This window comes from Macaca fascicularis, chromosome 1, assembly GCF_037993035.2.
Source record: "Macaca fascicularis isolate 582-1 chromosome 1, T2T-MFA8v1.1".
In the NCBI taxonomy this organism is placed as follows: domain Eukaryota; kingdom Metazoa; phylum Chordata; class Mammalia; order Primates; family Cercopithecidae; genus Macaca; species Macaca fascicularis.
This window is the reverse complement of record NC_088375.1, coordinates 125144573-125394654: the sequence shown is the minus strand read 5'-3', so window position 1 is coordinate 125394654 and position 250082 is coordinate 125144573. Positions and strand designations below refer to the sequence as shown.

Sequence of the window (250082 nt, the reverse complement as noted above, 5' to 3'; positions counted from 1 at the left end):
ATTTAGTAGAACTTCCTATAAAGATGGAAGAAATGTCATAATCACCAAAACAAGTCTTGATTGGTGTCTTATAAGTTCACATGCCTCCAAAATACTTACGAAAACCCTATTTCAGAAAAAATAAGTATAGCATTAGCATTTCTTTTAGAGTTTGGTCAGTAACTATGCAGGCTCTTTCCAATAAAATTTCAGTTATTTATCTAAAATGGTCATGCAAATACAAATTGAAAAAATGATTTTTGCTTTAGTAATTGTTCTGATCCTAAAAGAATGTACCCAAGGATATCAAGGCAGTCTACCAGATTCTCTGTGTAATCACAAATAATCATCATATTATATATAAATATAATAAAGTATGATACATAGAAGTCTCAGTACTACAAATAACATGAGATTTTGTACAAAAGTTCAAATAGGAACTCCTATCAACCTACCGGTAAAACACAAAAAAATTTGCTCCTTACTTTATTTCATTGTATTTAGTTATTTGAGTCTGGGCCTTGCTTTATTGCCCAGGCTGGAGTGCAGTGGCATGATCTCAGCTCACTGCAACCTCTGCCTCCCAGGCTCAAGCAATCCCCCTACCTCAGCCTCCTCAGTAGCTGAGTCTACAGGCGTCTGTCACCACACACAGCTAATTTTTGTAGAGACAGGGTTTTGCCATGTTGCCCAGACTGGTCTCAAACTCCTGGGCTCAAGTGATCTGCCTGCCTAGGTCTCCCAAAGTGTTGGGATTATAGGCATGAGCCACCTTACCCAGCCCTATTTCTAACTTTAGAATTTCATTTATCGGAATCACACCTGTAATCCCAGCACTTTGAAAGGCTGAGGTGGGCAATCACTTCAGGTTAGGAGTTCCAGACCAGCCTGGCCAACACCATGAAATCTTGTCTCTACAAAAATTAGCTGGGCATGGTGTCGTGCCCCTGTAGTCCCAGCTACAGGAGGCTGAGGCAGGAGGATCATTTGAACCTGGGAGGTGGAGGTTGCAGTGAGCCAAGGTTGCACCACTGCACTCCAGCCTGGGTGACAGAGCAAGACTCTGCCTTGGGAAAAAAAAAAAAAAAAAAAATGCCAGGCACGGTGATTCACACCCAAAGGAATTCCAACACTTTGAAACTGGCCAACACAGTGAAATTCTGTCTCTACTAAAAATACAAAAATTAGGCCAGGCATGGTAGCACATGCCTGTAATTCCAGTACTTTGGGAGGCTGAGGCAGGCAGATCACGAGGTCCGGAGTTTGAGACCAGCCTGGCCAACATGGTGAAGCCCCATTTCTACTAAAAATTAAAAAAGTAGCTGCATGTGGTGGTGGTCACCTGTAATCCCAGCTACTTGGGAGGCTGAGGCAGGAGAATCACCTGAAACCGGAAGGCGGAGGTTGCAGTGAGCCAAGATTGCATCACTGTACTCCAGCCTGGGCAACAAGAGTGGAACTCCATCTCAAAAATAAAAATAAAAATAAAATGCAAAAATAAAAACACAAAAATTAGCTGGGTGTGGTGGCACAAGCCTGTAGTCCCAGCTACTCGGGAGGCTGAGGCAGGAGAATTGCTTGAACCCAGGAGGCAGAGCTTGCAGTGAGCCAAGATCATGCCATTGCACTCCAGCCTGGGTGACAGAGCGAGACTGTCTCAAAAAAAAAAAAAAAGAATTCCATGTATCTGGATACCACATAGCAAAATGGTACCTGTGCTGTCTCAGATACAATAGGTGTTTAATAAATAAATACTCAATATATGAAAACGTTTTCCTTGAGCCAATCCCCTAATTTTTTTTTTTTTTTTTTTTTTTGAGACAGAGTTTTGCTCTTGTTGCATAGGCTAGAGTGCAATGACACGATCTTGGCTCACCACAACCTCCGCCTCCTGGGTTCAAGTGATTCTTCTGCCTCAGTCTCCCGAGTAACTGGGATTACAGGTGTGCACTGCCATGCCTGGCTAATTTTGTATTTTTAGTAGAGATGGGGTTTCTGCATGTTAGTCAGGCTGGTCTCGAACTCCCAACCTCAGGTGATCTGCCCGCCTTGGCCTCCCAAAGTGCTGGGATTACAAGTGTGAGGTACTGCGCCCGGCCTTTTTCTTTTTTCTTTTTTTTTTAAGAGACAGGGTTTCAGTATATTGCCCAGGCTGATCTTGAATTCCTGGTTTCAAACGATTCTCACCTTGGCTTCCAGAGGTGCTAGATTTACAGGACTGGGCACAGCTTTTTTTTTTTTTTTTTTTTTTTTTTTTTTGAGATAGGGTCTCACATGTTTGTAGTGGTGCAATCATAGCTCACTGTAACCTCGAACTCCTGGACTCAAGTGGTCCTCCCATCTAGGACCACTCCTCCCAAGTACCTAGGACTCCAAGGGCATGCCACTGCACCCGACTAATTTTATTTCTTATTTTTGTAGAGATGGGGGTCTCGCTATGTCACCCAGACTGCCCTATCACATAATTTAATGGTGTGAATGCTCATATAGTCATTTACAAGGGCCCAGGAAAAGCAGCAGCCTTCAACAACACATTTAACACCTTGTTCCCTGATCATCCACACTTCCAGTATCTATTTGTGGCAAGAAGGAAAACATGGGGACTCTAAGAAAATCAGACCTAGAAAAATGGGTATGTTCTGTGATGTGGGCAGAGCTTTTAAAAGTTCTTGGTTTTAGGCTGGGTGCAGTGCCTGAAACTTGTAATCCCAGCACTTTGGGAGGCTGAGGCGGGTGGATGGCTTGAGTCTAAGAGTTCAAGATGAGCCTGGGCAACATGACAAGACTGCATCTCTTTAAGAAAAAAAAAATTAGGCAGGGCACAGTGGCTCACGCCTGTAATCTCAGCACTTTGGGTGGCCGAGGTGGGCAGATCACGAAGTCAGGAGTTCGAGACCAGCCTAACCAACCAACATGGTGAAAACCGGTCTCTACTAAAAATACAAAAATTAGCCGGGCGTGGTGGCGGGTGCCTATAATTCCAGCTACTCAGGAGGCTGAGGCAGGAGAATCGCTTGAATCTGGGAGGTAGAGGTTGCAGTGAGCCAAGATCGTCCCACTGCACTCCAGTCTGGGCAACAGAGCAAGACTCTGTCTCAAAATAAATTAATTAATTAATTAATGAAATGAAGTAAATTAGATGGGCGCGTGTATAAAAAATATATAATAATAATAGAAATAAAGTGCACAATAAATGTAATGCACTTGAATCATCACAAAACCATCCCCCATCACCCTCACCCCAGTCCATAGAAAAACTGTCTTCCCCAAAACTGGTCCCTGGCACAAAAATGGTTGGGGACCACTGCTCTAGACAATGCATTCATGTAACTCCCCTCACTGTCATTCACCCTCATAATGTTGTTTTCATTTCCTACATGTGTATGCCTAGAGAAGGAAGAATGTGCTGATCATATAGGTGCAAGTTTTACTTACCTCTATAAACTGGTATCCGTTTTCATACACTGGTCTTATAAGTTTGGATTCTGTGAGTGTACCCAGAGAGATGAATGTGCTATTTGCTGATGAAATCAGTTTCTAAGCCTGCAATGCTGGAAATCAAACTCTGGCTCTGGACTATAGTATACTCACTCAAGTAACGCAACCTCCCAAAGTCTCTTGGGAAATGGCCAAATGACTCTCCAGGCAGCACCCTTCTCCACTGATGACAGGCCAAGTGAGCTCTTTCCTCCATTTTAAAATTTCTACATTTACAATATTACAGTTTTTACTAAAGAACACCAATTCCGGCAAGGCGTGGTGGCTCATGTAATCCCAGCGCTTTGGGAGGCTGAGGTGGGCGGATCACCTGAGGTCAGGAATTTGAGACCAGCCTGGCCAACATGGCGAAACCCCCACTCTACTAAAAAAGTACAAAAATTAGTTGGGTATGGTGGCACCCGCCTGTGATCCCTGCTACTCAGGAGGCTGAGGCAGGAGAATTGTTTGAACCTGGGAGGCGGAGGTTGTGGTGAGCCAAGATCATGCCACTGCACTCCAGCCTGGGCAACAGAGTGAGACTTGGTCTCAAAAAAAAAGAGAGTGCTTCACTTAAAGTGGAGACTGTGCACTGTGGCTCACGCCTATAATCCTAGAACTTTGGGAATCTGAGGCAGGAGAATGGCTTGAGGACAGGAGTTCAAGGCCAGCCTGGGCAACACAGTGAGACTCCATCCCTACAAAATTAAGAAAAAAATTAGCCAGGTGCAGTGTAGTCTTAGCTACTTGGGAGGCTGAGGAATGAGGATGACGAACCCACGAGTTCAAGGTGCCGTGAGCTATGATCCTGCCACTGCACTCCAGCCTGAGTGACAGAGCAAGACCCTGTCTCTAACAACAACAACAACAACAACAACAACAAAAAGTCACAACGTTTGGAGGGAATTATTATAGATTAAAAGAAATTTAGATATACCAAACAAATGCAATGGGTGACACCTATTTCAAAGAAACTGTGGGAAGCAGAATAATAACCCCTCACAGATGTCTATTTCCTTTAGCCAGGCATGATGGTGCGTTGCCTGGAGCCCTAGCTATTCAGTAGGCTGAGGCAGGAGGATTGCTTGACAGGAGTTGGAGGCTGCAGTGAGCTATGATCACTCCAGCCTGGGTCACAAAGCGAGACCCCATCTCAAAAAAAAAGTCCACATCCTAATTCCCAGGACCTGAGAATATGTTACTTGACATGGTAAAAAGAGATTTTGCTTGCATGATTAACTTAAGAGCCTTGAAATGGGGAGAGTATTCTGGGTTATCCAGGTGGGTCCAATATCAGAGAATCCTTACCAGCTGGAGTCACAGGCCAGGGAGATGCAACATTGCTAGCTTTGAAGAAGGGTAACAGAAGCCAAGAAATGTAGCCTTTACAAGTTGGAAAAGGCAAGCAAACAGGTGTCTCCTAGAACATCCAGAAAGGAACACAACTGTGTCAGCACCTTGATTTTAGCACAGTAAGGCTAGGGTCAAACTTCTTTTTTTTTTTTTTTTTTTTTGAGATGGAATCTCACTCTGTCACCCAGGTTGGAGTACAGTGGCACGATCTTGGCTCACTGCAAGCTCCGCCTCCTGGGTTCATGCCGTTCTCATGCCTCAGCCTCCTGAGTAGCGGGGACTACAGGCACCCACCACCACGCACAGCCAATTTTTTGTGTTTTTTAGTGGCGATGGGTTTTCACCGTGTTAGCCAGGATGGTCTCGATCTCCTGACCTCGTGATTCGTGATTCGGGCTGGGGTCAAACTTCTTACCTAGAGAATTAGTTAAATGATAAATGTGTGTAAGTCACTAAATGAGCTGTAATTTGTTACAGTAACAATTGAAATAATACACACACTCAAAAAAGATATGTTGAGACAAACCAGCAAGATTTAAAGAGAGATTTGGCATCAGGCACTGTGGCTCACACCTGCAATCCCAGTACTTTGGCAGGACTAAGGCAGGAGGATCACTTGAACCCAGGAGTTCAAGACCAGCATGGGCAACATAGTGAGACCCCTCTCTCTACAAAAAAATTTTAAAAATTAGCCAGTAGTAGTGCTGCACACCTGTAGTCTATCCACTTGGGAGGTTAAGGTAGGAGGACTGCTTGAACCCAGGAGGAAAAGACTATAGTAAGCCATGATCATGCCACTGCACTCTAGCCTGGGCAACAGAGCAAGATCCTATTTCAAAAAAATTTTAAAATTAACAGGAATTGGGTATCAGATGGAATATTGAGGAAATAGTGTTAATTTTTGATAGAATATGGTAATACTATTTGGGCTTTTTTTTTTTTTTTGAGACGGAGTCTGGCTCTGTCGCCCGGGCTAGAGTGCAGTGGCCGGATCTCAGCTCACTGCAAGCTCCGGCCCCCGAGTTTACGCCATTCTCCTGCCTCAGCCTCCCGAGTAGCTAGGACTACAGGCGCCCGCCGCCTCGCCCGGCTAGTTTTTTGTATTTTTTAGTAGAGACGGGGTTTCACCGTGTTCGCCAGGATGGTCTCGATCTCCTGACCTAGTGATCCGCCCGTCTCGGCCTCCCAAAGTGCTGGGATTATAGGCTTGAGCCACCGCGCCCGGCCCTATTTGGGCTTTTTAAACTTTGTTAGAAATATGCACTGAAGCTCAGGCACGTTGGCTCATACCTGTAATCCCAGCACTTTGGGAGGTCGAGGCAGGTGGATCACTTGAGGTCAGGAGTTCAACACCAGCCTAGCCAACATGGTGAAACCCCATCTCTACTAAAAATAAAAATGCTAGGCATGGTGGCAGATGCCTGTAATCCCAGCTACTCGGGAGGCCGAGGCAGGAGAATCACTTAAAGCCAGGAGGTGGAAGTTGCAGTGAGCCAAGATCATACCACTGCACTCTAGCTTGGGTGACAGAGTGAGACTATGTCACACACACACAAAAAAAAAAAGAAAAAAAGAAAAAATATATATACTGAAGTATTTATAGATGAAATGATACAAGGATGTCTGGGATTTGCTTTATTTTTTATTTTTTTAAGATGGAGTCTTGGCCTTGTTGCCAGGCTGGAGTGCAATGGCACGATCTTGGCTCACTGCAACCTCCACCACCCAGGTTCAAGGGATTCTTTTTCCTGACTCTCAAATAGCTGGGATTACAGGCTCCCGTGACTATGCCCAGCTAATTTTTGTATTTTTAGTACAGACAGGGTTTCACTATCTTGGCAGGCTGGTCTCGAACTCCTGACCTCAGGTGATCCACTCGCCTCGGCCTCCCAAAGTTTTGGGACTATAGGCGTGAGCCATTGCACCCAGCCAGATTTGCTTTAAAATAATACTGTCCTCCTACCTTAAAAAAGGTAAGGGTTCTGAAACCAAGGTCCAAAAATAAAAATAAAAAAATTATTTAAAGGTAGGGGGATAGGACAAATTGGCAAAAAGCTGGTTACTTGTTGAAGCTGGGGACTAGTTACACTATTATTGTGTATACTTGAGATTTTCCATAGGAAGTTAAAAAAAAAAAAAGTGAATTATTTTAGGAGAGAGCACCTATATATTCCAGATCAGCACTGTCCAAAAGAATTTTCTGTGATGATGGCAATGTTCCATATCAGCACTGTCCAATGCTATACCCGCTTACCATAAGGCTTTTGAGCACTTGAAATATAGGAAACATGGCCAGGCGCAGTGGCTCACGCCTGTAATCCCAGCACTTTGGGAGGCTGAGGCATGCAGATCACGAGGTCAGGAGATCGAGACCATGGTGAAACCCCGTCTCTACTAAAAATACAAAAATTAGCCGGGCGTGGTGACGGGCGCCTATAGTCCCAGCTACTCGGGAGGCTGAGGCAGGAGAATGGCGTGAACCTGGGAGGCGGAGCTTGTAGTGAGCTGAGATCACGCCACTGCACTCCAGCCTGGGTGAAAAAAAAAAAAAGAAATATAGCAAACGCAACTAAGGAAGTGAATTTTTCATTTTATCATCATTTTTTAAATATTTTATTTTTTGAGACAGAGTCTTACTCTGTTGCCCAGTCTGGAGTGTAGTATAATCTCGGATCACTGCAGCCTCTGCCTCCTGCGTTCAAGTGATTCTCCTGCCTCAGCTACCCGAGAAGCTGGGCTTACAGGCATGTGCCACCAAATGGCAAATTTTTGTATTTTTGGTAGAGATGGTGTTTCACCATGTTAGCCAGGCTGGTCTTGAACTTCTGACCTCAAGTGATCTGCCTGCCTCAGCCTCCTAAAAACCTGGGATTACAGGCGCGAGCCACCACACCCAGCTGAATTTTTCATTTTAAAATGTAAATAGCCACATGTGGTTAGTGGCTACCATTTACACAGTGCAGCTGGAGATACTGGAAGACAGCCATGCCACCTTACTACCAGAATTTGAAGTTAATAAGCAAGCTCGTGAATGAAGTTAGCCCGCCGAGCCTCTTTTCCCTTTTTGTTAATAGCAGTATGCAGTATCCCAATCCCACTCCAAGTTCTTTCTTACCAGAAGTGGGGCATGAGATCCGGGCTATAGCACAACTTCTTCCTGGCCATAGTGACTGGTCCAGGAAGAAAATAAGCAGAGCTCGGATTGTCATAATCCTTGCTTGGAATGTTCTATATTACGAAGTAAAGCAGCTTCTTCAATTTGGAGTTGTAAGGAGGGAACCCTAGAACTGCTGGCCATCATGTTCCTTTGCCACTCTGAGAATAAAACCAAAATTAGGATAAAAGACAGAGACAGAGTCTTGCTTCTCAAGTACTCAGATCCAGTCAACCCTAAATTCAGCTCCATCCCTTCTTTTCCATGTTTCGGTGAGGTAAGCCAATAACTGCCTTGTTTATGCTATTAATAGTTTTGAGTTAAGTTGTATCACTTGCAACCTAAAATAGTCTTAATGCAAAGCCCCACTCAGTCTGGGCAACACAGTGAAATAGCTTCTCTAGCCAGGCATGCCTGTAGTCCCAGCTACTCGGGAGGCTGAGGTGGGAGGATTATTTGAGCGCAGGAGGTCAAGGCAGTGAGCCGTGATTGTGCCACTGCACCCCAGCCTGGGTGACAGAGTAAGCAGTTTACTGCACCCTTGACCGCCCAGACTCAAACGATTCTCCCCCCTCACCCTCCTGAGTAGCTGGGACCACAAACGGACACCACTGTGCCTGGCTCTATTTTTCACAAAGATGGGGTCTTGTCATCTTGCCCAGCCTGGTCTCCAACTCCTGGGCTCAAGCGATCCTCCCGCCTCAGCCTCCCAAGTAGCTGGGACTACAGGCATGCCACCATGCCTGGCTAATTGTTTTGTATTTTTTGTATAGACAGGGTTTCAACATGTTGGCCAGGCTGGTCTTGAACTCCTGACCTCAAGTGATCCACCCGCCTTGGCCTCCCAAAGTGCTGGGATTACAGGTGTGAGGCATTGTGCCTGGCCTTGATTTTTGCAGAGATGGGGTCTACGTTGCCCAGACTGGTCTCCAACTCCTGGGCTCAAGAGATCTTCCTGCCTAGGCCTCCCGAAGTGCTGGGATTACAGGCATGGGCCATGGTGCCCAGCCCTGCTTTTTTAAATGAAATGATTCACCCTGATATGCACTGAAATAAAAAAAATTTTCAGTTAGACTAAGCAGCAAGAATTATCATATTACCAGTAATGGGCATAATATTCTGGGAGGAAAAAAAGTCATAAATCAGTCAGATTCAAGGATCAACCTGTTTAACTGTTCATATTTTATTCCTGTATCAGTAGATTAGGAAAGTAAAATTTTCCCAAGCACTGATTTATAGATCATGTTTATAAGCGGCACACAAAAAGTTAAGTTTCATAAACAATAAGTAGATCAGTGATCTACTTAAATTCAATTGTAATCCTTACGTTAAGCTGAGGGCAATAATAATTTAATACAATAGACTAAATACACACAAACTCGTGTATCCAGAACTACAAACATGGGTTCCATAGCCACATATGGTTTTAGTCACATTTCCACAATGAACAAGTACTTACAAATATGTTAATAAAACACTAACCCAAATGCTTATCCTGCCATGAGCTTTTTAAGCAATGCCATTCCTGCTACTGAAAGCATTTATTTTTAGAAGCTCGAATCTGATCTGGGAAAACGGGTTCTCCTAAAACTTAACAGGATGTTATAAATCTGAAAAGATTTTAAATCAAAAAGCCTTCCAACCCAGCATTATTCATGTGAAACTTGATTTCTTAAAAAATAATAACTTGTTATCTGAAGAAAATTAAAACAGATTATCTTTTAAGAGATATAAACATTCTCTCAAAAAACTATATTTTCCTCTATCATCTTTTTAAAAGAAATGCAAACCAGTTCATTATCTGTAGTTGTTATTTTGAGACAGAGTCATACTCTCTTGCTCAGGTTGGAGTGCAGTGGCACCATCTCAGCTCACTGCAATCTCTGTCTCCTAGGTTCAAAGCAGTTCTTCTGCCTCAGCCTCCGAGTAGCTGGGATTACAGGCACATGCCTCCATGCCTGGCTAATTTTTTAATTTTTAGTAGAGGCAAGGTTTTCCCATGTTGGCCAGGCTGGTCTCGAACTCCTGGCCTCAAGTGATCTGCCGGCCTCAGCCTCCCAAAGTGCTGGGATTACAGGTGTGAGCCACCACACCTGGCCTAGTTCATTATCTTTAATAATAATTATCTTTAATAATGAACTAGACAATAAACTAGTTGCTGTCTAAAAACTTCTGAATACATGAAGTACAAGTCTGAGCTGTCGAGTCAAAAATGCCATTTAGATTTCACATATTAAATAGCTACAGTAGTCCAGGCATGGTGGCTCACACCTGTAATCTCAGCACTTTCGGAGGCCGAGGCAGGTGGATCACGAGGTCAAGAGATTGAAACCATCCTGGCTAACACGGTGAAACCCCCGCCTCTACTAAAAATACAAAAAATTAGCCAGGCGTGGTGGTGGGCACCTGTAGTTCCAGCTACTCGGGAAGCTGAAGAAGGAGAATCACTTGAACCCGGGAGGTGGAGCTTGCAGTGAGCCGAGATCGTGCCACTGCACTCCAGCCTGGCGACATACCGAGACTCTGTCTCAAAAAAAAAAAAAAAAGCTACAGTACAGCTTACAAGGGTATAAACATACCTAACAGACAAATACTACTTTATCCTTTAGATAGTCAAAAGTCAGAAGGAACGGCATGGTTTGCAAGGTACATTGACTTATGTGTGGTCATTAAACCCCAGTAAGTGATTCAAGTATGGTAATACAAAGGCAGGCAATTAAATACACCAATATCACTCTAAAATCAAAGGCATAAAAATAAAGGCTGAAAACTTTCTCTATCTTTCATTTACATGGCTAGATATCAGAACCTTACTTTAGAAAATATACAATTATTATATATGATTTCCCCAGATGGTAATTTTCAGAAACTACAAAAAGTGTCAAGATCCATAGTTTGCTTCATCAAATGCTTTTCTAGCTCGTTTCAATTCTTCATTCATAGTAAGCAAGTCTTTAACCCTGGCAAACTTTCTTGGGTCCTTTCGAATCAAGAAGACAATATCTTCAACTTGTACTCGACCTTGTCTTCCAATCGACATTGCCTTGTGAGTCTATTACAAAGAAACATATTATATTTAATTTTTTACAATCTAATATTTTACTGTTTTAATTTGCATTTATTAATTGCAAGTGAGTTCGAAGGTTTTCTCTTATTATTATGGCTATATTATGGCTATTCATTTGTGAATTATCTTTCTACTCATATCCTCTGTCCATTTTCTAGTGGGTTATTAGCAATGTTCCCTTTATGCTTCACAGTCACTTTAAAAAAATATCTTTTTTTTGTGAGATGGAGTCTCGCTCTGTCGCCCAGGCTGGAGTGCAGTGGCGCGATCTCAGCTCACTGCAAGCTCCGCCTCCCAGGTTCACGCCATTCTCCTGCCTTAGCCTCCTGAGTAGCTGGGACTACAGGCGCCTGTCACCACGCCCGGCTAATTTTTTTGTATTTTCAGTAGATACGGGGTTTCACTGTGTTAGCCACGCTTGTCTTGAACTCCTGACCTCAGGCGATCTGCCCGCCTCGGCCTCCCAAAGTGCTGGGGGATTACAGGTGTGAGCCACCATGCCCAGCCAAAAAAATATCTTAAGGACATTAAAACTGTCAACTTTATTGTTCCTTTTCTGTTTTTTTGATATATGTAGATTTTGTCTTCATTTGTATAAAATAATTTTATCATTTTGTGTACTCACCCATTTCATTTATGCTTTGTGTCCTCCTCCATCTTAATACCCAATAAATATTGGTGGGTTTTCTAAAAATCAAATAAATCTATCTCATCCCCTGTCATTATATACTCACCTGTGCAAAAGTGAAGACCTATCATAGTATTATTTCTAACAACAAAAAAAGAGAAGCTAAATACTTAATAATACGGCATTGAGCCGGACACAGTGGCTCATGCCGGTAATCCCACCACTTTGTGAGGCAGAGGGGTTAGATCGCTTGAACCTAGGAGTTACAGACCAACGGGCAACATAGTGAGACCCCGTCTCTACAAAAAATTTAAAAATTAACAGAGCTTGCCAGGCGCAGTGGTTCACGCCTGTAATCCCAGCACTTTGGGATGCCAAAGCGGGCAGATCAAGAGATCAGGAGATCAAGACTATCCTGGCTAACATAGCAAAACCCCATCTCTACTAAAAATACAAAAAATTAGCCAGGCATGGTGCTGGGCGCCTGTAGTTCCAGCTACTCCGGAGGCTGAGGCAGGAGATGCCTTGAACCCAGGAGGCGGGGCTTGTAGTGAGGCAAGATCACGCCACTGCACTCCAGCCTGGTGACAGAGCAATACTCTGTCTCAAAAAAAAATAAAAAGAAAAAGAAAAGAAAAATTAAAAAGAAAAAAAAAAAGCAGAGCATGGTGACATATGCCTATAGTCCCAGGTATTTCGGAGGCTGAGGTGGGAAGACCACTTGAGTCCAGAAGGTCTCAGCTGCAGTGAGCAATGATCATGCCACCGCACTCCAGCTGGGGCAACAGAGTGAGATCCTGTCACACACACACACACACACACAAAAAAAACAGTGTATATCTTTAAATACTGGAAAAGGAGGGGAAAAAAATAAACCTATGTTGGATAATGGCATTATGGGTAGTATTTTTATTTTATTCAAGGATTTTACAATTATGTCCTTATAAAAAATGGAAGAGGTTAGGTACGGTGGCTCATGCTTATAATCCCAGCACTTTGGGAGGCCAAGGCTGGTGGATCAAATGAGATTGGGAGTTCGAGACCAGTCTGACCAATGAAGAGAAACCCTGTCTCTATTAAAAATACAAAATTATCCAGGCATGGTGGCACATGCCTGTAATCCCAGCTCCTCAGAGGCTGAGGCAGGAGAATCCCTTGAACCTGGCAGGTGGAGGTTGCGGTGAGCCGAGATCACGCCATTGCACTCCAGCCTGGGCAACAAGAATGAAACTCTGTCTCAAAAAATAAAAGGAAGAAGTGGGGATAGAATATGTATGTATAACCTCCATCCTTAATGATAAACAGTAACCAATAACTTCTGCAAACAAGCACTCAAATGGATAGCTTATTTCAAAGGGATGACATAAGTTCTAGTCTTACCTAAAGTTTTTTTTGTATTTTTTTTTTTTTTTTTTTTAGTAGAGACGGGGTTTCACCGTGTTAGCCAGGATGGTCTCGATCTCCTGACCTCGTGATCCGCCCGTCTCGGCCTCCCAAAGTGCTGGGATTACAGGCTTGAGCCACCGCGCCCGGCCTTACCTAAAGTTTAATATTTCAAATCTATTCTTCAATTAAGTAAGACCAGTTAGGAAAGAATCTTACCATTTCAGTGATAAACTCTATGACAAGATCTTCAAGAATATCCACTGACTCAGTGTAAGGATTCTGGTCATCCCCAAAGCCATACATCATACATCGCACTGTAAAAGAACAATCACTTTTCTTTACTTTTACAGATTTAACAATTTAATGCTTTAAAAAAATAAACTAGAAGTGAACCAAGTTATAGACAATATTGGTATAAAAACATATTTGCATTGTATTTGTTATCTCCAAGTATGGATTCTGATGTAAAAGGTTTAAGGACAGTCTGATGACCAGTTGTTCCCATGTAGCCTCCAACCAAACTCTTCCTTCCTCCGAGCTACTGAACCCTAAGGTAAACAGTGTTTTCCTAATCTCTATCATCTACTTACCAGTCCCTGACCCAGCAGAACACCTTTAAGTAGGAAACTCTGGCAGGGGACAGGACAGATAGCAACAGCTTAGCCTTTTTTGGAGGCAGTTTTTGTGTGTGGGCATGGCAGAGGGGCATTGGAAAAAAGGCAGATTCTTTACTGATATTACCATAGGGGAAAAGACATGAGAGAAAGTTCTCCAAATAGGTTTTTTTTTTTTTTTTTGAAACGGAGTCTCACTCTGTCGCCCAGACTGGAGTGCAGTGGCACCATCTCGGTTCACTGCAAGCTCCACCTACTGGGTTCACGTCATTCTCCTGCCTCAGCCTCCCGAGTAGCTGGAACTACAGGTGCCCACCACCACGCCCGGCTAATTTTTTGTATTTTTAGTAGAGACGGGGTTTCACCATGTTAGCCAGGATGGTCGTGATCTCCTGACATCATGATCCGCCCGCCTCGGCCTCCCAAAGTGCTGGGATTACAGGCGTGAACCACTGCGCCTGGCCCCAAATACATTCTTACAGGAAGCAACAGGGTAATCAAAATTAGAAAGCAGAGGGCTTACTACAAGGAATTTTGACATTTCCTAGATCAATACAACTGCTGGCAAAGCCCTTTCAGCCTTCATCTGAAGAAACCATATGAAATGAAGGCCGGGCGCGGTGGCTCACGCCTGTAATCCCAGCACTTTGGGAGGCCGAGGCGGGCGGATCACAAGGTCAGGGAGACCACGGTGAAACCCCGTCTCTACTAAAAATACAAAAAAAAAATTAGCCGGGCGCGGTTGTGGGCGCCTGTAGTCCCAGCTACTCGGGAGGCTGAGGCAGGAGAATGGCGTGAACCCGGGAGGCGGAGCTTGCAGTGAGCCGAGATCGCGCCACTGCACTCCAGCCTGGGCTGGGCGACAGAGCGAGACTCCGTCTCAAAAAAAAAAAAAAAAAAAAGAAACCATATGAAATGAAAAAGGTAAGTCTAGGTCGGGTGCAGTGGCCCACACCTGTAATCCAGCACTTTGGGAGGCCCAGGCAAGTAGACTGCTTAAGCTCAGGAGTTTGAGACAAGCCTGAGCAACATGGCAAAACCCTGTTTCTACAAAAAAAAAAAAAAAAAATTAGCTGGGCGAAGGCCAGGATGTTGGCTCACGCCTGTAATTCCAGCACTTCGGGAGGCTGAGGCAGATCATTTGAGGCCAGAAGTTTGAGATCAGCCTGGCCAACAAGGGGAAACCCCGTCTCTACTAAAAAAAAAAAAAAAAAAAACACACAAAAGTCAGATGGCGGTATTGGCACATGCCTATAATCCCAGCTACTCGGGAGGCTGAAGCATGAGAATCCCTTGATTCCAGGAGGCAGAGGTTGCAGTGAGCTGAGATGGCGTGATCCACCTGCCTCGGTGATCCACCTGCCTCGGCCTCCCAAAGTACTGGGATTACAGGCGTGAGCCACTGCGCCCCGCCCCAAATACATTCTTACAGGAAGCAACAGGTGTGCACTCCATCCTGGGTGACACAGTGAGACTTCTGTCTCAAAAAAACCCCACAAATTAGCCAGGCATGGTAGCATGTGCCTGTAGTCCCAGCTGCTCACATGAGCCAGGGAGGTTGAGGCTGCAGCAAGCTGTGACTGCAACACCTCTCCAGCCTGTTATACATTACCTGTACATGGGCATTTTTCTGGGAATAATTATAACTCTCATCAGATTCTCAAAGGGGTATATGTAAATGGTAAGAAACTCTGTCAAATGCTGCAAGTCTTTTATTATCTTGATCTTAGTAGTGCGTACAAGTGTGTGAGTGTGTGTGTGTGTGCACGTGTATACAGTTACCCCTTAGTATCCTTGGGAGCTTGGTTCCAGGACCTCCCGTGGATACTAAAATCTTCAGATGCTCAAATCCCAGATATAAAATGGCATAGTGTTTGCATACAACCTAAACATCTATATTTTATTTTAAATCATCTCCTATCTATATTTTAAATCATCTCCAGGTTACTTACAATACCTAATACAATGCAAATGCTATGTAAATAGTTGCTATATTATATTGTTTAGAGAATAATGACCAGGAAAAAAAGTCTGCACATATTCAATACAGACGCAGTTTTTTTTTTCTGAATATTTTCCATCTGAGGTTGGTTGAATCCATGGATGCAGAACCCATGGATATAGAGGGCCGACTGTATAGTATACATAAAATTCAGCAAGCTGTTAACTTAAGACTTGCACAACTTATTGTATCTAAGTTCTTTTTTTAAAAAAAAACATACTGCCAGGCGCAGTAGCTCACGCCTGTAATCCCAGCACTTTGGGAGGCGGAGGCGGGCGGATCACGAGGTCAGGAGATGGAGACCATCCTGGCTAACACGGTGAAACCCTGTCTCTACTAAAAATACAAAACATTAGCTGGGCATGGTGGCAGGCGCCTGTAGTCCCAGCTACTCGGGAGGCTGAGGCAGGAGAATGGCGTGAACCTGGGAGGTGGAGCTTGTAGTGAGCCCAGATCGCGCCACTGCACTCCAGCCTGGGCGACAGAGCGAGACTCCGTCTCAAAAAAAAAAAAAAAAAAAGGTACTTGTAGAATACTTCTAAAGGAAGAAATGAGTAAATTAAGAATAATTCCTCTATTTAGAAGAAGTAAAAACTAGTAGAAGTACAAAGAGAAGAAAGTAGGCCAGGCCTACAGAAGAAAAGGGTGACTTGGAAACCAGCCTGAGATAGACATGTCCCTAGGGTTTACACTGGCAAGAGTCTTTAGGTCCAGAAACAGGAGGAAAAAAACAAACACAGGAGCCAATAGTTTTTATCTTTCTGTTTTGGATTCCGTACTTTTTTGCCTTTTTTTTTTAAAAAAAGATAATTTTAGATTTACAGCTGAGTTGCAAAAATAGTACACAGTTCCCATATGCCCTATATTCAGCTTCCCCTTATGTTAACATGTTATACAACCATAGGGAGTCATCAAAGCTAAGAAATTAACATCGGTACAAGTACAGACTTTATTCAGATTTTACGAGTTTTTCCACCAATGTCCTTTTTGTTTCAGGTTCCCATACCATTTAGTTGTCATGTCTCCTTAGTTCCCTCTATTCTCTGACAGTTCGACTTTTTCATCTTTCAAAACCTTGATACCTTTTTTTTAAATGAAACCATTGTTTACAAAAAACCTTGACACTTTTGAAGAATATTGGTCAGTTATCTTGTAGACTATCCCTCAATTTGGGTTTCTTTGATGTTTCCTCGTTAGATTGAAGTTTGACATTACCAGGAAGAACACCAAGGTGATGTGTCCTCTTAATGCATCATATCAGGGGTATATAATGTCAATATACTGTATATTATTAGTGATGCTTTGATCACTTGATTAACATGGTGTCTTCCAGAATTCTCCATTGTAAGTTTACTGTTTTTGTTTAAATATTTCGAGGAAGATACTTTGTCACTAACATTTTGATGGGCAGAATTCACCAGACAGAAAATATATTTCACTGGAAAAGGGAAACTTATTATATGGGAAGTATGTAAACTGTATTTGGCTAAAGGGTCTATAAAGGCATAAACAAATGCCAGATAATGCTTTGAAATTCTATAGGCCTATTGCAACCTCTGCCTCCCAGGTTCCAGTGACTCTCCAGCCTCAGCCTCACAAGTAGCTGGAATTTTTTTTTTTTTGAGAGGCAGTCTTGCTCTGTCACCCAGGCTGGAGCGCAGCGCGCCATCTTGGCTCACTGCAACCTCTGTCTCCTGGATGCAAGCAATTCTCCTGCCTCAGCCTCCCAAGTAGGTGGGGCTACAGGCATGTGCCACCACATCCAGCTAATTTTTTGTATTTTTAGCAGGGACGGGGTTTTGCTGTGTTAGCCAGGATGGTCTCGATCTCCTGACCTCATGATCCACCCACCTCAGCCTCCCAAAGTGCTGGGATTACAGGCATGAGCTACCGTGTCCGGCCCTCGAGTAGTGGAGTTACAGGCACGCATCACCACACCCAGCTAAATTTGTATTTTTATTAGAGACGGGGTTTTGCCATGTTGGCCAGACTGGTCTTGAACTCCCGACCTCAAGTGATCCTCCCACCTTGGCCTCCCAAAGTGCTGGGATTACTGGCATGAGCCACTGTACCTAGTCTCCTGCAAATTTTTTTTTTTTTAAGGTTCACGAAACAGATCTTTCGTCAGTAACCTCTATGAATATTCAGTTAAGATAAGGAGAAGCCTGAAGATTCCAAATTCCTGTCATCACAAACTAATCTCACTGGAAAAAAGGTCTTTGCTAACAACCAACTGAACATCACTCTGGGATGCTCTGGTACAAGGATCCCATTCTTATGCTGATATAATAAGTAAAACCACATAATGGTATAAGGAGCATCAGAGAAATGAAATAAGAAATGTTCAGCTTTAGTGAGGAAACGAAATATGGAAAAGGATTTGGATGGTTAAAAAATAAGAGTGTCTGGCTGGATGTGGTGGCTCATGCCTGTAACCCCAGCAGTTTGGGAGGCTGAGGCAGGAGGATCACTTGAGGGTAGGAGTTTGAGACCAGCCTGGCCAACATGGTGTAACTAGTCTCTACTGAAAATACAAAAATTAGCTGGGTATGGCTGGTCATGGTGGCTCAGGCCTGTAATCCCAGCACTTTGGGAGGCCGAGTTAGGCAGATCATCTGGGTCATGAGTTTGAGACCACCCTGGCTGACATGGGGAAACCCGTTTCTACTAAAAATACAAAAAATTAGCTGGGGCTGGTGGCGAGACAGGGTCTCACTCTTCTATCACTGGGGCTAGAGTACAGTGGCATGATCACAGCTCACTGCAACCTTGAACTCCTGGGCACAAGTGATCCTCCCACCTCAGCCTCCTGAATAGCTGGGGCTATAGGTACACGCCACCATGCCCAGTTAATTGCAAAAAAAAAAAAAAGATATACTGACCCTGTAGTTTCAAGGGCATTTGGGAACTGCTCACATATAACCCCGCCTAAATAAACCATATTCATAAATCTGTGTTGCCTCATCTCTCAATACTTAGATATAACTTTACATAAAGGACCCAGGACTGGAGATGGAGAGCACATTCTCATGCTGTGTTCCAGGGCTTGGCCTGTACCATCAGTAGTAGCAGCAGCTCTCCCTTCCTCTTGTTGCCAAAAAGGGTCAAAAGCATCTACTGAGGGGGTAGGATGCAGAATCAATACATTATAATCTCCATGTCATTATTTATTTTGCTTATTTATTTATTTATTTTGGACACAGGGTCTGGTTCCGTCACCAAGGCTGGAGTGCAGTGGCGCAATCTGGGTTTACTGCAACCTCCACCTCCTGGGCCCAAGCCATCCTCTCACCTCAGCCTCCAGAGTAGCTGGAACTACAGGGGCGTGCCACCATGCCCTACTAATTTTTGTATTTTTTGTAGAGAGAGGGTTTCACTATGTCGCCCAGACTGGTCTTGACCTCCTGGGCTCAAGCGATCTGCTTGCCTTGACCTCCCAAAGTGCTGGGATTACAGACGTGAGCCACTGCATCTAGCCTCCATGTCACTCTAATGTCTTACACTATTCACCACCTTCTTCTTTTTTTTTGAGACAGAGTCTTGCTGTGTTACCCAGGCTGGAGTGCAGTGGCATAATCTTGGCTCACTGCAACTTCTCCCTCCTGAGTTCAAGCGAGCACGTCTGGCTAATTTTTGTATTTTTAGTAGAGATGGGGTTTCATCACATTGGCCAGGCTGGTCTCAAACTCCTGACCTCCAGTGATCCACCTGCCTCAGCCTCCCAAAGTGCTCGGATTACAGGCGTGAGCCACTACACCCAGCTGTTCACCACCTTCTTACTTTGTTCATAGCCTTAGTCCAAAGCCCAAGCCCCAACTCACTTGCTACTCTCCCTCAACACCTGGTGCAGGATCCATTAGTATCTGTGGCTTACAGTCAAAGAAGCCTCTCTTTCTACTGCTGCAAAGGCAAGAGGAAAACTAATGGAGGTATGTTCTTCTGCCCTAAATTAAAACACGAACTACATTTGCTCACCTAAAAAGCAATTTATACACAGACACACATACACACACATATAACTGGGGTTAGGATTGGTACTATCTGATTCAAAAGCTAAACAGAATTTGATAGGCTAGTCTGAGAATATTGTCACTACAGGGAAACATTCAAAGCAATAAATGTACTTGGAAAGGATATGTCCAAAAGTTTTCATCATCTATAACAAAATCATTGTCAAATACTACTTACATTCTTTAGAAAAAAGCCTCTTTCTTTTACCCTGTCCACCTTCTGCACCTCCTCCAATTTCTTCATTTTCTTCCTCAAACTAGAAAACGTATATATAGAAATGTCAAATAATTGCCTTGCATTTGATATTTTAATAATAACAATGTTTTTTCCTTTTCAACAGATAGGCCAGAAAGCCTAAAGGAAGCAGAAAAAAAAAAAAAAAAAAAAAAAAAAAACACAAAACCTTAGCACGTAAGCAGCCTAGGTATCGAGTCCAATTTCCAACTCATCCAAAAATGGCTTCTACAATGTTCCTAACAAATAATCCTACTGCTTCTACGTGTAAGAGTTACAATGACCATAGGTTTTATTTTTAAACAACTAAGGTGGCCTATTGCTACTGTTAAACAGTTGATACTGAATCAAAGTCTACCTTTGTAGACTTTCAATTAAGCAAAACTAATATTTACTAAGCATTTGCATATACGGTGCTAAAAACGTTCCTTAAGTAAGCCCGTAACCCTATTTTGTAACAAGAAAACTGATTGTCAAAGTTAAATAACTTGCTTAGAGAGAATGGAGATTTTGAAATCCAGGCTGTCTGACTTTCAATGCATTCTTTTCCCATTACTTCACAGTAAGTACAGTTTTGTTAACAATTGAACTGTTGGTTCATAGTGAGCGCTAATAGATGTTAGTTTTGACGTCTGATGATTCTGTAAGTGTTTCAGTGTCTGGCAAATAAAGATCAAAATCAAGGGGAAAGGGGTCACAAAACCTACTCTTTCTTCATGTCCTTCCCCACTTTCTAAAATGATCAATCCTTAGGGAGTGAAGTCCCCGAATTCTGTCGGCTGAATTGACTAAGGCAAGCAGATCCGATCCTGAACTCTGCCTCCGCTACTGAGCCCGAAGGAGTGAAGAAAAGAGAGGTTCTGGACACAGACGGTCACTCACGGTGGGGTCTTCTTCCTCATCTGCCATCCCACTAGCCCGCCAACCCACAGCGCCCCGCCGGCTGGTTCTCAGCGGGTTACGCTACTTCCGTCGCCTCACTTCCGGTGACGGGCGGGGCTGGAGCTGGGCCTAGCTGACTGAGGCCTGCGGAAGGACGGTGGTGCTTTCCGGCCTAGCGGCGGAAATGCGACAGTCTTTAGCGGAGGAGGCCGGAGCTCCTCCCTGTAACACTGAAGGAATTGAAAACTAACAAAGAAAAGGAAATCACGGGCTCCGTGGGATGTATCTCGTTGTCACCCTAAATTTGCTACTGCGCATTGAATCACGCCTTCCTGTTTGGGGACTGCGAAGCTATGGATCGTAGGAGGGCTAGCCAGCGGTCCTTTATCTGACATAAATGCTTTTAAATCATTTTAAAGAGTTGTGGTTCCACTGTTTCTAAGCACTATGTTAATTACTGGGGATACTGTGCTTCACCACAAATTTCCAAGAGATGGTGTCCCAAAACTAAGCATTTAAAATTTTGTGAAGGTTTGTTTTTGTGTGTGTGTGTTTTTTTTTTTTTTTTTTTTTTTTGAGACCAAGTCTCACTCTGTCGCCCAGGCTGGAGTGTGCGGTGGCGAAATCCCGGCCCACTGCAACGTCCGCCTATCGGGTTCAAGCGATTCTTCTGCCTCAGCCTCCCGAGTAGCTGGGATTACAGGCGTGCACCACCATGCCCGGCCTCATTTTTGGTTTTTTTTTTTTTTTTTTGAGACGCAGCCTCACTGTCCCCCAGGCTGGAGTGAAGTGGCACAATCCGGGTTCACTGCAGCTTAGACCTGCTGGGCTCAAGCCATCCTCCCACCTCAGCCTCCAAGTAGCTGGGATTACAGGCACACACCACCTATGCTCGGCTAATTTTTGTATTTTTAGTAGATATGGGGTTTCGCCACATCACCCAGGCTGGTCTGGAACTCTTGATCTCAAGCGATCTGCCCCCCTCGGCCTCCCAAAGTGCTGGGATTACAAGTGTGAGCCACCGTGTCCATTGGGGAAGGCTTTTGGTCGGAACAATGGTTGGGAAAACCACAGGCATTGGAAGGCCAGAGCTAGGGATATAAAATATGTGTCCTACAGTGTAACAGATGATGCTACATAAAGAAAATCCCGCAATACACACGATTTCTGAATGTCCTGCTGAACATTCGGTGAGTGAAAAGTAGTTATGTGAGGCTTGAACCTATCTTTGTTAATAAACACAAAGCGGCTGGGCGCGGTGGCTCAAGCCTGTAATCCCAGCACTTTGGGAGGCCGAGACGGGTGGATCACGAGGTCAGGAGATCGAGACCATCCTGGATAACACGGTGAAACCCCGTCTCTACTAAGAAATACAAAAAACTAGCCGGGCGAGGTGGCGGGCGCCTGTAGTCCCAGCTACTCGGGAGGCTGAGGCAGGAGAATGGCGTGAACCCGGGAGGCGGAGCTTGCAGTGAGCTGAGATCCGGCCACTGCACTCCAGACTGGGCTACAGAGCGAGACTCCGTCTCAAAAAAAAAAAAAAAAAAAAAAAAAAAAAAAAAAACACACACACACACACAAAGCATTTTCCCACACTTTTAATGTACGTTGAATTTTCTAGGAATGTTATTGCCCCAAAATTGAATAGTAATTGTATTGTTTTGTTTGGAATTCATTAAGAGTTGTGTACCATTTCAAGAAATAACGTCACCAAAAGCAACATCACTTGTAATAATTTGAATAGTGAATACTGAAAAAAGAACTTTGATTTGAGGAAAGTGAGTTAAATTATTAGGCCCTGAGAGGCATTAAAATGAGAGGCAATCACATCCTACTTGCCCCCTTTTGAGCTATGTATTTATGTCTTAAAACTGCTTGCCATTCCACAAGTATTAGTTATAAATTAGCCTAATTATGCCCCACCAGACACTATATCCCACACCCTATAGCTTGATAATGTTATTTTTGTAAACCAATGAGAATTCCTTAAGGACAACTTTGTGTCAGCCCACTCCCCGTCCTCATTCTTTTCCGTTAAAAATCCACTTGTACCTGCTGCTAATCTTAGAGTGTATTCCGGGCCACTTTATGCTGCTGAGTTGCAATCCTCAAGTCTGGCCCAAATAAACTCTCTATTTATATTAATTTTGCCTCAGCTTCTTCCTTTTAGGTCGACAATACTCACTCAAATCAGTCTGCATTCAAAGTAATTCTACATATAGGTACAAGCATCTGAAATCTTCATTATACCCCCTAGTGCTCGAGTGTTTATATATTGAAACATATGTTGGCTGGGCGCGCTGGCTCACACATGTAATCCCGGCACTTTGGGAGGCCGAGGCGGGCGGATCACCTGATACAGTTTGAGACCAACCTGGCCAACAGAGTGAAACCCTGTCTCTACTAAAAAATACAACAAAAATTAGCTGGGCGTGGTGGTGGGCGCCTGTAGTCCCAGCTACTGGAGAAGCTGAGGCAGGAGAATGGTGTGAACCCAGGAGGCGAAGCTTGTAGTGAGCAGAGGTCCTGCCACTGCACTCCAGCCTGGGCGACAGTATGAGACTCCATCTCAAAAAAAAAAAAAAAAGAAAAAGAAACATATGTTACTATTTTTACTTTACTTTATATTACCTTTATGCCTGACCTCCTGGACACTGGATCACTGGATCCTGTTACGGTATTATGTTATTTTCAAAATTATGTGAGTAGGTAGATATATTAGTTATTTATTGTTGTATAACAAATCACCCCAAAACTTAGTGACTTACAACAAATATTTATCACACAGTTTCTGTGGGTCAGCAATGTGGGTGCGATTTAGCTGGGTGCCTGTTGCTCAAGGTCCCTCCTGTTGCAGTCAGGATGTTACCTGGGGCCACAGTCATACCTCAAGTGTTGATGGAGGAGAATTTGCCAGAGTCACTCACAGGTTGCTGGAGGTTTCAGTTCCTCAAGGTTGTTGGAATAAGGGCCTCAGTTCTTCACCGGATGTTGCCCAGAGGCCTCCTTCAGTTCCTTCCATGTAATCCACTCCATAGGGCAGCTCACAGTGTGCCAGTTGCCTTCCTCCAGAGGATACAAGTGAGAGAACCCAGAAGACAGAACTCACAGGTTTTTTGTTAACTGATTTTGGAAGTGACATCCCATCATTTCTGCCCTATTCTATTCACTAAAAGTGCAGCTAAGGTGGGGTGCAGTGGCTCACGCCTGTAATCCCAGCACTTTGGGAGGCGGAGGTGGGCGGATCACGAGGTCAGGAGTTCCGAGACCAGCCTGGCCAACATGGTGAAACCCCGTCTCCACTAAAAATACAAAAATTGGCCGGGCGTGGTGGTGGACACCTGTAATCCCAGCTACTCAGGAGGCTGAGGCAGGACAGTTGCTTGAACCCGGGAGGCGGAGGTTGCAGTGAGCTGAGATGGCGCCACTGTACTCTAGCCAGGGCGACAGAGTGAGACTCCGTCTCAGAAAAGAAAAAAAGTGCAGCCCAAATTCGTGGAGAGGGGATTACATAAGGGCAAGAATATTGCGCTGGAGATCACTGGGGGCTTTCTGAGAGGCCACCTACCACAGTCAATTATATTATTTTTGAATTTCACTGCACAATAATGGAGACATTGTATTTGTTATTAATATTTAAGGGAGATTGTTGAGCCTGATAGGGTTGAGAACTGCTTTTAGGTAGTGATCCAGTGTCCAAGAGGTCATGCATAAAACATTCATAGTGTCTGTTATCAAGGGAGTAGATAGGTAAAATATGCTGGATGCACAGCATAGAGTACAATGCAGCAATCAGAAGCAATAGATGTAGCAACATGAGAGAACTCGAAAGCAGTTCTAAATTTAAAAAGTAAGAAATAAAATTTATAACATAATATCATTTATAGAAATTAAAAGTACTACTTATTTTACAGGAAAATATAAAAAAGCATAGACATTAAACACATGAGTAAGTTACAGTCTAGGAGAAATGGGAATAAGGATAAAAGGAATACATTGATCAATAACAAGTGAAGGACTTTGGAAGGGCCAATTGTAATAGTATGCCATGAACTGCGGCATGTGAATAATTCAGTCCTGTGAACCTGAGATCCAAAATACAAAGTTGGGGGAAAAATTGCAGTGTGATAAGCAGAGCAGAAGGAAAACACAGAGTGAAAAGTCATGGTGTGCTTCTACAAGATGTTCTATGTAGGTTGCCAGGGCCAAGTTTGTTAGGTGGGGATGCAGGAAATGAGGCTGGATATGCGTGTGAAAGGCCTTAAATGTTTTCTTCAGAGACTGAAATTCAAACTACAGAGTTCTTGGGAACAGAACAGAATAGAACAGACATAGATATGTCACATGACTTTATAGTTTTTAAAAAGATCACTTTAGTGGGGAAACTAGGATGAGAGATTATTATAATCTGAATTAAGGCAAAGAGGAAGAAGGAACTGATTTAAGACAAACTTTAAGAGACAATTTACAGAACTTTGTGACAATGTGAGAGCTATGGACAGAAGCATGGAATACTATTAATATAAATAGGAAAGAAAAAGGGGAAAGAAGTTGGAAGTGGAAGGAAATGAGTTTAGTCTGTGTTTGAGAGTCTGGAGATGTCCTAAAAGTGATGGAAATCCAGGCCAGGAATTACAGGCTCGGAAATCCACAGAAAAATTAGTACTAGATCTACGCCAGGCACAGTGGCTCACGCCTGTAATCCTAGCACTTTGGGAGGCCAAGGCGGGCAGATTGCCTGAGCTCAGAAGTTCGAGACCAGCCTGGGCAACATGGTGAAACCCTGTCTGTATACTAAAATACAAAAAAAAAAAAAAAAACAGAGAAAGAAAAGTTAGTACTAGAGAAAATGACACGGGAGACATCACAAAGTGATAGTCTAGAGATTGCACAGAAACAAAGGCTAAGAGAATAGAGGCAAAGGGCACAGCCTTAGAAACAGTACATCAAAGAGACAGAATGACAGAAGGAATGGTCAAAGAGGTAGGAAAAGATAAAAGTAGGAAAAGGGGAGGAGGAGAGGGAGGAGAAGAACTGAAAACCCAAAAAGAAAAGTTTCAAAAAGAAGCAGGTGTTGGGAGTTTGAGGCGGGCTGATCACTTAAGGTCCGGAGTTTCAGACCAGCCTGGCCAACATGGTGAAAACGTCTCTACTAAAAATACAAAAAAAAAAAAAAAAAAATTAGCCGGGTGTGGTGGCGAGTGCTTGTAGTCCCAGTGGTTTGGGAGGCTGAGGGAGAAGAATCGCTTGATCCCTAGAGTCGGAGGTTGCAGTGAGCCAAGATCATGCCACTGCACTCTGGCCTGGGTAAAGAGTGAGACTCTGTCTCAAACAAAACAAAACAACCCAAGAAATAAAAGCAGGTGGTATGGAGTGCTCAGTGCCAGAGATTACAAGATTGAAGATTTAAGAAAAGGCCTTGAATTTGACAACTAGGGGGTATGGGAATAATCTGGAGAACAAAGTTTGAGGGTGTTGGTGAAGAGGGAAGCCAGATTATAAAAGTTTAAAGAATGAGTGTATACTAGGATACTGAAGGTAGAAAAGCAGAGAGGAAAGTAGCCTTAAGAGGGCAGTAAAGACTGGGAGCGGTGGCTCACTCCTGTAATCCCAGCACTTCGGGAGTCCAAGGCGGGCAGATCAAGAGGTCAAGAGATCAAGACCATCCTGGCTGACATGGTGAAACCCCGTCTCTACTAAAAATGCAAAAATTAGCTGGGCATGGTGGCACACACCTGTAGTCCCAGCTACTCGGGAGGCTGAGGCAGGAGAATTGCTTGAACCTGGGAGGCAGAGGTTGTAGTGAGCTCAGATCACGCCACTGCACTCTAGCCTGGCGACAAGAGCGAGACTCCATCTCAAAAAAAAGAAAAAGAAAAAAGAGGGCAAGAGGGCAGTAGGATCAAGGAATGTGGACTTTGAATGAATGATTACTGAATGAATTGAAGCTGTGAACTTATCCCAGTCATTCAGGTAACTGCTCAGAAAATCCTTTCATTACAGCAAAAAAATGGAATGAGCTTTTAATGAAAAAGGTAATGACGAAAGAGATTTGTTCACAAAAGAATGGATTCAGTAGAGAGGTAATTGATAGAAGAAAGAAATGGAGCTGTATGAGAGTAATTTGGAAGGAATGACAGGGGTGGGATTATCAGAAATGAGGAAAGCAGGAGCTGGATGGTCGGTTTGAGAGGTGTTAGTGATGGGATATGGGCAGGCAGGTAGCAGCAGTCAGACTCCAAATCAAGGCAGAAGCTTTGCAGTCCCACCCCTACCTCCACTTTCACCCCTCCATCCCAGGGTGTAAACTTCTACAGTGCTTCTCCCTAATTTGGGCTTAGCGAAGTAATGTCACTTTTTAAATGGCTTTCAGAATTTCTGCAATAATCCTAATACAGTCTTAACCACACTGCCTGTACTCCATGGTTAAATATGCAGACTCTGAGATCAGATAGGTTGAGTTTGAAATCCTAGCTGTATTATTTATCAGCTATGTTACCTTAAGACAACTTACTTGACCTGCTGGTACATCCACTTCCTCATCTATGACGGGGGATAATAATAGTTACTAACCATATAAGGTTATTATGAGGCTTAGATTTATTAATAACCATAAAGTGTTTTGGGTAGTACCTGGCATGTAGTAAATATTCCATAAGTATTGTTGTTTTTATTTATTTGTTTATTTTATGAGACGGAGTTTCACTCTTGTTGCCTAGAGTGGAGTGCAATGGCGCAATCTTGGTTCACCGCAACCTCTGCCTCCCGGGTTCAAACGATTCTCCTGCCTCAGCCTCCCAAGTAGCTGGGATTACAGGCATGCGCCACCACGCCCAGCTAATTTTGTATTTTTAGTAGAGATAGGGTTTCTCCATGTTGGTCAGACTGGTCTTGAACTCCCGACCTCAGGTGATCCACCTGCCTTGGTCTCCCAAAGTGCTGGGATTACAGACATTAGCCACCGCGCCCAGCCCTTAAATTTTTAAAAATGATTCAACTTCTGGATATTTATAGGTGAGTGACTTCTTTTCCAAGAAGACAGCAATCCCTGGTTATTACCATGGGGAGCATTGGCTTCCCCAGTAGCCCCTTCTCCCTAGGGAGAAGGCAAACGTCATTTTACCAAAGGGAAAGGTGAGGAATAGAGTATGTATGTATGTATGTATTTACTTATTTGTTTGTCGCTCATGCTGGAGTGCAGTGGTACAATCACGGCTCACTGCAGCCTCAACCTCCTGGGCTCAATTGATCCTCCCACCTCAGCCTCCCAAGTTGCAGTTGCTGGGACCACAGGTAACACCTGGCTACTTTATTTTCTTTTTTCTTTTTCTTTTTTTTTTTTTTTTGTGATGGAGTCTCGCTCTGTGGCCCAGGCTGGAGTGCAGAGGCGCCATCTGGGATCACTGCAATTTCCACCTCCCAGGTTCAAGCCATTCTCCTGTCTCAGCCTCCTGAGTAGCTGGGATTACAGGTGCGTGCCACCATGCCCAGCTAATTTTTTGTATTTTTAGTAGAGACAAGGTTTCACCGTGTTAGCCAGGATGGTGTCGATCTCCTGTCGATCTCATGATCCATCAGCCTCAGCCTCCCAAAGTGCTGGGATTACAGGCGTGAGCCACCGCACCAGGCCCACACCTGGCTACTGTTTTAAAAAATTTTTTTGGCCAGGCGCGGTGGCTCAAGCCTGTAATCCCAGCACTTTGGGAGGCCGAGACGGGCAGATCATGAGGTCAGGAGATCGAGACCATCCTGGCTGACACGGTGAAACCCCGTCTCTACTAAAAAATACAAAAAACTAGCCGGGCGAGGTGGCGGGCGCCTGTAGTCCCAGCTACTCGGGAGGCTGAGGCAGGAGAATGGCGTGAACCCGGGATGTGGAGCTTGCAGTGAGCCGAGATCTGGCCACTGCACTCCAGCCTGGGCGGCAGAGCGAGACTCCGTCTCAAAAAAAAAAAAAAAAATTTTTTTTGTAGAGACAGAGGTCTCACTATGTTGCCCAGTCTGGTCTTGAACTCCTGGGCTCAAGCGATCCTCCTGCCTTGGCTTCCCAAAGTGCTGGGATTACAGAGTTAAGACACTGCACACAGCCAAGAATACTGTATTTAAATCTAAGTATTAGGAAGTCAGGATATCTATGAAATGGGTAAAGATAGGAAGGCATATTCCTGTCCCCACTTAGAGAGCCCTAAGGCTGCCCAGAACTTAATGCTGTGACATCCAAATTTTTGAACCTTCATTTATGGTCATATCTATTAAAATATACATTGACTTCCAAGTTCCAGAATGAGTAGAGTGTAAAATAGCAGTGATTATATAAGCAGAATTAGCTCCTCTCACATTAGAAAGCATAATTTTAATGGCTCAATTCCTTCTTTTTCCTTTTTCAATGAAATGGGTGTTGGGGGGTAGAAATCAGAAGAATTTTGGAGATTAGTAGAAAATGACTTAAGTTCTAATTTGTACTTGTGTACTTGTGCCAGTCTCACCAGGCACTTAAAATAAATAAGGGGGAAAGTACCCATTGTATGTGCCAGAATCCCGCTGGCTCAAGGAATTTTTTTTTTTTTTTTTTTTTTTTTTTTTAGACAGAGTCTTGCTCTGTCACCTAGGCTGGAGTGCAGTGGTGCAATCTTTTATTGTATTTTTAGTAGAGACAAAATTTCACCATGTTGGCCAGACTGATCTCGAACTCCTAACCTCAAGTGATCCACCCGCTTCGGCCTCCCAAAGTGCTGGGATGAAAGACCTGAACCACTGCGCCCAGCCTGGCTCCAGGATTTTCTAGGTGCCTGGCTGGCTAACTTGTTAACTTCATTTGAATGAAGATGTTTATGACTGTTTAGGGCAGATGATACTTGTATTTTAATAGCAATAATAGGTGAAATGTATTGGGGGTGCTATCTACCTTATTTAATACGCCTCAAAACTTATTAATTCATATATATATGAATATCTTATTCGTATATCTATGAAACCTTACTACATACATTTAGTTATATATATCTCAGCATATCATAGATACATATATATCTAGTTATAGATATCTCTAGATATATCTATCTCAGCTGCCCTAAAGGAGAAAGCTAAGCCAGATTCTTTTTTTTTCTTTTTTTTTTTTGAGACGGAGTCTCGCTCTGTCTCCCGAGCTGGAGCGCAGTGGCCGGATCTCAGCTCACTGCAAGCTCTGCCTCCCGGGTTCACGCCATTCTCCTGCCTCAGCCTCCCGAGTAGCTGGGACTACAGGCGCCCGCCACCTCGCCCGGCTAGTTTTTTGTATTTTTTAGTAGAGACGGGGTTTCACCATGTTCGCCAGGATGGTCTTGATCTCCTGACCTCGTGATCCGCCAGTCTCGGCCTCCCAAAGTGCTGGGATTACAGGCTTGAGCCACCGCGCCCGGCCTTTTTTTTCTTTTCTTTTTCTTTTTTTTGAGACGGAGTCTTGTTCTGTTGCCCAGGCTGGAGTGCAGTGGCGCAATCTCAGCTCACTGCAAGCTCAACCTCCAGGGTTCACGCCATTCTCCTACCTCAACCTCCCCAGTAACTGGGACTACAGGTGCCCATCACCACACCTGGCTCATTTTTTTGTACTTTTAGTAGACACGAGGTTTCACCGTGTTACCCAGGATGGTCTCAATCTCCTGACCTCGTGATCCGCCCGCGTCGGCCTCCCAAAGTGCTGGGATTACAGGTGTGAGCCACCGCGCCCGGCCAGATTCTGAACTATATAATATATTCAGTGCTGTCACAACGGGATAACAGGAATGATGGTATTCACTAATGTGAACTAAAAAGGTAGGCTATGAACTGAACACAGGGGAGTATTGAACAAACTTCAATAAATTCAGCATGTGACAAATAAATTGACAAAGATTGTAGGGAAAAAACGTTTATTTTCAAGGATTTGTGCAGACAATGGTGAATAAAAAATTGTATTTCAACCATAAAAAGGAGTTGACTTCATTCCACCCTGGCCTACAGGGTTTAGGGTGATGCCAGTTTGAATCTGAGGCTATACTGCTATCCCCATTCCTCCACCTGTAAAAGATTCCCCCAGAGGAATAACTTCCTATAACTTTTAGTCAAAAATATGCAAGACACATCAAACAAAGTAATGAGTTAAACAAGTTTCTGCTTATCTGCTTAGGGAAAGTCAAGAAATAAAACAAATGTGTATTTGTTTCTTGCTGTAAATTACCTTTACCTTGTGCACTTTTGGTACATTCTGCTATGAAAACATCTCAAAATGTAACAACACAAAGAGTTTAGGTCAAGATGACCCACCCAGGAGGCTGTAAGAACTGGTTTGAACTAGTACTGTGGAATGGAACTAGTTTAAAATATGAAGCAGCTCTAAACACCAAGCTTAGAGACATTAGAAAACAAAAATCATTAAAGCTACAAAATAACAAGTGCAAACATGCTGAACCTGTTTCCAGGGAGTGACATTCCCTTTGGCCAACAGGTCCCAAACTCACACCCACAAGGTGTAACTCTCTTTCCTGTTCCACTAGATTTCCTTTCTCTCATCTCAAAGGTCTTCAGAATTGACAATGGAAAACATATGAATTGTTGAAATTTACCCTGTGGACCAATTCCTGAAGAGATAACAGCCACAACTCTGAGATGATTAGACATGTAGTGTTTACTTGATGACTTTCTGTATTTCTAGAAACCCTCAAAGCATTAAACTGCCTATTTCAAAATCTAAACTTCCTAGCAGCTTTTATTATTTGGAGTAAGCAGACAGAAGACAATTTACTGCCACACAGGAATCAACCACAGCTAACTTGTCCACCATTAAGTTTTACAATAATGGACAATTCAACTGGAAGATCCATGCCTATGCTTGCTTATAATAATTTAATTTTAGACCTACTCTTTTTTTTTTAAATAGAGAAGTTCTAGACATCCAACAGATCCTTCTGTAGATATAAGGAGGGAATGGAGAAGTCTTCCTGTCAAATGCTGAGCCATCTAAAATGGTCTGCTCAGGAGTTACTAACTCCATGGCAAAATACTTCAGTATCAGTTGCAAAGTTCTGTTTTCTTCTACTTCAGGAAACACCCTCATTTGATTTGTGGATCCTATGAACTGTCCAAACACACTGATGAATATCAGCAACTTTTCTCATTTGAATTTCTCATGTCCTTAAAGTAAGTAGAATTTCCAGAGACAACTAAAGAGTAATGCAATATGAAGAAAATTAAGAGTTGGCTAAGAAAAATAAATAATCAACTAAAAATTGCTGTAACAACTCAGACTTAAACACAAAATAAGTTTGTTGTCTTTTATAAGATGACAAAACTTCAATTTAACATCACAAGTTCTTATACTAGATGAATTTACCAGTATATGAATCAATATATTAGATTTCTTTCTTCTACCCCAACTGCAAATATAAAAAACAATTATTTCTTTTTTTTTTTTTGAGACAGAGTTTCGCTCTTTTTTGCCCAGGCTGGAGTGCAATGGCGCGATCTCGACTCACCGCAACCTCCGCCTCCCAGGTTCAAGCGATTCTCCTGCCTCAGCCTCCTGAGTAGCTGGGATTACAGGCATGCGCCACCACCCCGGCTAATTTTGTATTTTTAGTAGAGACAGGGTTTCTCCATATTGGTCAGACTGGTCTTGAACTCCCGACCTCAGGTGATCCACCTGCCTTGGCCTCCCAAAGTGCTGGGATTACAGGCGTGAGCCACCGCGCCTGGCCTCAAACAATTATTTCTTCAATAGTTTCTTTTTCCTTAGTTGGGGTATTTAAAACTGAGTAACAGTATTTAGCACTAAGTAATTTAGAAAATATAAAAAGGTTTTATGAAATAGCAACAGTTGATTCATTTTTCATATACCATCTGATCAAGTGAAGTCTCCATTTGAGGATACTGGTGAACAGAAAAATTTTTTCTTGTCTAAGCCACTGCTTTCTGGTCTCATCACACAGATAATTCTCAAATTTTATGTAGGCCCAGATTTTCTTGGCAAAACTCAAGATACCAGCACATAACACAGCTACTTCATCTGTTCTCTTTTTGCAGTGAGCACTATGCCTCTCTTTTATGTTTCCAGATGGGTACATGAAAAATGAATTTCTAAAGCCAAAGAATATCTTGGCATTTCATAACTGTTTCCCACCCAGCATCCCCTCCCCAATTTGCCAGATCCAAATCAAAGAGTGAAAAGAAGTCTTGAAAATTCTCTCTTCAAAAGAGGTCTGAACACAGCCTAGTTCCTTCCCTAACGAGCTGCAGGTTGAAAAGATCCTGATGAGGAGTTGAAGAACAAAACAGGATGACAGGTTTTTATGAAGGAGGTATGTAATCTTATCACTGAGGGGTGTAATTTATATGGACATTATATGCACTCTGCCAAGGACTGATTTACACACAGATCAAAGGAAGCTGGCTTTCTGTAGTCCCCTGAAGCATAATGACCTCAGTTGATCCGCCCACCTTGGCCTCCCAAAATGCTGGGAGTACAGGTTTAGCCACCACGCCCGGCAGTTGTTTTTATTTAAGAGCCTTTCACCATTACCTTCTGCTGTTGTCCTTCATGAGCTCTACATTCCAATTCCACAAAGCCACATTCAATTATTCATGCAATAAATATTCATGAAGCACTTGCAAAATGTTCAGCACTAGCTATGGGACTGTGGATAAAATGACAAACAAAACAAATGAACATTACAGTATAGCAGGGGGACATAAGTTAAACGGATATTGTATGCTTTGGAAAGATGACTGGGGAAGGAGACTGAAGGTCCGAGAAGTCTCCCTTGAGCAATTGAAGTCTGAGTTGGGACTTGAGGGATGAATGTGAGTTAGCCATTGAAGGAGGAAGGGGAGGCTTTACTGTGCCCCAATCTTACCTTGCACTTTCCCTCTCCAGGCCTTTGATGGCTCAATTCCCTCCCCCACTAGAATGCTCTTTATTTCTGCTTATTGAAATGCTATATGCTTTTCAGGCCCAGCTAAAATGTCTGCTCCTCAATAAAGCCTTCCCTGAACGCTTCAGCTGAAGGCAGTTTCTCCTTTCTACTCCCCCAGCACTTCGTTTTCCTTTTCCTTGGACACTTCTCACTTTCTACTGTATTTTTTGGTTATTTATAAACACAGCTTATCTTTTTCTACTAAATCTTAAACTTTTTAAGAAGAGAGTCTATTTCTCATTCATCTTTGAGTTCCCAAAGGCTAGCACATTCCTTAGATTTAGAAGTGCTGGAACAAATGTTTGTAGCATGAATTAATGCCTATTTGACATCCCTTTTCAAATATGTTGTAATTCAAATGAAGCTATTGTTGCAAGCTGTGCCTTTGAGGCTGAACTTACTCCTTGGTTAAACCAGAATGCCACAGTCATGGTCCCCATGACTGATTAGTGTTCACCACAATAACTGCAACAACTCTAACAAACAGGCCACTGTTCTTGACTGACAGGCGTTTGGCAACAACTACCAGTTCTCCAGTGCACTGAAATGAATTGAGGAAGGACTGTCTGAATTAAGAATCCCTAGGCTGGTAGGCTCTATTTATTCTTTGCAGTTGGGCTGCAAGAGCTGGTGACCCAGGGGGGCTTTGGCCTGATGTGAGACACGATTGCACTACGTGGCAGTGAGGTTATGAGACTTTCCAGGGGGACAGAAACATTAATGATTGTAACAAAATAATCAAAGATCAATATTAGTGGAAAGCACTGTAATTTGAGGCAGTGTGATAACAAGGGAAAGGGAGCTTTGAGCTTAGACCTGGGTTTGGATGCTAACAGGATATCTCACCCACATCCCTTCCTTAAGTCTCAAGATTTCATTTTTTTTTTTTTTTGAGACAGAGTCTCGCTCTGTCGCCCGGGCTGGAGTGCAGTGGCCGGATCTCAGCTCACTGCAAGCTCCGCCTCCCGGGTTCACGCCATTCTCCTGCCTCAGCCTCCCGAGTAGCTGGAACTACAGGCGCCCACCACCGCGCCCGGCTAATTTTTTGTATTTTTTAGTAGAGACGGGGTTTCACCGTGTTAACCAGGATGGTCTCGATCTCCTGACCTCGTGATCCACCCGTCTCGGCCTCCCAAAGTGCTGGGATTACAGGCTTGAGCCACCGCGCCCGGCCAAGATTTCATTTTTTAAAAAAATCTGTAGAACAGTTGTGCAAATCAAAGATGCTGTCTTTACACAATGTTCATGTTCTATTAAAATGTGTTTATTCATCTATCTTTTTTTTTTTTTTGAGACAGAGTCTCGCTCTATCGCCCAGGCTGGAGTATGGTGGTGGGATCTCAGCTCACTGCAAGCTCCGCCTTCCGGGTTCACGCCATTCTCCTGCCTCAGCCTCCGAGTAGCTGGGACTACAGGCGCGCACCACCACGCCCGGCTAATTTTTTTCCATTTTTAGTAGAGACGGGGTTTCACCGTGTTAGCCAGGATGGTCTGGATCTCCAGACCTCGTGATCCGCCCGCCTCGGCCTCCCAAAGTGCTGGGATTACAGGCATGAGCCACCACGCCCGGCTCATTTATCTTATTCAACATATTTTGTTCTCTGAGGACAGGGACTCATTTCTGCAAAATCTAGCAAAGTGCTTAGTACACAGTAGTAGACACTGGCAAATACTTTTTTTTTTTTTTTTCGAGACAGGGTCTCGCTCTGTCATCTAGGCTGGAGTGCAGTAGTGCAATCATGACTCACTGCAACCTCCACATCCCATGTAGCTGGGACCACAGGCATGCATCACCATGCCTGACTGATTTTTGTATTTTTTGTAGAGATGGGCTTTCACTGTATTGTGCAGGCCAGTCTTGAACTCTTGAGCTTAAGCGATCCGCCCACCTCAGCGCCCAAAGTGCCAGGGCTACAGGCATGAGCCACCAGGCCAACCACAGATACTTTTTAAACAAATGAACAACAACAATAATAGCTATCATTTATGGAACACTTACTCATGTCAGATATTGTTGTAAATAGTAATTCACTTAATCCTCCAACAACCTTAGAAAGGAGCTAACTCAATTTCACAGAAAACTGAACTTTCTTTTTTTTTTTGAGATGAGGTCTCGCTCTGTCACCAGGCTGGAGTGCAGTGGCGCGATCTCAGCTCACTGCAACCTCCTTCTCCCGGGTTCAAGCGATTCTCCTGCCTCAGCCTCCCGAGTAGCTGGGACTACAGGTGCCTGCCACCACGCCCAGTTAATTTTTGTATTTTTAGTAGAGACGGGGTTTCACCATGTTGGCAAGGATGATCTTGATCTCTTGACATCGTGATCTGCCCACCTCAGCCTCCCAAAGTGCTAGGATTACAGGCATGAGCCGCCGCACCTGGCCAACTTTTTCTTTTTTAGAATATAAAAGTCTTGATACAACTAATTTTGAAATAACCTGGGGAGACTCACTCTATTCAATTAAAAAAATGTAAAATATCTTATACAATATGAAAAAGAAAAAATATGGTGGAGGGAGCAGGGCGCAGTGGCTCAGGCCTGTAATCCCAGCACTTTGGAAGGCGAGGCGGGTGGATCACGAGGTCAGGAGATTGAGACCATCCTGGCTAACATGGCGAAACCCCGCCTCTACTAAAAATACAAAAAATTATCCGGGCGTGGTGGCGGGCACCTGCATAGTCCCAGCTACTCCTGAGGCCAAGGCAGGAGAATGGAGTGAACCCGGGAGGCGGAGCTTGCAGTGAGCTGAGATGGCACCACTGCACTCCAGCCTGGGCGACAGAGTGAGACTCCGTCTCAAAAATAAAATAAAATAAAATAAAATAAAAATAAAATAAAATAAAATAAAATAAAATAAAAATCATAATTTGCCACCGGGCGCTGTGGCTCACGCCTGTAATCCCAGTACTTTGGAAGGCCGAGACGGGTGGATCACGCGGTCAGGAGTTAAAGACCAGCCTGTCCAACATAATGAAACCCCATCTCTACTAAAAATACAAAACTTAGCCGGGCATGATGGCGCGTGCCTGTAGTTCCAGCTACTTGGGAGGAGAGGCAGGAGAATTGCTTGAACCCAGGAAGGGAAGGTTGCAGTGAGCCGTGATCGCACCACTGCACTCCAGCTTGGGCAACAGAATGAGACTTCGTCTCAAAAAAAAAAAAAAAAAATTGTAATTTGCCAATTCATCACTGCTGCTGGTTTTTCAGCTTCGATTTCAGCCTTAATTTTTTTTTTCTGTTTTATGAGACACAGTCTTGCTCTGTCTCCCAGGCTGGAGTCCAGTGGCCCGTTCTTGGCTTAATGCAACCTCTGTCTCCCCGGTTCAAGTGATTCTCCTGCCTCAGCATCCCGAGTAGCTAGGATTACAGACACACCACCACGCTCAGCTAATTTTTGTATTTTCAGTAGAGACAGGGTTTCACTATGTTGCCAGGTTGGTCTCCAACTCCTGACCCCAAGTGATCCACTCGCCTCAGTCTCCCAAAGTGCTGGGATTACAGGCGTGAGCCACCACGCCCAGCCTTTAAATTTTATTCCTTTTTTTTTTTTTTTTTTGAGAGGGAGTCTCACTCTGTTGTCCAGGCTGGAGTGCAGTGGTGCAATCTCAGCTCACTGCAACCTTCGCCTTCCAGTCTGAAGCGATTCTCCTGCCTCAGTCACCTGAGTAGCTGGGATTGGAGGCGCACGCCCCATGCCTGGCTAATTTTTTTGTTTTTAGTTTTGTGTTTTTAGACGAGATTTTACCATGTTGGCCAGGCTAGTCTTGAACTCCTGACTTCAGGTGATCTGCCCGCCTTGGCCTCCCAAAGTGCTGGCGTTACAGGCGTGAGCCACTGCGCCCAGGCTTAACTTTTTTTTTTTTTTTTTTTTTTTTGAGGTGGAGTCTCGCTCTGTTGCCCAGGATGGAGTGCAATGGCACAATCTCGACTCCTGGGTTCAAGCGATTCTCTCGCCTCAGCTTCCCAAGTAGCTGGGATTACAGGCACCTGCCACCACTCCCGGCTAATTTTTTTTGAATTTTTAGTAGACATGGGGTTTCGCCATGCTGGCCAGGCTGGTCTCGAACTCCTGACCTCAGGTGATCCTCCCGCCTCGGCCTCCCAAAGTGTTGGGATTACAGGCATGAGCCACTGCGCCCGGCCGATTAACTTTATTCTAACTTCTGAGAGTTACCGAAGAGGAAAGACTTGTCTTTCAGAGCATGACAAAAATTGGAGGTTTTCATCTAGTTAAAAAAAGGGAGGGAGAAAAAATTATATTTAAAAAGTGAGTGGCATGAGCAAAAATGAGAAAGCAAAGACTGTAGCTGAAGAACATAGTCTTTATAGACAAAGCTTAAAATCCATATAGGGAACAGTGGAACCTACTATTGGAAGGCCTTGAATAGCAAGCTGAGGACTTACGCATTATTCAGTAGGTAGTGGTTGCTGTCAAAGGAAACACCAGTGTGGTATGGAGGAAAATTTTCTAGTCCTAATTTCAGAAGGCTGGAATTATTGTGCCAGTGTATTACTTGGCAGTTCTTACCCTAAACCTCGGTTTATTTCTAAAACAGGAGTAATCAGGCAGTTGTGAGGGTTAGGGTGATGGCTGTAGGATTAAAAGAGGGGCAATTTTTTTCTTTTCGGATCTCAGCTCACCGCAACCTCTGCCTCCCCGGTTGAAGGGATTTTCCTGCCTCAGCCTCCCAAGTAGCTGGGATTACAGGCATGTGCCACCATGCCCGGCTAATTTTGTATTTTTAGTAGAGATGGGTTTCTCCATGTTGGTCAGGCAGGTCTCGAACAGCCAACCTCAGGTGATCCGCCAACTTCGGCCTCCCAAAGTGCTGGAATTACAGGCATGAGCAACTGCCCCCGGCCAAAGAGGGGCAATTATTACTATTATTATTATTTTTTTAAACGGAGTCTCGCTCTGTTGCCCAGGCTGGAGTGCACTGGTGCTATCTCAGCTCACTGCAACCTCCGCTTCCCGGGTTCAAGAGATTCTCCTGCCTCGGCCTTCTGAGTAACTGGGATTACAGGCCCACGCCACCATGCCAGGCTAATTTATTTTATTTTATTTTATTTTTTAGTAGAGACGGGGTTTCACCATGTTGGTCAGGGTTGTCTTGAACTCCTGACCTCAGGTAATCCGCCCGCCTCGGCCTTCCAAAGTGTTGGGATTAGCTGCTGCCGTTTTAGACAACGGTTGATGAAGGGTTCGAAGGCCTACACAATAGAGCTTTTGTTCTGTTTTGAGTGGTCCTGAACAGTTCTTTTGGGCAGGGGAATTTGTGTGTGAATGTGCAAACATATATATAATCTGAGTGGCTGCCTGGCCTTGTCCTAGGTTTTGTCCCGTATATATTCCGCCTTTTTTTTTTCTTTTTCTTTCTGCATGTATGTATATTTTCTCAAGGCGTCTGCCCTGCACTAGACTTTGGCTTGCCTTTCCAGGCCAGCTTTGACAGTTTTCCCTCTGGGTAACCAAGCGGGCTGCAGCCAGCAGATGGCACTGCAGCAGAAAGGGGCAGAGTCCCTTTAGGCCCTTGACAAGCAGGGCGGATTAGTAACCTTATAATTTAACCCTCTAGTTAGCCTTGGAGAACTCGGTGTCGCACTTCCTCCCGGACTCTCATAAAGCGGGCCGAGTTGTGTGCAATTAAGGATTTCAGGATGCAAATCTGTATCTGTAGTTTTGTCTCCTCCACCCCACCCCCATTATTAGATTGGCAGTGTCTTTTGTCACGTTGTCAAAATGTTCTCAGAGGAGCGGTGGCTGATTTCTGGTTAAAGTGGCTGAGGTGATCCCAGCATTAATTAAATGCAGGAGAATCGAGATTCTCCTTATAGTTTAAGGAAAAGAAAAATTCACACAAGCAAACCGGCAACCATTTGAATGTTTTCCGACGACGTGGTGCTTTAGGATCTGAAAGATGCGACTTGTTTTGTTTGTTTGTTTTTGAGACGGAATTTCCGCTCTTGTTGCCCGGGCTGGAGTGCAATGGCGCGATCTCGGCTCACCGCAACCTCCGCCTCCCAGGTTCAAGCGATTCTCCTGCCTCAGCCTCCCGAGCAGCTGAGATTACAGGCATGCGCCACCGCGCCCGGCTACTTTTGTATTTTTAGTAGAGACGGGGTTTCTCCTTGTTGGTCAGGTTGGTCTCGAACTCCAACTTCAGGTGATCCGCCTGCTCGACCTCCCAAAGTGCTGGGATTACAGACGTGAGCCACCGCGCCCGGCCACGACTTGTTTTTGTTAAAGGTTCCTCATTTCATTTGGAACGTTCAGACGCAGTCTAACTACATTTCCATCCGGAGTAAGGAAGAGCCGCTCAAGGGCAGTCACCGAGGCCGCAGGTGCGGCTTCTTCACCCGCGGTGCTGGAGTTCTCTCAAGTGGAAGCCCACGACGATGAAAACCTTATAGGTGGGCTGCTGCTTACACACAACAGCCGCCACGGCGCAAAATAAACTACAAAACTATAAGCCTTTACCTTTTCAAACACACCGACGCGGGCCAGCCCCAGCACTACGCCCGCCCTCAGGGGCACGCAGCAAAGATTTCCTTATCATGGCCAAGTAGGAAGCCTCCGGGATAGCGTTCTTCTTAACCTACGTAAACACGCTGTTTGCCGAGCTCGACAATCGGCTAGCCACTCCTGATAGCGTTCGGCGCTCGCCTCTCGGCCCTTGCTCCTGCGTACTCGGCTTCTTCCAGTCGCCTGGGCCCGGATCGGGAAGTGTCAAGCGGCTGCCGAGTTCCTCCATCTCCGCGGCTATCACCACTGAACCCGGACCGCCTACCCAGGTCCAGGGCCAGCCGCCATGACGAACGGCGAGAACCGATGCCCTGAGCGGAGGGTGGGAGTGAAGGACGAAGGGAAAACGTGGCGGGCGGTCTCGGGACTGACGTAGTCGTTCTCCCCGCCCCCTCCCAGCCCAGCCCCCCTTGGCCTCTCGACGCCCATAACTTCTGTACCCCTATCCTCCTCCGCGGGTTCCCCCTTCCCATATTCATCTAGGACCCCCAGTGCCTCTTATGCTCATACGTCGAGTTATTATCCCTATCCTTTGCTTTCCCTTTTCTTTTTTTTTTGGTTCTTTCTGGCCCTTGGAGGGGTCAGTCCCAGAGGTACTGCTGCTATTTAGACCCAGGGAAGAGAGAGGCTCCTCCTCCCAGCCCCCAACGTTCTCATACTTTCGGACCGTAGTTTTGTGGAGAGGGCCAATACATCACATAGAATATCAGGCCTCACAGTTTTGGGGGTGCTGATGAATGTAGACCCCACAAAAGGTTCTTGTTACGGAAAAATGCCAGAAAGATTTTTGATTTTAAAGTCCTGGCGGGGTGATCTCACGTGGAGACCCTGACTAGTGTTGAAAGGGGTGGATTTAGACACTGCCTCTTCTAGATGATGAGGCAGTTGTCACCCTGTTTATCTGACCTCATTTTCCAGGCCTCTTAAAAAACTTTATAGATATGAATTCTGAATTCCAGAGGAGGACAGGAAGGAGGGCCTTCATGATTTTTAGCGTCAACCTTAGAGGAAAGGAGAAGAGAAAGCCTTTTAGGCATTACGATGATTTGAGGGGCTCCGGAAAGCATTTCTCAAAAGTACTTTGTCCATAGACCTGGCATTGAAGACTCGAATTTAACCTCCTTGTGAATTTTGCCATTGTCTGCAGAAACTTATGAGAGAAAAAGGGTAGCACGTAAAGGTATAGTTCCTCAGAAAACCTTAGTGTATGTGTTAATTTACTGGACCCTTTCTTAGTGACACCCAGCTGTGAGACAGTTTTACTGGAGGGAGAGAGGTAGATAGTGTGGTTAGAACTGGCAGACACTGTTTATATAGAATATTCATTTGGAGCTTTCTGGGAAGTCAGAGGTCTCAGGATACTAGGCACAGTAAGAAAAGAGACATTAACCAGAGGAAGAGAGAATCTGAACCAGGAAGTAAGACAGCAGTTTGACACGGTAATTGCTGAATAAATTTTAGTCATTTTCCCCCATTTTGTGGTCCAGTATCTTCTCGTTTTTTGCAATTAGGTGATTCATTGTGATTACCTGTACAAGAAATGAGCTTGGTTTATATATTTAAGAAACAAAGCTAAGAAGTTGAAGCTTTCTATGTTGAAGCCTTAGATACTTTTTCTTTGTTTTAGAAAAATCTGTTATTATTCTGGCAGAAATTCGGTTTGTTAGAATATCATGCATAAAGTGTAAGATACTGATAGGAAAATTGTAGTTATGTACATTCTCAGTCTTGTAATTTTCATTAAGCTTTACTTTTAGCCTTAACGTATTCTTCACCAACAGTTGCACATCTGACAGATTTGGCTACATATCTAGCTCTCCTTTATCATATGAGTGATTTATAACAAGAACATGTTAAATTTTCTGTGCTGAGTCTCTAAGGATTCGTATGTCTCAATCTATTGCCAATGCTAGTCATTCTTGCGATGCTAATTTCTGCCCAGGATTTCTACTTCTTGAGAGGTGAGGGGAGGGACCAGTGACATTTTAGTAAAGGGGATGTAAAAAAAAAATTTATTTTTTTTGCGTTGGGGTCTCACTGTGTTGCTCAGGCTAAAGTGCAGTGGCATGATCGTAGTTCATTGCAGCCTCGAACTCCTGGGCTCAATCGATTCTCCTTCCTCCTACAAGCAATTTTTGGGAACAGTAAACTAATCTTGTTAGTCCCAGGATCCTGGCTCCCTCTTGTCAAGTGTTGGTACTGCCTGTTGGGGTTATTATTTTGTTATTATGTCACACACTATCTTCCTTAGAGTTCTCAGGCAGGATCACAGGGCCCACGCTAGATCAGTACCTAAGGTGTTCTTTTCTTTTTTATTTAACAGTGTACTCCTTGGATGGGATTCTGGTGTTTGGTTTGCTCTTTGTTTGCACCTGTGCCTACTTCAAGAAAGTACCTCGTCTCAAAACCTGGCTGCTATCAGAGAAGAAGGGTGTTTGGGGTGTGTTTTACAAAGGTGAGGCCATGTCTGGACAGGGAGAAGAGACTGCCATCTCTGGACAGTGTGGAGCTACAAAGTAGGGAGTACAGTGAGCTGGGACTGTATTTGGTTTCATTTTTAGAAAACAACCCCTCAGATTGGATCTGAGAGCCTGTAAAATCAATCATTCTCCAAAGTTGAGGGAAGAGATAAATGTTAAAATTTGCTGGGTGTGGTGGCTCATGCCTATAATCCCAGCACTTTGGGGGGGCCAAGGCAGGAGGATTGCTTGTGTCCAGGAGTTGTAGATCAGCGTGGGCAACATAGTGAGACCCCATTTCTACAAAATATACAAAAATTAGCCAGGTATGGTGGCACGTGCCTGTAGTCCCAGCTACTCAGGAGACCGAGGTGGGAGGATTGCTTGAGCCTAGGAGGTTGAGGCTGCAGTGAGCCATGGTGGAGCCACTGCACTCCAGCCCAGGTGACAAGGTGAGACCCTGTCTTAAAAAAAAAAAAAAAAAAAAATTAAATGTTACTTAAAAACATAATTGTCTATTTTAGCATCCAGATGATTTTTGTATTCTCCGTGGAATAAAAGTATACACATCAAACCATTTTAGGCTGGGGTGGAATTCCTCCCTTCAATGGGAAAATGATTTTTCTACAGAAAATTTTTCTTGATTTTCTGTCAAGGGTACATTGGAGTCTCTTTTAAGGTTTGATTTAATTAACTCGGATGCTTTTTTTAGTGTTTATTTGAGGCACATTCATTTGGAATCCTATCTATCTAAATTTTTTTTTTGGAAAAAGGACAAAATATAAACAAACAGTATATTCACCTAGACCCTAAAGCATAAGGATAGCATTTAGAAACATCCCAGAGGCTGGGTGCCGTGGCTCATGCCTGTAATCCCAACACTTTGAGGCGGCCAAGGTGGGCGGATCACCCGAGGACAGGAGTTTGAGACCAGCCTGGCCAACATGGTGAAACCCCGTCTCTACTAAAAATACAATAATTAGCCAGGGAACCAGGCACAGTGGCTCACCCCTGTAATTCCAGCCCTTTGGGAGGCCGAGGCGGGTGGATAACATGAGGCCAAGACCAGCCTGGCCAACAGGATGAAACCCCATCTCCACTAAAAATACAAAGTTTAGTTGGGCGTGGTGGCGGGCCTCTGTAATCCCAGCTACTTGGGAGGCTGAGGCAGGAGAATCGCTTGAACCCAGGAGATGGAGGTTGCAGTGAACTGAGATCGCGCCAGTGTACTCCAGCCTGGGTGACAGAGCTAGACTCCGTCTAAAAAAAGAAAGAAAGAAATTGGGCTGGGCGCAGTGGCTCATGCCTGTAATCCCAGCACTTCGGGAGGCCAAGGCAGGCGGATCACAAGGTCAGCAGTTGCAGACCAGCGTGGCCAACATGGTGAAACCCCATCTCTACTAAGAACACAAAAATTAGCCAGGCATAGTGGCGTTCCCCTGTAATCCCAGCTACTCCAGAGGCTGAGGCAGGAGAATTGCTTGAACCCGGGAGGCAGAGGTTGCAGTGAGCCAAGACCGCGCCATTGCACTCCAGCCTGGGCGACAGAGCGAGACTCCATCTCAAAAAAAAAAAAAAAAAAAAAAAAAAAAAAGAAATTGAAGACAAAGTCAAGATCACAGAAAAACTAAAGATATGGATATAAATATGTAGTTATACAAAGGTCAAAAGGCTAGGTGCGGTGGCGCTCACCTGTAGTCCCAGCTACTCAGGAGGCTGAGGTGGGAGGATCACTTAAGCTAGGAGCAATGAGCCGTGTTGCGCCACTGCACTCTAGCCTGGGTGACAGGGCGAGAACCGGTCTCCAAAAAAAAAAAAAAAAAAAAAAAGAACCACGATTCTGTATGGTGGAAATTAGTACCGCTTTTTCCTGGGACCTATGTTCCCCTCCGAGCCACGCGAGGGCAGCAACGCGCGCACTCTGAGGAACACTCCCTTCTTCAGGATCCGTCCGCCTGTGCTCTGTGGTTCCTCCCAGAATCCTCCAAGGCGCGGGAGGGGGCGGAGGGTTAAACGCCGCGCGGGGAGTGGGCTTCTGCTGTTTTAGGGAGGGAAAGTGGTGTGTGGTTTTCGTGTTGTGTGCGGAGTCGTGGTGTTGCGTGCGGGCTGAGTGGACGCGTGAGTGTGCGCGCTTGGAGCGTGTTAGGCGAGTGCGTGCGCCCACCCCTGCGCCCCTCCTCCCGCTTACATGTTGATCTTATTTGATCGGGTCGTGACCCCAGCCCCGCCCGTCCGACCCGAAATGAAAACCTCTCCTCCTGTGAAGCCCCCTCCTCGAGGCGCTGTGCAGAGAGGCCCCTTAGGCGGCGGCAGCGCTGCGGTCCCCGAGGTCCCGGAGCTGGCCCTGCGGGGCCTGGCGCTCAGAAGTGATGAATTGATCAGATAGACGAGGCCGGGCGCCCGGCCACTGATTATCGAGGCGATTCTGATCTGGGCACGGCCACCGGTCTGCGGGCTGCCACTGGCGAGCACGTGAACGGCGGGTGGCGGGTGGGGACGCTGAGGGCGGTGGCCAAGGGTAAATGAGCCGCCGCCCCTCCCCCGGAGCTGGAAGGTCGCGAAAGCCTTGCTCGCCGCTGATTTATTGTCCTCCCACTTTCCCATTTCTCCTTTTCTTTTGTTCCTTTTTTTTTTTTTTTTTGTTTGAGACAGGGTCTTGCTCTGTCGCCCATACTGGAGTGCAGAACCGCGATATCGGCTCACTGCAACTTCGACCTCCTTGGCTCAAGCGATCCCCCCTCTCTTGTCTCCGGAATAGGTGGGACTACAGGCGCGCGTCACCACGTTCGGCTAATTTTTGTATTTTTTGGTAGAGAGGGTGTTTCACCATGTTTTGCCAGGCTGGTCTCGAAATCCTAACCTCAAGTGAATCCGCCTGCCTCGGCCTCCCAAAGTGCTGGGATTACAGGCATGACCCACCGCGCCCAGCCCCTTTTTAAGTTTTTCTTTCTTTTTTTTTGAAACAATCTCACTGTATTTCCTAGGCTGGAGTGCAGTGTCGCAATCATAGTTCACTGCAGTCTCGATCTCCCAGGCGCAAGCGATTCTCCCACCTCAGCCTGCCCAGTAGCTGGGACTATCAGTCCACGCCACAACGCTAGTCCTCTCCCTGTTTTTCTTTAGGCTTGACATTTTTTATATGCTACCAACACTTGTATCCCCAGGGCTAACGGCATGGTGCAGCATCTGCCGCTAAGGGATATATACACACTGTCTAGTATGTCTGTATACATACATATGTACATAAAGAGAACATGAAGTGTTCCAGGGACGCTCGTAGAATATACTGAGTTAGAATTATCAGGGAGGACTAGGAGTCCATGTTTTTAAAAGCAAGTGCCTTTTTTTGATGTTTAATATCTCAGCCTCCAGTATATGATTATTTATTTATGTATTTATTTTGAGATGGAGCCTCACTCTGTTGCCCTCCCGGTTTCAAGCAATTCTCCTGCCTCAGCCTCCCAAATAGCTGGGACTACAGGCACGCACCACCATGCCCAGCTAATTTTGTATTTTTAGTAGAAATGGGGTTTTACCATGTTGCCCAGGCTGCTCTCGAACCCCTGACCTCAGGTGATCCACCCCAAAGTGCCGGGGTAACAGTTTGGCTTAAGGACCCTTCATCTGAGTGCCTGAAAGAAGCCCTTTCATATCTGAATTACTCAACAATTATGTTGTCAAACTTAATTAGAAATAGGAATTTAGGCCGGGCGTGGTGGCTCATGCCTGTAATCCCAGCACTTTGGTAGGCCAAGGCGGGCAGATCACAAGGTCAGTAGATCGAGATCATCCTGGCTAACACGGTTTCTACTAAAAATAAATTACCCGGGCTTGATGGCTGGCTCCTGTAGTCCCAGCTACTCCGGAGGCTGAGTCAGGAGAATGGCGTGAACCTGGGAGGCGGAGGGTGCTGTGAGCCGAGATTTCACCACTGCATTCCAGCCTGAGTGACATAGCCAAACTCTGTCTCAAAAAAAAAAAAAAAAATTTATTGCACGATATTCTATTCCATTATTTTTCCTTTCTTTTTTTATTTTACTTTTTAAAAATTATTATTATTTTTTTTAGAGGGAGTTTTGCTCTTGTTGCCCAGTCTGGAGTGCAGTGGCCCCATCTCAGCTCACTGCAACCTCCCCCTCTGGAGTTAAAGTGAGTCTCCTGCCTCAGCCTCCCAAGTAGCTGGAGTTACAGGTGCCCACCACCACACCTGGCTCATTTTTTTGTATTTTTAGTAGAGATGGGGGTTTCACCATGTTGTCCGGACTGGTGTCGAACTCCTGACCTCAGGAGTTACACCTCCCTCAGCCTCCCAAAGTGTTGGGATTGCAGGTGTGAACCACTGTGCCCAGCTTGTTTTAATTCTTAATTTTTTTTTTTTTTTTCATAGATGCAGTCTCACTCTGTCACCCAGGCTGGAGTGCAGTGGCTCCATCTTGGCTTACTGCAACCTGCGGCCTCCCGGATTCAAGTGATTCTCCTGCCTCAGCCTCCGGAGTAGCTGGGATTACAGGCATGCACCACCACACCCAGCTAATTTTTGTATTTTTAGTAGAGACAAGGTTTCACCATGTTGGCCAGGCTGGTATGGAACTAGCTGGTTGCAAACTCCTGACCTTTTGATCCCCCCATCTCAGCCTCCCAAAGTGCTGGGGTTACAGGCATGAGCCACTGCGCCCAGCCAATTCCTAAATTCTTGATATTACAAAACTAAAGTGAAACTTATTAATATTCTACTCTTACATTTTTTATCGACAAATAAAATTCATGACCCAAAAAGCCCAAAACAAAACTAAAAACAGGGAAAAACTTACAAAATTAAATATGGATCCCAGCATTAACAGCTGAACAGAGATGTGATTTTAAAATTCTTAGCAGATAATGAAGTTGTGTAGAAACTGAACACTTACAAATTATTTAAAACCTGGAATCACCAGAAATTACACAGTCGGATCATGGGTAAACAGCACAAAGGCGTTGTTGAGGGAACCTACACTATTCTAGCTGCGCCCCATACCCTTCTCAGAGGAAAGCCTGGCATTGGTTAAATACTGGCCCAGACTAATACTAGCAGCAGAGCCAGTGATGGTACCCTGCCTATCAGAGGACCGTTCCAGTGGGGGCCACAGGGTCGCGAGTAGCAGAGGTCCACCTCCGTCTCACAGTAGTCACCCGTGAAGCCAGGCGGGCGGGCAGCGGCAGCTCAGATCCCCTGCGGGGTGGATGGGCCGGAAAAGCACGGAGGAGGCGATAAAGGGCGCGGAGGAGGCGAAGCGCAGCACCGACACACAGCCCATGTAGTTCTCGCAGGGCTCCCGCAGGCAGATGTTGTCCTCTAAGGGCAGCACGTGCTGCGCCTAGATGGCTGTCAGCAAGCTGCGGTTAAGGTACAGGCGCTCCTGCAGGTCCTCGGAGGGCAGGAAGGGCGGCCCGCCCCCGGGCCCCGGCAGCTGGCCCACCGACAGGCTCACGTTGAGGATGTGGCCCCCCGGGGGCGTCGCTGTCCCGCTGTACGTTGAAGACCACCACGTGGTCCGGTGGCGTGGCCAGCGTGGCGGCCACCGCCTGGATGAAGAGGCCCAGCAGTGGTGACAGGAAGCGCTCGGGTGACATGTCCTCCAGGCGCAGCGTGATGCTGTGGGTGAGCATCTCATCAGTGATGATGGTCACACGCAGCGCGCACTGGGCCTTCACGCTGTGCACGCCGTCTGTGGAGAGGGACACCAGTCAGGACCCAGTCTGGGGTGGGGGGTCAAGCCACAGACCCGCGCAGGGGTGTAGGGAAGGCCCTGCACAGGAGCCGGGGCTGCAATTCAGCCTGCATATTCCTGCACCACCCACCAAGAAAGCCTCTCCTCTCCCACTGGCATAAGGGTGCTGAGCCAGGTATGTCACCTGTGGGCCAGTCACTCCTTCAGGGCTCAGGGAATGAGATTTGCAGAAACTCTCTTTGCATCCTTTCCCAAAACCTTCTGTCGCTGATGCACAGCACACCTCTTAATGTTTGTGCACCTTTCCCTGTCCAACCACGGCTCCGGCTCCCTTCCCCCAGAGTCTGTGCTGCCCTGCACGGGAACCCTATGTTGTCTTTTTCATACTTTTCTACAGGGCCCAGAGCATCCTGAGAGCCATAAAAATCATCCCCATGCCCCCTCAGCCTCTACGCCTCAACACCACGATAATCGCAGTCATGGCTGCAGCAGGGAGTTGGGGGGGTAAACTGGGTCAGTGGGCCACCTAGTCCCCCTCCCACTGAGCCCCACGGCTGCTTGGGCGCAGACCTGCTATCCCCATGGCAACACCCAACACAAAGCATTCTTCCCGCCCAACTCTGGGCTGCTGTGGGTAGCCTGGGGGGCCCCACCCCAGGAAATCCAGCTGAGCCACGTGAACCAGTGACAACATCACCCACTGCCCCATGCTGGAGACAGGGTGAGTGGGGGTGGGGGACCAGGGGGGCAGAGATAGAAGGGCCTGGGCAGCTCTCCACTCTGAGACCCTAGAGCCCCACTGAGTCAGTCTCTTCTCTGGCCCTAGGGCCTGTAGCTACTCATCACCCACTTGGCTCAAGCATCACACCCAAATGCCTGCCATACCCCCAGGCAACACACTCACTTATAAACAGCTAAGTACTAACACACACTTGCTGGTGTCTCACTCCACCCACACACCCTAAGCCCAGAAATACCACACACACCTGAATGCACATACACATGGGAATGAATTTTATTTAGCTAAAACATGAAAGCTGGGGACCTGGAGATGGAGGAAATGGCTTTGCAGGGCAATAAGGGATAGTCTTATTTTTTTTATTTTTTATTTTTTTTAAGAGATAGACTCTCACTCTGTCGCCTCTGCTGGAGTGCAGTGGCACGATCATAGCTCACTGTAGCCTTGAACTCCTGGGCTCAAGCGATCCTCCCACCTCAGCCTCCCAAATAGCTGAGACCACAGGTGCTCACAAGTATGCCTGGCTAATTTTTGTTTGTGTGTAGAGATGGGGTCTTGCTATGTTGTCCAGGCTGGTCTCAACTTCCTGGCCTCAAGTGACCCTCCATCTCAGCCTTCTAGAGCACTGGGATTACAGGCATAAGCTACCAGCATATTCACATTTTTATTTGTTACAATGCCTTACACATGGTAGGTGTTCAGAAAACACTGAGATGCGGATGACAATCTATTCAGTCTCCATAAAGAATAAATGGTCTTTAAAACATAGCAGGGGGGCCGGGCACAGTGGCTCATGCCTGTAGTCCCAGCACTTTGGGAGGCCGAGGCAGGTGGATCACGAGGTCAGGAGTTCGAGACCAGACTGACCAACATGGTGAAACCCCGGCTCTACTAAAAACACAAAAATTAGTTGGGCGTGGTGGTGGGCGCCTGTAATCTCAGCTACTTAGGAGGTTCCAGCTACTCAGGAGACTGAGGCAGGAGAATTGCTTGAACCCAGGAGGCAGAGGGTGCAGTGAGCCGAGATCGCGCCATTGTACTCCAGCCTGGGTGACAGAGCGAGACTCTGTCCCCAGAAAACAAACAAACAAACAAACAAACAAAAACCACATAGCAGGGGAGCCCAACTAGACATAAAGAGCGAATGCTTACCCTAGCAGTAATGGGGCAGGAGCCCATGTTTCTGGAGGGGGTGTGAGTAGGCGAGGAACATGGGGACAAATTCTGCATCTGTACTGTACCTACTTGGGGTGACTGACTATACCAGCGGTGGCTCAGCTGAAGCCGGGAAGGCTGAAGGCAGACCCCCATCTCAGCCGTGTCCTCGGCCCACTGCCCACCTACCCTCTAGCCTCATCACTTGCTTGTTCTCACCAGCTATCACCAGTAAGCCCGCTTGTCATCACCCACTTCTGTTCCTCCTGCTCTCGTCTCAAAGCTGTTGCACAGGCTGTTCCTTCCCACCTAGACACCAGCCCACAGTCCTCCGAGTCTTCTAACCTGCCCTGAGCTCACCTGCTCCAGGAAGCCTGCCCAGATTTATGTCATCAGGCTCTATTTTCCTCTCTGTTTCAGACTTCCCCGCACGCACTAGGGTGCTCAGCTGGCACAGGGCTCTTGTATACCTGGTACATCTGCTTAATGATTCCTCGACCAGATATTCCCTTCAGGCAGAAGCAGCCCAAGACTCCACACACAGTGCCCACAACTGATTAAGAGACGAGAGGGCAACCAAAGCCACGGAGCAGGAGAAACTTTGCCACCACTCAGCCCTGGGAACGAACACTCCTCGCTGTGTCCCCCGCCGCCATCGTCTTAGGCCCCGCCTGGGCCCCTCTCCCAGCATGTCTCTGTTGCTGCCCATCTGGTTCACCATCTGTGGCCACCTGCCCCCTCTGCTATTGTCCCCATCCCCAACAGTCAACCCACTGCTCTCTCCTTTCTGTGTCCCCCTCCCCTGCCTTGACCTAGGTCACCCCTCAGGTGCAAAGGCAGGGTGGGAACAGGGGCGGGGAGTGCACTGCCTAAGCTGTCTTCCTGAACAGAAAAGAAAGCGCTAGGATGGCCTCTGACCCCAGGAAATGCCACCTGTGCCCCAAGCTTAGCCAGGCACACCTGGAAAAGCGCCAGGTCCCGGTCAGCCTCCCAACCTCTCTTCCCCTGGCAGACGTGCCAGCGGAGGCTGGAGGCCAAGAGGGCTCTGCTGTTCTGGGAGCTGCCCAGACCATGGACAGGAGCTGCTGTGTGTCGGAGCAGAGGAAGAAAGAGGCGAGGAGAATTCAGGCTCCAGGAGAGCCATCGGCCCAGGCTGGGACAGCCGCAGCCATAGGGAGGAAGACAGGGGAGGCACAAACACGGAGACCAAACAGGGGAAGACAAAGCCCCAGGAAAAGAGCCAGTGATGGGCAAGTGGGAGAGCAGGAGAGCCACAGGAGCAGGGAGAGGGCACCGGAGAGAGGCAGTGCTGCAAGGCCCTGCATGGGCAGGGGCGGGAAAGAAAGAAGAGACAAAGAACAAGAGGAGGAAAACAAAGGGGCAGTGGGAGTCAGCTCCCCCTCACCCTGGCCTCCCTGAACTCTGGGGTTGCCGTGGTGACTGCCTCCAAGGGTCAGGGCGGAAGGGAGAGGGTGGGGCCAGAGCTGCCAGGCCAGGAGAAGCCATCCTGGATGTTGCCCCGAGCCTTCTCTAGACTAGGGAACCAAGGTCTGGGGCTCTGCCCTGGTGGGAGACGGAAAGCCTAGTGGGGACGCTTCTCTGCCCCCATCACTTAGTGTCTGGCCACACTCACCAAGGGCAGGCTGGGTGTGGAGGACCAGAGGGAGAGGCCCTCCTTCCCACCTCCTTCCCACCGCCTCAAGTGCCCAGGCACAGCTGAGGACACAGGAGCTCAGCCTCCCACTTCCTCCTCCTGGAGGAGAAACTGAAGTCTCCGGAGGCTCAGAACCTCAGCCACAGTCCCTGAAAAGCTCCTGCTTCCTGGTTCCTGTGGCTACCTTGAGGGGTGGGGCAGGGGGGCATCTGTCCAGCAAGGACCCTGAGTGAGGCCACGCCCTGACTCTCCCATACACTTCCTTTGCCTTCAGGCCACACTCCCTGGGGTGGAAGTAGGAGCCTGTCAGCTTCTTCTTTTCCTCCCTTCCCTGACAGGTTTGAAAGCTGCCTAGAGGGGGTGTGACCTGACCCACCCCTGGGGTGCAGCTAACAGCATCCCCTCATGAGGGTCTCAGTTGTTCCCAGGCTTGGGGAAGGCACTCAGCAACTTGGGTGTGGTCCTCTCCCTGCTGCTACCTCTGGCTCCCCACAGCTGATAAAAAAAGACAGAATACTGTCACCAACCCCCTCCAACTCTCCTCCCCCAGCCCTGCTGTCCAGGGAGTCTGTAGGCTGAGCGCTTGGCCAAGCAGCAGGCATGCCCCAGCCTGGGATCCCGCCAGGCTCCCACGCCCTGGGACTCTGTTCTGTCCTCAGATCAGGTGCCTTGGGGTCTCTGCCCTCAAAGCCCACCAGTCCCCTGGCCTGGCCTGGTCCCTACACTCCATTCCTAGAGCTTGGCCAGGTCACAGCCAGCAGGAAAGGAAGGCCTGGCACCCTAAGAACAGCCCGTGGGGTGGCAAGGGAGCCCAGAAGGCCTCAGCTTCCCCACCAGCTTCATTGCAGCCCCTCCTCCAAGCCAGACCCAAACCACGGACTCTGAAAGTGGGATCTGTTTGGACAGACAATGAGCTCTAGCCTCACTTCCTGTGGGAGCTCTGAAGGGGGAGCCAGGCCAGGCTCTTTCTGCCTGGAGGGAAAAGAATGCGCTAGACAAAGTCCATGTCAGCCAATTCTGCAGCTCAGCCAGGAGGCAAAAAGGGCCAGAAGAGGACTGCAGGGTCCTGACCCCTGGGTAGCGGCAGCCCTGTGCTCCCGTGGTCCCCATTTCTGCCAAAGGCTGTATGAGACTGCAGGAATATCTTGATGGGGGTGAAGGGGCCCTGGCCTCGCCTCCCCTCCTGCGCCACAGTCCTCTCTACCCTTCCCCCAGCTCTCCTGGCCCCCAGGCTTCCACGCGCCTTTTTTCACAATTCATGGCAGCCATAGCCGGGACAGCCTCACAACACTTCCCCGACCACGTCACAGGCTGGTAGACAGTGGGGGCAGCCAACCGAAGCAGCCCAGCCCAGCCTGGCGGAAGGCGGGGCCTGCACCAGCCGCCGAGATTCCTGGGGCTTCTTCCCAAGCTGGCTTTTGCCCCCTCCCGCTCTGTGCCAGGCACTGGGCAGGGAGGTGGGTCTGTAGCTGCTTCCTGGATCGTGCCCTACCTCCAGTGGCTGCCCGGACCCTCCCCGCGAGCTACCCCCACCCCAGCGCCACCTGGACCCTTCCTTACCTGACACCAACACGCTCATGATGGCCTCCAGAGGCCGGTTGTTGTCCAGCGCGCGGCTCAGCTTCAGCTCGCCCGTGGAGGCATTGAGCAGGACCAGGCTGAGTTCATTTCCCCGCTCAAAGCTGTAAGTCAGACTATCTGAGATATCAGGGTCATGCGCAGGTACTCGGCCAATGGCACCCCCAGGGAAGCTGCTTGAGCGGTTGGTGACATAGTTGTTGAAAAGGATCTCAAAGTTGCCCAGCACTGGTGGGTTGTCATTGCGGTCAAGGAGGCGGACGTGGACTGTAGCCCGGCTCACCAGAGGAGCTGACGTGGCCTGGATGACCAGGACGTACTCAGGCCGGTCCTCGTAGTCTAAGTCTACCAGGGCTGTCAGCTCCCCAGAGAAGATGTCCAGCTGGAAGACCTCAGGGATGTTGCCCTCCACGATCTGGTACATAATCTGGGCATTAGTGCCTTCATCGGGGTCAGTGGCTGTGACCCGGGCCACGGCCAGCCCAATGGGGCTGTTCTCTTCCACAAACACATCAAACTCATCCTGCTCAAAGACAGGGGGATTGTCATTCACATCCAGCACAGTGACTGTCACTTCCATGGGCGTGCGGGCTGGGGGCATCCCCTTGTCCATTGCATATGCCCGCAAGACATACTCGGCCACGTTCTCTCGATCCAGCCTCTGCAGCATTCGCACGATGCCTGACGTGGACTCGACAATAAAGTCACCGTCTCCATCGTCGCCTCCTTGGAAAGTGTAGAAGACCCTACCATTAAGTCCAGAATCACGATCAGTGGCAGAGATCTGCAGGATGCTAGTGAAGGGTGGCACATCCTCATAGACACTGCCCTGGTAGGAGTCGCGCAGGAACTGAGGGGCATTGTCATTCACATCGTTCACCAGGATCTCCAGGTAGGTGGTGTCGGACTTCTGGGGAATGCCGTTGTCCTGAGCAGTAATGGCCAGGGTATAAGACACTTGGTCTTCGTAGTCCAGCTCAGCCTGGGTGGTGACAGCCCGTGTATGCATCGATGCGGAACTGGGGGATGCTGTCCTCCATGAAGTAGGTGATGCGGGCATTCTCACCTGTGTCCTCATCCGTGGCGCTGATCAGCACCACTGTGGTGCCTGCCGGCCGGTCCTCATTAACATTCACTGTATAGTGGGAGCTCTGAAAGACAGGACGATGGGTGTTGGCGTCGGTGACATTCACCACAATCTGTGCCGTGTCCTGCCGCGTGCCATCGGAGGCGGTAACAGCCAACACATACTGCCGCTCAAGTTTGTAGTCCAGTGGCAGGGCAAGGGATACCAGCCCACCACCACTTTGGCTGGTGATGGAGAAGCGGTTTCGGGTATTGCCACTGGTGATCTGGTAGGTGATGACACTATGAGCATCACGGTCCACAGCTGACACCGTCACCACGCTAGTGCCCACAGCTGCATCCTCATTGAGCCGCACTGTGTACTCGGGTTGGGTAAAGGTTGGATTCTTGTTGTTGACATCCAGGACAGTCACGCTGACGCTGGCCGAGGCAGTGAGTGCTGGAATGCCATGGTCTCGAGCTTCTACCCCAAAGCTGTAGAAATCAACTTCCTCCCGGTCTAGTTCAGCAGCTACAGAGATCCAGCCTGTGCCATTGTTGATGGTGAAGGGGAAGTCAGGTCCCACCCCAGCAAGGCGGTATTCTAGGCGGGCATTGTCACCAGCATCAGCGCCGATAGCCTGGACGTGAAGAACCAGGTAGCCTAAGGGGACGCTCTCCAAGACAGTAGCCTGGAAAGGGGTGCTGACGAAGATGGGGGCATTGTCGTGGATATCCAGGACCTGCACTGTCACCAAGCCAGAGAATAATTAAAGAGTGGGGGATGGCCACCATCCTGTGCTCACACCCATAGGATGTACTCCTTGGTGGTCTCATAGTCAAGAGGGCTGACCACATCCAGAGCTCCAGTCTGGGCATCCAGATAAAACTGTCCCCGAGCGTTGCCACTCATGATGCTGTAGTGCACCAGGGCATTGCTCCCCTTTTCTCCATCTGAGGCTGTGACTCGGAGTACTGGGGCCCCCGGAGTCACGTCCTCTCTCACCTGGACCACATAGCGCTTCTCACTAAACTGCGGGGCATTGTCATTGTCATCCTCCACAGAAAGGAAAACAGTGGCTGTGGTACTCCGAGGACCCGGGTCCCGACCCTGGTCACTTGCCTCTACTGTCAACTGGTAGGATTCCACCTCTTCCCGATCCACAGGGCCACGGGTTCGGATCACCCCAGAGTGAGGGTAGATCTCAAAGACTTCGGAGGGGCTGCCCCCAGGCCACTACAGCAGGCGGTACAGAATATTGGCATTGGGAGGGGCATCACCATCCGTGGCCCTGACAGTGAGCACTTCATAGCCAACCTCCAGGTTCTCCCTGAGGCTCTCCTTGTACTCCTGCTGCTCGAACACGGGGTCATGATCATTGGTGTCAGTAACCAAGATGGTGAGTGTAGCCAGGGTACTTCGTTGGGGCATGCCATGGTCCTGCACCGTGACCCTGAAGACGTGGGTGCTCTTGGTCTCACAATCCAGCTCCTCGGCTGTGGTTACTGCACCAGTGATTGGGTCCAGGGAGAACTGGTTGGAGCCGCTATCAAAGAGGGCATCCATGGTGTACTCAAGTCAACCTGCCTCACCCTCGTCTGGGTCGATGGCCCTCAGGGATGCCTGCTGGTTGGTTCTCTGGCAACCAGCAGGGGTATCTGCTGGTTGGTTCTCTGGCACTGTGGCCTGGTAGCTGGGGGGCTGGAACTGGGGGGTTGTATTAAATTCCTTTTCCGACGCCCACCCATGGACTCTTCTGGTGACCCTTCCCCTGCCCTGAGCCCGGGGGCCTGTGCCAGCTTGCAGGACTGGCATCTGAGCCGTGGGGCTTTTAAGCACGGGTGCTCCTGGGGCAGTGTGAGCTTGCCCTGTGGCGAAAGGTGGCCTCCAATGCCCAGGAGGCGACAACTCCAGGGGCAGCCTTCAGGAGCTGGTGGTAGGGGAATATGGGCCCCGGATTCTGGACACCAAACCCTCAGGCCATCGTGGTGGGGTACCAGGTGGCCAGTCAGCTCAGTGCCCGCATCCGTGCAGCGGCTGGTGTACAGCCAGAGGTTCGACGCTGAGGATGGACAGAGCCAGCCCACAGGGGCGCAGGCCCCAGAGCCGCGTCCCCTGGACCCCAAGGAACGACAGGGCCCAACTTGTTCTCCCAATAGTGGCGGCGGCAGCAGCAGCAGCAGCAGCAGCAGCAGCAACAGCAACAGCAGCGGCGGCGTTGGGAGGGGAGCGCCGGTGGCCGGGCTACGCATCTCTCCCAGCTCCCGGCCGGCGGCCGAGTCAACAGCGGCGGCGGCTCCTCCTCCGGCTCCTGAAGGCCCTGCCGCGCCTCATGCCCGGGCCAGGGAGCCAGTCCCCGGGGCCCCCAGTGCGCCCCGCGGGGCCTGCGTCTGGATGGCTCGGCGGGGCCCCGCGCTGCGCCCTCCGACGCGCCCGGGCTCCCACCGCCCCCGGAGCCAGACCCGCTCCCTGGTCACCCTGAGCACCGCGGACTGCCGCCGCGCCTCCACCTGCGCTCCGGGCACTCACCACCTGCGCCCGCGGGCCCCGCGGCGCCCCTGGCCTTGCCGGGCCCCGGGTTCCGGAGCCGGGGTGCCCCCTCCGCCCCTGTGGGATCTCCCACCTGCGCCCGCGTAGCCGCGCGCCCCGACCCCGGCCCGGCCCCGGCGGCCCCCGACGATCCCGCGCCGCCGGCTCGCGCCCCGCGTCCCCGCCGCGGCTGCTGCCTGTCGCCGCGGCCCCTGGCCCAGCCACGCGCTCCCTCGCCTCCCCGGCGGGCGGGCGAGCTCTGCAGAGCCGCGGCGGCGGCGGCGGCGGCGGCTTATTACCATAGACCTGCTCGCGCCGCTGCCGCCTTAAAGCGGCGACGCCGGCCGTGCCGAAGGAGGTGGGCCCCACCCAGCGCACTCCTCCGCGCCGACGCGCCAGGATTCCCTCCAGCAGGACCTTCCATCCCCATTTCCCCAGGCCGGCCTCGCCAGATGGCCGGTGCGAATTAGCGATCGGAAGCCACCCAGCCGATGATAGTCATGGTGGCAGTACCCTAAGTATGCCTAGAGGTTTCCGAAATATTTTAAGGGCTCTCAGAGGCCAAGTTCCCAGTTCATGCCAGTCCTAAGGGCCCTCATTGCTGTCCCCTCCCATAGGTCCCGGGTCAGACTGAGTTAAAAGGGCCCCGAGCAACACTACAAAGCCACCAAAATCCCAGAGAAGCACCCACAATGAGCTACTGAGCCCACTCCCTCCCTACCGTCCCCCCCACCCCACCCCACCAGCGAGGCTGCGGTCTGACCAGCATGCCCCTTGAGGTCCGGCTGCTGGAAGAATGACCCCAGCCTCATGTTGGACACCACTTGGGCTTTTCCAGAGAGGTAAATCAGAAGGGTGAGAGCGGGTGGAAGCCAGGTGGTGTAAACACACTATCACCAGATTCAGAGGCCGGCTGCGGTGGAGCCTAGCTTTAACACAGGCTTCCTGGATCGGAGACAAGGGGCTTGCACTGCCCCCTGAGGTCCCGTCTAGAGAGTCGGCCTCTCACCCCCTCCTGCCTCCCTGTCCCTGTCCTGCGGCTACCCCCTCCTTCCGCCACAGCTTTGTGACCAGCAAGGAGGTCTATCCGGTACCCGGGCTCCAGACCCTCTTCACGGCAGCTTCACTCGAGAGGGTGTGCGGGATTCCAGGGGACCTTGGAGAGGACCAGACATGAAGCTGGACCACGGAGAACCAGGCAGGAGCCCTGCAGGCGACCCAGAAAACGCTTCCCTACATCCTGGAGCAGCCAGGGGCCCAGCCAGGCGGTAGAGAGCTGGCCTGGGGGGAGGCCCTGGCCTGGGTCCCAGCCTCCAACCCCACAGCTGTGTGACCTTGCTCAAATTCTGTGCCTCAGTGTCCCTTTTTGTAAAATGAGAGGATTGAATAAGGTGAATGGTTTATTTAGCAGTAGATGTTTATTTAGTAAATGTTTAGTAAATGTTTATTTAGCAGTAGAATCCTTTTCTTCAAGAGAAATCTGAAGTGGAAGGCCAGAATATAGAACAGACGAGTAGTGCTGCTGGGTTGAAGTGAGGGGGTCAGGGCCTTGCCCCTCTTCACCACTCCCCCAGCCAAGAGATCCCTGGGCTGCTCTGCGGCACTTGAGGGTCTGGAGGAACCCATCTGAAAAGTACTGGATCAGGTGCTCCCTTCTACCACTGCCCCCTGGTCACAGTGGTGCCACTCTCACTGGGTCACAGCAGAGGACTTCCAGCCCCAGGCCCAAGGAGTGTCTGTGTGACCACCCAGTGAGGCCAAGGATGAGAAATCAGCTCTTGTCTTTTTCCCTGGGGAAATAGGAAAGGAGATGGGCCTTGGCTACAGCAACAAAGATTAGGGTTAGACTGTGCTGGCAGGATGGAGAGAAATAGGTAGCAGGGGGACCCATGGCTCAAGGAAATGCCCTCCCCTTTGACCTCTGAGCTTTCTTCCTCTGAGCAAGGCCAAGGGCAGCTCTGGAGATGGAGGTGTGGGTTACGCAGCCTCCACAGGGCTCTGCCTCTCCAGACTTCCTCAGACTCTGGAGTTTGGAAGGATCTAGGGGCTGCGTGGGCATTCTGTTCTTCACCTAATAGCCATGTGGTGCAGAGAATGCTTGGAAATTATACCATCTGTTAAGTATCCTTTGAATTGGGGTTGGGTAATGAGACTCTCATTTCTGGTGAAGGCCCAAGCCAACCCGTGGAGACGCTGCAGCTCTCCATTCATCTCTCTCCCTTTGTTGCTAAAATAAGCTTTCTGGGTGGGAGGAAAGAGTAGCCCTGGCTCTGGATCATGGATTGTGGTTCTGGAGCCTGGCACCTTGAGGCAGGGTTGCCAGGAAACGCATGAGCACAGGAGACCCCTCCAGGTGGGCGGCCTTTCCACCCAAGGGCGGATAGGTTGGGAGATCCAAGGAACGCTTCCCGTCATCCCCAGGCATGTTTGGCAAATAGTCCTTAATCCTCCCCAGTCCTCCCTCCAGGGGCACAGGACAGAGCTCTCTCCCCATCACTTCCTCAGATACTCAGATACTTCCAAATCCCAAAAGCAGGAGGGAAATTTCCAAGTTTCAAATGCATCACTGAGAGTCTCAAATGAGGGAGGGGCTGCCCTGGTGGAGGCCTCCCTGATTCCCAGGGAAGGGCTGCCTGCTTCATGGAGCTTTCCAGCTGTAAGGAAGCTATGGACCTCCCTCCTATGTGTAAGGGACATTTAGGCTTCCTTTTTGCGTAGCTTCTAGGTGCTATCAAGGGCAGCAAGGGCTTGGGGTCTGTTAAAAGAGAATTTATTGCTCTTTCCCCCACCTCACAGTGGAGGCTCTGGGAAGGAAGGAGACCTGCTTGGCTGGCCTTTAGCTCTGATGGGATTCCTTACTCAGCTTGCTTCCTGAGGGCCCCTGGATAAGGCATGGCCCTGGCTTTCAACCCAACGGGGTCGCATGGGTGAAGTGCTCCAGAAGCAAATGAGACAGAAAAGGCTAAAGGAATTCAGAGGAGAGTGGTGGGGGTGGGGGAAATCCCAGAGGGCCTCCTAGAGGAGACAGGACTTGGGCTGCATCTTCAAGAATCAGGAACAGCATTCCTGGAAGAGGAATTCATTAGTTGAGTCTCTTAAGCTACATGTTAAGTGTCTTCTCCATGATTATACCGTTAGTAATGGAAGAACTAGGATTCGGACCCAGGCAATCTGGCCCAGAGCCTACGCTCTTAAGCAGTACGCTATGAATGAATGAAATGAATGAATGAATGAAATGCAAGCATCAGCTTGGCTGGAGCTGAGATTGGGTGGATCTCCTGTGGCCCAGCACACTGGAGGGGCAGAGAGGAGCCACACTGGGAAGAACAAGGTGAGCTCTGCCTTGGGCAGGTCCTTGTGGGCTGAAATTCTGGAACCAATGGCCTGCAGGGAACGGTCCCTCCGCTGATGGGAACGGTCATGGTGACCTTCTGTGGGTGGGCAGGGCAGTTTCTCTGGAAGGAGAGAGTGGGGAAGAGGCCCTGGCACCCGATCCCATTTCTGGGCTCCGTGCTGCTTTAGAAAGGGCACAGAAACCAGAAGGAGAGAACCTGGCCATGGGGGGCTCCTGGACTGTGGGGTGGGTGGCGTGAAGGGACCAGGAGCCAGCAGCCTGGGGGGTGGGGGCGGCCAGAAACCTGAACACCCTTCGGTCTACACTTGCCTGCCATGCCCCGTCCACTGTTCCCCACTTTCTTCAAGGCTGGAGGGTGCACTCCTTGTGGGGGCTGTGTTGTTTCTCAGTGCCCCACTTCAGGTCTGTCACAGAGGGGGATACTCAGTCAGGATTTTATGGATTCTTCATGTGGTCACTTCCCCCCAAACCAGTCTCTGCTCGGCAGCCAAAGTAATTTTTTTTTAAACTATTAAACATTTTTTAGATTTAAAAAATCTCCCCCAGTTTTTTATTTGGGAAAATTTCAAACATTCAGAGAAATCGAAAGAGTGGTGTAATGGTATAAATAATACCAGATATTCTCCGGCTAGATTCAACAATATTTTCTATTTTATTTTTTTCAGACAGCGTCTCACTCTGCTACCCAGGCTGGAGTGCAGTGGTGCGATCACCGCTCACTGCAGCCTCAATGCTTGAAAACAGCCCCAAGCGGCCCTCCCACCTCAGCTTCCTGAACAGCTGGGACTCCAGGCGCAGGCTGCCAATGCCCAGCTATTTTTTTTTTTTTTTTTTTTTTTTAGAGACGGGGTCTTGCTGTGTTGCACAGGCTCATCTCAAATCCTGGTCTCAAGTGGGATTACATATGTGAGCCACTGTGCCTGGTGTATGGATTCAATAATTGTTGACACTCTGCTTTATCTCTCTCAATTTTTGAAGAATGAGAGGAAAATAAGGTGCCTGAGCCCTGGGCCCCTCCCTCCACAGGCAGCTCCTGAGAGTCAGGGAATGCAGAATTTTTTTCTTTTTTTAATTTTTTGGAGAAAGAGTCTTGCTCTGTTTCCCGGGCTGGAGTGCAGTGGCGCGATCTTGGCTCACCACAACCTCCGCCTCTCGGGTTCAAGTGATTCTCCTGCCTCAGCCTTCCAAGTAGCTGGGATGACAGGCATGCACCACCATGCCCGGCTAATTTTTGTATTTTTAGTAGAGATGAGGTTTCACTATGTTGGCCAGGCTGGTCTCGAACTCTTGACCTCGTGATCCACCTGCCTTGGCCTCCCAAAGTGCTGGGATTACAGGTGTGAGCCACTGCGCCCGGCCAGGAATGCAGTTTTGTGGTTAAAGTGAATTGAGTTTGGAGCTGCCCTTAGAGTAGCCTAGAGACCCAGCTGGCCTACCAGATGGTGGCTCCAGGCATACACGGACATCTGGTCAGCCCTCTCTGCCATCCATCCAGTCATCCATCCATCCATCCATCCATCCTTCCTTCCTCCTTTCAGGTATTCGTTTTTTGACCAATATTTTCCAAGGACTTCCCCTTCTTCCCTTTCTTGCACACCCACAGGACTGCTGCTTCGACCAGGAACATGAAGGGGAATTCCTGGTATCTTCTAATATCCGATCCAATCCAAATTCCTTACTGTCTCCCAAAGGTCTTAGACAGCTGCTGCTTTCAACTTTGTGGATTACATTTGGTCACATGTCACTTTTTTTCTTTTTTTAAATTTCTTTCCTTTTTTGGTGACATCAACTGAAGAGTCCAGTTTTCTTGTTGAAGTGCCACATTCTGGATTTATCTGATTAAAGGACACCTAATGGTATCCTTCACAGGGTACTATTGCACAGCCTTACATCTGAGCATGTGACTTCCCTTTTGAAAGCCCTGCCTTGGGCCTCTGTCGTACCTTGAATAAAATCCAGGGTCCTGGCCGGTCGCGGTGGCTCAAGCCTCTAATCCCAGCACTTTGGGAGACCGAGACAGGCGGATCCCGAGGTCAGGAGATCGAGACCATCCTGGCTAACACGGTGAAACCCCGTCTCTACTAAAAATATACAAAAAACTGGCCGGGGGAGGTGGTGGGCGCCCATAGTCCCAGCTACTCGGGAGGCTGAGGCAGGAGAATGGCGTAAACCCGGGATGCGGAGCTTGCAGTGAGCTGAGATCCGGCCACTGCACTCCAGCCTGGGCACAGAGTGAGACTCCGTCTCAAAAAAAAAAAAAAAAAAAAGGCCGGGCGCGGTGGCTCAAGCCTGTAATCCCAGCACTTTGGGAGGCCGAGACGGGCGGATCACGAGGTCAGGAGATCAAGACCATCCTGGCTAACACGGTGAAACCCCGTCTCTACTAAAAAATACAAAAAACTAGCCGGGCGAGGTGGCGGGTGCCTGTAGTCCCAGCTACTCGGGAGGCTGAGGCAGGAGAATGGCGTAAACCCGGGAGGCGGAGCTTGCAGTGAGCTGAGATCCGGCCACTGCACTCCAGCCTGGACCACAAAGCGAGACTCCGTCTCAAAAAAAAAAAAAAAAAAAAAATCCAGGGTCCTTATATTTATCCACAAAGTCCAGTGTGGAGTGGCCCTGCCTGTTCTCACTCCTCCCCACTCACTCTGTTCTGGACATGCTGGCTGCCTTCCAGCTGTTGAACATGGCAGTTTTAAATGCCCCCAGTTTGCTGGCACGTATGACAACTTGTAATTACATAAAGTATTTATGTGGCTAACATCATCTATCTTACCCACTGGCAGTGAGCTCCAGGACCAATGAGAACACGTATGTCTTGAATGCCTGTCACCTAACACCTAGCACAGGCCTGACACACACAGTAGGCACGTGGAAAATATTGGTCAAAAAATGAATACATGGGCTGGGCGCAGTGGCTCATGCCTGTAATCCCAGAACATTGGGAGGCCAACACAGGCTGATCACTTGAAGTCAGAAGTTTGAGACCAGCCTGGCCAACATTGCAAAACTCTGTCTCTACAAAAAATACAAAAATTAGCTGGGGGTGGTGGCATGCGCCTGTAATCCCAACCGCTTGGGAGGCTGAGATGTGAGAATCACTTGAACCCAGGAGGCAGAGGTTGCAGTGAACTGAGATCATGCCACTGCACTCCAGCCTGGGTGACAGAGTAAGACTCTGTCTTTAAAAAAAAAAAAAAAAAAAAAAAAAGATAAAATGAATACATGAATGGAGGATGGATGGATGGATGGATGGATGGATGGATGGATGGATGGCAGAAAGGGGTGACCAGGTGTCCCTTTATGCTTGGAGCCACCATCTGGTAGGCCAGTGGGGTCTCTAGGCTGTTCTAGGGGCAGCTGTGGACTCACTCACTTTAACCACAAAACTGCATTCCCCATGCCTGCTGCAGCCAGGGGTAGAGGTTTTGATGTCCCAGCCCTGTGAGACAGACCTTCTTTGGGGCTTGTTAAAAGAGGATATTGGACGCTTTATCCTAGTGATGGGATTCAACCCACAGTGCCAGTGTACTTTGTCAAGGGTGGCTTAATAGGCCCAGCATTCCATAGGGATGTAGAGCCGTCTAAGATCCAGCTGAGAACACTTTTGGCCTCTGAGCACAGGGCGGAAAGAGGTGGAACCTGGGGCTGAGCTTCGAGTGGCAAATCCCCAATCACCCTCTGAATAACGTGGCTGTTCTGTTCAGGTTGTCAGAGCAGGCCGAGGAGGGAGGCCCTGTCTGGTCAGAGCCATGCTCCAGCCACTGGGATAGGTAACTAAGTGTGAGAGGTACACGGATGAACTATGTCGTCGAGGAACAGCCAGTCTCTTGGACAGAGACAAAAGCTGTCACAGAGCCATAGTCACTAATACTTTTGTGTGGGGGTGGAGGAATTAGGGGGGGCTTTTTAAAGAAGGTGGCATTTGGCCCGGGGGCGGTGGCTCGCACCTGTATTCCCAGCACTTTGGGAGGCCTAGATGGCCGGATCACCTGAGGTCAGGAGTTTGAGATCAGCCTGACCAACATGGAGAAACCCCGTCTCTGCTACAAATACAAAATTAGCCAGGCATGGTGGCGCATGCCTGTAATCCCAACTACTCGGGAGGCTGAGGCAGGAGAATCACTTGAACCCGGGAGGCAGAGGTTGCAGTGAGCCGAGATCGTGCCATTGCACTCCAGCCTGGGCAACAAGAGTGAAACTACATCTGGAAAAAAAAAAAAAGAAGAAGGTGGCATCTGAGCTATTTTGAAGAGGAAGGAATAATTCCACTAATAGGCAGGAAGAAAAGGCATCCAGGCAGGGGAACAGCATGAGCAAGCGTGGAGAGGTACAACGCTCGGTCAGTGCCGGGACACAGGAGGAAACAAGGGGGTGGCGGGAATAAGGAGCAGAGAGCCACTAATCTGAACTGGGGGCACATTTTGATGAGCTGGGACTCCAGCTGAGAAGTCTGGACCTTGTAAGTTGAGGGGAACCATCTGAGGTGTTTTGGCAGGGGACGAGTGATCATGGCTGTGCCATCTGGCAGGTTAATCTGGCACAGTGAGGAGGCTGCGCCGGAAGAAGGGACTGAGGTCCAGCAGACTAGCAAGGAGGCTGCTGCAATAGTACAGGAGGAGGAGGGCCTGGGCCGGGGCCAGGGAGCAGGCTGTCAAGGGGGCAGACCTGAGTGATGAAGACTCAATGGTGCTGCGAAACAGACTGGCCCCTGGGGATGGAGAGGAGGGAGTTGTCCAGGGTGAGTCTCAGGTGTGTGTTAGGGTGCCTGAATACTAAGAGGAGATGCCCAACGTGTATGCTGGGGGTGGGTGGAGATGCTCAGATGAGAGAGAATGGATTTGAGAGCCCTGCATGTGGAGGTCACAGAGCAGCAGGGAAAGTGGAGGCGGAGGCCAGCATTAGGGTCAGGTGCCATCTCCTGACCCTGCCCACATCCCCAGCCTCCAGTCAGTATCACCCTTACTCTGTGCTCCAGCCATTCAGGCCTTCTTCCTGTCCCCTCATGCAGTTCCCTCTGGAGGAGTTCACCTTCCCTCTGAGGGGGATGGCGGGAAGAAGGGCCGGGAATGTTAACGAGGTAGCAGAGCCTGCAAGAGTCCACTGTAAGTTCATCTTTCAGGGAGAGGAGCCAGATGGGATTGCAATTTGACAGGAGCAGCAGGACTGCAGGACGGCTGTTTTCAGATGGTGAATATGTAAGCAGCTCGGGACTGAGGGGACGCGGGACAGGAGGTTCAGCAGAGAACTAGCTCAAGAACAAGGACTCAGGCCGGGCGCGGTGGCTCACGCCTGTAATCCCAGCACTTTGGGAGGCCGAGGCGGGTGGATCACAAGGTCAGGAGATCGAGACCACGTTGAAACCCCGTCTCTACTAAAAAAATACAAAAAATTAGCCGGGCGCGGAGGCGGGCGCCTGTAGTCCCAGCTACTCAGGAGGCGGAGGCAGGAGAATGGCGTAAACCCGGGAGGCGGAGCTTGCAGTGAGCCGAGATCGCGCCACTGCACTCCAGCCTGGGCAACAGAGCAAGACTCCGTCTCAAAAAAAAAAAAAAAAAGAACAAGGACTCAGGCGACGCAGGACGGTGGTGAGATTCAGGGCACAAGTAGACAAGACCTGGTTTTGGAGAAGGAGTTAAAAAAAAAAAAGGTTTTCTCTGAGACAAGATGGAAGGAGGCAAGGATGAAACCTATTCCAGATGGGAGCTTAATTCTTCAGTTTCTTCAGGGCTTAAAAACCACTTGTCCCAGAAGGCCACACAGTCTTATCAGCAATTTACACCTCAATGAAAATAAACTCCCGGACTATTTTGACAGCAGGTTTGTGTCGGGGGAAGGAAACCAAGTCCTACGGTGGGACAGGGACCAGTCTCCAAAACGCAGGGCTTGTGAACCAGCCAGTCAGAGCAGCAGAAAAGGACCTGCCCCTCCATAACAAGAGGTTCTCTTGGAGGTGGCTGGGACACCCTACCTCTGCCCGAAGGTCCCAGAGAGGTAGAGACCTGGAGTTCAGGGCCTCTTTCCTGCCAGGTGGATGGGGAGCTGCACATTGCTGGGTTTCTGCAACACGAACCTGCCTGCAGCACCCCCGCCCCGCCCCCACGGGGAGGGCTTTTTTTTTTTTTGAGACAGAACTTTGCTCTTGTTGCCTAAGCTGGAGTGCAATGGCATCTCCGCCTCCCGGGTGCAAGTGATTCTCCTGCCTCAGCCTCCTAAGTAGCTGGGATTACAGGCGCGCACCACTGCACTCGGCTAATTTTTTGTATTTCTAGTAGAGATGGGGTTTCACCATGTTGGCCAGGCTGGTCTTGAACTCCTGACTTCAGGTAATCTGCCCACCTAGGCCTCCCAAAGTGCTGGGATTACAGGTTGGCCCCGCCGGGGAGGGCTCTTAAAACGGCAATGTCAGAGGCCGAGGCATCAGCCCCTCCAGCACCTGGCCAAGTCCAGGCTGCAAGGATGCCTCTCCTTTTGTACCTGGGAAGAGCTGCTGGGGAACCCCATGTTGGGAGGTAACTGGGGGAGCGGGGCAGGCCCCTCATCCTGGCACAGGCTTGGACACGCAGCACATTTGTCTGGGGCCCATCCCAGCTCTGTCAGACTCACCCTGGGAGTGCAGCCAGGGCCGGCCCTGCCGCGTACCCCCGGGGAAGGATGCGGACTCGGGGAGAGGAGGCACTCTCAGGACCTGGGGTAAACCGGAAAAGCTTCAGGGGAGGAAAAGCAGGACAGACGGCTGGGAGAATGTTGGTTCCCAGGAGTGAGGTTTCAGTATTTGGCTAAGGAACTGTCCTGCCCAGCCTGGACTGTGAGTGCAGGCAGGTCCCTGGGTCTTACACTGGGTCCCCAGTTACCAGCCTCTTTAGAATTTCTGGAGGTCTGGCTCATGGTTGTCTCTCTTGGTGGAGAGGCCAGACTGTTGGTCTCAGTGTTTCCTCATTCCCTGCCTAAAGCACCCAGACCTGCATCTTGGGCCCTGAACACCTGGGTGTGGGAACCCAGGGCTGGTGAGGGACCCAGGGCTCTGACTCACTCCACTAGGCCTCTGGAGGGTGTTTGCTAACTGAGGTAACCTGGGTAGCTGAGGTTGGAGATGGGGCAGGTCAAGGTGCCAGGGATGAGGGCATCAGGCGTGGGATGCGGAGGCAACTAGCAGGGTGGAGTCAAGGCTATTGGGCCTGTTCCCAAATGCTCGGCTTCCAGGTGGGTCGGCCCCTCCTAAATGAAGCTTGATCCGCCCCATCCCACTGCCTCAGGGAGGGAGAGTGTCTGGTTTTCCCTCTGAAGGAAGGCGAACCACACCTTTCCCAACAGTTATTGGAGAGCAAGAACTGTGTTACATTCTTTCTTCTGTAAACCCTGCTCCTAATGGTGCCTGGCCCAGGGTATGCACTCGGTGGCCAGTCGTGTGTGCCCTCCTGCTGTTGTGCTCTTGGGCATGACCTGTGGGGAGGGACCTCAGCCACAGCCAGCCTTGCCTTCACTACCATTGACTTCCTCTCCTCTGGCTTCTGGGAGCACGGGGTCCCTTACAGTTACTCTCTACCAGGCCAGTACGTCCATACAGCTGTCTTCCTAGCCAGGTTCCTACACCAGTCCCCACACGGGCAGGAGGAAGGCTGGCAGGGGAAGCTGGGCTGCCCAGGGCAGGAGGGTCTCTCTGCACAAAGCAGCTGGGAGTCCAGGCAGCCAGCTCCAGCAGGTAAGTCAGCTGGGTCCCCAGGGACTCAGAACCCCAGCTTCTGCCCTCCCACAGAGCTCTCAGGGCCGTGGCAGAAAGCAGAGCCTCCCACTGGTAGGAAGGTCACAGGCACCAGGAGCCAAAGCAGGTAGGCGTTGGGAGTGGAGCAGGCAGCTGTAGGGACTTCTAAGGCAGAGCTGGGGCGTTCAGGGCCCTGTGAGAGTTCCCAGTGGGCTTCTGGAATGGTATAGGGGCTGGGGCAAAACTGGCCTCCTGCTCACTGTGTAAGCTGCTTTTCTTCAAACCAAATAGTTGAGGCCACAGGAATGTGAGTTTCTGGCCCTTCTAAATTACGAATAGGAGCAGCTTGCTTTGTTCCCTTGTCCTGGCTTTGTTATCCCAGAGCTGGGGCAATGGGCTATATATAGCCCAGGCGGGCTGCTTGGGTCTGCCTGTGGGCCCCCAGCTGGCATGGCCAGGCAAGACAAGAGAGCCACTGTCACCCTTTCACACACCTACCTCAGTTTTGACAGGGTTTCCAGTAGCAAGATTAATAGGATCAATCCCAAGCCCTCAGTGGAAAATGGAGCACATGGCCCCTTTTTCCTTGGTACCATGCTCCAGCAGGCCCAGGGAAGTCACTGCTCAGGGACTAAGGAAGCTGAGGTGAGATAAAGGCTCCTAAGTGACAGCCCAGTTCACACTCCAGCTCTCAACCTCCCAAAGAAACATAAAGCACTGCCAAGGAGTCAGGGCTTCCGACTTCCACCAGGCCACATTGTCTCATCTCCCTTACCATCCTTGTATTTCTGTCTTCCAAAGGATGGAACAGGCATAATCATATAATCATGTCCCCCACCCTACCTTCTGGGACCATCACAAAGATAAAAGAGATCACCTATAGAAAGTATTTTAACCTCCTAGGAGAGAGCCACTAAACGAACAGAAGCTGTTATTAAAGTAGAGGGTTTGTAGACTGCAGATGAAAGGCAGCAGTTAAATAAACAGCTTGAACATCAGCCTCCCCTGCGAAAGGAACTGGCTATTAGGGCAACAGTGGGAGCTCCACAAAGGGACTTCAAGATTTTCCTCCTCTCCTCTGCCCTGCTGGCTATCTCCGCCCTTTGGAGGTACAGCAGCAAGATGGTATGCAGTTGGTCTCCCCATGTAGGGGTGGCTGTAACGAGAAACTGCTGTTAATAAGTCCCCAACCTGTGCTAGGGATAGAAGCTAGGGGCTCTTCTGGATTAAATACAGCCTCTCCCTTTCCACAGAGTCCTTTGTAGGGATCAGAAGTGCTAAGAGGCTTTTAAAACTGTTCTGGCTCTAAGCCAGTCCTACCTCAATGATTTCAAGCAGGAACGTATTTGTAAAGGAGGATCCTGGCCCTTGCTCTGCAAGCTTGTGTGATTCAGACTCCATTTTCCACCTGCCCCTTGAGGCTTTTCTAAGTACCCCTCCCTTCACCTACCTGTTCACAGGCTCTGTGACTTGCTAACTGGAGGGAGCAGCCTAATTTGGAAGGAAAAGCAGAAGTGTGTATCAGGGAGAACCATCAGAGGCGGGGTTCAAGCCCCGGGAAGAAGACTGAGGAAGAGTCCTAAGCCCTCCCCAGAGATGCTTTATTACATGGTTTCATCAGTCATCAGTGATGGGTTCCTATGCCCATGCAAGGAGACAGGAACATCTGTGTGGTACGCGGCACTGCTCCCCTCTCAGCTCCACAGTCAGATGGGGGCAGGGCGATGAATGGGTGCTTGGCTTCCCTGCTGTTGGGCAGGCTCTGAGATCTCAGAGAGTCAAAGCCCTAAGACCTCTGGGGAGAATTCAACAAGACAATGATCCCTTTGAACAGAGGGGTCCCTTTGATAGGCACCAGTTTCCTTTATTCTTTTCTTCCCTAGTCTGAATCTTAGCAGCATTTCAGTATCATACCTGCACTGGCTACTTTCTCAACCAGGCCCCCTGCCCTGCCCAGCCCGAGAGGGCAGACAAGAGTTTCAGGGGCTGTGTCAGAACAAAAAAACCTGGTATATCCCGAAAGGGGCCTGTGATTTTGAAGAGTGTGAAGACAGAAAAGAGGAGGGTGATGAGATGAGCTGGGAGTTTTACCTGGCGGCATGAACTCCTTCAATTTCTCAGGCACAGTGATGCCCTTCTCTGTCTGGTAGTTCTCCAGGATGGCGCAGATGGTACGGGTAGTGGCGCACATGGTAGCATTGAGCATATGGACAAACTCCACCTGGAAAGACAGGGTCCCAGAGGGGAAGTCGGGCTCAACTCTCAGCTGGTCCTACTGACGGCCAGGAACCATCCATTCAACCAGACTTCCCCAACCACAACTGTCCAAATCGAAACGATGGGTTCGACCCCTTAGCAACTTTTTTCTGAATTTGAATTAGTTGGTATTTATTGCCTGTTAGATAACTGCAGAAAGATCCCTCATGTCTCCATGAGTGACAAGTGGTAGCTTCTCGTATTTTGAGGAGTTGGGCCCTTTGAGGGAAGGAAGAAACTACTATTGTGGCCTTTCCTTTTCACCCCTTTCAAGCCCCTGACTTGGAAAAGAGTAGGGCCTGAGAATTGGGTTTGAAGAGAGCAGCTTACAACCCAGACCTTCTTGGGTGAGAAGAGGGAAGCCTCCAACTTGTTCTGTGTAGATAAATGGAGATTATTCTTTCTCTGGAGTTAAGAAAAACAAAGCCAGAAAGAGAAAAGCTAGAATTACCTTATAGAAGAGAGCTAGATTCAGGTTTCTAGTTAGAAGAACTCAGTCCTGACTCAGGAGAAGGCATTTTCAGATTCCCTTTTTGGTCTAGATTGAGAAGCTCAGATTTTCCCATGATGCTGGGGACCAGTGCACCCCAAAGGCTGAGAAATAAGATGGACGGGCCGTGTACTGAAGGCTCTGTTTCCCACCTCCCTGGGGGCCATCTACCTTGTCCATCATCTTCTTGGTTTGCCCATATCGGATTCGAAGCCGGTGAGCCTGGTAATCCGTGCAATTAGAACAGGAGACCAACTCACGGAAGGCTCCTGAGCCCGGAAACCAGGCCTCCAGGTCAAGCTTCTTACTGGCAGCATGATTCAAAGAACCTGTAAGGAAAAACCCCTAGAACTCATGAAGGAGGGATGGTATTTCAGAAGGCTAACCTTTAGCAAGCCTGGAGAATTCTTTAATTCATGTCCTGTCTCCAGAGGTGAAATCACATCCAGATATTCTTTTTTTTTTTTTTTTTTTTGAGACGGAGTCTTGCTCAGTCACCCAGGCTGGAGTGCGGTGGCGTAATCTTGGCTCACTGCAAGGTCCGCCTCCTGGGTTCTCGCCATTCTCCTGCCTCAGCCTCCCAAGTAGCTGGGACTACAGGCGTCCGCCACCTCGCCCGGCTAGTTTTTTGTATTTTTAGTAGAGACGGGGTTTCACCGTGTTAGCCAGGATGGTCTCGATCTCCTGACCTCGTGATCTGCCCGTCTCGGCCTCCCAAAGTGCTGGATTACAGGCGTGAGTCACCGCGCCCGGCCATATCCAGATATTCTTAACACCAAATACTCCCCAGTGAGAAGAGGGTAATATTTTAATTAATGTGGGCAATGACTCGACTTGTGATCTGTTTCTCTGTGTGGCAGCTCAGCTGGTGAGGGTGGCGTCTGTGGGATGCAGGAAAGGGAGGCTGGGAAAAGGCTGGGTCCCATACCTGAAACAATATTCACGATGTGGTAAGGAATGCCCAGGGACTGGTAGAATTCCTCCGCGGTGGTAATCATCTCTTCAAACATCTCCCACGACTTGTTGTCATGTGGTGATGAGTACACAAACTGTTCAATCTGCAGAGAGGGACCCAAGGAGATGGTAACAGTGGTATAGGGTGAATAAAGGACTGAAGAGGGAGACATCCTTGCCTTGAAGATCCGTTTCCACACCACTGGGAGGCAGACGAGGCTGGGCCCCCAGCAACTGAGACTGGACCACAAGAGCAAATGCTTATGGCGCGAACTTCCCATATGCATGCCAGCCCTGTTCTGAGTGCTTTATATATATTGACTGGGATCATCCTCACAACAGGCCACAATAGGCCTGGCGAGGCAGGCACCATTACTGTTATCCTCTTCGTACAAAGGCAGAAATGGAGCACTGGGTGCTTATGTATTTTGCCCAATGTTACACAGCTGGTGAGTGGCAAAGCCGCAGCCTGGCTTCAGGGTGGGTACTCCCTGCCACGCCAGCACGCACTTCCCCAGAAACACAGAGGTAAGCAATAAGAGGAAAAGCTGGAGCCAGGATGGGCCTCAGCAACACAGATCCCATCTCTCGTCTAACGCTTCTGGAGAGAGAGAAAGGTCCACTCCTTACCCTGACCCATCTACTCACCTTCTCAAACTGATGGACTCGGAAGATGCCACGGGTGTCACGGCCGTGGGAGCCCACCTCCTGATGGAAGCAGGTAGACAGGCCAGCATACTTGATGGGCAGGTCCTCTGGCCGGAGCCACTCATCCCGGTGCAGGGCAGCGATGGGCTGCTCTGAGGTGGCAATCAGGTACTTCTCATCATAGGAGTTGTCATCAGACTTTTCACTGCCTTTGCCAATCACCTGTGGAAGGAAGGAGCCATACCAGTTAAGAGGAAGAGGGGAGGACCTTGGCTAGAATAAGAAACCACAAGAAAGATATCAGTGATAGTGCAGGAAAAACTTCCTTTAATCCCTGCCTGGGAGTGGGGAGAGAATACTAAAAAGATAAAGGAAAGGCTCAGTCCACCTTGGGGTCCCGGACAGAGATCAAAGAAATGTAAATTAAGAGGAAAGAATATTTTCCACTTATCTTTTTTTTTCTTTTGAGAAAGAGTCTCACTCTGTTGCCCAGACTGGAGTGCAGTGGCACAATCTCGGCTCACTGCAACCTCCACTTCCCAGGTTCAAGTGATTCTCCTGCCTCAGCCTCCTGAGTAGCTGGGATTACAGGCATGCGCCACCATGCTTGGCTAATTTTTGTACTGTTAGTAGAGACAAGGTTTCACCATGTTGGCCAAGCTGATCTGGAACTCCTGACCTCAGGTGATCCACCTGCCTCAGCCCCCCAGAGTGCTGGGATTACAGGCGTGAGCCACTGTGCCCGGCTATTTTCAACTTATATAATAAAGAAAACTCATCCATGATGAATAATGGTCAGTGCTGGCAGGTATGCAATAAACCTGTGCTGGTAGCCACATAAATTAATCCTTGTGAGGCATTTACTAAACACCGATGTGGAGCAAAAAGGGACACCAGTCTCTGCTTTCTTGGTGCTTATAGGTTAGTGGTTATGATCCTTAAAGAATGTACTTTGCTGTTCAGCTAAAGAAAATAATGCCAAAAAAAAAAAAAAGTTCAGACAGGACAAAGTTCACTGTAACATTATTTATGTAATATTATACAATCATAAAAATGAAGACCATGCAGTAACACAGAAAAATACTTTTGATATAATGCTACATAAAAAGGCCGCCGGGCACGGTGGCTCATGCTTGTAATCCCAGCACTTTGGGAGGCCTAGGCAGGCAGATCACCTGAAGTCAGGAGTTCAAGACCAGCCTGGCCAACTTGGTGAAACCCCATCTCTACTAAAAATACAAAAATTAGCCAGGTGTGGCTGGGCGCGATGGCTCACGCCTGTAATCCCAGCACTTTGGAGGCCGAGGCGGGTGGTTCACCTGAGGTCAGGAGCTGGAGACCAACCTGGCCAACATGGCGAAACCCCGTCTCTACTAAAAATACAAAAAAAAAAAAAAAAAAAAAAAATTAGCCAGGCATGGTGGTGGATGCCTGTAGTCTCAGCTACTTAGGAGGGTGAGGCAGGATAATCGCTTGAACTTGGTGGGTGGAGGCTGCAGTGAGCCGAGATTATGCCACTTCACTCTAACCTGGGTGAAAGAGTGAGACACCGTCTCAAAAAAAAAAAAAAAAAAAAGTCAGCCAGATACGGTGGTGACGCCTGTAATCCCAGCTATTCGGGAGGCTGAGGCACAAGAATCACTTGAATCCAGGAGGCAGAGGTTGCAGTGAGCCAAGATCGTGCCACTGCACTCCAGCCTGGGCAACAGAGTGAGACTGTGTCTCAAAAAATAAATACATAAATAAAAATAAAAATAAAAAATAATGCTAAGTAAAAAGGCAATTTATGTACATGGTAATAATAAGTATGTGAAAACAACATATATATGAAAAAAATCCCAAAGTGAATATTTTAAGATGACAATTGTTATATTAGGTCAATGGAAAAGCAGGTAATTCCCTCTGCCATTTCTAAATTTTCTATTATGTAGCAGTATTTTAATTTAAAAAAAAAAAGGAAGAAAGTTCCTCTGGGTCAGTGTTTAGAGCCCGGAAAACTACCTCGCTACCTGGCAGGAGGAATGTAGCCACTGTGGGGCCATTCACATACAACATAGGAAAGCTCAAGGGCTGTGCAGCCTAATATGGTATAGCCAGCCACATATGACTATTTCAATTAAATCGGGTGGGCGTCGTGGCTCACACCTATAATCCCAACACTTTGGAAGGCTGAGGCAGGTGGATTGCTTGAGCCCAGGAGTTTGAAATCAGTTTGGGCAACATAGTGAGACCCTGTCTCTATAGAGGAAATTAATTTAAAAATAAAAAATAAAAACAAATTAAATTAAATTAAAATGTAGTTCCTCGGTTGCATCAGCCACATTTTCAGTGCTCGAGTCACACGTGGCTCATGGCTGCCATGCTGCATCATGCAGACCCAGAACATTTCCATCAGTGCAGAGAGTTCTATTGGGCAGCGCTATATTCATTCTCCAGAACCGAGGTTTTTATCAGACAAGAAGTACCAGCCAAAATTCTTCACTATTGAAACCTGTGATTCTTCCTGCCTGTGGGTCCAAGAAGCGTCTGGATAAGAGATGGAGAACGCAGGACTCAGGGAGCACCGGCTACCTAACGATTTCCATAATACTCCACATAGGTTTCTCCCTAGTGTTACCTGCAGTGGGTATTTCTAATGTTCTTTAATGATTATCTAATATTACGGGTTGAAATTAGAAAAAGAAAGAAAAGGTAAAACAGGTTTTAGCCAGTAAAGGAACACATTCCACCCTTCGTTAAAAGAAAGCAGAGGTCAAGGTTATACTAATGCTCAGGGTTTAGGGAGAACACTTTGTTTCCCAGTGCGCCTTGAATGAAAACTTAACTTTTACCTCATCAGCAGAAACAATGGAAAGATTGTTCTAATTACTGAACTATCTTCCTATATGAATTAGATGAGTCCAACAGCAGTTGTCTAACTCTACCTCCACTGTCTGGAGAGGAAATAAGCCAGTAGGAACGAAGTCCCTATTTCTGACAGAAGAGTTGAAAGGGAGGAGCAAACGAATAGTAGACACTGCTGCATTGGACAGCTGTTAGCAGAGACGCTCTAGAAATCTTGAGTGCCGAACACAGAGTGGGGTGCTGTTATTGGTGTTAGAGCCAGTTGATCAGAATGACCTTCTGAACCTTGACTTGAATTGTCTGGCTCTCCCTGACACGGTCCATGGTTGAGAAGGAGCCACAAACTGGAAGCCACCTCCATCCCAAGGCAAGTATGTCTCACCCTGTGGAAGCTTCCAGTCTGGGGTTAGGAGTGGGAGGACACGGGAAGCGGGCTAGGAGATCAGTGCCACTTCTGTAATTTCCTTTTGTCCAAGCACCCAGGAATGGGCTTCTTTTCTAAGCTCATGGTGTTGAAGTGTACTTGATTTAGATTCATCATACAGATTACCCAGGGAAAGGTAAAAGAGGCTCTGCAGCTGCACTGTCTAATATGGTAGTCATTAGCTACGTGTTTAAGTTAAAATTAATTAAAATAAAAAATGTGCTTCCTCCGTTGTACCACCCACACTTTAAGTGCTCAAGAGTCACAGATATAGAACGTTTCCATCATCGCAGAAAGTCCTATTGGACAGCACCACTTTGCATCACTGAAGTTAAGCTACATAACTTAAGAAGTCATTCTGCCACCTGACCCAGGCTACTCACCTTATAAAGTTCTTCATCAAACTGGCTGAGCTGTGCCACCTCCTGCATGACCTCCTTCCTCATGAAAAAGGGGGTATAAATGGGAGTGTAGACCCGACTTCCCAAGGTGCGAAGGGCATACTGGATGAGAGCCTGTTCCAGGAACACCAGGACCCCCTAGAGGAGCAGAGAGACAGAACTGTGTGACTGGGTCTTGTCACTGTCATGCTCAGCTAGCACTGACACCCAAAGGCACCTGGGCCGACAGAACAGGACTACCCAGGGGCACACAGGAGGCCAAAAAAAGACCACATATCACAGCAACTGACCTTCTGAACCTTGAGATTCATTCTGAACACTGAAGCCCAGCGAACTATCCAGACACACAGTTAAGAGAATTCTCTTGATGTTCTCAAAGCACTTTGGGCCTACACAAACCAGGGTGCTTCTGACAGTGGATTTTGATTCTTTGTTACTTGTCTGACTATCCAATTATACTGAGCTACTTAAAGGCAGAGACTGTTCTGATTCAGTCAGCAAAACATACATTCATTATGGAGGACCACTTAGTGGCTTTTGTTCTATGGAATCCTGATAAGCCCTCTCTTGCTTTAGAAAGAGAATTGCATCTAATTGCCAAAACATTTGCAGAAAGGCGAGTAGAACTGGTAGATTTGGGGGCCTCTTTAAGTAGGTTATGTTTCTCTGCAAAAAAAAAAAAAAAAAAATTTGTTTCTTCTTTATAATCCTATCCTCACTGGTTCCCAGCTCTTACCTTCAAGAAATACCCTTGACTTCCAGCCACCATGGCCCCCTTTTCGCCTTCAAAGCCATCTACCATCACCACCAGGTCCACATGAGAGTACTTCTTCCTGACTGTACAATCACCCCAAATCCTCTCTACTTTGTTGTCCGCATCCTAAGGAAACAGAGCAAGAAAGAAAGATACATAACATGTGATTTTATTTTTTTATTCTTAAATTATTATTATTATTATTTTTTTTTTAGATGGAGGCTCGCTCTGTCACCCAGACTGGAGTGCAGTGGCCGGATCTCAGCTCACTGCAAGCTCCGCCTCCCGGGTTTACGCCATTCTCCTGCCTCAGCCTCCGGAGTAGCTGGGACTACAGGCACCAGCCACCACGCCCAGCTAGTTTTTTGTATTTTTTAGTAGACACGGGGTTTCACCGTGTTAGCCAGAATGGTCTCGATCTCCTGACCTCGTGATCCGCCTGTCTCGGCCTCCCAAAGTGCTGGGATTACAGGCTTGAGCCACCGCGCCCGGCTAAATTAAATTATTATTACTATTTTTTTTTTGAGACAGGGTCTTACTACTCTGTCATCCAGGCTGGAGTGCAGTGGCACAATCTTGGCTCACTGCAATCTCAACCTTCCAGGCTCCAGTGATCCTCCCACCTCAGCCTTAGCTGGGACTACAGACAGGTGTGCAACACCATGCTCGGCTAATTTTTGTATTTTTTGCAGAGATGGGGTTGTGTCATGTTGCCCAGTCTGGTCTCGAACTCCTGGGCTCAAGTGATCCCCCTGCCTAGGCCTCCCAAAGTGCTGGGATTACAGACGTGAGCCACCGCGCCAAGGTTGATATATGATTTCTTAATTCTACAACCTCCATCTTTCCAAACTTTATTCCATGAACAACTTTGCTTTGTGACGTCATTGCTTAACTTAAACACTACTGTGTCTCATAACTAGAGAAGGCATGTTGCTACTCAATGGAGAAGTAATAACTTACAAAGTTTGACAAGTAATTCTAGCCATGAAACTGGGAATGATGATTTTCCAAGAGGTCTACAGTATTGCCTCTTTTTTTTTGTTGTTGTTGTTTTTTTGTTTTTTACCCTTTTAAATGACCTCTCAAATCCTGCACAAGGACAACTCTTCCCAGACAATCGACATTGCCTGGAGTACGGAGGAGAATGTAGATTTTTTTTTTTTCCAGGCTCTCATTGGTCCCAGGGCCACATGAGGGCGGACTCAGGGCCCTGACCTCCTGAGTCTGCTCATGGTCTGTGCTCTGCAGCCTCCTGCACACCCCAGCCTGCAGTGAGTTTAATGTTCACCAGGGAATGAATGAAAGAGGCACAGATGGGCCCTGCTCCGGCTGGGGTGTCAGGGAACAAAGGCTGGGCTCCGAGCAGCTTTGTGCAGGAAAAGCTCCCGCTCAGCAGGAAACCTTTATCATGCAGATTTCCCTTCGACCTGCAGCTTCTCAGCGGGGTGTGGGTGAGGGGGTTAGGTTGATTTAGCAGATCCCTCCTACAAGACGCCTGCTACCACGGGCAACTGCAGTGGAGGACAGCAGCCCTATTTAGAAGAGATTTCTGTGCCAGGAGTCTCCTCCTACCTGCTGTCTCTGCTACTTCCCAATCAGACAAGGATCTGACTCCTGCAATTCTCAATTGGTGGACAGAGGGAATATACAAAGAGCCTGCTTCTGACAGAGAGTGCCAGTGTTCCACAGATCTCCTCCCGTCCCCGCCCCTGCAGAGACAGCAGCCACCTAAGGCCGCCTCCTGCTACAGCACAGCCACCTGCCTCATCTCGTTACTGATGGGCACAGAAGGGCGCAGAAGGTTCCCAATCTCTCGAAGGTTCTCAAATCGCTCTGCTTCCAGCTTTATCCGCTCCGCTTCACACTTCAGGATGGCTTTGTCAATGAGGAGTCGGACTTGATTTGTGAGATTTTCAGGTTCTGTAGATGAACAGGCCAGGCCCATAAGCAGGACAGCGAGGCAAGGACAGCACAGGAATAAGATTTGGTTGCCCTAACCCTGTTGTGCTCTAAAGAGAGCCCTTGCGATAGCATTTTAAAAACTGGAAACAAAGACTTTTAAGAACTGAGATTGATTTCACACACGGATATACACAGTCTTGCTCTACAAATCCATCGGCATTTTTCCTTGGTGGTGCTTGAGGCAGAGATGGATAGTTCTGGCCATTCCCATTGTTCCCATACATCGCAGAAATGTTAGTACTGCCGCTCTTATGAGAACTTTCCCTTAATCTGCAGTTTCTGATTTTCTTGAGTGAACCAATTTAGCACTCTATTGATATGCTGCATTTAACTGTTCTCCAGGAAGATTATAAATTTATTAGGAGTAAGAGATTTGTCTGAAGCATATTTTTGGATTCTGTATTGCAGCTGTTTCAAACTGTGCTCTTACTTCTTTGAGGTGAGTGGTTTAGCAGTAGGGCCAGGCAGGCTCAGGCCCCCAATCCGAGCCCTTCAGGCACAGCAACTTTGCTTTTTTGGTTTATGTTCTTGCTATATGTTAAGGGTTTCAAGAAAGGGTTCAGTGACTAAAAAACTCAAAAATTACTCCTCTTGCCCAGCGCACTAAATACTTACTGTATTACAGTAAGTTGAAGTTTCTTGCCTTTGTGTAACAAAGGGTAGAAAATGGAGCTATATAAACGAAACACAGTTCCTTTCCTTTTTCTGTTCTTCCTACCCTTGATTCTCCCACTCCATCTGTCTCCATCTCTGCTGTCTAATAGATACTCAAATATAGAATATAACAAGAATGGGTGGGGACATTTCCCAGCAGCAGAAATGAAAGGATGTCACAATGCTGTGCGCAGCAGCGTGTGAGCACTTGCTGTCTAGGAATAAAATTAAGACAAAACAGCAGAGATCCTAACTTAGAAAAGGACTCTAACTTACAGCTAAAGCGTCTGCAGTAAGGTCATCGAAATTCAACACGTTCTCTGGGACAGACTCATCATCTTCCACTGGCTCTTTTTTCTGCAGGAAGGAAAAAAACCAACACAAATCAATAAAAGAAAATCTCTGGCATTGTTTTATAAAGTAAACACCAAATTAACGTATTATATAAACGAATCGCAGAACTTCCTACATAAATTTTTCTAAAAGATACAACATGTAGGAAAAAAATTAGTACACTGGAAGCCAGAAGTCAAAGTGTCAAGCCCCTATGCTGCCACTTAATAGCGTTTTGGTCCTAAAATCAATTAATCTGTCTGGGTCAGAGAATTAACATCTTGAAGAATACGAGAAGAATGTCACTCCCTGTGCGTAGGTCTTCATAGGAATCAGAAGAGAATTGATTTGAAATGCTCATGAGCTACAAGCCCGGGAGAGGCAGCGCAGTGCTCAGAAGCAAGCCCTGGGGCAGACACACCTGTGTGTGGATTCTTTTTTTTTTTTTTGGAGGGAGTCTCACTCTGTCGCCCAGGCTGGAGTGCAGTTTGCGTGCTCTCGGCTCACTGCAACTTCCACCTCCCGGTTTCAAGTGATTCTCCTGCCTCAGCCTCCCAAGTAGCTGGGATTACAGTAGTGCGCCACCACATCTGGATAATTTTTTTTTTTTTTTTTGTATTTTTAATAGAGACAGGGTTTTATTATGTTGAACAGGGTGATCTCAAACTCCTGGTCTCAAGTGATCCCCCACCTTGACCTCCCAAAGTACAGGGATTACAGGCATGAGCCACTGCACCCACCCCAAGTGTAGATTCTTATCTACCTGCTAACAACAATCCCAGCATTGAGGCTAAGGGGGAAAGATGGATGGAGCGATGAAATATCAGACAGCCAAGGAAAACAAACAAACAAAAAGTCACAGGATCTGGAACTAAGTTTAGAACAATCAATGCAATTTACACAATGGCAGGGGTGTAACCAGGGCTGGATTTTGTTCTCTCTAGTTTCTCTTCTCGTCCTTCTGTATGATAATTCTGCTAAATCATCACTTGTAATCCTTGCACAAAACCAGGTGAATTTAAGAAGATCCCTTAAAGAGTTAAATTCTTCTTAAATTAAAAAGAGTTGGCAGGGCCCTGTGGCTCATGCCTGTAATCCCAGCATTTTGGGAGGCTGAGGCAGGTGGATCATGAGGTCAGGAGTTCAAGGCCTGCCTGGCCAAGATGGTGAAACCCCTTCTCTACTAAAAATACAAAATTAGGCAGGCGTGGTAGCAGACACCTGTAATCCCAACTACTCGGGAGGCTGAGGCAGAAGAATCACTTGAACTTGGGGGGCGGAGGTTGCAGTGAGCCAAGATCATGCCACTGCACTCCAGCCTGGGTGACAGAGTGAGACTCCGTCTCCAAAAAAAAAAAAAGAGTTGGCCGGGCACAGTGGCTCACGCCTGTAATCCCAGCACTTTGGGAGGCCGAGGCAGGCGGATCACAAGGTCAGGAGATAGAGACCATCTGGCTAACATGGTGAAATCCCATCTCTACCAAAAACACACACGAAAAAATTAGCCAGGCATTGTGGCAGGTGCCTGTAGTCCCAGCTACTCGACAGGAGAATAGAGTGAACCTGGGAGGTGGAGGTTGCAGTGAGTCGAGATCGCACCACTGCACTCCAGCCTTGGCCACAGATCGAGACTCCGTCTCAAAAAAAAAAGAGTTAAAGAAAGTTAGTCAAAGGCCATTATAATAAGATATATGAGACTTCAACAAAACTTGCATAAGAATATTTAGCATCTGCTTTGTAAGTATAAATAAAACAAAGTATAACCAGGTATAGTGGCTTGCAACTGTAATCCCAGCTACATGGTAGGTTGAGGTGGGAGGATCACTTTAGCCCAAGAGTTCAAGACCAGCCTGGGCAGCAGAGTGAGACCTCATATCTAAATATATAAATATATATATTTTAAATTAGCCAGGCATAGTGGAGTACACCTGTACTCTCAGCTACTTGGGAGGATGAGGCGGGGGGATTGCATGAGCCCAGGAATTAGAGGCTGTGGTGAGCTATGCTTGTGCCACTGTACTGCAGCCTGGGTGACTTTAAAAAATTAGCCAGGCACAATGACATGTGTCTATAGTCCTAGTTACTTAAGAGGCTGAGGTGGGAGGACCGCTTGAACCAAGGAGTTGGAGGTTGTAGTGATCTATGATCATGCCACCGCACTCTAGCCTGGGCAACAGAGCAAGACACTGTCTCAAAAAAAGAAGAAAGAAAGAACAAAAGGACTAAATCTCCTAAATGTAAAGCATAGAAATCCTTTAGGTTCATTACACATTCTCATATGATCAAAATTCTAACTATAACTCCACTCACACCCTTCAGTGACTCAGAGCAAAATCATCTTAAAAAGCTAGAAAAATCTGGCCAGGTGCAGTGGCAACATAGGGAGACTCCATCTCTACGAAAAAAAAAAAAATTAGCCGAGTGTGGTGGCATGCTACTAGGGAGGCTGAGGCAGGAGGACTGCTTGGGCCCAGGAGGTTGAGGCTGCAGTGAGCCATGATTGTGCCACTGCACTCCAGCCTGGGCAACAAAACAAGACTTCGTGTCAAAAACAAGAAAAAAAGTTGGAAAAATTTGAAACTATCAGAATGAGTCTTGATAAGAATAAACAGACTATAGAGGTAGGGAAAAAATGGACTAAATCTCAAGATTTTTGCAATGGCATCATAGGCAGGGTGATATGTTAGCAAGATAGTTGCCAGGCTCCCTTGCTATTTGATAGTCCCCCAGAGCAGCAAATTCAAGTTCAGAGCTCAAGGTTTGACTCTGCAACTAAGTTAGAGTATGATTTTAAGCAAGCTCTTTAATTTCCTAAGCCGATTCCTATACCCATGAAATAGGGCTGACAAATGTACTATCTGCACTCCAACTTTGCAGTAAGGATGAAAACTAAAATGAGATGTCTGTGAAAGTATCTGAATGTTTTCGAGTGCTCTACAAATTAAAGCACTATCATTACCATTTCAGTGGCAGCGGGAGTGAACACTGCCTGCATGGCTAGCAACAAAATCAGATCTAAGAATGTTATTGTAAATGACAACACTCACAATCCCATCTTCTTGCTACAAAAAACACCCAGCTGGCACTGACTGTACATAGGTCCCAAAGAACACCCAGGGAGGAGTATGCATGAGAATTAACGTAAGTATGGGGTCTGTAGCATGCAAATGACTAAGTCCCACAGAAAGAAACTGGATGATTATCAATACCACTTTCCACAGCTAAAAGTGTTACACGCTGAAAGTTTAACAAAATATTGTCAAAGTGGCCGGGCGCGGTGGCTCAAGCCTATAATCCCAGCACTTTGGGAGGCCGAGGCGGGCGGATCACGAGGTCAGGAGATCGAGACCATCCTGGCTGACACGGTGAAACCCCGTCTCTACTAAGAAATACAAAAAACTAGCCGGGCGAGGTGGCAGGCGCCTGTAGTCCCAGCTACTGGGGAGGCTGAGGCAGGAGAATGGCGTGAACCCGGGAGGCGGAGCTTGCAGGGAGCTGAGATCCGGCCCCTGCACTCCAGCCCGGGCGGCAGAGCGAGACTCCGTCTCAAAAAAAAAAAAAAAAAAAAAAAAAAAAAAAAAAAATTGTCAAAGAGAAAGATGCCGACTGTCATGAAGTCAAGTGTAAGGTGCTAGAATCCCAAGGTCATCTTTTTATGCTCTTTACTGGTGTGGTTCCAAAGTTCTATAATGTTTTTTGTTGTTGTTGTTTAGTTTTGAGGTTTACAACTTAAAAGTTATCTAGATTGAAAGTGCATTTAATTAATTCTTTTTTTTTTTTTTTTTTTTTTGAGACAGGGTTTCACTGGAAACCCAGGCTGGAGTTCAGTAGCGCAATCTTGGCTCACTGCAACTTTTACCTCTTGGCTTCAAGTGATCTCCCACCTCAGCCTCCTGAGTAGCTGGAACTACAGGCGCCGGCCGCCAAGCCTGGCTAATTGTTTTATTTTATTTTTGTAGAGACGGGGTTTCACCATGTTGTGCAGACTGGTCTTAAACTCCTGAGATCAAGCAATTTGCCCACCTTGGCCTCCCAAAGTGCTAGGACTACAGGCGTGAGCTACTGTACCCAGCTATAATATGTAATGTAATATGATTAAGGGGCTAAACAGGTATTTTTGAAGAAGGGTTAAAAACATGAACTATTCTGGATACTAAAGCAAAAGCTGAGCTGAAACGTGATATTTTTCAGGCATAGGAAGGATTTTTTTTGGATGAAGGCCAGTAACATTACTTGCCATTCATTGTAACTCACAATTGCTGAACAACTACATGTTCTTGACACTATGCCAAATTTTCTACATTTGAAAGAAATTTAGTTCTATCCATAACTATTGCTTGGTGTTTAAATTTTTTTAAAAAGTTCTAACAATTCCATTCTACAGGTTTTAGCATTGTCATTTTATAGATGAGAAAACTGAGGCTCAGACGTTAACTTGCCTAAAAGTCACATAACGTAGCAAGATTTGAACTCTGAATCTGCACTGTTTTCATTCTGGAGCACAACTACACTGAGACGACAAATCTGAAATCTGCCATTAAAAAAGATGACTGATGGAATTTATATTTCTAATGTAAGAACAGAATAGACAACAAACGGCTAGACAACAAAGAATCTTACCTGAACACGGAAGATGGACTTGTGGTAAAGTATATGAAAGTGCCTCCAAGTTCCCTGCCTCCCTATCTTTTCAAAATAATATGTTCCCCTTTGGTAAGAAATTGAACATCTTGTAGACTTAAACACTGAGTTAGAACTTCTGTGAACATTAGCTAAGAGCAAGATCAAATATCTCCGCTCAAGCTCTCACGGCTGTTTGTTCCTCAGTTCTCTTACCTTCATTTTCTCTCCGATCGTCTTGCTGCATAGGTTCTTCAGCTTGTTCAAGTTGTCTGCCCGAAATCTACCTAGGAATAAATAATCCAAGAATATACCAAAGAAATGCCCATAATTAAGATACTCCCTTCTCCTGATCTTGACTTCTTAGTACTGATCTCAGGTTAAGGCCTAAATGCCAGCAGAGCTGAAGGATCTGCCTCATGAAGTTATAAACTCTTAGAGCTTTATTTATTTATTTATTTATTATTATTTTTTGGAGACGGCGTCTCGCTCTTGTTGCCCAAGCTGGAGTGTAGTGGTGCAATCTTGGCTTACTGCAACTTCCGCCTCCCAAGTTCAAGCGATTCTCCTGCCACAACCTCCCGAGTAGCTGGGATTATATATAGGTGCCCGCCACCACGCCCAGCTAATTTTTGTATTTTTAGAAGAGACGGGGCTTTACCACGTTGGCCAGGCTGGTCTCGAACTCCTGACCTTGGCCTCCCAAAGTGCTGGGATTACAGGCGTGAGCCACTGTGCCCGGCCTAATCTTAGAGCTTTAGAGCCCCAAATGTAGTTGGCATACAATAGTGACTACAATGGTGTCCCCAGCATTTGGTGATAAGGAAAAGATCGTTCTGAGGTTAAAATTTAACAGTATCATAACATGTATGACACCACTATAGAGTGACACATCTGGAAAACTTGGAAGACACTCAAGTAACTAACCTGCCCAATTATCTTAAAACTCATTTAAGGAAACTAGGTGCTATGCACAGGACTCTATAAAGAGTGCAGTCATGATTGCTACCTCTCCTTGCTAGAAATGGCTAATGTTACCCTTTTACTTTGATACAATGCTCCTCTGGCAGCCTTGAAAGTAATTTAGTCTCTTATAATTTGGTTTCCTTTGGGGGAAGACAGTGCACTAACTAATCAACATTATTGGCCCAAATTAATATATTGGTATCATGGATCATCAGTCTAACTCTGATTGGTAAAATTTGGACCTCTTGGGGGGCCGGGTGCGGTGGCTCAAGCCTGTAATCCCAGCACTTTGGGGGGCTGAGACGGGTGGATCACGAGGTCAGGAGATCGAGACCATCCTGGCTAACACGGTGAAACCCCATCTCTACTAAAAAATACAAAAAACTAGCTGGGCGAGGTGGCGGGCGCCGGTAGTCCCAGCTACTCAGGAGCCTGAGGCAGGAGAATGGCGTGAACCTGGAAGGCGGAGCTTGCAGTGAGCTGAGATCCGGCCACTGCACTCCAGCCCGGACGACAGAGCGAGACTCCATCTCATTAAAAAAAAAAAAAAAAAAAAAAAAAAAAAAAAAAAAAAAAAAAAAAAAATTTTGGACCTCTTGAATCTGAACATTAGGGGCAATATGATAAAATTCAAGCACAAGCTTTCTTGTTGCTGTTGAGACAGGGTCTCACTCTGTCACCCAGGCTAGAGTACAGTGGCACAACCTCAGCTTACTGCAACCTCTGCCTCCTGGACTCAAGTGATCCTCCCACCTCAGTCTCCCAGGCAGCTAGGACTACAGGTGTGCGCCACCACACCTAGCTAATTTTTTTAATTTTTATTTTTTGCAGAGATGGAGTTTTGCTGTGTTGCCCAGGCTGGTCACAAATTCTTGGGCTCAAGCGATCCACCCATTTTGGCCTCCCAAAGTGCTAGAATTACAGGTGTGAGCCATGGCATCCAGCCAAACTCAACCTTTTAAGAGGCAAAATTGATGACTAGAAATGAGATAGCACCTACAGAACCATTCTTTAGGGTTTTAACAAGGAGCTTTCCTCTTTGATAGCTCTTTAACAAAACTTGATGCAAAATGATATCACTATTTTCTCATTCACTTATTCACATTGATAAAAGTATAGAGATGGATAATAGATTAGTGGTTGCTAGGGGTGAAATGGAGGGCAAAGGGAGTGGACTACAAAGAGGCAGCAAGAAGGATCTTTGTGGTGATGAAACAGTTCTGTATCTTGAGCATGGCAGTGGTTACGCAAATTTACACATGGTAAGATTGCAGAGAACTACACACGCACGTGTATAAAACTGGCAAAATCTGAATAAGGTTTGTGGATTGTAGCAATGTCAATTTCTTGGTTTTAATATTTTACTAGAGTTATATAAGATGTTATCATTGGGGAAAACAGGACCTTTCTACTATTTTTCCAACTTCCTGTAAATCTATAATCATTCTGAGATTCCTTCCTATTTGCAAGGCACCGGGGTAGGTATTGGGAGCATAGAAGAAAATAAGGCCAGGTGTGGTGACTCATGCCTGTAATTCCAGCACTTTGGGAGGCTGAAGTGGGTGGGTCGCTTGAGCCCAGGAATTCGAGACCACAGCCTAGGCAATGTGGCAAAACCCTGTCTCTACAAAAAAAAAAAAAAAAAAAAATACAAAAATTAGCTGAGCATGGTGGCGGGTGCCTGTGGTCCCAGCTGCTTGGGAGGCTGAAGTGAGAGGATCACTTGATCCCAGAAGGCAGAGGCTGCAGTGAGCCGAGATCGTTCCACTGCACTCCAGCCTGGGTGACAGAACAAGACTCTATCACAAAAGAGAAAAAGAAAAGAAACAAAAAGAAAATAAAACAAAACCGAATATTGTAACAGTGCTGAATGTTTCAATCAATGAATATAGTATATCCCTTCATTACTTTTAATTTCTCTCAGCAATGTTTTATAGTTTTCAGTGTATGAGTCTTAAATGTTATTTATTAGGTGTATCTCTATGTACGTGGTGCTTCTAAACTGTTACTTGTATATAGAAGTACCTTTGATTCTGTGTATTGTATCCAGTGATTTTGTTAGTTATTTAATTTTAATAGTTCAGATTCTGCATACACAATCAAGTGATCTGCAAATAATGACAGTTTCTTCCATTCCAATCTTTTATTTCTGTTTCTTGCCTTATTCATACTGCCTGGGACCTTTGGCATGATGTTGATTAGAAGAGGTGATAACAGACATACTTGTCTTGTTCCTAACCTCAAGGGGAAAGCATTCAACATTTCATCATTAAGAAAAATGTGGCCGGATGCAGTGGCTCACACTTGTAATACCAGCACTTCGGGAGGCCAAGGCGGGCAGATCACGAGATCATGAGATCGAGACCATCCTGGCCAACATGGTGAAAACCCCATTTCTACTAAAAATACAAAAATTAGCTGGGCATGGTGGCACGTACTTGTAGTGCCAGCTACTCAGGAGGCTGAGGCAGGAGAATCGCTTGAACCTAGGAGGCAGAGGTTGCATAAGCTGAGGTCGCACCACTGCATTCCAGCCTGGCAACAGAATGAGACTCTGTCTCAAGAAAAAGAAGAGAAGAGAAGAGACAAGACAAGACAAGGGTTTTTCTGTAAGTATCTACTATCAGATTAAGGAAGCTCCCTTCTATTCTCAGTTTATTGCATTTTTATCATGAGCAATTGACTCTCCACATTAAAAAAAATTTTGATCTATCTCACATAAAACACCAAAATTAATATTAAATAAATCTTATACCTAAACGTAAAAAGTAAATAAATAAAATGTCTACAAAAAAAAAAAAAAAAACCAAAAACTGGAGAATCTCTTCTGGAGGTTAAGATATAACATGATTTTCAAAACAGAATACAAATTCTGTGATTTATCTATTGTGTTTTGGAAAAATTAGGAACTTCTATTCATCACAAGACTGAAAGAATGAAAAGGCAAGCCACAGAATGGGAGAGGAGATCTGTGGTATCTGTATCTCACAGGTATTCTTCTATCCACTCTATATAAATAATTCCTATAAACCACTAAGAAAAGGACAAATAAAAATTGGTCAAAAGGCTTGAACAGGTACTTCTCAAAATAGGCTATCCAAATGCCATCAACTTATGAAAAAGCGCTCAATATCTTTAGTCACCAAAAAAATGCAAATTAAAATAACACTGAGATACCACGATATATCTACCAGAATGGCTAAATTAAAAGGACTGCCAATGTCAAGTATTGGCAAGAATGCCAAGCAACTGGAACTCTTAGATATTGCTAGTGGGAATATCAATCATTACAACCACTTTGGAAAACTACTTGGTATTATCTACTAAATCTAAACATGTGCCCACCCTATGATCCAGCAATTCTACTCCTTGGTACATACCCAACAGAAATGAGTGTTTATGTCTACCAATAGACGCACATAAGAATGTACACATGTTCTTTTTTTTTTTTTTTTTTTTTTTTTTTGAGACGGAGTCTCGATCTGTCGCCCAGGCTGGAGTGCAGTGGCGCGATCTCGGCTCACTGCAAGCTCCGCCTCCCGGGCCGACGCCATTCTCCTGCCTCAGCCTCCCGAGTAGCTGGGACCACAAGCGCCCGCCTCCGCGCCCGGCTAATTTTTTGTATTTTTAGTAGAGACGGGGTTTCACCATTTTAGCCAGGATGGTCTCGATCTCCTGACCTTGTGATCCACCCGCCTCAGCCTCCCAAAGTGCTGGGATTACAGACGTGAGCCACTGCGCCCGGCCAGAATGTACACATGTTCTTATCACAAAATGTAAGTATTTGAGGTGATGGATATGTTAATTAGCTTGCGTTTATTATTCTACATTGTGTTCATAAATCATAACATTACATTGTACCCTATAAATATACACAACTATAATTTGTTAGTTGACAAACAGTTTTTTAAAAAGAGTCTCTAGAAGCTTATTCATAATGCCCTCAACCGGTAACAACCCAGTTTATCTAAACGTCATGAAGTAAATAAGCCAGTAGAATTGATTGGCATATTTACATAATGGAGTATTATATAGCAATGAAAAGAACCAACTACTGCTACATGTTAGTAACATGGATGAATCTTACAGACATAATCTTGAAAGAAAGAAGCCATGCTGGGCCCGGTGGCTCATGCCTGTAATCCCAGCACTTCAGGAGGCCGAGGCGGGTGGATCACAAGGTTAGGAGATCAAGACCATCCTGGCTAACATGGTGAAACCCACCTCTACTAAAATACAAAAAAAATTAGCCAGGTGTGGTGGTGGGCGCCTGTAGTCCCAGCTACTCGGGAGGCTGAGGCAGGAGAATGGTGTGAGCCCAGAAGGTGGAGGTTGCAGTGAGCCAAGATCGTACCACTGCACTCCAGCCCAGGCGACTGAGCAAGACTCTCTCAAAAAAAAAAAAAAAGGAAGCCATATACAAAAGTATATACTACACAAGTCCATTTACATGAAGTTCAAAATCAGGCAAAGGAATTTATGGTGATAGAGGTAAGAATACTATTTTTTTTTGGAGGAGGGGCTGACTGGGAGGTGGCGTAAGGCAATCTGCTGGTGTGCTGTAAATGTCTTATATTTTGACCTGGGTGTTACATTGGTGTATAGATTGAGAAAACTCATCAACCTGTATACTAAGATTTGTGTACTTTACTGTTTATATGTCAATAAAAATAAGTTTCCGAAGGGTATATACAGGAATAGTATAGATGCTGTAGGAGAGTTGTAAGATAACATAAGGAGAGCACTCAACAAATGAGGTGGCACTACGAGAGTAGTTGAGTGGCAAAGAGGGCTGATGGAAGCGGGAGCGGCACACCCTGATAAGAAACGTGCCAGGAAGAAGCAACAGTCACAGAGTGTGAAAGAGTCTAAGAGCAGCAGTAACAACCTAGAGCAAAGAGCGGGAGGTCCTGTGCGGGGAGTGTAGACGGCGAGGCCAGGAAGGCACGGGGGACTTTGTAAAGTGTATTCAGAAATTTGGATTTTTATGTTTTAAGGCTGTACTGCCCAATATAGTAGCTTTCAATACCATGTGACTATTAGCATTTGAAATTTGAAATGAGCACCTGAACAGAGTGGTGCTTTAAGTGTGAAACACACTTTGGAGTTTGAGAACTTCTACAAATAAAAAAAAGTAAAATATCTCAGTAGTTTCAGTAATTTTTTTTTTTTTTTTTCCAGATGAAGTCTCACTTTGTCCTGCAGGCTGGAGTGCAACGGCGCGATCTCCGCTCACTGCAACCTCTGCCTCCTGAGTTCAAGCGATTCTCCTGCCTCGGCCTCCCGAGTAGCTGGGATTACAGGTGCCCACCACCACGCCTGGCTAATTTTTTGTTTTTTTTTTTTTTTTTTTGAGACAGAGTTTTGTTCTGTCACCCAGGTTGGAGTGCAGTGGCGTGATCTCGGCTCACTGCAAGCTCTGCCTCCCAGGTTCACGCCATTCTCCTGCGTCAGCCTACCGAGTAGCTGGGACTACAGGCGCCCGCCACCTCGCCTGGCTAATTATTTTTGTATTTCTAGTAGAGATGGGGTTTCACCATGTGGGTCAGGCTCATCTCAAACTCCTGACCTCAGGTGATACACCCGCCTCAGCCTCCCAAAGAGCTGGGATTACAGGCGTGAGCCACCGCGCCAGGCTAGTTTCAGTAATTTAAAAACACTGGCCGGGCGCGGTGGCTCACGCCTGTAATCCCAGCACTTTGGGAGGCCGAGGCGGGCGGATCACAAGGTCAGGAGATCGAGACCACGGTGAAACCCCGTCTCTACTAAAAATACAAAAAATTAGCCGGGCGCGGTTGTGGGCGCCTGTAGTCCCAGCTACTCGGGAGGCTGAGGCAGGAGAATGGCGTGAACCCGGGAGGCGGAGCTTGCAGTGAGCCGAGATCGCGCCACTCCACTCCAGCCTGGGCTGGGCGACAGAGCGAGACTCCGTCTCAAAAAAAAAAAAAAAAAAAAAAACACTGATTATATGTTGAAAATATAATTTTGGGGCTGGGCGTGGTGGTTCACCACGCCCAGGCTGACCTCAGGGCACTGGCCAGGCCCCCTACCTTGGAGGAAAATGATTTGATCTTCCCAAAGAATGACTTCTTGCTGGTAAAGATGAGGTCGTCTTCCACATCCTCGCCTTCCATGATGGCACAGCTGTCAGCTGCTGGCAGGTCACAGTCCTTGAGGGTAGCATTCATCACCAGCTTGGAGTACTTGTACTCTAGTCTATAAAGCAGGAGGATGGGAAAGACAAGGATCCCAAAACGTGCGAATAAGGGGGAAAGAGGTAGAGAGGTTGGGCTACAAACAGGTCCTATTCCCATGCCAAGGGTAAGGAGACTGAAGCATGGTAAAACGGTGTCAGGGCTGCGGGACTAGAAGGAATCGTGGTTCCCAGTTCAGTGATCTTTGTTCCTTAAGCCTGTTTCTGTGATCTCAAAGTTCAATAGAAATATCAAAATCTTAATGTCATTCTCTGTATTGTTAAGAATAACAAATTAAGGATATTCTTTGCTTTTCAGAATTTAACATCCATTTATAGACTGCCACGTGGTACCATCCCTGTTCAGGAGTCAGGATAACCAAACCATGCACTGGATAAGTGGTTCAACAAGTCTCTGGCCAGAGTCACAGAGTCTGTAGCCAATTCCAGAGAAAAACCCCATTAATTTACACTTTCAGATATTCTCCCTGATCAATAATCCAACCCTGTCCATCCCCAAACTCCAATACCGCATCATGTACTTTTGATTTGTTTTCCAAAAGTAGCAAGTCAAGACGGTGAGCAGGATGGCAGTACAGGTGCCTGCAGAGATGCCCACTTTCAGCCAGAAATCTGTGGTTTTGCAGATGGTGACTCTCTGCTCAGGCAGAGAAATGCCACCAGAGCATAGCTTGGGTTCTCGCCACACGTAAGTAGTCTTCTGTTGGGGAGAAAAACAAGGAACTCAGATCTCTCGTTCCCTTCTCTCGTGGGAGTGCCCGATCAGAGGGAAACCCACCTGGATCCCAGCCACACAGCTGCTGACGATAGCGTGGTAGTCAGCCACTGAGCAGAGCGGGCAAGCAGCCGCACTCTCCCACAGGAAGTGGAAGTTGCAGCCATCACAGATCCCATCCGAGCACGTTCTAGCAAAGCAGAAAAGAGGCCTGAGCTCTCACTGGCTGGACTGGTGGGGAAGATCTGGTTGGAGGCCTGTTGTCTCATAGCTTGCCTGATTCACCCTCTCTCTGCCCAAACCGTTAGCCCTACCAGGATCCTTCCAACTAGTCCTTAACACCGGTTTTGATCTCTGATTTCACTGATAAGAGGCCTTCCTGGCCTCCAATGGGCTCTCCACCCTCTGCCCGTTTATGTTTTTGCTGACATTGTATGAGAGCTATTGTAAGGTGTCTGAGCTCTAGCACGGCTGACCCAACAACCCCTTTGAGGTTCCTGTCCTCCCCACAGACTTGTGACATTTGCAATAGCCACTTTGATGCAGCTTCCTGGCAATGGGATTAGAGTTGAGGTGGGGTTCAGGAATGAGCTTCCGGTCCTGGATACCTGTTATGTACTTTATTGTGATGTTTACAACGGCAAGAACAGGGATTTGACACTCAGACACCACTACTGGGTCAAGACGCCCTGCTTTGCTCCCCATCTCCCCAGTCAGTTGTTTAGGCGCAGCATATCCAAAATGTCTTCCTCGAGACGCCAGTGCCCGTCAAGATGTTAGTTGCTGTTATGCGGGGAGGGGAGGGGGGTGTCCTGTGGTCATATTCATTTGGAAATTTTTGATTTAGTTCACTCAGCTATTAAACTCAGAACTGGGTATTTTCATTGCAGAGAGATTCCTAGGATCCCTAAACCTTTACTAAACCTCCTAATAGCCAGAGATCATGAAACGTCCTAAAGTCTCCTTGTCTCATTTCATCCTCAAAACAACCCGCTGAGGGAATTTAGCATTACACCCATTTTTTTTTTTTTTGAGACGGAGTCTCGCTCTGTCGCCCAGGCTGGAGTGCAGTGGCCGGATCTCTGCTCACTGCAAGCTCCGCCTCCCGGGTTCACGCCATTCTCCTGCCTCAGCCTCCGGAGTAGCTGGGACTACAGGCGCCCGCCACCTCGCCCGGCTAGTTTTTTGTATTTTTTTTTTTTTTAGTAGAGACGGGGTTTCACCGTCTTAGCCAGGATGGTCTCGATCTCCTGACCTCGTGATCCGCCCGTCTCGGCCTCCCAAAGTACTGGGATTACAGGCTTGAGCCACCGTGCCTGGCCGCATTACACCCATTTTTATAGATAAGGAAACAAGAGGCCTAAAGACGGTAAGAAACGTAGCCATGATAACATAGCTAGTTAGTGGAGGAGATGATTCAATCTGGCTCTCAGCCGAGCTGTTGGTTACAATGCTACGCAGCTGCCACCATAATGGACCAGGAATATGAGAGCAGCTTTCACTCTTCCTTCTACCCCATTCTTGCCATATGAAGATTAAGGGTCTGGGGCCATGACTCTGCCCCTAAGAGCCCATTAATGGATCTCAAATTCTTTTCTTTTTTCTCCTTTTCACTAATCTCTGGATCTCAGGATGGAATGACTTCAAGGAAGGGAGATTTTGGCCTTCGTCACACCCCTTTGCAGGGCTTACCCTGGCAGCGACAAACTTCCAGGGACAGTTTTCTGTGGACTGCACCTGACATGGATGGTGGTTGATCTCCCAGAACTGCAGGACTGGGTCACATCATTGGACCTGCGGAGAAAGCCAGCCCCCAGGGGGGAATGAATCACTCAGCTGTGTTCCTGGACAGCCACCAAGTGAAATCCGCATGGAGCAATTCCCTTGCTGGGGAAGTCGGGACTTGGGCTTTAGCCTGGCACACAGGGAGTGCACAGGCCTTGGATTATATGTGGAAAGGGTGGGGATCAACAATATGTAGTCAAGGGGGAAATGCCCTGGTTTAGGAAAGTCATGGCTAGCATCCACTGGAGCCTGCTTAGGCTGGAAGGGAAGTCCACTGCAGATCATCCAATATTTCTCCTTGCCTCTAGGGCAGATCTGCTCCAATAATATCTAAGAAGCTGGGATCAGGAACTCCCAGCCTTTAGCTATCATGACTGGGCAGATCTGCTAGACCTCAGACATGTTCTGGCTTGATAAGCAGTAGGTGACTAGAGAGGGAGGGATGCAGCAGAAATTATGGAGCAGTCCTAGGTTTCACTTGCAGTAGCCTAGCCTCTCATCTTCACCTATAAAAGAAGATCACGTCCGGTATTCCCAAGGACTCCGGGTGGAAAAGTTCAGCAGGGGAGGTGATTCCATCCAGAGTCATATCTATTGTCACCCCTGCCAAATCAGAGCTCCTAATTAATTCTCGCTAGCAGCATTAGCTGGCAACCACTTCAATTCTTCCAATACCTTCAACATCCAACCTCACTGCATCTCATCACATCCCTGATTGACTTATGAAAGGGTGAAACAAGGGTTTGTCAGAGTCCCCGGGAGCACTTTGCACACAGAGTGGAATAGAAAACACAGGTCAAGAGGTTGGGCCCCTCATGTGGGGCCTTTTACCTCCCAGCCTGGTAACCTCACACTCTCCTACACATACACACACACACACACGTACACACTCTCTCTCTCTCTCTCTCAAACAAGGCTGAGGCAGCAGAGTTACTCACCAATAAGTCGGTCAGCAAGGCTGACAGGCTGTGAGGAAACCCCGGCCTTGTAGCCTGTCACCTCTGGGGGGATGATGACTGTCTGGCAGACGTAGGCTGTGATAGATTTGGAGAACCCTGACTCACCCTCAGGAATCCGGAGGTCAGTGACATTGTCGGTGCACACAGACATTTTCCGACCCTGGTGGGGGAGTGGGAGGAAGAAGTGGGAAAAAGGGAGTGGTCACAGAGGAATTCCCAGAAGGGAATAGGGAAGGCTTTTTTACATCTAAATTTTCAGCGTTCCAATGGTATGTTGCAGGGGAATGATTCGTCCCAGGTCTAATGACGAGATAGATTTGATTTTCTGGTTTTGTTTTGTTTTCTTTTGAGGCAGGGTCTTGATCTATCGCCCAGGCAATGGTGCAATCATAGTTCACCAAAGCCTTCACTTCCTGGACTCAAGCAATCCTCCTGCCTCAATCTCCCAGAGTGTTGGGATTACAGGGGTGAGCCACTGTGCCTAGCCAACATTTTCAGTGTTATATATTTTATTATAAATGGTGCTGGCCGGGCGCAGTGGCTCACACTTGTAATCCCAGCACTTTGGGAGGCCGAGGCAGGTGGATCCTGAGGTCAAGAGATTGAGACCATCCTGGCCAACGTGGTGAAACCCTGTCTGTACTAAAAACACAAAAATTAGCTGGATGTGGTGGTGCGCGCCTGTAGTCCCAGCTACTTGGGAGGCTGAGACAGGAGAATCGCTTGAACCCGGGAGGCGGAGGTTGCAGTGAGCGGAGATCATGCCACTGCACTCTGGCCTGGCGACAGAATGAGAGTCCACCTCAAAAAAAAAAAAAAAAAAAAAAAAAAAGTGCTAAATCTGGTGTCTCAGCCTTTTTTTTTTTTTTTTTTTTTCCTAGATTGTAAGTAGATGAGCTTGAAAACTGAAGGAAACCTTTACATTACAATAAAATAAAGAGTTCTATAGGCCGGGCGCGGTGGCTCAAGCCTGTAATCCCAGCACTTTGGGAGGCCGAGATGGGCAGATCACAAGGTCAGGAGATCGAGACCATCCTGGCTAACACAGTGAAACCCCGTCTCTACTAAAAAATACAAAAAACTAGCCAGGCTAGGTGGTGGGCGCCTGTAGTCCCAGCTACTGGGGAGGCTGAAGCAGGAGAATGGCGTGAACCCGGGAGGTGGAGCTTGCAGTGAGCTGAGATCCAGTCACTGCACTGCAGCCTGGACGACAGAGCCAGACTCCGTCTCAAAAAAAAAAAAAAAAAAAATACAAAAAACTAGCCGGGCGAGGTGGCGGGCGCCTGTAGTCCCAGCTACTCGGGAGGCTGAGGCAGGAGAATGGCGTAAACCTGGGAGGCGGAGCTTGCAGTGAGCTGAGATCTGGCCACTGCACTCCAGCCCGGGCTACAGAGTGAGACTCCGTCTCAAAAAAAAAAAAAAAAAAAAAGAGTTCTGTCTTTGAACTAAGGATCTGTAGTGTGGCAGTACACCATAAGCATTTCTAAACAGGAAAGGAGTAGAGAAAAAAAGTACACCATTTCCCCAAATTCCCCACCTTTGTTGCTCTCCATAATTCGCTGAATGACACTTTGGTACATGGAGCCTGCTTTATTCAGTCTTATTTCCTAAGTGATCATGACCTGTTACTCCTGAGGCTTCATTTTAACTTCTTCGAAGACTTCTGAAAACAAGATAGAGACACGTATCTCTAATCTTTCACAGGTTAGTTTCTTTCTTGACATGTTCTCTATATAAACACCCATCAACTTCTTTGCATGCTGCAGAGGATGGGTCAGAGCTCTATGATGTAAAGGCCTTACCACCAACAGAGTCAAAGACTAGATGCTCAAGATGCACTTTATATTGTAATTTTTTTTTAGATGGAGTCTTGCTGTGTTGTCCAGGCTAGAGTGCAGTGGCACGATCTTGGCTCACTACAACTACTGCCCCCGGGTTCAAGTAATTCTCCTGCCTCAGCCTCCCGAGTAGCTGGGACTACACACGTGTGCCACCATGCCCAGCTAATTTTTCTATTTTTAGTAGAAACAGGGTTTCACCATATTGGCCAGGCTGATCTCGAACTCCTAACCTCAGGTGATCCGCCTGCCTTGGCTTCCAAATTCCTAGGATTACAGGCGTGAGCCACCGTGCCCAGCCTATTTCGTAACATTTGAAATGAACTTTCCCATTGCTAATTGTGGCTTGCTTGCAGTTTAGTCAAGTGCAGCGGTGGGATTAACCTTTGCATTTCTGCCTTTGAATTTTGGATCTGAAATATTTGCAGCAGCATGAAATGGCTGATGGTGACAATCTTTCCTTATAAAGCATTTCATGTTACTTTCTTTCATGCTGTCAGCAAAGAGACATGTGGATGAAATAGAAACAGCTGATTTTATCCAGCCTCTAGGAAACAAGCGACAAATGCAGTGATTGCTGCTTTTTCAAGGAAGGGAAAAAAACCTTTCCTCCTGTGTATTTCTGGGTTTTTGTTTGTTTGTTTTGTTTTGTTTTGTTTTGTTTTGTTTTGTTTTTTGAGACAGAGTCTCACTCTGTCGCCCGGGCTGGAGTGCACTGGCACGATCTCGACTCACTGCACGCTCGGCCTCCCAGGTTTATGCCATTGTCCTGCCTCAGCCTCCCGAGCAGCTGGACTACAGGTGCCCGCCACCACGCCCAGATAATTTTTTGTATTTTTAGTAGAGACGGGGTTTCACCGTGTTAGCCAGGATGGTCTCGATCTCCTGACCTCGTGATCCGCCCACCTTGGCCTCCCAAATGCTGGGATTACAGGCGTGAGCCACCACGCCCGGCCTTCCTCCTGCATATTTTTAAATAGACTAATTCTGAGGAAATAAAGGTCAGGTAAGAGTAAAAGAACACCTTATTTTATTTTATTTTATTTTATTTATTTATTTTTTTGAGATGAAGTTTCATTCTTTTTGCCCAGGCTGGAGTGCAATGGCGCGATCTCAGCTCACTGCAAACCTCCACCTCCCAGGTTCAAGCGATTCTCCTGCCTCAGCCTCCCCAGTAGCTGGGATTACAGGCATGCACCACCACGCTCGGCTAATTTTTTTGTATTTTTAGTAGAGACGGGGTTTCTCCATATTGGTCAGGCCAGTCTCGAACTCCCCACCTCAGGTGATCCGCCTGCTTCGGCCTCCCAAAGTGCTGGGATTATAGGCGTAAACCACCGCACTCAGCACCCAGCAAGAACACATTATTTTAAACATCTATATTTTCTTAAGTGTTTATAATCCTGATTATTTAACTTGAGGGAAAAAAATCCTCAGGGATAATAACATTTAAAAACCTTTGAAGCTCCTCAACCCCCTGCTGCCTGAAGGATTTCTGATTTTCTCCTGTGTCTGTCTCTGGCCTCTGATCCACGGGCCTCCCCCATTCAATTCTCACCCTGTCAAACTTACCTGGTTTCCACAGAGACTGAGGGTAAAGTGATGGAAGTATTTCAGCCCTTTGGAAGTGAAGCTTGGCCCTCCAGCAAGAGTGACAGTGTTTGCCAAAGCGGAGAAGTTGTAGTTGAAAGTCCTGGTCGGAGTGTTGCGTGAGAAGATGCAATCGTTGTAGCACAGAGAGTGGATCTGACGGGGAGAGGGACGGGTCAGGCCCACTGGTCAGGCAGGGCCTTGAGGGGCCGCAGCCGAGAATAGCAGTTTTCTCCCCAGTCTGGTCCCGCCCAAATGGGGTCAAGAGGAGGAAGAAAGGATTAGGGGTGACTAGCAAAAGAAGTGAAACAGGCACTAGGGGATTTATGTACATTTGCCATTCAGTTATTAGCACATATGTGATGGACAAACCCAAACCTGTTATTGTTCAGAAGGGAGTTTGGTCAAATTCTATAGCCTTATTCCTGTGCCTAGATTATAGAAGCCTCTCAAGACACAAGAGGATCCTTTTTACTTTCCAGCAGAAGACAATGAGGTACTAACCAGAAAAGGGTATCTGAGATGGAAGAAGAGAAATTTTTCTTGCTCCCTCCTCACCCCCTCACTGTGTAAAACTCACTGAACTCTGCTTCCTGTTTCTCAGGTTCTCTGTAGGAAACTGAACTCAGAAAGGGGCTTTTCTTCCCATAAACCCGTTCATTGCTCTGTTTTAGGGTCACCATTCAGCGGCAGCCGCACACAATTGTCATTCCCTCGCACAGCAGCAGAGGGAGCTCCAGGGAAGGAAGGTTGTAGCAAAAGTCCAGGGTACCGGAAAGAGGTTGCCAGGGGTCTGTAGAATCGCTGCACTTCATTGCGCAGATGAACTAGGCAACGTTTGCAGAGTACATATTGATAGTGCCTTACAGGTGTATGTGCGTATAGTTGTGATCAGTAAAATACAAATTCATTTAAAAGCATCGATTAATATCTGAGAGCTGTTAGTCGTAAGTACTTCTCAGATGCAGAAAGTACATGGGGGCAACAACACTGCTCCCCACTTTATTTATTAGTTTTTATAGGTGCTTTTTAAAATTTATTTTGTAAATTAGAGACAGGATCTTGCTCTGTCACCCAGGCTGGAGGGCAGTGGCACAATCATGGCTCATGACAACCTTGAACCCCGGGGCTCAAGTGATCTTCCCACCTCAGGCTCCCAAAGTGTTGGGATGACAGGTGTGAGCCACTGCAGGCAGCCTCTTCCCACTTAGGAAAGGAATCCTTATACTTGTAAAGCTGAGAAGCCACTGGGATAGAAGACAGCAATGCCAGTTATCATATGTCCCAGCAATGGTTGGGTTTCTATCTTTCCAAAGAAGGGGTAGATTTCCATAATAACAGGCTGGATTGAATGATGCTGAATATAAGCCACAGGCCCCACCCCACTGTTCCTTCCCTCTGGGTCTCTGCACACCTGCCAAATAACCCCCTGGGCCAGACGGTCACCAACCTGTCTTACCTGCCACTAAAGAGGAGACTTGTCAGTGACTGAGTCCTGGACCCTGGAAATCAAGGCCCTGCTCACCCTCTACAGTCACAGCCTGGATGGGTGTCCTCCAGGACTCCAACCTAGGAGTATGCTGGGGGAGCACCTGGGGATCAGCCTCTAAAGAACCCCACCCAGGAGCCAGCATCTTCTGAGCTCATCCAAGCAGAGGGTCAGGTTTAGGATAAATGCCAGACTGCAGGTACCTTGTTGTTCTTGGTCCCTGGACCGCAGGGCACACAGGCCTGGACGCCGTAAGGCTGGTGGGCTTTCAGAATTGTGTTAGGGGGACAGGAATGGCAGGTTCCTGAATCTCGCTCAATATAGTAACCAGCAGGACAAGAGGTGCAGGAGGAGCCCACATCAGAGGCTTCTAGGGCACAGGGACGGCAGTAGGAGGCCACACCATTCATAACATTGGTGACATTGATGGAGTAGATCTTGGCAACGTCATTGGTGTACTTCCTGCTCTGGAGACAAGGAAACAAGAGGGGAGAGGGGAGAGGCCTGAGACAGCAGCAACAATTGAGGCCTCTAGAAAGAGCAAGGTAGTTAATCTTCCATCCTGTGATACTCAAGAAGAATCTTAGAAGCATCCGACTCTTTACTCACTTACCAGTAGCTCTTTATATGTATTTGGTGTCATTTTAAAATGAGACTGAACCATTTATAGGACATATAAAAATATTAAGTACCATGGGGAAAATACATAATATATACTGTTTTATGAAAAAAGCAAGTTTTCTCCTTGTAAAAGAGGCAAAAATGTATTTGTACAGAAACAAACAGTGTATAGGAGATGGTCCAGATGTTAACTGGTTTATCTCTGGGTAGTAGGATTATGGCTGATTTTATTTCTTATTTTTGTTTATTTCTATTTTCTGAGTCTTCTGCAATGAGCCTGTATTCCTTTGAGTTAAGAAAATAAAACTAGAGTTGTTACTATTAAAAACAACAACAAGTGTGGTTCCACATGTATCAGGGCAGGGACTACAAGGAGGGCCAGCTTATTTCTTAGTGTCATCTTTCCAGGAAGTCATCCGGACAGACGAGGTGGTCCTCAGAGGCCTGGGTCAGGCAGTTTCCTGCTTGACTCCCTAAGATCCTTCTCACCCTTGGATTCTGAACTTCAGACTCACACTTAAGCTAATGCTAGGAATCCTCCTGTGTTCAGAGGGTCTCCCCTGGGAGCTGAGGGTCTGAGGAAGGGGAGGAACTTACTGCCTCAAGAAAAGTGGTCCTCTGGAAGACCCAGGTGAAGCTTGTGGTCGTGTTCTCCTCAATGATGTAGGTATAGGACTGTTTGCCTTTGGAACCTTTCCACGTCTCCACAGGAGTGCTGGTCCTAGAATTCACACCCTGAACCCAGGACAGACAAGTGAAGAGGGTGCGATGGCCAGAGGGGAAGTGGGTGCCCATGTGGCTGCCATCCCAGGTGCCATCACAGTTGGTGAGACCCTTGTTAAACTGTGAAGTCCCTGCCGGTCAGTCTGGGCCTCTCCTCTGTGGAATCACTACAAGGGGGGTGTCAGCCACGTGGACACACCAATGGGGCAGACGGGGTAACCCTCCCCTGAAGGCCCTCTAGCGGGCAAAGAAAGGAAAACGTACCACCATGAAGTAGAGCTCACAGTTCACAGAACAGAGGGTCTCAAAGACAAATGTGATTCTGGCCACCTCTTTATTCTCTGTGTCTGCCATCACCGACTGCGGAGGTCTATAGGGGCAGAAATTAAATGTCAGTTCTAGAGGCCAGGCAGTGCTTACTGAAGAGCCCAGACAACAGCAGAGGGTCTGCCGGGGAATAGGGTTAGGTTCTGAGTATGATGGAAAGTGTGTGGACTAAATCCAATTGTGCCCTCCTAGCTATGTGACCTTGACCTAGCCAAACCACAGTTTCCTCATCTGTGAAATGGAGGTGATTAAATATCTTTCTCACCTACCTGCCATCATTGCAGGCAGACCTGAATGCATGACAGATGTGGTGGTCCTTTACAAAATGCTGTATCACCTCACTAGCAGAATATGGTCTACAGACCAGCAGCTCGGCCATCTCCTTGAGTTTATTAGAACTGCAGAACCTCAGGCTCCTCCCAGGCCAGTGAATCGGAATCTGCATGTTAATAGATTCCCAGGCGATTCGTGCGCACATTTAAGTTTGAGAAGCACTTCTATCCTAAGACTGTAAACTGTCGACATTTGCTCAGCAGCTCTCTCTCCAGCACTGGGGAGATTTGCCGGGGTTAAAGGAGCGGAATTTGTGATCCAGCAAAGTCCTCAGTTTGGTCCTCCTTTGGAAAGACAGAGCCATGCCCAGGCAGACTGGGGTGGTAGTGGGGATGAGGCAGCACTTTACTGTGATGATGAGATTTGCAAATTGGAAAGTACTTTTTGAGTGTTATTCCAAAAAGCCTAAAAAGTTTGCTCGCCTTGCAAACACAGGCTTTATCTGGCCAGCTCTGAGTAATGTATGTTAAGGGAAGGCAAACTGAGCACCATCCCAGGGATGGGAAGCAGGGACCTCGAAGGAGGGAATGAAGGCGTCAGATTGGCACTGGGGAAGCACATTCAGTGGCTGCCCCTTATCTTAAAGCACATATGGGCAGAAGAGTTCACTTTGGCCTTGGAAATTCATTCACGGCTTTCCTTTTGGCTTTAGCCATTTCCTGAATTCTGAGGACCTCCAGTTCTCAGCTTATGTCTACGCAGTTGTGTTAACCAGTGGGCTAGAAAAACCATCTCAACCTCAGTGAGTCCTAAATCACACACTGGTTTTATGGATGAGGGTCCCGAAGCCTGAACAGGTGAAGTGACTTTTCCCAAGGTCGCACAGCCAGTAAGCGGCAAAGCACAAGTGCCCTGTCTTCCAGTCCAGTGTTCCTTCCACCACACCACACTGCCAGGAGGTGTGTTTGTGTGTTTGTTTAGTGGGAAACAAATTTTCCTGTTGCCCTGGGATAAGGGGACAAATATAATAAGAACAGTCCTTCCCAATCTTCTTGCCCCAAATAAAGATGAACTGGCAATGGACATTTCTGACCGTATTATTTTTTATTTTATTTTATTTTTTTCTAATCTTAAGTGATGCTGTGTGGTGAAAAAATTGGAATAGCATGTGGCTAATGGAGGGAGAAGCTATACGGGATGAGAGAGCAGTTGGTAAATCAACACGGACAGCAACTTGAAAAACATATTAGCATTTGGTTACATTGGTCAAATATGACTGTGCCCTCTGTTCTCAACTGACATTTGAAATGAAATGAAACACAACCCCAGAAGGCCTCTCCTCTACAAGATTCCAAAATACGTGGGAATCGGATATGGCCACGCTGGCCTGGACTCCCCTGTGCTTTGGATTCCTCACCTAAATCCTGGCACAACCAGAGTGAGAATCATGAAGTCATTGTCTGAGGCTCCAGCCGCTGTGTAAATGTGATCACCAGCCACCTCCCAGCCTGAAAAGGAAAGGGAAGAGTTAATGCCTTGTGCTCTTGGGTGCAAGGCAAATGTGCACCCAGACGACACTCTGGAAGGAAGGTTTGACACCATCTTTTGAGGCGCCCAGAACCACCACTGAACATGAACCATGTTACTTATCCTGCCACTTTGGTCAAAGACCCTGAAGCTCTCAGAGCAAGACCTTTGAAGTGCACGCTCATGTTTCTAGCTCTGTTCCTTCCTCTAAAGCCGTCTTGGCAGAACATATGTCCATGAGGAATGGAACTTTCAAGGGAATGCATGACATAGTTAGCTTATTTTTCTCAGACATCACTATTATGAAGAAATGTGAAGTTGGAAGAACTGAGGGTGTGCAGGGAGCTGACAGCTCATGGCACAGGGAGAGGCAATTACCTGTCATGCCCTTGTACTCGAAGTTGATCCCACTGAGAACGGTCGTTTCCATGTTTGTGGGCAGCGTGTTCCACCATTTGTATTCAAATCCCACAGCAGGTTCAGTCCCCGCAGGGCAGTGGGTACAATCTGGGGAACCACAAGATCCATGCATTCAGTGGGAAGGCTGCAGTCACTCTGACTGGAGCTGCTGCCACACAGACAAGTGGCAACAGTTGTGGGCAGCCCACAAGCCTGGCTGCTAAGTACCGCTGCAGGAAGTTGTACCAAGTGGACTCAAAAACATTCTGACAATGTATTTAACTAACTCAAGATGTAAACACTAAGCCTTCATTCCAATATGCCAACCATCCTATTTGCCCACCCCAATTTTCATTTCAAAACTTAACTGTATCTCTAGTCTGATACATGTAATTCATATTATTGTCATATTATCATTAAATGCATTCATATTAACAGGTACACAATCACCCCAAGGCAGCATGGCTTATAGGTTTTGGTTGTGTCGAGCTGGTCATCCCAGCCCCTTAAGCCTTCTAGTCAGCATCTCTGCCATATGCTGGAAGCTCTGCTTTGAGGATTGGGCACTTTCAGGCCTGAGTCACATTTGCAGTTGGAGTGAGGAGGAAGGAAGGCGGCCTGAATTCTGACTCTGACCTGCAGACGAGGCCAGCCCTGACCTCTCTTCTGAATTTAGTCCTCAGAGGTGGCCTGGTCCTTACTGCCTCCCTTGGAAGGGCGGAGTCTGCATTCAACTGGCCACTCTGAGTGCCCACGCAGCCCACCCGCACAGTCGATGTGGGGATGGGTGTGCTGCAGGGAGTGGGGTGGTGAGGCGGTTACCTGAGCCATTGGAGTAGGAACCGTATGGGCAGGGCTGGCAGGTGCTGTTGCTGGTTTTGAAGAAGCCTGGGTTGCAGGGTGGGCAGCTGGTCTTCACACCAGAGGCAGGCAGCTTCACCGCCCCCTCAAGGTCCTCGCTACAGATTTTCGGCTTGGCCCATTTGTACATGAGCTGTGTCTGCAGAAATGAATTAAGCACAACTCAGCCTGTGTGAGATTTAGGACGTCTCTGGGACTCTGCCTTGAGGATGGGGGTTGGGGGCAGAGATCCAGATTCTGGGCCACATAGAGCTCCCCTGGGGTGGGGAACTTTGTGTTGGTCACAGATGTATCCCAAGCACCTAGCGCAGTGCCTGATTCCTGGTTGTGCTCAGTCACTGTCTGCCAAATGAATGTTGCTTGGGTGACAAGGAATAGCTCTAATGAAGACTTTATGACACAGAATATGGGACCAGTTGTCTTAGAGAAAGCTCCGATTCCACTGTAGAATCTTATTGCTACCAAGGTCACAGGAAGCGCAGCTGGTGAAAATCCCAGAACACGGAAAGGCACAGGGTGGAGGTGGCTCAGATGCCCCCTGGGGACTGAGGAGGTGGCAGAGATGTCCCAACTTATTTTTTGAGGTGTGCATTCTTTGCTGTTTTATTTATTGGGTAAACGTTTACAGAAAGCCTAATGCATCTATGTGCCAGATCTGGTGTCTCAGAGATGAATGAAACGTGACCCCTGCACTGGGTGCAGAAGTGGCGGGCGCCTGTAGTCCCAGCTACTCGGGAGGCTGAGGCAGGAGAATGGCATGAACCTGGGAGGCGGAGCTTGCAGTGAGCCAAGATCGCGCCACTACACTCCAGCCTGGGCAACAGAGCGAGACTCCGTCTCAAAAAAAAAAAAAAAAAAAAAAAAGAAATATAGCAAATGCAACTAAGGAAGTGAATTTTTCATTTTATTATCATTTTTTAAATATTTCATTTTTTGAATCAGAGTCTCACTCTGTTGCCTGGTTTGGAGTGCAGTGGTGCGATCTCGGATCACTGCAGCCTCTGCCTCTTGGGTCCAAGTTATTCTCCTGCCTCAGCCACCCAGGTAGCTGGGATTACAGGAATGTGCCACCACACCTGGCTAATCTTCGTATTTTTGGTAGAGATGGTGTTTCACCATGTTGGCCAGGCTGGTCTTGAACTTCTGACCTCATGTGATCTGCCTGCCTCAGCCTCCTAAAAACCTGGGATTACAGGCATGAGCCACCGCACCCAGCTGAATTTTTCATTTTAAAATGTACATAGCCACACGTGGCCAGTGGCTACCATTTACAGAGTGCAGCTGTAGATACTGGAAGACAGCCATGCCACCTTAGTACCAAAATTTGAAGTTAATAAGTAAGCTCATGAGTCAAGTCAGCTCCCCAAGCCTCTTTTCCCTTTTTGTTAATAGCAGAATGCAGTATCCCAATCCCACTCCAAGCTCTTTCTTACCAGAAGTGGGGCATGAGATCCGGGCTATAGCACAACTTCTTCCTGGCCATAGTGACTGGTCCAGGAAGAAAATAAGCAGAGCTCGGATTGTCATAATCCTTGCTTGGAATGTTCTATATTACGAAGTAAAGCAGCTTCTTCAATTTGGAGTTGTAAGGAGGGAACCCTAGAACTGCTGGCCATCATGTTCCTTTGCCACTCTGAGAATAAAACCAAAATTAGGATAAAAGACAGAGACAGAGTCTTGCTTCTCAAGTACTTAGATCCAGTCAACCCTAAATTCAGCTCCATCCCTTCTTTTCCATGTTTCGGTGAGGTAAGCCAATAACTGCCTTGTTTATGCTATTAATAGTTTTGAGTTAAGTTGTATCACTTGCAACCTAAAATAGTCTTAATGCAAAGCCCCACTCAGTCTGGGCAACACAGTGAAATAGCTTCTCTAGCCAGGCATGCCTGTAGTCCCAGCTACTCGGGAGGCTGAGGTGGGAGGATTATTTGAGCGCAGGAGGTCAAGGCAGTGAGCCGTGATTGTGCCACTGCACTCCAGCCTGGGTGACAGAGTAAGCAGTTTACTGCACCCTTGACCGCCCAGGCTCAAACGATTCTCCCACCTCACCCTCCTGAGTAGCTGGGAACACAAACGGACACCACTGTGCCTGGCTCTATTTTTCAGAGATGGGGTCTTGTCATCTTGCCCAGCCTGGTCTCCAACTCCTGGGCTCAAGCGATCCTCCCGCCTCAGCCTCCCAAGCAGCTGGGACTACAGGCATGCCACCATGCCTGGCTAATTGTTTTGTATTTTTTGTAGAGACAGGGTTTCAACATGTTGGCCAGGCTGGTCTTGAACTCCTGACCTCAAGTGATCCACCCGCCTTGGCCTCCCAAAGTGCTGGGATTACAGGTGTGAGGCATTGTGCCTGGCCTTGATTTTTAGTAGAGATGGGGTCTACGTTGCCCAGACTGGTCTCCAACTCCTGGGCTCAAGAGATCCTCCTGCCTAGGCCTCCCAAAGTGCTGGGGTTACAGGCGTGGGCCATGGTGCCCAGCCCCGCTTTTTTAAATGAAAAGATTCACCCTGATATGCACTGAAATAAAAAAAATTTTCAGCTAGACTAAGCAGCAAGAATTATCAATTACCAGTAATGGGCATAATATTCTGGGAGGAAAAAAAGTCATAAATCAGTCAGATTCAAGGATCAACCTGTTTAACTGTTCATATTTTATTCCTGTATCAGTAGATTAAGAAAGTAAAATTTTCCCAAGCACTGATTTATAGATCATGTTTATAAGTGGCACACAAAAAGTTAAGTTTCATAAACAATAACATTCAGTGATCTACTTAAATCCAATTGTAATCCTTACGTTAAGCTAAGGGCAATAATAATTTAATGCAATAGACTAAATACACACAATACCCGTGTATCCAAAACTACAAACATGGTTTCCATAGCCACATATGGTTTTACTCAAGGACACATTTCCACAATGAACAAGTACTTACAAATATGTTAATAAAACACTAACCCAAATGCTTATCCTGCCATGAGCTTTTTAAGCAATGCCATTCCTGCTACTGAAAGCATTTATTTTTAGAAGCTCGAATCTGATCTGGGAAAACGGGTTCTCCTAAAACTTAACAGGATGTTATAAATCTGAAAAGATTTTAAATCAAAAAGCCTTCCAACACAGCATTATTCATGTGAAACTTGATTTCTTAAAAAATAATAACTTGTTATCTGAAGAAAATTAAAACAGATTATCTTTTTAGAGATACAAACATTCTCACAAAAAACTATATTTTCTTCTATCATCTCTTTAACAGAAATGCAAACCAGTTCATTATCTGTATTTGTTATTTTGAGACAGAGTCACACTCTCTTGCTCAGGTTGGAGTGCAGTGGCACCATCTCAGCTCACTGCAATGTCTGCCTCCTGGGTTCAAAGCAGTTCTTCTGCCTCAGCCTCCCGAGTAGCTGGGATTACACGCACATGCCTCCATGCCTGGCTAATTTTTAAATTTTTAGTAGAGGCAAGGTTTTGCCATGTTGGCCAGGCTGGTCTCGAACTCCTGGCCTCAAGTGATCTGCCTGCCTCAGTCTCCCAAAGTGCTGGGATTATAGGCGTGAGCCACCACACCTGGCCTAGTTCATTTCTTTAATAATAAACTAGACAATAAACTAGTTGCTGTCTAAAAACTTCTGACTACATGAAGTACAAGTCTGAGCTGTTGAGTCAAAAATGCCATTTAGATTTCACATATTAAATAGCTACAGTAGTCCAGGCATGGTGGCTCACACCTGTAATCTCAGCACTTTCGGAGGCCGAGGCAGGTGGATCACGAGGTCAAAAGATTGAAACCATCCTGGCTAACACGGTGAAACCCCGCCTCTACTAAAAATACAAAAAATTAGCCAGGCGTGGTGGTGGGCACCTGTAGTTCCAGCTACTCAGGAGGCTGAAGAAGAAGAATCACTTGAACCTGGGAGGCGGAGCTTACAGTGAGCTGAGATCGTGCCACTGCCCTCCAGCCTGGTGACAGAGCGAGACTTTTTAAAAAAAAAAAAAAAAAGCTACAGTATAGCTTACAAGGGCATAAACATACCTAACAGATAAATACTACTTTATCCTTTAGATAGTCAAAAGTCAGAAGGAACGGCATGGCTTGCAAGATACATTGACTTATGTGTGGTCATTAAACCCCAGTAAGTGATTCAAGTATGGTAATACAAAGGCAGGCAATTAAATACACCAATATCACTCTAAAATCAAAGGCATAAAAATAAAGGCTGAAAACTTTCTCTATCTTTCATTTACATGGCTAGATATCAGAACCTTACTTTAGACAATATACAATTATTATATATGATTTCCCCAGATGGTAATTTTCAGAAACTACAAAAAGTGTCAAGATCCATAGTTTGCTTCATCAAATGCTTTTCTAGCTCGTTTCAATTCTTCATTCATAGTAAGCAAGTCTTTAACCCTGGCAAACTTTCTTGGGTCCTTTCGAATCAAGAAGACAATATCTTCAACTTGTACTCGACCTTGTCTTCCAATCGACATTGCCTTGTGAGTCTATTACAAAGAAACATATTATATTTAATTTTTTACAATCTATTATTTTACTGTTTTAATTTGCATTTATTAATTGCAAGTGAGGTCGAAGATTTTCTCTCATTATTATGGCTATATCATGGCTATTCATTTGTGAATTATCTTTCTTTTTTTTTTTTTTTGAGACGGAGTCTCGCTCTGTCGCCCAGACTGGAGTGGCCGGATCTCAGCTCACTGCAAGCTCCGCCTCCCGGGTTTACGCTATTCTCCTGCCTCAGCCTCCCGAGTAGCTGGGACTACAGGCGCCAGCCACCTCGCCCGGCTAGTTTTTTGTATTTTTTAGTAGAGACGGGGTTTCACCGTGTTAGCCAGGATGGTCTCGATCTCCTGACCTCGTGATCCGCCCGTCTCGGCCTCCCAAAGTGCTGGGATTACAGGCTTGAGCCACCGGGCCCGGCCTGTGAATTATCTTTCTACTTATGTCCTCTGTCCATTTTCTAGTGGGTTATTAGCAATGTTCCCCTTTATGTTTCACAGGCACTTTAAAAAAATATCTTTTTTTTGAGACGGAGTCTCGCTCTGTCGCCTAGGCTGAAGTGCAGTGGCGCGATCTCTGCTCACTACACGCTCCGCCTCCCAGGTTCACGCCATTCTCCTGCCTCAGCCTCCTGAGTAGCTGGAACTACAGGCGCCCTCCACCACGCCCGGCTACTTTTTTTCATATTTTCAGTAGATACGGGGTTTCACTGTGTTAGCCACGCTTGTCTTGAACTCCTGAACTCAGGCGATCCACCTGCCTCGGCCTCCCAAAGTCCTGGGATTACAGGTGTGAGCCACCATGCCCAGCCAAAAAAATAGCTTAAGGACATTAAAATGTCAACTTTATTGTTCCTTTTCTGTTTTTTGATATATGTAGATTTTGTCTTCATTTGTATAAAATAATTTTATCATTTTGTGTACTCACCCATTTCATTTATGCTTTGTGTCCTCCTCCATCTTAATACCCAATAAATATTGGTGGATTTTCTAAAAATCAAATAAATCTCATCCCCTGTCATTATATACTCACCTGTGCAAAATTGAAGACCTATCATAGCATTATTTCTAATGACTAAAAAATAGAAGCTAAATACTTAATAATACGGCATTGAGCCGGACATAGTGGCTCACACTGGTAATCCCAGAACTTTGTGAGGCTGAGGGGTTAGATCGCTTGAACCCAGGAGTTCAAGACCAACCTGGGCAACATAGTGAGACCCCGTCTCTACAAAAAATTTAAAAATTAACAGAGCTTGCCAGGCGCAGTGGCTCAGGCCTGTAATCCCAGCACTTTGGGATGCCAAGGCAAGCAGATCAAGAGGTCAGGAGATCAAGACTATCCTGGCTAACATGGTGAAACCCCATCTCTACTAAAAACACAAAAAATTAGCCCGGCGTGGTGGCAGGCGCCTGTAGTCCCAGCTACTTGGGAGGGTGAGGCAGGAGATGGCTTGAACCCAGGAGGCGGGGCTTGCAGTGAGCGGAGATCGTGCCACTGCACTCCAGCCTGGGCGACAGAGCGACACTCTGTCTCAAAAAAAAAAAACTAAAAAAAAATTAAAAAAAAAAAAAAAAGGCAGAGCATGGTGGCATATGCCTGTAGTCCCAGGTATTTGAGAGGCTGAAGTGGGAGGACCACTTGAGTCCGGAAGGTCTCAGCTGCAGTGCACAATGATCATGCCACTGAACTCCAGCTGGGGCAACAGAGTGAGATCCTGTCACACACACACACACACAAACGTATATATTTAAATACTGGAAAAGGAGGAGAAAAAAATAAACCTATGTTGGATAATGGCATTATGGGTAATATTTTTATTTTATTCAAGGATTTTATAATTATGTTCTTATAAAAAATGGAAGAGGCTAGGTGCGGTGGCTCACGCTTATAATCCCAGCATTTTGGGAGGCCAGGGCTGGCGGATCACCTGAGGTCGGGAGTTCGAGACCAGTCTCACCAATGAAGAGAAACCCTGTCTCTATTAAAAATACAAAATTATCCAGGCGTGGTGGCACATGCCTGTAATCCCAGCTCCTCAGAGGCTGAGGCAGGAGAATCCCTTGAACCTGGCAGGTGGAGGTTGCGGTGAGCCGAGATCACGCCATTGCACTCCAGCCTGGGCAACAAGAATGAAACTCTGTCTCAAAAAATAAAAGGAAGAAGTGGGGATAGAATATGTATGTATAACCTCCATCCTTAATAATAAACAGTAACCAATAACTTCTGCAAACAAGCACTCAAATGGATAGCTTATTTCAAAGGGATGACATAAGTTCTAGTCTTACCTAAAGTTTAATATTTCAAATCTATTCTTCAATTAAGTAAGACCAGTTAGGAAAGAATCTTACCATTTCAGTGATAAACTCTATGACAAGATCTTCAAGAATATCCACTGACTCAGTGTAAGGATTCTGGTCATCCCCAAAGCCATACATCATACATCGCACTGTAAAAGAACAATCACTTTTGTTTACTTTTACAGATTTAACAATTTAATGCTTTAAAAAAATAAACTAGCCGGGCGCGGTGGCTCACGCCTGTAATCCCAGCACTTTGGGAGGCCGAGGCGGGCGGATCACAAGGTCAGGAGATCGAGACCACGGTGAAACCCCGTCTCTACTAAAAATACAAAAAATTAGCCGGGCGCGGTTGTGGGCGCCTGTAGTCCCAGCTACTCGGGAGGCTGAGGCAGGAGAATGGCGTGAACCCGGGAGGCGGAGCTTGCAGTGAGCCGAGATCGCGCCACTGCACTCCAGCCTGGGCGACAGAGCGAGACTCCGTCTCAAAAAAAAAAAAAAAAAAAAAAAAAAAAAAAAAAAAACTAGAAGTGAACCAAGTTATAGATAATATTGGTATAAAAACATATTTGCATTGTATTTGTTATCTCCAAGTATGGATTCTGGTGTAAAAGGTTTAAGGACAGTCTGATGACCAGTTGTTCCCATGTAGCCTCCAACCAAACTCTTCCTTCCTCCGAGCTACTGAACCCTAAGGTAAACAGTGTTTTCCTAATCTCTATCATCTACTTACCAGTCCCTGACCCCAGCAGAACACCTTTAAGTAGGAAACTCTGGCAGGGGACAGGACAGATAGCAACAGCTTAGCCTTTTTTGGAGGCAGTTTTTGTGTGTGGGCATGGCAGAGGGGCATTGGAAAAAAGGCAGACTCTTTACTGATATTACCACAGGGGAAAAGACATGAGAGAAAGTTCTCCAAATAGGTTTTTTTTTTTTTTTGAAACGGAGTCTCCCTCTGTTGCCCAGGCTGGAGTGCAGTGGCACCATCTCGGCTCACTGCAAGCTCCGCCTACCAGGTTCACGCCATTCTCCTGCCTCAGCCTCCTGAGTAGCTGGAACTACAGAGGCCCACCACCACGCCCGGCTAATTTTTTGTATTTTTAGTAGAGACGGGGTTTCACCATGTTAGCCAGGATGCTCTTGATCTCCTGACCTCGTGATCCACCTGCCTTGGCCTCCCAAAGTGCTGGGATTACAGGCGTGAGCCACTGCGCCTGGCCCCAAATACTTTCTTACAGGAAGCAACAGGGTAATCAAAATTAGAAAGCAGAGGGCTTACTACAAGGAATTTTGACATTTCCTAGATCAACACAACTGCTGGCAAAGCCCTTTCAGGCTTCATCGGAGGAAACCATAGGAAATGAAAAAGGTAAGTCTAGGTCGGGTGCAGTGGTCCACACCTGTAATCCAGCACTTTGGGAGGCCCAGGCAACTAGACTGCTTGAGCTCAGGAGTTTGAGACAAGCCTGGGCAACATGGCGAAACCCTGGCTCTACAAAAAAACAACCCACAAAAATTAGCTGGGCGATGGCCGGGATGGTGGCTCACGCCTGTAATTCCAGCACTTCGGGAGGCTAAGGCAGATCACTTGAGGCCAGAAGTTTGAGATCAGCCTGGCCAACAAGGTGAAGCCCCGTCTCTACTAAAAACAAAACACAAAAGTCAGCTGGGGGTGTTGGCAAATGCTTATAATCTCAGCTACTCGGGAGGCTGAGGCATGAGAATCGCTTGAATCCAGGAGGCAGAGGTTGCAGTGAGCTGAGATCGCGCCACTGCACTCCAGCCTGGGTGACAGAGACTGTGTCTCAAAAATAATGATAATAATAATAATAATCATCATCATCATCATCATAGAGAGAGAAGTCTAATATACAGAAAAAAAAACTGCAAAAGATAAACCGTATATAGTCCTTATTATATGCCAGGTACTCTCATAAGTCTTTACATATATAACTCATTTAATCCTCACAATGATCCTTTGAGGTAGATACTATTGATTATCCCCATTCTATAGATGAGAAAATTAAAGCACTGCAGTAACTGATTTACCCAAGGTCACAAAGCTAGTAAGAGATGGAACCTGAGTTTGAACCCAGCTGATCTGGTTCAGGTCTTTCCTCATACCCACAACAGCATCGCACTTGTTGGTACTTGTAGTTTAGGACAGACAGGATCCATATGAATTCTTTTTTTTGCTCCCCGTTTTTTGAGCCAGTCTTGGCTCTGTCGCCCAGGCTGGAGTGGTGTTGCAGTCACAGCTTGCTGCAGCCTCAACCTCCCTGGCTCATGTGAGCAGCTGGGACTACAGGCACATGCCACCATGCCTGTGCTAATTTGTGGGGTTTTTTTGAGATGGAAGTCTCACTGTGTCACCCAGGATAGAGTGCAATGGCATGATCTCAGCTCACTGCAACCTCCACCTCCCAGGTTCAAGAGTTTCTCGAGCTTCAGCCTCCAAGTAGCTGGGATTACAGGCATGCGATACCACACCCACTAATTTTTTTGTATTTTTTAGTAGAGTCAGGGTTTTGCCACGTTACCCAGGATAGTCCTGAATTCCTGGCCTCAAGTGATCTGCCTGCCTTGGCCTCCCAAATTATTGGGATTACAGGCATAAGCCACCACACCCAGCCATTTTAAATTTTTTCTAGAGACAGGGGTCTCGCTATGTTGCCCAGGCTGGTTTTGAACTGGTTTCTAAAAATTTATTTATTTTTGTTTTCTCGTAGAGACAGGGTCCCACCTTGTTGCCCAGGCTGGTATCGAACTCCTGGACTCAAGCAATCCTCCTGCCTTGGCCTCCCAAAGTGCTGGGATTACAGGTGTGAGCCACCATAGTCAGCTGAGATCCACATAGGTTCTTATCCTATCACCTATAAACTCCCAGTCCAGAGACAAGCCAGCGCTGTGGTTCACGCCTATAATCCCTGCACTTCTGGAGGCCCAAGTGGGCAGATCACCTGAGGTCGGGTGTTTGAGATCAGCCTAAACAACATGAAGGCCGGGCGCGGTGGCTCAAGCCTGTAATCCCAGCACTTTGGGAGGCTGAGACGGGCGGATCACGAGGTCAGGAGATCGAGACCATCCTGGCTAACACGGTGAAACCCCATCTCTACTAAAAAATACAAAAAACTAGCCGGGCGAGGTGGCGGGCGCCTGTAGTCCCAGCTACTCGGGAGGCTGAGGCAGGAGAATGGTCTAAACCCGGGAGGCGGAGCTTGCAGTGAGCTGAGATCCGGCCACTGCACCCCAGCCTGGGCGACAGAGCAAGACTCTCTCTCAAAAAAAAAAATAAATAAATAAACAACATGGTGAAACCCCATCTCTACTAAATATACAAAAATTAGGGGGGCGTGGTGGCGCTCGCCTGTAATCCCAGCTACTAGGGAGGCTGAGGCAGGAGAATCGCTTGAACCCAGGGGGCAGAGGTTGCGGTGAGCCAAGATCACGCCAATGCATTCCAATGGGCGACAGAGGAAGACTCCGTCTCAAAAAAAAAAAAAAAAAAGTCCTTGAGACCACCCTAAAATCATACAGAAAAATTTTATACATTATCTGTACATGGGCATTTTTCTGGGAATAATTATAACTTTCATCAGATTCTCAAAGGCGTATATGTAAATGGTAAGAAACTCTGTCAAATGCTGCAAGTCTTTTATTATCTTGATCTTAGTAGTGCGTACAAGTATGTGAGTGTGTGTGTGTGTGTGTGCGCACGTGTATACAGTTGCCCCTTAGTATCCTTGGGAGCTTGATTCCAGGACCTCCCGTGGACACCAAAATCTTCAGATGCTCAAATCCCAGATATAAAATGGCATAGTGTTTGCATATAACCTAAACACATCCTATCTATATTTTAAGTCATCTCTAGGTTACTTACAATACCTAATACAATGTAAATGCTATGTAAATAGTTGCTATATTATATTGTTTAGGGAATAATGACCAGGAAAAAAAGTCTGTACATGTTCAATAGAGACACAGGTTTTTTTTCCTGAATATTTTCCATCTGAGGTTGGTTGAATCCATGGATGCAGAACCCATGGATATAGAGGGCTGACTGTATAGTATACATAAAATTCAGCAAGCTGTTCACTTAAGACTTACACAATTTATTGTATCTAAGTTTTATTTTTTTAAAAAAAGGTACGGCTGGGCTCAGTAGCTCACGCCTGTAATCCCAGCACTTTGGGAAGCGGAGGTGGGCGGATCAAGAGGTCAGGAGATGGAGACCATCCTGGCTAACACGGTGAAACCCCGTCTCTACTAAAAATACAAAAAATTAGCCTGGCGTGGTGGCGGGTGCCTGTAGTCCCAGCTACTCGGGAGGCTGAGGCAGCAGAATGGCGTGAACCCAGGAGGCAGAGCTTGCAGTGAGCCGAGATCACGCCACTGCACTCCAGCCTGGGCAACAGAGGGAGACTCTGTCTCAAGAAAAAAAAATAAAAATTACAAAAAGATACTTGTAGAATACTTCTAAAGGAAGAAATGAGTAAATTAAGAATAATTCCTCTATTTAGAAGAAGTAAAAACTAGTAGAAGTACAAAGAGAAGAAAGTAGGCCAGGCCTACAGAAGAAAAGGGTGACTTGGAAACCAGCCTGAGATAGACATGTCCCTAGGGTTTACACTGGCAAGAGTCTTTAGGTCCAGAAACAGGAGGAAAAAAACAAACACAGGAGCCAATAGTTTTTTGGATTCTGTGCTTTTTTTTTTTGCCTTTTTTTTAAAAAAGATAATTTTAGATTTACAGCTGAGTTGCAAAAATATTACACAGTTCCCATATGCCCTATATTCAGCTTCCCCTTATGTTAACATGTTATACAACCATAGGGAGGCATCAAAGCTAAGAAATTAACATCGGTACAAGTACAGACTTTATTCAGATTTTACGAGTTTTTCCACCAATGTCCTTTTTGTTTCAGGTTCCCATACCATTTAGTTGTCATTTCTCCTTAGTTCCCTCTATTCTCTGACAGTTCCTCGACTTTTTCATCTTTCAAAACCTTGACACCTTTTTTTTTTTTTTTTAATGAAACCACTGTTTACAAAAAACCTTGACACTTTTGAAGAATATTGGTCAGTTATCTTGTAGACTACCCCTGAATTTGGGTTTCTTTGATGTTTCCTCATTAGATTGAAGTTAGACATTACCAGGAAGAATACCAAGGTGATGTGTCCTCTTAATGTATCATATCAGGGGTACATGTCAATATACTGTATATTATTAGTGATGTTTTGATCACTTGGTTAACATGGTGTCTTCCAGAATTCTCCATTGTAAGTTTACTGTTTTTGTTTAAATATTTTGAGGAAGATATTTTGTCACTAACATTTTGATGGGCAGAATTCACCAGACAGAAAATATATTTTCTGTCATCTTGGCTCACTGCAACCTCCGCTTCCCAGATTCAAGCGATTCTCCTGCCTCAGCCTCCCAAGTAGGTGGGGCTACAGGCATGTGTCACCACGTCCAGCTAATTTTTTTTTTTTTTTTTTTTTTTTTGAGACGGAGTCTTGCTGTGTCACCCAGGCTGGAGTGCAATGGCCAGATCTCGGCTCACTGCAAGCTCCGCCTCCCAGGTTCACGCCATTCTCCTGCCTCAGCCTCCCGAGTAGCTGGGACTACAGGCACCCGCCACCTCGCCCGGCTAGTTTTTTTTTTGTATTTTTTAGTAGAGACGGGGTTTCACCGTGTTAGCCAGGATGGTCTCGATCTCCTGACCTCGTGATCCACCCGTCTCGGCCTCCCAAAGTGCTGGGATTACAGGCTTGAGCCACCGCGCCCGGCCTTTTTTTTTTTTTTTTTTTTTTTTTTGTAATTTTTTGTATTTTTAGTAGAGACGGGGTTTCACCGTGTTAGCTAGGATGGTCTCGATATCCTGACCTCATGATCCGCCCACCTCAGCCTCCCAAAGTGCTCGGATTACAGGCATGAGCTACTGTGTCCAGCCCTCGAGTAGCGGAATTATAGGCACACATCACCACGCCCAGCTAATTTTTGTATTTTTATCAGAGACGGGGTTTTGCCATGTTGGCCAGGCTGGTCTAGAACTCCTGACCTCAAGTGATCCTCCCATCTTGGCCTCCCAAAGTGCTGGGATTACAGGCATGAGTCACTGTATCCAGTCCCCCGCAAACTTTTTTTTTTTAAGGTTGAGGAGAACAGATCTTTCATCAGTAACCTCTGTGAATATTCAGGTAAGATAAGGAGAAGCCTGAAGATTCCAAATTCCTGTCATCACAAACTAATCCCACTGGAACAAAGGTCTTTGCTAACAACCAACTGAACATCACTCTGGGAGGTTCTGGTACAAGGATCCCATTCTTATGCTGATATAATAAGTAAAACCACGTAGTGGTATAAGGAACATCAGAGAAATGAAATAAGAAATGGTCAGTTTTAGTGAGGAAACGAAATATGGAAAAAGATTTGGATGGTTAAAAAATAAGAGTATCTGGCTGGGAGTAGTGGCTCATGCCTGTAACCCCAGCAGTTTGGGAGGCTGAGGCAGGAAGATCACTTGAGGGTAGGAGTTTGAGACCAGCATGGCCAACATGGTGAAACTAGTCTCTACTGAAAATACAAAAATTAGCTGGGTATGGCTGGGCAAGGTGGCTCACACCTGTAATCCCAGCACTTTGGGAGGCCGAGTTGGGTGGATCACCTGAGGTCAGGAGTTTGAGACCAGCCTGGCTAACATGGTGAAACCCGTTTTGTATTTTGTAAAAATACAAAAAAATAGCCGGGGCATGGTGGCGCATGCCTGCAATCCCAGCTACTCAGGAGGCTGAGGCAGGAGAATTGCTTAAACACAGGAGGTGGAGGTTGCCGTAAGATGAGATCACGCCACTGCACTCAAGCCTGGGTGACAGAGCAAGGCTCTATCTCAGGGAGAAAAAAAAAAAAAAAGGCCGGGCACGGTGGCTCAAGCCTGTAATCCCAGCACTTTGGGAGGCCGAGGCGGGTGGATCACGAGGTCAGGAGATCGAGACTATCCTGGCTAACATGGTGAAACCCCGTCTCTACTAAAAAAATACAAAAAACTAGCCGGGCGTGGTGGCGGGCGCCTGTAGTCTCAGCTACTTGGGAGGCTGAGGCGGGAGAATGGCGTGAACCCGGGAGGCGGAGCTTGCAGTGAGCCGAGATCACGCCACTGCACTCCAGCCTGGGAGACACAGCAAGACTCCGTCTCAAAAAAAAAAAAAAAAAAAAAAATTAACTGAGCATGGTGGCATGCACCTATAGTCCCAGCTATTCAGGAGGCTGAGGTGGGAGGATCACTTAAGCCCAGGAGTTCAAGGTTGCAGTGAGCTGTGATCATGCCACTGTACTTTCGACCCAGTGATAGAAGAGTGAGACCCTGTCTCTAAGAAAATAAATAAAAATTAAGAAAACAATTTTTCTTAAAAAAAGATATACTGACCCTGAAGCTGGGTATGGTGGCTTATGCTTATAATCCCAGCACTTTGGGAGGCTGAGATGGCAGATCATGAGGTCAAGAGATCGAGACCTTCCTGGCCAACACGGTGAAATCCCGTCTCTACTAACAATACCAAAATAAGCTGGGCGTGGTGGCACGTGCCTGTAGTCCCAGCTACTTGGGAGGCTGAGTCAGGAGAATCACTTGAGCCCAGGAGGCAGAGGTTGCAGTGAGCCAAGATCATGCCATTGCACTCCAGCCTGGTGACAGTGAGACTGTCTCTCAAGGAAAAAAAAAAAAAAAAAAAAAGATATACTGATCCTGCAGTTTGAAGGACATTTGGGAACTGCTCAGATATAACCCAGCCTAAATAAACCATATGATAAATCTGTGTTGCCTCATCTCTCAATACTTAGATATAACTTTACATAAAGGACCCAGGACTGGAGATGGAGAGCACATTCTCATGCTGTGTTCCAGGGCTTGGCCTGTACCATCAGTAGTAGCAGCAGCTCTCCCTTCCTCGTGTTGCCAAAAAGGGTCAAAACCATCTACTGAGGGGGTAGGATGGAGAATCAATACATTATAATCCCCATGTCATTGCTTATTTTATTTATCTAATTTGGACACAGGGTCTGTTCCGTCACCAAGGCTGGAGTGCAGTGGCGCAATCTGGGTTCACTGCAACCTCCACCTCCTGGGCTCTAGCCATCCTCTCACCTCAGCCTCCAGAGCAGGTGGAACTACAGGAGCGTGCCACCATGCCCTGATAATTTTTGTTTTTTGTAGAGAGAGGGTTTCACTATGTTGCCCAGGCTGGTCGACCTCCTGGGCTCAAGCGATCTGCTTATCTTGACCTCCCAAAGTGCTGGGATTACAGGCGTGAGCCACTCCATCTAGCCTCCAGTATAATGCCTTACACTATTCACGACCTTCTTTTTGAGACAGAGTATTGCTGTGTCACGCAGGCAAGAGTGCAGTGGCATAATCTTGGCTCACTGCAACTTCTCCCTCCTGGGTTCAAGCGAGCACATCTGGCTAATTTTTGTATTTTTAGTAGAGATGTGCTTTCATCATGTTGGCCAGGCTGGTCTCGAACTCCTGACCTCCAGTGATTCACCTGCCTCAGCCTCCCAAAGTGCTGGGATTACAGGCGTGAGCCACTACACCCAGCTGTACACCATCTTCTTACTTTGTTCATGGCCTTAGTCCAAAGCCCAAGCCCCAACTCACTTGCTACTCTCCCTCAACACCTGTTGCAGCATCCATTAGTATCTGTGGCTTACAGTCAAAGAAGCCTCTCTTTCTACTGCTGCAAAGGCAAGAGGAAAACTAATGGAGGTATGTTCTTCTGCCCTAAATTAAATCACGAACCACATTTGCTCACCTAAAAAGCAATTTATACACACACATACACACACATATAATTGGGGTTAGGATTGGTACTATCTGATTCAAAAGCTAAACAGAATTTGATAGGCTAGTCTGAGAATATTGTCACTACAGGGAAACATTCAAAGCAATAAATGTACTTTGAAAGGACATGTCCAAAAGTTTTCATCATCTATAACAAAATCATTGTCAAATACTACTTACATTCTTTAGAAAAAAGTCTCTTTCTTTTACCCTGTCCACCTTCTGCACCTCCTCCAATTTCTTCATTTTCTTCCTCAAACTAAAAAATGTATATATAGAAATGTCAAATAATTGCCTTGCATTTGATATTTTAATAATAACAATTTTTTTTTTTTCATTTTTAACAGGCAACAAAGCCTAAAGGAAACAGAAAAAAAAAAAAAGCAAACAGGAAAACTTAGCACTGAAGGAGCCTATGTATCTAGTCCAACTTCCAACTCATCCAAAAATGGCTTCTACAATGTTCCTAACAAATACTCCTACTGCTTCTACGTGTAAGAGTTCTAATGACCATAGGTTTTATTTTTAAACAACTAAGGTGGCCTATTGCTACTGTTACTGTTAAACAGTTGATACTGAATCAAAGTCTACCTTTGTAGACTTTGTAGTAAGCAAAACTAATATTTACTAAGCATTTGCATATACGGTGCTAAAAACGTTCCTTAGGTAAGCCCGTAACCCTATTTTGTAACAAGAAAACTGATGTTCAAAGTTAAATAACTTGCTTAGAGAGAATGGAGATTTTGAAATCCAGGCTGTCTGACTTTCAATGCATTCTTTTCCCAGTAAGTACAGTTTTGTTAACAATTGAACTGTTGGTTCATAGTGAGCGCTAATAGATGTTAGTTTTGACCTCTGATGATTCTGTACGTGTTTCAGTGTCTGGCAAATACAGACCAAAATCAAGGGGAAAGGGGTCACAAAACCTACTCTTCCTTCATGTCCTTCCCCACTTTCTAAAATGATCAATCCTTAGGGAGTGAAGTCCCCGAATTCTGTCGGCTGAATTGACTAAGGCAAGCAGATCCGATCCTGAACTCTGCCTCCGCTACTGAGCCCGAAGGAGTGAAGAAAAGAGAGGTTCTGGACACAGACGGTCACTCACAGTGGGGTCTTCTTCCTCATCTGCCATCCCACTGGCCCGCCAACCCACAGCGCCCCGCCGGCTGGTTCTCAGCGGGTTACGCTACTTCCGCCGCCTCACTTCCGGTGACGGGCGGGGCTGGAGCTGGGCCTAGCTGACTGAGGCCTGCTGGAGGACGGTGGTGCTTTCCGGCCTAGCGGCGGAAATGCGACAGTCTCTAGCGGAGGAGGCCGGAGCTCCTCCCTGTAACCCTGAAGGAATTGAAAACTAACAAAGAAAAGGAAATCACGGGCTAGGTGGCGTGTCACCCCTAAATTTGCTACTGTGTATTGAATCACGGCTTCCTGTTTGGGGACTGCGAAGCTATGGATCGTAGGAGGGCTAGCCAGCGGTGCTTTATCTGACACAAATGCTTTTAAATCATTTTAAAGATTTGTGGTTCCACCGTTTCTAAGCACTGTGTTAATTATTGGGGATACTGTGCTTCACCACAAATTTCCAAGAGATGGTGTCCCAAGACTAAGCATTTAAAATTTTGTGAAGGTTTTTTTTTTTTTTGAGACCAAGTCTCACTTCGTCGCCCAGACTGGAGTGTGCGGTGGCGCGATCCCGGCCCACTGCAACCTCCGCCTCCCGCGTTCAAGCGATTCTCCTGCCTCAGCCTCCCGAGTAGCTGGGATTACAGGCGTGCACCACCATGCCCGGCCTTTTTTTTTTTTTTTTTTTTTTTTTGAGACGCAGCCTCACTGTCCCCCAGGCTGGAGTGAAGTGGCACAATCCGGGTTCACTGCAGCTTAGACCTGCTGGGCTCAAGCCATCCTCCCACCTCAGCCTCCAAGTAGCTGGGATTACAGGCGCACACCACCAATGCCCAGCTAGTTTTTGTATTTTTAGTAGAGATGGTGTTTCGCCACATGGTCCAGGCTGGTCTGAAACTCTTGGCCTCAAGCGATCTGCCCCCCTCAGCCTCCCAAAGTGCTGGGATTACAAGTGTAAGCCACCGTGTCCATTGGGGAAGGCTTTTGGTCGGAACAATGGTTGGGAAAACCACAGGCATTGGAAGGCCAGAGCTAGGGATATAAAATATGTGTCCTACAGTGTAACAGATGATGTTACATAAAGAAAATCCCGCAATACACACGATTTCTGAATGTCCTGCTGAACATTCGGTGAGTGAAAAGCAATTATCTGAGACTTGAACCTATCTTTGTTAATAAACACAAAGCATTTTCCCACACTTTTAATGTACGTTGAATTTTCTAGGAATGTTATTGCCCCAAAATTGAATAGTAATTTTGTTTTGTTTGGAATTCATTAAGAGTTGTGTACCATTTCAAGAAATAACGTCACCAAAAGCAACATCACTTGTAATAATTTGAATAGTGAATACTGAAAAAAGAACTTTGATTTGAGGAATGTGAGTTAAATTATTAGGCCCTGAGAGGCATTAAAATGAGAGGCAATCACATCCTACTTGCCCCCTTTTGAGCTATGTATTTATGTCTTAAAACTGCTTGCCATTTCACAAGTATTAGGTATAAATTAGCCTAATTATGCCCCACCAGACACTATATCCTACGCCTATAGCTTGATAATGTTTAGCCAATCACTAATCAATGTTATTTTTGTAAACCAATGAGAATTCCTTAAAGACACCCTTGTATCAGCCCACTCCCCGTCCTCATTCTTTTCCTTTAAAAATCCACTTGTACCTGCTGCTAATCTTAGAGTGTATTCTGGGCCACTTTATGCTGCTGAGTTGCAATCTTCAAGTTTGGCCCAAATAAACTCTCTATTTACATTAATTTTGCCTCAGCTTCTTTGTTTTAGGTAGACAATACTCACTCAAATCAGTCTGCATTCAAAGTAATTCTACATATAGGTACCAGCATCTGAAATCATCATTATACCTCGTAGTGCCATCGTGCCTGAGTATTTATATATTGAAACATATGTTGGCCGGGCACGGTGGCTCATGCGTGTAATCCCACCACTTTGAGAGGCCGAGGCGGTCAGGAGATCGAGACCATCCTGGCTAGCATGGTGAAACCCTGTCTCTACTAAAAAATAAAACAAAAATTAGCCGGCATGATGGTGGGCACCTGTAGTCCCAGCTACTGGGGAGACTGAGGCAGGAGAATGGTGTGAACCCAGGAGGCGGAGCTTGTAGTGAGCAGAGATCGTGCAACTGTACTCCAGCCTGGGTGAGAGTGTGAGACACCATCTCAAAAAAAAAAAAAAAAAAAAGATACATTACTATTTTTACTTTACTTTTATATTACCTTTATGCCTGACCTCCTGGACACTGGATCCTGTTAGAGTATTATGTTATTTTCATAATTATGTGAGTAGGTACATATATTAGTTATTTATTGTTGTGTAACAAATCACCCCAAAACTTGGTAGCTGACAACAAATATTTATCACACAGTTTCTATGGGTCAGCAATGTGGGTGCAATTTAGCTGAGTGCCTGTTGCTCAAGGTCCCTCCTGTTGCAGTCAGGATGTTGGCTGGGGCCACAGTCATACCTCAAGTGTTGATGGAGGAGAATTTGCCAGAGTCACTCACAGGTTGCTGGGGGTTTCAGTTCTTCGAGGTTGTTGGACTAAAGGCCTCAGTTCTTCACCGGATGTTGCCCAGAAGCCTCCCTCAGTTCCTTCCATGTAATCCACTCCATAGGGCAGCTCACAGTGTGCCAGTTGCCTTCCTCCACAGGACACAAGTGAGAGAACCCAGAGGACAGAACTCACAGGTCTTTTGTTACCTGATTTTGGAAGTGACATCCCATCATTTCTGCCCTATTCTATTCACTAGAAGTGAGTAAAAAAGTGCAGCTAGGGCCGGGCGCAGTGGCTCACGCCTGTAATCCCAGCACTTTGGGAGGCGGAGGCGGGCGGATCACGAGATCAGGAGTTCCGAGACCAGCCTGGCCAACATGGTGAAACCCCGTCTCCACTGAAAATACAAAAATTGGCCGGGCGTGGTGGCGGGTGCCTGTAATCCCAGCTACTCAGGAGGCTGAGGCAGGACAGTTGCTTGAACGCGGGAGGCGGAGGTTGCAGTGAGCTGAGATGGCGCCCCTGTACTCCAGCTAGGGCGACAGAGTGAGACTCCGTCTCAGAAAAGAAAAAAAGTGCAGCCCAAATTCGTGGAGAGGGGATTACATAAGGGCAAGAATATTGCGCTGGAGATCACTGGGGGCTTTCTGAGAGGCCACCTACCACAGTCAATTATATTATTTTTGAATTTCACTGCACAATAATGGAGACATTGTATTTGTTATTAATGTTTAAGGGAGATTGTTGAGCCTGATAGGGTTGAGAACGGCTTTTAGGTAGTGATCCAGTGTCCAGGAGGTCATGCATAAAACATTCATAGTGTCTGTTATTAGGGGAGTAGATAGGTAAAATATGCTGGATGCACAGCATGGAGTACAATGCAGCAATCAGAAGCAATAGATTTAGCAACATGAGAGAACTTGAAAACAGTTTAAAGTAAAAAAGAAACAAGATCTACAACATAATACCATTTATAGAAATTAAAAATACTACTTATTTTACAGGAATATATAAAAAAGCATAGACATTAAACAGACGAGAAAGTTGCAGTGTAGGAGAAATGGGAATAAGGATAAAAGGAATAAATTGATTAATAAAAAGTGAAGGACTTTGGAAGGGCCAATTGTAATAGTATGCCATGAACTGCGGCATGTGAATAATTCAGTCCTGTGAACCTAAGATCCAAAATACAAAGTTGGGGGAAAAATTGCAGTGTGATAAGCAGAGCAGAAGGAAAACACAGAGTGAAAAGTCATGGTGTGCTTCTACAAGATGTTCTATGTAGGCTGCCAGGGCCAAGTTTGTTGGGTGGGGATGCAGGAAATGAGGCTGGATATGCGTGTGAAAGGCCTTAAATGTTTTCTTCAGAGACTGAAATTCAAACTACAGAGTTCTTGGGAAGTCTTTAAACAGATGTGTCACATGACTTTACAGTTTTTAAAAAGATCACTTTAGTGGGGAAACTAGGATGAGAGATGATTATAATCTGAATTAAGGCAAAGAGGAAGAAGGAACTGATTTAAGACAAACTTTAAGAGACAATTTACAGAACTTTGTGACAATGTGAGAGCTATGGACAGAAGCATGGAATGCTGTTAATATAAATAGGAAAGAAAAAGGGGAAAGAAGTTGGAAGTGGAAGGAAATGAGTTTAGTCTGTGTTTGAGAGTCTGGAGATGTCCTAAAGGTGATGGAAATCCAGGCCAGGAATTACAGGCCCAGAAATACACAGAAAAATTAGTACTAGATCTACGCCAGGCACGGTGGCTCACGCCTGTAATCCTAGCACTTTGGGAGGCCAAGGCGGGCAGATTGCCTGAGCTCAGAAGTTCGAGCCCAGCCTGGGCAACATGGTGAAACCCTGTCTGTATACTAAAATACAAAAAAAAAAAAAAAAAAAAAAAGAAAAATTAGTACTAGAGAAAATGACACGGGAGACATCACAAAGTGATAGAGATTGCACAGAAACAAAGGCAGAATAGAGGCAAAGGGCACAGCCTTAGAAACAGTACATCAAAGAGACAGAGTAACAGAAGGAATGGTCAAAAAGGCAGGAAAAGATAAAAGTAGGAAAAGGGGAGGAGGAGAGGGAGGAGAACTGAAAACCCAAAAAGAAAAAGTTTCAAAAAGAAGCAGGTGTTGGGAATTTGAGGCGGGCTGATCACTTGAGGTCTGGAGTTTCAGACCAGCCTGGCCAACATGGTGAAAACGTCTCCACCAAAAAAAAAAAAAAAAAAAAAAATTAGCCGGGTTTGGTGGCGAGTGCTTGTAGTCCCAGTGGCTTGGGAGTCTGAGGGAGAAGAATCACTTGAACCTGAGAGGCAGAGGTTGCAGTACTGAAGGTAGAAAAGCAGAGAGGAAAGTAGCCTTAAGAGGGCAGTAAAGACTGGGAGCGGTGGCTCACTCCTGTAATCCCAGCACTTTGGGAGGCCAAGGCGGGCAGATCAAGAGGTCAAGAGATCAAGACCATCCTGGCTAACATGGTGAAACCCTATCTCTACTAAAAATGCAAAAACTAGCTGGGCGTGGTGGCACGCACCTGTAGTCCCAGCTACTTGGGAGGCTGAGGCAGGAGAATCGCTTCAACCTGGGAGGCGGAGGTTGTAGTGAGCTGAGATGGTGCTACTGTACTCTAGCCTGGTGACAAGAGCGAGACTCCATCTCAAAAAAAAAAAAAGAAAAAGAAAAAAGAGGGCAAGAGGGCAGTAGGATCAAGGAATGTGGACTTTGAATGAATGATTACTGAATGAATAGAAGCTGTGCACTTATCCCAGTCATTTAGCCAACTGCTCAGAAAATCCTGTTTTTCATTACAGCAAAAAAATGGAATGAGCTTTTAATGAAAAAGGTAATGACAAGAGATTTGTTCACAAAAGAATGGATTCAGTAGAGAGGTAATTGATAGAAGAAAGAAATGGAGCTGTATGAGAGTAATTTGGAAGGAATGACAGGGGTGGGATTATCAGAAATGAGGAAAGCAGGAGCTGGATGGTCGGTTTGAGAGGTGTTAGTGATGGGATATGGGCAGGCAGGTAGCAGCAGTCAAACTCCAAATCAAGGCAGAAGCTTTGCAGTCCCACCCCTACCTCCACTTTCACCCCTCCATCCCAGGGTGTAAACTTCTACAGTGCTTCTCCCTAATTTGGGTTCAGTGAGGTAATGTCACTTTTTAAACGACTTTCAGAATTTCTGCAATAGTCTTAATACAGTCTTAACCACACTGCCTGTACTCCATGGTTAAATATGCAGACTCTGAGATCAGATAGGTTGAGTTTGAAATCCTAGCTGTATTATTTATCAGCTATGTTACCTTAAGACAACTTACTTGACCTGCTGGTACATCCATTTCCTCATCTATGACAGGGGGATAATAATAGTTACTAACCATATAAGGTTATTATGAGGCTTAGATTTATTAATAACCATAAAGTGTTTTGGGTAGTACCTGGCATGTAGTAAATATTCCATAAGTATTGTTGTTTTTATTTTTTATTTGCTTATTTTTTGAGACGGAGTTTTGCTCTTGTTGCCTAGAGTGGAGTGCAATGGTGTGATCTTGGTTCACCGCAACCTCTGCCTCCCAGGTTCAAAGGATTCTTCCGCCTCAGCCTCCTGAGTAGTTGGGATTACAGGCATGCGCCACCACGCCCAGCTAATTTTGTATTTTTAGTAGAGACAGGGTTTCTCCATGTTGGTCAGACTGGTCTTGAACTCCCGACCTTAGTTGATCCGCCCACCTTGGCCTCCCAAAGTGCTGGGAGTACAGGCGTGAGCCACCGCACCTGGCAGTTGTTTTTATTTAAGAGCCTTTCACCATTATCTTCTGCTGTTGTCCTTCATGAGCTCTACATTCCAGTTCCACAAAGCCACATTCAATTATTCATGCAATAAATATTCATGAAGCACTTGCAAAATGTTCAGCACTAGCTATGGGACTGTGGATAAAATGACAAACAAAACAAATGAACATTACAGTATAGCAGGGGGACATAAGTTAAACGGATATTGTATGCTTTGGAAAGATGACTGGGGAAGGAGACTGAAGGTCCGAGAAGTCTCCCTTGAGCAATTGAAGTCTGAGTTGGGACTTGAGGGATGAATGTGAGTTAGCCATTGAAGGAGGAAGGGGAGGCTTTACTGTGCCTAATCTTACCTTGCACTTTCCCTCTCCAGGCCTTTGATGGCTCAATTCCCTCCCCACTAGAATGCTCTTTATATCTGCTTATTGAAATGCTATATGCTTTTCAGGCCCGGCTAAAATGTCTGCTCCTCAATAAAGCCTTCCCTGAACGCTCCAGCTGAAGGCAGTTTCTTCTTTCTACTCCCCCAGCATTTCGTTTTCATTTTCCTTGGGCACTTTTCACTTTGTACTGTATTTTTCGTTATTTATAAACACGGCTTATCTTTTTCTACTAAATCTTAAACTTTTTAAGAAGAGAGTCTATTTCTCATTCATCTTTGAGTTCCCAAAGGCTAGCACATTCCTTAGATTTAGAAGTCCTGGAACAAATGTTGTAGCAGAAATTAATGCCTATTTGACATCCCTTTTCAAATATGTTGTAATTCAAATGAAGCTATTGTTGCAAGCTGTGCCTTTGAGGCTGAACTTACTCTGGTTAAACCAGAATGCCACAGTCATGGTCCCCATGACTGATTAGTGTTCACCACAATAACTGCAACAACCCTAACAAACAGGCCACTGTTCTTGACTGACAGGCGTTTGGCAACAACTACCAGTTCTCCAGTGCACTGAAATGAATTGAGGAAGGACTGTCTGAATTGAGAATCCCTAGGCCGGTAGGCTCTATTTATTCTTTGCAGTTGGGCTGCAAGAGTTGGTGACCCAGGCTTTGGCCTGATGTGAGACACGATTGCACTGGGTGACAGTGAGGGTATGAGACTTTCCAGGGTGACAGAAACATTAATGATTGTAACAAAATAATCAAAGATCAATATTAGTGGAAAGCACTGTAATTTGAGGCAGTGTGATAACAAGGGAAAGGGAGCTTTGAACTTAGACCTGGGTTTGGATTCTAACAGGCTATGTTATCTCTCCCACATCCTTTCTTTAAGTCTCAAGATTTCATTAACAACAAAAAAAAGTCGGTAAAACAGTTGTGAAAATCAAAGATGCTGTCTTTACATAATGTTCATGTTCTATTAAAATGTGTTTATTCATCTATCTTACTCAATATATTTCGTTCTCTGAGGACAGGGACTTATTTTTGCCTCATTGCTGCAAAATCTAGCCAAGTGCTTAGCACACAGTTGTAGACACTGGCAAATACTTTTTTTTTTTTTTTTTTTGAGACAGGGTCTCGCTCTGTCATCCAAGCTGGAGTGCAGTTGTGCAATCATGACTCACTGCAACCTCCACTTACAGGGCTGAGGTGATTCTGTTACCTCAGCCTTCCATGTAGCTGGGACCACAGGCATGCCTCACCATGCCTGGCTAATTTTTGTATTTTTTTTGTAGAGACGGGCTTTCACTATATTGTGCAGGCCAGTCTTGAACTCTTGAGCTCAAGCGATCTGCCCACCTCAGCACCCAAAGTGCCAGGGCTACAGGGGTGAGCCACCAGGCCAACCACAGATACTTTTTAAACAAATGAACAACAACAATAATAGCTATCATTTATGGAACACTTATTCATGTCAGATATTGTTTTAAATAGTAATTCATTTAATCCTCCAATAACCTTAGAAAGGAGCTAACTCAATTTCACAGAAAACTGAACTTTTTTCTTTTTTTTTTTTTTTTTTGAGATGAGGTCTCGCTCTGTCACCAGGCTGGAGTGCAGTGGCGTGATCTCAGCTCACTGCAACCTCCTTCTCCCTGGTTCAAGCGATTCTCCTGCCTCAGCCTCCCGAGTAGCTGGGACTACAGGTGCCTGCCACCACGCCCAGTTAATTTTTGTATTTTTAGTAGAGACGGGGTTTCACATGTTGGCCAGGATGATCTTGATCTCTTGACCTTGTGATCCACCCACCTAGGCCTCCCAAAGTGCTGGGATTACAGGCGTGAGTCACTGCACCTGGCCAACATTTTTTTTTAGAATATTAAGGTCTTGATACAACTAATTTTGAAATAGCCTGGTAAGACTCACTCTATTCAATTAAAAAAAGATAAAATATCTTATACAACATGAAAAAGAAAAAATATGGTGGAGGGAGCCGGGCACAGTAATCCCAGCACTTTGGGAGGCCGAGGTGGGTGGATAACAAGGTCAGGAGATTGAGACTATCCTGGCTAACATGGTGAAACCCTGTCTCTACTAAAAATACAAAAAATAGGCCGGGCGTGGTGGCTCAAGCCTGTAATCCCAGCATTTTGGGAGGCCGAGACGGGCGGATCACGAGGTCAGGAGATCGAGACCATCCTGGCTAACACGGTGAAACCCCGCCTCTACTAAAAAATACTAAAAACTAGCCGGGCAAGGTGGCGGGCGCCTGTAGTCCCAGCTACTCGGGAGGCTGAGAAAGGAGAATGGCGTGAACTCGGGAGGCGGAGCTTGCAGTGAGCTGAGATCCGGCCACTGCACTCCAGCCTGGGCGACAGAGCGAGACTCCGTCTCAAAAAAAAAAAAAAAAAAAAAAAAAAAAAAAAAATTATCCGGGCGTGGTGGTGGGCGCCTGCATAGTCCCAGAGACTCCTGAGGCTGAGGCAGGAGAATGGCATGAACCCGGGAGGCGGAGCTTGCAGTGAGCTGAACTCGTGCCACTGTACTCCAACCTGGCCGACAGAGGTAGACTCCGTCTCAAAAAAAAAAAAAAAAAAAAAAAAAAAATGGTGGAGGGAGAAAGAAGAAATAAATTTAAAAGCGGGAGAAAAAAAGTAGGAAGAATAGAGACAGACATGGAAAATGGAAAATGAAGAAAGAGAAAAGTAAATTTTGAGCGGAGTAAAAAAAACAACTGTTTAATCAGAATAAAATACTCTGTGCAATATTTTAAAACTCGTAATTTGAGGCTGGGCGCAGTGGCTCACACCTGTAATCCCAGCACTTTGGGAGGTTGAGGTGGGCAGATCACAAGGTCAGGAAATCGAGACCATCCTGGCTAACATGGTGAAACCCCATATCTACTAAAAATACAGAAAATTAGCCGGGCGTGGTGGCGGGCGCCTGTAGTCCCAGCTACTCAGGAGGCTGAGGCAGGAGAATGGCGTGAACCCGGGAGGCGGAGCTTGCAGTGAGCTGAGATTGCACCACTGAACTCCAGCCTGGGCGACAGAGTGAGACTCCGTCTCAAAAATAAAATAAAATAAAATAAAAATCGTAATTTGCTACTGGGCGCGGTAGCTCACGCCTGTATTCCCAGTACTTTGGAAGGCTGAGGCGGGTGGATCACGCCGTTAGGAGTTCAAACCAGCCTGGCCAACATAGTGAAACCCCATCTCTACCAAAAATACAAAACTTAGCCCGGCATGATGGTGCGTGCCTGTAGTTCCAACTACTTGGGAGGAGAGGCAAGAGAATTGCTTGAACCCAGGAAGGGAAGATTGCAGTGAGCCATGATCGCACCACTGTACTCCAGCTTGGGCAACAGAAGGAGACTTCGTCTGGAAAAAAAAAAAAAAAAAGTAATTTGCCAATTAATCACTCCTGATGGTTTTTCAGCTTTGATTTCATGCTTAATTTTTTTTTTTTTTTTCTGTTTTATGAGACATAGTCTTGCTTTGTCTCCCAGGCTGGAGTCCAGTGGCCCGATCTTGGCTTAATGCAACCTCTGTCTCCCCGGTTCAAGTGATTCTCCTGCCTCAGCATCCCGAGTAGCTAGGATTAAAGACACACCACCACGCTCAGCTAATTTTTGTATTTTTAGTAGAGACAGTGTTTCACCATGTTGCCAGGTTGGTCTCCAACTCCTGACCCCAAGTGATCCACCCGCCTCAGTCTCCCAAAGTGCTGGGATTACAGGCATGAGCCACCATGCCCAGTCTTTAAATTTTATTCTTTTTTTTTTTTTTTGAGAGGGAGTCTCACTCTATTGTCCAGGCTGGAGTGCAGTGGTGCAATCTCGGCTCACTGCAACCTTCGCCTTCCAGTCTGAAGCAATTCTCCTGCCTCAGCCACCTGAGTAACTGGGATTGGAGGCGCACACCCCCATCCCTGACTAATTTTTGTGTTTTTAGTTTTGTTTTTTTAGATGGGGTTTCACCATGTTGGCTAGGCTGGTCTTGAACTCCTGACCTCAGGTGATCCGCCTGCCTTGGCTTCCCAAAGTGCTGGGATTACAGGTGTGAGCCACTGCGCCCAGGCTTAACTTTTTTTTTTTTTTTTTTTGAGGTGGAGTCTCATTCTGTTGCCCAGGATGGAGTGCAATGGCACAATCTCAACTCACTGCAACCTCCATCTCCCGGGTTCAAGCGATTCTCTTGCCTCAGCTTCCCAAGTAGCTGGGATTACAGGCACCTGCCACCACTCCCGGCTAATTTTTTTTTGAATTTTTAGAAGACACGGGGTTTCACCATGCTGGCCAGGCTGGTCTCGAACTCCTGACTTCAGGTGGTCCTCCCGCCTCGGCCTCCCAAAGTGTTGGGATTACAGGCGTGTGCCACCATGCCTGGCCGATTAACTTTTATTCTAACCTCTGAGAGTTACTGAAGAGGAAACACTTGTCTTTCAGAGCATGACAAAAATTGGAGAGGTTTTCATCTAGTTAAAAAAAAGGGGGAGAAAAAATTATCTCTAAAAAGTGAGTGGCATGAGCAAAAATGAGAAAGCAAAGACTGTAACTGAAGAACATAGTCTTTCCGTGTCCCAGGTTCAAGCGATTCTCCTGCCTCAGCCTCCCTAGTAGCTGGGATTATAGGCATGTGCCACCACGCCCGGGCAATTTTGTATTTTTAGTGGAGACAGTGTTTCTCCATGTTGGTCAGGCTGGTCTCGAACTCCCAACCGCAGGTGATCCACCCGCCTCCACCTCCCAAAGTGTTGGGATTACAGGCGTGAGCCACCGCGCCCGGCTAGAACATAGTCTTTATAGACAAAGCTTAAAGTCCATATAGGGAACAGTGGAAAATACTATTGGAAGGCCTTGAATAGCAGGCTAAGGACTTAGGCATCATTCAGTAGGTAGTGGTTACTGTCAAAGGAAACACCAGCGTGGTATGGAGGAAAATTTTCTAGTCCTGCTTTCAGAAGACTGGAATTATTGTGCCAGTGTAATACTTGGCAGTCCTTACCCTAAACCTTGGTTTATTTCTAAAACAGGGGTAATCAGGCAGTTGTGAGGGTTACGGTGATGGCTGTAGGATTAAAAGAGGGGCAATTTTTTTTTCTTTTCTTTTCTTTCTTTTTTTTATACAGAGTTTCACTCTGTTGCCCAGGCTGCAGTGCTATGGCAGGATCTCGGCTCACCACAACCTCTGCCTCCCCGGTTCAAGCAGTTCTCCTGCCTCAGCCTCCCAAGTAGCTGGGATTACAGGCATGTGCCACCATGCCCGGCTAATTTTGTATTTTTACTAGAGATAGGGTTTCTCCATATTGGTCAAGCTAGTCTCAAACTGCGGACCTGAGGTGATCTGCCCACCTCGGCCTCCCAAAGTGCTGGAATTACAGGCGTGAGCAACCGCGCCCGGTCAAAGAGGGGCAATTATTATTATTATTATTTTTGAAAGAGAGTCTCACTCTGTTGCCCAGGCTGGAGTGCACTGGTGCTATCTTGGCTCACTGCAACCTCCGCCTCCCGGGTTCAAGCGATTCTCCTGCCTCAACCTTCTGAGTAGCTGTGATTACAGGCGCAAGCCACCACGCCAGGCTAATTTCTGTATTTTTTTTAGAGACGGGGTTTCACCATGTTGGTCAGGGTGGTCTTGAACTCCTGACCTCAGCTAATGCGCCTGCCTTGGCCTCCTGGCCTCCCAAAGTGCTGGGATTACAGGCGTGAGCCGCGCCGGCCAGCTGCTGCTGTTTTAGACAATGGTTGATGAAGGGTTCGAAGGCCTACACAATAGAGCTTTTGTTCTGTTTTGAGTGGTCCTGCACAGTTCTTTTGGGCAGGGGAATTTGTGTGTGAATGTGCAAACATATATGTAAACTGAGTGGCTGCCTGGCCTTGTCCTAGGTTTTGTCCCGTATATATTCTGCCTTTATTTTTTCTTTTTCTTTCTGCATGTATGTATATTTTCTCAAGGCGTCTGCCCTGCACTAGACTTTGGCTTGCCTTTCCAGGCCAGCTTCCAGAGGATGCTTTGGCAGTTTTCCCTCTGGATAACCAAGCGGGCTGCAGCCAGCAGATGGCACTGCAGCAGAAAGGGGCAGAGTCCCTTTAGGCCCTTGATAAGCAGGGCGGATTAGTAACCTTATAATTTAACCCTCTAGTTAGCCTTGGAGGACTCGGTGTCGCACTTCCGCCCGGACTCTCATAAAGCGGGCCGAGTTGTGTGCAATTAAGGATTTCAGGATGCAAATCTGAATCTGTAGTTTTGTCTCCTCCACCCTATCCCCATTATTAGATTGGCAATGTCTTTTGTCACGTTGTCAAAATGTTCTCAAGAGGAGCGGTGTCTAGATATCGCCGATTTCTGGTTAAAGTGGCTGAGGTGATCCCAGCATTAATTAAATGCGGGACAATCGAGATTCTCCTGATAGTTTAAGGAAAGGAAAAATTCACACGAGCAAACAGGCAACCATTTGAATGTTTTCCGACGACATGGTGCTTTAGGATCTGAAAGATGCGACTTGTTTTGTTTGCTTGTTTTTGAGACGGAATTTCCGCTCTTGTTGCCCGGGCTGGAGTGCAATGGCGCGATCTCGGCTCACCGCAACCTCCGCCTCCCAGGTTCAAGCGATTCTCCTGCCTCAGCCTCCCGAGCAGCTGGGATTACAGGCATGCGCCACCGCGGCCGGCTAATTTTGTATGTTTAGTAGAGACGGGGTTTCTCCTTGTTGGTCAGGTTGGTCTCGAACTCCGACTTCAGGTGATTCGCCTGCTCGACCTCCCGAAGTGCTGGGATTACAGACGTGAGCCACCGCGCCCGGCCACGACTTGTTTTTGTTAAAGGTTCCTCATTTCATTTGGAACGTTCAGACGCAGTCTAACTACATTTCCATCCGGAGTAAGGAAGAGCCGCTCAAGGGCAGTCACCGAGGCCGCAGGTGCGGCTTCTTCACCCGCGGTGCTGGAGTTCTCTCAAGTAGAAGCCCACGACGATGAAAACCTTGTAGGTGGGCTGCTGCTTACACACAACAGCCGCCACGGCGCAAAATAAACTACAAAACTATAAGCCTTTACCTTTTCAAACACACCGACGCGGGCCAGCCCCAGCACTACGCCCGCCCTCAGGGGCACGCAGCAAAGATTTCCTTATCACGGCCAAGTAGGAAGCCTCCGGGATAGCGTTCTTCTTAACCTACGTAAACACGCTGTTTGCCGAGCTCGACAATCGGCTAGCCACTCCTGATAGCGTTCGGCGCTCGCCTCTCGGCCCTTGCTCCTGCGTACTCGGCTTCTTCCAGTCGCCTGGGCCCGGATCGGGAAGTGTCAAGCGGCTGCCTAGTTCCCTCACCTCCGCGGCTATCACCACTGAACCCGGACCCCCTACCCAGGTCCAGGGCCAGCCGCCATGACGAACGGTGAGAACCGATGCCCTGAGCGGAGGGTGGGAGTGAAGGACGAAGGGAAAACGTGGCGCGCGGGGCCGGGACTGACGTGGCCGTTCTCCCCGCCCCCTCCCAGCCCGGCCCCCCTTGGCCTCTTGACGCCCCTAACTTCTGTACCCCTATCCTCCTCCGCCGGTTCCCCCTTCCCATATTCATCTAGGACCCCCAGTGCCTCTTATGCTCGAGTTATTATCCCTATCCTTTGCTTTCCCTTTTCTTTTTCTTAGTTCTTTCTGGCCCTTGGAGAGGTCAGTCCCAGAGGTACTGCTGCTATTTAGACCCAGGGAAGAGAGAGGCTCCTCCTCCCAGCCCCCAACGTTCTCATACTTTCGGACCGTAGTTTTGTGGAGAGGGCCAATAAATCACATAGAATATCAAGTCTCACAGTTTTGGGGGTGCTGATAAATGTAGACCCCACAAAAGATTCTTGTTATGGAGAAATGCTGGAAAGATTTTTGATTTTAAAGCCCTGGCGGGACGATCTCACGTGGAGACCCTGACTAGTGTTGAAAGGGGTGGATTTAGACACTGCCTCTTCTAGATGATGAGGCAGTTGTCACCCTGTTTATCTGACCTCATTTTCCAGGCCTCTTCAAAAACTTTATAGATATGAATTCTGAATTCCAGAGGAGGACAGGAAGGAGGGCCTTCATGATTTTTAGCGTCAACCTTAGAGGAAAGGAGAGGAGAAAGCCTTTTAGGCATTACGATGATTTGAGGGGCTCCGGAAAGCATTTCCCAAAAGTACTTTGTCCATAGACCTGGCATTGAAGACTCGAATTTAACCTCCTTGTGAATTTTGCCATTGTCTGCAGAAACTTATGAGAGAAAAAGGGTAGCACGTAAAGGTATAGTTCCTCAGAAAACCTTAGTGTATGTGTTAATTTACTGGACCCTTTCTTAGTGACACCCAGCTGTGAGACAGTTTTACTGGAGGGAGAGAGGTAGATAGTGTGGTTAGAACTGGCAGACACTGTTTATATAGAATATTCATTTGGAGCTTTCTGGGAAGTCAGAGGTCTCAGGATACTAGGCACAGTAAGAAAAGGGACATTAACCAGAGGAAGACAGAATCTGAACCAGGAAGTAAGACAGCAGTTTGACACGGTAATTGCTGAATAAATTTTAGTCATTTTTCCCCCATTTTGTGGTCCAGTATCTTCTCGTTTTTTGCAATTAGGTGATTCATTGTGATTACCTGTACAAGAAATGAGCTTGGTTTATATATTTAAGAAACAAAGCTAAGAAGTTGAAGCTTTCTATGTTGAAGCCTTACTTTTTCTTTGTTTTAGAAAAATCTGTTATTATTCTGGCAGAAATTCGGTTTGTTGGAATATCATGCATAAAGTGTAAGATACTGATAGGAAAATTGTAGTTATGTTGATTCTTACTCTTGTAGTTTTCATTAAGCTTTACTTTTAGCCTTAACGTATTCTTCACCAACAGTTGCACATCTGTCAGATTTGGCTACATATCTAGTTCTCCTTTATCATATGAGTGATTTATAACAAGAACATGTTAAATTCTCTGTGCTGAGTCTCTAAGGATTCGTATGTCTCAATCTATTGCCAACGCTAGTCATTCTTGGGATGCTGATTTCTGCCCAGGATTTCTACTTCTTGAGAGGTGAGGGGAGGGACCAGTGACATTTTAGTAAAGGGGATGTAAAAAAAAAATTTATTTTTTTTGCGTTGGGGTCTCACTGTGTTGCTCAGGCTAAAGTGCAGTGGCATGATCGTAGTTCATTGCAGCCTCGAACTCCTGGGCTCAATCGATTCTCCTTCCTCCTACAAGCAATTTTTGGGAACAGTAAACTAATCTTGTTAGTCCCAGGATCCTGGCTCCCTCTTGTCAAGTGTTGGTACTGCCTGTTGGGGTTATTATTTTGTTATTATGTCACACACTATCTTCCTTAGAGTTCTCAGGCAGGATCACAGGGCCCACGCTAGATCAGTACCTAAGGTGTTCTTTTCTTTTTTATTTAACAGTGTACTCCTTGGATGGGATTCTGGTGTTTGGTTTGCTCTTTGTTTGCACCTGTGCCTACTTCAAGAAAGTACCTCGTCTCAAAACCTGGCTGCTATCAGAGAAGAAGGGTGTTTGGGGTGTGTTTTACAAAGGTGAGGCCATGTCTGGACAGGGAGAAGAGACTGCCATCTCTGGACAGTGTGGAGCTACAAAGTAGGGAGTACAGTGAGCTGGGACTGTATTTGGTTTCATTTTTAGAAAACAACCCCTCAGATTGGGTCTGAGAGTCTGTAAAATTAATCATTCTCCAAAGTTGAGGGAAGAGATAAATGTTAAAATTTGCTGGGTGTGGTGGCTCATGCCTATAATCCCAGCACTTTGGGGGGCCAAGGCAGGAGGATTGCTTGTGTCCAGGAGTTGTAGATCACCGTGGGCAACACAGGGAGACCCCATTTCTAGAAAATATACAAAAATTAGCCAGGTATGGTGGCACGTGCCTGTAGTCCCAGCTACTCAGGAGACCGAAGTGGGAGGATTGCTTGAGCCTAGGAGGTTGAGGCTGCAGTGAGCCATGGTGGAGCCACTGCACTCCAGCCCAGGTGACAAGGTGAGACCCTGTCTTAAAAAAAAAAAAAAAAATTATATGTTATTTAAAAACATAATTGTCTATTTTAGCCTCCGATCATTTTTGTATTCTCCGTGGAGTAAAAGTGTACACATCAAACCATTTTAGGCTGGGGTGGAATTCCTCCCTTCAGTGGGAAAAAGATTTTTCTACAGAAAATTTTTCTTGATTTTCTGTCAAGGGTACATTGGAGTCTCTTTTAAGGTTTGATTTAATTAACTCGGATGCTTTTTTTAGTGTTTGTTTGAGGCACATTCATTTGGAATCCTATCTACCTAAATTTTTTTTTTGGAAAAAGGACAAAATATAAACAAACAGTATATTCACCTAGACCCTAAAGCATAAGGATATCATTTAGAAACATCCCAGAGGCTGGGTGCCGTGGCTCATGCCTGTAATCCCAACACTTTGAGGAGGCCAAGGTGGGCGGATCACCCGAGGTCAGGAGTTCGAGACCAGCCCAGCCAACATGGTGAAACCCCGTCTCTACTAAAAATACAAAATTTAGCCAGGGAGCCGGGCGCAGTGGCTCATGCCTGTAATTCCAGCCCTTTGGGAGGCCAAGGCGGGTGGATCACCTGACATTAAGAGTTCAAGACCAGCCTGGCCAAGATAGTGAAACCCCATCTCTACTAAAAATAAAAAATTAGCTGGGCATGTGGCAGGCGCCTGTAATCTCAGCTACTCAGGAGGCTGAGGCAGGAGAATTGCTTGAACCCGTGCGGCAGAGGTTGCAGTGAGTCAAGATTGCGCCACTGCACTCCAGCCTGGGCGACAGAGTGAGACTGCCTCAAAAAATAAAATAAAAACATCCCAGGTCCTTGAGAGCATTGATATGTCTGTCTGTGACTAGAGACTTCAAAATATCACCTTGAAAGTGAGGACTTATATGAAGGGCAGGGTGTGATTTCTTCTCTCTTTTGCCTGCTAGCCGCTGTGATTGGAACCAGGCTGCATGCTGCTGTGGCAATTGCTTGTGTTGTAATGGCCTTTTACGTCCTGTTTATAAAATGAATTCCAAAGTATCCAAGTCATCAACTGCCAACCAAGGGGACGGGGATGAAGAACCTGTTGGAGACCTGGACTCAGTGTAGGAGAGTTCAGCTGAAATCATCAGTCCCCAGAATGACACCACAGCGTCAGCCCCTGCTATATGTGGGGAAAACTCATGGTCACGAACATTATGTATGCTTCAGGGGACTACAGAAAGCCAGCTTCCTTTGATCTGTGTGTAAATCGGTCCTTGGCAGAGTGCATATGATGTCCAGATAAATTACACCCCTCGATGATAAGATTACATACCTCCTTCATAAAAACCTGTCATCTTGTTTTGTTCTTCAGCTCCTCATCAGGATCTTTTCAAACTGAGGCTCATTAGGGAAGGAACTATGCTGTGTTCAGACCTCTTTTGAAGAGAGAATTTTCAAGACTTCTTTTCACTCTTTGATTTGGATCTGGCAAATTGGGGAGGGGATGCTGGGTGGGAAACAGTTATGAAATGCCAAGATATTCTTTGGCTTTAGGAATTTATCTTTCATGTACCCATCTGGGAACATAAAAGAGAGGCATAGTGCTCACTGCAAAAAGAGAACAGATGAAGTAGCTGTGTTATGTGCTGGTATCTTGAGTTTTGCCAAGAAAATCTGGGCCTACATAAAATTTGAGAATTATCTGTGTGATGAGACCAGAAAGCAGTGGCTTAGACATGAAAAATTTTTTCTGTTCACCAGTATCCTCAAATGGAGACTTCACTTGATCAGATGGTATATGAAAAATGAATCAACTGTTGCTATTTCATAAAACCTTTTTATATTTTCTAAATTACTTAGTGCTAAATACTGTTACTCAGTTTTAAATGCCACAACTAAGGAAAAAGAAACTATTGAAAAATTGTTTAATATATTTACAGTTGGGGTAGAAGAAAGAAATCTAGTATATTGATTCATATACTAGTAAATTTGTCTAGTATAAGAATTTGTGATGTCAGATTGAAGTTTTGTCATCTTATAAAAGACAACAAACTTATTTTGTGTTTAAGTCTGAGTTGTTACCGCAATTTTTAGTTGATTACTTTATTTCTTAGCCAACTCTTAATTTTCTTCATATTGCATTACTCTTTAGTTGTCTCTGGAAATTCTACTTACTTTAAGGACATGAGAAATTCAAATGAGAGAAGTTGCTGATATTCATCAGTGTGTTTGAACCGTGCATAGGATCCACAAATCAAATGAGGGTGTTTCCTGAAGTAGAAGAAAACAGAACTTTGCAACTGATACTGAAGTATTTTGCCATGGAGTTAGTAACTCCTGAGCAGACCATTTTAGATGGCTCAGCATTTGACAGGAAGACTTCTCCATTCCCTCCTTATATCTACAGAAGGATCTGTTGGATGTCTAGAACTTCTCTATTTAAAAAAAAAAGAGTAGATCTAAAATTAAATTATTATAAGCAAGCATAGGCATGGGTCTTCCAGTTGAATTGTCCATTATCGTAAAACTTAATGGTGGACAAGTTAGCTGTGGTTGATTCCTGTGTGGCAGTAAATTGTCTTCTGTCTGCTTACTCCAAATAATAAAAGCTGCTAGGAAGTTTAGATTTTGAAATAGGCAGTTTAATGCTTTGAGGGTTTCTAGAAATACAGAAAGTCATCAAGTAAACACTACATGTCTAATCATCTCAGAGTTGTGGCTGTTATCTCTTCAGGAATTGGTCCACAGGGTAAATTTCAACAATTCATATGTTTTCCATTGTCAATTCTGAAGACCTTTGAGATGAGAGAAAGGAAATCTAGTGGAACAGGAAAGAGAGTTACACCTTGTGGGTGTGAGTTTGGGACCTGTTGGCCAAAGGGAATGTCACTCCCTGGAAACAGGTTCAGCATGTTTGCACTTGTTATTTTGTAGCTTTAATGATTTTTGTTTTCTAATGTCTCTAAGCTTGGTGTTTAGAGCTGCTTCATATTTTAAACTAGTTCCATTCCACAGTACTAGTTCAAACCAGTTCTTACAGCCTCCTGGGTGGGTCATCTTGACCTAAACTCTTGTGTTGTCACATTTTGAGATGTTTTCATAGCAGAATGTACCAAAAAGTGCACAAGGTAAAGGTAATTTACAGCAAGAAACAAATACACATTTGTTTTATTTCTTGACTTTCCCTAAGCAGATAAGCAGAAACTTGTTTAACTCATTACTTTGTTTGATGTGTCTTGCATATTTTTGACTAAAAGTTATAGGAAGTTATTCCTCTGGGGGAATCTTTTACAGGTGGAGGAATGGGGATAGCAGTATAGCCTCAGATTCAAACTGGCATCACCCTAAACCCTGTAGGCCAGGGTGGAATGAAGTCAGCTCCTTTTTATAGTTGAAATACAAATTTTTATTCACCATTGTCTGCACAAATCCTTGAAAATAAACGTTTTTTCCCTACAATCTTTGTCAATTTATTTGTCACATGCTGAATTTATTGAAGTTTGTTCAATACTCCCCTGTGTTCAGTTCATAGCCTACCTTTTTAGTTCACATTAGTGAATACCATCATTCCTGTTATCCCGTTGTGACAGCACTGAATATATTATATAGTTCAGAATCTGGCCGGGCACAGTAGCTCATGCCTGTAATCTCAGCACTTTGGGAGGACAAGGCAGGAGGATCGCTTGAGCCTAGGAGTTCAAGACCAGACTGGGCAACATAGTGAGATCTCTGTATCTACAAAAAATTTTTTTAAAAATAGCCAGGTGTGGGCCTGGTGCGGTGGCTCACGCCTGTAATCCCAGCACTTTGGGAGGCTGAGGCTGATGGATCATGAGGTCAGGAGACCGACACCATCCTGGCTAACACGGTGAAAACGCGTCTCTACTAAAACTACAAAAAATTTTCTGGGCGTGGTGGCACGCACCTGTAATCCCAGCTACTCAGGAGGCTGAGACAGGAGAATGGCTTGAACCTGGGAGGCAGAGGTTGCAGTCAGCCCAGATGGTGCCTCTGCACTCCAGCCTGGGCCACTGAGCGAGACTCTGTCTCAAAAGAAAAAAAAAAAAGAAAATAAAGTAGCCAGATGTTACCTGTGATCCCAGCAACTTGGGAGGCTGAGATGGGAGGATCAATTGAGCCCAGGAGGTTGAGGCTGCAGTGAGCTGTGATTGTACCACTGCACTCCAGCATGGGCGACAGAGCAAGACCCTGTCTGAAACAAGTAAGTAAATACATACATACATATGTACTCTATTCCTCATCTTTCCCTTTGGTAAAATATTTGCCTTCTCCCTAGGGAGAAGGAGCTACTGGGGAAGCCGATGCGCCCCATGGTAATGACCAGGGATTGCTGTCTTCTTGGAAAAGAAGTCACTCACCTATAAATATCCTGAAGTTGAATCATATTTAAAAATTTAAGGGCTGGGTGTGGTGGCTAATGCCTGTAATCCCAGCAGTTTGGGAGGCCAAGGCAGGCGGATCACCTGAGGTCGGGAGTTTGAGACCAGCCTGACCAACATGGAGAAACCACAACTCTACTAAAAATAAAAAATTAGCTGGAACTGGTGGCACATGCCTGTAATCTCAGCTACTTGGGAGGCTGAGGCAGGAGAATTGCTTGAACCCGGGAGGTGGAGGTTGTGGTGAACGGAGATCAAGCCATGGTACTCCAGCCTGGGTAACAAGAGTTAAACTCTGCCTCAAAAAGAAAAAGGAAAAAAAAAAAGTTAAGGCCAGTCGCGGTGGCTCACACCTGTAATCCCAGTACTTTGGGAGGCTGAGGTGGGCGGATCACTTGAGGTCAAGAGTTCAGGACCAACCTGGCCCACACAGTGAAACCCCGTCTCTACTAAAACAATTTGCCGGGTGTGGCGGCGGGCATCTGTAATCCCAGCTACTTGGGAGGCTGAGGCAGGAGAATCGCTTGAACCCAGGAGATGGAGGTTGCAGTGAACTGAGATGGAGGTTGAGCGCCAGTGCACTCCACCCTGGGTGACAGAGCTAGACTCCGTCTACAAAAAACAGAAAGAAATTGGCCTGGGCGCATTGGCTCAGGCCTGTAATCCCAGCACTTTGGGAGTCCAAGGCGGGCGGATCATGAGGTCAGCAATTCGAGACCAGCGTGGCCAACATGGTGAAACCTCATCTCTACTAAAAATACAAAAATTAGCCAGGCATAGTGGTGGACCCCTGTAATCCCAGCTACTCTGGAAACTGAGGCAGGAGAATTGCTTGAACCCGGGAGGCGGAGGTTGCAGTCAGCCAAGATCGGGTCATTGCACTCCAGCCTGGGCAACAGAGTGAGACTCCATGTAAGAAAAGAAAAAAGAAAAGTAAAGAAAAGAAAGAAGGAAGGAAAGAAGAAAGAAATTGAAGACAAATTAAAGTCAAGATCACAGAAAAACTAAAGATATGGCTATAAATATGTTGTTATACAAAGGTCAAAAGGGTAGGTGCGGTGGCACTCTCCTGTGGTCCCAGCTACTCAGGTGGCTGAGGTGGGAGGATCACTTAAGCTAGGAGCAATAAGCCGTGTTCGCGCCACTGCACTCTAGACTGGGCGACACGGCCAGAACCGGTCTCCAAAAAAAAAAAAAAGAACCAGGATTCTGTATGGTGGAAATTAGTACCTCCTTTTCCCGGGACCCATGTTCCCCTCCCAGCCACGCGAGGGCAGCAACGCGCGCACTCTGGGGAACACCCGGTTCCTCAGGACCCGTCCGCCGGTGCTCGGTGGTTCCTCCCAGAATCCTCCAAGGCGCGGGAGGGGGTAGAGGGCTTAAAAGCCGCAGATTGGGGGGTGGGGAGGAGCGGACTTCCGCTGTTTTAGGGAGGGTGAGTGGCCTGGAGCATGGGTGTTGTGTGCGGAGCTGTGGTGTCGCGTGGGAGGCGCGTGCTGGCTGAGTGTGAGTGGACGCGTGAGTGTGTGAGTGTGCGCGCTTGGAGCGTGTTAGGCGAGTGCGTGCGCCCACCCCTGCGCCCCTCCTCCCGCTTACACTTTGATCTTATTTGATCGGGTCGTGACCCTAGTCCCGCCGGTCCGACCCGAAATGAAAAGCTCTCCTCCTGCGAAGCCCCCCACTCGAGGCGCCTGTGCAGAGAGGCCCCTTAGGCGGCGGCAACGCTGCGGTCCCCGAGGTCCTGGAGCTGGCCCTGCGGGGCCCGGCGCTCAGAAGTGATGAATTGATCAGATAGACGAGGCCGGGCTTGTCCCGGGCCAGTGATTATCGAGGCGATTCTGATCTGGGCACGGCCACCGGGCTGCGGGCTGCGGGCTGCCAGTGGCGTAGCGGCGAGCACGAGAACGGCCGGCGGCGGGTGGGGACGCTGAGCGCGGTGGCCAAGAGTAAATAAGCCGCCGCCCCTCCCCCGGGAGCTGGAAGGTCGCAGAGGCCTTGTTCGCCGCTGGTTTATTTTCCAGCCACTTTCCCATTTCTCCTTGTTTTTCTTTTTTTTCTTTTGCTCCTTTTTTTTTTTTTTTTTTTTTTTTTTTTTTGAGACAGGGTCTTGCTCTGTCGCCCATACTGGAGTGCAGAACCGCGATATCGGCTCACTGCAACTTCGACCTCCTTGGCTCAAGCGATCTTCCCATCTCTGTCTCCCGAATAGGTGGGACTACGGGCCCGCCTCACCACATTCGGCTAATTTTTGTATTTTTTGGTAGAGACGGGGTTTCACCATGTTTGGCCAGGCTGGTGTCGAACTCCTAACCTCAAGTGATTCGCCCGCCTCGGCCTCCCAAAATGCTGGGATTACAGGCATGAGCCACCGCGCCCAGCCCCTTTTTCAGTTTTTCTTTCTTTTTTTTGGAAACAGTCTCACTCTGTTTCCCAGGCTGGAGTGCAGTGGCGCGATCATAGTTAATTGCAGTCTCGACCTCCCAGGCTCAAGCCATTCTCCCACCTCAGCCTGCCCAGTAGCTGGGACTATCCCTATTTTTCTTCAGGCTTGACATTTTTTGTATGCTACCGACACTTGTATCCCCAGGGCTAACGGCATGGTGCAGCATCTGCTGCTAAGAGATATACACACACTGTCTAGTATGTCTGTATACATATATATGTCCATTAAGAGAACATGAAATGTTCCAGGGACGCTCCTGAAATATAATGAGTTAGAATTATCAGGGAGGTCTAGGAGTCCATGTTTTTAAAAGCAAGTGCCTTTTTTTGATGTTTAATATGTCAGCCGCCATCATATGATTATCCAGGTAGTCACGCCTCTGCCTCCTTAAGCCACTCTAAATAATGAGATCTGAAACTTCATATAGCCACTTGGCAGCAGATATGTGAATAGATTGGAAGGTCTGGGTTAAAGGGGACTCTTATTTGTTTTTTTGTTTTGTTTTTTTGTTTTTTTTTTTTGTTGTTGTTGTTTTTGAGATGGAGTCTTGCTCTGTCGCCCAGGCTGGAGTGCAGTGGCCAGATCTCAGCTCACTGCAAGCTCTGCCTCCCGGGTTTACGCCATTCTCCTGCCTCAGCCTCCCGAGTAGCTGGAACTACAGGTGCCTGCCACCTCGCCCGGCTAGTTTTTTGTATTTTTTAGTAGAGACGGGGTTTCACCGTGTTAGCCAGGACGGTCTCGATCTCCTGACCTCGTGATCCGCCCGTCTCGGCCTCCCTAAGTGCTGGGATTACAGGCCTGAGCCACCGCGCCCGGCCTCTTGTTTATTTATGTATTTATTTTGAGATGGAGCCTCACTCTGTTGCCCTCCCGGTTTCAAGCAATTCTCCTGCCTCAGCCTCCCAAATAGCTGGGACTACAGGCACGCGCCACCACGCCCAGCTAATTTTGTATTTTTAGTAGAAATGGGGTTTCACCATGTTGCCCAGGCTGGTCTCGAACTCCTGACCTCAGATGATCCACCCACTGCAGCCTCCCAAAGTGCTGGGGTTACAGGTGTGAGCCACCACGACCGGCCGGAAGGGGACTCTTAACAGTTTGGCTTAAGGACCCTCCACCTGAGTGCCTGAAAGAAGCTCTTTCATATCTGAATTACTGACAATTATGTTGTCAAACTTAATTAAAAATGGGAATTTAGGCCGGGCGTGGTGACTCATGCCTGTAATCCCAGCACTTCTGGAGGCCAAGGTGGGCGGATCACAAGATCAGAAGATAGAGATAATCCTGGCTAACACGGTGAAACCCCGTCTCTACTAAAAATAGAAAAATTAGCGGGGCGTGATGGCGGGCGCCTGTAGTCCCAGCTACTCTGGAGGCTGAGTCAGGAGAATGGCGTGAACCAGGGAGGCGGAGCTTGCAGTGAGCCGAGATCGCGCCACTGCACTCCAGCCTGGGCGACAGAGCGAGACTCCGTCTCAAAAAAAAAAAAAAAAAAAAAAAAGGCGGGGAGGAGGGAGGAATTTATTGCACGATATTCTTTTCCATTATTTTTCCTTTCTTTTTTTATTTTACTTTTTTTTATTTAGATGGAGTTTTGCTCCTGTTGCCCAGTCTGGAGTGCAGCGGCCCCATCTCAGCTCACTGCAGCCTCCCCGTCTGGAGTTAAAGCGAGTCTCCTGCCTCAGCCTCCCAAGTAGCTGGAGTTACAGGCGCCCACCACCACACCCGGCTAATTTTTTTATATTTTTAGTAGAGATGGAGTTTCACCATGTTGTCCGGACTGGTATGGAACTCCTGACCTCAGGAGTTCCACCTCCCTCAGCCTCCCAAAGTGTTGGGATTGCAGGCGTGAACCACTGTGCCCAGCTTGTTTTAATTCTTATTTTTTTTTTTTTTTTTTCTTAGCTGCAGTCTCACTTTCACCCAGGCTGGAATGCAGTGGCTCCATCTCGGCTCACTGCAACCTGCGGCCTCCAGGGTTCAAGCGATTCTCCTGCCTCAGCCTCCCGAGTAGCTGGGATTACAGGCATGCACCACCATACCCACCTAATTTTTGTATTTTTAGTAGAGACAGGTTTCACCATGTTGGCCAGGCTGGTATCGAACTGGCTGGTTGCAAACTCCTGACCTTGTGATCCCCCCGTCTCAGCCTCCCAAAGTGCTGGGGTTACAGGCATGAGCCACCGCGCCCAGCCAATTCTTAAATTCTTGATATTACAGAACTAAAGTGAAACATTAATATTCTACTCTTACATTTTTTATTGACAAATAAAATTCATGACCCAAAAAGCCCAAAACAAAACTAAAAACAGGGAAAAGCTTATAAAATTAAATATGGATCCCAGCATTAACAGCTGAATAGAGAATGTGATTTTAAAATTCTTAGCAGATAATGAAGTTGTGTAGAAACTGAACACTTACAAATTATTTAAAACCTGGAATCACCAGAAATTACACAGTCGGATCATGGGAAAACAGCACAAAGGGGTTACTGAGGGAACCTACACTATTCTAGCTGTGCCCCATACCCTTCTCAGAGGAAAGCCTGGCATCGATTAAATACTGGCCCAAACTAATACTAGCAGCAGAGCCAGTGATGGTACCCTGCCTATCAGAGGACCCTTCCACTGGGTTGGTAGTTTTGATCCAGGCTCCAGACATCTGGCGGATCTCATTAATGTTGGCGCCTTGGGGGCCGATTACGCAGCCAATTAAGTTATTTGGAATGGTAAATTTGTGCGTGGTTTGAGTAGATTTTTTTTTTTTTTTTAGATGGAGTCCTGCTTTGTCACCCAGGTTGGAGTGCACCCAGGTCGGCTCACTGCAACCTCCGCCTCCCAGGTTCAAGCAATTCTGCCTCAGCCTCCCAAATAGCTGGGATTACAGGCGCCCTCCACTAAACCCGGCTAATTTTTGTATTTTTGGTAGAGATGGGGTTTCACCATGTTGGCCAGGCTGTTCTTGAATTCCTGACCTCAAGTGATCCGCCTGTCTCGGCCTCCTAAAGTGCTGGGATTACAGGAGTTAGCCACCGCGCCTGGCCATAGTTTGAGTAGATGTAGCCACACTTGCCCAATAGCCTTTCACCTCTGGAGAGCTGGAGTCAATTTGGGTGAATCCGGTCCCACTGTGCATCATGGCAAAGTGAGATTGTTGTCTTGCCACCTGGTTCAGCTTGACCAGATCAAGCAGAGAAATGGTGTGTTGTCCTTGAACCGAGTAGGCATCTAGAGGTGGTCCCTCCAGGTCATGGGTGTCGTGGGGGTAGCCTGTAGCGTTGCTGCACCAATCTTGGCCACCCACGCAGATGACTGGGGAGTTGGCCGGCATGGGCTGGTATGGAATGGTCATGACTCTCCCTTGGGGAGACTGGGAGAGCGTTTCCAGCGTGACCAGGCAGATCTGTTTGACAAACCGATGGTGATGGCCCTCTCGGTGGAGTTGGGCAGTATATCCCCTGCCACCTAGACCTGGGTACCATACTCTTGGGAATCTCTTTGATCTTACACTTGCCTTTCCCAAACCTTTCTCTCTTTTTTAGCTTAGAAAACTACTTATTTATTTACTTGTTTTGAGACAAGGTCTCACTCTGTTGCCCAGGCTGGAGCGCAGTGGCTCCATCATGGCTTACTGCAGGCTCGATCTCCCGGGCTCCAGTGTTCCTCCTGCCTCAGCTAAAAGTGTTGGGATTACAAGTGTGAACCATCAACACCTATTATACAATATTCTGAAAGGTTTGCCATTCTTGTCCAATCCTTTTTATGACACAGCAGGTCCCTGTGAGTGACTTGTAATTTTGGAAATCACTGAATACATCAGTTTTTAGGTACTGCAAACCCAAGCACCAGGTTTTTGAACCATATTTATAAGAATCAGGGGTATATATCACAGCACAAATTGACACAAAGGAAAGGGAGTTGACTCCCAGGCAAGGACAAATAGCAGAGTTAGAGATTAACAATGGTGAGTCAGGACCAGGGAGATGGAACCAAGGAAAAGTAAAGCCCAGCAAATGCCCAGACTCAGGACGGCTAAATCTCTTAAGCGTGATCTTAGCATAAATACTGATGCTATTTGGAGCTTCTGAAAATACAAAGTAGTTCATATCTTTTTTTGTTTCCTCAACACTTAGCTCAGATCCTGGCACATAAAGGTTTGCTGGCAGTGTTGAATGGACGGCTCTGTATGGTTGGAGTGACTTCAGTTTACAAAATGTGAATATCTGTATCCTACCAAAGACTGCTGTTCTGTCCTAAATCAGCAAGATATGATTTTCCAAGTTGCAAATATACCCCAAAGGACTAGTTTCTATAAGTTGGGTAATTTCCTTCCTGTGTTTTAAGAGTAGTCAAGTGGAGGCCGGCTGCGGTGGCTCATGCCTGTAATCCCAGCACTTTGGGAGGCTGAGGCAGGCGGATCACAAGTCAGGAGTTCGAGACCAGCCTGGCCAACATGGTGAAACCCTGTCTCTACTAATAATACAAAAATTGGCTGGGCATGGTGGCGTGTGCCTGTAATCCCAGCTACTCAGGAGACTGAGGCAGGAGAATTGCTTGAACTCAGGAAGCAGAGGTTGCAGTGACCCAAGATGGCACCATTGCACTCCAGCCTGGGCGACAGAACGAGACTCCGTCTCAAAAAAAAAAAAAAAGAAAAAAAAGGTCAAGTGGCAATTTGTAATCTATGGATAACAGACACTTCAGACTTCATCTTGCACAAATCTATTTAATGGAAGTGGGCTGCAGTATGTTTCACTGTGATTGGTTCAGGGATCTGTCAACACTAGGTGGAGAAGAAGCCACCATCTTTCTTTCGGGAGTAGCCTCCATTGGTGGCTGCAGTGTGAGGGGACACTGGAGAAAAGAGAAGAGGAAGTGGACTGAATTTCAGATCCTTGGCCTTTTCTAGGAAACTTTAGTCATCAGTACATTTGTGGGTACTGTGGAGAAGCTTCTCATAACAGGTGGGAAAACTGGCATATGGAGGACTGATGGGAGGTAGTTATAGGTCTTCCACCCCCAGGGTTTTGCCCTTGCTGTAAATGTTTGTCCCCTAGACCTAAGGCTGAGCAAAGAGGCTCTGAAAAATTGAATTAATTTCCTAGCTCTGTAGTCAGCACATCCCCTGGTATTAATCTGGTACTTGCCAACTTAATCGCTGCTTTCCAAGACCCACAGAAATCCCTCATCTTCCCTACTATCCAGTCACCTGAAATCCCTGATTCATGGGTCCATTTAGAAAGACCCCCACTGCTTCATCTGCTTACCCAGTCTTCTAACCCTTACCTATGGATCCCTGGATGCTGTGTATGGACTCCTTTTTAGGGTTGATCCAGTGTCTGATGTTAGCCAGGAAAGTGATGGGTGGAGTGGGAGGGGTTAAAAATTCTCCAGGGAATTGGATCTTGGTTCTAGAGGAATGCGTAGGGAAGAACAGTGGAGAAATCAATCATAGAAACGTGAGGAGGGCAAGGTAGTTGCATATGATCTCAAGAATAAAGCAGCCAAAGACCTTTTTTACCTCTGTGAGATTAACTAAAGATTTTGTTTATACAGATGAGCACAATCTTGGGTGATTTCTGTTCATCTTAGACAGTGAAAATACAGAAACTATATTATAGACACAGATGTAAAAATACAGAAATTCGTATACAAATGAGTACCTAGTGATTATCATTTTCCTGGTGACATTTTACCTTATATGACTGGATGGCAGCATGTTCAGGCTGGAGAGGCTCTGCCTCTACCACTTACCTACAGACATCTTGTGTGGTCTTCTGGTTTAACAGTATCTCATTTTTGTTCTTGAATGTCCCAGTGTGGTGGTTGTACAAGGCTGCTAAGCGGAAGTCCAGGTCATCCTTTGGTATCTACAGAAGTCAGTCCCCCCAAGGTTAGCTCGGCCACCTGTATCCCTGCTCTAGTCAGGTTCTATTATGCTCTACTCTTCCCCAAAAGTATAGTGAAGGCTCTCTTGGGCCTGGAATCCACAACTCCTTACACACTAATTTGTTGTACATGATAACTCTGGTTGATATGGAATTATCTTAGGGTTAGGTCTAGGGAGTGGTGAGCTCTCACTGGAGAGTTAGGAATATTGTTCCTGATATGGGCTTAATGAACTTTACCTCATTCATGTTTATATTCAGTCCTCATTTTCATCAGAGAATGAGAAGGTCTGTAAAATCATTTGCTCTAGATAACTGCCCGGAGCAAAACTTAAGTCTTCTGGCTTCCCAGAGGCCAGATAAATTGGTTTTTGGCTTTGGATTTGGTAGGATCTTGGGTTAGAGACAAAAGGAAAAGTACTGAAGCAGTTAGGGACAGACTAACTTTCAAAAAGAATATTAAGGGCTGGGTGCAGTGGCTCGTGCCTATAATCCCAGCATTTTGGGAGGCTGAAATGGGAGGATCACTTGAGGCCAGGAGTTTGAGACCAGCCTGAGCAACATATTGAGACCTCATCTCTTCAAAAAAAAATTAGCTGCATGTCGTGGCACATGCCTATAGTTTCAGGAGGCAGAGGCAGGAGGATTGCCTGAGCCTGGGAGGTTCAGTCTACAGTAAACCATGATCAGGCCACAGCATTCCACCCTGGGTGACAGGAAAAAAAAAAAAAAAAAACCCTAAATGGCTGCAAAGAGGAATATTTCAATGCTAGATACCTCGGGATCAAAATAGTAGGCATCCCGCCTCATGGAAGTAACTGTGGGGGTTGAGTTGAGCCGACTCCAGGGTTCCTGCTGCTGAGCAAGGTGAGTTGGGTTCTTGTATGGCAATTTCTGCAAAAGAGAAACCATATCCAGGACAACCTGGTTATACAGAAAGCCTTGCTGATGTGGTTAGCTTCAGTAGCATCGCCTTATTCCATCCAGTTTTATTTGTGTTTTTTGTTTTATTTTTTGAGACAGAATCTTACTTTGTCACAGAAGCTGGAGTGCAGTGGCATGATCTCAGCTCACTGCAACCTCTGCCTGTTGGGTTCAAGTGACTCTTCTGTCTCAGCCCCTCAAGTAGCTGGGATTACAGGCATGTGCTACTATGCCCAGCTAATTTTTGTATTTTTAGCAGAGACAGGGTTTTGCCACGTTGGCTAGGCTGGTCTTGAACTCCTGACCTGAAGTGATACACCTGTCTCAGCCTCCCAAAGTGCTGAGATTATAGGCATGAGCCATCACGCCCGGCCCCATCTGGTTTTATCTGAATCTCAGACATCTGCAAAGAGAAGAATGGTATGGGGCAAGACTCCCCAGGCTCTTGATCCTCCTAAGTTTTCTTAGTGAGAACTGACAGAAACAGGCCAGGAATATAGGAGAAGGTATAGAGTGGGATGAGGGGAGTAAAGAGTTGGGAGCAGATAGGAAAAATGATGAGCTCAGGTTTAGATGTACTGAGTTTGAAGAAAAGATGAGACATTCTAGGGCCGGGCGCGGTGGCTCAAGCCTGTAATCCCAGCACTTTGGGAGGCCGAGGCGGGTGGATCACGAGGTCAGGAGATCAGGACCATCCTGGCTAACACGGTGAAACCCCGTCTCTACTAAAAAGATACGAAAAATTAGCCGGACGAGGTGGCGGGCGTCTGTAGTCCCAGCTACTTGGGAGGCTGAGGCAGGAGAATGGCGTGAACCCGGGAGGCGGAGCTTGCAGTGAGCTGAGATCGCGCCACTGCACTCCAGCCTGGGCGACAGAGCGAGACTCCGTCTCAAAAAAAAAAAAAAAGAAAAGAAAAGATGAGACATTCTAATGCAAATAACAGGTAGAAAACTGGAGGTGTAACTTGTTGGAGGAGAGCTCAGAAGGATTGGTTGTCCACATGAAGTAGTAGCTGAAGCCTGCAAAATGGAGTCAGGCCAAAAGGAAAGACCTGGTTTGTGAGGATTGTAACTGGGAATGAGGAGGACCCCAGAGAAGCAATCAGAGACGGAATCAGGCGAGTGCAATGTCTAAGCAGGTAAGACAAAGATTCCAGTAAGCAGGGAAGGGTCACTGATTGCAGGAATGGCAGAAAAAGTACACTGCACATTAGTTCTCAATAAAGCTCCACAGGCATGAACGTAAAAAGCATGTAACAGATTTCTTCATTATATGTAAAATGCCATATTCGCCACTGTATCCCCAGCTCCTAGCACACTGACCTAACACATGGTATTAAAAAACGGTTGAATCCAATATATCATTTGACTGAATTCCAGTCAGTGCAACTAACAACCTATTAGAACTCTGGCTGGGTGTGGTGTCTCACCCCTGTAATCCCAGCACTTTGGGAGGCTGAGGTGGGCAGATCACCTAAGGTCAGGAGTTTGAGACCAGCCTGACCAACATGATGAAACCCCATCTCTACTAATATACAAAAATTAGCTGGGGGTAGTGGTGGGTGCCTGTAGTCTCAGCTACTTGGGAGGCTGAGGAGGGAGAGTCGCTTGAACCCAGGAGGTGGAGGTTGCAGTGAGCCGAGATTGTGCCACTGCACTCCAGCCTGGGCAATAAAAGTAGGATTCTATCTCAAAAAAAAAAAAAAAAAAAAGAACTCTCATTAGACCTATCCAACATTGTAATCCTCCTTCTCCCCAGTATGGCAAAGTGCTATGTGAGCCATACCTTTTTTTGTTTTTCTTTGAGACGGAGTGTCGCTCTGTTGCCCAGGCTGGAGTACAGTGGCGTGATCTCGGCTCACTACAACCTCCACTTCCTGGGTTCAAGCGATTCTCCAGCCTTAGCTTCCCAAGTAGGTAGGATTACAGGTGTGTGCCAGTGTATCTGGCTAATTTTTGTATTTTTATTAGAGATGGGGTTTCACCATGTTGGCCAGGCTGGTCTTGAACTCCTGACCTCAGGTGATCCACTTGCCTCAGCCTCCCAAACGCCTGGAATTACAGTCATACCTTAATTGAACAGTGTGTATCAGCCACTGTGCTATCGCCAAGAATAATGAAGTATGAAAGAAAGAAAGCTACAGGTATTTGATGCCAGCATAGGCTCAGTTATCCTTTGATGTGGCCCTGAGCAGCACTCCTCCCACTCTCCTTGAAGACCACTTAAACCTCGTCATCTCTGTCAGCAGAAGGATGAGATTGTCTTTCACTGAGAAAGTCCAGACTGTCAAGCACGAATGTCATCTTTACATCCACTTTCTTTCCATCTCAGGGAAAGTCCCTTTTACTCCCCGGACCTACACTTCCCCGTGCTTCTGAGACCTGTACCATTCTGCATATGCTCTTTTCTGACCCAAGCCTCTCTTCATTTCTTTGTCATGGTCTAGCTACCAGCCTATCACTTTCCCTACACAACCAGACCTTTTCAGGAGTCAATATTTACTCTCTCTACTTCCTCACTCACCATTCCCATACCCTCTTTAGCTCACTGTAGTCTGGCCTCTGCCTCAAGCACCCCCTAAAACTGCTCTTGCTAGTTATCAGTGAACTCTGTGGCCAGTTCAGGTGGATCCTTTCCAGGCCTGATCTTATTTGAACTCAGCTGTTTCTGACATCATAATGCTGATTCCCTCAAATGCCCACACCATGCTGTGTGGGCCCAGCTCCTCTGGGTTTTCCTCTTATTTCTGGCCCTTATCTCTCAGCTACTGTCTCAGCTCCACTTTCTCTCTGTCCCTTAGACAGTGCTATTCTCCAAGGGTCTCGTTTTTACTTTTCTTATGCTCACATCCACTGGATGAGCTGACTCCCTTCCATGGCTTCAACTACTATATGGATACCGTAGCTCATATGGATACACAGCTCCATCATACATCTTCAATCCAGAACTCTCAACCCTGTTGCCTACTATTGATCTTCACTTAAATGTCCCACAGTAGACTACAAAAACGTCTACATAGTTGATGTTTCTCAACATCTTTCTCCCCAAACCTGCTTCCCCAGGATGCCCCATTTCAGTGAACCCTCAGAATTAAACCCTTAGGAACCTAGCAGTTATCCTAGACTCACCTCCTCTCTTGGGCCCGTATCCAGTCAGTCCCCAGGTCCTGTCAGTCCTGCCCTGTGCACTTTTCTCACATCTGCACCTGATCTCCATCCCCTGTGGTACTGCTGTAGATCCATTACTCTTCCTCCTGGAGATCGCCTCACTTGCCTCCTAACTGATCCCTCTTGTCTCACTCTCATCCTATCCAGTCTGCTGCCACTTGTGCTTCCTAAAACACCCATCTGATTGTGTCACTTGGTACTTAAAATCCTGCTATGGGGCTGGGACCTACGGCTCATGCCTGTAATCTCAGCACTTTGGGAGGCCAAAGCAGAAGGATCACTTGAGGCTAGGAGTTTGAGACCAGCCTGCGCAACAAAGGAAGATCCTGGTTCTACAAAAAAATAAAATAAGAATTTGCCAGGTGTGGTGGCACCACCTGTGGTCCCAGCTACTTGGGAGGCTGAGTTGAGAGAATTGCTTGAGCCCAGGAGTTCGAGGCTGCAGTAAGCCAAGATTGCACCAGTGTAGTCCAGCTGGGGTGACAGAGCAAGGAGACCCTGTCTCAAAAAAAAAAAAAAAAAAAAATCCCACCATAATTCCTCACATATCTAGAATGAAACCATAGCTAGCTAGCTAGCATGGTGTACACAGCATACCCAGCCCACCAAGGGCATCTCCCAGCTCTGATCTCTGAGTGCCTCCATTTCATGCCTGCATTCCAGCCCTTCTGGATTATTTGCAGTTCCCCAGACAAGCCATTCTCTCTCTCCTTTCCATGTATTTGCACCTGCTGCTCCCTTTGCCTTGCATATCTGGTTCCTGTTTCCTTCTTCCTAACTCATATTCTACCCACTCCCTCACCTGGCCTACCTAACTCATATTTGGACATCAAAATGCATCTGCTCTGTGAAGCTTTCCTTTAAGTTCCTGGTTCTCACGGCACCCTACACACAACTCTGTCACAACATGTGCTGTTGTGCAAGCATTTTTGCTATTGTCGGTCTATCTTTACTACTAGAGTTCCTTAACAGCAGAAGCTACATCTAATTTATTTATACATCCTTGGTGTCTAGCAGAGTGTCTGGATTATAGTAAATAAGTATTGAATAAATAAAAAGGGGCTCTTAATATTGTTATTAGACAACAATTACCACTTAATTCATCTTATTGTGCACCACTTCAAATATCCCAATCACTCCTACCAGAAAAAAGATCATCTAAGTTCCTAAATCAGTGACCACCATCATGCTAAACACACACATAACAAACACATTGTGGTGTTAACCAGAAGACAGAGACAGTGTGAACACAGATGTATAAAGCATGACCTCTGGTGACTTTCAGAGGATTCTCTCCCACTCCATATCTCATTTCTCTTCAGAGAACAGTCTTCCCAACAGGGAAATGGAAGCTTGAAGGAACCTGGGCCCTGCCATAACTTATACTCACAATTGATTTGAGTTGCCAGAGCCCCTTGTTCTTCTAGACTAGAGCTCTACTTTCCCCTGCTCAAAAACTCCTCTGAAACGTTAGCCAACCTGAATATGGAGATAGGGAGGCAGGCAGAAAACAGACTTCTCTGGTACCCGACTGAGTGTCTTCACCAGAGTGCTTTATGTTACCATCTCTGCCCATCACACTGACAGAAAGAAGACTATCGGTGACCCTACTAGGAATCTGCGCAAGAAACCACAGTACCTTGGAAGCCCGCAGTTCTCCTAAGTAGGAATCATCGTTATCTAATGTAGGCTGCTGGAAAGGGTCCCGGGTGGGAGGCATGGCTAAATGCCTAACTCTTCTAAGAGGGATGGGAGGTCCGCTCAGCCGCAGCACAGCCTCACTCGCATATGATCCCGGGTCCCAATTGTTTGAAACGCTGGTTTCGGTTGCCAGGCAACTGCCCAGCCATCTAAGACAGAGGAATTCCCTCCGAGGAGGGCGCCACCTGGCGGCTGACCGCGGGAGGCCTCTGGGGAGGATGCTCCGGGGAATGCAGAGGGAAAGCGCCGCTGAGTGGGCCCCGAGCCTTGGAATTGCACTCCTGAGCCTCGGCGGAAAAGCGCGGGCCGCTCACCATCACGACTTCTGCAAAAGATTTCAGTTGAGGAAAGAAGTCCTTAAAGATGACCCAGAAATTTCCTTCTGGCTCGCACCTAACAAAAGGCTTTCAAAGCCATGAGAGAATGAGGATGTCAAGAGACCAAAGAGGGCCGGGCGCGGTGGTTCACGCCTCTAATCTCAGCACTTCGCGAAGCGGAGGCGGGCGGATCGCTTAAGCCCAAGAGTTCGAGACCAGTCTGGGCAACATGGCGAAACCCCGTCTCTACAAAAAATAGGAAAAAGATTAGCTAGGCTTGGTGGCACGCGCCTGGAGTCCCGACTACTCAGGAGGCTAAGCCAGGAGAATCTCTTGAACCCCGGAGGCGGAGGTTGCAGTGAGCCGAGATCGCGCCACTGCACTCCAGTCTGGGTGAGAGAGTGAGACCCTGTCTGGGGGCGGGGGGCGGGGTGGGGGGGGGCACGTGCGGTACTTGGAAAATTGCGGCTAAGGCAAACTCCTTGCTTAAACTCCGATCAACTGCAGTGTCAGGGCTTCTCATCTAGCCGGTTGTAAAAGCACGGATGGATTTGGCGGGATGTAAGATCTCCAGGAGTGGCCTTCGTAGGAGGGAACACGTACTGGGGCCTCTTCTAGGCGACGACTTCTGGAGGGTGCTCTCTCCATCTTCTTTCTCTCGGTTCACATGCCACGTGTACAAAATCAGATATGCTCATAAAATAACCCCTAGCCCGAAAGGGCTGTAGAAAACGGAAATTTGTTGGCGCTGACCTGGAGGATGCTTCCACCGCGTTCTTCACACGAGCCCGGGGCATGCCTGTTGGGCCGGTTGCGCACCCCGGGCGCGCGCTCTCCCGCGCCCACGCCGCGCGCACCAGCTGCGGCGGCTGCCATGGCGACCCGCAGGTGAGCGGCAGAGGCGCGCGTGGTCCCTGCCCCACCCGCGCAGAGCCAGAGAGGAGGCGGTTGTCAAGGCGACGTGGGTAGGAGGAGAGGACTGAGGGAGGAGGAAGGATGGGCGGTGTTGGCGTAGCCGCAGGGAGGTGACTGGAGCGAGCCTGGCCTCTTGCATCCCCTCCCTGTGTACCTCCCTCCCCTTTTTTTCCGCCTTCTGCCAGCAGAAGCAGCAGCCGCAGCACCTGAGCCGCTACTGCCGCTCACTCAGGACAACACTATGGCTGAGCCTGGCCACCGTCTCTCCGCCAGAGGCAGGGGAACAACTGAGAGGCGCACACCCTGGCTGTTGCGGCTGCTGCTCTGGGCTGGGACCGCCTTCCAGGTGACCCAGGGAACCGGACCGGAGCTTCACGCTTGCAAAGAGGTACTGCCGCCCCCCTACCCGACCCCGCTTTGGTCACAAAAGTCTTGGATCCAGGCGGAGACCTTGGGGACACAGGCGCAGAGAGTTTCAGACGCCACAGAGTTTAGATTTCTTTGGGGATGAGGCATGGGGGGAGGGAAGAGGAGCCAGTCTGGCGTCATGAGGAGGCCAGCACATTGGAGGACTCACGGATAGATCAACCTCACAGCTTGGGATGCTGAGCTCAGCGAGAAAGGTCCCAGCCCCAAGAAGGGGAGCTACCTGGGTACCTGAACTCAGGATGAGGGAGGAAGACGAGTTGTTTTCCAGCTGGGATGAATTCATCTTAAAAGTGGTTGACAACAAAAGATTATGCACAGAGAGGCAAAATAGGAAGAGGAAAGGAGAGTAGTGGGAGAGGAAAGGAGTTAGGAAGGCCGGAAAAAAGTACCGGAGCGAAGTGATTTTATCATGGCTACACAAAACGGAGTGTGAAGGTGGGAGATGTGCGAGAGGGATGATAGGATCCCAGCTCTCTAGTTCCTTGTTTGTTAAACATCGGTTAGTGAAGACTGTTAAATGTGGCTTCTCCTTATAGCTTGGCCTCCCCGCAGCGTACTATGTTTAGTGTACCTGACAGCACACGACTCACCTTTCTGCAGATTTTGAGTTCTTCAATATCTTGTGTTCTGCCAACCTCTGGTCTCCTCTCTGACTTCTGCTAACATATGTCAAAGTCTTTTTCAAGGTATTTCCAAAATGTTGGAAGCAGAATTCAGACAATAGGTAGTCAATGTCTTATAACCAAAAATATCTTTTGAAAAGTCATCTTGGAAGAACGCAAAAGGGCACTAGGAGCAACAAAACAGTCTTTTCTCTATTATTGAAATAACGATATTTGGTTGTGCTCTGAGCAACTTTTTTAGAAACCATATGGCAGAGGCAACAAGATATTTACAAGAACTACGTTGGGGAAGGCAAAATGAAAGTTCTGTTATTTCTGTGGAATGTGAAGGACTAAGGTTTTGAGAGGTTAGTGTATATATATATATATAACTTTAAAATATATATGTTTTAAAATAGAAATGAGGTTTCAATATACTGCCCCGGCCAGTCTCTAACTCCTGGGCTCAAGCGATCCTCCCACCTCAGCCTCCCAAAGTGCTGGGATTATAAGAATGAGTCACTGCACCCAGTCCAGAATATTTTTTATAAATTGTTAGTGTGAACTGATTGCCAACAATAACTCCATCCCTTATGGAGATATATTCTTATAAAGATGTTCTGAGTCTACAGTATAGCAGGTCATAAAGAAGTCAGGTGTGGGGGGAAGGATTTTTGTGTGAATAAAGATACTTGATTTTGAAGATTCATGAATATGATATAAGTGACCCCAGTGAGTGGGACTTTTGATAACCTTTATTAGCCTCAATGACAACCTGCCCTGGGCCATCTACATTTCCACCCAGCTACATAATGACCTGTTTTAGAGATGGCAGAGAACAGGATGATCTTATCAGTGACTCTGGCTCACCGGCCTTGATGGCCTGTGGTCTAACCAACCAAAATAATGAGACGAAGAAAGCCCACTTGCCTAAGAATCAAACAAGGGAGTCTCCTGAGTGGAAGGTAAGAATCATACAGTTTAACTACCAATTCTTGTTGAGATCTTTGTCAACAATGGAAAATATGAGACATTTCAGAAATTAAGCACTTCTATTATCTTGATTTGGAGGAAGAGAAGAATATTGATACTTGAGAACTTGAACTTGTGTACGAATTTTGCCTTTGGTCTTGTTTGAATAACCAATATTTGCCTAAGCAAAAGGTCTTACCGCAAAGAGTAAGCTTAGGGTAGTGGAAAGCTATGGAGCTCAACCTACCAGGGTTTTAGTCCTGTTACTTACCACATGGTTTTTGGATTTGTAGAATGGGTATCAAAATAACACCTACCTCAGAAAGGATTGCTTTGAGTATTGAAATAGAAAATACATTGGAAACACAAAATAGAGTTACCTGCCCTTCTTCCCTGTTCAGCTTCTTTCCCATTATATCCACACTCATGCCAGATTGGAAATGGCTTAGGAGGCAGGCCCATTGACTGCAGGCGTCAGCAAGTCCTGTTTACATTCTCCTTGAGCAAACAGTGGCCATTGAACACCCTCAACTCCAAAACAATCAGGGAGAGAATAAGCCCATTATTATAGTATTCATTTGGCAATATGAACTGATCAAACAAGTTTGGGGGCTTCCAACCCCACACGGTGAAAAACCAATTCAAGGTAGACCAGCATTTCTCTGTTCCTTTTTTTTATTTTTATTTTTTGAGACAAAGTCTCACTCTGCCAGCCAGACCAGGCTGGAGTGCAGTGGCATGATCTCGGCTCACTGCAACTTCCACCTCCCAGGCTCAAGCAATTCTCCTGCCTCAGCCTCCCAAGTAGCTGGGATTACAGGTGTGTGCCAATACACCCAACTAATTTTTGTGTTGTTAGTAGAGATGGGGTTCACCATGTTGGCCAGGCTGGTCTTGAACTCCTGACCTCAGGTGATCCGCCCACCTCGGCCTCCCAAAGTGCTGGGACTACAGGCGTGAGTCACTGCGCCCGGCCACTCTTCTCTGTTCTTGATCTTCATACGAATTTCTTGTGAGCTGATGTTGGGTGTTGATGGCAGGGACTCTTATCAGGCCAAGGCTGACCCTAATGACAACAATATCGTTCCAGCCTTGTTCATGAAAGCTGAGGCATCTCTCTGGATGTAATCAGGAAACAGAGAGGTTTAGCTTGAGGCCTAAACTGAGGCGGCAGAGAACTGGAAGTTCTAGACTGCTGGACATGTGCTGGGGCTTGGCATTCCTCTCACAGTTTTATAATAATCAGGGTCACACATGGAACTAAACATCCTGTATGATATTTGTTTTCACAAATCATTTCTTTAGCCCAGGCTTAGTGCTGACTGCGAGCCAAAGGAGTGTTTCCCATGGCGCAGTGAAGCAAATCGAACGAAAGAGGAGCAGAAAGCTGCCTTTAACATGCTCTGCCTTGTCCTGAGGCTCCAGGGCTAATTGCCCTCAAAGGGGTTCCCCACTCTATATTGAAAAGCCCATGGGTTAGGAATCTAGCAGACATGGATTGGAATAAAATTGGTTGAATGAGTGATGCCATTTAGTAAGGATGCTACTTTGAGAAGTTAATTAACTTCTGTTAGCATCGAATTCCTGATCCGTGAAATGGGAGATGATAATACCTATCTCACAGGGCTGTTGTAGGAATTAAATTAAATTAAATAACACATGTGAAGTGCCTAGTGCATACTTCTTTGGTATATCGTAGGTGCTTAATAAATGTTGGTAGGAAGAACATTTAAGTACACAGATAATGACATATAAATGACGACGTAAGATTAACATGTGGTAAACAATGCAGGAGTGGCAATATAGAGGTTGATAGGAAAAGAGAGAAGAAAACTAATTCAGGGCAGGGCACAGTGGCTCACGCCTGTAATCCCAGCACTTTGGGAGGCCGAGGCGGTGGATCATCTGAGGTTGGGAGTTTGAAACCAGCCTGGCCAACATTTAAACCCTGTCTCTACTAAAAATACAAAATTAGGCCGGGCACAGTGGCTCACACCTGTAATCCCAGCACTTTGGGAGGCTGAGATGGGCGGATCACGAGGTCAGGAGATCAAGACCATCCTGGCTAACACAGTGAAACCCCATCTCTACTAGAAATACAAAAACTTAGCTAGGCATGGTGGCGGGCACCTGTAGTCCCAGCTACTTGGGAGGCTGAGGCAGGAGAATGGCAAGAATCAGGGAGGCAGAGCTTGCAATGTGTGTGCCACTGCACTCCAGCCTGGGCAACAGAGCAAGACTCCGTCTCAAAAAAAAAAAAAAAATTAGCCGGGCATGGTGATGCATGCCTGTAATCCCAGTTACTTGGGAGACTGAGGCAGGAGAATAGCTTGAGCCTGGGAGGCGGAGGTTGCAGTGAACTGAGATTGTGCCATTGCACTCCAGTCTGGGCAACAAGAATGAAACTCCATCTCAAAAAAAAAAAAAAAAAGATAGAAAGAAAACTAATTTAAACCGTTGGCACTTGACTTGCTTCTGTGATAATCAGTAGCATTTCAGTGGGCAGAGATGGAGGAAGGGTGTTTTCTAGATAGAGGGAGGAGCCTGACGAAAGGTCCACATGTGGAAAATGCAAATGATCCTGGGACTTGCAAGCAGACCAGCTGGCTGAAATGTGCAATAGTGTGAGCTACAAAGTTGATAAGGTTGAAAAATTCTAAACTAAGTGGAGAATCCCTGAAGGATTTCTGGCAGAGATAGCAGCCTAAGCAGAGTGGATTAGCATGATTATAAAGTAAGCATGGTTGAGGTGGGCCAACAGGTGACAGCGGAGAGATGAGGCAGGGAGACCAATGCCGAAGATATTACTGAAGTCAAAGAGGAGGTTAATAAAGGGACTGCACTGGAATGGGGGCAGTGGAATACATGGAAAGGCATGTTAACTGATTGATGAAGGCATGCTAACTGATTGATGATGTAGGGTGATGGTGATGGGCAGGTCAAGGATTTTTGTCAGGATTTTAGAGTGGCAGAATGGTAAGAGTTACTATCCAAAATGCAGAAAGAACAGCTTTAGGGAGCAGAGTGTTCCCTGTTTAGTTCTGATGTCCCTGGGATCAGCCCCTTTAGTCAGGGGAGAAAGTCCTGAGCCTTTGGCACGCTATTTCACTTCATGAGCACAGTGTCTAGGCTTTTCTATTTCCTCCTGTATTTGGTTCTTCTTTTTCTTCTCTCTTCTTTCTTCCTTCTTCTTTCTTTCTTTCTTTCTTTCTTTCTTTCTTTCTTTCTTTTCTTTCTTTCTTTCTTTCTTTCTTTCTTTCTTTCTTTCTTTCTTCTTCTTCTTCTTCTTCTTCTTCTTCTTCTTCTTCTTCTTCTTCTTCTTCTTCTTCTTCTTCTTCTTCTCCTTCTCCTTCTCCTCCTCCTCCTCCTCCTCCTTCTCCTTCTCCTTCTCCTTCTTCTTCTTCTTCCCCCCTTCCTCTTCTTCTTCTTCTTTCTTCTTCTTCTTTTTTTTTTTTTTGACGGAGTCTTGCTCTGTTGCCCAGGCTGAAGTGCAATGGTGTGATCTCTGCTCACTGCAACCTCTGCCTCCCAGGTTCAAGCAATTCTCCTGCCTCAGCCTCCCGGGTAGCTGGGATTACAGGCGCCAGTCACCATGCCCAGATGATTTTGTATTTTTATTAAAGACAAGGTTTCACCATGTTGGCCAGGCTGGTCTCCAACTCCTGACCTCAGGCGATCCACCCACCTCGGCCTCCAAAAGTGCTGGGATTATAGGAGTGAGCCACCATGCCTGGCCTAATTTTTTTTTTTTTTTTTTTGAGACAAGATCTGGCTCTACTGTGAAGGCTGGAATGCAGTGGTGCCATCTCAGCTCACTGCAACCTCCCCATCCCAGGCTCAAGCCATCCTCCCACCTTAGCTGGGATTACAGGTGTGCACCACCATGCCTGGCTAATTTTGTAGTTTTGGAGAGACAGGGTTTCTCCATTTGCCCAGGCTGGTCTCAAACACATGAGATCTAGTGATCTGCCTGCCTTGGCCTCCCAAATTGCTGGAATTACAAGTATGAGTCACCACACTCAGCCTGTTTTTTTTTTTTTCCCACATGTATGTCTCCCTAAACAATCTTATTTAGATCTGTTTATTTTTGACCTTTATAAAAATATATTGCATTGTATATAGAGCTATAACATTTGCTTTTCTAACTCAACACTAAGCTTCTAAACTCATCTACGTTATTGTATGTTACTCTATTTTCTGCATTTTCAGTGTTATAAAATACTCCTTTGGTGAATATTCCACAATTTAAAAATTAGTTCTTCTGTTAATAGACATTTGGGTTTCCATTGTTTTGCTATTTCAGACAGTGCTGCTATGGACATTGTTGAACCTGTCTTCTGGTGTGCAGGTACACATTTCTTGAAGGTATAAACCTAGAAGTGGGGTGCTGGGTTGTGGGGTGTGTACAGATTCATCTTCACAGGGAATGCCAAATTGTTTTCTGAAGTGAGGGAATTAATCAGAATTTATTCTTCAGTGACTCCAGAGATTGGGATTCTATTAAGGACCTTAGTCACTACTATGGTCTGATGTTTGTGTCCCTCCCAAAATTCATATGTTGATACCTAATCCTCAATGCAATGGTATTAAGAGGTGGGGCCTTTGGGAGGTGATTATATCCTATGGGATTAGTGCACTTATAAAAGAGGCATGAAGGGCTGGGCACTGTGACTCATAACTGTAATCCCAGCATTTTGGGAGGCCGAGGCAGGCTGATCAGTTGAGGCCAGGAGTTCAAGACCAGCCTGGCCAACATGTCGAAACCCTGTCTCTACAAAAAATACAAAACCTAGCTGGTGTGGTGGTGCATGCCTGTAATCGAAACTACTTGGGAGGCTGAGACACGAGAATTGCTTGAACCCCGGGGGCAGAGGTTGCAGTAAGCCCAGATCGTGCCACTGTACTCTAGCCTGCGTGACAGAGCAAGACTCTGTCTTAAAATAAAATAAAAATAAATACAAGAGGCCCGAGGTAACTTTTTTGCCCCCTCCACTATGTGAGGACACATAGACAGCACCATCTCTGAGGAATGGGCCCTCACCAGACACCCAATCTGCTGGTGCCTCGATCTTGGACTTCCCAGCCTCCAGAGCTGTGAGCAATCAATATCCATTGTTTATAAATTACCTAGTCTATGGTATTTTGTTATAGTAGACCAAACCGACTCAGCAGTCACTGTAGCCCCGGACATACTAAGTCAGGGCTTAACTGTGGGGCCACTCTCCCTTCACAAGTAATGTTATTTCTTCAGAGCTCTTGGGGGTCCTGTTTACCTCGACTTTTATAGCTTTCTTCAGTTTTCAGTTCTGTAATCTGATGTGTCTCAGGTTGGATGAGTTTTCTTCTATTTTGGAAACTGGACAGATGAATTCTTACTCAGATCACTCACTAAATAGAGTCTGGGTGAAAGCAAGTTCTAGGGCTAGGCTTCTGGAAATTAGTAGTATCTTAAGGTCTCAAGGTAGGTACCATCTTAGGGTAAAACAGAAATGTCACTCAATAGGAGATATCTACTGCTCTCTACTCTATCTGAGAGGAGCCTTAGCTATTGTGATGTCTTTCAGGGAAGTGCACTGTGGGCAAAAATAACTCTTCGTATCCAGATTTGGTACAGTTTACAAAATTTTGAAGTTTTTGGTACTTTTTGTGTCCCTTTTTGCATTCTGTATTTCTTGAATTTTTTTCAAATTTTTTTTGAAATGGAGTTTCATTCTTGTTGCCCAGGCTGGAGTCCAGTGGTGCGATGTCGGCTGACTGCAACCTCCGCCTCCCAGGTTCAAGGGATTCTCCTGCCTCAGCCTCCCAAGTAGCTGGGATTACAGGCGCCTGCCATCACTCCCAGCTAATTTTTGTATTTTTAGTAGAGATGGTGTTTCACCATGTTGGCTATGCTGGTCTCGAACTCTTGACCTCGGGTGATCCACCCACCTCAGCCTCCCAAAGTGCATGAGCCACTGTGCCTAGCTTTTGAATCATTACAATAAGAAAGTATCATTGTTATAAAAGCAATAAGGTTATTTTAAAATAGTATTCAATAGGCCAAAAGGGAATATGGAAATAACAGCCTTGAACTCCTGGCCTTGAAGGATTCTCCTGCCTCAGTCAGACTTTAGAGTTTCCCTTTTCATTCAGGATGAATCCTGAAAAGAGGGGGTTAATCCTGCGTTAGACACTGGAGAGACTAAACTCTGAGAAAAGAACATTACCAAGAACTATCTAGCCCTGTGAAATTTAGACAATTTCTGCAAATATGGATCTTTCATACTCCAATGGCCCAATAATGGAGGTCTTCTTTGCCTGTGTATTACTTTTTCTTTTTCTTTTTTGAGACAGAGTCACCTGTGTTGCCTAGGCTGGAGTGCAGTGGCACGATCTCAGCTCACTGCAACCTCTGCTTCCCAAGTTTAAGCGATTCTCCTGCCTCAGCCTCCTGAGTAGCTGGGAATACAGGCACCTGCCACCATGCCCAGTTCATTTTTGTATTTTTAGTAGAGACGGGATTACACCATATTGGCTAGGCTGGTCTCAAACTCCTGACGTTGTGATACGCCCGCCTTGGGCTCCCAAAGTGCTGGGATTACAGGCGTGAGCCACCGCAGCTGGCTTTTTTTTTTTTTTTTTTTTTTTTTGAGACAGTCTTGCTCTGTCACTCAGGCCAGAGTACAGCGGTGCAATCTCAGCTCACTGCAGCCTCTGCCTGTCGGATTCAAGCAATTCCCATGCCTCATCCTCCTGAGTAGCTGGGATTACAGGCATGCACCACCACACCCTGCCATGTTGGCCAGGCTTGTGTTGAACTCGCAACCTCAAGTGATCACCCTGCCTTGACCTCTCAAAGTGCTGGGATTACAGGCGTGAGCCACTGTGCCCAGCTTCAGATAACCTTTCCATTTAAAAAAAAAAGGCAGAATGCAGTGGCTCATCCCTATAATCCCAGCACTTTGGGAGGCCGAGGCCAGCAGATTACTTGAGCCCAGGAGTTCAAGACCAGCCTGGGCAACATAGCAAGACCCCATCTTTACAAAGCAGTTTTCAAAATTAGCTATGTGTGGAGGCCCATGCCTGTAGTCCCAGACACTAGGAAGACTGAGGTGGGAGGTTCACTTGAACCTGTGAGTTAAAGATTACAGTGAGCTGTGATCAAGCCACTACACTCCAGCGTGGGCAACACAGTGGGACTCTCTCTCTCTAAAAAAAAATAAGGGACTGGGTGCAGTGGCTGACACCTGTAATCTCAGCACTTTGGGAGGCCAAGGCGGGTGGATCACTTGAGCTCAGGGATTTGAGACCAGCCTGGGCAACATGGTGAAACCTCATCTCTACTAAAAATACAGAAATCAGCTGGGCGTGGTGGTGTGCCCCTGTGGTCCCAGCTACTTGGGAGGCTAAGGTAGGAGGACCGTTTGAACCCAGAAGGTTGAGGTTTCAGTGGCACCAGAGCAAGACCCTGTCTCACAAAAAAGGTAGGGGGATCTGTATTAGTTAGCTTTTGCTATATAACAATCCACCCTGAGGCTTATTGTCTTAAACAGGACCCCTTGTTCAGCCCACAGTCCTGTAGTTTGGTCTAGGGCAGCATGGCTGATCTATGGGCTCCCTTGTGTGACTGTGGTCAGCTGGTAGATTGACTGCAAGCTAGATTACCTAAAATGCTTCACCCAGAGGTCTGACATTGACAGGCTGTTGAGTGAGGTACCCAGGTTCTCTTCTAGATGGCCTCTTATCCTCCAGCAGGCTAGTTTACACTCATTTATAGGATGGTCTCAGAATTCCAAGTGCAGTAGCAGAGCAAGCCCCAATGTGCAAGCTCTTCTCAAGCCTCTGTCCATGTCGTCATTGCTAATGTCCTATTGGCCAAAGCAAGTCACATGGTCAGGCCATGAAATAGACTTCACTTCTCTATGGGAGCCCCTGCAAAGTCATTATGTAGGGGCATACATATGGGGATGGGAAGAATTTGTTGCCATTTTTGAAGCATACCACTAGGAAAAACAGAGTTGATACAAATAACCAACCACTCCAATGGACCTATAGTTATAAATTTGGTTAAGTACTAGGAAAGAAAAATAAAGGATATGAGAGTTTATTACAAAGACACCTACTTTACAGTATGCCACAAGATCTTTTATATACTTTCAGCATCTTTCTATAAAGATGACATATGAACATTTTTAATCACCATATCTGTTGGTATAGATCACTGCTTTAGGAATGCAGCAAGAAAACTACAGCACAGTAGTCAAATTGCATACTCAAGGAAAAGCATACAAAGAGTTGATTTGAATGAGATGAACTTTAAATTTCTCTATTCCCTTTTGGCTTATTGAATACTATTTTTAAATAATCTTATTGTTTTTGCAACAATTATACTCTCTTATTCTAATAATTCAAGAAATACAGAATGCCAAAAAGACCACGAAACTTACCCAGAATTTCATAATTGGTTAAACTCATTGTAAACATTTCATTATATCTTGCCAGCTTTCTCTCCATACTGATAGACTTTCTAGACTTCTATATGTATGGATATAAATATATAATTTTTTTTGAGACAGAGTTTTTCTCTTGTCGCCCAGGCTGGAGTGCAATGGCACAATCTTGGCCCACTGCAACCTCCACCTCCTGGGTTCAAGCAATTCTCCTCCCTCAGTCTCCCAAGTAGCTGGGACTACAGGCGTGGGCCACCATGCCCAGCTAATTTTCGTATTTTTAGTAGAGACAGGGTTTCACCATGTTGCCCAGGCTAGTCTCGAATTCCTGACCTCAGGTGATCTACCCCCTCAGCCTCCCAAAGTGCTGGGATTACAGGTGTGAGCCACCATGTCCAGTCATAAATATATAATTTTCCATAAGTGTGATTATTCCATACATGCTGTTTCATAACCTGTTTTTTTCATGCAATAATATTGCAGGGGGCATTGCTACACGTTAATAAATATAGGTCTACATTATCATTTTTCTCTTTAAGAGATAGAGTCTCACTATGTTGCCCAGGCTGGAGAACAGCGACTATTACAGGTGTCATCATGGTGCAATATAACCTTGAACTCTTGGGCTCAAGGTATCCTCCTGCCTGAGGCTCAAGTAGCTGGGACTGCAGGCTTGTGCCACCACACCTGGCTACTTTATTATTTTTAAGGCTGCATAGAGTTCTGTAGGCTGTATGTAATATAGTTTATATAACTAACCAATTCAGATAACCAACCAATTTCTATTAGTATAAACAATACTGAAGTGAACACTTTTGCACATATAGTTGTAAACATTTGCTCAACTGTCATTCAGTTAACTCCTTAAATTATGTTCTTAGAAATGAGGATTATTTGACCAAGGGCATATATATTTCATATTGTTCCCTATTACTCAATTTATCTTTTGGAGAAATTGCATCAATTTTTACTTCTCATTAACCTTGCACACCCTCACCTTTTCTCACATCCTTGGCAATGCTATCAATCCTTTAATACTTTTATAAATTAATAGGCAATACACACGCATACTTTATTCTTGGTCCATAACTGAGGAATCCCACCAGTTTTCAAAAGGACCCTACTAGAGCTCCCATGTGACCTCAGAGCATTTCTAGGGGTTATTACTTCAATTGAGGGAGATTTTCTGGCTCCTCACCCTCCCACTTTTGCTTCCTTGTGTGCGGTCTCTTTTTTTTTTTTTTTTTTTTTGAGAGAGACAGAATCTTGCTCTGTCACCCAGGCTGGAGTGTGCAGTGGTGCGATCTCTGCTCACTGCAACCTCCACCTCCCGGATTCAAGTGATTTTCCTGCCTCAGCCTCCCAAGCAGCTGGGATTACAGGTGCCCACCAACACGCCTGGCTAATTTTTGTATTTTTAGTAGAGATGGCGTAATACCACGTTGGCCAGGCTGGTCTCGAACTCCTGACCTCAAATGATCCACCTACGTCAGCCTCCCAAAGTGCTGGGAGTACAGGCGTGAGCCACCGTGCCCCACTGGTAATTTTTGTATATTTTTAGTAGAGATGGAGTTTCTGTATATGTTGGCCAGGCTGGTCTCAAACTCCTGACCTCAGGTGATCCACCCCCACCCCCTTGGCCTCTCAAAGTGCTGGGATTACAAATGTGAACCACCATGCCTGGCCAAGCAGTCTGTTTTTTTGTTTGTTTTTTGTGTTTTTTTTTTGAGTCAGAGTCTTGTTCCATTGCCAGGCTGGAATGCAGTGGCACAATTTTGGCTTACTACAGCCTCCGCCTGCCGGGTTCAAGCGATTCTCCTGCCTCAGCCTCCTGAGTAGCTGGGATTACAGGCATGCGCCACCACACCCGGTTGTATTTTTAGTAGAGACGGGGTATCACCATGTTGGCCAGGATGGTCTCGATCTCTTGACCTCGTGATCTGCCCGCCTCGGCCTCCCAAAGTACTGGGATTACAGGTATGAGCCACCGCGCCCGGCCAAGCAGTCTGTTTTTAACCCTGCACAATCTGGATACACAATTTAGCACTTCCTAGGGTGTTAAGAATTCATCTTCGGCCGGGCGCGGTGGCTCAAGCCTGTAATCCCAGCACTTTGGGAGGCCGAGACGGGCGGATCACGAGGTCAGGATATCGAGACCATCCTGGCTAACACGGTGAAACCCCGTCTCTACTAAGAAATACAAAAAAATAGCCGGGCGAGGTGGCGGGCGCCTGTAGTCCCAGCTACTCGGGAGGCTGAGGCCGGAGAATGGCGTGAACCCGGGAGGCGGAGCTTGCAGTGAGCTGAGATCCGGCCACTGCACTCCAGCCTGGGCTACAGAGCGAGACTCCGTCTCAAAAAAAAAAAAAAAAATTCATCTTCATACATAAAAACACACATACCAAGCAAAAAACACCACCACTACAGCAAGATGACGCTAATGAGCAATGTAGTCTTCACTAAGGACTTTTTTTTTCCAGGAGGAAAAGTTTTAATTTATTCACAGAAACAGAATTAAAATCCCCATACATCATTCTTAATCTTTCAAATCCCTTCTCAGCTGCTTCCCCTCCCCCAACCAGGAGTAAAGTGTTCCACCCTTCTCCCACACTACACCAGCCTCCTCTCTTCCCTTTTACATTTCCCAACTTAGGTGGTCCCAGGAAGAAGCTCGTTTGGCTTGGGAAGCCAAGTCAATACTCACAAATAACCATTCCAATCGACTTGTAGTTATACATTTCGTTAAGTGCTTTGCAAGAAAAGTGAAGGATATGATGAGAGATTATTTCAAGGAGACTTAGATGGGGAAAGTGAGAGCAGGCCTTTCTGAGGAGTGAGTTTAAGCATGGATCTGAAGGGTGTGGAGGAGTTTGGCAGGCAAATATGAGGGACAAACTCAGCCTGGTGCTCAGAGGATGGACAGAAAGCCAGTGTGGCTGAACCACATAAACTTACACTTGTAAAATAAAAAAGTGCAAGGCCAGGTGCAGTGGCTCACCACTGTAATCCCAGGTATGATCCTTAAAAAAACAAAACAAGCAATACAGGAAAGTACAAGTAAAGAAAATAAAAATTTACCCCAATTTTCATCACTCAGAAATAATTCTAAAAAAGCCCTTTTTTTTTTTTGAGATGGATTCTCGCTCTGTTGCCCATTCTGGAGTGCAGTGATGCGATCTCAGCTCACTACAACCTTTGCCTCCTGGGTTTCCAGCAGTTCTCCTGCCTGGCCTCCCAAGTAGCTGGGATTACAGGCACGCGCCACCATGCCCAGCTAAATTTTGTATTTTTAGTAGAGATGGAGTTTTTTCATGTTACCCAGGCTGGTCTCGAACTCCTGACCTCAAGTGATCAGCCTGCATTGGCTTCCCAAAATGCTGGGATTACAGGTGTCAGCCACCGTGCCTGGCCTGTAGCATGGATTTTTAATGACATCAATAGCTTTCTCCATCTGTGGTCAGCTGATAGGCTCGGACAGCTTTGGCTGTGAGAAAGGCCAAGAGTGCTCATTTTCACCAGGGAATCACTGAGACATGGAGGGCCAGGCTCAAGAGCTTGTCTGCTTTGTCAAGCTGCCAGCTTGTCCAGATCAGGGCAGATGGGCCGGGTGGAGAATTCTGCCAAATTTTTTGAAAATAAGTCAAACTCATCTTTTCCTCAGTCTGTATTGTCCCTCTGGTGAGTGATTAAAAATTGGGCTGTTTGTCACATTTCTTTCTTAAGCTCTCCTTCTATGTCATACCAGATAAAGAACACAAGAGATAATTATAGTCAGTGCTTGACAACTGCTGAAAATATGAAAATATATTTTCTTACTTCCTAGGCCCTCCACTACTCAAATTCTTTTTTCTTTCTTTTTTTTTTTTTGAGATGGAGTCTTGTTCTGTCACCAGGCTGGGGTGCCATGGCGCAATCTCGGCTCACTGCAACCTCCACCTCCCAGGTTCATGAGATTCCCCTGCTTCAGCCTCCCAAGTAGAAGGGACTACAGGTGCGCGCCACCATGCCTGACTAATTTTTTGTATTTTAGTAGAGACGGAGTTTCAGCATGTTGACCAGGATGGTCTTGATCTCCTGACCTTGTGGTCCACCCACCTTGGCCCTGCAAAGTGCTGGGATTACAGGTGTGAGCCACCACACCCGGCCTTCAAATTCTTTCAAGTCTGAGAAGCCTGATATGATGTTACCTTTTTATTTTATTTATTTATTTTTTTGAGACAGGGTCCTACTCTTCATCCAGGCTGGAGTGCTGTGGCACGATCACTGTTTACGGCAGCCTCGAGCTCCTGGGCTCAAGTGATCCTCCCACATTAGCTTCCTGAGTAGCTGGAACTACAGGCACATGTCACCACACTCGGCTAATTTTTAAATTTTTTCAGAGACTAGGTCTCACCATGTTGTCCAGGCTGGTCTTGAACTCCTGGGCTCAGGTCATATCCTCCCACCTTGGCCTTCCAAAGCGGTGGGATTGCAGGCATGAGTCACTGCACCTGGCCTGCTTTTTTTTTTTTTTTTTTTTTCAAGTCTTTCCTTTGAGACAAGAGTCTCGTTCTGTCACCCAGGCTAAAGTACAGTGGCGTGATCTTAGCTCACTGTAACCTCTGCTTCCTAGGTTCAAGGGATCCTCCAGCCTTAGCCTCCCGTGCAGCTGGGATTACAGGCACATGCCACCATGCCCAGCTAAGTTTTATATTTTTAGTAAAGATAGGGTTTCACCATGTTGGCCAGGCTGGTCTCGAACTCCTGACCTTAAGTTATCCACCAGCCTTGGCTTCCCAAAGTGCTGGGATTACAGGCGTCAGCCACTGCACCTGGTCTTATTAAAGGCACTTTTAAAAGATCCACAAAACTATGCAGCATGAAAAATAAAATAAATTGAGTTTCATAGGCCTAGAATGTGGTTTTCTAAGTCTGAACCTTACTGCTAATACAAAATGAAAAGCAAACAAAAAAATTGGACTCTAATTTTGATAAACCTGCATGCTAATTGGAGCATCCCTTTCCTGACCTGATGCAAAACAATGAAGGAAAACTGAAATTGCCTAATTTTGTGCTTGGAATCAATTACTTTGACCTCCCATCCCAATTACATGAAAATAGAGTGGCTAGTAACCCACTCTGGGGAGTGTCACCTAGATATAAAACTGTCACTTCATAATATTGCTGGTGTTGGGGTGAATCTTAGTGGTCCTCCGGTCCCAAGGCATCCTTGCCTATAATACCTGGATGGGCACTTATCTTTTGGTAGCCTGAACCTTTCTGGTAATGAGGAGCTCACTATTTCTAATGGAAAACTGTGCCATTGGGGTAAAAAAGTATTAATTTTTAAACATTGGTAGTTGTTAAGCAGTTGTTGAATATTTTGAGCCAAAATTTGTTGCCTCCCTTTCTAGCTTTTACATGCTTCAGAATTTTCTCCTTTAGGTTTGAGACCAGAGCCCAAATGGATCTAAACAGGCCCTTTGCACTGCTCTGCAAATTCTCTCATTTTCTGTTGCCCAAGACCAAGGATATTATCTCCATAGAGTGCCATTTCCCAGCTTACTAAATAAGAGAAATCATCAGTTTCTTAAAGGTTAGACTGAGAATCTGAGCCCCGAACATTTAACATCTACCTGTAGCTCATTCTGGGATGCATTTAAGAAAGTAATTTAAGATTAATCTCCAGTGGTCACTGTACTAAGAATAAGAAAGTGCAAAATTCTTTCCTAAGACTTTGTGAGTTGTTAGAATGCATTGAAGGTTGTTAGACACTAGAAAGGAGTCTTGAAGAAATTGTGGACATTCTTTAACTGAAATGCCTTTAAAATCTTACAGATACCCATTATCTTCCATTGAGGAGAGAGGATTATGCGAACCCTGGAGGGGCTTTAGAATCCAAATGTCTGATGCAGGGAAAGGAAATGTCTTTGCCTTTAACACAAGAAGCTTCACATCTACGAGTTAAGCAACATAACTGGTCACTTGATGACCACATTATCTCTGACATTTATTTCCTCCTTCTAATACCCTTTCTGTTTTTTATTCCTGTTAGGAATATTGACAAATACTGTCCATTTTGGTACCTGGTTCCAGAGAACAAGTATCATCAGAGTATTTTACAGTTTGAAGACATCAGTGATAGATTGCCTCTAGGGCTCATGGGTCATTGTCATGTTTTTGTTTTTACTAAATAGTTATTTTTCCTCTTATAGTTTTAATTTTTAATCCTCTGAAATTTAAAATAATCCCATCATTAAGTATTTATTAAACATAATGGGCTGAAAGAGACATAGAAGAATTACATGATATAAAACCAACTTTGGGCTGGGTGCAGTGGCTCACACCTGTAATCCCAGCACTTTGGGAGGCTGAGGTGGGTGGATCACCTGAGGTCAGGAGTTCAAGACAAGCCTGGCCAACATGGTGAAACCCCGTCTCTACTAAAAATACAAAAATTAGCTGGGCGTGGTGGCACACACCTGTAATCCTAGCTACTTGGGAGGCTGAGGCAGGAGAATTGCTTGAATCCAGGAAGTGGAGGTTGCAGTGACCCGAGATCATACCACTGCACTCCAGCCTGGGTGACAGAGTGAGACTCCGACTCAAAAAAACCAAAAAAACAAAAAAACCCCAGCTTTGATGGAACATACAGCCTTTAAGGGAATGAGTGGTTGCAGGCAGTTACAGAGAGAGATCAAGAGCATGATAGAATGAGGCCAGTTGGGAAGGAGCAGTGGACAGAGCGCAGCCTCTGGAGATGGGGTTCATACCCCAGTTGGAGCTTCCCTCACTGTGAGACTCAGGCAAACTGCTGAATCTCAGCATCTCATTTACCAAAGGAGCTAATCCTATTTAATTTGAAAGACCACTGTGAAAATTAGAAAGGAGAAATAAGACGTGCACTAGTTATGTTAGTTACCCTTGGGCTGCCTCAACAAAGTATCGCAAACTGGGTGGTTTAAAGCAACAGAAATTAATTTTCTTGCAGTTCCACAAGCCAGGAGTCTAAAATCAAAGCCCTCTGAAGCTCTAGGGAAGAACATTCCTTGTCTCTTCCAGCCTCTGGTGGTTGCCAGCAATCCTTGGCCTTCTTCCTTGGCTTACAGCTTCATCACTCCAACCTCTGACTTCACTGTTTCATGGCCTTCCTCCTGGGTGTGTCTCTGGGTCTTCACATGACATAAGGCCTTGAAATTAGGGCCCATCCTAATCCATTATGATCTCATCTTAACTAACTGTATCTGCAAAGAAGATTACATTCTGAGCTCCAGGGTGGGCAGGAATTTTGGAGGGACACTATACAACCCAGTGCACTGGCACATAGTATAGACTCAAAAAGTGGAAGTTGTTATGGTTATCAGGTGCCACAGCGCCAATGAGCAGAGAAAAATTATTTGTATGAGTTGGAGTGGTTAAGGAGAGCTTCACAGAAGGAGTAAGAGTCATGGAGGGTTTCAAAGAAGTAGTAAAATTTAGATGTGAACTAAAAATGTGTAGAGTCTATCAGGTGGGAAGAATAGCATATCAATATTTTCTTTTATTTTTTAAATTATACATACATATTTTTATTTTTATTGAAAATAGAGACAAGGGCTCACTATGTTGCTCAGGCTGGTCTCCAACTCTTGAGCTCAAGTGATCCTCCCACCTCAGCCTCCCAAAGTGCTAGGATTACAAGTGCGAGCCACTGCGCCCAACCAGCATATCAACATTTTAACAATAGAGTTATTAACCTTGTAAAATCAGCTACTCATGAGACAGAAATATCCTTTGGCCCAATAATGGGAATTAAAAACTATAATCTTTTTTGAAATGGTTTAATACATATATTAGTTACCTATTACTTCTTAACAAATTACCCTAAAACTTAGCATCTTAAAATAACAAACATTTATTAATATTAGCTGGACGTGGTGATGTAAATCTGTAGTCTCAGCTACTTGGGAGGCTGAGGCGGGAGGATCACTTGTGCCCAGGAGTTTGAGACCAGCCTGGGCTGCATAGCAAGACACTCTCTCTAAAAATAAATACCAAACACGTATTATCTCACAATTTCTTGGGACGGGAATTCAGAAGCAGTTTAGCTGGGTGATTCTGGCTCAGAGTCTCTTAAGAGGTTATAGTCAAGATGTCCTCCAGGGCTGCAGTCATCCAAAAGTTTGTTTGAAACTTGAAGATCCAATTCCAAGATGGTTCACTCACATGGCTATGGCAGGAGCCTTGGTTCCTCAAGCATGGCCTCTTCCACTGGGATGCTTAAGTGTTTTCATGACATAGCAGCCAGCTCCCTCCAGAGCAGGTAATCAGAGAGAGAGCAAGGAAGATGCCACCATGCCTTTTATGACTCAATCTCAAAGGTCACACACCATCACTTTCACCACATTCTGTTCATTAAAAGCAAGTCACAAAATTCAGCGCACCTTCCAGGGGAGGAGGATGAAGCTCTAATTCCTGTTGAAGGGAGAACCACACCACGGTGTATAATGAAAGCATCCATTCCTTTAGCTATTGGACTAGTTTCCTACATTGGCCGTTCTTAAATCTCCATGTTATTATTATTATATGTTAGCAAAATAATCATTTTGAGCACTCACAGTGTGCCAGGTGCTGTACTTGAAGCTGGGAATTTGGGATGAATTGGTCCAGTTCTTGCCCTCAAGGGGTTTACAGGTTAGTGAGGGAAAGAGAATAGTCTGTAAATATAATGCACGTATGTAAGAGATAAAAGTGATTATAAACAGAGGGCTTTGGGTTTGCAACTCTAAGAGGGAAACTGAAGAAATCAGAGAAAGCTTTAGGGGTAGGAGGCATCTGAGCGCCTAGGGCAGTACCCAAACCTTAGCCTAACCCCTGGTATAGAGTAGTTCCTGGGCAGGTCATTGAGGAGGGACATTTGCGCCTGGAGATGGGAATGTGTAGGACTTGTATTGGGGAATGTCAGGTTGTCCAGGGTCACTTTAGTGGAAGGGGGAGAAAAGGAAGAGTTTGAGGCCAGTTTTGGAGGCCCTTGGAGAATGTGGTAAGGAGAAAGATTAGACTTGATTATGAACACACTGGAGAATGACGTGTTTTTTGAGTAGGGGAGTGATATACTTAGATACTTGTTTTGGAGAACAGAAAAAATTGGAGCCAGAGAAACTAATGTGTATGTGTGTATGAATTCATTCATTTATTCAAAATTTATTGCAGACCCACCAGGCTTTTTTTTGAGACTGAGTCTTGCTCTGTTGCCCAGGCTGGAGTGCAATGGCATGATCTCAGCTCACTGCAACCTCCGCCTCCTGGGCTCAAGCGATTCTCCTGCCTCAGCTTCCTGAGCAGCTGGGATTACAGGTACCCGCCACCATGTCCAGCTAATTTTTGTATTTTTAGTAGAGATGGGGTTTCACCATGTTGGCCAGTCTGGTCTCGAACTCCGGACCTCATGATCTGCCCACCTCAGCCTCCCAAAGTGCTGGGACTACAGCTGTGGGCTATCGCACCCAGCCTACCAAGCATTATTTTTAGAGCGCTTATAGTCTAGTGGGAGAGGTACATATTAATCAAATCATATAAGGATAAAATGACAACTCTGACAGTGCTACAAAGAAAGGTACATGGTGCAATGAGAGCATATATTAGGGGATTTGACTTAAGCCAGAAGTTCAGGGAACTCTTCTGAGACAATGATAACCGAGTGAGGCCTGAAGAGTGTCCAGAAGTAATAAGCCATGCAAGAGTAGGGATCAGCACAGGCAAAGGCCCTGAGATGAGTTACAAAGGACCGAAGAAAGGCCAGTGTAATGGGAGGAGCAAAGACAGAAGGAAGGAGAACACCGTTAGAAATAAGGTGGGAGAGGAGGCCGGGCGCGGTGGCTCAAGCCTGTAATCCCAGCACTTTGGGAGGCCGAGACGGGCGGATCACGAGGTCAGGAGATCGAGACCATCCTGGTTAACATAGGTGAAACCCCGTCTCTACTAAAAATACAAAAAACTAGCCGGGCGAAGTGGCGGGTGCCTGTAGTCCCAGCTACTCGGGAGGCTGAGGCAGGAGAATGGCGTGAACCCGAGAGGAGGAGCTTGCAGTGAGCTGAGATCCGGCCACTGCACTCCAGCCTGGGTGACAGAGCAAGACTCCGTCTCAAAAAAAAAAAAAAAAAAAGAAATAAGGTGGGAGAGGAAGGCAAGGATCAAACCATGAATGGTCTTAATTAACTAATGAATTAATTGTGCCCCTATCTACAAGGATTTCAGTTTTTGGGAAATACCTCCATCAAAATAGTAAAATCTAAATATAAAATAAAAATTATGGCAGAAAAAAAATACGACTTAAGACCAGGTGTGGTGGTTCATGCCTGTAATCCCAGGACTTCGCGAGGCCGAGGTGGGAGAACCACTTGAGTCCAGGAGCTCAAGACCAGCCCGGGCAACATGGCAAAACCCTGTCTCTACAAAAAACATAAAAATTAGCCAGGCATGGTGGCCCATGCCTGTGGTCCCTGTAACTTGAGAGGCTGAGGTGGGAGGCTCCCTTGAGCCTGGGAGATAGAGGCTGCGGTGAGCCATGATGGCACCACTGCACTCCAGCCTGAGCGACAGAGCAAGACCTTGTCTCAAAGAAAAAAAGTACAACTTAGAATGACAAATGCAGAAAGAATCATTAAATGAATATATGAATGCGATATAAGCAAATGGACTGGAAACTTGACCCTGAGCTTCCTAGTGGCCAAAGTAGAAGCCCCCCCCCCAAAAAAAAAAATTTAGAATATGTAGTGCTCAAAGCCCATGAAGAAAAACATGGGAAAATCATTTAGCAGGCAGGTGCAACAGAAAGATGTACTGATGGTCTGATGGTCTGTCTGTGGCATGAAAATGGAAAAGACTAGCAACATTAGAGGAAGACGTTGCAGAGAGATTCACTGATTAGTTACTATGGTTATTAAGACTATAGTATCTCTGGATATTATCTCCCAGTATCTACCGAGATTATTATGGGATCAATGATTATTATTTCTCCATCATATATATGTGAAGTAGAAGTGGAATCTATCTTATTTTTTAGGTCAGGGTAACTTTATTTTGTCTCAAATTGGACTAGCAGGGGATATGTTTACTGTCTACGAACTGTTATGGAAGTTGGCACTGCTCAGAGTGCGAGGAAATAAAGAGATAGCTTGTTTATCGGTGGGCATAAAAATAAAGAAATGGCAAGATTTGTCCTGTTTCCTCCTGTGCCTGCTAAAAAGCAGAAGGATCATCTGAGGCCTTCCTGAAAATTAGGGAGAATGGCAGCCTGTCTTAATTTCTTCCACCAAATTTCACTCTTGGATCCAGGCCATTTCTACTTTGGCAAAGTGTGAGGTGCTAATGCAGACTCCTGTTCCCAGTGATGTTGTGCCAGGCTGGCCCAGGGGAACTGTCAGTGCCTGGTCATGGGTGGGAGGAAGTGGGAGGGGGCAGAGGAGCGCTGTTAACACTTTTAGTACTGTAGAAAGGAGCAGTTCCTTTTATTCCTTGTAGCAGAAGTCACCTGAGAAAGTGAACTTAGGCAAATGGCTTGTGCTTGAGTGTTCTACTGTAAATTCTGTTCTTTTCTCCAAATACACTCCTGCCAGCCTCTCCTCTCTTTTTCACAGTGGTCAATATCACAGTTTCCTGGAGGAAACATTGAAAGCAACTCAATGGCAGTGCTCCCTCCTGTTGCCATAGCTTTGGGTGTCTTCAGATTTTACTCTGCAAAGCCTCATGGGTTCTCCAGGTGGAGCCCAGTGGTGAAGCCCTGGTGTGGGCTTCTTGACCTCACAGGGCTCTGGGCCTCTCCCCTCTGGCTGGCATCTGGTTGCTCTTCTGCCACCAAGACCCCCAAGAAGAAAAGTAGCTTCCTCTAAAACCAGGTTATTCGTGCGAAGCTTAGCCCTGGCCCTCTGTGTAGCATAAAAAAGAACATCTGTCCAGTGAACAGCCAGCTTTTATGGCAGTGCCCTGTTGGCCTACTGATAAGAAACCATGGTTGCTCAGGCGGTTGCTGCACCTGCTGCTCTTGCCATTTCTTTCCTGCTTGTGTAGATAAAGCCCGGCGGAGCTGAGCTGGTTTCACCTTTGTCATTACAACTTTGAAGCCCTCTGGAGGCTTTAACAACATCTTGCCAGTCTTATCCTAGAGAGGACAGCCAGTTCTCCTTGCTAGGTGGGAAAGCCGAAGCTGAATTCGGGAATTCTCATCAGGGCTGCCCATAGGAGGTCTCATCGTTTCTAGCAGAGGAAAGAAACTTGAAGAAAGAATGGATTTAAGTAATTGCCTCCAGGCAGTCTTCTCTCTCTCCTCCCTCCCTTTAAAAAAATCATGGCATCATGTAATTTTTCAGCATAAATAATGGCAATAATGTTTGGAGGACAAGGTAAGATTTCTGGAAATCTGGCAATTACGCAGATGACTTAAAAGAAAAAAAAATGACCAAGCTAATCTTTAACTCCACACCTACTCTTGCCTTTTCCCAGGCAGCTTCCTGGTTTAGTGCAGGGTTCCCAAACTGCAGTAGGTATCAGTATCCCCTGGAGGGCTTGCTAAAACCCAGATTGGTAGGCCTACCCCTGAGATTCTGATTCAATGGGTCAGTGAGAGGGGCCTAAGAATTCGAATTTCTTTCTTTTTTTTTCTTTTGAGACGGAGTCTCGCTCTGTCACCCAGGCTAGAGTGCAGTTGTGCGATCTCGGCTCACTGCAACTTCTGCCTCCTGGGTTCAAGCGATTCTCCTGCCTCAGCCTCCCCAGTAGCTAGGATTACAGGCACGCGCCACTACATCTGGCTAATTTTTATATTTTTAGTAGAGACAGGGTTTCACCATGTGACCAGGCTGGCTGGTCTCCAACTCCTGACCTTGTGATCCACCCACCTTAGCCTCCCAAAGTTCTGGGATTACAGGCGTGAGCCACCAAGCCCGGCCCCAAGAATTCCAGTTTCTAACAAGTCCCCAGGGGCTACTGCTGCTGCTGCTGCACCCACAGGTCCTGAAACCACACTTTGGGAACCATTGGTTTAAGCTTTATGGAAAGTACAAGAGCTTTGAAGAAAGGCAGGCTTGGATTTCAATCCTAAATCCATAGCTTACGTACCAGCTGTGTGACTTGGAGCACATGACTGAACATCTCTTAACTGGTTTCTTCATCCTTAAAACGGGGGAAATAATATCTACCCCACAGAGTTTATTTATTCTATAAATCCTGCAGTACCAGGCCCTGAGTTGGGTGGTGGGGACATGCCTATGCATGAGACAGTCTTTGATGTCAAGGATCTCTGGGTGGATATGAAAATTAAAGAGATAAAATGTTCAAAGTTCAAGGACCATGAGGGACGCCCAATAAACAATTTTATTTCCTTCAAGGAGGTAACATGATTCTGCTTTTCTTTTTCTTCTTTTTTTGGTCTAAGAAGTAATTCTCAAATTTCACAGCATGGAACAAAAAGCTGTGCTTCTCCCCTTGTCTAGATGGAAAATTTGAGGTACAGGTACTGTTTTGAGTTCACCTGTGTCCTTCAAAAATTCTTATGTACCTTAGAGTAGCCACTGTGTGCCCCAGCACCTCAGAATGAGACCTTATTTGGAAATGGGATCTTTGCAGATATAGTCAAGTTACAAAGAGATCGTTAGGTTAGGCCCTAATCCAGTATGACTGGGGTCCTTATAAAAAGGGGGAAATTTGGACAAAGATGAACACACAGGGAAAATGCCGTGTGAGAGCTGGAGTTATGCTACCACAAGCCAAGGAAACCAAGGATGGCTGGCTGTCCCCTGAAGCCAGGGCGGAAGCAGGGGCCAGATTCTCCCTTGTGGCTTCCGAAGGAACCAGCCCTGCCAACACCTTGATTTTGGGCTTCTGGCATCCAGAACTGTGCAACAACAAATTTCTGTTGTTTAAAGCCACCCAGTTTGTGGCATTTTGTTACAGCAGCCCTAAGATGAATGCAGGCACCGTGAGGTAGAGCATCCCTCACGAACAGGGCACATTGAGGAGAGGTGAAGGAGGACTTCCAGTTTTTGTTCCACACATCTCTTTATTGTGCTTGTGATTTAAAAAAATTAATTGTAGGTATAATTACTGCTAAATACCCTGAAAAGAATGAACTCCTGTGCCTCTAGATATTTAAACCTCTCAGTTAGCAACAGCCTCTGACCGTGTGTCCACCTATTAGGGAATTCTTCAAAATAGCCATGGAGTGTCTGTTTGCAGGGAAAACACATTTAGATGTTTAAGTCACAGACACACATGAGTCAAAGAATTTACCATCTAACTGGGACCAGGAGAACTGAACAGTAACAACACAGCAAGGCAGTTTGTGATCTTTGCACCATGACCGTTGTGGAGGAGGGAGCTCCTACCAGCCAGAAGGATTAGGGGCCATATCACAAAGGACCGGGAAAGGGCACTTCAGCCAGGACTGGTGAATTGGAGGGGTGAAGGGGACCAGGCAGGGCATTCTGCAAGGTGGGGGAGCAGGTATAATGCCCTCTTCTGATGCTTTTACTTAGCGTTTCAGTTGCAAACCCATGTCACTCTGGAGGGGTAAGCAATAAAGGCAAGGTGATAATTTTTTAAAAATATTTGATTATTTATTTATTTTGAGATGGTGTCTCACTCTGTTGTTCAGGCTGGAGTGTAGTGGCATGATCTCGGCTCACTGCAACCTCCGCCTCCTGTGTTCAAGGGATTCTCCTGCCTCAACCTCCCAAGTAGCTGGGACTACAGGCGTGCACCATCATGCCCAGCTAATTTTGTATTTTTATTATAAATGGGGTTTCTCCATGTTGGCCAGACTGGTCTCGAATTCCTGACCTCAAGTGATCTGCCTGCCTCGGCCCCCCAGAGTGCTGGGATTACAAGTGTGAGCTACCACGCCCGGCCTAAATTTATTTATTTATTTATTTGAGACGGAGTTTCACTCTTGTTGCCCAGGTTGGAGTGCAATGGTGCCATCTTGGCTCACTGCAACCTCTGCCTCCTGGGTTCAAGCGACTTTCCTGCCTCAGCCTCCTGAGTAGCTGGGATTACAGGCATGCGCCACCATGCCCAGATAATTTTGTGTTTTTAGTAGAGACGGGGTTTCTCCATGTTGGTCAGGTTGGTCTCAAACTCCCGACCTCAGGTGATCCGCCTGCCTCAGCCTCCCAAAGTGCTGGGATTACAGGCGTGAGCCACTGCACCCGACCTAAATTTATTTTTTTAAATAAACAATCCACATAGTAATCAATCAAAGAAGTATAAAGGGACACAAGAAAGATCTTCGTTCTTTTCTCCACAAAGTATACAGACTTTTCTGATTCTTTAGCTGTTTCTAGAATGAAGGTCAAGTTAGCTGAGGCCTAGAAAGACTACGTTCCAGCTGTATGGGACAGTGAAAGGACTTTGCTGGTGCAGAAACTTTATCAGCTAGTGGGAATCTCTTCTAAAAGCACCTATTCAGGTATACGTCCACCCAACCCTGCCCCTAGAGCGTGGCCCCAGGTTGCAGCTGAACCTGCTTAAGCAAGAGCCTGGCTTCTGTTTGCCCTTAAGATCAGGTTGACCAGAGGAAGCCTGACATTCTAGAGATGATTCTCCACTCATACATCTCCAATTCACCTGGTGATGGCAGAGGCTGGGTCAGAATCTCAGTTGGTGACACTTGGTGATGGCTGAGGGTGCAGCTTTGTCCCAGAGAATGGCCTGTGGTTTTATTCAGTGTTTCCTTCACAAACGTGATACAGATATCCACAGCCACACCAGTCACTGGCACAGTTTTCATTTTACAGGACACAGAGGCACCTGCCCAGGTGTCTATTTGGCCTCTATGGCTCGGAGCGCTCATATATCACAGGTGTGTCCACAGCTGATAAGATCCCTTTGTGAGGCATAGATAAAATGTCAAACACAGTATGAGAAATTGTTTTTTCTTTCTTTTTTTTTTTTTAGACAGGGTCTCGCTCTGTTGCCCAGGCTGGAGTGCAATGGTGCAATCTCGGCTCACTGCAACCTCCACCTCCTGGGTTCAAGCGATTCTCCTGCCTCAGCCTCCCAAGTAGCTGGGATTACAGGCATGTGCCACCACGCCTGGCTAATTTTTTTGTATTTTTTTAGTGGAGACAGGGTTTCAGCATATTGGCCAGACTGGTCTCATACTCCTGACCTTGTGATCTGCCCGCCTCTGCCTCCCAAAGTGCTGGGATTGCAGGCATGAGCCACCATGCCCAGCCGAGCCGAGAAACTGTTTCTTTCACCTCCTCCTTCCCCACCAGCAGCAGCAGCAGGCTAAAACTTACTGATTTCCTAATGTTCTCATGAAGGAACATTTTCTCCCATGGGTCAGAGTCAAATGAGAAACCCAATGACGGTATCAGGTCCTGCCCAGGGTGGTGAAATGCTGCTTCAGCCTTCTCCCCATAGTCCCAGCTCTGAGTGTCCTGCTAAAGGATCTTCTCCCTGGTTGCGGTGAGCTGAGATCACGCCATTGCACTCCAGCCTGGGCAACAAGAGTGAAACTCCATCTCAAAAAAAAAAAAAAGAATCTTCTCCCTAAAAGAGGGGTTACAATTTTTTTCAAAACTTATTTTAAGACAATTTTTTAAATAGGTAATTCATCCACATGGTAATCAATTTAAAAAGTATAAGGGGGTACAGAATGAAGAATAAGTGTCCTTCCTACCCCTATCCTGGCCCCCTAGTTCTCCTCCTAGGAAGTAGCCCCCGTTGCCTTGGAACTTACTACTAAAGTTACTTTGTGGTTGGGCGCGGTGGCTCATGCCTGTAATCCCAGCACTTTGGGAGTCCGAGACAGGCAGATCACTTAAGCCCAGGAATTAGAGACCAGCCTGGGTAACATGGCAATACCCCGTCTCTACTAAAAATACAAAAATTAGCTAAGTGTGGTGGCACCGCCTGTAGTCCCAGCTATCTGGGGAGCTGAGGTGGGAGGATTGCTTGGGCCATGGCTGCCTTGAGCCATGATCATGCCACCGTACTCCAGCCTAGGTGACGCAGCAAGACCTAGTCTCAAAAAAAATAAATAAATAAATAAAAATAAAATAAATAAATAAAGTTAGTTTGTATGAACAAGCACTCCTGAGGCACACTATAGACACTGGGGATACACAGAAGACATTATAGCGGTCTTGACCACAGGCTTCTCTCTCTGGAACAACAGAACCAGAGACTGGAAAGTGCTCATGGGCCAGTGTGTTAGTCACAACATCAAAGTATAATACATAAAGAATGAGGGGTTCCTTTAAATTAGCTTTAATTATTTGGATTGAGATTGGAGGAGTTGAATTTTGAGCCAGATATTAATATGAATTGGAGGTTAAAAGAAAAAAAAGAAGCTAGGGAGCATTCAATAAATCACTTTTTTAAATTCTTGAAGAATATTATTTCTCATCTGTCATGTCTACCACTTCCTTTTTTTTTTTTTTTCTAAGACGAAGTTTCGCTCTCATTGTCCAGGCTGGAGTGCAATGGCACGATCTCAGCTCACTGCAACCTCTGCCTGCTGGGTTCAAGCGATTCTCCTGCCTCAGCCTCCCTAGTAGCTGGGATTACAGGCATGTGCCACCACACCCGGCTAATTTTGTATTTTTAGTAGAGATGAGGTTTCTCCATGTTGGTCAGGCTGGTCTCAAATTTTCGACCTCAGGTAATCCACCTGCCTCGGCCTCCCAAAGTGCTGGGATTACAGGCGTGAGCCACCGCGCCCAGCCCATATCTGCCGCTTTCTGTCTGATATTATGTTTATGTGTATATTTACAGCATTTCTTTTTTCCTTTTTTTTTTTGAGATAGGGTCTCACTCTGTCACCCAGGCTGGAGTGCAGTGGCATGATCTTGGCTCACTGCAACCTCTGACTCCTGGGCTCAAGCCATCCTCCCACCTTACCCTCTCAAGTAGTTGGGACCACAGGTGTGTGCCACCACTCCTGGCTAATTTTTGTAATTTTTGTAGAGTTGGGGTTTTGCCATGTTGCCCAGGCTGGTCTCGAACTACTGAGCTCAAAAGATCCACCTGCCTCAGCCTCTCCAAGTATTGGGATTACAGGCGTGAACCACCCCACCCAGCTATATATTCATAGTATTCTTATTTTGTAGTATATATCATTTATTTATTTATTTATTTATTTTAACAACCGTATTAAACAATGTGGTATATATTTTATAGGATAGTGTCTTGTAGGCTATTATGTGAATAGCACTCCCTGGGGTTATATGGTGCACAACCTGTATATCTGTACATATTGGCTCTCTATATGCCAAGACTGTCCTGATTGTATTTGTATCCCCTCACTATATACTTAGTGAATATTTTTAGTTGAATTACTTTGAGGTAAAGTGGGCAGCATCACAAACAATTACGGCTAGGGTGCAGGGTTGGAATAAAGAGAGGAAAGGCTGGAGAGGTAAGCAGAGGCCAAAGAGTGAAGGCCCTCATAAACCTTACAGGAATCTGGCCTTGCTTGGAGGGCAGCTGTGGGGCAGCCATGCAACCTGACTTGCATTTCGTATAGATCACTCTGGCTGTAGCCTAGATAATGGATTGGAGGGGAGAGGGGAGCAAAACATGGGAAACCAGTAAGGAGGCTCCTCTAGATAAGAAATGACTGTGTTTTGATTTCATCAGTAGCAGTGCACATGGAGAGAGGTGGACTGATTCAAGAGATGTTTTGGAGATAGAAAATAGATAGAGCTCAGGATTGTACACAAGGGCACAGCTCCCGGCTTGAGGAGGTGCTGAACGTAGCAGTTTCATTATCAGAGCAAAAGGACAGTCTGAGACTGGTATTAAGTGTCCAGAATTTATGAAATATTTTAAAGAAATAAGTGAAACTAAATACTTAAACGCTTCAAATGCATTTTATTTTATTTATTTATTTTTTTCGGAGACAGTCTCTGTCTGTCACCCAGGCTGGAGTGCAGTGCCGCGATCTCAGCTCACTGCAACCTCCCCTTCCCCGGTTCAAGCGATCTTTGTGCCTCAGCCTCCCGAGTAGCAGGGATTACAGGTATGCACCACCACACCCAGCTGATTTTTGTATTTTTAGTAGAGACGGGGTTTCACTATGTTGGCCAGGCTGGTCTCGAACTCCTGATCTCAGGCGATCCACCTGCCTCGGCCTCCCAAAGTGCTGGGATTACAGGCATGAGTCACTATGGCCGGCCAAATGCATTTAATATATTATGAAACATCAAGTAAAGGATACAATAATAAAAATATAAACATTACTTATTCTAATATAAATTGTTAGCAGATATAATTAATGAAATATTATTAATAATAATTTTTTTTTTTTTTTGAGACGGAGTCTCGCTCTGTCACCCAGGCTGGAGTGCAGTGGCACCATCTCGGCTCACTGCAAGCTCTGCTTCCGGGGTTCACGCCATTCTCCTGCCTCAGCCTCCGGAGTAGCTGGGACTACAGATGCCTGCCACCACACCCGGCTAATTTTTTGTGTTTTTAGTAGAGACAGGGTTTCACCGTGTTAGCCAGGATGATCTCGATCTCCTGACCTCATGATCTGCCTGCCTCGGCCTCCCAAAGTGCTGGGATTACAGATGTGAGCCACCGTGCCCGGCCCAAAGTATTATTTTAAAAACTCTGAAGAGCCAGTATTGCCACTACAAGGTGGCTGATGTCACTATTCAATTAGATATGGAATGCTGGTGGGGAGAGTAGCTGAGCACTATATTTTATTTCATTTTTGAGACAGAGTCTTGCTCTGTGCCCAGGCTGGAATGCAATGGCACAATCATGGCTCACTGCAGCCTTGACATCCAGGGTTCAAATGATCCTCCTACCTCAGACCCCCAAGTAGCTGGGACCACAGAAGTGCACTATCACACCTGGCTAATTTTTTTTTTTTCTAGAGATGGGGTTTTGCCATGTTGCCCAGAATGGTCTTGAACTCCTGGGCTCAAGTGATCCTTCTGCCTTGGCCTCTCAACGTGGTAGGATTATAGGCATGAGCCACTGTGCCTGGCCTGTTTTATTTTCTTTGACATCCAGAATACACGTTGGAGAGAACTATATTTTAGAAGTTGGGTCTGAGGTGCCTGTGGAATGCCCCCATAAGCAGTTAAGGGTAAGAATTTGGAGCTCAAGAGTAAGCTCAAAATATAATCTAGGAATCATAAGGCCATAAAGACAACTGAAACTATGAAAATGGCTTTGTGTAAGAGAGTTGATTGAATTCTGGCACTCTGAAGAAAGAAAAAAAGAAAAATTAAAAAAAACAAAAGAAAAGAAAAAGAAAAAAACAAAAAAGAGTTGAACTGAGCTTTAGAGAAGACTAGGACTTTAATTGAACTAGAAGGCGCGTAGGTAGAAGCCGAAGAAAAGAGCAAGCCAAAGAAAGCTATGAAGTTAGGAGTAAATGGATACTGTCAGTGATGTGCTGGTAAATGTTTAACAAATGGCTCTTTAGGGAGGTGAAGGGAAGTCCCGATTTATGGTGTTTGCTGAATTCCCTGGCGTAAATACTCCCATCACAGTCAATCTCAAGCTATCAGTGTCACTGAGCATGGAACTGGGAAGAGATGAGCACAGTCAGATCTTGTGATCTCATACAAGTGTACGCTGGTCCACAGCCGGGCACAGTCCTGACGGAAAGAGAGGTTTCTGTCAGGGAGATGTAAAGGACATGCTTCAAAGATAACGTGGACCACATAAAGACAGATAATAACAAGTGTGGGTGAGGATGTGGAGAAATTGGAGCCTTCATACATTGCCGGTGGGAATATAAAATGGTATCACTGTTATGGAACACAGTTTGGCAGTTCCTCAAAAAGTTATACATAGAGTTACCATATGACCTGGCAATTATACTCTAGATATATTCTCAAGAGAATTGAGGACATATATTCACACAAAAACTTGTACATGATTGTTCTAGCAGCATTATTCATAATAGCCAAAAAGTAGAAACAACCCAAATGTCCATCAACTGATGGATGGATAAAATAAAATGTACTATGTCCACACGGTGGATTTTTTTTTTTTTTTTTTTTTTTTTAAGCAGTCTCACTCTGTCGCCCAGGCTGGAGTGCAGTGGTGCGATCTCAGATCACTGCAACCTCCGCCTCCTGGGTTCAAGTGATTCTCCCGCCTCAGCCTCCTGAGTAGCTGGGATTACAGGCATGCTTCACCATACCCTGCTAACTTTTGTATTTTTGGTAGAGATAGGCTTTTGCCATGTTGGCCAGGCTCATCTCGAACTCCTGGCCTCAAGAGATCCACCCGCCTTAGCCTCCCAAAATGCTAGAATTATAGGCATGAATCATCATGCCCGGCCCATACAATGGAATATGATTTGGCCACGAAAAGGAATTAAGTACTGATCACGGTACAGTAGGTACAACTTGCTACTTGAAAGCATTATGCTAAGTAAAAGAAGCCAGACATAAAAGACCACATATTGTATGATTGTGTTTAAATGAAGTGTCCACAATAGGTAAATACATAAAGTCAGAGAATAGATTCGTGGTTGCCAGGAGCTGTGGGGAGGGTAAAATGGGAAGTGACTGCTGATGAATATGAAATATGAAAATAATTTCAGAATATGAAAATATCCTGGGATTAGATAGTGGTGATGCTTGCACAATCTTGTGAATATACTAAAACCTCCTAAATTGTATAATTTACATTTGAATTTTAGAGCATATGATTTATATCTCAATTTTTAAATAAATGGTAAAGTGAGGTTCAGCTGCCTGTAAAGTTTGAACTTTGTTTTTTTTTTGAGACGGGGTCTCACTTTGTCACCCAGGCTGGAGTGCAGTGGGACAAACACTGCTCAATGCAGCCTTGACCTCCCAGGCTCAAGCAGTCCTCCCGCCTCAGCCCTCCAAGTAGCTGGGACTGCAGACGTAAGCCACCATGTCCAGCTAATTTTTGTAGAGACAGGGTTGCACCATGTTGCCCAGGCTGATCTTGAACTCCTGGGCTCAAGCAATCCACCCGCCTCAGCTTCCCAAAGTGCTGGGATTATAGGTATGAGCCACTGCTCTTGGCCTAAAGTTTGAACTTAATCTTAAGGATTACTAGGTGCCAATATTCTTGGAGAGGGAAGGTGAATTATCTAAAATTATATATTATATATATATACATATATTTTATATATATATATATATTTTTTTTAGAGACAGAGTGCTCTTGTTGCCCAGGCTGCAGTGCAATGGCATGATCTTGGCTCACCGCAACCTCCACTTCCCGGGTTCAAGCGATTCTCCTGCCTCAGCCTCTCAAGTAGCTGGGATTACAGGCATGTGCCACCATGCCCAGCTAATTTTTTGTAGAGACGGGGTTTCTCCATGTTGGCTAGGCTGGTCTCGAACTCCCAACCTTAGGTGATCTGCCCAACTTGGCCTCCCAAAGTGTTGAGATTATAAGCGTGAGCCATCTCACCCAGACTAAAATTATATTTTGAGAAGTGATGAGGGTAGATTGAAGAGTTCTGAAGCCCAAACTTTGACTTTTTTATCTCATTCTTGAATAATTTTCTTAGAAATAAAATTCTAGGTAGGGTGCAATGGCTCATGCCTGTAATCCCAGCACTTTGGGAGGCTGAGGTGGGAGGATTACCTGAGGTCAGGAGTTCGACACCAGCCTGCCCAACATGGCGAAACCCTGTCTCTACTGAAAATACAAAAACTTAACCCGGTGTGGTGGTGCATGCCTGTGATCCTAGCTACTCAGGAGGCTGAGGCAGGAGAATCTCTTGAACCTGGGAGGCGGAGGTTTCAGTGAGCCCAGATTGTGCCACTGTATCCCAGCCTGGGCAACAAGAGCCAAACTTTGTCTCAGAAAAAAAAAAAAAAAACGGCCCGGCGCGGTGGCTCAAGCCTGTAATCCCAGCACTTTGGGAGGCCAAGACGGGCAGATCACGAGGTCAGGAGATCGAGACCATCCTGGCTAACACGGTGAAACCCCGTCTCTACTAAAAAATACAAGAAAATTAGCCGGGCGAGGTGGCGGGCGCCTGTAGTCCCAGCTACTCGGGAGGCTGAGGCAGGAGAATGGCGTGAACCCAGGGGGGCGGAGCTTGCAGTGAGCCGAGATCGGGCCACTGCACTCCAGCCTGGGACACAGAGCAAGACTCCGTCTAAAAAAAAAAAAAAAAAGCAATAGAATTATAGGATTGGCCTTTTCTCTCAGTACTTTGGTTATATTTCCCATTGTCTCCTAGATGTTATTGTATTGTGCAGAAGTTTGCTGTAAGTATAATTTAGTATTTTCATAGGTATTTTGTCTTTTCTCTCTGCTTGCTTTAAGAATCAAACAACTTCTGGAAACAAAACCAAACGTATGTTATATATTATGCATATATATAATATATACATTTGCTATGGCTTAAATAGGTCTCCTCCAAAATTCGGGTGTTACCAATGTGATATCTTAAAAGATGGGGTCTTTTTTGTGATCTGTTTGCTGGGGAAAGGGTGGGTCTTTATGAGGTGATTAGGCCGTGTGGATCTCTCCCTTGTGAATGGGATTAGGTACCCTTATAAGGGAGCATGACAGAGGCAGTAGATCCCTTTTCTTGCCCTTCCACCTTCTGCCATGTGACGATGCAGCAAGAAGGCTCTCACCAGACACTAAATACTGGTGCCTTGATCTTGGACTTCTTAGTCTCTAGAACTGTGAAAAAAAAATGCATTTCTGTTCTTTAAAAATCACCCAATGTTAGGTAATTAGTTGTAGTAGCACAAACAGACTAAGACAATATTCATTGAAATTTAAGGCCAGGCACGGTGGCTCATGCCTATAATCCCAGCACTTTGGGAGGCCAAGGCGGGCCAATCACCTGAGATCAGGTGTTTGAGACCAGCCTGGCCAACATGGCAAAACCCCATCTCTACTAAAAATACAAAAATTAGCCGAGTGTGGTGGTGTGCACTTGTAGTCTCAGCTACTCGGGAGGCTGAGGCAGGAGAATCGCTTGATCCCAGGAGGCGGAGGTTGCAGTGAGCCAAGATTGCGCCACTGCACTCCAACCTGGGCGACAGAGCGAGAGACTCTGTCTCAAAAAAAAAAAAAAAAAAAACGAAAAGAAAAAAGAAATTTAAAACTCGGTGACTAGGTTCCCTTGCAGATTTGAAAGAGATGACTAGGTAATGAAGTGGATGACTATGAAGAAAACATTACTCCGTGCTGCATAGAGAGAGATGGAACTGGGACTACAGTTGCTGGGACTACAGACATGTGCCACCATGCCTGGCTAATTTTTGTACTTTTTGTACAAAAAGAGAGAGTAGAATGAGAAATAGAATAGAAATAGAAAGAGAGAATAGAATGAGATGGTCCAACTTACATCTAATGGGATTTCTGAAGAGAGAAAGAATAGCAAAAGCAGGAACAAAGGCAATATTCAAAGAGAATATGTCTAAAAATTTCAGAATTAATAAATGATATGAATCTCAGGCCAGCACAGTGGCTCACACCTATAATCCCAGCACTGTGGGAAGCTGAGTTCAAGACCAGCCTGGGCAACATGGCAAATTCCCATTTCTACTAAAAATACACACACAAATACAAAATTAGGCTGGGCGTGGTGGCTCACGCCTGTAATCCTAGCACTTTGGGAGGCTGAGGAGGGTGGATCACGAGGTCAGGAGATTGAGACCATCCTGACTAACATGGTGCAACCCCATCTCTACTAGAAATACAAAAAATTAGCCAGGCGTGGTGGTGGGCACCTGTAGTCCCAGCTACTCGGGAGGCTGAGGCAGGAGAATGGAGTGAACCCAGGAGATGGAGGTTGCAGTGAGCGGAGATTGCACCACTGTACTCCAGCCTGGGTAACAGAGCGAGACTCCATCTCAAAAAAAAACCCAACAACACAAAAATTAGCTGGGCATGGGGGCACATGCCTGTAGTCCCAGCTACTCGGGAGGCTGAGATAAAGAATCACCTGAGGAGAGATCGAGGCTGCAGTGAGCCGAAATTGAGTCACTGCTCTCCAGACTGGGTAATCAGAGTGAGACTGTGTTTCGATTAAAAAAAAAAAAAGATACAAATCCCAGATTCAAAAATTAAGAATTCCAGGCCAGGAAGAAAAAGATAAATCTGTATTTAGATATATATCAGTGTGGAAGCTGTGTGACTCTTTACGACCTAGCCTTGGGAGTCACTTGGTGTCACTTCCACTGTATTTTGCCTCTTGGTCTAAGCAGTCACAAGCCTGCCCAGATTCAAGGAGGCTGGAGGGTGCAGGAATGGAACCCACTTTTGTTTTTTCTCTTGCATTTTCTCTTTTGAGAATCCACTTTTCTAAGAGAGAAATGTAAAAGAATTTGCAGCCACACTAGGTGAGACAGCAATTGTCAACACAAAGGCAAAGGCAGGCACTGTAACCTTGTGGCTGTTCTTGAGGGAAGGTAGTCATCAACGTGAACTTAGATATGTCTAAACTAAGGTTTATTATTACTATTATTTTAGAGATGAGGGTCTCATTCTCTCCTCCAGGCTGGAGTGTAGTGGTGCAATCATAGCTCACTGTAACCTCAAACTCCTGGGCTCACGTGATCTTCCCGCCTCAGCCTCTCAAGTAGCTGGGACTGCAGGTGCAAGCCAACATGCCTGGCTCTTAATTTTTTTTTTTTTTTTTCGAGACGGAGACTTGCTCTGTCACCCAGGATAGAGTACAGTGGCGCATACTCAGCTCACTGCAACCTCTGCCACCCGGATTCAAGAGATTCTCCTGCCTCAGCCTCCCGAATAGCTGGGATTACAGGTTCCTGCCACCATGCCTGGCTAATTTTTTTTTTTTTTTTTTTTTGTATTTTTAGTAGAGACAGGGTTTCACTATGTTGGCCAGGCTGGTCTCGAACTCCTGACCTCAGGTGATCTGCCCGCCTCAGCCTTCCAAAGTGCTGGGATTACAGGCATGAGCCACCATGCCTGGCCTATTTAATTTTTTTAAGTAACATCAAATGATAACAATTAAACAGTTAGTCTAAAATGATCTATCCAGCCATGAAAAGATATGGAGAAAACTTGAATGCCTATTACTAAGTGAAGGAAGCTGATCTGAAAAGGCTACATACTGTTTGACTCCAAATATATGACATCCTGGAAAAGGCAAAACTTTGGAGACAGCAGAAGGATCACTGATTGCCAAGGATTATGTGTGTTTGTGTGTGGGGGTGTGGAAGAGGCAGAGCACAGACAACTTTTAGGGCGGTGAAATTACTATAGTATAACTATATACTATAATGGTTAACACGTGTCATTAAACATTTGTCCGAACCCACAGAATGTGCAACCCCAAGAGTGAACCCTAATGTAAACCACGGACTCTGAGTGATAATGATGTGTTAGTGTAGGTTTATGAATTGTAACAAATGTACTACTTTGGTGGGGGATGTTGGTGATGGGGAGGCTATGAATTTGTGGGGACAGGGGAGATATGGGAGAGCTCCATACATTGTGTTCTGTTTTGCTGTGAACATAAAACTGCTCTAAAAAATAAAGTCTATTATTTTATTTTATTTTTATTTACTTTATTTTATTTTATTTTATTTTATTTTTGACACAGAGTCTTACTCTGTCACCCAGGCTGGAGTGCAGTGGCACAATCTTGGCTCACTGCAACCTCCACCTCCCAGGTTCAAGTGATTCTCCTGTCTCAGTCTCCCGAGTAGCTGGGATTACAGGCACCTGCCACCACGCCTCGTTAATTTTTGTACTTTTAGTAGAGATGGAGTTTCACCATGTTGGCCAGGCTGGTCTCAAACTCCTGACCTCAGGTGATCTGCCCACCTCAGCCTCCCAAAGTGCTGTGATTACTGGCATGAGCCACCGTGCCCAGCCGAGTCTATTATTTTAAAAAATTATCTTAGAGAATATTATTTTGAGGACCCTTGAGAACACATATGGGAACTCTCAGGGATCCAAGGACTCCATTTGGAGAAACAGTGTTACAGGAGATTGAGTACTGCAGCTGCTCATATCCATTTGCTCCAGTACAGTTACAGAAGCCCTGTCTGTTGAACTGGTTCTGCAGGCTGGAATTCTGTCCTCCAGGTTCTCTCCATCACAGACAGCTAACATATCCAAACAAGCAATGTACTTGGAGAGTTTTGCACAGGCCGAAACCTAGATTGCCTGGTTCTGACATGTATGATTAAAAGCTCAGGTGAAAAACATTTAATAGAACATTTCAGTCTCATTAAAAAGTGATCGAAGCACATCTTTAGAATATAACCTCATAAAACCCTGCCTTGTAGACAGATGTGTGTGCTATATATTCTCTCCTATCAGAAAGAGATTGGAATTTATGAAGGGACATTTTGTTTCTCGGTGACAAAGCCATTTCAATCCTAGGGATATTTACAACCAGTACTGAAAAACCCTCTGCACCTGAGGGACTGGCCGCAGTTACAGATCGTCGTAAATGTCAGCGACCAGGCTTTCTCTCGGAGAGATTAGCTCTGGGGAGTTGCTAGGGGAGAAAAAGTGGAGAGAGGACAGGTGTTGCTCCATATGTATGAGAAGACTGGGATTAGAAAAGAGGGCGCATCAGGCAGGTGGTAAACATGACGGGGAAACTGAGGAGGGTCTAACTGCTGAGGATTATCACAGTTAGGCCAGAAATGTCAGCGGGGCTCCTTTCTCTCAGCCCTGCTGCCAGGGAGAGGAGAGAACACCTGGGTGCTCCCTCATAAACCCTCCTCAGGCAGGGTCAGGGCAGTAGCTGACTTTTTTTTTTTTTTTTTTTTTTTAACCAGTTTACAAAGAGCTTTCCTAAACATAATCCCCTAATCATCCAGAGAGATCAGTGTTCCTCAGGTTTGTGGGGGAGAGCTGCTGAACTATTTAATCATCTTAGAAGGGTGTTACATCCCTGTTTTATAGATAAGGCAGATTGAACGACTGGCCACGGTCATGCAGCATGGGGTGGCAGGATAAGAGCAGGGTCTAGACCTTTTGGCTGTAATCCCATCACCTGCACAGCTCCCAAGCTGTTCTAGGGCCACACCCTGGCTCACCATTCAGTCATTCAACAAATACTTATTGAAAACTACTATGTCAGGCACTGTTCTGGGTGTCTGGGCTACGTCCATGGACAAAAACAAAGACCTGTGTTCTGATGACACTTACATTTGATCTAGAACGGGGAACGGGCACAGGGGCAGAAACAGACAATAAACACAGCAAATAGTAAAGGTATAAAGTGTGTGTTTGAAGGTGGTAAGTGCTATGGAAAAAAATTCAAAGTCATTCCAGATTTGAAGGATCAATGGATCGTTGAGATGGGGGAGCCAACTGCTGTTGTGAACAGGGAGGTCGAAGCGGAAGGGATACTATTGGCAACACTTCAGGAGGCTTTTGTGAGGGCTAAAGGGGAAGAAGATGCAGGTACAGTGCCGGGTCCCGAGCCTGGCACATGGGAGCTTAGAGGTGCTCACTAGGGTGCTGTTATTACTGCCGCAGTCCTGTCTCCCTCACTGGACTGGTCAGTGTCTTCCAAGAACCCTCACGCCAAGGCTCTGCCTAAAATAGACAGGCAGCTTAAGTTACACACAGACTGGACAACGTGGTCAAGGTCCTGCCTGGCCCAGAGCATGGTGGTACAAACTACCCCAGGTCCGTGTGGAGGCCACTGTCTGCTTTGTGTGATGTGTCCATAGCCAAGCCAGCCAGCGGGGTAGGCCCTGCCAGGGGGACCAGGTGCTGTCTCTGCTGTTTTTGATCAAAATAGAAGCTGGAAAGCCAGAGTAGAATAGAGCAATGCTGAAAGAAAGGGCAGTGTAAGGCCAGGGTTCCCCCAGACTCCTGTAGACTGGGACCCCCCGCGCCCCAGCTCTATGTTGCTAGGCGACGGTCCAGGGATTGAGGACAGCCAGCAGAGGCTGGCAGGACTGGGGTCTATTTGCTTCTTCGACTGCTGCTGGGTCTGGTGCTTGCGCTGGGGGAGAAGAGGTCTTACTTGTAGGTAGAGGAAGCAACTAATTACGTGGGATGACTAAAGGGAAGCCAAAAGTCACCCTTGACCCCGTGTGTCTGCCTCGGTGCCTGCAATTTCACCTTTAGCAACTCGTTCAAGTCAAGACTCTGGCATCCTAACATTTTTGATGTGTGAAATTTTTGGTTCAAACAAAATTTTAACTTAGAAGCATGAACAAGAAAAAGATATTTTAAAATGTTGCTCCGTTAATGGGGGACTCTCTACTTACCCCTTTGAAGGGGCTGGCTTTCTTCTAAACCCTAGACTCTGCAGCATAATTTGAAAATCACTGGGTTAAAGTATTTCAGCCATTCTGTTAAAAGGAAACAGCCTTGGTCTGGTAAAATATTAAGCTACTTTAAAATTACTAATACATGATGGCGGGTGGTAATGTTTTCCTGTGTAGGGAGGAGGAGGGGGATAGCAGACTCCTTAGAGGATTTGAAGTCACACAACAGACCCACTGCCCAGAAAAATGCACATAGCTGAAATTCTGCATCTGGCCGTATATGGGCAACGGTCCGTGGACCATAGGTTAAGGACTCCTATCTTGTGGGATATTTGTTTATGTGATTTACTTTCAAATGGGATAAATATTTAAGGCTTGGGGCACAGAAGAGTGAGTTTTGAAAAAGGGAGGAAGCAGAAGAAGAGCTAGAAAATCAGGATCTTGGCGGTAGAGCCCAGGAATGTGTGTTTTTAACATGATCTCCAGGCAGTTTTGATCAGACAAACGTAGGCCCCAGAGGTCTAGAGCTGGTGCACCCAGGCTTATTGAGTCCACAGTCCTAAGGGAGTGGGAGGAGAGAGGGAGAGTGGGAGAAGCCCAGCAGCCTTTCCCAGGTCAGGTGTGACCAGCTGGAGAACAATAGGAAACGTCCTCTCCCCTCAGGACTCCTCTTCACAATGGGACACAGTGAGGTCGCAGTGCCCCTGAGCCTCAACCAGTCCATCCACCCAAAGCTTGAGCAGAGGAACTCTGAAGCAAAAAGTACAAAAACCAGGAGTTCACAAAACACCCGCAAGGGCTGGACCTGAGAGAAAATCTCATCTGGGGGACTCATATTCCAAATTCTGACATTTCTCCACGGTTTTCTACGTTCCTATGCTAAGCGGAATTCATTGGTACTTTCCAGCAAAGGGCTAGTCTCTCCCTAACAGTCAGGGAACTTTTAGAGTTTGTCAGAAGTAACACAGGGCTTCCATTAATTTGGGGTTGATTAATGGAATCTGCTCTGGTCTGGGTCAAGTACTTTTCAGTCGAAGAAGTATGTGTAACTGATCAACAACTACCTATTGATCCTGTTATACCCAGCTCCAGGGCATTTGCCTGGCGACCCAGCCTCATCCTTTTTTTTTGAGGCAGTGTCTCACTCCGCCACCCAGGCTGGAGTACAGTGGCATGATCACAGCTCACTGCAGCCTCCACGTCCCAGGCTCAATCAATCCTCCCATCTCAGCCTCTCAAGTAGCTGGGACTACAGGCACGTGGCACTACACCTGGCAAATTTTTATATTAGTTTGTAGAGCAGGGTTTTGCCATATTGCCCAGGCTGGTCTTGAACTCTTGGTCTCAAGCAATCCTCCTGCTTTGACCTCCCAAAGCGTTGGGATTACAGGTGTGAGCCACTGCACCCAGCCCCTAATTTTGACATTCTCCCTAAAGAATCTGCTTTTTTTTTTTTTTTTTGGAGATGGAGTCTCGCTCTGTGGCCCAGGCTGGAGTGCAGTGGCCAGATCTCAGCTCACTGCAAGCTCCGCCTCCCGGGTTGACGCCATTCTCCTGCCTCAGCCTCCCGAGTAGCTGGGACTACAGGCGCCCGCTATCTCGCCCGGCTAGTTTTTTTGTATTTTTTTAGTAGAGACGGGGTTTCACCGGGTTAGCCAGGATGGTCTCGATCTCCTGACCTCGTGATCCGCCCGTCTCGGCCTCCCAAAGTGCTGGGATTACAGGCTTGAGCCACCGCGCCCGGCCAAGAATCTGCTTTTTAGGGACTGCAAGAGAAGAGAAACTTCTCTTCTGAAAGCAGATCTTTTGGGAACAAGGGAAGAAGTGGCCTCCTCCAGACCCCAAGGCATCCAGTCTAAAGTTGGCTCCAGACAAAACCCAGGTTTACTAAGGAACCTGTTTCTTGACGCAGATCCTGTCCCAGCCAAGACAAACCCAAGTCACGTTGATCTTCTGCTTCCTTGGCTGCTTGTGACTTTAGGCAGCAGTGGATTTAAGACTCAGAATGTGAGACACCTGCTTGGCTCTGTCTTTTCGCTCCGGGAGGTAGGAGTGGTAGGGAAGTCTTTTTTCTCCAATAATCTGTGGGTGGTTATTCTTAGCCCTGTTAATGTTTTACTCAAATATAGCCATCTATCAAAATTGTAGAGTTAATATTTGTTCATTTCAATGTATATAAATTTTACCTTTTAAAAAAGGACCACGAGGTTGGCACGGTGGTTCACGCCTGAATCCCAGCACTTTGGGAGGCTGAGGCGGGCAGATCGTTTTGAGCTCAGGAGTTCAAGACCAGCCTAGGCAATGTGGTGAAACCCCATCTCTATTAAAACTACAAAAATATTAGCCAGGCATGGTGGTGCACGCCTGTAACCCCAGCTATTCAGGAGGCTGAGGCGAGGGTGGCCTGAGTTCGGGAGTTCAAGGCTGCAGTTGCAGTGAGACGAGATCACACCACTGCACTCCAGCCTGGGTGACAGAGTGAGACCCTGTCTCCAAAAAAAAAAAAAAAAAAAAAAAACAAACCATGAAAAATGACAATCTCATGTGGGGGGGAGGAGCAGGTGGAGGCAGATGTAGTGGGGTAGAGATAGACAAAGAATGTCAGAAATTGGTGAGTATTGAAGCTGGATGATGAGATGGGGGCTCATTGCACTGTTTTGTTTTTTTAAATATATATTTGAAATAATGTATTTCAAATTTGCCATAATAGGTTTTATAAATTTACCTTATCAAAAGTAAGACTTAGGGATGTCTGTTTTCTCTTAGAAATCTCCCTTCTTGATCAACAGTCTCAAAGAAACTCATACTCGTTAACCTCGTAATTCCGCTTCTGGGAATTTATCCAAAGGAAATAATTAGAGATTCAAAGAAAGTGTCATTTCAATATTATTTAAAATAAGGAAAAATGGAACACAACTCCAGGTCCAACAATAGGGGAATGGTGAAAGAAACTATGATGCAGCCATTAAGGACATGGGAAAGTGCTTTCGACCTAAAATTAAAAGGAAGAAAGTCAGAATACAAAACTATATACCATATGATCTTCATCTGCATGTGTACATGCATGTATAGAATCAGAATCTGGAAAGAAATACAGCAAAATGTTAAAAGTAGTTATCTCTGTTTGGTGGACTTGTGGCAGGTTGGTTTTTTTTTTTTTGACAGAGTCTCGCTCTGTTGCCCAGGCTGGAGTGCCATTGTGCAATCTCGGCTCACTGCAACCTCTGCCTCCTGGGTTCAAGCGATTTTCCTGTCTGGGATTACAGGCGCCCGCCACCACACCAGGCTAATTTTTGTATTTTTTAGTAGAAATGGGGTTTCACCATGTTGGCCAGGCTGGTCTGGAACTGCTGACCTCAATTACAGGTGTGAGCCACTGTGCCCGGTCCAGATTTTTATTTTCTTTTTTATTCTAGTTTGTATTTTCATCTTTCCTGCACTTAACAGGTATTACTTTGATAATTATTTTTAACTAAGATGTGCTATTTTGAAAGAAAAGGGGCCGGGTGTGGTGTCTCACGCCTGTAATCCCAGCACTTTGGGAGGCTGAGGCAGGCGGATCACCTGAGGTTAGGAGTTAGAGACGAGCCTGACCAACACGGAGAAACCCCGTCTCTACTAAAAATACAAAATTAGCCGGGTGTGGTGGCACATGCCTGTAATCCCAGCTACTCAGGAGGCTGAGGCATGAGAATTGCTTGAACCCGGGAGGCAGAGGTTGCGGTGAGCCGAGATCGCGCCACTGCACTCAGGCTGGGCAACAAGAGCGAAACTCTATCTCAAACAAACAAACAAAACGAAAGAAAGAAAAGGGGAAAAAGATGGAAGGAAGGACAGATTTCCATGTCAGTACCAGTACAAAATAATAAGTTCTTGGAAATGGAAGGAATCTTAGAAGTTGTCTAATCTTAGAAGTCCAACTGTCTCATTTTACAGATGAGGAGACCGAGGGTAGAATGAGTCAAATGACCACCGAGGTCATTTGTTCCTAGTATCAGAGACTGCTTGTTTTAGTTCACCACTAGCCCTCGCGTCCTCCGAGGACCTTCGCAGGCTAGGGAGTGCCCATGTTAATCCCCAGAGGCCCCATTTGAGGGGCTTTCCAGCCAGTCTGGGCCATCCGTTGCAGTCATCGTTGGCCAGCTGGGCTGGAGAAGTGCCCTGGCAGGAAGAAGAAGGCTGGTAGAACAGTAGACCTCACTGCCACCTGGTCACCTTGTGCTTCTCTCTTGGAGAGTTGTGACCAGTCATCCCCGTCTTCTTAGTTCTGCTGTTGCAGGGGTTATTTCGAAGCAACTAGGCTAAACGTCTGTGGAAGCTGGCTTGTCCTGGCTTTCAAACCACCATCACTTGGAAGAGAAACAATGTGGTTTAATGGTTAGTCAGATCAGAGTTAGAGATGTGTTGCTGTTTTTGCCACAGTCCTTAGACACCAAGACCCTGCTCTTGAGAAATAGGGGCAAGAAACAGCTTGCAATGGTAACTAAACCTCTTTGGGATGTGTGTTTATGGTCTGTCTCCTCCCCATCCCATCCTTGCTAGCACACTCCCCACCACATACACATAAAAGCTCTAGAAATCCACAGGTTTTAAACACCACTGCTTCACCAGAACCTAGCACATAACAGGGCCTCAGTACGTGCTTGTTGAATGTGGGATGAGTGAACGTTATTTTCTTAGAATGTAGAAGAACAGACATATTCCAAGTTAACAATATCTTCTGAGATATTGTTCCTGAGCTATAAAAAACATTTTATATTTTATAATAAAATAAAAAATAAAATATATGCCGAGACATTTAAACACTTTAATTCTAAAAGAACAGAATGTTTGGCCGGGCGCGGTGGCTCAAGCTGGTAATCCCAGCACTTTGGGAGGCCGAGACGGGCGGATCACGAGGTCAGGAGTTCGAGACCATCCTGGCTAACACGGTGAAACCCCGTCTCTACTAAAAATACAAAAAACTAGCCGGGCGAGGTGGCGGGCGCCTGTAGTCCCGGCTACTCGGGAGGCTGAGGCAGGAGAATGGCGTAAAAACCCGGGAGGCAGACCTTGCAGTGAGCTGAGATCCGGCCACTGCACTCCAGCCTGGGCGACACAGCGAGACTCCGTCTCAAAAAAAAAAAAAAAAAAAAGAACAGAATGTTTGAAAAAAATTAGCACTTAATATTTATTTGCACAACTACAATGCAATGTGTTTGAAAGTTGTCAATAGTGAACAAATAAGTGTGAGGGACCCACCACAGCCCGGGTATGTCCAGTGACACTGCCACAATGTGCACTCTGCCTGCTGCCTTCCACTCCTCCCTCTTGGTGTTTCTGAGTTTGGCCAATCATATAGATGATAATTAAAATATTTTTGGAGGGTGTGGTGACTCATACTTGTAATTCTAGCACTTTGTGAGGCCAAAGTGGAAGGATTGCTTGAGTCCAGGAGTTCAAGACCAGCCTTAGCCACATAGCAAGACTCCATCTCTACAAAAAAATTTTTTTAATTAGCCAGATATAGTGATTCACACCTGTAGTCCCAGCTACTCAGGAGGCTGAGGAGGGAGAATCACTTGAGCCCAGGATGTTGAGGCTGTAGTGAGCTGTGATCACACCACTGCACTCAAGCCTGGGCAACAGAGTAAGACACTATCTCTAAATATATATAGATTTATATTTTATAAAAATATTTTTTATTTTGGAGATATTTCTCTAATTTAGACTATTAGATCATCAGGCTTCTGCCTTCTGGAGTATTCAATAGAATAACTCAGAGATTGGGCATGTTCTCTAGGACCTGTGGTATCACCTTTTTTTAAAAAAAAAAAAAATTAAAGTTGTGGTAAAATACACATAATAAAATTTACCAGCTTAACCATTTTTAAATCTACGGTTCAGTGGCATGAAGTACATTCACATTGTTGTGCTACCATCGGCACCACCATCGTCATTATCCACAGAACTGTCTTACAGAATTGAAATGCTGTACTCATCAAACAGTAACTCCTCATCCTGCTCCCCCAGCCCCTGACAGACACCATTCTTTCTGTCTCTATGAATTTGACTACTATATACCTTGTATAAGTAGAATCATACAGTATTTGTCTTTGTGACTGGCTTATTTCACTTGGCATAGTTTTTATGTTTTTATTCTGTGGAGTTTGGTTGGGGGGCTCCAAGGTCAGCCCTAGGTAGAACTGGGAAGTAAGGAGGGGCATTATCCCCAGCTGCCCCACTTTCCTGCCCCATCCCTCCCTCAGTTCCCACCCACCTGAGGTCCCTGCTTAGTGGCTAAATGTCTTCTTCCCCCTCATCCCATCTTCCACTTATCCGCAAAGAGCATCTGATTGGCCTAGTGTGGGTCATGTGTCCACCCACGGCAGAGGAAGGTGGGCCACCTCACTTGCAATCCCATCAAGACTGTATATAATAAGGAGGCAATAGTTCCTCCCAGAGAGGCGCTGCTGTCAGAAGGGGGGTGGACACTAGGTAGGCACAAACAATAGATGTCTTTGTTGAACCTCCAACAAGGTTCAAAGTGCCTTTCCGCCTTCCCATTGTACACGGCTTTGGACTTGGGTCCCTTCCCCTTGGGCGTTGTTTGCAAAGTTTTTTATGCACTTGGCTTTCCTTGCAAAGTTTTTAGCAGCTTGAGAGCCGCTGCTGAGCCCCAGACACAGTTTGTAGTGTGATAGGAGCCTACACAGGCTGCTTTCAAACACCGGCAGCCTTGAAAACAGATTCTGGACTCAGATAGCCTGGGTGCAATCCTGGTTTGGCAGTTCCTGGCCGTATGGCTTTGAGCAAGTGATGTCGCCTCTCAATGACTCAATTTTCCCATCTGTAAAATGGTAAAATAATTTGCCATTGGATTGTTTTGAAGATTGGAAAACCTACTGTGTGATGTGCTTGACCTACATCATCTTAATCATGCTCACAGGGGGCCCTATCGCACATGGGGAAGAGGCACTCCCTCTCTGGGCAGGTGCAACCTTCAATAGGGCGTACCACCTAACATGCAAGGTCTGAGCTAGAATCCACCCTCCACTCATGCCCTGAGCTAGGTAACCTATGAAGAGCCTGCATAACGATACAGCAGCCCAGCCCCTGTATGATGCAGAGGTTTGTATATCCCCATTTTTCAGTGAGGCAGCTATGGCTTAGGGAGGTCGAGCGCCACGTGGGAAGGGGTGGTGGGATTCATTTGCCTGTTTACTTAGGGCACATGAAAGAGGCTAACCCAGTGCCTAGGACTCTCCTTCCACCTGAATTGTGGACCACATCTCTGTCATCAGCTAACCAGCTTAAACCTTATTCGTCTTCCACAGTGGATGGTAACAAGGTACAGCTCTAGCATCTAACCCATAGATTACCTCCAATCTAGTCTTTAAACGGTTCCTTTTTTCATTTGAGGCAGGGTCTCACTCTGTCATTTGGGCTGTAGTGGCATGATCATGGCTCACTGCAGCCTCAACCTCCCAGGCTCAGGTCATCCTCCCACCTTGGCCTCCTGAGTAGCTGGGACTACAGGCACATGCCACCATGCCCGATGAATTTTTGTATTTTTAGTAGAGATGGGTTTTCACCATGTTGGCCAGGCTGGTCTCAAACTCCTGACCTCAAGTAATTTGCCTGCCTCAACCTCCCAAAGTGTCGGGATTACAGGTGTGAGCCACTGCACCTGGCCTCTAAACTGTTACTTTGATAATCTTTTTTTTTTTTTTTTTTTTTTTTGAGACGGAGTCTTGCTCTGTAGCCTGGGCTGGAGTGCAGTGGCCGGATCTCAGCTCACTGCAAGCTCCGCCTCCCGGGTTTACGCCATTCTCCTGCCTCAGCCTCCGGAGTAGCTGGGACTACAGGCGCCCGCCACCTCGCCCGGCTAGTTTTTTGTATTTTTAGTAGAGACGGGGTTTCACGGTGTTAGCCAGGATGGTCTCGATCTCCTGACCTCGTGATCCGCCCGTCTCGGCCTCCCAAAGTGCTGGGATTACAGGCTTGAGCCACCGCGCCCGGCCAGATAATCATTTTTAAAAGTAAGAGATACTATTTTGAAAGCGAGTGGTGGGAAGGTAGAAGGAAGGACAGATTTCCATCCAGGTACCATCTTGATTTAACAGTTTTCTTATTTTTTAGTCATTTCAGCAGTCCATTTAATACCTAGACAGTAAGGACTAAAAGTATTGTGAGTCTGAGTGAATTCTTCTAGAGCTGAGAGATCAGTGTTACCGACAGATCAGTCAATACAGGCAAAGCATATTCCAGTTTCAGGGTTTTTTTTCCTCTTCCTTCACTTGTGCCCAGGACTATTACATGGCTGGGTGGTGCTAGGGAAGGATGCACTAACTAAAGGTCCCCACCCCCTCATTTCTAAACCCTTCCTTTATTTTCCTGATGAACAGACAGCACCCACTGCCTGCTGTGTCCCATTTAGCAGTGTAATTTGGGTGTGCGTCATAGAATTGTGCACAGGGAGGAGGAAGGAGTTACGTGCTGGATGTATATACTGAATGTGTTTATGTGCTCCTTTGTAGACCTGCACTTTATGCAAACTATATACTTTCAGACAGATCACTGAGTAAACTGTCAGGGAATTCATGTGTTCGCAGAACACTGAATGTAATTGAGGAGTCCTGCCAGTTCTTTTTTTTGTTTTGTTTTGTTTTGTTTTTTTTGTTTTTTGAGACGGAGTCTCGCTCTGTCGCCCAGGCTGGAGTGCAGTGGCGCGATCTCGGCTCACTGCAAGCTCCGCCTCCTGGGTTTACGCCATTCTCCTGCCTCAGCCTCCTGAGTAGCTGGGACTACAGGTGCCTGCCACCGCGCCCGGCTAATTTTTTGTATTTTTAGTAGAGACGGGGTTTCACCTTGGTCTCGATCTCCTGACCTTGTGATCCGCCCACCTCGGCCTCCCAAAGTGCTGGGATTACAGGCGTGAGCCACCGCGCCCGGCCAAGTCCTGCCAGTTCTATCCCTGATTTAACTCTCTCTAAGCTCATGTCTTTTTTTTTTTTAGACAGAGTCTCACTTTTTTTGCCCAGGCTGGAGTGAAGTGGTGTGATCTTGGCTCACTGCAACCTCTGCCTCCACTCCTGGGTTCAAGTGATTCTCTTTCCTCAGCCTCCTGAGTAGCTGGGGTTACAGGCATGTGCCACTACACCTGACTAACTTTTGTATTTTTAGTAGAGACAGAGTTTCACCATGTTGGCCAGGCTGGTATCAAACTCCTGACCTCAGGTGATCCACCCACCTCAGCCTCCCAAAGTGCTGGGATTACAGGTGTGAGCCACTGTGCCCAGCCCTAAGCTTATGTCTTGAATGGTGTGACCTCAAAGTGTAGTTCAGATTTGAAACAGGTGTATTAGAGCCAACCACCTTGAATGATGTAAATATCCCCAAGTGGCATGAAGTAAATGAACACATATGGAAAGGGAAATTTTCTTAGGCTTGAAACCACCATTTCCTCAGCAAACCTCCCACCTGAGTGGGACCTAGGGGACATCAAATGAAAGACGATGAAAAGTAACGGATTTGGCCCATGTGCCTCCAAGAGGCCAAATGCAGTCAGAATGAACTGAGATGATCTTCGAACAGATTAGATATTTTAACACCAATTCTCATGCCTCAGAAGCGAGCCTGGCTGCTAGCAGACAACCAACACTGTCATGTTTAATTTTTAGATCTGGCTGTTAAATTTGGCCCTGTGTGAGTCTGTGTTTGATCAGAGTCTATAAGGGTGGAGGATTCCTGCTGGGAAGGCCTGGTTTCTAGCTCAGTGACTTATAGGCTGTGTGACCTTGGACAAGCTATCTCGCCACTGAGAGTCTAATTTCTCGTCTGTACAATGAAGGAAACAACTCCTGGTCTACTTGCCTTATAGGGAGTCGTGCAGATCAAACGAGATGGTATTTGGGAACTGTGAACACACTACACAAAAGACCAGCATGAATATGTTCACGAGCACCGCACAGTCCTTTCTGCCTTGCTCACTCAATTCTCCATTTAATTTATACACAGTGGACTTTACCCCTCATTCTTGCAGCAAAACCCTTTTGAGAGTATCATTTTAAGAAGTGGATTGACATCACATATGCATAGTTGCCCTATTTATCCTCAGAGTCCTCTGAGATGAGGAAAAGACAAGAATTTTAGGAAAAATAGACCCAGAGAGACGGTAGCCCAAGGGCACAAAGAATTCCCATCCTGGTATTCTTTCTTTCCTAGATGACATTGACATCTACATCCAAAGCCAAAGATTCTGGTCAAAAGTTAATCTCTTGGCTGGGCATGGTGGTGCACATAGTGGTTCCTGTAGTCTCAGCTACTTGGGAAGCTGAGGTGGGAGGATCACTTGAGCCCAGGAAGTCAAGGTTACAGTGAGCCATGATCATGCCACTGCACTACAGCCTGAGTGACAGAGCAAGAGACTGTCTCAAAAAAAAAAAAAAAAAGAAAGAAAAGAAACTACATCTTTACTATATTGCAACAAGTCTGAAACACCACTGCTTCTAAGACACGATTTTTTTAATGTGTCACAAAGAAAGAAAAAGCTCTATCCCTTGAAACATAACACAATGCTTCCTTACTGTGTCAATTTTAAGAAACGTCTTGATTTCATAGACGTTAGATGTGGAAAAAATACGCATCTTGGAATAGATGACATGCAGTGTGTTTACCTCTGCCCAAAAATAAAGCTTTTTCCTTTTGGTCCTGACGCATTATTAGATTAGCAAACTTCAAAACTGTTGTATTTTTTGTCTTAGCTCCTTGACGTTGTACATGTTATGCAATCATGCTTTCACGTGGGTTAAGGGGGAAATTAATTCTATTTTTCTTATGGATACAGTAATACAAAGTACCTCTGGGCTTGAATATAGTTTTAGGTAAGTGCAGATTGTAAAATACTTGTTAGAGCCAAAATCATCACTAATTCCATGGTCTGTTGTTTATTACCAGATTTAAAGGAGGAAGAAATGCTTAAGGGCATTTGGCACATCAATTGTGTTTTCTTTGTTCTGAGTAGAACTGTTTGTTGTTGTTGTTTTACTTAATGCTTGATTTGATTGTTTTGTTTTTATCCCGTTTATTTTTAGCTCAGGTAAAACAATTAAACTCTGAGTTTCCCATTGCACAGACGAATCAGGGATGAACAGGCTCAAGTGAGAGCACATCACCTGCCTCGGCCAAATATAATATTTTCATAAAATGCAATTGGGAATTCGTAGTCTTTCTGAGTGGAAAGGAGCATAAGAAACACAGGGAAATAGGGCCAGGTGCAGTGGCTCATGCCTGTAATTCCAGCACTTTGGGAGGCCAAGGTAGGAGGATCACAAGGTCAGGAGTTTGAGACCAGCATGGCTAACATGGTGAAGCCCCGTCTCTACTAAAAATACAAAAATTAGCCTGGCGTGGTGGCGGGCACCTGTAGTGTCAGCTACTTGGGAGGCTGAGGCAGAAGAATTGCTTGAACCCGGAAGGCAGATGTTGCAGTGAGCCAAGATGGTGCCACTGCCCTCCAGCCTGGGCAACAGAGCGAGACTCCGTCTCAAAAAAAGAAAAAAAAAAAAAAAGGAAAAAAAAAAGAAACACAGGGAAATAGAAATACATACCACTTCTGTAACGAGGCTTTGTAAATTTTTTGTGGACTAAGGCTTCCATTTAGAACATCCTTCCATTTAGAACGTCCTCGTTCATAAATGCTACACTTTAGAATAAGAAAAACTCCACCTATTTCTAGCTTGTTCCTTAGTTACCTTCCCACATTCCTCTGCTCCATAAGGATATTACTTAAACATAACAACAAAGACAGTCACACACAAAAATGATTTCTAGGGACTAGACTGTGGCTGGGTGGAAAGGAATGATCCAAATCATTGTAGTTCTTCTACTCGGCTCATAATCATCAGCTCCCTGCCGGGGCTCCCAGGGCCCATTTCTGAGAGGATGAACATCAGTAGCCATGTGCTGGGCAGGAAGTGGGTGGGAAACTCTTAATGTTTGATCACTGCTAATGCACATTTTGCCCACTGTTCTCTCCCCTGCAGTCTGAGTACCACTATGAGTACACCGCGTGTGACAGCACGGGTTCCAGGTGGAGGGTCGCCGTGCCGCATACCCCGGGCCTGTGCACCAGCCTGCCCGACCCCGTCAAGGGCACCGAGTGCTGTAAGCAGCTGTCCTGCTCAGGGCCTCCCTGTCACTCAGCTTTGGTCTCTCCCCCAAGTCTCCTGCCATCCAATCTGGGCCCTTCCTGGCAGAGCAGCTGCATTAAGGAATCAGATCTTTTCCCCAACTAGTCCCCACATCCCAGACCCTTATGAGATTTGGTGCAGAAGTATTTCATGAATGCAAACTGGATATCTGAATTTGCTTTCATTTTTTAAAGGAATTTAAATCCCATCAGTGGATACAGCATAAGCAACGCCAGCTGTGTGCACTCAGATATTCTTTTCTGTTTGCATACATTTTCATTTTGCCTGTGTATGTCTCTCCAATCTATACTCGCTCATCAGCCACAATCAGTCATTAGGAAAGATTGAGATTGCTTTCATTCTTTTTTTTTTTTTTTTTTTTTGAGACGGAGTCTTGCTCTGCCGCCCAGGCTGGAGTGCAGTGGCCGGATCTCAGCTCACGGCAAGCTCCGCCTCCCGGGTTCACGCCATTCTCCTGCCTCAGCCTCCCGAGTAGCTGGGACTACAGGCGCCCGCCACCGCGCCCGGCTAGTTTTTTGTATTTTTTAGTAGAGACGGGGTTTCACCGTGTTAGCCAGGATGGTCTCGATCTCCTGACCTCGTGATCCGCCCGTCTCGGCCTCCCAAAGTGCTGGGATTACAGGCTTGAGCCACCGCGCCCGGCCTAATTTTCCTACCTCAGCCATTTGAGTAGCTAGGATTACAGGCACACGCCACCACTCCCAGCTACTTTAAACTTTTTTTTTTTGTAGTGACAGGGTCTCACTGTGTTGCCCAGGTTGGCCTCAAACTCCTGGGCTCAAGTGATCCTCCTGCCTTTGTCTTTCAAAATGTTGGGTTTACAGGCATGAACCATTGTGCCTGATCATATCAGTGTTTTAGAAAGGTATCTCTGACCACAGAATGAGCAAAAATAAGAATAGGGAACTATTTAGGAGGATATTGCAATGATTGAGTTAACAGGTCATGAGAATCCCACCTAGCATGGTGACAGTACAACCAGAAAGGCAGAGGCCAGAGGCTCAAGGGAGAAATTCAAGGCTGAAGAGCCATATGCGGTTCAGAGGGGTCAGCACAAGAGACCTTGGCATCCTCTTCACCAGAGAGCTCTCAGAAAGGTCAGGGCACCTCTCCAAAGGAAATGAGTGCCAGGGACAAGCCCAAAGTCCCACAGCAAGGCAGAGTATCCATGGCCCTAGATCTATTTTTTTTTTAATAACAGCTTTATTGGTATATAATTTATATGCCATGAAATTCATTCCTTTAAGGATAAAATTCAGTGGTTTTTGGAATATTCACAGCAACCATCATCACTCTTATTTCACATTTTAATCATCCTACAAAGAAACCTCATATTATTAGCAATCTCTCCCCAGGCCCCTCCCCGCAGCCCCTGGCAACCACAAATCTACTTTCTGTCTCCATGGCTTCGCCTCTTTTGGCCATTCCATACAAATAGAATCACACATAGCAAGGAATATCACTGCTGAAAAAAAAAATTTTTTTAAGAAAAATAAAATAAAATCACACAGTAAATGCCACGGCCCTAAACCTTAGTGGGCCAAACTCCTAGATCCCAACCCAGCACTCCTCCCTTCAATTGCTCAAACCGTGACCTCACTGCCCTGCCTTGTCTCTGCCGTTTTCCAGCCTTCTCTTGCAACGCCGGGGAGTTTCTGGATATGAAGGACCAGTCGTGTAAGCCATGCGCTGAGGGCCGCTACTCCCTCGGCACAGGCATTCGGTTTGATGAGTGGGATGAGCTGCCCCATGGCTTTGCCAGCCTCTCAGCCAACATGGAGCTGGATGACAGTGCCACTGAGTCCACCGGGAACTGCACTTCGTGAGTTTGCACACACACCCACCCCATCCCCAGCCCACTGGGGAAGGGGCTGCAGGGCACACTGGGCAGCCTCCTCCATGGCCCCTCAGGCTAGGCAGGGAGGAGGGAGGGAAGAAGAAGCCAGGCTGCCAGGGTGAGGCCTGTAGCCATGCCCATAGGACTGGTGGATGTGACTCTGCCTGGCCCACTCTTACTGGCCTAAACTTACCAGTGATGGACAGGCATTTGTGGGAGGTAAAAAACATGGGAAAATAAGAGAGTGGACAAGGGGACAAGGGTTAAATGGCCCAGTCTATTTAAAACAAAACCCAGTTGGAGCTGGGCACAGTGACTCGCCCCTGTAATCCCAGTACTTTGACAGGCTGATGTGGGAGGATTGCCTGAGACCAAGAGTTTGAGACCAGCCTGGGAAACATAGCGAGACCCTGTCTCTACAAAAAGTTAAAAAATTTGCCAGGTGTGGTGGTGCATGTCTGTAGTCCCAGCTACTCAAGAGGCTGAGGCAAGAGGATGACTTGAGCCCAGGAATTCAAGGTTAGAGTGAGCTATGATCACACCACCATACCCCTGGATAACAGAGCAAGACCTTGTCTCAATTAAAAACAAAAACCGGCTGGGTGCGGTGGCTTATGCCTGTAATCCCAGCACTCTGGGAGGCCAAGGCGGGTGGATTACCTGAGGTCAGGAGTTCAAGACCAGCCTGGCCATGGTGAAACCCCGTCTCTACTAAAAATACAAAAAATTAGCCGGGCATGGTGGCAGGCGCCTGTAATCCCAGTGACTCGTGAGGCTGAGGCAGGAGAATCGCTTGAACTGGGAGGCAGAGGTTACAGTGAGCAGAGATCGTACTATTGCATTCCAGCCTGGGTAACAAGAGCGAAACTCCGTCTTAAAAAAAAAAAAGAAAGGAAAAGAAAAACGAAAACCAAAAAAACACAACTGGATTCCACCATGGAATTTTGGATCAGCCAATATACTTTCTCAGCTTAACTGGAACACAATATGCAAAGCTTGGGTATTTTCCCGACTTGGGTGCTAACTTTTTTTTTTTTTTTTTTTTTGAGACAGAATCTCACTCTGTCACCCAGGCTAGAGTGCCGTGGTGCCATCTCAGCTCACTGCAACCCCCAGCTCCCAGGTTCAAGCGATTCTCCTGCCTCAGCCTCCTGAGTAGCTGGGATTACAGGTGTGTGCCATAATGCCCAGCTAATTTTTTTGTATTTTTTTAGTAGAGATGGGGTTTCACCATGTTGGCCAGGCTGGTCTCAAACTCCTGACCTCAGGTGATCCACCCGCCTCAGCCTCCCAAAGTGCTGGTATTCCAGGCATGAGCCATTTTGGGTGCTAACTTCTAAAACTGATTCTGTCTAGCCTTTGCTCAGTGCTGGCTGAAATCTTCCAAATGCTGTGAGACCCCAGTAACTAGAAAATTTTCTTGGAAAGCTCAGTCCAGGATGCTTGGAGAACCGGATATCTATTTCAGATATGTATTTTGTAGGCCAGGCACTATTCTGGATGCTTTACGTATATTATTTTCTCTAATTCTCACAAGAACCCTGTGAAATAGGCATTACTATTTCTATTACAGAGACGAGGAACTGGAAGCTCAGCAAGGTTATGACCTGCCCTTTGTTATCTGGCTTACAGCTGGCGAGACTGAAATTCAAACCCAAGCTTCCACTGCTCCATAATGCCACAATCAAATAACATTTATTACGGGCAAGGCAATATTGGGTCTTAGGGAGCGAAAATAGGGGCGATATGGGGATGTGAAAGGCAGTCATATTGTTCCTTATTAAATATTGACAGTGAATACAGGAGGAAAGTAAATGAAAGTTTCATTTATACCCAAACAATCAAATGGATAAAAAGAACTCAAGAATTGTATTACACTTGGATTTCTAAAAACTGGGAGCAATGTCTCCCATTCCTATACTTAAATCTTGTCTAAGCCAAGCAGTGGCTATTTAATCTGTAGTCAATTTTAATGTTATGTTATTTTAGAGTTCAATTTGAAGTGTCAGATTCATTAGCATGACGACACTGGAGGCAGAGATAAAGCTAGAGAGCTTTAAAGCTGGAAGGAGCAGGAATGTGTGGGTTAAGACAACCAACCCCCATTTGAGTCCTAATGGAGACTATCATTAGGCCCTGGACAAGGTGCAGACCTGGCTCAGTCAGTTCCTAGCCATGTAAAGGAAGGATGTATTCTCGCTCTGGGGACTGCACCGAGAGTCCAGAAATCATTATCTCTCAGCAAGCCAGGATGTGGGCGGGTTAATAACAACTTGTGTTTCCACAGCACGGACTATTTCAGGGCCTGCGTCTTAAGGCATCCCACGACATCCCTGGGAGGGAGGAAGAGGATATTTCTCCCTCAATGGAGAGGAAATGACCATCTGGAGAGGTTTTTGTGGTTTTCCCGTCATCCCTCAGAAAGGCAATAATTGAGCTGATACCTAGAGCGCAAGTATTTGGCTTTCCTATTCAGCTGTGCAACCACCCAAATCCTGCCTGCTCTGCCTCAGGAGACTCCAAGCTGGTCTCCTGCTTCCATTCCCAGCCTCTTCCAGGCCTGTCCACTCAGCAAGAGCCAGATTCATCTTTCTTTTTTTCTTTTCTTTTCTTTCTTTCTTTTTTTTTTTTTTTAAGAAACAAAGTCTCACTCTGTCACCTAGGCTGGAGTGCAATGGCCCAATCACAGCTCACTGCAGCCTCAACCTCCCCGGGCTGAAACCTTCCTCCCACCTCAACCTCCCACGTAGCTAGGACTGCAGGCACATGCCACCACACCTGGTGAACTTCTTATTTTTTCTAGAGACAGGGTCACAGTACGTTGCCTAGGTTGGACTCAAACTCCTGGGCTCAAATGATCCTTCCACCTCGGCCTCCCAAAGTACTGGGATTACAGGTGTGAGCCACTACACCCAGCCTCATCTCCTTAAATCCGGTCACAATAATTTCCTGCTAAAAACCCTAGATTCAATGGCTACCAATTGCTTTTGGGACAATGTCCACTACCTTCCCACAGCCTGCAGGGCCCTGCTGCCCTGCCCTCTGCCCGTTTCCCCAGCCTCTCCCAAGTACCTGCTGTCTTCGCTTGCTGTGTTCTAGCCACACTGACCATCGCACTCCTTACCCTCAGGGCATTTGAACATGTGACTCTCTGTCCCCTCTTCTATGACTCCTACTTAACCCTCACGTCTCTACCTAAAAATCATTTCCTCAAAGAAACCATCCCTGACCCCATAGACTCCTGTTACACGCTCTTGTATCATCCTGAATTTCTCCAATGGCACTTACCACCGTCATTCCTATGTGATTGTGTGATTAGTTAAGCTGCTGTCTCCTCAACTAGAAAGCGAATGCAAGCCCCAAGCGGGAAAGGATCATACTTGTCTTGTTCATCACTGTGTCTCCAGCATCTAACATAGTGTCTGGCCCAAAATAGACAAAATAAATAATTGGGGACAAAACAGACCAGCTGAATGGAGTCTCCATGGCAGGATCCTGAGCCTTCAGGGATCCTCCATGGGTCGTGGGTTGATGTCCCAGGGCTAAGGTACTGGCAACAGTCTGAGATCAGAGACTAGCATAAGCTAAGGGAACAGGAGTGATGTGGGAGTAATAGAAAGAATGTCATATATTAGTGGAAAAAATTGAGCAGACGCTCAAAGACTGTGACAGTGAAACAAGAATGAGAGAGAAATGTAAACATTAAAAATGAAAAACATTATATGCAGATCACAACTGGATGACCTAGGGTAAGTTTCCTAAGCACTTCTGGGCTTTAGTTTCTTCAGTCTACAAATGATGATAAAAATAGTACTCTAATAGGTTGAGGTAAGGATCGATGAGATGATACTTTTAAAGAATTTAGAGCGATGCCTGACACTAGAAATCAATCAAAACATGTTGTTATTATTGAATATGAAATCTCTTCACCAGGGGCAACTCTGACAAAAATCAGAATTGCGATGTACTTTGCAAATGTAACCCACTTATGGCATCTTTTTAATTATTCATCAAACTTCAAGAGTTATTTATAGCTGACGTCGTTGAGCACATGAGCATTAAAGGTTATCTCTTTCCACAAGGAGAAATCAATGCTATTAAGTTAGCTGGAATATTTTGGATAAGCTCATGTTATATGTTTTCGTTTTGAGAATAACACTGACTGTCAAAGAGCTGAAAATAACCATGTTGTTCTGGCAAACGCAGGGGGGAAATCTGTGGACTAATCTGAGGTTCCTTTAACTGTCTATTATTATTATTATTATTATTATTATTTTGAGATGGAGTCTCACTTTATCACCCAGGCTGGAGTGCAATGGCACGATCTCGGCTCACTGCAGCCTCCGCCTTCCGGGTTCAAGCAATTCTCCTGCCTCAGCCTCCTGAGTAGCTGGGATTACAGGCATGCGCCACCACACCCAGCTAATTTTTGCATTTTTAGTAGAGATGGGGTTTCACCATATTGGTCAGGCTGGTCTCCATGGTCTCGAACCCCTGACCTCAGGTGATCCCTGCCTCAGCCTCCCAAAGTGTTGGGATTACAGGCGTGAGCCACCATGCCCACCCAACTGACCATTACCAAGCAACTGGAAACCTGGGCTGATCTCAGGCAAAACAGTGCAATAGTGTGATGGTGTTTGATTACCTGTTTCCACGTTCAACTCTTTAACCCCGCACGTCCCCACTATGTGCCAGGCTCAAGCTGGTACTGAATAATTAAAAAGATGCTCTTTAGTGAGCAAGGTAAATTTGGTCTCTTCCCTCACATAATATTGGCAACAATTTTAAGGTCTGACAGTTTCAAATTTGGAGAGGATGTGGAGCAACAGGAACAGTGCAGCAGTCGCTGGTAAATGGGAGGCTCACATACAGTTCTCCTCCCAGGCATTCTACTCAGACATGTGCCTAAGGAGACAGGAACACAGCAGAATGTGCACACGAAACTGCAAACAATCCAAATGTCCATCAATGAGTGATGCACAAATAAATATGGTAGAGTCATGCAAAGGAATGTTATGCAGTAGTAAAGACGAAGCCAGAAGAGCTGGGTGTGTGAATATGGATGAATCTCACAGTTAGTATATTGAAGTCCCTCCCTTCCCAAAGCGAGTTTCAGAGCCTGTAAATATAATACCATTTATGTGAAACTTTAAAACATGCCAAGCACTACCGTACAGTATATTGTTTAGAGATACATACCTGTAGAAAACCGCATGCGCATGTTAAACACCAGATTCAGGAAAGCGGTCACTTGGCAGTGGGGAAGGCAGTGTGTCCCAGGAAAAGGCTCAGATGAGGTTAGCGGAGGGTGCACAGAGGCTTCTGCTGTGTTGAATTTCTTAAGCAGGGTGGTGGGTCGGTGAATGTTCATTATACCATTGTATAGGTCTTAAATATTTCATAATATACTAAAAATAAATAAAATATCATGGGATTATGGCTATGAGAAGGGGAGCAAAGAGAACTAAGGGCACCCATAGCAGAAGCAGATAGAATCAAGGAAGACTTTTTAGATTAAGTGGCATTTAAGACAGTGTAGGAGTTAAACCGAGAGAGAGAGGAGGAAGTTTGTTCCAGGAACAGGGAAGAGGATGTCAGGAGGCCCAGAGGTAAGAGAAAGTTTGGCAGAGGAATTGAAAGAAATGTCATAGAGTTGGAGTATAAAGAGTGCATCAGGAATCTGTACCCTATCCTAAGGGCCACAGAGAGTCAGTCCCAGGGGTTTTAATTTGAAGCAAGGGAGTGCCATGGTCAGATGTCTATCCGGAGGATCTGTCTGCTGGGCTGCAGCATGGAGAGGGCTAGGAGGATGCGGGACTGGCTTCAGGGAGACAAGTTTGGGAGCTAGTTCATAGATGGTGTGGTGGTGAGCACAGGGAGAGCACAGGGTGGATAGAGTGAACACGTATTTAGGAGACAAAACAGACATGACCAGGTCGGCTGTCTCCGGGGTTCTCTGGCCTTCCCACTTTCCATAAAAACCATTTACATGTGGCATCTTTATAGTAGACATTTCTGGAAAAACAGGTAGACTAGACTGGGTGGATGTCTGAGTTCTGAAGAATGTCTGTGTCTACTGAGTTATTTGACAGCTTTAGAGTTTGGCAGACCGGATCTCAGCCCTGCCACTCGCTGGCTTCATAATATTGGGCTTGGCACTCTCCAAGCCCCAGTTTCATCATCTATTAAACAGGAAAAACATTTCCTCTTATTGATGAAAAGAAATCACGAATATAAAGCACATAGTGCAATGCCTGGAGGTAGTAAGCAACCAATAAATGTCACCCCTCCCTGAGTGGGTGCGGTGGCTCATGCCTGTAATCCCAGCCCTTTGGGAGGCTGAGGTGGGTGGATCACTTGAGGTCAGGAGTTCAAGACCAGGCTGGCCAACATGGTGAAAACCTGTCTCTACTAAAAAAAATACAGAAATTAGCCGGGTGTGGTGGTGCATGCCAGTAACCCTAGCTACTCGAGAGGCTGAGACAGGAGAATCACTTGAACCCGGGAGGCAGAGGTTGTGGAGAGCTGAGGCCACGCCACTGCACTCCAGCCTGGGAGACAGAGCAAGACTCTGCCTCAGAAAAAAAGAAAAGTTATCCCTCCCCAACTTCACCTGCCACCCGTATCCCAGGTAGTTCTGCACAATGTGGAGGCAAGCCTGCTTGTCTTCCTCACCTGTCTGCCTTCCTCTTAGCTGCACTCCAGGTCCTTGACCTACCTGAGAGCTTCTTTTGTCTTTCTTCACTGAGCATTTTCAGGTCCAAGTTTCAGTTTGTGAATCACAAGCCTGAAAATTCCCAAAGACCCAGCAGAACATGAGACCTGCACACGGCACGAAGCCTGGTGGGCTGTGCTCCTGCCTGTAAACCTGGTTCCTGTTCCTTCACAGGTCCAAGTGGGTTCCCCAGGGCGACTACATCGCCTCCAACACGGACGAATGCACAGCCACACTGATGTACGCCGTCAACCTGAAGCAATCCGGCACCGTTAACTTCGAATACTACTACCCAGACTCCAGCATCATCTTTGAGTTTTTTGTAAGCCCCTGGCCAAGGTGGAGGGTGGGAGCTAAAGTCTCGCTGGGGCTCAGATCCATTTAAGGAATTCACCGTGAGTGTAGCCCTGCTTGGGAAATCACTGTTGTTTTCCCTCTGGAGAGAGCTGTGAGCAAAATGAGCTGAGGCCCCAGGAGGCAAGGAGAAAAGGCAAAAGTGAAAGGACTCTTGGGGGAAGAGTTGTCTGGGAGATTTCTAAGTGTTTTATCCGGCTCAGACATGAAAACAGCACATTTGACTTACAAGTTACTTCTTTGGTGTCAATGCTCATTTTGTGTGTGCGACTAATTCCTGCCCTACTTTGAGGCTCATGTGTTTTGAGCTCTGTCCCTAAAGGAAATTGGCAACTCTTCCCATATAAAGAAGGGCCCTCTGGAGGACTGGTGCAATGTGGGGAAAGATATCCATTTCCTTAGAAAGCTGAGACTCTGGTTCCAAACTCTTTTATGTCAGGTTCAGAATGACCAGTGCCAGCCCAATGCAGATGACTCCAGGTGGATGAAGACCACAGAGAAAGGATGGGAATTCCACAGTGTGAGTATCACACCAGCCTTCTCCCAGAGATCCCAGAAAAGGGACCCAGGGGCCTTCCTCAGAGAGTGCTTCCTCCCAGTCTGAGCCTCCACCCTGATGTCCCTGGAGGGCAGGAGTGTGATATGATGAAGATGCTGTAGTTGCTGTCCTCTAGCATTGACAGAATATGGGTGGGAGCTGACTTGTCGCTTCTATGGCTTGACTGCAAAGACCAGCAGCTTTCCAGCTTTAAGACTGGGCCTTCTGGGGAGGCGGGCTGTCTCCTGCAAAACCACAGAAGAATGAGGGAGTTCCAGTCACCCTATTGTCAGGATCCTCAGGTCTCTTTACTGGTCTGACCATAAGAGATGCTCGTGGTATATGTGATCCAGGGAGCAGTGGAAGGGTTGTAAGAGGAGGCTTAGAAAGAGAGAGGAGCTGTGCTAAGTTGGGAGGAAGGGCAGAGCTGAGGACGAGGAGGAAGAGGGTCAGAAGAAGCATTACCATGCAGTTAGTAAGAGGAGTCGTCCCAACAAGAGGCTATACCAACAGATTAGCAAGATTTCTCTCTGTGATGAATGAATGCTCCTGTTTGTGGTTTTTAGGTGGAGCTAAATCGAGGCAATAATGTCCTCTATTGGAGAACCACAGCCTTCTCAGTATGGTCCAGAGTATCTAAGCCTGTGCTGGTGAGAAACATCGCCATAACAGGTACTGAGACCGGGGTTACTGACTCCCTGGGCTCTTGACTTTGCAGTCTCCTGGGGACTCAGTCTCCAGGCTGAATCCTTGCTTTTCTGACTCTTCCTCCTCCCTAGGGGTGGCCTACACTTCAGAATGCTTCCCCTGCAAACCCGGCACGTATGCATCCAAGAAGGGCTCCTCTTTCTGCAAACTTTGTCCAGCCAACTCTTATTCAAATAAAGGAGAAACTTCTTGCCACCAGTGTGACCCTGACAAATACTCAGGTGATGTTTCTGAGGGTGGGAGGAGTTTGGGGATAGAGGGTACCACACAAGGAGAAACCAGGGAATAGAGCCATCCTTCTGGTCAAGCTGAGGATGATGATTCTTAAACCCTTCCTTTCTGGATCCTGGAATACCCTTGCCAATCCATATATCCATTAATCACTTTGTCTTTTTTTTTTTTTTTTTTTTTGAGATAGGGTCTCACTTTATCACCCAGGCTGCAGTGCCGTGGTACAATCATGGCTCACTGCAGCCTCAAACTCCCCATCCCAAGCAATCCTCCTGCCTCAGTCTCCTGAGTAGCTAAGACTACAGGCGTGCCCCACCACACCCAACTCATTATTTGTTTTTATTTTTATAGAGACAGGGGTCTTGCTGGTTGCCCAGGCTGGTCTTGAACTCCTGGGCTTAAGTGATCCTCCTGCCTCAGCCTCTCAAGCTATGAGCCTATAATCCCAGCACTTTGGGAGGTCGAACCGGGAAGATCAACTGGGCCTGGGAGGTTGAGGCTTCAGTGAGCCATGATCGCACCACCGCTCTATAGCCTGGGTGACAGAGTGAGACCCTGTCTCTAAAAAAATGAAATAAAAATGAATCATTCAATAAATATTGAGCCTCTCCTGTCTGCCAGGCCCTATTCTATGTACTTGGGCTACATCAGAACAAAACAGACAGAGGTCTCTGTTTTTATGGGGTTTACATTCGGGGGTGTGGGGAAGAGAGACAATAAACAGAAATAGACGACACATATATAATACATTATATAGTATGTGGGATGGTAAAAAGTGCCATGGTGTCATGTCAAAAGGAAAAAGCAGCTCAGAGCTAGAGGGGTTAGGAAAGCTAAGGAAAGGGTTGCAATCTTTCTGTTGCTGTTGTAGAAACAGGGTCTCACTGTGTTGCCCAGGCTGGTCTCGAACTCCGGGCCTCAAAGTGATCCTCCTGCCTCGGTCTTCCAAAGTGCTGGGATTACAGACACGAGACACTGTGTCCGGTCCAGTCATTTTTTAAGTGGTGAATTTTTATTTATATTTATATGTTTATTTATTTATTTATTTTTGAGATGGAGTTTCACTCTTGTTGCCCAGGATGGAGTGCTGGAATGCAATGGCATGATCTCGGCTCACCACAACCTCCGCCTCCTGGGTTCAAGCAATTTTCCTGCCTCAGCCTCCCGAGTAGCTGTGATTACAGGCATGTGCCACCACGCCTGGCTAATTTTGTATTTTTAGTAGAGATGGGGTTTCACCATGTTGACCAGGCTGGTCTCAAACTCCTAACCTCAGGTAATCTGCCCACCTCGGCCTCCCAAAGTGCTAGGATTATAGGTGTGAGCCACCGCACCTGGGCAGTGGTGAAATTTTACGTGAAACATTGTATAAGATTATAATATAGTCCAGGGGTGGTGGCTCTCGCCTGTAATCCCAGCACTTTGGGAGGCCAAGGCAGGGGAATCACTTGAGGTCAGGAGTTCAAGACTAGCCTGGCCAACATGTCAAAACCCCATCTCTACTAAAAACACAAAAATTAGCTGGGTGTGGGGGCATGTGCTTGTAATTCCAGCTACTCGGAAGGCTGAGGCTGGAGAATCACTTGAACCCGGGAGGTGGAGGTTGCAGTGAGCTGAGATCGCACCACTGCACTCCAGCCTGGGCGACAGAGCAAGACTCAGCCTCAAAAAAAAAAAAAAAAAAAGATTATAATATAAACAGTAGATACAGTAGAGTTAAAATGTATAAATTTATACATGTTAACATATGACAATTATTATCAAAGTTAATTTCATGAGCCTATATTGAGGAACAAAAACATTTTGATAACAAGATCTAAAGATGCAAATTACAATCTTGTATCAGCCTGAGAGCATTCATTGAAGTCCAATCAGGCATTTTGGGAAATCTAGGGTTCCTTAGAACACAATTTGCAAACCACTGCTCTTAGGGAAAGTAAGGAGACAGCTGGAAGCAGCCTGTTTTTACAGTTTAAGGATAGCTTCCTAAAGCATTCCAATTTGAAAAACAGGACGTGGTCATCTGAGGGAGTTCCAGGGGATATCGAGGCTCTGGTGTGAGATGGGCAGTGCCAGCGGATGACTTTCTGCTCAGGCAGTCCAGACATTGGTATGAGGGCCAATCTCTAAGACAGGTTCTGAAACAAACAAGAAGGGAGAGAGAAACAGTCCCATCTTTTCCCCTGGAAACATTCACAACTCTTCTACTTTTCCTTTCTTACACAGTTTAAATGTAAACCCAGCACGAGGCCCTCTCTCAAACAGACCCACCTGTCCCTACAAAGACATGCCACACTTCACACAGGTGTTGAAGTATGTGTTTGCTCAGCCAAGACCAGTCACTGACCTTGTGAATTGCTTGTTTCTACACTATTCCTAAAACAAAAGTCATATTTACCTACACAGATCTTGCCAAATGAGTGCAGTTTTCAACCAAAACAGACATCTTTAGGTCTTGGGGGAAGTTTTTATCTGTAAGTCTAGATCCCTGTTTTTCCACTTGCATTTTTTATTCCTCCTCCCCACTCTGCTTCTATCAACAGCAACCTTTGTTAGTCTAAATCTCTGGCTCCCTTCACTGGTCCAGCAGTTGGGCCAGGGTTTGAATGGCAAGATGGTTCTAGTAAAACTGCATAGGAGTGTTTTGATCAACTCTATGTACGCTGATTTTTATCCAGAGTGATGTTATAAAAGCATTAGGTTGGGAGTCTGAATTCTTGGAATCTATTTTCCTTCTGCCACTGATTTCTCAATGTGCCGCATTGACTGAGAAGTGAGTTTTTTTTTTCTTCCTTTCTTTCTTTTTTTTTTTTTTTTTTGAGATGGAGTCTCGCTGTGTCGCCCAGGCTGGGGTGCAGTGGCGCGATCTCGGCTCACTGCAAGCTCCGCCTCCTGGGTTCACGCCATTCTCCTGCCTCAGCCTCCGAGTAGCTGGGACTACAGGCGCTCGCCACCACGCCTTGCTAGTTTTTTGTATTTTTAGTAGAGACGGGGTTTCACCATGTTAGCCAGGGATGGTCTCGATCTCCTGACCTCGTGATCCGCCCGCCTCGGCCTCCCAAAGTGCTGGGATTACAGGCTTGAGCCACCGCCCCCGGCTTTTTTTTTTTTTCTGAAATGGAGTTTCCCTCTTGTTGCCCAGGCTGGAGTGCAATGGCACGATCTCAGCTCACTGCAACCTCTGCCTTCCCAGTTCAAGTGATTATCCTGCCTCAGCCTCCTGAGTAACTAGGATTACAGGCGCCCACCCCCATGCCCGGCTAATTTTTTCCATTTTTAGTAGGGACAGGGTTTCACCATCTTGGCCAGTCTGGTCTTGAGCTCCTGACCTCAGGTGATCTACCTGCTTGGCCTCCCAAAGTGTTGGGATTACAGGCGTGAGCCACCTCACCTGGCCAGTGAGTTTTTACTATGAGGAACATGGTCAACTTGTTGACAACTTCACCATCTTGGGGTACAAAGAGAGTCATATTTTTTGAGACTTGACTCTTCCAGAATACAGGGTCAGTGAGAGACTGGGAAAATGCAGGGAGACTCTGATGATAGCCTATGATAGACTGTGTGTGCAGGGATTGACAGAAGGTCCATGCATTTACAAATATATTCTGAGTGCCTGTCAGTTGCCAGTGTCCATTCAGTACTGAAACCCTCAGGAGAAATGTTTTATTTTGATAAAACAGATCCCAGTGAGAACATTGTACTCCTGGAGGCAGGGGGCGGGGTGGGAGGATATTGAAAGATGGAGGCAGGTGCAGAAAGAGTAGTTGGAGCCCCTGAGATAAACTTTATTTTCTTCCAGTTTTGCCCAGGGCCAATCCTACTTAAGTCACTTTTCACTCCCTCAACCAAACATAGAGGCCCATCTTCCAAACTTGACTGGCATCCAATTTAAACACCTTGATGAAACCCAAGCTGGGAAAGGAGGTCAGTCTCAGCATCTTGGTTAATCATTTATTAAAACCACCTTAACAGAGATCAGTGTGTAAACAGCTGAGCCATTTTTGCTAAAACCCAGAGCTAGGATGTCAGGTTGGGCAAATATTTGACAAGCAGAGAAAGGTCTTGGTGTAGAATGCATTTTCTAACACATAACTTGTATTTTTCTAGACCTAGGAATTGGCACCTCCCCATGTTTTCAGCCTCTCTCCCTCCCCACATTGTTCCTGGCCAAGTCAGTCAAAAGCAGGAGTCCACGGGTCCCTCTGTGCTGAATTATGCATCTTGTTCTAGGTAGAGAGAAACATCTCTTTTTTTCAAATTTTCAAAAGAGTTTTTAAATTCAAAACAAGTTAAACCCACTGCTTTGAAGAGAGAGTCAAGCACAATGGCTCCTGCCTATAATCTCAGCACTTTGGGAGGCTGAGGCGGGAGAATTGCTCGAAGCCAAGAGCTCAAGACCAGCTTGGGCAACATAGCGAGACTCTGTCTCTACCAAAAAAAAAAAAAAAAAGAAAGAAAAAAAAAGAGAGAGAGAGAGAGAAAAGAAAACAAACCCATGTGATGGGAAGAATGAAAAAAAAATAAAAAATAAAAAACGAATAGAGATTCATAGATGTAGTTCTCGCTATCCAAATGTTCAAGGGTTAAAGCAGAGCTAACACAGACATGAGGAGAACATTCAGACAGCAGAAGAAAACTGATAGTTCACATTTTTCTGTTTCTTTCCCTCCCTCCCTCCTTCCCTCCCTCCCTCCCTCCCTCCCTCCCTCCCTCCCTCCCTCCCTCCCTCCCTCCCTCCCTCCCTTCCTTCCTTCCTTCCTTCCTTCCTTCCTTCCTTCCTTCCTTCCTTCCTTCCTTCCTTCCTTCCTTCCTGAGTCTCTCTCTATTGCCCAGGCTGGGATGCAATGGCATGATCATGGCTCACTGCAGTCTCAACCTCCTGGGCCCAAGCAATTCTCCTGCCTCAGCATCAAGTAGCTGGGACTATAAGCCTGTACCGCCATGCCCGGCTAATTTTTGTATTTTTTGTAGAGGCAGGGTTTGCCATGTTGCCCAGGCTGGTCTTGAATTCCCGGGCTCAAGAGATCCTAAAGTGCTGGGATTATAGGCATGAGCCACCATGCTCAGCAGTTAACATTTTTCATTAGGTATAAATCAAGAGTTAAAGATAGTGCTGGGCCGGTGCGGGAGGCCGGAGAATCACTTGAGCCCAGGAGTTTCAGGCTGCAGTGAGCTAAGATTGCACCACTGCAGTTCAGCCTCAGCAACAGAACAAGACTCTGTCTCTAAAAAATAGCAGCAATAAAATAATAATAAAGAGTCCAGGTGCGGTGGCTCACACCTGTAATCCCAGCACTTTGGGAGGTCGAGGAGGGCACATCACCTGAGGTCAGGAGTTCAAGACCAGCCTGACCAACATGGAGAAACCCCGTCTCTACCAAAAATACAAAATTAGCCGGGCATGGTGGCTCATGCCTGTAATTCCAGCTACTCAAGAGGCTGAGGCAGGAGAATCGCTTGAACCTGGGAGACGGAGGTTGTTGTAAGCCAAGATCACACCATTGCACTCCAGCCTGGACGACAAGAGTGAAACTCCATCTCAATAATAATAATAATAGTGTTGGGATGCTTGGGTTGAGACAAGTGGGAAGAACCTTGTGTGGAGTCCAAGGAAATTACAAACCTGATTTGTGTAGAATGGTTGCCTGGAGAAAAGGAAATTTCCAAGGTGGAAGGCCTTCATTCTAGGCATATCTTAGAACATTCATAGAAAGACTTGGAATGAGTATGAAAGCAAAGTCATGTTTTACTTCAACACTTCAGGAGTAGAAAAACCACACCCACAGTCGACACTAAGGCACCTGGAAGATGGTGAACTTTCTGAACCTCCCCAGGTTTCAGGGAACTTGGGTTGGCAGTGGTTAACCTGCAAGAGGCTGTCTCCATCTACCCTCCTTGCTGGTCCTTTGACCAGGCCACTTCTCCATCCCCTGCCCCATGGGGTGGGAGAGGGGGAGTGGCAAACAGTGGTTTCTCATCAGCACCTGGAAGAGGTGCAAAGGGAAGCCTAAGCGGGGTTGGGGAACTGGAAATGACACTATTGAGGCAAGGGGAAGGGTGAGTGTGCAGGATTTTCTACTTCCGGCAATATCTGTATGGCAATGCACCCAGGGGCTTGGGAGTTACAGGGCCATGAAGAGGCCAGGAGCTCAACTTTCTTATGTAACTCCAAATATTTCTTCTTGCTTTGGCAATTTAGAGAAAGGATCCTCTTCCTGTAACGTGCGCCCAGCTTGCACAGACAAAGATTATTTCTACACACACACGGCCTGTGATGCCAACGGAGAGGTGGGTAGCACAGTCTTGGAGCCCCTTAGCCCCAGATGGATTGTCTCCCACTCCCTGAGCTTTGCCACCATTTGTAGCTTCAGTGGTCAATGACATTGGCGCCAGTTAAAACCCCACAGGCCTCCAAGGTGATCCTAGGGCTAGGTGGGGTGGGGGGCAAAACGAGACCTCTTCATTCATTTTCCGGTCAGAAACTGTTTTTGCGGCATCTGTTTCACAGTTTATGCACGTATGTTCTGTTTCAAAAACCCACTTCATTCTCTCTTGCTTGGTTTCTTCTATTTGCCGAGCCACTCCGGGCAGAACCTGCCTGTCCGTGCACAATGTCCTCCGGGGCTCTTCAGGCTCGCCCGCTCGGCACTGCTTTTGTGGGCTGGCACGGGGAATGGATTCCTGCCTATGGTCTGACTTGTTCCGTTTCTGCTGCTTCTCTTTCCTCCAGGATTTCTGCTTCAGAAAAGAACTTTCCCTCCTCCTAGTCTACACTGTCACTGAGTCACAAGCACTTTTTGAGGCTGACTGATGTGTCAGGCCTGGCACTATAGGCCGGGGAGTCAGAAATGACTGAAACAAGCTCCTGCCCCCCAGGGAGCTCACCGTCCTGCATGGGAGGCTGGAGGGAGGAGAAAAACGGGCCCAGTCAGGGCAACCAGAGGGATGTGCAGAGAACTGGGGGAGCCCAGAGGAGGAGCGACCAGGACGTGGGGTGGGGGCGGCAGAGAAAGTCTCTCAGAGGTGGCCATTTGTTCATCAGTCAACAAATATTTATCCAGGAGCAACTCTGTGCCAGGCACAGCGCAAGGTGCTAGGTGCTAGGTATGCATCACTTAACAAAACTGAGGGAGCATCTAGCCTTTACAGAGCTTAAGTCTTGTTGGGGAGGGAGTGGAGAGGGCGATAATAGACAACATATGGCTGTATAATATAGCAAATGGTAGTAAGTGGTAGGAAGGAAAAAAATAAACCAGGATTAGAAGAGAGAGAATGATGAAGGGTGGTGCCGCTATTTTAGAAGGGTAGGGATGTCCTCTCTGAGGAGCTGACATTTGAGCAGAGACCTGAAGGAGATGAGGGAGAAGCCTGGAGCTTTCCAGGCAGCGGACACAGCAGGAGAGGAGGCGGTGGCTGGGCCTGGTGGGTGGAGGAACAGTGTAAGTGAGCGGGGAAGGGCTTGAGGGTGCACGGAGAAGGATCTGGCTGAGCTGTCTCTAAGCCAGAGATTCTCAAGGGGATAGAACTAGGAGTTGGGAATTCTGTACTCAGCACTAAGCATGATGCTTGGCTCTTAGGATGCATAAACATTTGCTGACTGGGCGGCTGGCTGAATTCTCCCTTTCCTAACTAAGCATGGGTTAAAGTCTGGTCATTAACAATGAATATTTTGCATAGTCATCTCTTACCACCACCACCTCCCCCACATATTTGGGGCATCATCCCCTTCCCCGGCAGCCAAGAAAGAATGGCTGTGTCTTGTCAGTTGCACCTTAGACTCAGTTCTGTGGTGTCTGGAATTCTGTATGACCTTGTAAACATTATTTTCATTTTCTTGGTCTCAGCTGACTCACTAATACAAAGCGGACAATTAATCCTGCTGCTCTTCTCCCTCCTGTTCATAACATGTGACTGAATGTGGCTGTCTTTCCTCCCTTCTGCCCCATTCTCTTCCCTCCCTGGGCTCACACCAAGACCCTCTGGGTCAGTAGTGTGCTTGCTGCCTGCAAGCCCGGGTGTCTACCTTGGTCTGACCCCTGCCAGGGCCTTTAGATGCTGGCTCAGACCAAAGCCTGCATTCCCGCCTTGCAGCACAGCCAAGGCCCAGCTCAGAGGAGGAGCACTGAAGCACGTGCTTTCGGGAGTGCGCATGAATATGCATTCCCCAGCCATTCCTTGCAGACTTCTGCTTTGTGCCTCATTCCCGCACTGGCTCTGCTCAGTCTGGTGATTCAGTTTGTCTTCTGAACAGTCTTCTAAAATCAAGGGACACACCTTGAGCTGGCTCCTGTGATTATGTTTCTGACCTTGGCTGTGCCTCAGTTGTTTCTCAGGGACCAGGATGGCCCATCCATTGGGGCCACTGAATGTGCTGCTCCAAGAGCTGGCCTGAGTCAGTTTGCCAGCTCCTGGGACCCTCCTCTCCCTGAGAATCACAGGAATCAGGTGAGGTTCAAACCTGGGGCTCTGGCTGCTGCAGCCCTTTGCAGGCAGCAGGCTGAGCTGAGCAGGGGAAGGAGGAGCCCAGGGCTCCCCATCATTAAGGCACTCTGTGTCCCTCCTTCAGGACTTGTTTCTTATCTTGAAAAATATGGACAGAGGCCTTATTCATCCTTCTTTTTCACATGGATGGTATCTGCACAGATCATGTTCACCAACCCCTCAGTGCAACCCATAAGGGCACTTTTTTGTGTGTGACTCGATCTAAGGGCCATGTGGGAAGAATGGAGCTGCCCACCTTCACCCCTGCCTCAGCCGGAGTCTCCTGCGGGTCATCGCCACTTCTGCACCCAGTGCAGGGGTCACGTTCCATTCACCTCTGAGACACCAGATCTGGCACATAGATGCATTAGGCTTTCTGTAAACATTTACCCAATAAATAAAACAGCAAAGAATGCACCCCTCAAAAAATAAGTTGGGACATCTCTGCCACCCCCTCAGTCCCCAGGGGGCATCTGAGCCACCTCCACCCTGTGCCTTTCTGTGTTCTGGGATTTTCACCAGCTGCGCTTCCTGTGACCTTGGTAGCAATAAGATTCTACAGTGGAATCGGAGCTTTCTCTAAGACAACTGTTCCCATATTCTGTGTCATAAAGTCTTCATTAGAGCTATTCCTTGTCACCCAAGCAACATTCATTTGGCAGACAGTGACTGAGCACAACCAGGAATCAGGCACTGCGCTAGGTGCTTGGGATACATCTGTGACCAACACAAAGTTCCCCACCCCGGGGGAGCTCTCATGTGGCCCAGAATCTGGATCTCTGCCCCCAACCCCCATCCTCAAGGCAGAGTCCCAGAGACGTCCTAAATCTCACACAGGCTGAGTTGTGCTTAATTCATTTCTGCAGACACAGCTCATGTACAAATGGGCCAAGCCGAAAATCTGTAGCGAGGACCTTGAGGGGGCGGTGAAGCTGCCTGCCTCTGGTGTGAAGACCAGCTGCCCACCCTGCAACCCAGGCTTCTTCAAAACCAGCAACAGCACCTGCCAGCCCTGCCCATACGGTTCCTACTCCAATGGCTCAGGTAACCGCCTCACCACCCCACTCCCTGCAGCACACCCATCCCCACATCGACTGTGCGGGTGGGCTGCGTGGGCACTCAGAGTGGCCAGTTGAATGCAGACCCCGCCCTTCCAAGGGAGGCAGTAAGGACCAGGCCACCTCTGAGGACTAAATTCAGAAGAGAGGTCAGGGCTGGCCTCGTCTGCAGGTCAGAGTCAGACTTGAGGCCGCCTTCCTTCCTCCTCACTCCAACTGCAAATGTGACTCAGGCCTGAAAGTGCCCAATCCTCAAAGCAGAGCTTCCAGCATATGGCAGAGATGCTGACTAGAAGGCTTAAGGGGCTGGGATGACCAGCTCGACACAACCAAAACCTATAAGCCATGCTGCCTTGGGGTGATTGTGTACCTGTTAATATGAATGCATTTAATGATAATATGACAATAATATGAATTACATGTATCAGACTAGAGATACAGTTAAGTTTTGAAATGAAAATTGGGGTGGGCAAATAGGATGGTTGGCATATTGGAATGAAGGCTTAGTGTTTACATCTTGAGTTAGTTAAATACATTGTCAGAATGTTTTTGAGTCCACTTGGTACAACTTCCTGCAGCGGTACTTAGCAGCCAGGCTTGTGGGCTGCCCACGACTGTTGCCACTTGTCTGTGTGGCAGCAGCTCCAGTCAGAGTGACTGCAGCCTTCCCACTGAATGCATGGATCTTGTGGTTCCCCAGATTGTACCCACTGCCCTGCGGGGACTGAACCTGCTGTGGGATTTGAATACAAATGGTGGAACACGCTGCCCACAAACATGGAAACGACCGTTCTCAGTGGGATCAACTTCGAGTACAAGGGCATGACAGGTAATTGCCTCTCCCTGTGCCATGAGCTGTCAGCTCCCTGCACACCCTCAGTTCTTCCAACTTCACATTTCTTCATAATAGTGATGTCTGAGAAAAATAAGCTAACTATGTCATGCATTCCCTTGAAAGTTCCATTCCTCATGGACATATGTTCTGCCAAGACGGCTTTAGAGGAAGGAACAGAGCTAGAAACATGAGCGTGCACTTCAAAGGTCTTGCTCTGAGAGCTTCAGGGTCTTTGACCAAAGTGGCAGGATAAGTAACATGGTTCATGTTCAGTGGTGGTTCTGGGCGCCTCAAAAGATGGTGTCAAACCTTCCTTCCAGAGTGTCGTCTGGGTGCACATTTGCCTTGCACCCAAGAGCACAAGGCATTAACTCTTCCCTTTCCTTTTCAGGCTGGGAGGTGGCTGGTGATCACATTTACACAGCGGCTGGAGCCTCAGACAATGACTTCATGATTCTCACTCTGGTTGTGTCAGGATTTAGGTGAGGAATCCAAAGCACAGGGGAGTCCAGGCCAGCGTGGCCATATCCGATTCCCACGTATTTTGGAATCTTGTAGAGGAGAGGCCTTCTGGGGTTGTGTTTCATTTCATTTCAAATGTCAGTTGAGAACAGAGGGCACAGTCATATTTGACCAATGTAACCAAATGCTAATACGTTTTTCAAGTTGCTGTCCGTGTTGATTTACCAACTGCTCTCTCATCCCGTATAGCTTCTCCCTCCATTAGCCACATGCTATTCCAATTTTTTCACCACACAGCATCACTTAAGATTAGAAAAAAATAAAATAAAATAAAAAATAATACGGTCAGAAATGTCCATTGCCAGTTCATCTTTATTTGGGGCAAGAAGATTGGGAAGGACTGTTCTTATTATATTTGTCCCCATATCCCAGGAAGACGTAGGGCAACAGGAAAATTTGTTTCCCACTAAACAAACACACAAACACACCTCCTGGCAGTGTGGTGTGGTGGAAGGAACACTGGACTGGAAGACAGGGCACTTGTGCTTTGCCGCTTACTGGCTGTGCGACCTTGGGAAAAGTCACTTCACCTGTTCAGGCTTCGGGACCCTCATCCATAAAACCAGTGTGTGATTTAGGACTCACTGAGGTTGAGATGGTTTTTCTAGCCCACTGGTTAACACAACTGCGTAGACATAAGCTGAGAACTGGAGGTCCTCAGAATTCAGGAAATGGCTCAAGCCAAAAGGAAAGCCGTGAATGAATTTCCAAGGCCAAAGTGAACTCTTCTGCCCATATGTGCTTTAAGATAAGGGGCAGCCACTGAATGTGCTTCCCCAGTGCCAATCTGACGCCTTCATTCCCTCCTTCGAGGTCCCTGCTTCCCATCCCTGGGATGGTGCTCAGTTTGCCTTCCCTTAACATACATTACTCAGAGCTGGCCAGATAAAGCCTGTGTTTGCAAGGCGAGCAAACTTTTTAGGCTTTTTGGAATAACACTCAAAAAGTACTTTCCAATTTGCAAATCTCATCATCACAGTAAAGTGCTGCCTCATCCCCACTACCACCCCAGTCTGCCTGGGCATGGCTCTGTCTTTCCAAAGGAGGACCAAACTGAGGACTTTGCTGGATCACAAATTCCGCTCCTTTAACCCCGGCAAATCTCCCCAGTGCTGGAGAGAGAGCTGCTGAGCAAATGTCGACAGTTTACAGTCTTAGGATAGAAGTGCTTCTCAAACTTAAATGTGCGCACGAATCGCCTGGGAATCTATTAACATGCAGATTCCGATTCACTGGCCTGGGAGGAGCCTGAGGTTCTGCAGTTCTAATAAACTCGAGGAGATGGCCGAGCTGCTGGTCTGTAGACCATATTCTGCTAGTGAGGTGATACAGCATTTTGTAAAGGACCACCACATCTGTCATGCATTCAGGTCTGCCTGCAATGATGGCAGGTAGGTGAGAAAGATATTTCATCACCTCCATTTCACAGATGAGGAAACTGTGGTTTGGCTAGGTCAAGGTCACATAGCTAGGAGGGCACAATTGGATTTAGTCCACACACTTTCCATCATACTCAGAACCTAACCCTATCCCCCGGCAGACCCTCTGCTGTTGTCTGGGCTCTTCAGTAAGCACTGCCTGGCCTCTAGAACTGACTTTTAATTTCTGCCCCTATAGACCTCCGCAGTCGGTGATGGCAGACACAGAGAATAAAGAGGTGGCCAGAATCACATTTGTCTTTGAGACCCTCTGTTCTGTGAACTGTGAGCTCTACTTCATGGTGGTACGTTTTTCCTTTCTTTGCCCGCTAGAGGGCCTCCAGGGGAGGGTTACCCCGTCTGCCCCATTGGTGTGTCCACGTGACTGACACCCCCCTTGTAGTGATTCCACAGAGGAAAGGCCCAGACTGACCGGCAGGGACTTCACAGTTTAACAAGGGTCTCACCAACTGTGATGGCACCTGGGACGGCAGCCACATGGGCACCCACTTCCCCTCTGGCCATCGCACCCTCTTCACTTGTCTGTCCTGGGTTCAGGGTGTGAATTCTAGGACCAACACTCCCGTGGAGACGTGGAAAGGTTCCAAAGGCAAACAGTCCTATACCTACATCATTGAGGAGAACACGACCACGAGCTTCACCTGGGCCTTCCAGAGGACCACTTTTCATGAGGCAGTAAGTTCCTCCCCTTCCTCAGACCCTCAGCTCCCAGGGGAGACCCTCTGAACGCAGGAGGATTCCTAGCATTAGCTTAAGTGTGAGTCTGAAGTTCAGAATCCAAGGGTGAGAAGGATCTTAGGGAGTCAAGCAGGAAACTGCCTAACCCAGGCCTCTGAGCACCACCTCATCTGTCCAGATGACTTCCTGGAAAGATGACACTAAGAAATAAGCTGGCCCTCCTTGTAGTCCCTGCCCTGATACATGTGGAACCACACTTGTTGTTGTTTTTAATAATAACAACTCTAGTTTTATTTTCTTAACTCAAAGGAATACAGGCTCATTGCAGAAGACTCAGAAAATAGAAATAAACAAAAATAAGAAATAAAATCAGCCATAATCCTACTACCCAGAGATAAACCAGTTAACATCTGGACCATCTCCTATACACTGTTTGTTTCTGTACAAATACATTTTTGCCTCTTTTACAAGGAGAAAACTTGCTTTTTTCATAAAACAGTATATATTATGTATTTTCCCCATGGTACTTAATATTTTTATATGTCCTATAAATTGTTCAGTCTCATTTTAAAATGACACCAAATACATATAAAGAGCTACTGGTAAGTGAGTAAAGAGTCGGATGCTTCTAAGATTCTTCTTGAGTATCACAGGATGGAAGATTAACTACCTTGCTCTTTCTAGAAGCCTCAATTGTTGCTGCTGTCTCAGGCCTCTCCCCTCTCCCCTCTTGTTTCCTTGTCTCCAGAGCAGGAAGTACACCAATGACGTTGCCAAGATCTACTCCATCAATGTCACCAATGTTATGAATGGTGTGGCCTCCTACTGCCGTCCCTGTGCTCTAGAAGCCTCTGATGTGGGCTCCTCCTGCACCTCTTGTCCTGCTGGTTACTATATTGAGCGAGATTCAGGAACCTGCCATTCCTGCCCCCCTAACACCATTCTGAAAGCCCACCAGCCTTACGGCGTCCAGGCCTGTGTGCCCTGCGGTCCAGGGACCAAGAACAACAAGGTACCTGCAGTCTGGCATTTATCCTAAACCTGACCCTCTGCTTGGATGAGCTCAGAAGATGCTGGCTCTTGAGTGGGGTTCCTTAGAGGCTGATCCCCAAGTGCTCCCCCAGCATACTCCTAGGTTGGAGTCCTGGAGGACACCCATCCAGGCTGTGACTGTAGAGGGTGAGCAGGGCCTTGATTTCCAGGGTCCAGGACTCAGTCACTGACAAGTCTCCTCTTTAGTGGCAGGTAAGACAGGTTGGTGACCGTCTGGCCCAGGGGGTTATTTGGCAGGTGTGCAGAGACCCAGAGGGAAGGAACAGTGGGGTGGGGCCTGTGGCTTATATTCAGCATCGTTCAATCCAGCCTGTAATTATGGAAATCTACCCCTTCTTTGGAAAGATAGAAACCCAACCATTGCTGGGACATATGATAACTGGCATTGCTGTCTTCTATCCCAGTGGCTTCTCAGCTTTACAAGTATAAGGATTCCTTTCCTAAGTGGGAAGAGGCTGCCTGCAGTGGCTCACACCTGTCATCCCAACACTTTGGGAGCCTGAGGTGGGAAGATCACTTGAGCCCCAGGGTTCAAGGTTGTCATGAGCCATGATTGTGCCACTGACCTCCAGCCTGGGTGACAGAGCAAGATCCTGTCTCTAATTTACAAAATAAATTTTAAAAAGCACCTTAAAAGCTAATAAATAAATAAAGTGGGGAGCAGTGTTGTTGCCCCCATGTACTTTCTGCATCTGAGAAGTACTTACGACTAACAGCTCTCAGATATTAATCGATGCTTTTAAATGAATTTGTATTTTACTGATCACAACTATACGCACATACACCTGTAAGGCACTATCAATATGTACTCTGCAAACGTGGCCTAGTTCATCTGCGCAATGAAGTGCAGTGATTCTACAGACCCCTGGCAACCTCTTTCCGGTACCCTGGACTTTTGCTACAACCTTCCTTCCCTGGAGCTCCCTCTGCTGCTGTGCGAGGGAATGACAATTGTGTGCGGCTGCTGCTGAATGGTGACCCTAAAACAGAGCAATGAACGGGTTTATGGGAAGAAAAGCCCCTTTCTGAGTTCAGTTTCCTACAGAGAACCTGAGAAACAGGAAGCAGAGTTCAGTGAGTTTTACACTGTGAGGGGGTGAGGAGGGAGCAAGAAAAATTTCTCTTCTTCCATCTCAGATACCCTTTTCTGGTTAGTACCTCATTGTCTTCTGCTGGAAAGTAAAAAGGATCCTCTTGTGTCTTGAGAGGCTTCTATAATCTAGGCACAGGAATAAGGCTATAGAATTTGACCAAACTCCCTTCTGAACAATAACAGGTTTGGGTTTGTCCATCACATATGTGCTAATAACTGAATGGCAAATGTACATAAATCCCCTAGTGCCTGTTTCACTTCTTTTGCTAGTCACCCCTAATCCTTTCTTCCTCCTCTTGACCCCATTTGGGCGGGACCAGACTGGGGAGAAAACTGCTATTCTCGGCTGCGGCCCCTCAAGGCCCTGCCTGACCAGTGGGCCTGACCCGTCCCTCTCCCCGTCAGATCCACTCTCTGTGCTACAACGATTGCATCTTCTCACGCAACACTCCGACCAGGACTTTCAACTACAACTTCTCCGCTTTGGCAAACACTGTCACTCTTGCTGGAGGGCCAAGCTTCACTTCCAAAGGGCTGAAATACTTCCATCACTTTACCCTCAGTCTCTGTGGAAACCAGGTAAGGTATACCAGTTGACAGGGTGAGAATTGAATGGGGGAGGCCCGCGGATCAGAGGCCAGAGACAGACACAGGAGAAAATCAGAAATCCTTCAGGCAGCAGGGGGTTGAGGAGCTTCAAAGGTTTTTAAATATTATTCTCCCTGAGGACTTTTTTCCCTCAAGTTAAATAATCAGGATTATAAACACTTAAGAAAATATAGATGTTTAAAATAATGTGTTCTTGCTGGGTGCTGAGTGCGGTGGTTTACGCCTATAATCCCAGCACTTTGGGAGGCCGAAGCAGGTGGATCACCTGAGGTGGGGAGTTCGAGATTGGCCTGACCAATATGGAGAAACCCCGTCTCTACTAAAAATACAAAAAAATTAGCTGGGCGTGGTGGCGCATGCCTGTAATCCCAGCTACTCGGGAGGCTGAGGCAGGAGAATCGCTTGAACCTGGGAGGTGGAGGTTTGCAGTGAGCTGAGATCGCACCATTGCACTCCAGCCTGGGCAAAAAGAATGAAACTTCGTCTCAAAAAATAAATAAATAAATAAATAAAATAAAATAAGGTGTTCTTTTACTTTTACCTGATCTTTATTTCCACAGAATTAGTCTATTTAAAAATATGAAGGAGGAAGGCCGGGCGTGGTGGCTCACGCCTGTAATCCCAGCATTTGGGAGGCCGAGGTGGGCGGATCACGAGGTCAGGAGATCGAGACCATCCTGGCTCACACGGTGAAACCCCGTCTCTACTAAAAATACAAAAAATTATCTGGGCGTGGTGGCGGGCACCTGTAGTCCAGCTGCTCGGGAGGCTGAGGCAGGACAATGGCATAAACCTGGGAGGCGGAGTGTGCAGTGAGTCAAGATCGTGCCAGTGCACTCCAGCCCGGGCGACAGAGTGAGACTCTGTCTCAAAAAACAAAACAAAACAAAACAAAACAAACAAACAAAAACCCAGAAATACGCAGGAGGAAAGGTTTTTTTCCCTTCCTTGAAAAAGCGGTCTTCAGCAATCACTGCATTTGTCGCTTGTTTTCTAGAGGCTGGATAAAATCAGCTGTTTCTAGTTCATCCACATGTCTCTTTGCTGACAGCATGAAAGAAAGTAACATGAAATGCTTTATAAGGAAAGATTGTCACCATCAGCCATTTCATGCTGCTGCAAATATTTCAGATCCAAAATTCAAAGGCAGAAATGCAAAGGTTAATCCCACCGCTGCACTTGACTAGATTGCAAATAAGCCACAATTACCAGTTGGAAAGTTCATTTCAAATGTTACGAAATAGGCTGGGCACGGTGGCTCATGCCTGTAATCCCAGCCATTTGGAAGCCAAGGCAGGCAGATCACCTGAGGTTAGGAGTTCGAGACCAGCCTGGCCAACATGGTGAAACCCTGTTTCTACTAAAAATAGAAAAATTAGCTGGGCATGGTGGCACACGTGTGTAGTCCCAGCTACTCGGGAGGCTGAGGCAGGAGAATTACTTGAACCCAGGGGGCAGTGGTTGCAGTGAGCCGAGATCGTGCCACTGCACTCCAGCCTGGACAACACAGCAAGACTCCATCTAAAAAAAGTTACAATATAAAGTGCATCTTGAGCATCTCTTCTTTGGTTCTTTTGGTGGTAAGGCCTTTACATCATAGAGCTCTGACCCATCTTCTGCAGCATGCAAAGAACTTGATGGGTTTTTATATAGAGAACATGTCAAGAAAGAAACTAATCTATGAAAGATTAGAGATAGGTGTCTCTATCTTGTTTTCAGAAGTCTTCGAAGAAGTTAAAATGAAGCCTCAGGAGTAACAGGTCATGATCACTTAGGAAATAAGACTGAATAAAGCAGGCTCCATGTAGCAAAAGTGTCATTCAGCGAATTATGGAGAGCAACGAAGGTGGTGATTTGGGGAAATGGTGTATTTTTTTCTCTACTCCTTTCCTGTTTAGAAATGCTTATGGTGTACTGCCACACTACAGATCCTTAGTTCAAAGACAGAAGAACTCTTTATTTTATTGTATTGTAAAGGTTTCCTTCAGTTTTCAAGCTCATCTACTTCTTACAATCTAGAGAAAAAAAAAAAAGGCTGAGACACCAGATTTAGCACTTTTTTTTTTTTTTTTTTTTTTTTTTTGAGGTGGACTCTCATTCTGTTGCCAGGCCAGAGTGCAGTGGCATGATCTCCGCTCACTGCAACCTCCGCCTCCCGGGTTCAAGCGATTCTCCTGTCTCAGCCTCCCAAGTAGCTGGGACTACAGGTGCGCACCACCACGTCCAGCTAATTTTTGTGTTTTTAGTACAGACGGGGTTTCACCACGTTGGCCAGGATGGTCTCAATCTCTTGACCTCAGGATCCACCTGCCTCGGCCTCCCAAAGTGCTGGGATTACAAGTGTGAGCCACTGCACCCGGCCAGCACCATTTATAATAAAATATATAACAATGAAAATGTTGGCTCACCCCTGTAATCCCAACACTCTGGGAGATTGAGGCAGGAGGATTGCTTGAGTCCAGGAAGTGAAGGCTTTGGTGAACTATGATTGCACCATTGCCTGGGTGATAGATCAAGACCCTGCCTCAAAAGAAAACAAAACAAAACCAGAAAATCAAATCTATCTCGTCATTAGACCTGGGACGAATCATTCCCCTGCAACATACCATTGGAACGCTGAAAATTTAGATGTAAAAAAGCCTTCCCTATTCCCTTCTGGGAATTCCTCTGTGACCACTCACTTCTTCCCACTTCTTCCTCCCACTCCCCCACCAGGGTCGGAAAATGTCTGTGTGCACCGACAATGTCACTGACCTCCGGATTCCTGAGGGTGAGTCAGGGTTCTCCAAATCTATCACAGCCTACGTCTGCCAGGCAGTCATCATCCCCCCAGAGGTGACAGGCTACAAGGCCGGGGTTTCCTCACAGCCTGTGAGCCTTGCTGACCGACTTATTGGTGAGTAACTCTGCTGCCTCAGCCTTTTGAGAGAGAGAGAGAGTGCGTGTGTGTGTGTATGTGTAAGAGAGTGTGAGGTTACCAGGCTGGGAGGTAAAAGGCCCCACATGAGGGGCCCAACCTCTTGACCTGTGTTTTCTATTCCACTCTGTGTGCAAAGTGCTCCCGGGGACTCTGACAAACCCTTGTTTCACCCTTTCATAAGTCAATCAGGGATGTGATGAGATGAAGTGAGGTTGGATGTTGAAGGTATTGGAAGAATTGAAGTGGTTGCCAGCTAATGCTACTAGCGAGAACTAATTAGGAGCTCTAATTTGGCAGGGGTGACAACAGATATGACTCTGGATGGAATCACCTCCCCCGCTGAACTTTTCCACCCGGAGTCCTTGGGAATACCGGACGTGATCTTCTTTTATAGGTGAAGATGAGAGGCTAGGCTACTGCAAGTGAAACCTAGGACTCCTCCATAATTTCTGCTGCATCCCTCCCTCTCTAGTCACCTACTGCTTATCAAGCCAGAACATGTCTGAGGTCTAGCAGATCTGCCCAGTCATGATAGCTAAAGGCTGGGAGTTTAGCTATCTAATCTGGGAGTTTAGCTATCTGGATCAGGAACTCCTGATCCCAGCTTCTTGGATATTATTGGAGCAGATCTGCCCTAGAGGCAAGGAGAAATATTGGATGATCTGCAGTGGACTTCCCTTCCAGCCTAAGCAGGCTCCAGTGGATGCTAGCCATGACTTTCCTAAACCAGGGCATTTCCCCCTTGACTACATATTGTTGATCCCCACCCTTTCCACGTATAAACCAAGGCCTGTGCACTCCCTGTGTGCCAGGCTAAAGCCCAAGTCCCGACTTCCCCAGCAAGGGAATTGCTCCATGCGGATTTCACTTGGTGGCTGTCCAGGAACACAGCTGAGTGACTCATTCCCCCCTGGGGGCTGGCTTTCTCTGCAGGTCCAATGATGTGACCCAGTCCTGCAGTTCTGGGAGATCAACCACCATCCGTGTCAGGTGCAGTCCACAGAAAACTGTCCCTGGAAGTTTGTCGCTGCCAGGGTAAGCCCTGCAAAGGGGTGTGACGAAGGCCAAAATCTCCCTTCCTTGAAGTCATTCCATCCTGAGATCCAGAGATTAGTGAAAAGAAGAAAAAAGAAAAGAGTTTGAGATCCATTAATGGGCTCTTAGGGGCAGAGTCATGGCCCCAGACCCTCAATCTTCATATGGCAAGAATGGGGTAGAAGGAAGAGTGAAAGCTGCTCTCATATTCCTGGTCCATTATGGTGGCAGCTGCGTAGCATAGTAACCAACAGCTCGGCTGAGAGCCAGATTGAATCATCTCCTCCACTAACTAGCTATGCTATCATGGCTATATTTCTTACCTTCTTTAGGCCTCTCATTTCCTTATCTGTAAAAATGGGCATAATGCTAAATTCCCTCAGCGGGTTGTTTTGAGGATGAAATGAGACAAGGAGACTTTAGGACGTTTCATGATCTCTGGCTATTATGAGGATTAATAAAGGTTTAGGGATCCTAGGAATCTCTCTGCAATGAAAATACCCAGTTCTGAGTTTAATAGCTGAGTGAACTAAATCAAAAATTTCCAAATGACTATGACCACAGGACACCCCCTCCCCTCCCCGCATAACAGCAACTAACATCTTGATAGGCACTGGCGTCTCAAGGAAGACATTTTGGATATGCTGCGCCTAAACAACTGACTGGGGAGATGGGGAGCAAAGCAGGGCGTCTTGACCCAGTAGTGGTGTCTGAGTGTCAAATCCCTGTTCTTGCCGTTGTAAACATCACAATAAAGTACATAACGGGTATCCATGACCGGAAGCTCATTCCTGAACCCCACCTCAACTCCAATCCCATCACCAGGAAGCTGCATCAAAGTGGCTATTGCAAATGTCACAAGTCTGTGGGGAGGACGGGAACCTCAAAGAGGTTGGTGGGACAGCCGCGCTAGAGCTCAGACACCTTACAATAGCTCTCATACGATGTCAGCAAAAACATAAACGGGCAGAGGGTGGAGAGCCCATTGGAGGCCAGGAAGGCCTCTTATCAGTGAAATCAGAGATCAAAACCTGTGTTAAGGACTAGTTGGAAGGATCCTGGTAGGGCTAACGGTTTGGGCAGGGAGAGGGTGAATCAGGCAAGCTATGAGACAACAGGCCCCCAACCAGATCTTCCCCACCAGTCCAGCCAGTGAGAGCTCAGGCCTCTTTTCTGCTTTGCTAGAACGTGCTCGGATGGGACCTGTGATGGCTGCAACTTCCACTTCCTGTGGGAGAGTGCGGCTGCTTGCCCGCTCTGCTCAGTGGCTGACTACCACGCTATCGTCAGCAGCTGTGTGGCTGGGATCCAGGTGGGTTTCCTTCTGATCGGGCACTCCCACGAGAGAAGGGAATGAGAGATCTGAGTTCCTTGTTTTTCTCCCCAACAGAAGACTACTTACGTGTGGCGAGAACCCAAGCTATGCTCTGGTGGCATTTCTCTGCCTGAGCAGAGAGTCACCATCTGCAAAACCATAGATTTCTGGCTGAAAGTGGGCATCTCTGCAGGCACCTGTACTGCCATCCTGCTCACCGTCTTGACTTGCTACTTTTGGAAAAAGAATCAAAAGTACATGATGCGGTATTGGAGTTTGGGGATGGACAGGGTTGGATTATTGATCAGGGAGAATATCTGAAAGTGTAAATTAATGAGGTTTTTCTCTGGAATTGGCTACAGACTCTGTGACTCTGGCCAGAGACTTGTTGAACCACTTATCCAGTGCATGGTTTGGTTATCCTGACTCCTGAACAGGATGGTACCACGTAGCAATCTATAAATGGATGTTAAATTCTCAAAAGCAAAGAATATCCTTAATTTGTTATTCTTAACAATACAGAGAATGACATTAAGATTTTGATATTTCTATTAAACTTTTGAGATCACAGAAACAGGCTGAAGGAACAAAGATCACTGAACTGGGAACCACGATTCCTTCTAGTCCCGCAGCCCTGACACCGTTTTACCATGCTTCAGTCTCCTTACCCTTGGCATGGGAATAGGACCTGTTTGTAGGCCAACTTCTCTACCTCTTTCCCCCTTATTCCCACATTTTGGGATCTTGTCTTTCCCATCCTCCTGTTTTATAGACTAGAGTACAAGTACTCCAAGCTGGTGATGAATGCTACCCTCAAGGACTGTGACCTGCCAGCAGCTGACAGCTGTGCCATCATGGAGGGCGAGGATGTGGAAGACGACCTCATCTTTACCAGCAAGAAGTCACTCTTTGGGAAGATCAAATCATTTACCTCCAAGGTAGGGGGCCTGGCCAGTGCACTGAGGTCAGCCTGGAGGGCTGGAGGAGACACTGCTCCTCAGACACTGAATGGTCCTGTACCGTTCAGGGATGGGCGCCCTGCTCCCCACGCCCCATACAATTCCATTTCCCCACTCTGAAAATCCTGCCTTCTGCCTTCTGTATTTCTACACCAATACTCTTTCCCCCCGGGGCCCAAGGCTGCTCTTGATCAGGCTCCTTCTCTCTCAACATCTCAACATGTACTCCAGTTAGTGAGCTGCTTGGGCCCTTTCACTTCCAGAAGGAGTACTGAACCATCCATGTTGTAAGAATCATCCCCCACCGCTTTTTTTATTTTCACTGAAAGGGGGAAAAGATGATCTCTGGGATCAACTTCTGATAGAAGTCAGGCTCTCCTTTGACCAGTGGGAGGCGCTGTCCTCCAGGTGTCTGGGTCCAGTCCTTTGAGAGCTGAATCATAGTTCAGTCTCAGCTGTTCCCCACTGAGCAATTCTGAGCTGGGAGGGCTGGGTGAGTTTGTGTGGGTGGGTGAGTATGAAGCTCATAAATGCAATACAGACAATACTGTCACTGGGCGTGGGGCCAGCTGAGAGCATTCAAGCACCTCCTCCAGGACTATAGCCCTCTGCAGCCCCACTCTGCCAGTGCCCATATCTGACTACTGCTCTGAACCAGTTCATCCCAATAGGAGTGGGTGGGGAGGGTAGAAAGAGGAAGGAGTGTATTGGGAGGTGGTGAAGAGAAGGACCGTGCTTGGGTGTTCAGACTGCTGAGTCTTGTTTCCTTTGTGCTGACCTGCTAGGGAGACTCCCTTGGCCTCCTTAGACTGCGATTTTTTTTTAAACCAATGGGAGAACAGTTCACCCTGAGACTCTTGAGTCTATCTGGGACTGCTAGAATTCAGCAAAGGTGCAAAGCAGGGGAGTTTTAAGATTTTTGGCCCTGTAATCCCAGCACTTTGGGAGGCCCAGGCTGGAGGATCTCTTGAGGCTGGGAGTTCAAGATCAGCCTAGGCAACATTGCAAGACCCCATCGCTACAAAAAATAAAAAACATTTAGCTGGGTGTGGTGGAGCATGCCTGTAGTCTCAGTTACTTGGGAGGCTGAGGGGGGAGGATCACTTGAGCCCAGGAGTTGGAGGCTGCAGTGAGCTATGATTGTGCCACTGCACTCCAGCCTGGGCAACAGAGCGAGACTCTGTCTCTAAAAAACATGTATTTATTTATGTATGTATGTATTTATTTATTTATTGAGACGGAGTCTTGCTCTGTTTCCCAGGCTGGAGTGCAGTTGCGTGATCTCAGCTCACTGCAACCTCCACCTCCCAGGTTCAAGCATTTCTCCTGCCTTAGCCTCCCTCGATGCTAGGACTACAGGTGCATTCCACCACACCTGGCTTATTTTTTTTTTGTATTTTTAGTAGAGAGAGATTTCCACATGTCAGCCAGGCTGGTCTTGAATTCCTGACCTCAGGTGATCTGCCTGCTTCGGCCTCCCAAAGTGCTGGAATTACAGGCGTGAGCCACTGTGCCTGGCCAAAAACATTTTTTTGAAAGAAAAAAATATTTTCTTTGTTTTTTTTGAGATGGAGTTTCGCTCTTGTCGCCCAGGCTGGAGTGCAGTGGTATGATCTTGGCTTACTGCAACCTCTGCTCCTGGGTTCAAGTGATTCTCCTGCCTCAGCCTCCTGAGTAGCTGGGATTACAGGCGCCTGCCACCATGCCTGGCTAATTTTTGTATTTTCAGTAGAGATGGGGTCTCACCATGTTGGCCAGGCTGGTCTCGAACTCCTAACCTCAGGTGATCCGCCTGCCTTGGCCTCCCAAGTGCTGGGATTACAGGCATGAGCCACCACACCCGGCCTAAAAGAAAAAGATGTTTATTGTTCTCCAACTGACACTGAAGGGAGCAAGCAGAATAGAGGGTATCTAATTTCTGTATTTCCACAAAGCCACTGAAACAGTAATTTCATAAGGGTTCCTTCTGTCACCTATTTTCCATTTCTCTCCTTTGTCCCCAAACTTGCCCCTGTGCAGCAGCCAGCTCCTGTCACCATCTCTCTTTCAGAGGACTCCTGATGGATTTGACTCAGTGCCGCTGAAGACATCCTCAGGAGGCCCAGACATGGACCTGTGAGAGGCACTGGCTGCCTCACCTGCCTCCTCACCTTGCATAGCACCTTTGCAAGCCTGCGGTGATTTGGGTGCCAGCATCCTGCAACACCCACTGCTGGAAATCTCTTCATTGTGGCCTTATCAGATGTTTGAATTTCAGATGTTTTTTTTATAGAGTACCCAAACCCTCCTTTCTGCTTGCCTCAAACCTGCCAAATATACCCACACTTTGTTTGTAAATTATGCCCTTGCTTGTATCTTGTTTCCCAAAATGGCCCATCCGCCAGAGCCATAGCTTTGTCTGCTCATAATTCTTACAGCTCTGGAATGAAGATATTTCTCTCTTCTTAAGTATAGAAACTATTTCCTCTGTCCTCTAACTTAAGTGCAGAAACAGCTGGGAGCTTTCCTCGCATGCCCTCAGCTCATGATCTCTTTAGGAGAGAGGCTGGGTGAGAAGGGTGTCGGGGTTCCCTGGTGGACAATCTTCATAGCAGCCTGGATCCATTTCCCATGGATAACCAGCTCAAAGGGAGTGAAATGGGTAGTCTGAGGGCAAGGTGAATAAGGCCTGGGTAAGAAAAGGCTTGAAAAGCACAAAGAGAGGCAACAAGGAATGGTTTTGTTTTTGAGACAGGGTCTCACTCTGTCACCTAGGCTGCAACAGTGGCGTAATCACTGTTCACTGCAGCCTCAATCTCTTGGGCTCAAGCTATCCTCCCACCTCAACCTCCCAAGTAGCTAGGACTACAAGTGTGCACCACCAGGCTCACTAATTTTTGTATTTTTTTTGTAGAGACCAGGTTTCACCATGTTGCTCAGGCTGGTCTCCAACTCCTGGGCTCAAGTGATCTGTCCGCATCAGCCTCTCAAAGTACTGGGATTACAGGCATAAGCCACTGCACTCAGCCTTTTTTTTTTTTTTTTTGAGACTGAGTCTGGCTCTGTCGCCCAGGCTGGAGTGCAGTGGCCGGATCTCAGCTCACTGCAAGCTCCGCCTCCCGGGTTTACGCCATTCTCCTGCCTCAGCCTCCGGAGTAGCTGGGACCACAGGCGCCCGCCACCTCGCCCGGCTAGTTTTTTGTATTTTTTAGTAGAGACGGGGTTTCACCATGTTAGCCAGGATGGTCTCGATCTCCTGACCTTGTGATCCGCCCGTCTCAGCCTCCCAAAGTGCTGGGATTACAGGCTTGAGCCACCGCGCCCGGCTTGCACTCAGCCTTTTATTTGTTTTTTAAACCAGGTAACTCATTCCCTTCTCTTAAGTAAATGATAGATATTCTCACTGAAGCCAAAGGAAAAAGTTCATGAAGAAAATGCCCAAAGCCCTGTGGATACATCTCCCTATTTTTTTTAAACCTCCCACTATCACTCTATGACACTGAAAAGAACCAGGTAAGCCCCAGACCCAGATGTTCCAGCCTTATCCTCAATTGGGTTTACCCACAGAGATGGCAAACCCCTGTCAGTGAGGAAAATTTCCCATCCTTGAGTGCCCCCATCCTAGAAGTTTGGGCCATATTATGGAACAGGGCTCTCTTATTTGAAAAGAGCACAGGGAGGCCAAGATTTTAATGGGGCACTTCAGGGGATCCAGCCCACAATGGCATGGGCCTGCGGTGGCCGTGATATCTGCTTCTAAGCTTACCATCTGCTCAGGCACAGAATCAATGTCTAGACTGGCCACAAAAGAAACTGAATCCCAGGCCCATACCCCAGCAGCAGAATCAAACCAGTCTTCAAGGAAGGAAGGCTAGGAGAGTTTAACAAGATGTTCACCGGGCCCAGCATGGTGGCTCATACCTGTAATCCCAAGGCAGGATGGTCGCTTGAGCTCAGGAGTTCAAGACCAGCCTGGGCAACATAGTGAGACCCTACCTCTAAAAAATTTAAAAATAAACAAGGTGTTCCCCAAGCTGGGATACTTCTCACTTTTAAGCCCCTATCTTTCTCTCTGTCTTTTGTTTTCATTCTCAATTGCTTTGTGTGATAAAAAACTAAGGAGACTTCTGGTCCAATTTCTGGCAACATCCCTTCTGAAAGGTGAGTAGAGTGGGTGTCTTCTATGCCTGTTTTCCCCGATTTTACACCAACTATTATCAATGAACTTTTAAGTACCTAGAACAGGTAAAACCAGAGCAAGACTTTGAATTACCTTCTTCTTGGGGCCCAGCGCAGTGGTTCACGCCTGTAATCCCAGCATTTTGGGAGGCCGAGGAGGGCGGATCATGAGGTCAGGAGATTGAGACCATCCTGACTAACATGGTGAAACCTCGTCTCTACTAAAAATACATAAATATTAGCTGGGCGTGGTGGCGGGCACCTGTAGTCCCAGCTACTCGGGAGGCTGAGGCAGGAGAATGGCGTGAACCCGGGAGGTGGAGCTTGCCATGAGCCAAGATTGAACCCCTGCACTCCAACCTGGGTGACAGAGCGAGATTCTGTCTCAAAAAATAAATGAATAAAATAAAATAAAATAAAATTACCTTCTTTCTTCTACTGGCAATTCTGCCTGCATCACTATCAGGCTAGGGTGACCTTCCCTTGGTCAAGCCCCAGTTGCCCATGATTTGTGCCTGTGTCCTTTCTCCAGTAACCATTTGGTGACAGATGGTAGATACAGAAAGGGGATGGCATTTGCAAGTGACTGGTCTGCCACAAAATACTCATCTGATCAGCCACTGCTGCCCTGGTGATGGCTTTGTAAGAGTCAATGAGAACTAGAGCCATGCTGTGGTCCCTGGCCATCAACAGTGTTGATGATGGCAGGGAGTCGTCTGGTTTAATAAATCCAGTTTTTCTTTGGGTAGCCACATTCTCCCTCCTTCTGTAGGAGTCAAGCTCTCAGAACCTGTGTCCTTCCCCCAGTGTGGATGCAGATATGCAACTCCTGAGTTCCGGCCTAAAATCTTCTGTAGCCTCAGCAATACCCAGGCACCTGCCATCTCACTGAATAGCTTTCTTTTGTGACAAAGGCCACAGACAGCCCTTAGACTATTCTGGAAATAGTAGGAAAAAGTACATATGTTTTTTACTTCTTTATTCTGACTCCACTGATTTTAGCCATAATACTTTAAGGAGCTACTTTTTACTACCCTTACCGTGCTGACTTCTGCAGGTCTGCCCTGTGACCTGTCAGGAACTCCTGAGTTACGCTACCGGGGTCACCTGTTGCTCCCCTAGCAAGTTAGATGTGTCATATATTTTTAGCAGCTTTGTTGAGATATAATTCACATATTATACAATTCACCTTCAAAACATACCATTCAGTGGCTTGTGGCCTACTCACAGAGTTGTGCACCCATTTGAGAGCGAACACATGTTCAATTTTCTTTTCTTTTTTTTTTTTTTTTGGAGACAGAGTCTTGCTTTGTCGCCCAGGCTGGCATGCAGTGCCATGATCTTGGCTCATTGCAGCCTCCCAGTCCTGGGTTCAAGCGATCCTTCTGCTTCAGCCTCTCCAGTAGCTGGGATTACAAGCATGCGCCACCACGCCTAGCTAATTTTTGTGTTTTTAGTGGAGATAGGGTTTCACCATGTTGGCCAGGCTGGTCTCAAACTCCTGGGCTCGAGTGATCTACCCACCTCGGCCTCCCAAAGTGCTGGGATTACAGGTGTGAGCCACCGCGCCCAGCCTACATGTTCAATTTTCTATGAACAAAGTCTTTAGTCTTTGACCCAGGGCTGTAGTGGTCTGTCCAAACTGTTGTTGGTAGAGGGAGTGTGATAAAATGTTTAAATCTCATTTGGTTACCTTGAGTCCTGGAACACACAGTAACTCTCATCCTGTAGTCATCACCTGTACTTGGCTGGGAATACAAATGAAGATTGTGGTGTATTCAAGCAGCAGGGTTTTTGTTTTTGTTTTTAATGCCAACAAAACTTCTTTTTGTCTGACTACATTAAAGATAAGACTGACTATATTTATACAACAGAAACTTTGTAATAGATTTTTTCAGCTTTGTGAAATAGAATTTTTGTCTCATCAGGACTGATCGGATTTCCTTTTTACTTTGTATTCCAAGCATTAATAGTTTGTTAGAAGATGGGTATTGCATGTCACTTTTTTTGTTTTTGTAAAATAAAAACATACCTTACAAGTTGTTTTTCTTGAACATGGGTTGGGTGGCTGGAGGAGTGAGTGGGAAATGTAAATGTCCTGGAAGCTTAAACTAAAGAGGAGAAGGATTCCACATTCGCAGAGAGGCAGAGAAAAGAGCACAGACTTTGGAACAAGATGGACATAGGCTAGAAACCTCCCACTGCTTATTGAGGAATCAGTCAATAACCAAAGCCTCAGTTTCCACAATAATAAAATGCATCTAATGATACCCAACACCCCAAGATTGAATGAGCTCAAAAGAGGTAACTCATAAACCATCTCGCTCTGTTGCCCAGGCTGGAGTGCAGTGGCGCGAACTTGGCTCACTGCAAGCTCCGCCTCCCAGGTTCATGCCATTCTCCTGCCTCAGCCTCCCAAGTAGCTGGGACTACAGATACCCGCCATCAAGCCCAACTAATTTTTTTTTGTATTTTTTAGTAGAGACAGGGTTTCACCGTGTTAGCCAGGATGGTCTCGATCTCCTGACCTCGTGATCCGCCTGTCTCAGCCTCCCAGAGTGTTTACAGGCGTGAGCCACTGCACCTGGCCTGCTTAGGTTTCTTTCGGGGAGCATGAGGCCAGCCACATAACAATAAATCCACAAGTAGAAGCAAAATTAGCTTCTTTGGGTGTGAGGTAGATTATTACAGACTAGATGTGGAGAAAATCCTAGACGATATCAAGGGACTACCATTTCCCGGGGTCGCTAGATTTTTGCAATCTCTGCTCACTGCAGCTTCAGCCTCCTGGGCTCGAGTGATCCTCCCACCTCAGCCTCCTGAGTAGCTACAGGCATGCGTCACCACACCCGGCTAATTTTTGTACTTTTTGGAGAGACGGAGTTTCACCATGTTGCTGGTCTCAAACTCCTGGGTTCTAGAGATCTGCCCACCTTGGCCTCCAAAGTGCTGGGATGGCAGGTGTGAGCCAGCGTGCCTGGAGGGATTTTTCTGCTTCAGAACTTCATTCCAGTTGAGGGCACTTGATCCCCAAAAATAATTCTCTCAGCTATTAATAGATGAGTTGGGAACGTCACACTTTTCAGACTGAATGCACTAAGTGCCAGATGTTCTTCGTCAGGGTCCTTAGGTAATTTCTAGCCTTCAAACAGGCCTCTCCCTGCGAGTGCTTCCCACGCCAGTATCAACCCCCTGCTCTGTAGCCAGAGCTCTTTTTCTTTTTTTCATGAAAACTTTTCTGGTAAAAGGCAGAAAACCTGCTAACCAAATTCTAAAAGAGGGTGTGGCAGCTCACGCCTGTAATCCCAGCACTTTGGGAGGGCCAGGCTGGAGGATCGCCTAAGGCCAGGAGGTTGAGATCATAGTGAGCTGTGATTGTGGATTGCACCACTGCCCTCCAGCCCGGGTGACAGAGGCAGACTCTGTCTGTTAAGAAAAAAAAAAAAAATTCTAAAAGAGCTGGAACACTCAGAGCTGTTTTTCTAATACATCTGATGGCACTCAAATGTGTCATCTCTGATGGCTCCTTATTGCTGCCAGGCAGGAGCAATTGGCAGCAGCCCCCACCTACACTCCAAGGCGGGTTGTTTATGACCCACATCTACTTTGACTGGGTGGTACCTGGGTTGTACTGGTGGTTAAATATTTTGAACATCACCCCTGCTTATAACATAAAAGTCCAAACTCTAAGAAGGAAAGTAGAAAAGAAAATGCATTCATTTGGCATCTCTG

General features: G+C 46.6%; 6 protein-coding genes, 3 long non-coding RNA genes and 2 other non-coding genes across 32 annotated transcripts; 5 read left to right on the top strand and 6 right to left on the bottom strand.

The window, feature by feature from the left end:
- Nucleotides 1-9125: 9125 nt before the first annotated feature.
- Nucleotides 9126-20876, bottom strand: LOC101867317 (transcription initiation factor TFIID subunit 13). Of its 5 annotated transcripts, none has more exons than XM_074000257.1 (4): nt 20613-20876; nt 19849-20025; nt 13261-13358; nt 9126-11015 (listed from the first exon to the last, which is right to left on the bottom strand). In XM_074000257.1, the coding sequence occupies exons 3-4, from the start codon at nt 13348-13350 to the stop codon at nt 10845-10847; spliced, it is 261 nt and encodes an 86-aa protein (XP_073856358.1). In that variant the 5' UTR covers nt 13351-13358; nt 19849-20025; nt 20613-20876; the 3' UTR covers nt 9126-10844. The 5 variants fall into 5 exon arrangements, with proteins under 5 accessions (XP_073856358.1, XP_073856347.1, XP_045221777.1 ...); XM_074000246.1 differs by having other exon boundaries at nt 19849-19927; XM_045365842.3 differs by having other exon boundaries at nt 19849-19927; nt 20788-20876.
- A 19525-nt stretch (nt 20877-40401) lies between these two features.
- On the top strand, nt 40402-47147 carry LOC141407556 (uncharacterized). Of its 4 annotated transcripts, none has more exons than XR_012417056.1 (3): nt 40402-40556; nt 41326-41414; nt 42558-42663. It is a non-coding gene; the product is annotated as an uncharacterized lncRNA (long non-coding RNA). The 4 variants fall into 4 exon arrangements; XR_012417059.1 differs by lacking the exons at nt 40402-40556; nt 41326-41414 and adding exons at nt 45346-45451; nt 47081-47147 and having other exon boundaries at nt 42557-42689; XR_012417057.1 differs by lacking the exons at nt 41326-41414; nt 42558-42663 and adding an exon at nt 47081-47147.
- On the bottom strand, nt 41678-44480 carry LOC141407555 (uncharacterized). Of its 2 annotated transcripts, none has more exons than XR_012417051.1 (2): nt 44386-44480; nt 41678-43157 (listed from the first exon to the last, which is right to left on the bottom strand). It is a non-coding gene; the product is annotated as an uncharacterized lncRNA (long non-coding RNA). The 2 variants fall into 2 exon arrangements; XR_012417053.1 differs by having other exon boundaries at nt 41678-41763.
- LOC135968896 (small Cajal body-specific RNA 2) lies at nt 44734-45127 on the top strand. Its single transcript, XR_010583922.1, has one exon.
- Nucleotides 47148-47415: 268 nt separating the features above from the next.
- On the bottom strand, nt 47416-55356 carry LOC135971514 (cadherin EGF LAG seven-pass G-type receptor 2-like; the record flags this gene model as incomplete). Its single annotated transcript, XM_065547197.2, is given in 5 exon segments — nt 47416-47881; nt 47883-48182; nt 48184-48398; nt 53510-54522; nt 54524-55356. Coding segments are annotated over 5 exon segments (2508 nt in total), but the record flags the coding sequence as incomplete, so codon positions are not given.
- A 5351-nt stretch (nt 55357-60707) lies between these two features.
- LOC135968061 (transcription initiation factor TFIID subunit 13) lies at nt 60708-121668 on the bottom strand. 9 transcript variants are annotated; one of them, XM_065533050.2, is made up of 26 exons: nt 121572-121668; nt 120647-120725; nt 111679-111776; nt 104765-104942; nt 103922-104050; nt 103434-103524; nt 101681-101786; nt 101291-101428; nt 100276-100539; nt 98566-98739; nt 95135-95315; nt 94703-94799; nt 94104-94205; nt 92475-92601; nt 92218-92396; nt 91533-91698; nt 84733-84799; nt 79840-79920; nt 78711-78867; nt 76930-77073; nt 76176-76331; nt 72525-72746; nt 71851-71980; nt 71094-71251; nt 70772-70837; nt 70297-70397 (listed from the first exon to the last, which is right to left on the bottom strand). In XM_065533050.2, exons 1-18 carry the CDS (start codon nt 121596-121598, stop codon nt 79898-79900), a joined length of 2226 nt encoding a protein of 741 aa, XP_065389122.1. In that variant the 5' UTR covers nt 121599-121668; the 3' UTR covers nt 70297-70397; nt 70772-70837; nt 71094-71251; nt 71851-71980; nt 72525-72746; nt 76176-76331; nt 76930-77073; nt 78711-78867; nt 79840-79897. The 9 variants fall into 9 exon arrangements, with proteins under 9 accessions (XP_073856187.1, XP_073856198.1, XP_073856207.1 ...); XM_074000078.1 differs by lacking the exons at nt 70297-70397; nt 70772-70837; nt 71094-71251; ... (9 more) ...; nt 120647-120725; nt 121572-121668 and adding an exon at nt 106237-106436; XM_074000067.1 differs by lacking the exons at nt 70297-70397; nt 70772-70837; nt 71094-71251; ... (8 more) ...; nt 92218-92396; nt 94703-94799.
- A 6222-nt stretch (nt 121669-127890) lies between these two features.
- LOC123567575 (uncharacterized) lies at nt 127891-135485 on the bottom strand. Its single transcript, XR_006690614.3, has 2 exons — nt 135349-135485; nt 127891-128045 (listed from the first exon to the last, which is right to left on the bottom strand). It is a non-coding gene; the product is annotated as an uncharacterized lncRNA (long non-coding RNA).
- Nucleotides 135486-135570: 85 nt separating this feature from the next.
- Nucleotides 135571-141737, top strand: TMEM167B (transmembrane protein 167B). Its single transcript, XM_005542487.3, has 3 exons — nt 135571-135689; nt 137705-137836; nt 139241-141737. The coding sequence occupies exons 1-3, from the start codon at nt 135680-135682 to the stop codon at nt 139321-139323; spliced, it is 225 nt and encodes a 74-aa protein (XP_005542544.1). The 5' UTR covers nt 135571-135679; the 3' UTR covers nt 139324-141737.
- A 2364-nt stretch (nt 141738-144101) lies between these two features.
- On the top strand, nt 144102-144525 carry LOC123571269 (small Cajal body-specific RNA 2). The gene has a single exon (XR_006695447.2).
- A 5202-nt stretch (nt 144526-149727) lies between these two features.
- On the bottom strand, nt 149728-156890 carry CFAP276 (cilia and flagella associated protein 276). Its single transcript, XM_045385428.3, has 5 exons — nt 156740-156890; nt 151786-151902; nt 150875-150990; nt 150407-150531; nt 149728-149974 (listed from the first exon to the last, which is right to left on the bottom strand). The coding sequence occupies exons 1-5, from the start codon at nt 156818-156820 to the stop codon at nt 149904-149906; spliced, it is 510 nt and encodes a 169-aa protein (XP_045241363.1). The 5' UTR covers nt 156821-156890; the 3' UTR covers nt 149728-149903.
- Nucleotides 156891-158206: 1316 nt separating this feature from the next.
- On the top strand, nt 158207-246232 carry ELAPOR1 (endosome-lysosome associated apoptosis and autophagy regulator 1). 6 transcript variants are annotated; one of them, XM_045385422.3, is made up of 22 exons: nt 158207-158421; nt 209645-209765; nt 211442-211634; nt 218539-218686; nt 219158-219238; nt 219823-219928; nt 220036-220185; nt 226395-226483; nt 229543-229720; nt 230435-230563; nt 230961-231051; nt 232709-232814; nt 233068-233205; nt 233957-234220; nt 235760-235933; nt 238679-238859; nt 239181-239277; nt 239817-239918; nt 241104-241230; nt 241309-241487; nt 242006-242171; nt 244243-246232. In XM_045385422.3, the coding sequence occupies exons 1-22, from the start codon at nt 158275-158277 to the stop codon at nt 244309-244311; spliced, it is 3036 nt and encodes a 1011-aa protein (XP_045241357.2). In that variant the 5' UTR covers nt 158207-158274; the 3' UTR covers nt 244312-246232. The 6 variants fall into 6 exon arrangements, 4 of the variants coding, with proteins under 4 accessions (XP_045241357.2, XP_065389114.1, XP_065389113.1 ...); XM_065533042.2 differs by having other exon boundaries at nt 244215-246232; XM_065533041.2 differs by having other exon boundaries at nt 244212-246232.
- Nucleotides 246233-250082: the final 3850 nt, after the last annotated feature.

Bases quoted from the DNA above. Each gene is read 5' to 3' on its own strand.
- LOC101867317 (XM_045365842.3), bottom strand. From the start codon at position 20,814: ATGGCAGATGAGGAAGAAGACCCCACC. The intron at 19,928-20,787 runs GTGAGTGACCGT...TACGTTTTCTAG, and splicing joins ATGAGGAAGAAGACCCCACC to TTTGAGGAAGAAAATGAAGA. The intron at 13,359-19,848 runs GTAAGTAGTATT...GTTCTTTTACAG, and splicing joins GAGGCTTTTTTCTAAAGAAT to TGCGATGTATGATGTATGGC.
- LOC135968061 (XM_065533050.2), bottom strand. From the start codon at position 121,598: ATGGCAGATGAGGAAGAAGACCCCACT. The intron at 120,726-121,571 runs GTGAGTGACCGT...TACATTTTTTAG, and splicing joins ATGAGGAAGAAGACCCCACT to TTTGAGGAAGAAAATGAAGA. The intron at 100,540-101,290 runs GTAAGTTCCTCC...CCTTGTCTCCAG, and splicing joins GGACCACTTTTCTTGAGGCA to AGCAGGAAGTACACCAATGA.
- TMEM167B (XM_005542487.3), top strand. The intron at 137,837-139,240 runs GTGAGGCCATGT...TTTGCCTGCTAG, and splicing joins TTGGGGTGTGTTTTACAAAG to CCGCTGTGATTGGAACCAGG.
- CFAP276 (XM_045385428.3), bottom strand. From the start codon at position 156,820: ATGCCTCCCACCCGGGACCCTTTCCAGCAGCCTACATTAGATAACGAT. The intron at 151,903-156,739 runs GTACTGTGGTTT...TCTCTTTTGCAG, and splicing joins GAGAACTGCGGGCTTCCAAG to AAATTGCCATACAAGAACCC. The intron at 150,532-150,874 runs GTAAGTGGTAGA...GCATTCCTCTAG, and splicing joins ACCACACAAGATGTCTGTAG to AACCAAGATCCAATTCCCTG.
- ELAPOR1 (XM_045385422.3), top strand. From the start codon at position 158,275: ATGGCTGAGCCTGGCCACCGTCTCTCCGCCAGAGGCAGGGGAACAACT. The intron at 239,278-239,816 runs GTGAAGATGAGA...CTTTCTCTGCAG, and splicing joins GACGTGATCTTCTTTTATAG to GTCCAATGATGTGACCCAGT. The intron at 242,172-244,242 runs GTAGGGGGCCTG...TCTCTCTTTCAG, and splicing joins TCAAATCATTTACCTCCAAG to AGGACTCCTGATGGATTTGA.